At 41.0% G+C, this 288,358-nt stretch overlaps 2 protein-coding genes across 3 annotated transcripts in view; one reads left to right on the top strand and one right to left on the bottom strand.

The window, feature by feature from the left end:
* The window catches only part of LOC117515355 (transcription factor SOX-6-like), a 420,160-nt gene extending 354,885 nt beyond the window's left edge, over window positions 1-65,275 (top strand). Inside the window, exons 13-17 of the mRNA XM_034175874.1 lie at window positions 2,261-2,463; window positions 20,992-21,100; window positions 36,982-37,152; window positions 47,055-47,268; window positions 64,497-65,275. Coding sequence (XP_034031765.1) covers window positions 2,261-2,463; window positions 20,992-21,100; window positions 36,982-37,152; window positions 47,055-47,268; window positions 64,497-64,842 — 1,043 coding nt within the window. The 3' untranslated portion in view covers window positions 64,843-65,275. The remainder of the gene's footprint in view (window positions 1-2,260; window positions 2,464-20,991; window positions 21,101-36,981; window positions 37,153-47,054; window positions 47,269-64,496) is intronic.
* A 71,237-nt stretch (window positions 65,276-136,512) lies between these two features.
* On the bottom strand, window positions 136,513-280,942 carry LOC117515354 (ethanolamine kinase 1-like). 2 transcript variants are annotated; one of them, XM_034175872.1, is made up of 8 exons: window positions 280,576-280,942; window positions 241,111-241,373; window positions 224,689-224,823; window positions 194,366-194,511; window positions 189,182-189,265; window positions 186,227-186,384; window positions 175,283-175,356; window positions 136,513-137,015 (listed from the first exon to the last, which is right to left on the bottom strand). In XM_034175872.1, exons 1-8 carry the CDS (start codon window positions 280,714-280,716, stop codon window positions 136,898-136,900), a joined length of 1,119 nt encoding a protein of 372 aa, XP_034031763.1. In that variant the 5' UTR covers window positions 280,717-280,942; the 3' UTR covers window positions 136,513-136,897. The 2 variants fall into 2 exon arrangements, with proteins under 2 accessions (XP_034031763.1, XP_034031764.1); XM_034175873.1 differs by lacking the exon at window positions 224,689-224,823.
* Window positions 280,943-288,358: the final 7,416 nt, after the last annotated feature.

The raw sequence follows: 288,358 nt of genomic DNA, 5'->3' as shown, positions 1-288,358 counted from the left end.
ATGAATTTTAACAAACGTTAATATGAAAGTGTTCTTTAAGTCAAGATAAAATTGGTAAACTCTTAAGAGTAATTAAGATCCACTTACAGAATCTCTGCATTCACCTCTTTGTTTACAATTGCTGTTTGTATGAGTAAATCTAATATGCCTATGTCGCGGACATGAATGAGTGAAGCTCGTCAGCATCTCACCATATTATTTAGGTTCTTCAGACTTTATTTTGAGTAAATGCTTCAGGGGAGCATTAGCATGGAAAAAAACTTTTCAGCTTCTGAGGGGGGCTCTGCCCCCCCACACCCCTTGCCTTTTTAAGCATTTTTCTTTATATGCCTCTCACATGCCTGGAAAAGCTCACCATCTAACCCCCTCCCCCCCAGATCCTAAAAGATTTTAGTCATGCTCATGCTCCCAAGAACCATTTTACTGAAAAAAACGTCTTACGGACCTAAAGGACATGGTTAGATGGTGAGCTTTAGCAATAGGGGATTAAAGGCCTTGCCCAAGGGCCCTTAGTGATTTTCCAGTCAGGTGGGGATTTGAACCCATGATCTTCTGGACTCAAGCCCAACACCTTAACCATCACCTCCCCCTTTAACCTCCCCATCACCACCCCAAAAGCATAGTTGTTTTTGAACATTGTATGTTACAGCTCTATCATTTTACATCATCAGTCTGCGCATTAGTATACAAATAATGAATGTTTATGAGTGCAATAGAATGAATATTCACCTCGCTGAATGGAACAATCTATCTTTCACCAAATGAGATCTTCTTTCCATTGCACTCATAAACATTCATTATTTGTTTTATATAACACCTATTAATTCATAAAAAAGAGAAAAGGGACTTACATTTTGGTGTGCATCACTGGTCCTTTGATGTCAAGAGGTTCCTAAAACACCCAAAAACAAATTTTCAATAGCAGTCCAATCCAATCCAAAATTGTTCTCAGTCAACTTGCAGAAACATAGTTCAAAACAATCCTGAGTGATGATGTAGTCCATAGCTGATGCCGTGCACTGACTTCTTCATGTACTCAACTGCTGTCTGCTTTTCTCAATCCAGCGAAAATTTGCAACAGAAATCTTTCGAGCTCTTCATCTGTCAGCAGTTCTACTTTAGCTAGATACATCCCAGCGGATATTGGAAATGACTCTAGATGGCTTACGGTGAACTGGATTTGTTTTTTTCTTTTGTCTAGGAAGAATAAACAGTGTCAATAAGCTGCTAAGTGCCGTTGCCGCTAATGCGCGCATGCACAGTGGTCGCAGTGTGCAATGGTACAAAACATATGGATGCTAAATGGAACCAAAATTGCACACCAAATGGAGGACAATGCAAATGGCATGAATGATCAATATCATGTGACATACAAACAACCAATCAAATGGCAAGGATCTATTATTCAGGCGTTATATAAATGACAGTCTTGGGGACCCTTGATCTTCAAACAGTTGTTTGTGATGGTTATAGACTATAACCACCAGGGATGGATATCCATCAAAGTGAGAATGAGCCTTCCAACAAGTTATTTCAGTCTTAAATTTTGCTTTTTGTGCAAAAATGAGTCAATAGATGATTTGATCAGTCAATGAATTGTCAGGCTTTGAGGATGATAACATGAGGCTGCAGCCATACATTACAGTAAATGTAGATATACATCAGTGGTTTTGAGGGGGAGATGAAATGTGTGCAGGTTTGGAGTCTGTACCATTGATATAAACAGGTTTTAGATAATAAGACCCCATTTAAAACAGTTTGTTCATGGAGACTCTTGGACCAGTTATTAGTTCTTTGTTCATTTTGATTAATGAGTAATGCCTCAGTTTTCTGACAAATGAGGAAACGTTCTTCAAGTGCTTTCAATTTTCAAGAAGTCAAGGTATTAGGGTCTTTGGATTAATACAACCAGATGAAAGATGTGAGCAACTATCAATGACCAGTGCCTGCTATGTACTCTTTTAATCACGTAAAAAATGCTGAACACACCATTTCTAAAATGATCTACGCACACTTTTAACCATTATTATGAGCATAGCTATTGCTGTTTTCTTAGCTGTCTGAAATTGATGGAAATTAAATGCATAAACCATCTGGAAAGAACATTCTCTTCTGTCCACTGGCAATCAACAGTTGCACAAATCAAAGCTGATAATAAAGACAGTATTAACCCTTTGTGTTTAGTGTTAAACACACATGCTTGCCGTATCAGTCAAAGTGAAGGCAGTTGTCTCTGTCCTTCCTTCTTCTCCTGTCATAGACATCCTATCCAGCCTAAATTCCACTGCACTGTTTGGGGACCAGGACGCTGTGATGAAAGCCATCCAAGAAGCCAAGAGCATGAGGGAGCAGATCCAGAGGGAGCAGCTTCATCATCAACAGCAGCAGCAGCAGCCGGGATCCCAGAGCCTGGAAGCCAAACTGTCTGCACTCAGCAACATGAGCCTCAACAACGGCAACAAGGTTAGAAGACAGATTGCACAATGCTGTTAATGATGACACATGCAAACATGTTTCAGTGAGGCGTCCACTTACAGTCACATCACTTAAATACTGTTAAATATAAAGACACACAAAATCACATTTCACTTGTGTGGTGTATAAGGAGACACATCTCCAACAGTCACATGTAAAATGCCCTCGTGCATAGGTGGAGTGAAAAACTTGTGAATTGTTATTGGTCCTTCAGCCATTATTGTATTGTCAATTTGGTGCTCATCAGCATACACACATAACTAACTCAACTACTACAATGCTACAAAATTGGCACATATTCAAATAATTTGTTTCCACAAATAAGCCCAACAATCTGTTCTTTCTGAGGTAGCTACATGCTAGGCTAGCTGGGTGATTAATATTAGTAACTTGGATTGGTTTGATAGCTAGGTAGCTAGCTTGGCTGCTAACAATTTAACAATTTTCTGAAGGTATGACTTTCTGCAATCAAATGTTGTTTCATATCTGCTTGCAAAGTAGTATATTGATTTTTTTTAAAAGAAGTTTGAGCAAGATTTTGCAACATGGTTAACTATGACAGCCAATTGTAGTTTAGACATTGTTTACTTATGAGGTTATAAAGTCATGAGTTTTCATGGACAGAAGTGTGTGATTATGCAGATACTTTCACTGGAGAATGTGAGCCCAATTGGATTCCAGTTTTTCCAGTTGTGATACGTGAACACTACCCATTGACTTGAGATAACATCTCTGGTAGGTGTGTTTGGGCAGCCCGTAGGAACCACTGTAGTGACTTTGTGTTAAACCCAGCAGTTACTCGGGCGTGTTACTTCCATTACCACCTGAGACACTGAGGTCGAGACACATTTTCCTGATCCTGATCCAGATGTGTGAGAGATCAGGACCTCATCAACTGGAGGACACCAAACGAACACCTACATTATGTGGCTATGATACAGAGATGGCTGCTTACTGGAGATATAGATGGACTGCTGGTCTGCTGGTTTGGATGCCATTTGGGACCAAGAGTGATCTGTATGGAGGGGGATACTATTTGATACAGCAACACCAGTGGCTCCAAGACATGACCCATGCTTTGGTCACCAACTTCTATTTTAATCAGAGTTCACCAAAGTTTGACAATACAATTTATGCTGCCTCAGCACCTACTGTATAAAAAGTCACAACATCTCAAACTCACTTATCTTATCAGGAATCCCCCTGTGAAAGGAGTAAGATTGTCCACAAGAATTCATTGCTTGTGCGCTCTCTGGTGATGAACAAGTCTAATGCAAGAGGCGCAGATTCTGGCGCACACAGCACATTCATTGCACCATAGGTGTTTCTTCTCAGTCTTGCGATGCCTCTCTTTCTCAAAACATACTACACCCTCTCAGACAGCCTTTCTCCATCTGGTTCTGTCAAGAGCAAATTCCTCCCCACCACCCATGCTGACGTTACATAATTTCAAGGATGCTTGAAGATAGTCCTCGAAACGTGTTCTCTGTCCACCTTGAGACCTTGCACTCAAGCCGGGTTTACCATAGAGGACTTGGTTAGGAATGTGGGAAACTACCATCCTGAGGACATGTCCTGGCCAGCGGGGTTGATTTTGGATCACCATGGCTTCAATGCTTGTACAGTTAGCCTCTTCCGGAATGCTGTCCTTCGATCTTGCCAGCTAATTAACGCCCAGAATACTGTGGAGACCACACTGATGATATTTTTTAAGGGCCTTAATGTGACATCTGTAAGTGGTCCAGATTTTGAGCTGTATAAGAGAGAGGGTAGCACAACCGCCTTGTACACTAGTATTTTGGTATTGTCCGAATACTGCTCTCGTCGAAAACTCCAACATGCATCTGGCTAAAAGCATACCTGGCAGCCTGGAGAAGATGTTCTATCTCAGCATCAGTGTTCGCTGTTGTGGCAAGGCAACTGCCCAAGTAGAAGACGCTTCAGATGTTCTTAAGTACAGAACCACCAATCTAGAGAAAATCAGAGATAGGCTTTTGGCCAGTAGCTGGTGGGTTGAGGATCTTTATTTTCTTCACCTCTAAGAATTCACAACATTGAAAACTCACTATACTAAATACTGACACCCATCTGTATTCCGTTTTTGTGTATTCATGATAAGCTGCAGTTTAAATAGATTTTTATTTTCATTTTATGCAATGGAGTTACACAGAATAGACCAAAATGATGACATGAACAAGGACAACAACTTTTTAACAAACTCAAAAAATTAAAAGTGGTGTGTACATATACATTTGTCCACTTTGCTATGAAAGCCCTATTAAATCATGACTTTTACAGCCAGGTTTATTTAGACAAGTGTTTTGTATCACCAGTTATACAGCTTCATGTTGAAGTGGAGCAGAGAAGGATTTTCTTTTATCAAAACATCAAATCCAGGCTTACATCTCAGATGTACCTTCTGCCAAATTGTAGCTGAACTTTCAGGTCTTCTTTTTAAGAAAATCCTCCTCTGTACTACTTCATCATGAAGCTGTATAACTGGGGACACAAAATGCAAAACATGCACTATGCACAATTTCTCCAATCACAACTGAAGCCTGTAACTTCTTCTGGGTTGTCTGGGTGTCTTGGTGGCTTTCCTCACGCTTCTCCTTCTTGCACAGTCACTCAGTTTTTGAGAACTGTCTACTCTATACAGATTTACCATAGAGTGCCAAACTGTTTGTATTTCTTAATAACTGATGCAAATAAAATCCAAGACATATTCAGTAACTTGGAAATGTTCATGTATCCATCTCCTGACTTGTCTGAAAAAAACTGCCAATAAAACTGATTATTTACAGGTATTATACCAAAGAGTTCCATTATGCAACCCATCATCTTGGCTTTTATACTTTTAACACATTTATATCAAGTTGTAGAGATTTGCTTTGAGTTTGAGTTTAAAAAGATAATTTTCAAAATTTTTATATTGAGAAGCCTGATTTATTTTTTGTATTTGAAATGACATAATCAATTTAAAATGTGTGAAATATCCCAATACTTTTGGAGGGCACTGTATATCAACTGTTAAGAAGTACAGACTGTATTGTATTGTCAAGAGTCTTCACCTGTTTTTAGAGAGTACACTCAGAGCGGCAGAGTTTAAAAGAAAAAAAAGCAGCGGCTCTGAGTTGAAAAACATTCGTTATCTCTCAAAGCGCGGTGACGGCAGCACACCTGCACTGAGCTTTACAAAGATATTTTTACGCATTGTTTTTCTTTAAAATTCTGCTGCTCTGAGTGTCCTTGCTAAAAACAGGTGAAGACCCTTGACGCAATAACAACAAATACTCATGCTCTTTTTCCACACAGATGCGCCTGAAGTCTCTTTCTGAGGATGACATGACGTAAAAAATGCAGATAAAACTTTTTTACGTGTCAATCTGGTTGTGCCTTCTGCATAAATAGATGTTGTCCATTCTTCCTGTTCAGATGGCAAATCAGGGTTGAATCCAGGTGGAAAGGGGGCATGGGGTGGAGGGGTGGGGGGGGGGCGAAGCTCCCCACAACAGCCTTGGATTAAAGGTCCACTTTTGAAGATTTTTTTCATACTGCTACTACTACTACTAATAATAATAGTAATAATTTCAACAACTAAAATGTTTAGAAAGAATTTAAATGTTAGGAAAAATGGTAGAAATAATTTAATTGTTTAATGTAGATTATAAATTGTAAGTTTTACCGTTGCAGTGCTGTCAGTGGTTAAATATGAGGTCAAGAAATACTGTCTTTATTTTATTTTTTAGAAAACAATTATTTATGTTCATTAAAGTAAAGAAAGACTGACTTTATTTCATGTTTTACAAATACTTTTTTTCAGGAAATAGTATTTAAGTTCAACTTAAAATGTCAGGACATTAGATTAGATGGAAGTTTGCTCATCCCTTGGGAAGACTCCCTCAGGGAAACTGAGGTTCCAGCAGCATTTTACAGCAGCACACAGGGTAAGAAGCACACAGAGTATCAAAAGTGACAGTAAAAAAGAAAAAGTCTGCAAAAAAATAAAAAAAATAAATAAAAATAATAATAATATATAAATACATTCAAAAAAAGTGAGCATTTGCAAAACTGGTTATCATTTTCATGTTGAGGTGGCAGGGGGTTGTTGTTGCCAGCTGCTGAAAGTAACTTACTTTTTCAAGGAGTAATCATTAATTGGATAACTTTTTCAAAGTAACTGCTCAAACACTAGTGGTGGTGGAACAGGGAAGGGATTTGAATAATCAGCAGCAGAGACTTCTAGCTGCTTTGAATTACAAATATAGTAATAATATGTCTATTTGTGCTCCACCTCTTCACTGAGTTGTAGACTGGCTTGGACACAGGCAGAGTATGTCTGTCTGTCTATTCTGTCAGTATGGTGACACCCAAAGCAGTGCCTTTTGAGCTTCAATGTGGTTCTTTCAAGTGTCTTCAAGAAAACCTACTGGTGATGTCACTGAGGGTTTATCCCACGTATACACAGTCTAAGGATTTTCCTCGCCTCTTAATTTTGAAAGAAAAATAAAACTGCTCATGATGAGTTTAAATTGCATTAATGGATTATATTTGCTGTCATTTGGCTTGAGTTGCTCTCATCTGCACGCCCACCCAGAAGAAGAAGAAGATGGAGCAGCCGGAGCCAGTGGAAAGTGATGGTCTTGGTGTCTATGCCTAGTTGTGTGCATGACCCTGCAGGGAGAGCCAGGTCTTGGGGGTTTTACCCAGTTAATTGGTCTTATTTGAGGAAGGGATGCTGTTGTGGCCCTGTGTGAATGAAGGCAGAGAAGAATCTCATATCTAGAGGGAAATCTATATTCCAAAACATCTTCAAACAGTCTGATTAGCCAATCTCAGGTTCCATGGATCATACATTTGGTACTGTGGTGAACATGATTAGACTGGCACTGTTGATCCCATGTTGCATGCAAGGAAGAGTCGAAGGAGGAGGAGAGGAACTCATGAATATTTTAGGGGAGGAGACTTTGAACCCACCAGCCCCCAAGTACGTCGTAAGTGGTGCACTCCAAAGGATCTGCTGTTTTGAATTTTTGGACTTGTTTGCCTTGCATCGTCAGGAGGAAAACATCCCAAATCTGACACAATCTACCGCTGATGTACTTATCACCAGTCCCAAGCAGATTTTCTTTCATAAGTCTTTATACTAGTAAACACTGAGAACCCCATAAATATAAATAATAAAACAGCCTGTGCTAATAAATTGTTGATTATTAAAATTTAATGCGAGCTGTCTGTGGATGTCCAGTAAAAACATCGTGTCAGTGTTATCACGTAAGTTTGTTCTAAAAACAGCTTTGAAATCGCACTTTAAGGTGATTTTTTTTTCTTTATTGCTGTGAGACCTGTACACGCTCTGCACACTCTATATTTTCCAGCTTTACAAGAACAAAACCAAAGCCATGCAGTAATTTGGTTTATTGCTCCATGCCTCCTAATAAAAAGCTCATTTGGAAAGTCTCTAAGTAATTGTTTCCGGTTCATGGAAGACAGAAGGCCTCTGTGTTTGTTGTCAGTTTGTTTTTCGTTACCTAACAACTGGAGCTGAAAGACTCTTTCTCATAAGACTAAATACATATTTTTTTTATTGGGATGGAGCAGTTTTTTTCTTCTTCTTCTTCTGAGGCGCTCTAAGGCTTTGCTCTGTCTTAAACAATTCATGGATGGAACTTGCTGGATGCTGCAAGTGTGACTCACCCGTTCCACCTCGAGGAGCAAAGAGACTTTTTCTTTACCTTGGATTTGTGTGTTGTTTTCTGTTCGTGGTACAATTTAGGGACTCAAACCCTCCCCCGTGAAACATCAGAACTCAGACCGTTTCTTTTAAACATTGTGTTACCAAACGCATATTGATCCCTTTGGAAGAAATGAAACATCCCAATAAGTGTCGTCAATGCCTGATCGAAAACATTATGCCTGTAAGTGCACTTTTGTGTGTGTTTCACGTTGTGTATTTATGGGCTACAGCATTAATTTCCAACATAGTCATTTATGTACGAAGTGAAAGCGATCCTTGTTGTTGTGCGTGTGTGTCCTGGCTCAGCACCGGCTTTGGCCATGTTAATGTCATTATAGCTGGTGTACAGACGAGAGGCCTGGCCAGTTAGTGGCATTGTTGAATATCACCTTACGCTTACTGAGCTTCCAGCTGGCCTGCGGCTGCCGAGGCTCACTGAAATAGCCACTGTGTTCTACCGTGTGGGTGTGTGCATGTGCATGTGTGTTTGTGCACATTTTTCATCTATACAGCCACAAACCGCTCTCACTTAAAAGGGAACCCAGATTTTTTTTTTTTTTATATTATTTATTCATTTTCCCTTTTCCATTGCTTTCTGTGACTGATACAGCAGGGTATGAATAACAACAACAACAACAATACTACTACTACTACTAATAATCTATAATGAATAACGACAATAATGTAATAATAATAATAATAATAATCTGTGTGAAGTGCCTTGAGGCAACTCTGTTATGCTCTGGCGCTATATACGTAAATTAAAATAAATTGAAAGAAAATTGAAATTGAATAATCTATAATTGAATTGAAGAAGATTTATTTTGAATTTTTAAGGTTGAATTTGTTTAGCATCAAAATATTCACCCTCAAAAATTGAACCTAAAAAAAAAAAAAAAAATCAACCTAAAAAAAAAAAAAAAATTCACCCTCAAAAAATCGAAAAGCAGGGAGACGAAATCAATCCCTGTCTCAATTATCCAACGTTCAGCCAATCACATTTTGCTCCATTGGTCATGTGACACCGAGACTAAATCAAAAGAAGACGACGTGGTACATTGCTGAAGGTTGGATGATTGAGACAGGGATCGATTGCTTCTCCCTGCTTTTCTATTTTTTGAGGTTGAATTGTTTTAGGTTGAATTTTTAAGGTTGAAATTTTTTTAGGTTGATTTTTTTTTTTTTTTGAGGTTGAATTTTTTGAGGTTGTTTTTTTAGGTTGACGTTTTTGAGGCAGAATATTTTGATGCTAAAAAATTCAACCTTAAAAATTCAAATTCAAACGATGGCACAGATTTACTTCCATAGTATTATTATGTGTGTTCTTGACAGTGGAGATGTTGTGTACTGTATTTGCATGCACAGTGTCCACACATGCAGGATGCGCTCTATCATGGATCACTGAAATTCATCACAAACATCAAGGCTCTCACACACCACTGCTCTCTGTATGACCCGGTGGGTTGGTCTTCCCTGTCCACCTGTAGACTTACAGTAAGCATCGTACTATTTATGAGGTAGTTGTGAGACTCCTCTCTTACCTGCAGACGTGTAATGTTTACACCTTTGTCCAATAGCAGGATGCCTCAACAGGTAAATGCAGTAATTTAAATAAGATTTGGTGAGCAGATAGATAATATTCCCTGGAAATAAGGCATTCAGTTTTGGAGGACATCCAGAATATATTCAGAAATTGAGATAAAAAAAGAATGTTTTACACAGCGCAACATTGAACTAAAAAAATTGTGAGAGCATGTTGATGAACAGATGGATAATGAGGTTTTACTTTGAATTTGATCTGGAATATATTCTGTGGAACATACGTGGCCTTGGCGGAGCTACTGTATGGACTTTTCAAGTGTATTCTAGTGCTAATAGTACTAGTACTAATAGTAATTCTGTGTGGCCTTGACATTTGATTAGTTCTGTCCCAAACTGAACCACATTCCTTCTGAAGAACACACAATCCATCCATCCATCCATCCATCCATCCATCCATCCATCCATCCATCCATCCATCCATCCATCCATCCATCCATCCATCCATCCATCCATCCATCCATCCATCCATCCATCCATCCATCCATCCATATTGACTCCAAATTGTTTGAGTTAAACTCTTATGACCTTGCCTTTGACAGTTCAAGGTGGCCTAAGGACATAGCGCACGTAGCTCAGTGGGACAGAAGTTGGTCTACCAATGTCTAGACTTGGGTTCAGTTCTTGATCACGCTACCTGTCTGTGTACTTGGACCAGACACTTCATCTGCATTATCTCAGTCCATCCATCTGTTAATGTGTACCAGCCTTGGTTGCGGAAGTGATGTGTGATGTACTGACCTCCTGTCTAGGGGAGTCGTAGACTCTCATCCCCTTCACACTATTGACTCCAGGAATAAACACCAGCACCAACAGACCTATGGGCTTATATAGCACTTACATCTTCAGAAGTAAAAGATCATGTGTCATATTAGTGTTTCACAGTAGCCATAGGTGTATCTGTAAAAAATTCATTTTAATAGCCATTCCAAATATTCTCTATATATAAGCAAATTGGCACAGATTGTGACTTTGGCCTGTGAATTCTAGCTGAGACACCACCCAACTCCAACTTCAAAATCAAATCATGTTGTCCTTGGCTAACTTGCAAACATTCTACCGTGTTTGGTCCAAAATAGATCATATGTCTTGGAGTTAATTAATTCATACATGGACAGACAGATGGAGCGCCACTAGCTTAGCTTATAGCAAGCTAACAGTGGACAATTTCATTTTGGCCAAACAACTAACCAGTTTGGGGTATTCTGTGTTGGTATGCGCCCGCGGCTGACGTGCTTGATGAATTCCTGCGCAAGCAGTAGATCCCTGACCTTCCATGACAGTGCGTTTTTCATGGGTAATAAAAACATGAGGAGTATATTTGGCACAAGAACTTGTGTATCTTAAATGTTTTTACTCCTAAATGATCGTAAGTCAATACTCACACTTCTCATGTCTGCAAATTCAGCGCTGGATCAGGAGAAAGTAGTCTGGCGCGCTATCCCACAATGCCAAAATAGCAGAGATGTCACTCCAATGAGAGCAGCACGCTGAGCAGAGTGAAATGGACACACAGAACCAAAAAGAATACCTCCACATGTGTGTGTGGGGTAAATATACAACAACACACAAAACTAAAACTCAACAGAAAAAGTGAGGTAATGAAACAGAATTAACCTTTAAGGAACAATTTAGTGAATACGTTTGAACAAAAAGCGCACATAAATCACAGCAACAATTTTTTTCTTCACTCTTTGCATTTTCCTTTCAACATTTTTTTCACATATTTGGACAAAAACGTTGACTTTGTTATTGACTGCATGTCTTGCTGGTGTTCATTCTGCGTAATGGAAATGTGTGTGACGTGTCTACACATATGTGAACAAATGCAGTATATTGCAGTTTATTTATCTGTAGTTTCTCTTGGTGCGTAGAGAAGAATAAGCGTGGAAGAAGGATAGTAAGGAGCAAATTATTGTCTCTGAGTTTATCTTGGCTGTGTAGTGGGTTTGGTTTTTGTAGGAAGACAGCCTGTGAAACCGACTGCTCAGTCGGCTCCAAGTCTTGATTAAAGGTCGACGTAATGTAGCCGTATTTGAAGCCTGAATGATACACATTATAATAGTACAAAGCTACGTCTGGCACCTGCAAATAGACTGCTGACTGTCTACTTCTTTGGGGTTGGAGCCTCGAGGGGTGGAAGGGTGGAGGGGAGTGTCAAAGGCTATGAATAGGAGGGATGGTGAAAAGCAGAGGGAGGGACGGAGAAATAACTGAACAAGGGTGAGTGACAGCTCTATCGGCGCACAGTGACATCTGGAGAAAGAAAGCAGAAAGAAAGATGGAGGAGAGAGGGGACTCTGAGGGAGAGGAGAATGTCAAAGTTGATTGGTCCGGGAGGAGACAGTAAACGGTTACGGGTCAGCTGGAGGCAGGCGTCGCTGGTGCCGTGCTAGCTATAACCGCGGTAATGAGCTCCATCCACTGTCGATTAAACAAAAAAAACTCACTTGTTTAGAGTGTTACCATAACAACACGGCGGAGAAAGGCTGCCGCCAGCAAGGGGAGCAACCAGGCAGAACATAAAGAGTCGGGTGTCTCTTAAATTTAGAAATACGTATACATTCAGAAACAGTTTTGGGTTCATGACACAATGAAAGTAAAAACGATCTGTCTCTGGTTTCCTTCTGTGCCACTTTTTTATACCATTGAGTTTAAAGCAAATGCAGAGCTCCTCTGAAGAGACGAGACGTTACACCTTTGATGCTTTAAGTTGTTTTTAATTGGCTTCCAGTTCCTCGTCTCTGTCACATAATAAATCATTATCCCAACACCTGTTTTCTATCAGTCTTCCCACTTTTCTGCCTTAGAGGTTCGCTGTACTTCAAATGACATGTAAGGAAATGAAGGGGCAATGGAACATCACTGAGAAGAGCTTTTAATTTGCCAGTTCGTGCCAGTAGGGGGCACAGAATGGCAGAGAAACACTGTCTTTTTGTGTGCGCATATAATAATCGTGTTTCAAGTCTGTTGTAGTCAGTGTTTTAAGAGCGACCCTAATCCTGTCTCACCCTAACCTTTACGCTCGTCTTAACTGTAACCCTCATTACAAGTCAAAGAAAGACATTATTCCTTCAGATTTTCCACAAAAAGCGAATTTCCCCACACATCTTTACACTGACTAATATATTTCCATGAGTACTTGGTGACATGAGGTGACCTGGCAAAGTGTTTCTGTGCAAAGTTTCAGAATAGTAACACGTTGACAACAAACAAGAAGAATTGGAGCAACATATTCCCATTTTGTATGGTATGACAGGAAATGTTAAATACTACATTTCATGTATATTCCTAGGAATTTTGCTGAAAACATTCAGAAATGAATAAAAAGATAAAATGGTCAATAATAATAAGGAAAAGGAGGACTTACCACTTTTTGGTTTTGCTTGGATCTTAGTGTTGGTGATGGAAAATACTTGGGAGATGAATATGCATGAATTTTTTTGAGCAATTCCTTTTTAAAAAGAATTTTACTACTATTGTTTGTGAGAATAAGCTGACTGGAAGCACTGAAAGAATCATACATTCAAGAATTAGCCAGAGCTAGCTCACCTATGTGGTTGTATTGATTCATTTGTTTTTTATACCTGCTTATTACAGTTAAGAGTTGCAGGAGCCTACGTATCATACACTGTAAAACTCAGTGAGTTAGTTGAACTCAAACCATTTGAGGAAACCGATTGTCTTAAACCATTTGAGTTTGTCAACTTAAATAAAATAATTTTCAAAAACTGAATTGTTAAAGTTTTAGTAACTTAACAATTTATAGTTAATTAAATGTATGTAAATCTAATTTATGTATAAAATGCTAAATGGTAGCCCATGAACAGAACTTGCAGTTTTTCATAATGGTATAAATGTAGCAGCTGCTAACGGTTGTGTTGTTATGACTCTGCCCATTCACTCCCCTCAAGACGCGAGCTCACAATCTCTGGCATGGAAGTCGGACTCTCGAACCAGAAGGCTAAAACCCAGCACTCTGGCCTTGTGACCAGAGAACTCTTTTGAGCTGTTGGGAGTGAGGTTTACGAACTGCATATGCACAGCGACACCTGCATAAACTCATTTAAAATGAGTGAATGGACTGCACTGGAAATACATCACCAACACTTAAATGCCCCAAAACTTTAAATGCACTTAAACGAACTGAGTTGTTATGACAACAATTAATTTTTGAGTTAGTTTAATTAATGGAAATGAGTGACTATAACTTTTTTCAAAGTTTGAGTTACATTAACTTAATTATTGTATTAAAATGGCGTGTTCGGTTTAACAGTGTAGCAGTCATAGGGCGAGAGGCTCGGTACACCCTGGAGAGGAAGCCAGTCTATCACAGGGCCATATATATACACAAACTCACTCACACCTATGATCAATTCAGTTTCCAAGTCACCTAACCTGCATGGTTTTGGAAGTGGAAGGAAGTCAGAACACCTGGTGGGAACCCACGTAAACTCCACACAGAAAGAACGAGGTGGGAAACGATCGCACCAGCTGCTTGCTGTGAGAAAACAGTGCTAACCACTTTCCCCGCCATGCTGCTTTAGTATATCTAGCAGTGCAAAAATGATAAGATAAAAACAGCAAAAGATATAAAGATATACAAATATAAAACAGAGCCACGTTTCACGTTTTTGACAATAAAGTTCATGTTTTGCTAATGTTAGTTCATACATGCTTGCAACATACTACAGTAGTTACAGAGGTACAGTGCTCTCCAGAGGTGCTGGGCCGCTTCATATTTCACAAATTTTAATTTTTTATGCCATTTCAAATACAAAAAGGAAATCAGGCTTCACAATAGAAAAAAAAACTGAAGTGGTAAAGACGACCTGAAAGTTTAGCTACAATTTGCCAGAAGGTACATCTGAGATGCAAGCCTAGATTTGATGTTTTGTTGAAAGAAAACCCTCCTCTATACCACTTCATCATGAAGCTGTGTAACTGGTGATACAAAATGCAAAACATGCACTATGCATAACTTCTTCTTCAGGCACAGAAGCCCATAACTTCTCCTGGGTTGTCTGGGTGTCTTGGTGGCTTTCCTCACGCAACTACTTCTTGCACAGTGGCTCAGTTTTTGAGAACTGTCTACTCCACACAGATTTACCATAGAGTGCCATACTGTTTGTATTTCTTCATAAATGATGGAAATAAAGTTCAAGACATATTCAGTGACTTGGAAATGTTCATGTATCCATCCCTTGACTTGTGTGAAGAAAACTGTCAATAAAACGGATTATTTACAGGTGTTATACCAAAATGGCCCGTTACTCCTACAACCCATCATCTTGCCTTTTATATTTTTATTTAATTTATATCAAGTAGTAGACATTTGCTTTAAGGAAGATAATTTTAGCAATTTTTGTCTTGAGAAGCCTGATTTAAATTTTGTATCTGTAATGGGATAAACAAATTAAAATGTGCGAAATATCAAGTGGCCCAGTACTTTTGGAGGGCACTGTACCTGGTGAACCCAAATAAAATCTTATACGTGCCCATCGACGGTGTTAAACTACCACTTTTGCTGATTTTAACAAGATGTCATGATTTGAAACTTTTCCCTTTCCTTGTGTTGTGGTATTATTTCAGTGATAGAGGAATGTTCATCATTATAAAGATGGCCAAGTGGGTCACTGCACTTGATTTTAAAACAGAAGGTTGGTGGTTGTACCAGGAAAGTTGTCTGACATGGAGCATATGACATGCAAATCCATATTGGATATGCACTAGTGACCCAGAGCAAAAAGGGAGATGAGTTTTTTTTTTTTCTGTAGCAACCTTTGACATATTTTGGTAATCCCTTGCATTTTGTTATGCAAAAGTCATAAACTGTGCATGCTACGGTTTCTATGGGTGTTGCATGATCAAAGCCCAGTGTGTTATGTCATCACTTTGCGCACTAGCTGGCATGCTACGTCATCAAAATATATGCTAGATTGCATTTGTGGTCAGCCATGTGACACGCTACTTTGTCATTGTCATAGCCCGTGAGAATGGGGTTTCAGTCATGTGCAGTTTGTACCAACTGTGGAACAAACAGGGATCAGATGTAGAAAAGACCAAAATTTCTCTTTTGTGACTCAGTAGAGAGCCGCTAAATAACTTCAGCCTTAGTGGCGGTAACCTTGAAAGGTGTGCCTTTTTTTCTGAGAAAGTCCCACTTTTGATGTATACTGGTGCCTTAAGTACTGCTTTTCTTGTTCCATGTTAGATTTAGTCTTTTTTGTTTTGATGGGCAGGTTTTTATGCAAAACCCAGTTCCATGCTCCTATGATGAAAAATAAAGGAATAAAGCATTTCAGCAGGGCACAATGCACTAGTGTGCACACTACAAATAGAGCCACATGAAAGAGAAAGCAAAGGGGAAAAAAGCAGAAAAGAATAGTTTTTCCAAAAAGGCAGCAGTCCAGTGTCAAACCAGCAGGCGCACATGGGCCAAACCTATTTCAATCTTGACTAAACAAAGCAAAGACAGCTCTTTATTGCATTTGCCACAAGAACTTTCAACTAAACCAAAAGTAGACCAACCACAAGCAATATTTGCAAATTTTGACTCAGGTCTGATGTTAATCTGGACTTTGGATCCCTCTACCTCTATTGATGCCATCCTGGTCCATGTTCCAAAACTCTGACTCGACTCCACATTAGTTTTCCACCAGTCTCCTCCTGTCTACCAGGATCTACATGCTGGACGACAACACATATTTACAATAGAAATCCTGCTCTGTAGTACATCTGACAGTGCACACAGTTTCTGACGACTACAAATTGAGACACACGCTTCAGACTGGTTTCCAGAAGTCACGGCACCTCAGCAGAAGCAATGACCAGCTTCCCCGGGGAGCCATTTAACACTCTTTGCTAAAAGGGAGGTCCTCGGGTTTCCATTTCTTGCTCTCTCGCTTTTACTCTGTCTCTTTTGTTTCTGTCTTTTCCTTTGTCCTTTGCTAGGCGGTTGCTTCCTGCGGTGAGCACGGCACTGCCCAGGCACATGTTCTGTGGTGGGCCTGATTACAGCCTTGCCGTAGTGCTGACATTGGCCTGTGCCGACTCCTCATCTATAAACACACACACACACACACACACACACACACACACACACACACACACACACACACACACACACACAGAGCTCTAAGTTCCACCAACTCTGCCAGCGGCTACCGCGGCATGACTTCACCCGGCAACCATTTCTTGCGTCAAACAAAATGCCTCTGTCACCAGAAAAAGAAGGAGAGCCAAGAGGGAGGGAGACCAGAAGAGGGGAGAGGAGGAGTGTGGATGTGCGGTAGCTCTGCGGATGGTTCAATGTTTTCCACCACAGTTTGAGAGCGTGGTGGGGTAATTTTAGCTGAAATGGCCCAAGGCAGGCAGACTTATAGAAGTTATTTGTCTCAGAAGTCAAGTGGTAGGCAGAAAGGCAGAATCTGACAGTGCCCATAATGGGATTCTGGAGAAGACACTGCTGGTTAGCGTCACTCAACTAGCTATGTTGTTTCTTTAATGTACAAATAATGTTTTAATTCCTCTTGGGATTCTGTAAAACAATGCACTAAACATAACATTTGTGTTGATGACCATAAAATTCAATGTTACTTCCCCAAACTGTACCATTTGTCGAGGATGTGAGGTTACTGGTGCTGAAGACTTCCAATAAATGCCAAAACCACATCTCTTTTCATCCAGAAATTGCTGATAAGTCTTGTCATCAGGCATGTTGCAATAAATTTATTTTTATTAGGAGGGATTGTGAACCTAATTACAACCCCAAATCAGAAAAAGTTGGGCTATTATGGATAATGCAAAAAGCAAAGCAAAACAAGAGCAATCAGAGAATTTTGATGTCCACCAATTTGGATCTGGTCTTCTATGTCCTAATGTCTATCTGTGGTGCGAATTCGGTAAGAATCTGTGAAGTAGTTCAGATGTAATTGCCTCCAAAATTTAATGGATTCTTTCATGGCCTCATATCTATCTGTGGTGAACATTTGGTGAGAATCCGTGAAGTAGTATTGACGTAATACTTCAAAGCCTATATGAATTCAATCTTGATCCAGAATCCAGATCCATATTACCTCCGGAATTCAGTGGAGTCTTCCATACCCTAATATCTATCTGTGGTGCAAATTCGGTGAGAATTTGTGAAGTAGTTCTGATGTACTCCTTCAAAGCCTATAAAAAGTGAAATCTTGATCCAGAATCCGGATTCGGATCTGGATCACCTCCAAAATTTAATGGATTCTTTCATGGCCTCATATCTATCTGTGGTGAAAATTTAGTGAGAATACGTGAAGTAGTATTGACATAATACTTAAAAGCATATATAAATTGCATCTTCATCCAGAATCCAGATCCAGATCACCTTCAAAATTTAGTGGAGTCTTCCATACCATCCCATATCTATCTGTGGTGCAAATTTGGTGAGAATCTGTGAAGTAGGTTTGAAGAAATCCTTCAACGCCTATATAAAGTAAAACTTGATCCAGAATCCGGATCCGGATCCAGATCACCTCCAAAATTCACTGGAGTGTTCCATGGCCAAATATGTATCTGTGTTGAACATTTTGTCAAAATCCGTGCAGTAGTTTTGATGTAATCCTGCCAAGAGATAGACAAACAAATAAATAAAAGTTGATGATTTTGTTACGTTCGCCAAGGACGTAACAAAATCATCAAACAAAATCAAGTACATAAAAAACAAACACACACCCCACCACCAAAAACAAACAAACCCTTCACATTTACTTTGACTATTTTAATGCAGATGGTATGAACGCAAGATATTTTGTGTTGTTGTGTGGTCAACTTGATTTCACTTTTTAATATACATCCATTCCTGTATTGAAGACCTGCAACACAAGTCGGGACTGGGCAATTTGTCAAAGGATTAAATTATACAGCCAGTTTTCTTGAGACAAGTCAGGGGATGGATACATGAAACTTTCCAAGTCACTGAATATATCTGGTCTTCATTTCCATCTTGTTGGCTTCCTTCACTAGTCTCATAGCATGGTCATTCAATTTTTGAGAACTGCCTACTTGACAGAGCACCATACAGATGTTATTTAAGTCCAAGACATATTCAGTGACTTGGAAATGTTCATATATCCATCTCCTGACTTGTCTCAAGACTATTTGCTGGAAAAGTGATGATTTAATCATTATATTTAGATTAAATTGTCCCTGTCCAGATTTTTTCATATGATGTTGCAGGTCTGCAGGAATAGATGTATATTAACAAATGAAATGAGATTAACCACAAAAACATGAAATATCTTGGGTTCTGACTGTCCAGAATGAAACAGAAGTCAATGTAAATGTAAAGATCTGTGTGTTTTGTTTCTTTCTTTTTAACATTTAATTAGCATTTTCCACAGTGTCCCAACATTTTTTGGTTTTAGTGCAGCAGATTACAGAATATTTGCAGAGGAATCCTTCAAATCCGGTTACAAGCACCAAAGTTTGATTGTGTATATACCTTTTGGTACTTAATTTAGAAAAATAACGTTAGCCATTTGAATTTTCAATAGGGGGCCAAGTAGGGGTCAATTGAAGAACTGAATAGGGGTCAAAAAATGTTCCAATGATATTGAAAGCTATACCACATTATGTGTCTGATCACAAAGATTCCAAAAAGGTATAGTTTGGACTATCTGTGACTGAATGTTATGGAGTTATGGGGTAAAAACAGCAAGAATGGCGACAAAGGTCACTTTCAGTTTGTACAGGGGTCAAAAGTTAAAGTTGCTCCAATTATGGTAAAACATGATGCAAATTATTGGTTGAGTTAGTAGGATTTTAAAAAGGAATAGTTTGCACCATGTGTCATGCTTAGTTATCATGATATGGGGTAACGTATGTCACATGTCATAGAATCCAGTTGACATCGACATTGTTTGACCTTTACTTTGGAGACCAAACATTCAATACAGTCAGAACTATTCCATTTGTTAATCCTTTTTTTTTCTTTTCCCCTGTCTGCATATATAGTGATGGTAAATGACACACTGGCAGAACCATTTATGAACATTAATACACATACATGCAATTTATTCTTGCAAGACAGAAGGTATGTAGTGCATGAGTGAATGTGGTGTGTGTGTGACCCCCATCCACCCTTCCCGATCAGCCTACAACATCCTACTCAAAGCCAACCGACAACTTCTATCAGGAAGGGCAGACCACCAAAACAACACAAAGACAGACAAGAACGAGAGACAAGTGGTGAAGACAATAACTGTGACGTTAGACACCGAGGAGAGGGGGCCCCAACCACACAACATACCAGGACAAACAACCACACATGAACAAACAGTGACAGCAACAGTCTGTTGTCTAATTAGTGAGCATCCATACCCTAATCTAGAACACCGTAGTGTTAATCCCCTTAAGAGCACCCAAAAACCGAATTGTGGTGACGGCCACAAACACGCAACCATCCACACACAGAGACCCAAATCACAGCTAAATTGCGATCACTACTGTGGCTTGTGTGTTGGGCCAAGACAAGAGTACAGAACCTTACCATATGATGTGGACCACTCCGGCACGTCAGAAGCCACGCGGCCAGCCGCGAGCACCGTTTGTTAATCCTTTTAGTTCAACCAATAATTTGCACCGCGTTTTACCAAAACTGGAGCAACTTTAACTTTTGACCCCTGTACAAACTGAAACTGACCTTTGTCATCATTCTTGCTGTTTTTATCCCATAACTCCAGAACATTCAGTTATAGATAGTTCAAACTATACCTTTTTGGAATCAGTGTCATCAGATACATAATATGGTATCACTTCAAATATGATTGGAACATTTTTTAATTTTGACCCTGTGCAATTCTTCAGTTGACCCCTACTCGGCCCCCTATTGAAAATTCAAATGGCTAAAGTTATTTTTCTACAATATGTACCAAAAGGTATACACAGTCAAATATTAGTGCTTGTAACCGGATTTGAATGATTCTTACAGTTATCTGCTGTACTATTTGGGGTTGTACCACGTTTCTTCAGGTTTTAGGTTTCAGACATTGAATAAAGAACAAGAGGAAAAGTAAAAGACAATTTTTGGGAGCTAACAGGAATTACATTTTCACATTGTCACCTTTTATGAATGGACACAACTTACTGCAATTCTGCTAAAACTTTTAAATAACTTTGAACCCATTATTCCTGTGTTCCAGGAGCGGCTGCACTATGAGACACTGAGCCAGCACCTGGGAAAGCTCGGCGAGGATGCTGGGAAAATGGTCCATCGAGTTATTGACCTGACAAGACCAGAAGATCTTGATGGTGAGCAACTGCCACACTGTGTGCTGTTTTCTCCTCGGTTGTTCCTCCTTTCCCACAGTTAATTCTTTGTATAGAACATTGACTATCCCTGCCACAAAGGTACAAAAGTGTGATTTTGGAATGGGTTCATTTCCTATTCATCTGCCCATTTGTGTGTTGATTTCTGTTGTTTAGGAACATGGTTGCCAACACTGGTCATCAGCGACCACTAACCTGCTTATTTTTCATCTCTTCCTGCTTTACCAAAATGTGATTAGTTCATTCAAGGGTACACAGCCAGTCAAGAGCTAACAGGTACCTGAATGAGCAAATCATGTTTTTGCAGAACAGGTAGATATGAAAATGTGCAGATTAGAGTGTCCCTATGATCTAAACTAAAGTCCCTTCGGCTGCTCCCTTGTTTGCACTCGGGGTCACCACAGCAAATCCAAGGATTGATTTCCAAGGTGGATCTGCATGTTGAATTGGCACAGGTTTTACGCCGGATGCCCTTCCTGACGCAACTCCACATTACATGGAGAAACTTGGCAGGGGTGGGATTTGAACCCGAAACCTTCTGCACTGCACTGAAAGCAAGCGCATTAACCACTTGGCCACCACCCCTGCTTCCCTATGATCTAAACTACTGATCATTATTCACAGTTTCTTAATGTGTATTTGGGAATGTCCAACAGCACTTTGCTATTGATAATGTGGGTAATCTGTGTATAGGATGCAAAGAAAAAAAGACAGCCGGTATTATGGTTTTTCTACTGCCAATGTGAATGCAACATGAATGCAGACAATATCAAGCAGCACAGAACGCATTCTCTGACACACGCATGTTGAGAGAGAAAGGAGAAAAAGAAGATAAAAATAATCACATTTTCACCTGTTGTGTGCGGTTTAGAGAGCCTGTAGTAATCTCACTCACTCATCCTCAATCACTTACTCCATTTAAGGGCCGCGGGGAGCTGGAGCCTATCCCAGCAGTCGTAGAGCGTGAGACGGGGTACATCCTGGACAGTACGCCAGACCACATATAGACAAACAAACACATTCACACCTGCACGCACACCTATTGACAATTTACAGTATCCAGTCCACGTAATCTGCATGTCTTTGGATGTGGGAGGAAGACAGAGCACCCAGAGAGAATCCACGCAAACACAGGGAGAACAGCCACACCCCACACAGAAAGGCCACAGGTCAGAATCGAACCCATGACCTTCTCGCTGTGAGGCAACAGTGTTAACCACTAAGCCACCATGCTGCCTCCTGTAGTAATCTGTAAATTATTATTTACAACTCTGCTTTGTCACTTTTTGATGTGCACCTTCCGCAAACCTAATATGTATATGTCGCAGACATGAATGAGTGAAGCTCTTCAGCATCTCACCATGTCATTTAGGTCCTTCATGCTTTTTTCAGTAAATGCTTCTGGAGAGCATTAGTATAGCTTCAAATCTTCAGCTTGGCCCCTCTAGACCCCCAACAACGGCCTTCTTAAAATAGACTGGAAGGCATTCAAAGGCATTCAGCCCACAGTTTAAATTCAGATTGGATAACATTCCAGTCAGAGGTAGCAGAAAAACTAAAAGCTTTCTTTCCCATTTCAGTGTGAACATGAGGTACACAGAAGCATAGCACGTCATTTGAGCGCAAAGCATAACGGCTTTCAGATCTCCAAAGCAAACTGGATAAATAGATTGGAACCAGCCCAATAAGAGCCTTGTAAACCACAGTGATTCAATGTGTGTATCACCTTACAGTCAAAGAAGGCATGCCAGCACTGGCATACAACTCACAATGGCGGGTGAGATGGCTACAACCAGAGATGAATCTCAAGGCACAATGATACAGCGGGGTTGAGGACTGCAGACAACTGGTCGAAGCGCACATATACATGACATCGCCATAGTCCAGTAAAGGCAAGAAGGTAGCCGTTATCAGGAGCTTCTGAGCTGTTAAGGAAAAACATGACTTATTTGTATAAAGGAAACGTAGCTTCACACTTAATTTGGAGATCAAGTGTTTAAGATGAACTTTAAAAGAAAGCTCTGTGTCAATAGTTAATCCCAAATGCATGTAACTGCTGAATGGCTCAGGACATTTACTTTGAGCAGTAAGGAAACAGGTGACTTTGAGAAAATCATTGTTTTGGATTTTTCTGCATTCAAGACCAGTTTGAATTTCTCCAGACGGCACTGCACTATGTCAAAAGCGGACTGCAAAAATTCAAATGCCTTTGTCACTGAGTTTGAACAACAACAGATTACAGTGCCATCTGCCTCAAGATGATGGAAGGCATTTGATGGGTTTGCACATAGATGAGTAGTATAAATTGTGAACAAAATAGGCCCTAAAACCGAACCTTGAGGAACACCTTTTGTGTCCTCAAGGAAGAGGGAATTAACACCAACCATCTGAATGCGCTTCATCCTATTTGCCAAATAATCAGCAAACCATATTTGTAAAGAGTTTCTAACAAAAGACTGTGATCCACAGTATCAAAAGCCTTTGAAAGATCAAGAAACAGTGCAACACAAAACCTTTTAGAATCCAGTGTGTGAAACACATCATTTAAAACTTTAGAATAGCAGTAACAGTGCAATGTTGCTTCCTGAAACTGGACTGAAGAGGGTTTAAAATATTATTTGATTGTAGGAAGTCTTTCAATTGATCACAGACCAACTTTTCAAATACTTTTGCCAAAATGCATAATGTTGAAATAGATCTGTAATTATTCACATTTGAAGGTTCGCCTGCTTTTAACAATGGGACGATAAAAGCAGAATTCCAAACTTTAGGGAGTTTGCTTGTGCTTATGCTCAAATTAAAAAAACAAGTTCAGCAATCAGATCTGCAGCAAACTTAAAAAAAATGGATCCAAACCATCAGAACCATCTGATTTTTTGGGATCCAACATCTTCAGTACCCCACAGACCTCAGAAACACAAAATGAAATGAAATGAACAGTCAATAGGAGGGCAGCCTATAACACTAGGTTCACTATTTAGAGCAGTTTTTTAAAGATCAATGTTGAAGGAATCAAACAAATGCCCTGCATTAATGAAATGTTCATTAAAGTAATTTAACATGGCACGTATATCAGTCAGATTTGTAAAATCTTTGACCCAGAAACTGGGCAGCTCACTAGGAGACATAACACCAGACAACCATGTCTCACGGCAAGTCGTGATTCAGCAGCACGACATATACATTAAACTATTGAACGAAAAGCGCCTCATTTTCGTCACTGCAGCACGAACTCATTCTAATTCATTCCGTGATGGCTGTACAAAATTAAAAGTGAAGTAGTGGGTGGGTGGGGGGGGGTCAGGGTGGTTATGGTTAGGATGGGGGGAAGGAGTAGGGTTAGGTTAATGTTATGGTTAAGGTTAGGGTTGGGGGTAGGAGTAAGGTTAGTAATAGTGAGTTAAAAAAAAATCTCGTCACGAAAATTTGACTCATTTCGTGACGGGAGCATGAAAAAAAAAAAACCGTGAGACTGGGCTGCACCAGAAGCAGCTTACCCACACCTGCCCAACCAGCAGCTTAAACTGGGTCAACCCTTGATCAATTAAAGACCAGCATGCCCAAAGTGACATAAATGAGTGCCAGTGGACTTGTTACGTAAAGAATGTGCATACTGGGTGTGAACATGGCAACTGTGTCAGTTGGAGACCAGCTATGACATTTGCACTGGGTGGAAGAGCGGGCATTTGGCCTAAAATTACTTTGAAGTTCAGGTGCATATTGTTTTACAGACTTGAAGTCAGTAATTCCCTGCAACAGGCCAGCGTCCTGTCCAGGGTGCACCCCGCTTCATGCCTTATGACTGCTGGGATAGGCTCCAGCCCCCTGTGAATGTTGAAAGCGATTGAAGATGAGTGAGTGAGTGAGTGAGTGAGTGAGTGAGTGAGTGAGTGAGTGAGTGAGTGAGTGAGTGAGTGAGTGAGTGAGTGAGTGAGTGAGTAATTCCTTTCACGTCTTCCACTTACTGAAGGTTATGCATATTCTCATGAATGTACAGTGAGGAAAATAAGTATTTGAACACCCTGCGATTTTGCAAGTTCTCCCACTTAGAAATCATGGAGGAGTCTGAAATTTTCATCTTAGGTGCATGTCCACTGTGACAGACATAATCTAAAAAAAAAAAAATCCGGAAGTCACAATGTATGATTTTTAATAATTTATTTGTATGTTACTGCTGCAAATAAGTATTTGAATACCTACCAACCAGCAAGAATTCTGGCTCACACAGACCTGTTAATTTTTCTTTAAGAAGCCCTCTTATTCTGCACTCTTTACCTGTATTAATTGCACCTGTTTGAACTTGTTAGCTGTATAAAAGACACCTGTTCACACACTCAATCAATCACACTTCAACCTGTCCACCATACCCAAGACCAAAGAGCTGTCTAAGGACACCAGGGACAAAACTGTAGACCTGCACAAGGCTGGGGTGGACTACAGGACAACAGGCAAGCAGCTTGGTAGAAGACAACAACTGTTATGATTATTTATTAGAAAGTGGAAGAAACACAAGATGACTGTCAATCTCCCTCAGTCTGGGATTCCATGCAAGATCTCACTTTGTGGGGTAAGGATGATTCTGAGAAAGTTCAGAACTACACAGGAGGACCTGGTCAATGACCTGAAGAGAGCTGGGACCACAGTCACAAAGATTACATTAGTAACACATGATGCTGTCATGGTTTAAAATCCTGTAGGGCAGCAAGGTCCCCCTGCTCAAGCCAGCACATGTCCAGGCCTGTTTGAAGTTCACCAGTGACCATCTGGATGATCCATGGCATGAGGCATGGGAGAAGGTCATGTGGTCAGATGAGACCAGAATAGAGCTTTTTGGAATCAACTCCACTTACCATGTTTAGAGGGTGAGAACAACCCCAAGAAAACCATCCCAACCGTGAAGCATGGGGGTGGAAACATCATACTCTGGGGGTGCTCTTCTGCAAAGGGGACAGGACGACTGCACCGTATTAAAGGAGGATGGATGGGGTCATATATTGTGAGATTTTGGCAAACAACCTCCTTCCCTCAGTAAGAGCATTGAAGATGGGTCATGGCTGGGTCTTCCAGCATGACAATGACCCCAAACACACAGCCAGGGCAACTAAGGAGGGGCTCCATAAGAAGTATTTCAAGGTCCTGGAGTGGCCTGGCCTGTCTCCAGACCTGAACTCAATAGAAAATCTTTGGAGGGAGCTGAAACTCAAAACCTGAAAGATCTAGAGAAGATCTGTATGGAGGAGTGGACCAAAATCCCTGCTGCAGTGTGTGCAAACCTGGTGGAAAAACTACAGGAAACATTTGACCTCTGTAATTGCAAACAAAGGCTGCTGTACCAAATATTAACACTCATTTTCACAGGTGGTCAAATGCTTATTTGCAGCAGTAACATACAAATCAATTATTAAAAAAAATCACATACATTGTGATTTCCGGATTTTTTTTTTTTTTTTAAGATTATGTTTCTCACAGTGGACATGCACCTAAGATGAAAATTTCAGACCCCTCCATGATTTCTAAGTGGGAGAACTTGCAAAATCGCATTGTATTCAAATGCTTATTTTCCTCACTGTATGTCACAATAAAACTATTTTAACACAAGTGTATTGACAGCTCCACTCACAACACAGTGAAGAGCTTAAATGTGAAAGTACAATGATGATGCTTGAGCTATTGTTAGTAGGCACATTAAAGGGGGACTAACAGGGATAAGATGACATCAAAGGTACCATTTAAACATAAGGCGTGGAAGCAAAAAAGTGTTTAGAAAGAACAATTATGTATCTGAAATACATTTTATCACATATTCCTTTGTTACTGCAGTAAGTAGCAGTAGGACAAGCTACAGCACTAACTACTGAATGAAGTCACAAGTGAAATGTCATAAAATGTCCAATGATTCCACATGTGCAAGAATCCTGCAGAGGGATGCATCGTTTACAACATTGTCTTGTTTTGTTTACTTTAACGGAATTAAACAATGCATGTTTGTGTATGTATTCCATTTAGTGTGGGAAGATGGAAAATGGAAGTGGACCTGGACCACATTGGAATTCCAGTCCTGTGCAAGATTTGCACAGTACACACAGTCATTGCACATTTCTGGAATTATTCTTTAAGGCCCACTTGTCACACTTAGCAAGAATGAACATGAATCAAGCCGAATCAGGCAGAATGCCAAAACAACCAAAGTTCATGCCACATTTGAAAGGAAATAAGAATTGCAGAAGACAGCCATCCAAATACTCAGACTGCACTTTGACCCACCTAAAAATGATCCATGCACATGCCATGCATATTAGCTCCCCAACGCAGTACTAATGTAGGTGGAACACAGTAGGATTACCTGGACAACTGTCAGAATGTGGTGAGAATATGACAGATGCAATTGCAGTGCCATATGAGTGAGGTGCGATTGCGGGTCAAAGAAATATATTTCAGCAGCACTCGAGGTGCAGTTGTGGTGTGTTCAGGTACAGTCTGGACATTCAGCCAGGATTCGACATGGTAGATCATTTGAAACTGCCCCTTTGACGCGATCAGAATGCTTTGAATGCTGTTTTCATGTCATACGAATATTTAGAATGCAGTCAAATTGCGGTCAAACTGCACTTCAACCGTCGTTTGATATTTTTCCACCTCGAACGCACCTCGACAGTTGAGTGTGTGCTGTATATTTGGGCTGGCCGCACGAATATGCCTGACTGTTTCGAATGCACCTCAACGCTTCCCGAACGTGGGCTGAATTTACAGTCGGACGGCATTTGGCCTCTAGTGTGACGGGGATTTCTTTTTTGTGTGTGTGCGTGTGTTTCAGAGAAGTTAAACACAAACCCTAATCTAATCTTAGCTGAAATCGTAAATCATTCAAGAGAATGTAATTTGCGAGGTCGCTAGGCAACTGAGACCTCAGTTTAGGACACTGTCAGCCCGGGTCGTAAACACAAAAAGCTCTACTTTGGTCCACCTTCCCATTCTGCAAGAAATATACATTCCTTTTGTATTTCTGTTGCTTGGATTATTCACTTTTGTTTGTGCATACTGTAATGGTGATAATTCAGGGGTTACTGCATTAATAGAGGCCTATATGGATAGAAATGGAAGAAGCTGCTGGGTTTAGTGGAGTGCACTGTAACACAAGCGGTCACATCCTGTTCAAACTAAATTGGTGTGAGTGACCCTTAACTTTGAGGCCCCTCAAAGACCGGGTCTTTGACCGCAGTCAATGGAGAAAACACCATCTGGACCGTGAGCGTGCAGGTATTCAGCAAAGACAAATATTTAGAGTGCTCCTCAGAAATGTACCTTCAGCAGCCAAACAACGTGTTCAACATCAGCATGAAAAATCGAAGATTCCTTCAAGTACAAGACAAGTGGATGAATTCTGCTGCTTTTCTTTACAACTACTGAAAGTAACACATGTTTCCATCCAATACAAATATGTAAACAAAAGCAAGTGGAGACAAATAGTTTGTAACCGCCAAGGCTCAACTAGCTTGAAAGTGAAGAAACACAACAAAGATAGATATTCTTACTTGCCAATTTACTCAAGGACATTTGGGTCTTTTATGTAGATAAATACTCATCAAGATAATCAGAAAAAGCTGATCATGGTGGTATATGGCCGCTTCATCAGATGCAAAGCAGTACAATTGATCACAAAGGCTTTATTTTCCTCAAGAGAAAGACAGAACAAGAAGGTTAGAATGGTACTTGCCCACATCAACAATAACATGGCAGAATACAAAGGCATGGCATCTGAAGACAAAGAACATTTCAGACAGGAAGCTTGTCCAGTCTGAGGGAGATCCCAGAAACAGAGGTGGCAGAACTTCAAAGGTTTCAGCAGCATTATCCAGTGCAAAACCTCCTACCCAACCACACAGGAGAGAAGGACCATCACAACAATTAACAAACACAATCACACTGGCTGTCACGCTGAGTCGTTCTAGTTGACAAGAGCAGATGCAGTGTTGTCCAGAATTCCAAAAATTAGCACAATGAAATAACTTCAATCACACCTATAAATGAAAGGTATCAGTGGGGTGATGCAAACCCTTTTACCATCCATCCATCCATCTATCCATCCATCCATCCATTTTCTGTACCTGCTTACTCCCACTATGGGTCATGGGGGGGGGGGGGGGGGGGGGGGGGGGGGAAGCTGGTGCCTATTCCAGCAGTACACTTATACCAGTCAATCACAAATATTTTACTGATCAATATAACCTTTAGTTCATCTCTTTTGCCCGCTTGGTTGTCGAGCTATAGTAGAAAATATGTTATTCGTTCCATGATTTTATTGACCTTGACCTGGTATCTGCTGCATAGGGTAAAAATGAAGAAAACCCACTAACCATTGCAAAGAAAAGGTCATACCCTACCTGAAGCTTTTTTAGGTGGATGGCACAACTGCATTATCACATACCAGGGCCTATGACAGGGAGAAACCAATGCATAGATGCAAATTAAAATGGAAACAGTAATAGATTTTGCTATGGAAAGATGAATATTTTCAAATACCAAATGAACAGATGAATAAATATATAAGGCTTTATTGCACAGTTGGAAAGGGGTTAAGGCGTTATGTTTGGGTAAAGAGAAAGGCTTAGTTATTGGTTGAGGGTTAGGGGGTATGTTTAGGTTTAGGATTAGGAGAAAGGGTTAGAGTGAGGATTAAGGTTAGGTTACAGTTAGGGTTCCCTGATAGTACTCTAGTCCTGTTTTCCTGATACATCCTTTCCAACAATCTGAGATGATATCCTACTTTCCAAGATACACAAGGATGGGATACCACACAAACCAATGATGAGCAGCATTTGCTCTGTGACCTACAACACTGCACAGCACCTAACCACCATCTAAACTCCAATGGTTGTATCCACGGATCATCATATTGAGAACTCAGAAAAATTCACTTCAAAAGTCAAACAGTTTCAGATGGATCACTGATTATCAGTATACCCTCCACTGACACTGTAAACACTGTCAGGAGGAGGTTAGAAAATTATGAGACCTAAGATACCATTACCAGCCTTAATTCAGCCCAAATCTGCTCTAGGACCTGCAGTTAAATACAACCTAGTTCACTAACAGAGGTGTGTTTTACAGACAAAAACACAGTTTTGCCATGCATTTCTTCCTTTGTTGCCAACTTCTACATGGAAGAGGTGGTTTAGCTCATTCTAGTGAAAAATACCAATTCATTGGTTCCAATATGTAAATTATGCTTAGGTGAAGATTAAGATTCATGAAGTGCAACACACTTACCTTTGTTCTTTGAGTTAGTTTGTTCCATCGGTTCTTGTGTTCACTCTGTGTTCAGTTTTGTTCCCTTCAGTATCTGGAGTGGTGTACTGTCTTGTCCTTCATTTTATCTTTGGTTTCATGCACTCAGTTGCTTTTGTGTTGTTCCCTTGCTTTAGTGTCCCTTCCGTTCAAGCCGCTACTATTTCTACTTACGTTCCCAAAATGATCTTAGTTTATTTTAGTTCCTCATTACTTTTGCCCATTGTTGTGGTCCATTGTTTTGGTTTCTGCTTGTGTTACTACTTCTGGGTTTGGTCCTTCGCTCTCACGTGTGGTTCTTTGATGACCATCTTTTCAGAGGCGCTCCCATGTCCTTTGTCAGATTGTCTTGGTTGCATCCAGTACTTCTCGCATTCTTCCAATGTTTCTCGTGAGTATTCTCAGTGCTATAGCTTAACCATGTATTTGGCCATTGCTGTGCTTGCCATGAAACAAACTTCTGCTGGGGATATTGCTAATCCCTCTGCTGTGCCCTTCTGAAAGATTGCCATCTGTTAACTGCCCCACTGTGTACCAAACCACTGCATGGGCTTCAGTCTGAGTGATGGCTGCTGCACCTGAGCCTCATTTAATTTTTGACAACTGAAGTGCCACTTGGTTAAATGCCTTTTAACATCACTCAATGTTGTCATTCACTGTGAGGAGGTCTTTAGCCTGGTCCATGACAGATAGTGGCAAAAGCAGTTTCAAAGTCTATAGGGAACCCACACACAGAACAGTATCTGCTGTTTGATTCCCAACAACCAGTACAGCTTTACACTGGAGTGTTCATGACACTATGCCACAAGGCTGAAAGACAAAGGAAGGTGAGCATCTGATGGAGGCTCTGGTGACTTGTGAATAATCCAACTGGGCTTTTGTCAAGTTGATGACTAGATCCAACAAAGCAATAACACTTGGATCAGTTCAAGACAAGACAATGAATCTTGTTTTATCCCTTCTATGGCTGGAGTGTCTGTGAAATTCAAAAGAGTCTTTGGAAAACATGAGATACCTGTTATTCTTAAAACAACTGCCATTGTACAGACGTTGGGCAGCATAGACAGAGCAGTAACGTAGGTCAGTTTACCTTCAGCTAAAAGACAAGTCACACACTGTTGAGGACAACAATGTGCACATTTTGGACAGAGTATAGATGTTGTGAGAGAGGCTTAAAAGATGCCATCAGTGTGAAATTGGGAAGTCCTCAAAACCCAGGGGAGGTCTAAAACATAATCTTTATCTCACATATAATGAGGTCCTTTCTTTACTCCTCAAGAAAATTATGGGCACTTTACACAGCAATGCCATTCATATCCTTGGGTCCTTGGCCTTTGTGATAAGAGATCTCTGGCAGCTTTTGGAGTCATTAGGTCACTGTACAGAAATGTTTGGCACTGCAGATAGCTTTGCAGGAGAATGATGATCCCAGTCTTCAGTGCCCTGGTGCTTCCCATCACATTGTATGGATGATAAATTCTGACTAAAGTGAGTACCTTTAGTCAATTCTTGAGGAATACTGCTTTCTTTGTGAGGAAATGCCAGCTACAACATTTTGGACATGTGACACGATCCAGCACACAGTGTTGAGGACTCCAGCAACAGGAAAAGGCAGAGGAGATGACTGCTTTTCATGTGGATGTAGGAGATTTCTACATACGTTGGAGTGATGGACCGGATGTCTGCCTGGGTTGTTGCCATCCAGAACCCAATGTGGTTCTACGATGTGGTGGATGTGGTGATGCCCAGCACCAGTGCAAACGTCCAGGGTTAACCTGACATCTGTTAGGGAGTGCACACTGAGCACTTGTCTGGAGACAAGTAGATGGTAGCAACAAAATCTCAAAAAAATGAATGGCATCAGAGGACTGATGCAAAACCTGATGCTCAACACACCACAATATTAATATGAATGCACAATATACATACGAGGTCTGTGAGAAAACTATCCGACCTTTTCATTTTTTTCAAAAACTATATGGATTTGAATGATGTGCGCTTGCATCAGACAAGCTTGAACCTTCATGCGCATGCGTGCGTTTTTTCACGCCTGTCTGTTGCGTCATTTGCCTATGGGCAGGCTTTGAGTGAGCAGTGGTCCACCCCCCTCGTCGGATTTTTATTGTCAGTGAAATGGCTGAAAGGCTGCCGCTTTGCTCCTTGAATTTTTTTTTCAGAAACTGTTAGAGACAGCCAGTTGGAAACCATTCGAAAGATTCAGATGGATTTCGGTGAAGATTCTGTCGGCATCACAGAGATTAAGGAGTGTTAAAACCTTTTTAAAGACGGCCCACAGCGGCGGAGGGCGCGCGGCGCACCAAGCGGCCATCGACAGGCTGGAACGACCAGATAATTTCTAAACTGAACGCTGTGTTGATCCGGGACATCGTGTGACTACCACAGAAATGGCAAGAGAGCTGGACATAGCACTTTTGTGGCACATTCCACTGTTACAGGAGATTTTGTACTGAAAGACGTGCGGAGAATTTCGCGCGTCGGCACGGAGCCGCTCATTGCGCGCAACAAAAAAAAACACCTCCGTGTTGGAAACCATTCAGAAGATTCATACGGCTTTTGATGGCTTTTCAGTCGAGTGAGTATCCGAGAAATTGTTTAACAGCTGGACATGTTCCAACTTGTCCTGTGAGACTTCCAACACGGAGGTGTTGTTTGTCCAGCAGCTGTGAGCGGCTGCGTCCCGACGCTCGAATCCGTCCGCACGTCTTTCATTACAAAATCTCCTTTAACAGTGGAATGTGCCGATAAAGTGCTGATCCTGACCTCTTCTGAAACTTCTCTGCTAGTCACATGATGTCCTGCATCAACAGAGCCTTAAATTTGGAAGTGATCTGCTTGTTCCAGCCTGTTGATGGCCTCTCGGGGCGCGGTGCGCCCTCCGCCACCGTGGGCCGTTTTTAATCCAGTTTTAATGGTCCTTAATCTGTGTGATACCGACAGAATCTTCACCGAAATCCATCTGAATCTTTCGAATGGTTTCCAACTGGCTGTCTCTTACAGTTTCTGAAAAAAAATTCATGGAGCAAAGCGGCAGCCTCTCAGCCATTTCACTGACAATAAAAATCCGATAAGGGGGGTGGACCAGTGCTCACTCAAAGCCTGCCCACAGGCGAATGACGCAACCGACAGGCGTGAAAAAACTCACGCATGCGCACGAAGGTTCAAGCTTGTCTGATGCAAGCGCACATGATTCAAATCCATATAGTTTTTGAAAAAAATAAAAAGGTTGGATACTTTTCTCACAGACCTCGTATAATGGTGTAAGTGGTTACATTGACTGACTTCTATGTTATATAAGACAAACTGTTTTTTCTTTATGTGCAATGCCCTGATGAAGGTCTTCAGACTGAAAGCTTGGTTATAAAAAGACATTAAAACTGTCTTTGAGTTCAGTGTGCAAACAATTACCCTTATGTTGTTGAAATGCATCCTCCATTGCACATGAAGACATCATCACTGACATAACCTGGGGTCATTAAGTGTTTTTACTATCAGACACCCTCACCCAAACGACCCAAGTGTGGTTGATCAGGCCATGGCTTGTGTTTAAGTGGCACTCAGTTTGCCCTATGTGTCTTCTGTCTAAATTTGGAGCCACCTTGGGACTTGCTTAGCTGCTGGAATGGCATTCAGTGTTTTCCAATTATCAGGAATACCACAAAATCTTATCTTTTAAAACCAAAGGAAGGAAAAACAAAATCAAGTGTGACTGTGGGCTGCTGGTGATGGCTGTACTGGGAGAAACAATAAAGGAGTCCTACAAAATTCTAAACGTTGTGGTGTGGTGGTGCTGTGACCTGTTATATTAGACAGCCTAACTGTGACAATTTTTAGACATTGTTTCAGGAAAAAAAGGGAAGGGAAAAATGACAAACACTGTTAAAGATCAAAAGTTGAGTCATCTTAAAGGACGTGTCGCACAGAGACTGCAGAAAACAAAGTACTCATGAGTACTCATTTTTCAAAGTGTTTCCGACAGCGTTTATGTTAGCTTTGAGGAAAACATCCCATTGCGTGCTTGAATAGATTGTAGCTGCTAACGTTAAGAACGTTAAGTTTAATTGCAAAGTTTACATAAGTGTGATGTCATGTTATGATGGCACATTTTAAACTGTTCATTATGATGCTGTCATGGTAAAAGCAGCAGCCACTGTCCACTGTGAGAAGAATTAGTGCATGTTCATCATGAATGCAGCCTGTTAACAAAGTCTCTGCTAGAGGCTCAGCTTTATTTGCACTTATAAGTGTTGTCATTGATATAACTGTAAAAAAAATCTAAGAAATACTTCTGTGTGATCAGACAGCCTGAAAAAAAATAGCTGAGAGTTATGCAAACATGTTGATGGCGGGAGCTATAACTATAACTATTCCAGAGAACAAAGAGAATCAAACTCCGCACACATCGAGAGCCAAAATCTGACTCTCTCAATGTAAAATAAAAATAAAAAGCCTACCAGGTCCACTGAAGAGAACAAAATACAAAAAAAAAAAAAAAACACTCAACAGGGCAGTCACCCACTTGCAGAATGATTTCGAAGATTAAATATGTGACGTCCACTCCACCAAAGAAATCCTCATGCACAGATCACGATCACCAGCTGGAGAATAATGTCCATGTCCTCTCCAGCGAGAGAGATAATTAGCAATGAAATACATTAGTGACCACTAATTATTTCCACATGTGAAAGGTTACATTTACAGTCATGAATATTTTGATGTTGTGTTGCTAACCGGATGTTAAATGATGTGCGACATGTCCTTAAAAATGTATTGCAATGAGCTGTGAAAGGTTTTTAAGTTTTCTGAACTTCAGACCTTATTTTATGCTGACTTGTTCTCCTCATTAATCCTTTGTGTTGACACAGAAGAAGAGGTTAAGTTGACTCAACTTTGCATTACAACTAGCAACTCAGAATTGGTTCAGATAAAAATGAACTAATAAGCTAACTCAGAAAAGCAAGTTGGCATAAGTGCATGGTTCCTAAAATAAAACAAACAAACAAACAAACAAAAACTTAAAATCTTTTGCAGCAGTTGCATTAAATTTTCTTCTGGCTTGATTTTCACTTGGGGTCACCACAGCAGATCTGAGTTGGACCTGTGTGTTGTTTCATAGGTTTTAAGCCAGACACACCTCCACATTATATAAGGAGAAGTGGGATTTGAACTAGGTACCTTCTGCATTGTAAAGAACCACACTTAACCACTTGGCCACCGCTGCAAAGTACATCATCTTGCAACTTATTTTTTCCAGGGGCCAAAATATGGCTATCGGGTATTGTGGAGACTTTGTGTCCCTCCGTCTGTGCTCACCATAAGTCCAGTCCTGTTACTGCCAGGGTCTTCAAATTCACAAGCACCATTCTTGGGAGACAGACCTTGGACAAGTTCAAAGATGGCTGACCTTGACCTATTTTAAGAGGTCAAAAGCTCACATCCTGTTTCCTATTTTCATGCTCATACAGTCGAGGGTATTTTAGCATTGCATTATATTTAGCATTTAAGAATGACAGACACAAATATCTTAACTCAGTCCAAGTGGTCATTCTATTTGACTATACATAGTGAAACTAGGCTACATGTTAGAGAACAACTGCTCTAGAAGATTTCTTCATTGTTGTGACTCCTGAGAGTCTGAAGAAATCTTTTCAGAGATTCTGTTTATAATAATCTTAAGTGCTGAATGTGATGTTCTGAAAAGAAAGAGGATTGTTAACTGTTCATGTGTTGAATTAAGCACTTTTTGAAAGGAAAACAAAATGTTTGTTTTGACTATTTGCACATAAGCCTATTAAATATTTCAAGTCATATGTCAAGTGTTTCAAATTTCTTTTTTGTATATACATGTACTAAAATATTGAAATATGCATTTTTTTTCAAGGGTGCCCAAGGACAGATGAACAAAATAAAGTGATAAAGCAACATAAATTGTTATAGTATCTGCAAGAACTTAAACTACTTTCACCCCTGACTGCAAGCAATAAGAGTTGGAATAATTTGAAGCTGCTCTTCAACTAAAGCATAATGTTCATGAATGTGCAGCCCTTTATAGAGGTCAGGTTTGTTGTAGTTAGGATTGTTTGATTTACAATGGGAATTTATATACATTTATTAAATACAATCAAAAGTATTTTCTCTGAATCAAATTTTATTGACTGTGATTTTGTATTTAAGTGTTTTAAACTATGTGTTTCCCATAAATCACTGATGTATACAGACAATGACAGGTATACGAGCACTAATCGTGCTTTGTTTAGTCAGTGGAATAAACATGGGTGCATTGGCACTGAGATACAATCAAGTGAATGCAAACATGGACATAAAATGTGTGTGTGAGTACGTCAACAACATCCACCACTTTGTTTTTTTAGACAAACATTATTCCTTTTCTCAGAAATCAGGCTTGAAGGGTAATAAAAGAAACATAAAGGCTGTAAACAAATTGACTGCATCCAAGTGTCATTCTCCATCTGTTATCATTGTGAGTGCTGTTTGCTGCACACAATTTGTTGTTCATTTGTGATGTACAGCAGACAGTGACATTCCTCTGACTTTCTTAGGGAGCAATATGACGGAGGCACGTGTGTTCAGGGAGGCGCGAGGCAGGAACAGCAACGAACCCCACATCAAGAGGCCCATGAACGCATTCATGGTATGGGCCAAAGACGAACGGAGGAAGATCCTGCAGACTTTTCCCGACATGCACAACTCCAACATCAGCAAGATCCTAGGTGAGATATGATGCTTTACCAAAAGGTATCAAATGCTACTTCAGATCCTCCAGAGTTTCCTCAAATCTCAATATTTTTAGAGTTGCTTTATTTTAATTTTCATGTTGATTTAAAAATTATATATATATATATATATATATATAAAGAATTTTGAATAATATGATGATATGGTTAAACTTACACTATATAAATGGTAAATGGACTGCATTCGTATCAAGCTGTTATGATCAAAGTGTTTTATTGTGATGCTCCACATTCAACCAGTCACACACACACACACACACACACACACACACACACACACACACACACACACACACACACACACACACACACACACACACACACACACATGTCAGAGTGCTGCCATGCAAGGTGCTCACTACACACCAGGAGCAGCTTGAGGATTAAGAAGCTTGCCTAAGGGCTCTAAGTGATTTTACTGTCTGATGGTAATTTGAACCAATGACGTGCTGATTGTAGCTGTTCAATAGTTATGTTTTAACATCAGAGACAGCAAATCAAGTGGAAAATTTTAAAAAGTTTCTTGGTTTCCCCTTATTAAAACACACATTTTGCACAACACATGATGACTTTATTTGATATGAACTCAGGAATAATGTTTTCCAAAATGCAGTGTTGAAAAGGTTTTGAAATGGTCCAGAACAGTGTTCTACTTTGCCAATCATTAATCTGCAGTATCGGTGAAAAATTTTGCAATCATCCCCAGGCACACATTCTATCCATTCTTTAATTCTGGTTTTACTTTACTGCTGTGTTGTATATTTCTTCTCATGTTTGGCCATGTATTGGGCATCATGTTTCTTGCTAACTCATCTTGTTAGCAGATGGTAATGTGAAGGTGGATGCGTGTGGGTGGAGCATGCTGTCAAACACACAGCATGCCCAGCGTTCAGGAGGTGACGAACTACATTTATATTCAAAACTCATCCAGCATCCGCTAACCATCCAGCAGTTGGCAGACATGTCTACAAGATATTAAACCAAAACAAAGTTGCTAAGGGCCCCTTCACACATAGTGCGAATATGTACAACTCAGGACGACTCACGGCGAAACAGCTTGTATGAACGAACCACGAAACATTGCGCCGACGGGCAGCCGTGCACAATCCCGGTGCGATGGTTCATGTATGCAACGGTGTCTTTCGAGCAGGAACACAGTGCGAGCAGCTGCACTGTGAGATGTGACATTCAGATCGCTTGCTGCATGCCCAAATGAACTGATGGTCCGTTCTTCCAGTCCGTTGTCAAAGTGATATATGTTTTTATGTATTTCCACACAAGCACACACACGCACACGTTTATCAAAACACAGGATGTGTACTGCAGCTGTGATGTCCAGAACCGGAGACGTCGCAACAACTGTGGACAGCCAGCCACGCCCCCGTCCTGTCAGCGCACAGACCAAGATGTCACTCTGTGATCAGATGACAGATGCCTCATCTGCAGGGGAAGGGCGAACCACACGCACAGATGTGTTGTGGGGTGAGCCGACACTCTGGCACGCCACATGTGCACTTGGCAATTTCACAGTAGTGGGGCACTTAGACAGATTTCACTGCCAGCTCGGCAGTGATTGTCTGTTGACTGTTGTTGTGTTAATAGTGTGAATGACCACATATTTTCTAAGTGCAATGCAAGCGGTGTTTGATGTTTGTGCGTGTCAGTTGGAATTTGGCCGAAACCTGCTGCGAGAGGGTTCCAGCCGCTGGTGTCCGCAAATAGTTGAAGCAACAGGTGTATGAGGAGTTAGAGACAGCTACGATTTTACATGTCTTGCATACGATTCCTGCTTCATGCGCACGTTATGCTCATATCAACCAAATTTGCACTATGTGTGAAGGGGCCCTTAAGAAGGTAATGCGCATCAGCCGGCAAGCTTCTTTAGCACACGATCTGATCTTATGTGTGAGTTTACTGTAAGATATTGAAGGGGAGATGTATACTCTGCATGTGTTCATTATAATTGTTATTTTTCAGATTATGTTGATGTGATTTCATGATTTTCATACCACGTAATGAGAAATGATTAGGTCATTGACACACAAAAAGTTAAACATCTCCTCTCTTGTTTCAAAGGTTGTGATATTGTGGACAATGTGTTTGTCAGAATACATTTTTGATAACCTTGAATATGATCTTTGACTGATCTTCTCCAAAAGTTACGATCTGGAGGTACTGACACAGGGAATATTCCTACAGTTTGATGAATATTTTTGTGCTCACTGTCAAGTTATTTTACACACACACACACACTTTTCACTTTTAATTTCATGCAGCCATCATGGAATGAATTCGTGCTGCCGTGACGAACCAATAGATTAATGTATATTTCGTGCTGCTGAATCACGACTTGCCGTGAGACAGCTTGCACACACACACACACACACACACACACACACACACACACACACACACACACACAATACCCTGTGCTACTGCTGATGTGCTGTGTGATTAAAGTTCTAAATATGAGAGCAAAATTCCAGGCTTGGTTGGCATTGACTGAAGTATGCATTTTCAAACTTCTCCATGTTTTTTCCACTTCATTTTGATACATTTTGTAGCTGTTTTCTGCAAATATCTTCTCAGAGAAGGTTATCAGCCTTGAATACGAATGGAAATAAAATTTGTGTGAAATCAGCTTAATCTCATCACACATCAGCCACATCTTGAAATTTAGATGGAAGATCTGAAAAATGTACCTGACGTCTTTGACTCCACACATCCTCCGAGCCACTGCTTATTGTCTCCTTCTTCAGACTCTGTACAGACAGGTGGTGTCAGATCTTTGTGCCTCCTGTGCTCTGCTCATTACCTTATTGACTTCTGCAGGGCACAGAGTTTCTTCCAGGCAGCCCGCAGACTATAAGGGCCGGTATTTTTGAACCTGGAACACTCCACACAGAGCTACACTGTTCGAAGTGACTGCTGTGATGGATGTGTTCAGTTAAAAAGGAGCCATGTTGATACTAACGTTCTCCACACAGGTAGCTATTCACATCGTGCTGAGCGCACCTCTTGTTCAAGGAGCACACTTAAAACGGCCACTGTCCAAACCAGGGTTCCAGTGAACTCAGGCTTTGGTGAATGCAAATGCTCCTGAAGAAAATGAATAAACTGCTTTTTCTTCTGAGTGTCTGAGTTCTTGTCTAGGAGTTCTGATAAAGAGGCATTTTGGAGTCTGCAGAATGAATCCTGCATTCATGCGCACACACACACACACACACACACACACACACACACACACACACACACACACACACACACACACACACACACACACACACACACACACAAAATCCTTGTGCTGTGCTGGTCTTACATCTCCAAAATATGATAAGTAAGTCTGGAACGTTTGTGAACATGGTAACTCACAAACAAACACACGTGGAAACTTCAGATTTTGTATGACTTTGAGTATTGTTATGATGATGAAATTATTAGAATTTGATGTTCTGGTCCTACCCGATAATGAGATAATGCCACATTAATGATTAACATGCCATTACTCTGGGATATGAACCCTCTGCTGTCTCCTAGTGGGGGAAAGTGTAAATGATTTTGTATGATAATCCTGATGCCTTATATACTACAACCCCTGGCAAAAATTATGGAATCACCGACCTCGGAGGATGTTCATTCAGTTGCTTAATTTTGTAGAAAAAAAGCAGATCACAGACATGACACAAAACTAAAGTCATTTCAAATGGCAACTTTCTGGCTTTAAGAAACACTATAAGAAATCAGGAAAAAAAATTGTGGCAGTCAGTAACGGTTACTTTTTTAGACCAAGCAGAGGGAAAAAATATGGAATCACTCAATTCTGAGGAAAAATTATGGAATTATGAAAAACAAAAGAACGCTCCAACACATCACTAGTATTTTGTTGCACCACCTCTGGCTTTTATAACAGCTTGCAGTCTCTGAGGCATGGACTTAATGAGTGACAAACAGTACTCTTCATCAATCTGGCTCCAACTTTCTCTGATTGCTGTTGCCAGATCAGCTTTGCAGGTTGGAGCCTTGTCATGGACCATTTTCTTCAACTTCCACCAAAGATTTTCAATTGGATTAAGATCCGGACTATTTGCAGGCCATGACATTGACCCTATGTGTCTTTTTGCAAGGAACGTTTTCACAGTTTTTGCTCTATGGCAAGATGCATTATCATCATCCCCAAACATCCTTTCAATTGATGGGATAAGAAAAGTGTCCAAAATATCAATGTTAACTTGTGCATTTATTGATGATGTAATGACAGCCATCTCCCCAGTGCCTTTACCTGACATGCAGCCCCATATCATCAATGACTGTGGAAATTTACATGTTCTCTTCAGGCAGTCATCTTTATAAATCTCATTGGAACGGCACCAAACAAAACTTCCAGCATCATCACCTTGCCCAATGCAGATTCGAGATTCATCACTGAATATGACTTTCATCCAGTCATCCACAGTCCACGATTGCTTTTCCTTAGCCCATTGTAACCTTGTTTTTTTCTGTTTAGGTGTTAATGATGGCTTTCGTTTAGCTTTTCTGTATGTAAATCCCATTTCCTTTAGGCGGTTTCTTACAGTTCAGTCACAGACATTGACTCCAGTTTCCTCCCATTCGTTCCTCATTTGTTTTGTTGTGCATTTTCGATTGGTCTAAAAAGTAACTGTTACTGACTGCCACAATTATTTTTCCTGATTTCTTATAGTGTTTCTTAAAGCCCGAAAGTTGCCATTTGAAATGACTTTAGTTTTGTGTCATGTCTGTGATCTGCTTTTTTTCTACAAAATTAAACAACTGAATGAACATCCTCCGAGGCCGGTGATTCCATAATTATTGCCAGGGGTTGTAGTAGTTTCAGAATGATGAACAAACAAATCTCTACCTGAAATGTATTCACTGCCATTCATATAATAAATCAATTATCTTGTTTCTAAATAATTCATTTTTCATTTTGCACATTTAAAATAAGCCTTTGATTCAGACAAAACATCTGGATTGGAAAATAAATAAATAAATAAATAAAACCGTCTTTGCTTTCATAAGATTGATATTATCACCATATTTATGTTGGAAAAATGAAATGTTTGAAAAACCACATTTAGATCCTGATCTGTACCAGATTTCAATGGGTTTATTTGCGTGATTAAACAGATTATTCAACTGAAAACCACCAGTGATCCTACAACCTTTTTGGCGGTGGTAATAATGTTCCGGATATTTACCAACACTACATAAAAACAGAATTCAAAGTGTAACCATGTGTATATATGTTTGTGGGATTGTGTACAGTGTATGTGCATGGAACTGAATAACACAGCTGGGCTGTGGGAGTGGATGGTGGCCTTAAAACTCTTCTCTTTCTGTGTTTCCTGTGTCACAAAAGCACAAGACGAGTTTGTGATGAACCTTGATAAACAAAGGAGCGAGGCAGTGTGTGTGTAATCAGTTGTGCTTCACAGATGTGCTGCGTTCCTGTGGTAATGACCCCGGCCACTTATTCAGAAGGTCCTCTTTCTGGGGAAAGTACAGAGTTCATAGTGTGTCATTCTTCCTGATCCAAGACGAAGTCTAATTCACGGCTGATTTTAAACAGGACGGATCACATGACAATGTCTGCCCTGAACACACCTTCACAAATACAGTAACGCTCTGTTATTTAATGGTGCCACCACATGGCACAATTCTACAACCAATTGTTCTTGATTATTTTGGCATAAATCTGCTGCTCAGCCACTGAAACTATTCAGGAAATCTTCTTGAATGTAACATCCCTCATTACACTACTTTTTCACCCATGTGTGTTTATTTACAGATTTAGTCAAAAAATCAGTAAGTCATTTCGAGGCTTCATCCTTTCTTGGTTCTGGTTGCCACAGACGGTGAGATCTATATCCATATTTGCTGATTTGGCACAAACATTAATACCAGATGATCTTCCTGACAACGCTACATTACATGGACAATGGGCATGGGTGGGTTTGATTACCCGGGTAAAATTGTAAATATTGTGTGTTTTATAATAAAAGCACCAAATTTTGAACAGACATTGTTGATATAAAATTTTTAAAGATATTAAACCAAGCTCAATTTATAAATGACTTGTATCATATAAACGCAACACTTTTGGTTTTGCTCCCATTTTGTATGAGATGAACTCAAAGATCTAAAACTTTTTCCACATACACAATATCACCATTTCCCTCAAATATTGTTCACAAACCAGTCTAAATCTGTGATAGTGAGCACTTCTCCTTTGCTGAGATAATCCATCCCACCTCACAGGTGTGCCATATCAAGATGCTGATTAGACACCATGATTAGTGCACAGGTGTGCCTTAGACTGCCCACAATAAAAGGCCACTCTGAAAGGTGCAGTTTTGTTTTATTGGGGGGGGATACCAGTCAGTATCTGGTGTGACCACCATTTGCCTCATGCAGTGCAACACATCTCCTTCGCATAGAGTTGATCAGGTTGTCAATTGTGGCCTGTGGAATGTTGGTCCACTCCTCTTCAATGGCTGTGCGAAGTTGCTGGATATTGGCAGGAACTGGTACACGCTGTCGTATACGCCGGTCCAGAGTATCCCAAACATGCTCAATGGGTGACATGTCCGGTGAGTATGCCGGCCATGCAAGAACTGGGACATTTTCAGCTTCCAAGAATTGTGTACAGATCCTTGCAACATGGGGCCGTGCATTATCCTGCTGCAATGTGAGGTGATGTTCTTGGATGTATGGCACAACAATGGGCCTCAGGATCTCGTCACGGTATCTCTGTGCATTCAAAATGCCATCAATAAAATGCACCTGTGTTCTTCGTCCATAACAGACGCCTGCCCATACCATAACCCCACCGCCATCATGGGCCACTCGATCCACAACATTGACATCAGAAAACCGCTCACCCACACGACGCCACACACGCTGTCTGCCATCTGCCCTGAACAGTGTGAACTGGGATTCATCCGTGAAGAGAACACCTCTCCAACGTGCCAAACGCCAGCGAATGTGAGCATTTGCCAACTCAAGTCGGTTACGATGACGAACTGGAGTCAGGTCGAGACCCCGATGAGGACAACGAGCATGCAGATGAGCTTCCCTGAGACGGTTTCTGACAGTTTGTGCAGAAATTCTTTGGTTATGCAAACCGATTGTTTCAGCAGCTGTCTAAGTGGCTGGTCGCAGACGATCTTGGAGGTGAACATGCTGGATGTGGAGGTCTTGGGCTGGTGTGGTTACACGTGGTCTGCGGTTGTGAGGCTGGTTGGATGTACTGCCAAATTCTCTGAAAGGCCTTTGGAGACGGCTTATGGTAGCGAAATGAACATTCAATACACGAGCAACAGCTCTGGTTGACATTCCTGCTGTCAGCATGCCAATTGCACGCTCCCTCAAATCTTGCGACATCTGTGGCATTCTGCTGTGTGATAAAACTGCACCTTTCAGAGTGGCCTTTTATTGTGGGCAGTCTAAGGCACACCTGTGCACTAATCATGGTGTCTAATCAGCATCTTGATATGGCACACCTGTGAGGTGGGATGGATTATCTCAGCAAAGGAGAAGTGCTCACTATCACAGATTTAGACTGGTTTGTGAAGAATATTTGAGGGAAATGGTGATATTGTGTATGTGGAAAAAGCTTTAGATCTTTGAGTTCATCTCATACAAAATGGGAGCAAAACCAAAAGTGTTGCGTTTATATTTTTGTTGAGTGTATATATATATATATATATATATATATATATATATATATATATATATATATATATATATATATATATATATATATATCGTACTTGGAATGGATTCAATATGTAAGAAAACAGATGACACTTCATATGTCAGTGAGAAGTTGGATGTCTAGCAACTTCCTAAAACACTGATAAGACTGAAATAATGGTTCTTGGTCCAGCGAGACATCTGCATCAATTTGACCGGCTGGCGCTTGGCCTGGGCTCGTGTGTCATACATCACATTGACAAAGTGAGGAACCTTGGTGTAATCTTTGATCCTACATTGTCCTTTGACCTCCACATTAGAGATATTACAAGGATTGCTTTCTTCCACCTGTGAAATATAGCAAAGATTCGTCCCATGCTGTCTATGGCTGATACTGAGACCCTGATTCATGTGTTTATCTCTTCTAGATTGGACTACTGCAATGTTCTATTTTCTGGTTTACCACAGTCCAGCATTAGGGGTTCTCCATTTGGTTCAAAATGCTGCTGCCAGACGTTTGACACAAAGCAGAAAGTTTGACCACATTACAACCATTTTGGCATCTCTTCACTGGCTTCCTGTCCCAGTGAGATCAAATTTTAAGGTTCTGCTACTAGCCTATAAAATTGTTCATGGACTGGCACCTCCCTACTTAGCTGACCTAGTTAAACCCTACATACCGGCCCGGGCTCTACATTCTCAGGGTGCAGGACTACTTTGTGTTCCTAGGCTGAATAAAACGTCTGTGGATCACAGAGGTTTCTTTTATTGTGCCCCTGTTCTGTGAAATGATCTCCCTGCGTCAATAAAACAATCAGATTCTGTAGAGACTTTCAAGTCCAGACTTAAGATGCACTTATTTTCCCTTTCGTACTATGCTTTTTAGTCTTTTAATTCATTTTATTAGGAAACGGAGTGTGCCATGGCCTCAACTTTATTTAGATTCTGGGTCTTTTAGTGAAGCTCAGGGCTAGTGGCTGACGATCACCTTAGTATTTCTTTTATTTTTCTTGTTGCTTAATGCTGATAAATTGTACTGTATTTGCTTTCTTTCTGATGCCTGATTTTTTTATTTGTGTGAAGCGCCTTGAAGCGACTTTGTTATTTGGTGCTAAATAAATAAAAATGAAATGAGACAAATTATTTAACATTTTATTATTATATATCAAACAAAATCTGTATAACATTTGGTGCTTTTACCATAAAATGTACTGTTGTTTCACATATCTGCCTGGCAAATCCATGACCCTTATATTTTAGATGCAATTCTTTACCTGCTTGCAACACCCATTTTTGTAAAACCTGGTAAGAATGTTGAGTCTAGTAAAGCCGGGTCACAGGGCGTTTGTTTTATTGATATTATTCTTTTAAATTGCAGAATCCCATGTTTTGCTCCTTTGCATATTTTGTTTTAGAAAACTTAGTGGAAATGTGGGAGTGATGCATTTATGTTTTTAGGAGCATTGCAGATCCACCCATTCTACATTCAGAATATTTATTATTTTTTAAAAGTTGCAAAAAATGGGGTGTAACTAGATCCTGATGAATTGAAACCTCTGTATTTTGGCTCTGTGCTACAACTTCAGGATTGATATGGAAAAAAGCAGGAGAGACAGGAACAGTTAAAATTATTTTAAGGCCTGTGCTGAATAGAAACAGATACATTATGTGACTGATATACAAATAGAGCAGAACTTTTTACTTTGCAGTTGGCATGCACTTATAGCACTCTACACAGTTTCCTATGGGTAGATAAATGGAATATAATAGGTGGCACACCCAAATCAAATAATTTGGGAGATGATTTCTTACATTTGTGGTATTTGAACACTTACAGCACTGTTATCCAGTTTTATATCAGTGACATTTTTGAGTGGCAAAATTGAAATTCATTTTTCCATTTCCTCATTCTGAATGCACCCAGAATCTTGCAATTTAGCCAGTTTGATTTGATTCAGCTGTTTAATATTTTATTTATTTATTTTTTCACATGTTGGGGGTGGGGTGGGTGGGTAGGGCTATATACAACAGTAAATATCAGTGCACAAGTTGAAATTTTTCACTATCATTCTTGGTGTTGGAAGGCCTTGACCTCAACCTTATTTATAGAAAACAAAACAGAAATACAAAATGTGAATGCTCCATCCTGTTCTCTTCTCCAGGCTCTCGTTGGAAATCCATGACCAACCAAGAGAAGCAACCATATTATGAGGAGCAGGCTCGCTTAAGCAAGATCCACTTGGAAAAGTATCCCAACTATAAGTACAAGCCTCGACCCAAGAGAACCTGCATCATCGATGGCAAGAAGCTCCGCATCGGAGAGTACAAGCAGATGATGCGGTCACGACGTCAGGAGATGAGACAGTTTTTTGTGGGGTAAGTACCGATGCCAATCTCTCAAACTGTCTTCTGTCAGTAATTATGTAATGCCTTCCACGTTGGGAATAAATTCATGCCGTAAATATTATCAATCAAGTGTTTTGAGGTCATTTTCGCAATAAAGTACTTGTGAGATCATCTGGTTGATGGTACTCTGGACTGTTCTGGTACGAATTACACTGATTTTACATTTATAGTACAGTCTGACAGTCACCTGTGCTCATGTTTTTTTTTTGTTTGTTTTTTTTGGTGGCACTACTACAATAAAATCGGGAACACAAGGAGCATGTTTCCTCTGCAGGGTGGATGGCCTCACCTTTGGGGAGGAGGGGAGGCACTGAGATCCAGAAGGTGCTCAAACTAAAACCTCTTTGCCCTTCATACTGAAATGAGCAGGCGGTGGTGCAGCTGATCAAGATGTTCCTCTTTTGAGGTTTTCTGTGCATGTCTGAATGGGAGATTACAGTTAAAAAAAAAATTGAAAGAAATGATTGGGGTGGAAGACATGTGGGATTCCTTATGACTGGGTTTTACTTCACTGTAAACCTGAATTTTCAAATGAATTAAATAGATCAAGTATACTGAAAAAAGAGAATGTTTGAACCAACTTAAAAAAAGTGTTACAATTTGTAAAAACCTGAATGAATTAAGTTGTTTGAACTTAAGTTTGAAAGTTAAATCAACTCTAACTTACAAACTTAAGTTCAACCAACTTAATTCATTCAGGTTTTTTACAAATTGTAACACTTTTTTAAGTTAGTTCAAACATTCTCTATTTTCAGTGTAGTGTAAACTCAAAGTTTTAAAAACATTGTACTCACTTAAATATTTCAAGTTTGTGTAATTCATTTGAACATTTGGGTTTGGGTTTATGGTGATGGATATGACAGGCTCTCTGAGGAACCATCCATGTGCCTGAGAATCTACTTTCATCTTCTTTGGTTGTGCAGTAGTACAAAGGCATTTTGAAGTGATGTTTCTTTTGGCCCCCTTGTCAATCTGTCATGAAAGTAGCTTTTTTGTTTCAGCCAAACTCTCAGCCAAACTTCATTCTCAAATCCTAACAAACAAGAAAATAAACAGAGGTGATGTCATTCTTCTTTTTTCCACCTGGTGGATCCTTCATCGATATTATACCGCTCCTGCTATAATTCTTCCTCTTGGCTCCACAGTATTCTCAATCCATGCTCGATCTGCAGTCGTGTTGCTCATTTGCACAATTATGTTAGACTATGCACTGTTGTACGTCACATTGTACCCCCAAATCACATTTTTTGAAAATGTTTAAAACATTCATGATAGCTGAAAATTAGCTACGATACTTTTGTCAGCAATTAACACACCTATTTACACCCACTTCAGGCCCTGATGGGGGTTTTCAGCACCAAACAGCCAGTCAGGTGTCAAATATCAGTAATGGGTGAATGGCGTTACTATGCCTGCTGCTGCTGTAACCTGGATAAGTGGTGGAAAATGGATAGATATGCTTTTGGAAGCAAAACACAGGTGAATGAAATGCTTTGTGGTGGAAACAGTTTTTGATTCATTTTAAGTCTGTTTTTGGAAACTACAGCATGCATGTCAATATGTACAAACACCAGTGAGGGGAAAATATGAATCAGATCCAGTAATAGTGTAGCATGAAATCAGTAAACCACAAAATCCTGGATGTAAGTTATTTACGAGGGCTGTACAGTTGTTATGGTTCTTAGGTTTTAGTCTGAAGTTGGGAAAAGAGTTTTGCCATGACTGAACACTACAAGAGGGCTTCAGGGGTGCAATTATGACTTTTGTGTTGTCTCCCAGGTAATTAGCAATGGGATTCTCTTCTCTGTTTTTTTTTAATTATAGTGTATAATTTTTTACATAAATACTTTTTTCTTTCTTTGTCAGCATATTCACAATAATTACATTGACAGTATGACACAGTCTGTCGCAGGGCAACATTCAGACAAACAACCTACGGACGATTTAAAGTTTCCAATCTACCTAACCTGCATGTCTTTGGATGTGGGAGGAAGCCGGCGCACCCGGAGGGAACCCATGCAAACATGCAAACTCCACACAAAAAGGCCACAGGTGGGAACCAATCCCATGACTTTCTTGCTGTGAGGTAACAGTGCTAACAACTAACCCACTGTACTGTGCTTGCAACCTCATCCATATGTATCTTTAGTTTCTTAAATGAAAAAGTACACTTCAAGTTAGAAACAGATGAGTCGCCTCATTGGTGTCAAAACCTACAAACACATTTGTTAACAAACAGTAGCATTTGACCTTGTCATGTAAATAATTAAAGAAGTCCTTTACAATAACACACCTTAATCTCTGCCTGTTCCTACGAAACATGAATCAAAAAATTTCCTTCCCACAATTTTATATAAAAAAATATTTTCCCTGCTCATATTTCATTAGGAAAAAAATATCTTATTAAAGATCACAAGGAAGTGACATCAGGAGTGCAAAAGATTCTGAGACAACTGTAACTATAAATAATTGTGTAGTCATTCCATTCATCGGAAAGTTTCATGCTGGTTGTTGTGGTGAGTGTATTAAAGCTTATTAAAGCTTGCAGTAATTATGTCTATAAGTGACTGTGATGTCTAAACTGAGAAGCAACATGACATCATGAGTAAATGTTTCTTGCTAATGGCTGGGTTCAAACTACTTGTTGTCAGGTGGTTACCACATAGTCCTGCATTTATTGTATTCTTTCTTCTACTTTTCATCTCACTAAGATGACCACATGTACACAGTAAAATCACCAGTGTTAAATGAACACTACCAGAGAACATATGGTCCCACTTTGACCAGACTAGGACCACATGTACACTGTCAGTGTTAGTTTTACACTGGTGATTTTACTGTGTAAACACCTTGACCCCCATTACACAAAAGTTGACTTTCCTCGCTCTCTTAGCCGTTACCTGTTTTTTTGTTGTTGTTGTTGTTGTTTTTTTTACCATATATGGTTAATGGGGCAGCACAGTCTCGTTTGAACCTCTGCGTGATATCGTGGAATTTGACCTCTTCTGCGGACAGTCTGCCAGTGCCCAACACAAACACAGCATCACTTCACATGGAACGATGGTGTTTTGTTTTCAGCTGCAATCACCGAAGCAGTTGCAAAAAGTGCAGTTTTTTTTCAGTTCCCAGTGGAGAAGGGAAGACAAGACAAATGGGAAAGTTTTAGTGAGGTTTATTGTGAATAATGATAATGAGGCAGTTCCCAGAAGTACAATTTTTGCATCATATGCACATTTAACCCCTTTATCGCCCACCCTCAAATGAGACAACGTGCCTAATTGAGGGGGTTTCTGAATGCAAATGACCATGAATGTGCAGGAGCATGTGCTTTGGAATATGTCTATCAACACCTGATGTGCGTTTGTGTCTGTTTGACAAAACTTTTAGAACCTTTTCTATGCACAGTTTGATAAATGTGGACCTGCACTTCTCAGCCTCTCAAATTAATGTGACTTCCAACTATTGACCTTTGCTTAGGGCCCCTTCACACATAGTGCAAATGTGGTCAAATTGTGCATGAAGTGCACATGAAGCAGGAATCGTATGCAATACTTGAAAAATCTTAGTTGCCTCTAACACTTCACCAGTGATGCCGGTAACGCGTTAATTAGTAACGCGTTACTCTAATCTGACCACTTTTTTTAGTAACGAGTAATCTAACGCGTTAATCTTTCCAAATCAATAATCAGATTAAAGTTACTTCTCCAAGTCACTGTGCGTTACTATTATTTTTACATTGTGGGTCGATAGCAGCATTAAACTTGGTCCGTGGGCAGGAGGTTGGAGTTCAACTGAACTGCCCACTTTAAGCGAGCTGTGAGCTTTTCATCCACGGTTTTCTGTAGCAGCTCGTCCTCACCTCTTAAGCGCGGTGATCAGCACACCTGCACTGAGCTTTACAAAGACATTTTTATACTTCTTTTCCTCCTTTATTTAGAATTCTGAGCTGAGCCGCTCCGTATCGTCTCGTTAAAAACAGCTGATCCTCCGCGACGTGTCAACAACTAACACTATTTTCCACTCAAATGCACCTAAACTCTCTTTCTGAGGACCACATGATGTGAAAACGCAATGAAACTTTCTTACCTGTAAATCTGGTCCTGTTTTCCTGCATAAATAAATGTTATCCATTCTTTGTGCTCAAATGCCAAAGCAGGGGCGAAACCAGATGGAATGGGAACGTGGGGCAAGGATGTGCCCCCCTCCCCACAACACCCCTAGATTAAAGGTCCAGTTTTGAAGCCGTTTTTTATTACAACTACTGATATTGCTTAAAATAATAATAATTTCGACAAGTAAAATGTTTAGAGAGAATTTAAATGTTAGAAAAATGTTAGAATTTAATAGTTACATTTATAAACAATGTAGGTTCGAAATTGCAAGTTTTACTGTTACAGTGCTGTCAACAGTTAAATATGAGGTCAAGAAAGAGGTCTTTATTTTACTTTTTTATAAAACAAGTATTTATTTTCATTGAAGTCAAGAAAGGGTGACTATAAAGTGAGTTTTGGCAAAACAGGTATCATTGTCATGTTGAGGTGGCAGAGGGTTGTTGTCGGCAGCTGGGGAAAGTAACTAAAAAAGTAACTAGTAATCTAACTTAGTTACTTTTACAATTGAGTAATCAGGAAAGTAACTAAGTTACTTTTTCAAGGAGTAATCAGTAATTGGATTACTTTTTCAAAGTAACTGTGGCAACACTGCACCTCACATACCTGTTGCTACAACTATCTGCGCACACCAGAGTCTGAAAGACAGAGTGTGCACTGTGAGAGCCCATCAAACCAAATTGCGGCGGGTGTTGGCTAAATTCCAGCTGACACGCATGAACATTTAACACCGCTGGTTTGGCACTTAGAAAATGTGTGGTCTTTTTACACTGTTAACATGACATCAGTCAGCAGAAGATCACTGTCGAGCTGTATGTCTAAGTGCCCCCACAAGTGTGGCTTTGCAAACAGGCACAGTGACACATTGGTGTGTGCGCTGAACTGACAGGGGGTGTGTCCGCCCACAGGAGCAGCTGTGGAGATCTGTGGTTCTGGATGTCACGGTGGAGGAACACGCACCATATTTGGACGGACATGAATTAACAACTGCCCACTGTGACACACGTGTCTGCTTGCTGTCCTCACGTGGACACATAAAAACATACAGTGAGGAAAATAAGTATTTGAACACCCTGCGATTTTGCAAGTTCTCCCACTTAGAAATCATGGAGGGGTCTGAAATTTTCAACTTAGGTGCACGTCCACTATGAGAGACATAATCTAAAAAAAAAAAAAAAAATCCAGAAATCACAATGTATGATGTTTTAATAATTTATTTGTATGTTACTGCTGCAAATAAGTATTTTAACACCTGTGAAAATCAATGTTAATATTTGGTACAGTAGCCTTTGTTTTCAATTACAGAGGTCATACGTTTCCTGTAGTTTTTCACCAGGTTTGCACACACTGCAGCAGGGATTTTGGTCCACTCCTCCATACAGATCTTCTCTAGATCTTTCAGTTTTGGAGTTTCAGCTCCCTCCAAAGATTTTCTATTGAGTCCATGTCTGGAGACTGGCCAGGCCACTCCAGGACCTTGAAATGCTTCCTACGGAGCCCCTCCTTAGTTGCCCTGGCTGTGTGTTTGGGGTCATTGTCATGCTGGAAGACCCAGCCATGACCCATCTTCAATGCTCTTACTGAGTGAAGGAGGTTGTTTGCCAAAATCTTGCAATACATGACCCCATCCATCCTCCCTTCAATACAGTGCAGTCGTCCTGTCCCCTTTGCAGAAGAGCACCCCCAGAGTATGATGTTTCCACCCCCATGCTTCACGGTTGGGATGGTTTTCATGGGGTTGTTCTCATCCTCTAAACATGGTAAGTGGAGTTGATTCCAAAAAGCTCTATTCTGGTCTCATCTGACCACATGACCTTCTCCCATGCTTCCTCTGGATCATCCAGATGGTCACTGGTGAACTTCAAACGGGCCTGGACATGTGCTGCCCTGCAGGATTTTAAACCATGACAGCATCATGAGTTACTAATGTAATCTTTGTGACTGTGGTCCCAGCTCTCTTCAGGTCATTGCCCAGGTCCTCCTGTGTAGTTCTAAGCTTTCTCAGAATCATCCTTACCCCACAAAGTGAGATCTTGCATGGAATCCCAGACCGAGGGAGATTGACAGTCATCGTGTTTCTTCCACTTTCTAATAAATAATCATAACAGTTGTTGTCTTCCACCAAGCTGCTTGCTTGTTGTCCTGTAGTCCATCCCAGCCTTGTGCAGGTCTACAGTTTTGTCCCTGGTGTCCTTAGACAGCTTTTTGGTCTTGGCTATGGTGGACAGGTTGGAGTGTGATTGATTGAGTGTGTGAACAGGTGTCTTTTATACAGCTCTACAAGTTCAAACAGGTGCAATTAATACAGGTAAAGAGTGCAGAATAAGAGGGCTTCTTAAAGAAAAATTAACAGGTCTGTGTGTGCCAGAATTCTTGCTGGTTGGCAGGTGTTCAAATACTTATTTGCAGCAGTAACATACAAATAAATTATTAAAAACCATACATTGTGATTTCCAGATTTTTTTTTTTTTTTAGATTATGTCTCTCACAGTGGACATGCACCTAAGATGAAAATTTCAGACCCCTCCATGATTTCTAAGTGGGAGAACTTGCTAAACTGCAGGGTGTTCAAATAGTTATTTTCCACACTGTATATCACTGTTGCAATGGGCTGCAGCGAGCATGTGCACACCATGCATATTGACAGGCTACCCCAGGTGATCCAGACTGTCAGATCATAACACACAGCGGGCGATCTGAATGTCACGCCACCCACATGACCTCTGTTCCACATGATGCAATGTCTGTCCTACGGAGCACCGTCCACAAGACACATGCGTCGGGCAGGACATGCGCCAGCAGATGTGAACATGATGAGACAAGTGAACTGCTTCTCATTCATGTCATTTCATGACTGTACATCTGTGACCATGGGTCATCTACAGAGGAATAGACAGATCATACTTGTATTGTCCACTTGATAAGAGGGATTCAATAAAATGCAGTGTTTTTATATGGTGTGTGGTTTTATTTTTTCTTAAATACGTCCATGTCCTTCTTGATATCGGGCATTTTCCCCCACCTTTCACAGGATAGCAATGGTAGCTTAGTGATGAGGTTTCTGACTGGCAGTCAGAGCTTTTGGAAAGTGCAGGTTCGAATCCCGTGGGTGGCATGTATTTTAATTTTTTAAAATTTTCACAGCAGTTGCTCGCACTGTGTTCCCGCGTGCACAAACCGTCGCAGTGGCATCATGCACGGCTGCCCGTAAGCTCAATGTTTTCGTCGTTTGCTCATATGAGCTGTTCCGCCGTGAGTCACCCTGTGTTGTACTTATTCATACTATGGTTTAACTGACATACAGACAGAATCTAAAGCACCAGTATAGTTTTTTTTATTCCTCCGCTGGCCACAGTTTGTCAGGTTTGCCACAGTGGAACCAGCAGAAATCTGCATGGGGATTTACCACAATTTTTTTGCGGGATGGCCTTCCTGATGCAAGTTCACATCTATGTGGGGAAATACACCACAGCTTGTGGTGTTCCTAAGTGGTCTCCAAGCCAAGTACTAATCACGACTGACTATGCTTAACTTCTGAGATCTAACTGGATCAGAGCAGCTTGGCTCCTCAAAGTGCCAGTACATATACTGTATAGCCAACTTTTTTTGATTAACCCACGGAGGAGATATGAGTTTGTCTGTCAGAAGATAAATGGAGAAGTTACGTATGCGTGGGTTTTTGCCTCTGCCAAGAATATGCTGCTTGTGGCTCCTCCTTGCTGTGTGTATGTGTGCTATTAAGTACTTAAAAACAGAAGTGATTTTTCAAGAATTGATGATGATTTTTCACAGTGAAGAGGTGAGACATGAGGAAAAGTCCATATTGGAAGTGATCTGGGTCAGATCCAAAAATCTCTTTTTCATGTTCTTTAACATTGTGGTACCAGACATCTACAAATTGGTTGATTTTCAATTTTGCATATCAGCAAAAATTGACCCAGAATGCATTGCATTGATGATACAAGAGCAATCTGACATTTCTGACATCCGCCAAGGGTTGACGAGGACTCAGAATAAAAGATATGTGATTCACATCATGACCTGGACAATTACCCCACAGGTTGGAGCTGTGAGCCCGTCTATATGAGCGCACTACTGCAATGGGAAGATGGGCATGTTGATCAAGTATTGATTGATATGGTCACACATGCACACACGCACTACAGTTATGCGTTTGTCAGGGGACTGTGGTTAACCTACCATCCCTGGTTCTCAAGACCAGGCACCTAAGTGGCTCTACTCTACTCTTTTCTACTCTTCTATTTTACTCTTCCTTTTTAGATATTTAGATATACCTTAGTATACTGGCATAGTTTCACCTTAGAATTGGAATATAATATATAAGATATACCTTACTGAATTTTCATGTCATCACGTCATGAGTTGGATGACATTCAAAATCAAGCAGGGAGTGGGCTGACCACTGGCCCCAGGCAGTGCTGCAGCATGCGCCACTCCACATCACAGCCACAGCATCAGCGCTACGCAAAGCTGGGGAATACATTTGTCACATGTGCTCCAATCACCCATTGGCTAGGCACGGTGCTCCATGCATGTCTGCAAATGATGATGACATGGGGAAAAATAAAAACAAACTGGATTTCTCCAGATTCTCTGAATCTTCTGATTATATTATGGACTGTAGATGATGGAATCCCTAAATTTCTTGCAATTGAACATTGAGAAACATTGTTCTTAAACTGTTGGACTATTTTTCACGCAGTTGTTCACAAAGTGATGATCCTCACCCCATCTTTGCTTCTGAACGGCTGAGCCTTTTGGGGATGCTCCTTTTATACCCAATCATGACACTCACAATTAGTGTCCTCAGTTCCCAAACGCTTATTGAGTGTTGTTAGAAGGAAAGGTGATGTAACACAGTGGTAAACATATCACTGTCCCAGCTTTTTGAAACATGTTGCAGGCATCCATTTCAAAATGAGCAACTATTTGCACAAAAACAGAGTTTATCAATTTGAACATTAAATATCTTGTCTTTGTGGAGTATTCAAATGAATATAGGTTGAAGAGGATTTGCAAATCATTGTATTCTGTTTTTAATTACATTTTACACAACGTCCCAACTTCATTGGAATTGGGGTTGTACACGTATTGCATATGGTTCCTGCTTCATGCGCACTTCATGCGACCAAATTCGCACTGTGTGTGAAGGGGCCCTAAGCAGGGTACTGTATTCCTAGTGACACGGCTTGAAACTTGTTTGATTGTGCTCCATCAGGGTAAAAATTTGAAGCCAAAGCAGCATTTGGGGGCAGCTTCTTACTTTCATTTTCAGGTGAGTTGCCAGGTCAGCACTTTATAAGGAAGCCACATTAACCAGTTTCAACAATTTTTGCAGTTTTTTTGGATCATGCCTGATTGTAGTAGAATAGCGCCCTTTGGAATAGGAGTGTTAATAGAAATAAAATCATCAACATGCGGTTCTGTTGCAGGGTATGTACTTACTTAGTTTCTCCAGTCTGGTTTACACTTAATTGATGTATTTCTAGAAACTGCACTCTGAACACAGGTTACAATACAAGCAGATAGAATTATGGCTGATTGCAAATCTTGGCAAAATAACTGAAGAATAATAGTGTGTGCCTCCTACCTGGGTTCGTGAGTGACAATATGGGTCATTTCTCAAGTCAAGTCAAGTCTAGGAGCATGTGCTAGTGTCAAAAGTCACTGCATCCATGGGACCAGGGAACTGCCTTGGGTCCTGTAAGGGAATGACCTAGGCAGACAACCAGTCGATATAACATCAAACAAAGACAAAAAGGAATGGACTTCAGTAATGGAGATTTGGCATGGTACAAACAGTTTGGGCACATCTCTGCTAGTGTAAATTCCGACATGTCAATCACCGCAGATGAATTTCAGCACACGCACACAAGATGCTTTGTTATGCTGACAGGCTAAAAAGGCTTGACTTCTTGTTCTAGGCTTCTTCTATGCTACACTTTCTGGTGCTGTATGCTGCACTGCCCTTACTGGTGAACAAAAGGTGAGCTGACTTCCAATGGGCTGTGTAAATCAATTAAGAAGTTACCAACATGAAAAAAAAAAAAAAAAAAAAAACAGTCGTAAAACCTGAAGAGGGCTCAATTTGAATGTTTTCTCTTAAAATATGATATAGTGCCTGATGTTTCAAGTCCAACAGGATTTAAATTTATGGCCATGCAGCCTTTTGGGCCTTGGGCCTAGGAGACCTTCCTTAAGGGATGAACTCTACAAGTTCCCTGTAGTTTTCTTTCTTCTAAAACGCTACTTAAACTAAAAAAGGTCTCAAGATAAGGACTGGGTATTAGGCTCTGGACAATGTGGTATACATCACGCATTGCGAAGGCCATGCATCCATCTGTCTATCTGTCCGTTCGCCTGTCATTGCAGTCCTATTACTGCCAGGGTCTTCAAATTGACAGAGAGCATTCATGAGACACAGACCTTGGACAAGTTCAAAGCTGGCTAACCTTGACCTATTTTTATACTCATACAGCAGAGGGTATTTTAGCATTCCTTTATTTTTCTACCTATTAAGAGGTTATACCGAAATGACGTGAATATATTTAAATTAAATTTGTTGGAGTGATACAGCTTTCTCATTGCTTGTGATAACTGTTGTTGGTACCTACTGGTCAATAAAATTTGTGGTACAGTGGGTATTTGGGAGTGCAGCAGAAAACGATCTCAACAACTCACTACAAATGAGTATTATTCATTATTATTATTATTATTATTATTAATCTCCTATTTGTAGATGAAAAACATAGAATTTATTCATTATCCACAGTGAAGTCAAGCTGTTGTGACAGTCACAGTCTCTTGATTAAAAACATTGTAGCAAATATTGATTATATCTTGATTCTGCGTCACTCAATAACAGTAGTAGTAGTGGTAATGATCATCATCATCATCATTTTATTAATATTATTATTATTAATAATATTAACATTACTGTTAATATAATAGATAGATAGCTAGCTAGCTAGCTAGCACATTTGTACCGCAACAAATCTATTTCAACATGGAGGCCCGCGACACTAGCGCAAGCAGTTGTAGGAGATTTGTGACGCACCTAATACAATTAAATCAGGCGTTTGGAGATATTTTGGCTTTTTTTTTAAAGATGGGAAATTTGACATGATGCAGATCGTTTGGAAAGACTGCCGTGGCTGCTGCTGCGCCCGCCAGCTTTGCAAAACTGGTAAAAATGTATCTCAAATTACTTTTGCCAAGGCGTTACTCTGTCAATGAGTGACTCACTTTAAGTCACTCACTGAGAGTGATGTTGTCTTACTGTTTACTGTTTAAGATCTGATAGTGTGATGAAACGGGTTCCATGGGTTCCTGTTCCTTAATGCTGAATCTGGTAAATTTGCTGATAATAAGGAGTAAAAGAAATCCTCTGCCTCCAGCAGAATCAGAAGAAGAAGAAGAATATCATAGTACCATACTGAATTGCAGCTTCTTATTTTCTATTTGAATTTTTGGTGTAATTTCTTTGCATCATGTTGAATCGCATCGTATCACATTGTGAGAAATTGAATCGCCATCAAATAATATCAAATCACATCGAATCAGGAACAGGGGTGAACCGTATCGTCAGTATCGTCATGTATCGCCATATGTATTGTATCGCTGGTAGTGTATCGAGATGCGTATCGAATCATCAGTGATGAGATTCACATGCTTAATAGATACATGATAGACTGCCAGTGAGGACAGTGAGGACGCAGACCAACTGAAAAAAAAACAAGAAAACTATTGTGACATCCACTGATATTGTATTTACTTTGGTGAAGCAGAAAATCCACCTTCACATCAATTTATTAAAGACATATAAACAGAACCGTTTGGTCGTGGTTGAACAGTTGTCTCCCTAACAGCCTTTTATTTATGTTTTTTTAAATATATATATTTTTTTTTGTCAGGATAATTTTGCGCTCTCAAAATAAGTGATTACATGTCAATAATCACTCAGATTTGAATGCTGGATTTTTACATAGAGACGGGGTGATTTTTGACATATTAGTTGTTACAGTAATCATGCTGTTGTGGCATTTTGAAATATGGACCTGAACAGTTGGAGTGAAGGGTCTGGATTAGTTATATTTTATGATGCATTTGCAATTTTGTATGAGGTTGTTTTTGTTATGTGCCGACGCGGGTTGAGGAGCGGACCTGCGTCTGACTGAACCCAGCGCTAAATAACCAGAAAGCGGTTCCAAAAAACTAAACAATTTTATTATCCCCCTCTTGTGCAAAACTCGGTGTACAACATAAAGTGCGTTTGTCTGGCGGAGTGAAGGACGGCGCGCTCTCCAGCGCCCAAAGGGATCAAAGCCCGGCGCTTCTGGACTCACATTCACCGCCAAACACCCCCCAGGTGGACACGACAAACTGACTCTGTGAAGGATAGAAGAGGTGAGGTAAGTAAACAGCTACAACTAATATCCTTCAAAGGCACACACTATCAGCAACACATTCAGGTCTGAATTTAAGCTTTATGTAAATGAGCAGCTTGTCACAACAGGTGGAGGATCATCTGTCCACACGCCACGGCCGTGAGAAGCGAGCTGCACAACTCTCATCAATATTCACATATACTGCGTAACAAAATACCAAATTACTGTTAACACTTATTCAGACAATCAATCACCTCTGATGTGTGCTGACAGCATGTGTCCCTCACCCGTCCTCCTTCACAGGCACGATGTGTCAAACCCAGGCGCGGTCCTCAGCGTCTCACAAACGAACGTCACAAGGTCGAGTTCCCGGCCATTCTGCTTGAATCACTCATGGCTTAAATGCAGAACGCCATCTCATTATCTGCTTCAGCTGAAAGTCTTTAAGTTTGCACGTGAGCATCATCCACAGGTGCTGCAAATCATACTGATGAGGGTGAAGGACTCTTCTGCCAGCACCTTCTCCACAGACACAAACCAGTTTGCATACCACCTGGAGAGCAAAGAAAAGAAAACAACACAAAAACATCCAGCCAAACCCCCCAACACACAACAGTTTTTCCTTTATCCATCTTAGAATTTATTTTAAACAAATGGACTGAGACTGTCCCAGTTGTTACAGGTCTGTGGAGGGAGCCTCAGTGCTTAAGGAGGTGTATCGATATACTTCACCCGTGTTTTTGTTTTTTATTTGAAGCTTCTTTAAACAGTTCTTGAAGGGTATTTTTTTTCTCGATTGCTGCAAAGAAAAAACAGTGGCATTATCTTAATAGGAACCAGCCGTGGATGTGTTTAAAGCCATCACAGCGGCCTGTGTTTCAGATGGATTTACCAGAGGCCACGGCTTTGAATAGGAGTGATTTTTAATGGCTTGTCATTTATTAAATTAGGACAATGCCGGGTGCTTGCGGGCAGTGAAATTGGACACGGACAGACATAGCTGAATATGAAATGTAAGCAGATGTTTGAGGGGGAATGAGTGAGCGAGAGGCAGATGTCGCAGGCTGAATGCCACATTTTCTGTGTGTGGTCAAGCAAACGCACAAAGCGCGAGATGGGCCAGGCCTGGACTTTCAATCAAAGCTAAATCACAAAGCGTCAGCGTACACGAGCAGTCCCTGGCACGTTCTCCATTAACAGCGTCGGCCTCGTTTCCAAGTATTTAACGTGAAAAGGAGCCTCTCGCAGTACAGCGTGGTATTTGTTTCAGGAGATGGAAAAGGAAAACTGTTAGGTGAGAAAAGTGACAGCGATTTTCCTGCTTCATGTGGCCTGTCTGAGGAGCCAGAGGGCCTGTTTGAGTGATGAGCATTTAGCCTCATTCCATCCATATCTGAACAGGTTATTTAGTCAAAGGTGGGAGCGCTCTCACACACACAAACACACATACACACACACACACACAGAGCGCTGTGTCTGAACACGCCCGAGCTCATGAGAGGTTCCTTCAGAATTTATGCTTTCTTCAAAACAGTTCAAATCATTTTTCTTTGTTTTATCATTCTCAAAATCTTTTTAATCAGCCACTTACATGTATTTTTTGATGTAGTATTTTGTAGTAATTTCTATACATTTATTAATATAATTTATAATTTGTATAGATTAAAAAAATGTTATCTTTCCTTGTTTGGCAGTGTGCATCATTGCTGCAAAGGAACATATTTTTGTAATTTGCTTTTTGTGCGATTTTACAGAATTTTAAAAACTTGCAAAATATTATGGGCATCTATCTATCTATCTATGGTTTTAAAGATTTGGCATGTTGTAAAGTGAAAAAAAGTATTAAACATTGTGGTTGTTCCAGAGAAGACTTTTATTTCTATATATTTAAATTTAACTTTGATTTATTACTAAAAGGCCTGTCTGTCAGAGAGCGTGTATCTCCACCAAAACACTCCTTAACTGGGTTGAAATGCAAGTGGACAAGATGTTTTACCAGAGTATAAATAACATGGAAATTAATGGAAGACATTACAAGAAAATTAATTCAGAATAAGTGTGTGCTTCAAGAGTTGTCTCTCCTTTAAAGGAGGACTCTGGGATTTTTCAGCATTGTCTCTTTTTATAGATGTTTTTGCCATGTGTGCGAGCATGTGTGTTTGTGTGAACAAACCTGGTAAAACTGTTACTTTGGTTCATGTCTCCAGATGGTAAAATTTTGGAACAGACTGGTCAAAGAGCAAGGTCAAACAAAACATGTCAAAAACATATTTGCCATAATATCTCTACTGCCACTGTGGCTAGAGACTTGATCTAAAGTTTATATTGATCAGTAAAAATTTGTCATTGATTGGTATAATTGCCTTCATGATGAAGTCAACAAAGTCATAATATGAAATCAAATATAGCAAAAAAAAAACAACTTTATAATGTGTGGTAACCAGTGGTGGGCACAGTTCCGTTAATCTGCTTCCCAGTAATAAGCAAAGTTAATTTATTTGTTAGCAGATTAGCTTTTCAGGTAACTTTGAAAACAGTCAGCGGACCAGTTAGCTGCTGCTAACTTTAGTACTGCTAAATTTTAACATTTTGTGCTGGCACAGTTAGTAATGCCGAACAGTAAAAAAACAAAAACAAAAAAAAAAAACGTTTGTAGCCCCTAAAATCATACATGTTAGTTCCTGTCTGTTACGTGTTTTGCAGCAGTCAGGCAGCTGTGAGGAGCCAAGCTTGACCAGAGCAGAAGGGGCCTGGCTGCCAGTCTGCTTAAAAAAAAATCATTTACATTCATCAAAAGCAAAACACTTTTCACTTATGGTTTGATTTATGAACTAAACTAATTCTGGACAGTTTATTGACATTAATGCTAATGAAAATATCGCACAAATCGCACAAATCTTTTATTTTTAAAGTAATGCGCTAATAAAAAGGTTTGAGCATTAACACACACAGATGCCAAAAGGCATTATGGGAAAATGAGCCTCTGCTCAGTGCTGGTTGGTTGGATTACTTTTTTTTTTTTTTTTTTACAAATAAATGTGTATTTGTAAATATGTCAGTTTTTTCATTTGTAAAAAAATTCTGTTTGATAAGTGTGATTCAGCACAACAAACAGCAAATGTGTGATAGTTGGCCGCTATTCACACGCTCATCCAGTAGATGGCAGTGTTCTATGCAGTTTGGGTCAAAAAGCTTTTTTTTTTTTTTTACAATTGAAAATAATGACATATTTACAAATAAACCAACCAACCAGTGATGAGCGGAGGCTCATTTTCTCATAATACTGTTTGGCATCTATGTGTGTTAATGCTCAAACCTTCAGAATTAGTGCATTACTTTAAAACTAAAAGATATGTGCAATATTTTCCCTTTGTAAAAATGACAGAGTTGACGTTAATGTCGATAATCCAGAATTCGTTTGGTTTATAAATCAAATCATAAGTCAAAACTGCTTTGCTTTTGATGTCTTCTGCCACACGTCTGGGGCACTGTATGTTGAATGTAAATCCTTACAGCAGTGGGCAGGGTGCGCAAAGACGGAAGCTCTGACTCATTTGTTTTGGGTTTGTGATCACCTTTGATTCTACTCAGAAGTGTCAGTGGTGCTTAAACTCAAAACTGGCCTGTCAGTAGCTGACACTGTACTGGAGTCAATACTAAAAGTTAGTGGTTAGTTGTAGCTTCCGCTTAATTTTTTTAGTGGGTTTATCGGTTTAGTGTTATTAAACTTAACTTTTCACTTAGTGGATTAGTGGTTATCGAAGCTAATGTTTTGGTTAGCTGTTCCCACCACTGGTGGTACCTCAGATCTCAGAGCATGTACTGACGACAGTAAACACGGTCTCTCAGCGTTTCCCTTTTCTCAATTGAGGTTGCCAGAGCAGAGCTGACATAGATCTGTAGGTTGATTTGGCACAAGTTTTGTTTAAAAAAAACAAATAAACACACACACACACACACACACTGGATGCCCTTCTTGATGCAACTCCACCTTACTTGGAGAATGCGTAAGGGTGGTGTTGAACTGGGAACCTTCTTCTTTGCAATCATTTGCACTCACTGCTTGGCATTGCTGCCAAAAATGATCCATAATGTAAACTTATATGTCAGTGTGCAAAACACACAGGGCTTGTATCAGTCTTTCCTTTGGTTCATCTTTTCACTCAGGACAAAAACTAAATTAACTGATGTGGTGTTGACACAGAATACAAAAACGTCACAGGCTAAAGAATTACATAATGTGTAATACATTATGTGGGGCAAGCTAAAAAACACGCAGAGTAAAGTGCGTCGTCACCACAAAACAGGTGAAAATGTCATTAGTGGTGTCTTAACATGGAGAGTATCCCTATGAAGGTACATGTGTGCACATTTACCTCAATAATTGCCTCATATAATTATATTATTCAGCTGTTCAATCTGTTTTTGTCACAAGTGAAAAGATGAACTGAAAGCATTTAAAAAATAAAGCTTTAATGCACAGCTGGTTTAGTCACCAAATCCACTGAAATCCATTTGTATGTTTTGGAGATCCTACTGGTAGACAAAAGAAAGAACGAAAGTAAGAAGGAAAGAGAGAAAAGACTGCAAAATCTTTATTTGACTTGTATTAACTACCCTCCGACCTTCCCCTTTGTTACTTCCTTCCTTCCTTTCCTTCTTTCTCTCCTCTCTCTCCTAGGCCCCAGGCTCCAATTCCTCTCAGTAACAGCACGGGGAGTGTAGGCGTGTATCCAGGCGCTATAACAATGACAACGACAGTCACGCCGTCGCCACACCTCACCTCAGACTGCTCCAGTAATTCAGCGAGCCCCGAGCCGAACATCCCCATCATTCAGAGCACGTATGGTGTGAAGACTGAGCCAGGCAGCAACACTGGCGTTGGAGGTGGAGTCAGAGCCCTGGATGTGGCTGGTGACCCCACCAATGGAGAAGATGAGATGGACCTGTATGAGGACTATGAGGATGAGCCCAAGTCGGAATATAGCAGCGACAGTGAGACGCGGGAGGCCGTAAGCGCCAACTGAGTGTTCTTCAAAACAAACCTACACCTCCCACACACTTTTTATCGACACAGTTTATCACAGAGACTAGACTGGCATACCATCAGGACATGATGCGCCATGCACTAAGCATGTCCGGACATATGGATTCAAGCAGGCGTGCTCCCACAGGTCATGGATGGTCTCTTCATGGACGTCTGTTTGACGTAGGAGGCTGGTGTAGAGTGATGGCACACAGCCGGACTTTGGACGTCCAGTGGAGAAGAAACTTCAGTTTCCTACACTCAATTTGACAATCTTAACAGGAACGAGTACGAGTTTGGAAAGCAAGAGAGAGCCAGCGACAGAGAAAGAGAGAGAGAGAGAGAGAGAGAGAGAGAGAGAGAGAAAGGACAAACGAGCAGTGAACACATTGCTGTGTGGTTTAAACAGAGCATGCTTGAATTTTAAAGAATCAGAAAATGGTCTTCAGCAGCTATTTGGTCTTAAGTTTAATGAGTGATTTAGTTTGTATCCTCATGTATTTACTTTTTTGTTTTTTGTTTTTTTTTTTTGGTTTTTGTTCAATAAATCTTTTTTTTTTTTTTTCTGACAGGCCACACTGCCTCTTCAAACCCTGGATTGTCAGAACTTGAAATTTGAAAAGTTTTAATATAAATTCTAGGTCTTGTAACCTTATAGTCTTACATTTTTCTTACAAATACAGTGCATCCTCTTCTTTTTTTTCTCACAAACTGCTTACATTACTGTTGTTGTTTTTTTTTTTTTGTTTTCTGTTATTTTTTAATCCCAGCTCAGGTATGATGTGCCAGCAATTGAAATTTTTGTTTGTTTTTAGATACAAAATCGAGTGTTAAAACTTTTCAAACTCAGTTAAATAAAGGGAATGAAATCCCTTTTATTACGTTATTATTATTATTATTATTATTATTATTATTATTACAGCTGTTGTCAGAGTTTGTACAGAATTATTTCAGATGTGCCAAACCTACAGTACATTCACATTCACTCGGGATGTTTTAGTCTTAAACTTAAAATATTGCAAAACAAACAAACAAACAAAAGTCTTATACAGTCATCTTTTTTGATGATCTGAAGAGTTTTTGTAATTTCTGCTTTTGCCCACTGGTCCAGTCACAGGCAGAGCTCATGGAATTTGTTTTGCTGAGTCACACAAACACGCTTTGTGTCCCTCTTGCTGGCAAATCTTCATGTTGAGACGTAGCTTCAGTAGCAACATGTGTCTTTTCAGTTACACTGCATCAGTGCTTTCACGACTCACACTGCTCGTAGTTTCTTCATGCCAAATACTCTGAATTCTGTCATTCAGATGTTGTAAGTAAAATACAGTACCATATACCAAACATCAACATTTAGCATCATGATTGCTTTGTGTGTTACATTTTACTTTTTGCTTAGACACTTTAACAAGTTTGAAAAGTATACTTTAGATGATGATCACCATAGCAATTGGCAACCTAAATTTCATAAACAGGTGGAGCTGGATGTTTGGTGACAGTGTGGTGCTAACCAGTACACATAAATGTAACCTTACAAGTAAAAGTAAACTTTTTAAGTTACCTAGTCAACATATATTTACAAAGCACACAATTTGTTCTAAATTAACTCAACAAACATATTGTTGACATAGCTAGCTCACATTAGTCAGCAAAGTTAGCTGGGTAAGAGAACCATGGCAGCAACTGGGCCAAGTTAGGTTGCCAAATAATGGTCACCATGCCAAAAAGAAAATGTGTTTGTACCACCCAGTACCTGCAAATGACATCATTATATTTTGGAGGGTGTTTTTAATCCAGTAAAGTTGGATTTTGTGTAATTGGATTGTGTGACATTCTGAGCTAAAATGATAGCCGCCTCCATTTTTAAAGCTAAATTTGCTTCCACCACCTTGGAGAGCAGCACTACCACAAGAATTAGGCATAGACTTGAATTTTCTGAAAAAGCATGAAATAAAGTGAAAGTCACTGTGAAAATTAGATGGAAAAACATTTGTGTGATTAGCCCCTGAAAGTGTGTGAATTCAGTGACACATGAACTGGGATGGAGCAGATGACCCTACTGTAAAATGCCTTTTTTCCTTTTTTTCTGGATCCCTTTACTGTATTTTGGGTTGTTTGAATGTATTCAGTTTAAATATTTTTAGTGTTTTCTTGCATCACCTGGAAATAATTACATTTTAAAAGATTTTCTATAACTGCAAAAATTGGTTTCATAGGTCTGTTATTTTAAAAGGGTACAATTTTTTAAACTTTGCATGACTATTTTTGAAGACAAGTCCATTATCAAGAATTATAGGATAAAAATGGATAAGAATTTATATTAAATTTGTGCTGACCCCAACTTTTTTTTTTTTTTACAACCTGAAGTGAGAAGTCCTTTCCTGTAGATGTTCAGCCCCATGTTAGGTGAACAATTTTTTTTGTCAGTGTTATTCCTTCTCAAAAGACACATATCAAAAGTATTCATTGTCATACCATATGTTTTGCTGTTCATGCATGTTTTGCCTCCATATTTTTTGACACCATTTTTACTGCACAAGCTGGGACTAAACATTGATTGTGCTTGTATATGTAAAAACAACACAAACAAAAAAGCTTCTGCTCAAGTCCTGCATTGAATTTTCTTAGTGTCATACACAACCTAAGCACTGGATATAATTTTTTTTTTTTACATTGACTAATGTGAAATTGTTTGATTTTCAACATGATAAATTAGACCATTCAAAAGTCCCTTCTTTGGACTTTAGAGGAAGGCTCACACATGCCAGGCACAAGTTAACATTTTAAAGAAGCATTTCATTTATTTAATCTTTTTTTTTTTTCTTTTGCGGCAGCTCTCATGCCGTTTATAGAGGTCTCACTGCCTCTAATCTCTTAAGAGTAACCTCATGTTTGTGTCGGTTGTGACCTCCAGAGGCAGAGCACACATTTTGTGATGAATATTGTGTTTGAAATTCAGTTGTGCTTTTTAACAGTTCATTGTATTTATTAGCCAACTGTGGCTCTAAAAGTGTCAGTACAACTTGGTGAGAAAGACAATCACAAAAAAAAAGAAAAATAAATGAAAAGTAAAGAATGAGATTTTTCTTACAAGTCATTGCACTGAAACGTCTGTATTTCTGGTTGTGAGACTAAGTGTGAAACACTTTATGTGTGAATTTAAGACAGATAATGTGCTGTTTTTATGTTGTGTACATGAGTGTTCTAGCACAAGCGTCAGGTACGGCTGCATGGAATTTCAATTTCCACTGCTGACATAAAAGTTTTTTTTTACTTTCCAGAGATCTAATAATTTCCAACACAAGGCTTTCTGTTTCCAAAGTTAAGCTGTTCCACTTTGCTCTTTATATTTTGGTGGCCCATTAGAATAAATGTGGCCTATTGTTCCACTGTGTGTGTGTTATGTGAGGTAACGCCACACATTCTGACTGCGCTGTGGTGTGCACGCCATGGCGCCGATGCTCGCTGAAGCCAACTCCAACATTTCAGAGAGAGAAACAGAGAACTCAGCCATATGTAGCCACATCATAAATCTAATTGGAATTCCCAAATCAACGGCAGCGTCACAGTGTGAGAGGTGCCGCAATGATTGTCACACAATCCATTGTGTGACATTGAGGGAGGGGTGTTTGGAATTATACTGGTGCGGTTGCCATGTTAATCTCATTAAATAAGTCATCATAATTTACATTTCCTTTTTCCTTACTGGTGAATGAACATTTAGCTGTTTTCAATTAGAACGTTTTAAAGAAAGTACTGGTAACCATTTTATTTTTAATTTTCATTTTGCTCCCCAAGATAATTTTATACATTTGTTAAGTTTCTTTAAAAAAAAAAAAAAACACTTGCATGTGAACAATGAATGTAGGAGGAGCTTGGCACAGTACGTGTAATTATATGTTTCTTTGGGGAAATTTCAAAAGGTCTGAACCCTCTTAAGATGTAACCACCCCACACGTGCACATGCACACACACATACACATAGATTGATAGATAGATAGATAAAATAATTGGGAAATAAAAAAAATAAGTGCTTCAACTGCACTCAAAGAAATGACTCATTGGATGAACTCAGTTCAGTTATGTGCAGGATTTCCATCTAATAAATTTATGTAGCCCCATCTCAAATAAAACACATCCATGGAAGACAATTTAATTTAGTTGGGACTACGTATATTTATTAGATAGAAATCCAATCCAAAGAGTCAGTTTTTGAGTATAGTGATACTCAATTGTAATCCGATTAATCAAATTTTTTCCGCAAATCTGATTGGTTAATCATGCGAGATTTCAGAGCATAAAATATCACGTGGATGGTGGCAAAATATTAAAACTGTTTTACATTTAATGTGTTACTCCACGCGCTGCTACGCAGATGTAAATAATGGCACTGTCAGCTGAGAGCAAGAGAAAGTGGCGTAGCGATGGCAAAATGGGTGAATTTAAGATACCATATAAAAATATTGATGTGGATTCTGATACAGAATTACTCAGTGCAGTTGATGAGATGGAGGCATCTGTGAATCTGCTCACAGAATTTCCAGTTTGGCATGAAGGCGCTGTTGCTACGGTAAGCTTTGACGAGCCGACCACACCCTTTCACAACGATTCGCCGACCGAATTACTTACAGAGAAATAAACAGTGCAAACGTTGGAATTGGATTAGAAAATGCGTCGCCGGTAAAACTCAATTTGCGACCGTAAAATCCAGCATTAATGTCCACAAATCATCAGACACAACAGGGTTATTCCCTAATTGCATTAAGTTGCTTGTGTTTCATTTTAAATTATTATTGTATATAATTTTCAAGTAAGTTTGGTAGTGTACTGTTATTTTTGGATATGTTGATGTTTAATTATAAAACCACTTTGACATGTATACTCTTCACCAGAAGGTTGTACAATCAATCAATCACTCAACATTTATTTATAAAGCGCTTTGCAGCAGCCAGATGGTGTTCGAAATGCTTTACAGTAAAATCACAGATTCACAAAAATAAAACACACATGCAACAAAGTAAAAACAGTACATAAAACAGAAGAGATTTTGTCCAAATTAGGTTTATTGGGCCTCATTCACCAACTGCTCCTCAAAACAAATTTGTTCTTAAGACCCACAAACAGTTTTCACAAAGATTCTGACATTCATAAATGTTTTCTTATTTCAGATTTGTTCTTATAGATAAGAGCATAATTTACAATTTTGGCCATAGATTTGATGTCAAACCTCTTTTGTTTCACCTGATAACTGTCCTTCCTCAGACAGCATTCGATCAATGCACAACAGCATTGAACGCTCAATGCATTTGTTTTGCTTGTGGGTTTATATGCATTACTTACATTGTTAGACTTCACAGGTTATGCTTCCTTCTTGCAGCCCTATTTCTATTTGTGAATAGCTAAAAGTTAGTTTTTTTCTTCAGGAGTCCAGTGCTCCACCATCTTTAGGGCCCCTTCACACATACTATGAATAAGTACAAATCAGGGCGAATCAGCTCGCATGAGCAAACTACGAAAACATTGAGCCGACGGGCAGGCATGAACGAACCCGCTACAATGATTTCATGCACGCAACGGTATCGTTGCTGCAGGAACACAGTGTGAGCAGCTGGAGCATGTGTAACCACATCGCGCAGCTGCTGTGAAAAAGAAAAAAGAGAAATACATGCCACGCACGGGATTCGAATCTGCAATTTACAAAAGCTCTGATTACTATCTAGAAACTTTACCACTGTGCTACCATCGCTCGCCTGTAAATGGTGCGGAAAAATGCCTGAAATCAACATGGAAGAGGTGCACAGTGTGTGGCCGCTGCAGCCCAGTGCAAAGGCGAAAGATGTTTTATGTATTTCCACGTGAGGACAGCAGGCAGAGACACACGCCTCATGGAGGAATGTTGTAAGTTCATGTCCTGTAAATTCATATTCTCCAGCTGGGATGTCCAGGAGCAGAGATCACAACAGCAGCGGCTGTGGGCGGACACGCCCTCCTGTCCATTCGGCACCCAGACCGACGTGTCACTCTGTGTTATATGGACATTAATTTTTGTTATTTAATATGTAATTGTGCATGTAGGTATTGTCATAATTATTTATATAACTGTCCTGATGGTGGTTTCTGTGTTTTTAATGTGTGCACTGAGCTGTCATCCAGCTGTCAGTGTAGGCACCTCCCTGTGCTGTGTGTGCTCAGACCTGGTTGTCTGGCCCCCATGTGATCAGATATGTACATAGATATAAGCATTTTATGCAAGTGTGCTTCCCCCGGCATGCCATATGTGTTGGAGGGAAACACGCGCACATGTGTGAGACAGATGCACCACAGGTGTGTTGCTTTTTCCAAAGCCACACTCGTGGGGGCTTTTAGACAAATTTCACATCCAGCTTGAAAGTGATAGTCTGCTGTTTTTATGCTAATAGCATGAATGGCCACACATTGTCTAAGTGTCAAGCGAGCAGGGTTAGATGTGCGTGCGTGTCACCTGGAATTTGGTCGACACCTACCATGAGAGGGATCGAATGGGCTCTCACAGGGCACACTCTATCTTTCAGCCACTGGAGTGCACAAATAGTTGTAGCAACAGGTGTATGAGGCGTTGGAGGCAGCTATGAATTTACATGTATTGCATAAGATTCCTGCTTCATGCGCAATTCATGTGCAATTCGACCACATTCATACTATGTGTGAAGGGGCCATTATGCTTAGGTATGCACTGTCAACTTCATGTACCAATTTGTGTATGTGTGTGTATGTGTTTGCATGCTTGTGCAGGGCCCTGTTGTGTCATGTTTTATGGAAACATACACAGTGTTTACCTGTGCTAATTACACTTACAGTCCACTTTATTAGCTACACCTTGGTAGTACTGGATTGGACCCCCCATTTACCTTCAGAAATACCTTAATTCTTCCTGGCATAGATTCAACAACGTGTTGGAAACATTCCTCAGAGATGTTGGTCTATATTGACATGATACCTTCCAGATATCTTCTCTTTTTCGGACCGTTCTTTGTAAATCCTAGAAATGGTTGTGGTGAAAATCCCAGTAGATCAGTAGTTTCTGAAATAATCGGACCAGCCCGTCTTGCACCAACAACTATGCCACTTTCAAAGTCACTTAAATCCCCTTTCTTCCACATTCTGATGCTCAATTTGAACTTCAACAAGTATTCTTTATCACATCAAGATACCTAAATGCATAGAGCTGTTGCCAAGTGATTGACTAATTGGCTGATTGGCTATTTGTACTAACAAGCAATTGTACCTAATAAAGTGACCGGTGAGTGGAAAAACAGCTTGCTCGTGCTTTCAGTTTATGAGGACAGGGGGATTCATCATTATGACAATGAACTTGTCAACAGTTCGGCAGTTTAAGAACACGATGAATCCGAAATAAATTTTCTTAGGAACTTTCTGAAGAAAAAAAAAAAGAAAAATTTCAGAAGAAGTTGTTAAATGAGGCTCATTGTTATGCCCCTTTCACACATAGCCAGAATGAGGCTGAATGATGTCAGAATGACAATTCGGCCCACATCCAAAAAATGTCGAGTTGCAGTTCAAAAATGTTTTGACAGCCATCTGTGAGAGTCCACACAGTTTGTCCCAATGGGCTGGCAGCCCCAGGTTGTTGCACATGTTCAAAACCCTCTGGGCGCCATCGAGATGGGACACCTATCCGACGGCAGTCCATGTGCAGTCTGATGGAAATATACATATTCTGATGCCGGCAAAACAGGATCCAAAAAGATTTGAGCACGGATGAGGGAACCTCGAGATGGATCTGGCACAGCAAAGCCTGTCAGTATGACCTGCACGTACCACATATAATAACGTCCACCCTCAATACCCCCCCCCCCACCCCAGGGAGCATAAAGGAACTGTTGATATGTATGTGCGACGTATTCATCATGTACAGTGAATGTGAAAGTGCGCTATCAAACTGAAAGCACCCTTCGCTACTGTGTGCATGCCACCGCAAATCTAAACAGGCTGTTACATCCACAATAGACCTTAGAGTACAGATATTTGTCCATTCCTTCCCATGGGCGATGTAAATAATGTGAACTATTGTCTTCATCATATTTCTATATATCACATTCAGCTGCGCCTCTCCGTGGTCTCATGCGCAGTAAGGCATCATTGCACGCATCAGACTCGGAGCTGAATGGATCTCACCACTGTAATATATGATCACCTTCTAACTCTGTAGGAGATATGACATGGAACTGTTGTGCCAGGCCATGACAACATTAATAAACATGAATCTCACTTCCAACAATGGCCCAGGAGTGTTGGATGTGGAGCCGAGACAGCAGCCTGTGGTTAAAATCCTCTCACCCAGCTGTGTGCTATAATCAACCACACAAAAATAAATCCCATGTGATAATCCAACCATCGCGGTGTACAGAGTTGTGTTATGCTGCCGAAGAGAGCCAAAACACAAAAAAGAAATTAAAGTTCCCTGGAAAGGCTGAGTCTGACGCATGGGGCAGCATGTCCAGTAGCTGGTAAAGGTGCGCACGTGCGTCCCCGTGCACATGCACACACGGACACGTGCATAACTGCTCATTCAGCCGTTATGAACACACACACACACAGACCCAGAGATCATGTCATCAGTCCAAGGGAGAAACACAGCGCTCCCTCCCACTCCGGTCCCGTGTTTGCCATCCAGACATCTGGACATTGGGCAGTCTGCAGCGCCTTTTATGGCTGTCTGACAGCAGTCTGTGTCATCTACCTGTTTGTAGATGACGCTTTGGATGCCATCGTGCACATGTGGACAAGGTAATCCGGATGCGTTCTGACACAGCTGACCACACCTCTTTTCCTCCCGACTATGACAATATTTGCTATTTCGGGCTGGTTCCTGCACATTTTTGCTCCATATTCAATTTAGCAATATTTATGTCAATTTGTTAACTTAAATTGGCAGCAGGGTGGATTACTAGTTAACAGCGTTGCCTTATAGTGAGAAGGCCCCATTTACATACCGTTCATTTACATACTGCCCGTGTGTGAGCATGTTCCCCTGATGTTTATGTGGCTTCTTTCGTGTTGGTCTGGCTTCCTAAAGACATACATGTTAGGTGAACTGGCAACTTTAATATTGACTGTCAGTGTGCGTGAATATATTTGTTTCTCCATGTGCTGCCCTGCCGTAGACTGGCAGCTTGTGCAGGGTGTACCCTGCCTCTCCCCCAGTGACTGCTGGGATAGGTTCCACCCTCCCTGTGACACGTAATTGAAACAAGTGAGTATACAACCCCTGGCAATAATTATGGAATCACCGGCCTCGGAGGATATTCATTCAGTTGTTTAATTTTGTAGAAAAAAAGCAGATCACAGACATGACACAAAACTAATGTCATTTCAAATGGCAACTTTCTGGCTTTAAGAAACAGTACAAGAAATCAGGAAAAAAAATTGTGGCAGTAACAGTTACTTTTTTAGACCAAGCAGAGGGAAAAAAATATGGACTCACTCAATTCTGAGGAAAAATTATGGAATTATGAAAAACAAAAGAACGTTCCAACACATCACTAGTATTTTGTTGCATCACCTCTGGCTTTTATAACAGCTTGCAGTCTCTGAGGCATGGACTTAATGAGTGACAAACAGTACTCTTCATCTGGCTCCAACTTTCTCTGATTGCTGTTGCCAGATCAGCTTTGCAGGTTGGAGCCGTGTCATGGACCATTTTCTTCAACTTCCACCAAAGATTTTCAATTGGATTAAGATCCGGACTATTTGCAGGCCATGACATTGACCCTATGTGTCTTTTTGCAAGGAATGTTTTCACAGTTTTTGCTCTATGGCAGTGCTTCTCAAACTTTTTTTGCCATGCCCCCCTTAGGACGGAAAAAATAATCCATGCCCCCCCCCCCCCCCCCCCCCCCCCTGCCAATTTAGGGCTTATATAAAACAGCAACTTTAATACTCTTTTCAAATAAACTTACTTTTATTGTGTCACCAAGCTGAAAAAGTGCTTTTAGATAGCAATAAAACTTTATTTAACAAAGATAGATAAGATAACATGTAGATAACGTAGATAACATGTAACTTACATTAATAATATTGCATAACAAGGTGTGCAACAATGGTCTGAACACAATAACAATTTGTAATATTATTGCAACTGTCTCACTTTCTCTGTTAGCTGCTCCTCCAAATCATGTGAAATGTCACGTATGCGCCTGCTAATCGTGTCATTAGACAGGGGAATGGACCTCAGTTTCAGAGCACTTTTCTTGTCTATCATAGCAGAGACCATATCTATAGCTGCAGGGAGAATGAGCTCTTCTGCAATCGTGTGTGATTTCTTGCAGACAGCGATTCTGTAAGCAAATTTATATGATGCTAGTTGTGTCGCGTTGTTAGTTGAAGCTACTTTGGTAAAGGTCATGTGCTGCTTGTTGTAGTCTTCTATTTTCCTTTGGAAAAACTCGAGCGGCTTGTTGACATGGGAGGGATGTGTTGACTCTATGTGTCTTCTTAACTTACACGGTTTCAAACTGTCTGCTGCATGTGTTTTCAGACAAAGCACACACAATGGTCTCTCTTCTTCTCCAACGAGTCTTGAAGTAAATCCGAGAGCAAGATATGTTTTATCATACTTCCATGACTTAGTCTTTGATGAAGGTATGCTGTTTTCAGCATCTGCTGTCTTTCGCTTTGCTCCTCCTCTGCATGTCTCCATCGTGACCCCCCTCCCTGCCTGCAGCGTGGTGCAACCATGGAAGTGCGGTAGTTTGGTGTGCTGTTCCGCACATTTTTGCAGCGCATTTCCAGCCCGTTTACGCACCCCTCCCGATGCCTCTCCGCGCCCCCCCAAACGGGCGCGCCCCACACTTTGAGAAGTTCTGCTCTATGGCAAGATGCATTATCATCTTGAAAAATGATTTCATCATCCCCAAACATCCTTTCAATTGATGGGATAAGAAAAGTGTCCAAAATATCAACGTAAACGTGCATTTATTGATGATGTAATGACAGCCATCTCCCCAGTGCCCCAGTCATCCACAGTCCACGATTGCTTTTCCTTAGCCCATTGTAACCTTGTTTTTTTCTGTTTAGGTGTTAATGATGGCTTTCGTTTAGCCTTTCTGTATGTAAATCCCATTTCCTTTAGGCGGTTTCTTACAGTTCGGTCACAGACGTTGACTCCACTTTCCTCCCATTCGTTCCTCATTTGTTTTGTTGTGCATTTTCGATTTTTGAGACATATTGCTTTAAGTTTTCTGTCTTGATGCTTTGATGTCTTCCTTGGTCTACCAGTATGTTTGCCTTTAACAACCTTCCCATGTTGTTTGTATTTGGTCCAGAGTTTAGACACAGCTGACTGTGAACAACCAACATCTTTTGCAACATTGCGTGATGATTTACCCTCTTTTAAGAGTTTGATAATCCTCTCCTTTGTTTCAATTGACATCTCTCATGTTGGAGCCATGATTCATGTCAGTCCACTTGGTGCAACAGCTCTCCAATGTGTGATCACTCCTTTTTAGATGCAGACTAACGAGCAGATCTGATTTGATGCAGGTGTTAGTTTTGGGGATGAAAATTTACAGGGTGATTCCATAATTTATTCCTCAGAATTGAGTGAGTCCATATTTTTTTTCCCTCTGGTTGGTCTAAAAAACTAACCGTTACTGACTGCCACAATTATTTTTCCTGATTTCTTATAGTGTTTCTTAAAGCCAGAAAGTTGCCATTTGAAATGACTTTAGTTTTGTGTCATGTCTGTGATCTGCTTTTTTTTCTACAAATTCCATAATTATTGCCAGGGGTTGTAGCAAATGAATGAAGGTTACATTAATCTGGACAAACTTTACTCATTTCAGGATTACCATTTGAAGCCATTTAAGAAGGTTTTAATTTTGTTCCGTATAGACAGACAGACAAATAGACAGATAGGTAGAGTTGGGTACTTTGTAATGTAATCAGTTACTATATACTGAAAATAAAGTACAATACAATCAGAATGCTTTTGGATTACTTACATTATCTGAATATTTAAGAAATCCTTCAAAATCATTTCCTGAAAATGATGCATGTCATAATAAAAATGGACATAACCACAAATATCTGTTAAAATGTAAATTAATCATAAATTAAAACACAGTGCTGTATTTTCCTGAGTAAAATCATAGAAGTAGAGAGATGGAATGCCAACTCCTGATCTCGGGGGATGAGGTTGTGCTGCACATGCGCGAGAGGAGTTTGGGTTCTTCATTTCCAGCCTTTTGCTCTGCAGCCAGCGCTTCGTTCACAGGTATTATAAACTTATAAACTCCAATATTCTGCTGGGAATCGATGATATCAAACATAACAAAATAACGTTAAAGGTTTTGATCAATTAATCTGAATAATTTACAGAGTCTTACATTTTGTAGCTGCCCCGATTATCGCTCACAAAGTCACGCTGCTCTCAAAATAAAAATGTTTCGTCGGTGCCGAACTGTTATTGCTGTGAAGGTTTGCAAACAACCGGTTAGATTGAAAGATCAAGATATAACCCACATAACCCACACATCGGGAACTACAGTATTCAGCTAAAATATATCTTATATAAAATATAGATCTTGCAGCCAATTAGCAACAAGGCAACTTTTAAAAGCGAGTTAAAGTTAAGTTTATTCCGTCAGTCAGATCATGCCACCTTTTTATTTATTTTTATTTTTTTATGTGATTTCTGGTCCAAAAGACGAGCTTATTTTCTAGTCCATTTTTTTTATTTTATGTGAGCAATTTAGCAGATTTAACCTGGTTGTGATGTTAGACATTAATTCATGATCATTATCACCATAGTGGCAGCACTACAGCCATATCATGTCCAATTTACCAGTATAATGCTATGCACTATATACAGGTGTCAACCTCACTAACCTCCAAATAACCTCTGTGTGTTTTCTGTGAGGTGGCATTTTTTTTTATTTTTCTGGATGGCAAAGCTCCTTTAAGCTTCATTATCTGTAGCGATACCTGCCATGAATCATTGAAACTTTTACATCTCACCCATAAAGACAACATTAAGAACTTTTAGAAAATAAAATAGTCAAAAGTCAGAGAATTGTTGGTAGTGTTCCCAACATATCTGGTTACAGTCGTAATGATTCTTCTGATGTGATGAAAAAACTGACAAAGATGACACACTTTCTTCATGAAAGTCTCATCTTGGATTGACCCTCAAGACAAATTTGCTTTTTGAGTTTTTTTTTAAAGATATCTTGAAAAGTAAAGAGAATAAAGTATTTTCTTTCTGGCCCTCACCAATCAGCAATCCAGCATTTAGATGAAGAGAATTCTAAACTGTTATTATGAAGGAGGAGTTTCCTTCAGCCATGTTGGAGGTTTTTAAATTAAAGCTTTACAGCCTTTCAAATTTCACAAAACTGACAAAATTTAGTTTCGACTGACATCCAAGCCTTATAATGTTGGTTTGTAACATGTTGCAAAATTACAGCTCATTTTAATGAAGACATTGTATGAACTGAGATAATTCCATAGCGAATATTTTCTTTTCCTTCTAACAGCATAAACAGGAGGAAGCACGTGATGGCCGTTTCGGGGCATGCACGCTAACATCAATAAGATGTTTAGCAAATCACTTCAGAGGTATTATCTGGTTTCAAAAACTGCCTTTTTAGATTTATAATTGTTTATTCCTCGTTAAATGTTACCAGTGGTGGGCACAGTTCAGCTAATCTGCTAATTAGCAAAGATAACTTTTTCATTAGCAGATTAGCTTTTCAGCTAACTTTGAAAACCACCAGCAGACCATTTAGATTCCACTAAATTTAGTTCCACTAACTTTTAGTCCACTAACATTTTTCTTTGCTGGTAAAGTGACTAAAGCTTAACAGTCAAAAACATTTATAAACCCTAATGCTGTGTTTACACATAGGCAGGATGCATTACGAATGCCATATCTGCATTATTCTTGGAACATTCCTGACATTCTTAATGTGACTTAACGCATCTGAATAGTTTTCTTAATAGTGTGTGTTGGTGCGTGATATTCCTGATTTTCGTGGAGCATGTTTTTGGCTGTCAAAAAAATCTTCCATGAATGTCATGCACCACCCTCATTTCGCCTCATGTCGTGGAGGTCGCAACTGAGCGCGTTGATCCATCTTGATTAGTTATGATCCTTAATAGAGTGTGGCAGCGTTCTTCTGACGTGCGCACGATTAAACCCTGCTGCGCCACATTCAGTTTCATTGCTGCAGTATGCTGAAGAAGGACAGTGACTACATTTACATGCCGTTAATATTCGGGTTAAGGTCAGTATTCTGGTTTCTGAATCATTAGGAATAACCCGTTTACATGCTTAAGCAGACGGAGTTACTCCTGTATACATGGTCATTGGTATCATTTGGAATATCCCCATCTAAACAGTGACACGTCTTCCACCGGTGGTTGATTTGGTTTGGCATTCGTGCAAATCCTGCTTCATGTAATCCTGCTTCGTGTAAAACCCCTCACTACACATTTTATACACTTTTCTCAAACAGGCATTAACATTTTCTCGCTTTTCTCTCCTGTGTAAACACTCTCTTTTTTCTTCTGGGTGAGAAGATTATAAATAGACACATGCAGAACACAATGTGCTTGCTCTCCCTTCCCTCACTGCCTCCGGGGGTACGGATGCGGGACCCGCAAAGAATCCAAGTCATGGCCACGGAGCTCTGCGGCTGCGGTATACCGAGACCCTGCGGCGCTGTGGATTTTTTCTGCAAGAAATCTATCCTTGCGGGCTGCCGGAGCGCTCCACATCAAAACAGCGAGCGTAGTCTCTGGACCTGTTGCCACAGTTGGCGCAGCTCCACACAGCAGAGAGGGGGGCGGTGTGAGTGGACCGCTGCAGTGTTTACCGAGCCCGCAGACTCAGTAAGCGCATCGAAGGCAGAGCAGTCGCGGTGATACTGACCGGTACTGCACCCGGCCCAGCTGATAAGGACACAGAACACAATGCACTGTTTACATCTGCTTCTGTGGTGTCCGGTGGATTGAGTGCGCTGCATACAAGTAGTTGCCATACTCAAAAGACCAAGATCCCTTGCGGATAGGACATGCGCAGAACACAAAATAATGTTCCTTTCTATGGGGATATCCCTATGCGCATTTATATGACTTGATATTTGGGTTAGAAAAGGAGTAACCCAGGGGTCTTATTTGGGTTTTTAAAAACTGGAATATGAGCATATTCAGGTTTTTGTGGGTGGTGCACATGGCCGTGCGCAACCGGGTTATTGCTAATATTCCGGTTATGAAAGGGTTATGAAAGGGTTATTGGCTGCATGTAAACGTAGTCAGTGAAGCCAAGTCGGCTAAAAGTCTCGTTCTAATGCTCCTCAGTGCACTCCTGCAGGTGTTTCACCTGCTGCTGCTGTGAGATGAGAGCCGCGCTGAGCCACACATTTGGCTCTCTCCGTCTCCTCCTCCTCTCTGTGCCACTCCATGGCACAGAGCCCATCTAAGCATGCAGTTACAAAGTTCATTCTGCTGTGGATTAATCTAGATTTTGAGGAGCAAACTGGAGCAATCCGAATTGCTCAGCAGCTGATGGTAGGATGAATATGTGTGTGTGTGTGTGTGGAGACACTTCGCCTCATTTACAACATGACAGAACATAACGATGCACTGTTCCGCGCAATAGTGTAACAGCGCAGCAGTTACCAAGGACACCTGATGCCTCTGCCCCGTATCATCACATTCATGGCATTTGTGACTTTTCATCGTTATGTGTAGCCACAGCATAAAATCATATATATTAGCTCCTGTCTGTTGTGTGCCCACGACATTCAGGCTGCTATGAGGCGCTCAGCTCTGTCCCTTGTGAGAGTGCCCTCTCTTTCTGTCTCTGAGCACTCTCTTCTCTGTGGCTTTGCTACATGGTGGCAGAAGACATCAAACGCAAGGCACTTTTCACTCATGGTGATAACATAACTTTTCACAAAACTGACTACTCTAATTGAACTACAAAAACACAACAAATCTACAACACTAACAACATTGCTAAACCAACATGAACTACAATAACAATAATAAAAAACCCCAAACCCTGAATTCCCATAATACAATGCAGCAATTCAAAGTCTTAGGGACACCGACCCGGCAATTGCTACAGTATTTATAAACCGTTAACGGAGTTGCATTCACAAACACATAACAAATGCACAAAAAAGAAGTAAATAAATAAACAAAATCCCAAACACGATCATCGTCTTTATTAAAAGTAGTAAATCACAATATTAATAGTCACAGTTTATCTCTGTATAAACACAGGAATGGCTCACCCATGTTGCGTTCAGTGCAACTGGTAATATTGATGCTTCATCGATCGTGTTAAACTTCCCCGAATAAAAGTACAGCAATAAGTGTCTTTTCACTTAAAAAAGTAAATATTTGCATGTACACATTGTCTTTAACATGCTACGGGAGCTCATCTCGACAGAACACCGGTGCTGTCACGCTCTGAGAGCTCCCTTGTCTTTTATGAAATAATGCTGAATTTATGTGGAAGTGATTGTTGTACAAAAGGTTCAGATATCTGTCGCTGAGCTAGATGATGACTGGAGTGCAGTTTTAAGCAGAAACCAGGCGATAATAGGTGAATTGATGCTGAAGCTCCGAAATGATGCATTTGCTGTGAATGCACAGCGAAGAGAGTGCTCAGAAGGGGGAGTGCATAAATCAACGGTGTGTCTGCTTTAAAGACAGCGTGTACGAGGTCTGTTAGAAAAGTATCCGACCTTTTTATTTTTTGCAAAAACCATATGGATTTGAATCACATGTGATTGCATCATCCAAGCTTGAACCTTCGTGCGCATGCGTGAGTTTTTTCACGCCTGTCGGTTGCGTCATTCGCCTGTGAGCAGGCTTTGTGTGAGCAGTGGTCGTCGGATTTTTAGTGTGAATAAAATATCTGAACGATTTGGAGCTTTGCTGCATCAAATTTTTCCAGAAACTGTGAGAGACCTCCGGGTGGACACCATTCGGAAAATTCAGATGACTTTCAGGGACGATTTTATGGGGATTACACAAATTAAGGAGTGCTCCAGCCAGTTTAAAGACCATCCCACAGCGTCTGAGAGCGTGGTGCACTCCGAGCGCTGATCGACAGGCTGAAACCCCGCTGAAACAACCAGATCATTTGAAAGCTTTGTTGATCTGGGACGTCGTCTGACTTCCACAGAAATGGCAGAAGATGTGGACATCAGCACTTTTTCGGCACATTCCACTGTTACAGGAGTTTTTGTCATGGAAAGAGAAGCGGAGGGATGCACCACAGGGCCGCTCATGGCGCGGACAAAAGCACCTCCGTGTTGGTCTCACAGGACGGCTTTCAGATGGCTTTTGGTGGCTTTTCAATCAATCAATCAATCAATCAATTTTTTTATATAGCGCCAAATCACAACAAACAGTTGCCCCAAGGCGCTTTATATTGTAAGGCAAGGCCATACAATAATTATGTAAAACCCCAACGGTCAAAACGACCCCCTGTGAGCAAGCACTTGGCTACAGTGGGAAGGAAAAACTCCCTTTTAACAGGAAGAAACCTCCAGCAGAACCAGGCTCAGGGAGGGGCAGTCTTCTGCTGGGACTGGTTGGGGCTGAGGGAGAGAACCAGGAAAAAGACATGCTGTGGAGGGGAGCAGAGATCGATCACTAATGATTAAATGCAGAGTGGTGCATACAGAGCAAAAAGAGAAAGAAACACTCAGTGCATCATGGGAACCCCCCAGCAGTCTACGTCTATAGCAGCATAACTAAGGGATGGTTCAGGGTCACCTGATCCAGCCCTAACTATAAGCTTTAGCAAAAAGGAAAGTTTTAAGCCTAATCTTAAAAGTAGAGAGGGTGTCTGTCTCCCTGATCTGAATTGGGAGCTGGTTCCACAGGAGAGGAGCCTGAAAGCTGAAGGCTCTGCCTCCCATTCTACTCTTACAAACCCTAGGAACTACAAGTAAGCCTGCAGTCTGAGAGCGAAGCGCTCTATTGGGGTGATATGGTACTACGAGGTCCCTAAGATAAGATGGGACCTGATTATTCAAAACCTTATAAGTAAGAAGAAGAATTTTAAATTATATTCTAGAATTAACAGGAAGCCAATGAAGAGAGGCCAATATGGGTGAGATATGCTCTCTCCTTCTAGTCCCCGTTAGTACTCTAGCTGCAGCATTTTGAATTAACTGAAGGCTTTTTAGGGAACTTTTAGGACAACCTGATAATAATGAATTACAATAGTCCAGCCTAGAGGAAATAAATGCATGAATTAGTTTTTCAGCATCACTCTGAGACAAGACCTTTCTGATTTTAGAGATATTGCGTAAATGCAAAAAAGCAGTCCTACATATTTGTTTAATATGCGCTTTGAATGACATATCCTGATCAAAAATGACTCCAAGATTTCTCACAGTATTACTAGAGGTCAGGGTAATGCCATCCAGAGTAAGGATCTGGTTAGACACCATGTTTCTAAGATTTGTGGGGCCAAGTACAATAACTTCAGTTTTATCTGAGTTTAAAAGCAGGAAATTAGAGGTCATCCATGTCTTTATGTCTGTAAGACAATCCTGCAGTTTAGCTAATTGGTGTGTGTCCTCTGGCTTCATGGATAGATAAAGCTGGGTATCATCTGCGTAACAATGAAAATTTAAGCAATACCGTCTAATAATACTGCCTAAGGGAAGCATGTATAAAGTGAATAAAATTGGTCCTAGCACAGAACCTTGTGGAACTCCATAATTAACTTTAGTCTGTGAAGAAGATTCCCCATTTACATGAACAAATTGTAATCTATTAGACAAATATGATTCAAACCACCGCAGCGCAGTGCCTTTAATACCTATGGCATGCTCTAATCTCTGTAATAAAATTTTATGGTCAACAGTATCAAAAGCAGCACTGAGGTCTAACAGAACAAGCACAGAGATGAGTCCACTGTCCGAGGCCATAAGAAGATCATTTGTAACCTTCACTAATGCTGTTTCTGTACTATGATGAATTCTAAAACCTGACTGAAACTCTTCAAATAGACCATTCCTCTGCAGATGATCAGTTAGCTGTTTTACAACTACCCTTTCAAGAATTTTTGAGAGAAAAGGAAGGTTGGAGATTGGCCTATAATTAGCTAAGATAGCTGGGTCAAGTGATGGGTTTTTAAGTAATGGTTTAATTACTGCCACCTTAAAAGCCTGTGGTACATAGCCAACTAACAAAGATAGATTGATCATATTTAAGATCGAAGCATTAAATAATGGTAGGGCTTCCTTGAGCAGCCTGGTAGGAATGGGGTCTAATAAACATGTTGATGGTTTGGATGAAGTAACTAATGAAAATAACTCAGACAGAACAATCGGAGAGAAAGAGTCTAACCAAATACCGGCATCACTGAAAGCAGCCAAAGATAACGATACTTTTCAGTCATGTGACTATCTGAGAAATTGTGGATTGGCTAGACATGCCAGAACATGTCCTGTGAGGCTTCATCACGGCGTTGCTTTGCGCCATGCGGCTTCGTCCCGATGCGCAAATTTCTCCACACGTCTGTCTCAATGTGCCGAAAAAGTGCTGATGTCCACGTTTTCTGCAATTTCTGTGGTAGTCAGACAATGTCCCGGATCAACACAGCGTTCAGTTTGGAAATGAATGGCACATTCCACTGTTACAGGAGTTTTTGTCATGGAAAGAGGAGTGAAGGAATTCACCTGTTGGGACAGAGCCGCATGGCTCAAAGCAACGCTGTGATGAAGCCTCACAGGACATGTCCTGGCATGTCCAGCTCATCCACAATTTCTCGGATAGTCACATGACTGAAAAGCCACCGAAAGCCGTCTGAAAGCTGTCCTGTGAGACCAACACGGAGGTGCTTTTGTCCGAACCATGAGCGGCTCTGTGGCGTGCCATGAGTGGCTCCGTGGCGCATCCCTCCACTTTTCTTTCCATGACAAAAACTCCTGTAACAGTGGAAAGTGCCGAAAAAGTGTTGATGTCCATGTCTTCTGCCATTTCTGTGGAAGTCAGATGACGTCCCGGATCAACAAAGCCTTCACTTTGGAAATGATCTGGTTGTTTCAGCGGGGTTTCAGCCTGTCCATCGGCGCTCGGAGTGCGCCGTGCTCTCAGACGCTGTGGGCGGTCTTTAAACCGGCTGAAGCACTCCTTAATCTGTGTAATCCCCATAAAATCGTCCCTGAAAGCCATCTGAATTTTCCGAATGGTGTCCACCTGGAGGTCTCTCACTGTTTCTGGAAAAATTTGATGCAGCAAAGCTCCAAATCGTTCAGACATTTGATTCGCACTAAAAATCCGACAAGAGAGGTGGACTACTGCTCACACAAAGCCTGCTCACAGGTGAATGACGCAACCGACAGGCATAAAAAAACTCACGCATGCGCATGAAGGTTCAAGCGTGGCTGATGCAATCACACGTGATTCAAATCCATATGGTTTTTGCAAAAAATAAAACGGTCGGATAGTTTTCTAACAGAACTCGTACATGCAAATCTTTACATTTTTTTCTTTACTCTGATTGGCAGTTGCAATTTCCTTCCCAGCATCCCTCACGCAGATTGGGCAAATTCCTGATGTGAACTATGGCGTCGCTACTAAGTGTAAGACATGTCCATCTCATCGTTTGTGTCAGGACTGGTGGTGGCTTCACACTAGGAGCAGTAGGAGACCAATGCAAACTCACAGACATGGCTGATTGTGGAGAATCAGAAGCTTTATCTGATAACCAGGCAGTGGGTTCGGTACACGGAAAGTCAGACATACAGGCAAAGGTACCAGACATGGAACAGGCTGGGTCATGGTCCCAAAACGAGCTGAGTTCGTACAAACAGTATCAAGGAGTATAACAGGCAGGGCAAAGGCAGAGTAAAAAAACAGGCAGAGTTCAGGGTAATGGTGAGGCGGAGGACAGAGTACACAAGTGAGGTCAAAAAACACTACAGAGCAAACTGGACAGGATGAGAGGCAAGAGAGTGAACAAAGTCAACAATCAGGCAGTGAGCTGTGGGACTGTGAGGGTTTAAATGAGAAGCAAACTCATCAAGGTGATGTGGAGCAGGTGTGTGGAAGTCTCTGGAAGGAGGCGAAACTGGGGAAGACAGATTGTGTACAGTGCAAGATAGTGAAGGAAGGGAGTGCACAAAGTGGAGTGTTACAAAGATGCATGAGCAGGTGCAAAGAGCGTGAGTGAATGAAAAACCAAAGCAGACAGAATCACAGTGTAAGAGATGAAGACAGATGCAGGGTGTGGAGTAAACACAAACAAATGGTAATGAGGACAAACTGAGAACAGAAACTAAGGACAGAATATAATAGTACTATGAACAGGAACTAGGAACAGGCATGAACATGAGAGCTAAAAGCAACCATCAGATAATAAGTAAACAAGAAGACTACATAGAAACAGATCAGAGAGCAATAAGACAATAACAGGGCAAGGCGGAGGACGGAGTACACAAGTGAGGTCAAAAAACACTACAGAGAAAACTGGACATAATACTGCAATACCTTTTGATACCTTCATTTGAATATGCTGAATATGAGCTTTCCAGTTAATTTTTTTCATCAATAATGACACCTAAAAACTTATTCTCTTTGACACGTTCTATGTTTACCCTATGTATATTTAACTGAATTTGTATGTCTTTTTTATAATTTCCAAATAACATCAATTTAGTTTTAGACAAATTTAATGATAATTTGTTAATATCAAACCATCTCTTTAACTTTATCATTTCTGTTCCTAAATCAGATAATAATTGTTGCAGATTTTCCCCTGAGTAAAACAGGTTTGTGTCATCTGCAAAGAGCACAGTTTTAACCATATCTGAGACTTTACATAAATCATTAATGTATAAAATAAATAATTTTGGGCCCAACACAGAACCCTGTGGTAGCCCACAAATGATGTCCAGATATGAAGAAGAGTATTCCTTGAGTTTAACAAACTGCTTTCGGTTTTGTAAGTAGCTTTTAATCCAACTCAAAGCAACTCCTCTGATCCCATACAGTTCCAACTTTTGAAATAATATATTGTGATCAATTGTGTCAAAAGGCTTTCTTAAGTCAATAAATAAACCTGCAACTATTACCCTTTGGTCCACATGTTTATTGATCTCTTCTATGGAATCGAGCAATGCCAGTGTCGTGGACCTTTTTGCTCTAAAACCATATTGACTTTCATCAAGCAAGTTGTGTTGATCTATAAAATTATCCAGTCTGCTGTTGTAAAGTTTTTCCAGTATCTTTGAAAATTGTGACAGTAGAGACACAGGCCTGTAGTTAGTAAAAAGATGCTTGCTGCCAGATTTGAATAAAGGTATCACTATCAAAGGTGCCACTTTCATACTGTTAGGAACAATCCCAGTTTGAAATGATTTGTTAAAAATATATGATAATGGTTTTGCGATTTCAGTAATTATTCGCTTTACTAAGGACATATGTACCTCATTATGATCCATTGACTTTTTACTTTTACATGTACTAACTATGTTAATAATTTCCCTTTCATCTACTGGGCTGAGAAACATTGTGTGCGGGTTTCTGGCGATTAATTGCTGATTTTCCCACGTAATGTGTGGGATTTCAGCAGCCAGATCTGGCCCAACATTAGCAAAAAATTTATTGAACTATTCATTACTTGGCTCATGTTATATTCATCTTTGTTGTCATAAGTAAAGTATGTTGGATAGTTATTTGATTTGGGTTTATTTGCTATAATACTATTCAGTATTTTACATGTTTCCTTTATATTGTTTTTATTATCGTTTAGTATTTTTCCAAAGTATGATTTTTTACAGTTCCGCATAATAGTTGTTAGTTTATTTTTATAGTCCTTATATTTAACCTCTGCCTCTCTTGATTTACTTTTAATGAATTCTCTGTATAGCCTATTTTTCTTTTTACACGCCTTTTGAAAGGCACTGCCTTTTGAAAGGCACTGCGCTGCGGTGGTTTGAATCATATTTATCTAATAGATTACAATTTGTTCATGTAAATGGGGAATCTTCTTCACAGACTAAGGTTAATTATGGAGTTCCACAAGGTTCTGTGCTAGGACCAATTTTATTCACTTTATACATGCTTCCCTTAGGCAGTATTATTAGACAGCATTGCTTAAATTTTCATTGTTACGCAGATGATACCCAGCTTTATCTATCCACGAAGCCAGAGGACACACACCAATTAGCTAAACTGCAGGATTGTCTTACAGACATAAAGACATGGATGACCTCTAATTTCTTGCTTTTAAACTCAGATAAAACTGAAGTTATTGTACTTGGCCCCACAAATCTTAGAAACATGGTGTCTAACCAGATCCTTACTCTGGATGGCATTACCCTGACCTCTAGTAATACTGTGAGAAATCTTGGAGTCATTTTTGATCAGGATATGTCATTCAATGTGCATATTAAACAAATATGTAGGACTGCTTTTTTGCATTTATGCAATATCTCTAAAATTAGAAAGGTCTTGTCTCAGAGTGATGCTGAAAAACTAATTCATGCATTTATTTCCTCTAGACTGGACTATTGTAATTCATTATTATCAGGTTGTCCTAAAAGTTCCCTGAAAAGCCTTCAGTTAATTCAAAATGCTGCAGCTAGAGTACTGACAGGGACAGAAGGAGAGAGCATATCTCACCCATATTGGCCTCTCTTCATTGGCTTCCTGTTAATTCTAGAATAGAATTTAAAATTCTTCTTCTTACTTATAAGGTTTTGAATAATCAGGTCCCATCTTATCTTAGGGACCTCATAGTACCATATCACCCCAATAGAGCGCTTCGCTCTCAGACTGCAGGCTTACTTGTAGTTCCTAGGGTTTGTAAGAGTAGAATGGGAGGCAGAGCCTTCAGCTTTCAGGCTCCTCTCCTCTGGAACCAGCTCCCAATTCGGATCAGGGAGACAGACACCCTCTCTACTTTTAAGATTAGGCTTAAAACTTTCCTTTTTGCTAAAGCTTATAGTTAGGGCTGGATCAGGTGACCCTGAACCATCCCTTAGTTATGCTGCTATAGACTTAGACTGCTGGGGGGTTCCCATGATGCACTGAGTGTTTCTTTATCTTTTTGCTCTGTATGCACCAGTCTGCATTTAATCATTAGTGATTGATCTCTGCTCCCCTCCACAGCATGTCTTTTTCCTGGTTCTCTCCCTCAGCCCCAACCAGTCCCAGCAGAAGACTGCCCCTCCCTGAGCCTGGTTCTGCTGGAGGTTTCTTCCTGTTAAAAGGGAGTTTTTCCTTCCCACTGTCGCCAAGTGCTTGCTCACAGGGGGTCGTTTTGACCATTGGGGTTTTACATAATTATTGTATGGCCTTGCCTTACAATATAAAGCGCCTTGGGGCAACTGTTTGTTGTGATTTGGCGCTACATAAATAAAATTGATTTTTTTTATAGTTATTATTTTTATTATACTGTATAATTGGACAATTTTTGACAATTTTTTCAAATTCAGAATATGCTAAATTCGCATCTTGCCTATTGTAAATGGGATTCCAATCCTGCAAAAGTAAATCATTTTTTAAGGCAGTGATAGCTTCATCAGATTGCAGGCGCTTGCAATATTGTTTTTTCTCAGTACATTTTTTATTAAACTTCAAATCAGTTACTATAAAAATTGGTAAATGGTTACTAATATCATTAATTAATAAGCCACTTAGTGTTTTGGTATCGATATCATTTGTAAATATATTATCAATGAGAGTAGCTGAATGTGAAGTGATTCTTGAAGGCCTAGTAATTTTTGGAAATAGATTTAGACTGTACACAGTGTTAATGAAACCCTCAGTTACTATATGCCAATGCGGGTTTAAGAGATCAATGTTTATATCACCACAAACAAATACTCGCTTATTACCCATCTGTGAAAACAATTTCTCTATCCAATTTTGAAATTCTTCAATTTTAGAACCAGGAGCTCTATATATGCAGCTAATAATTATATTTTTGCCTTTATCCATACCTATTTCAATTGTGATGGATTCCAAAAGATTTTCCACAGCCACAGTCATTTCATCTTTAATTTTGTAGCTAATCCTTTTGTCAACATACAAAGCCACTCCTCCTCCTCTATTTCGTCTATTCAGATGATTGAATTCATAACCCTCCAGCTCATAGTTTGTGTCATCACCCTCTGTAAGCCATGTTTCCGTTATGGTAATTATACTGAATGGTTGACAAAATTGTTTTAAATAATCTTTGATACTCCCAAAATTTTTGTACAGACTCCTGCTATTAAAGTGGATTATTTCCCATCACTTGAAATGCAGTTATTGTATTGTTCCTCTGTGTAATACTGACAGTTACTATCTATGAAGGAATAGAAATGATTGTCCCGATCTATCTCATATTCTGGATCCTGTATATGATGCTCAGTGTACTGAAAAGGTTGTAATTCCACATTCTCATAACCATGTATGATCTCAGTTATACTATTACTGTTCAGAAGCACCGATGAATGGTCTGTATGTTTGTCAGTCATTATGAAAGTTGGTTGGGTTCACTTACCATGTTTTAGTCATATTTTGCCATTTCCTCCATGCTTCTGATCAGCAACATTTTGGCTTCTTCTGGGGACCCGTTCAGTTTGATGAATACTTTACAGTTTGAATTCCATGTGTTTTGAATTTTTTGTTGTTTTCTCAAGTATCTTGCCTTTTTGCTATATCTGTGTTGTGTTTAGTGAGATGTTCATTTATGTAAACATTGGATCCTTTAAGTTTATATCCTTGTTTGAGCAGAGTTGTTTTGTCTTTTCTGTTAACAAACCTCATGATGACTGTAGGTTTGTCTGCTGAATTCTTTCTGGGTAACAGATGACATGCTACAATAGTGTTTATATCCAGATCGATCGCCTTAGTTTGTAAAAAAGCAGCAACTTGTTGCTCTGTGGAGCATTCGTCTTGTTCATCGGGCTCCCCCCTGTTACCAGAGGCTGCTGCCCAAGCATACGATCTGGGTCTGATGTAGAGCCCAGATACAACAACACTGTTCATTCGCGTGTACTGCTCCATTTCAGTCACCCTTCTTTCCAACGACACGATCCGTTTGTCCTTCTGCTCAATAAGGCCTCGCAGGTCCTTACCTTCCTTCACTAGTGCCAGTATCTCCTTCTGCTGAGTTTTTACGGCACAAACCTCCTCCGTGACAGTATCCAGAACCTTCTTAATATCCTCCAGATCCTCCGTCACAGGTGCTTTCTTTGGCCCCATTCTCACCGTCTTATTTAACAGCTGTTTGTTGTGCAACAGCTGTTAGCTTTTAGCTGTTAGTCGAAACCAGGCTGGCTTAGCCTAGCCTGCGACATCCTGGCTTCTCTGCGGGGCTGACAGGCCAACTGCTGATGTTAATTGCGGCCGCGACGAGTCACGGGCCCGGGTGGTGTCTCCGGTGGTGGAGGGCTGGTTACGATCTCCGACGAGCTGCAGTACCGGCTGGGCCTCCGTCGTGCTTCGGGCTGATGGCGGCCTCCCTTGAGCCGCGGTCTAGTGGGCCGTGGTTCATAGACCATACCATAGACAACCAATCTGTCGGTTGGTTGTCTATGGTAGTGGGTGCTGGCTGGAGTCTCTGCTGTCGGCGGAGCCTCCTCTCCCCCTACTGCAGAAGCTGACTCCAGGTCCGCAGGGTTGAAGCCACCCGCTCTCAGGTCACGTTTGCAAACGTCTTTGAAGCGAAACGCAGGTTGTCCTTTTGCTGTGGAGCCTGTGGCCAGCTTGCCCTACAGTACACCCTTTGGGGTGTGGCCATCCTCCATTTGCCTGACATGTCCAAGCCAGCACCGGTGTCCCTGGGCCAGCATGGCAAACATGCTGGGCATCCCTACCTTGGCCAAGACATCAGAGTGACGCGGTCTGCCAGTTGATGCCAAGCAGTTTTCTCAGGTTGCACATGTGGAAGGCATTCAGCTTTCTTTCTTAGCGGGAGTAGAGTGTCCATGCTTCACTCCCATAGAGGAGAGTTCTTAGCATGCATGCCTGATACACCTTTATCTTGGTGTTGGTTGTGAGCATAGTGTTGTTCCAGACTCTCTTCATCAGGCGGGCCATTGCTGTCGATGCCTTGCCAATCCTCACGTTCAGCTCGGCGTTAAGGGTGAGGTTGCTGGAGATGATAGAGCCCAGATAGGTGAATTGCTCCACCACTTCCAGGGTGTGGTCGGCGATGAAGATGCAGGGATCTCTGCTGACATCCTGGCCCATGACCTGGGTCTTCTTTAGGCTTATGGTAAGCCCAAACTCACAAGATGATGACTAACAAAATTATTATTGCACAGGTGTGCCTCACAGAAACTATGAGAGCAGATAGCTTAGTGGGATAAGGGGCTGGATTTCCAATATCCAAGCCTGGGTTTGATTCCTAGTCATGCTACCTGTCTGTGTCCTTGGTCAAGTCATTTCATTCCCATTGTCCCACTCTACCCCAGACGCGGAGTCATGGGCAGGCCTTAGGGTCCTCAGAAGCACTTGCATCCACCCTGAACGGATGAGCCTGTCAATCACCCGCCAACCACAAAAAAAGCAATTGCAGGCTACCACGATTACAATTTGTATAAATTTCCAATATACATGATTCATAATAATATTGATAAATACACTGTGCTTTATCTGATTTTTACTATAATAACTGTGAATTATTTAATGTGGCAACAATGTGCAGATGGAGTGGAGATTTCTATATTACTATCTGGCTTTTCGAGGGCTGGTGAACACAACGTGTGACAGGAAAAACCAAAACTCTCAGTCTGTGAGTCATAACCCCAATATTAAGAGAAAAAAGCAGAAAAACAAGTGCTGGGAGAAGATTTTTTTCAGTGACTGTTTGGAGTGAGGCTGGGCCGAGCTGCAGTGGCCAGTGTTCAGGCCAGAGACCCGGACAGAGAGAGACACACACAATCCAAAATTCTTCCCTTTTGGATATAAACACACACCTATTTTAAGCAACGGAGGTTCTGCAAATTTGTCTGAGGTGAGTGAGCAATCTAAAAATAAAATGTGATGTTAGTGCACCACTGAAGATTTATCAGCTAACATTACCTTAGTTTTTAGCCTATAGGAGCACGATGTTGACTTTCTTAAATAATGGTTTAATCACTGCAGATTTGAAACAATTAGGAACAGATCCCGAGGTTCCATCCATCCATCCATCCATTTTCTTCCACTTTATCTGGAGTCGGGTTGCGGGGGCAGCATCGCAAGCAAAGCCGCTCAGACCTCCTGATCCACACATACCTCCCCCAGCTCCTCCGGGAGAACCCTGAGGCGTTCCCAAGCCAACCGAGAGGCGTAGTCCCTCCAGCGTGTCCTGGGTCTTCCCCAGGGCCTCCTCCCAATGGGACGTGCCCGGAACACCTCTCCAGCGAGGCATCCAGGTGGCATCCGGAAAAGATGCCTGAGCCACCTCAGCTGGCTCCTTTCGACATGGAGGAGCAGTGGCTCAACTCCGAGCTCCTCCCCAGTGACCGAGCTCCTCACCCTATCTCTAAGGGAGCACCCAGCCACCCTGCGGAGGAAACTCATCTCGGTGGTTTGTACTCGCAATCTCATTCTTTCGGTCATGAGCCAAATCTCATGACCATAGGTGAGGGTCGGAACGTAGATCGATCAGTAAATCGAGAGCTTTGCCCCCCTGCTCAGCTCTCTCTTCACCACGACTGTCTGATACAGCGACTGCATCACTGCAGATGCTGCACCGATCCGTCTGTCAATCCCACGCTCCATCCATCCCTCGCTCGTGAACAACACCCCGAGATACTTAAGCTCCTCCACCTGAAGCAAGGACACTCCACCAACCTGAAGAGGGCAAGGCACCTTTTTCTGCTTGAGAAGCATGGTCTCAGATTTTGGAGGTGCCGATTTTCATCCCGGGCACTTCACACTCCGTTGCGGAGGCCAACGTGCACTGGAAACAGGTTTGACTTACTACTGGTAATGAGGACGAATGCCTTCTCAAGATCCACAAAGCACATGTGGACTGGGTGGGCGAGCTCCCATGAACCCTCAAGCACCCGATGGAGGGTGTAGAGCTGGTCCAGTGTGCCGCGAACAGGATGAAAACCACACTGCTCCTCCTGAATCCAAGGTTTGACTATCGGTCGAATTCTCCTCTCCAGTACTCTGGAATAGACCTTACCGGGGAGGCTGAGGAGTGTGATCCCCCTATAGTTGGAATGCACCCTCCGGTCCCCCTTTTTAAACAGAGGGACCACCACCCCTATCTGCCAATCTAGAGGCACTGTCCCCGACAGCCAAGCGATGTTGCAGAGGCATGTCAACCAAGACAGTCCCACAACATCCAGAGACTTAAGGTACTCAGGACAGATTTCATCCACCCCAGGAGCCTTGCCACCGAGGAGCTTTCTGACCACCTCGGTGACTTCGGCCTGCGTGATGGATGAGTCCGCCACTGAGTCCCCAGTCTCTGCTTCCTCTTCAGAAGACTTGACGATGGGATTGAGGAAATCCTCAAAGTATTCCTTCCACTGACCGACAACATCCCCAGTCAGGGTCAACAGCTCCCCACCCGCACCGTAGACAGTGCCGGTAGAGAGCTTCTTCTGCCTCCTGAGGCGTCTGATGTTTTGCCAGAATTTCTTCAAGGACGACCGACAGTCCTCCCCCATGGCCTCCCTGAACTCCTCCCAGACCCGAGTTTTTGCTTCTGCGACCACACAGGCTGCAGCACGCCACATTCTGCCGGTACCTGTCAGCTGCCTCCGGGGTCCCACTTACCAACAAAGACAAGTAGGACTCCTTCTTCAGCTTGACGGCATCCCTTACTTCTGCCATCCACCACTGGGTTCGGGGATTGTCGCCGCGACAGGCACCAGAGACCTTGTGACCACAACTACGAGCGGCCGCATCGACGATGGAGGTGGAGAACATGGTCCACTCGGATTCCATGTCTCCAACCTCCCCCGGGATCTGGGAGAAGCTCTCCCGGAGGTGGGAGTTTAAGACCTCACTGACACAGGACTCCGCCAGTCGTTCCCATGACCCTCACAATACGTTTAGGCCTGCCAAGTCTGACCGGCTTCCTCCCCTCCCAGCGGATCCAACTCAGCACCAGGTGGTGATCGGTCGACTGCTCAGCCCCTCTCTTCACCCGAGTGTCCGAGACACGTGGCCGAAGGTCAGATGATACAACTCCAAAGTCAATCATCGACCTCCGATTCAGGGTGTCCTGTTGCACTTATGGACACGCTTGTGCTCGGACATGGTGTTCGTGATGGACAAACTGTGATTACCACAGAAGTCCAACAACTGAACACCACTTGGGTTCAGATCGGGGAGGCCGTGCTTCCCGATCAGCCCCCTCCAAGTCTTACTGTTGTCGCCCACGTGGGCATTAAAATCCTCCAGGAGAACAATGGAGTCCCTAGTCGGAGCACTATCTAGTACCCCTCCCAGGGACTCCAAGAAGGTCGGGTACTCTGCAATGCCACTCGGCCCGTAGGCCAAGACAACAGTGAGAGACCTGTCCCCGATCCGTAGGCGCAGGGACGCAACACTCTCGTTCACCGGGTTGAACTCCAACACAGGGCAGTGCCAGAAAAGTGGAGCATCCAGTCCCTCTCCAGGAGTTGGGTACCAGAGCCCAAGCTGTGTGTGGAGGTGAGCCCGACTATCTCTAGTCGGTATTTCTCAACCTCCCGCACAAGCTCAGGCTCCTTCCCCCCCAGCAAGGTGATGTTCCATGTCCCAACAGCCAGGAGCTGTGAGCGCGGACCGGGCCACCAGGCCACCCGCCCTCGACTGCCACCCAATCCTCTCTGCACCCGAGCCCCATGGCCCCCTCTGCAGGTGGTGAACCCACAGGAAGGCAGGCCCACATCACTCTTTCGGGCTGAGCCAGGCTGGGCCCCATGGGCTAAGGCCCAACCACCAGGCACTCGCGCGCGAGCCCCAAACCCAGACCTGGCTCCAGGGTGAGGCCCCGGCTCTGCCATACCGGGTGACGTCTTGGTCCTTGATTTTGTACTGGTCATGGGAGCTTCTGAACTGCTCTAAATCTGACCCATCACCTAGGACCTGTTTGCCTTTGGAGACCCTACCAGGGGCACAAAGCCCCTGGCAACATAGCTCCTAGGATCATCCGAGAACGCAAACTCCCCCACCACAATAAGGTGGTAGTTCGAGGGGGAGAGATCCCGAGGTTAATAACAGATTAATAATTTCCTGCACAGTCGGCCCAAGAGTGGGCCACAGGTTCTTAAACAGCTTTGTTGGTATAGGGAGGAACAAGCAGGTTGTGCTTTTAGGAGACATTACAAGTTTTGTCAGCACGCCTAGTGAGATCAAAATTCTGTAAATCTAGGTAATATATCAGTGATGGCATCCACCTTGATTTTACATGATGTAGTGGGTGGGTTAAGGCATGTTGGGATATATTTGGCCAACTGTCATCTATTTTATTCTCAAAGTAATCTAAAAAATTTTGTGCTGTAAAAGGAGAGCAACTTCCAGGTGGCTGTCCATGAATAAGTGTTGCCACTGTGTCGAACAAGAACTCTGAGTTATGCTTGTTTTTGTTGATCAAATCAGAGTAGTAAGACTGCTTTGCAGCCAGTAGTGCATGCTTATAGTCTAGAATAGCATCACGAGGTGCAATATTTATAATTTTGAACTACGCCAGTTCTGTTCTGGACCTCTACCCTTATGCTTGAAGCCATGTAAGTAATCATTGAACCAGGGTGACTGTGTTTTGGGGCGGTGTGATTTTAATATAGGTGGAGCGGTCATGTCAAGTGTGGTTGTGAGCACTGAGTTTAAGCTGTTCACAAGATTGTCCACTGAATGGTCATCTTCCAAAAGTGATGTTAAGATATCAGGTAGTCTGGTTCCTAGTTCAATTGTAGGTAAAGAGTTGATGTGTCACCGCAATGATAAATAAGCTTCCTGTTCCAGTAAACACGGCAACGAGACTATAAACATAATAAGGGAGTGATTGGAGACCACTGATGCAAGAGCCTTGATGTCAATATTTGTGACATCAATACAGTGAACGAGGACCTAATCCAGGGTATTTTTACTAATGTTTGTTAAACACTGAATGCATTACTGGAATCCTAATAGATCTATAATGTCCATAAATGATTTGCAGAGGGGGGCAGAAGGCTAACTTTTATGAATGTTGAAGTTACCAACCCTACTTAGCTTACCTACTTAAACCCTACGTACTGGCCTGGGCTTTGCGTTCTCAGGGTGCAGGACTACTTTGTGTCCCTACGGACATGTTTGTATGGGAGTGCTGTGGTGGTGCGGATCATTCCATTTCTATTTTTGGTACAATTTTTCTTGATCCAGCATGCCTTTTATGTGTTTTGGATGTGCATGTCCTTTTTGCATTACTTCTGCAACTCTCCCATCCTGCGCACCAGCAAAATTTCCTGTACATTTGTTTGTCAATCGTGTCAGAAGCATGGCCCAAGCAGAGGGTCACCCCTTTGACTCTGGTCTGCTTGAGATTTCCTCCTCAAATCCTCAGAGGGAGTTTTTCCTTACCACTGTCGCCTGTATGTTTGCTCTGGGGGTTGGTAAGGTTAGACCTTACTTGTGTGAAGTGCCTTGAGGCAACTTTGTTGAGATTTGGTGTTATATAAAATGAAATAAATTAAATAAAAAAACAACAATCAGAATGTTATCATTCTGTCATTGTTGCATAATTTCCTGCTGTGTTTGTCATAAATGTTTATAATTATTTACAGTTTCCTTTTCCTGGATGAAATGCAGATATGAATGAATTAATCTACCAGACTTAAAAACGTACACATTAATTTACATGCTATTTTATTTGTCTGAAAATAACAACGTAACAAAGTTTTGTAAAGAATCTTCTTTTTTACTTAAAAGTTTGGCAATGTAAGAAACTTTTTTACTTCAAAATGGACAGTAATCAGAAATTAATCTAGAGGTTAAAAAAATTCCAAGGATTTTCTTTAGAAAACTGCAGCATATAAATTAGCAGCTCTGATGTTCCTCTGTCACACATTTCTGCACTCTGTCATCTTTCATGTTTGGCCTGATACCTTGTTGCTATTAGATTTGTTTGAACTTGGACCTTGGCAGCCACATTGAGGCATGACGATAAGCGGTGGTGCACGCTCTTGGCAGAGTGTCGGGCTAGCTTGGTTTTTGCTGCCTTGCGCCATTAGCACAACACTTCTCACAGAAAATGGGTTTTAGAGCAATGTGCGACACATTTAATGCCTTGAATGCATTCGATGTGAAAGGTAATGGTCCAAAATTCAGTGGGAGTGGCACAGCAGGAGCAGCTGCAGGATGAAGAAAATAGTCCCGCGCAGGGATCGGCTTCATACTTCTGGCCTTAAAAAAGAGGTTTTATTAAAAAGAAGACCTGAAGGTTCAGCTACAATTTACCAGAAGGTACATCTGAGTTTCAAGCCTAGATTTAATGTTTTGGTGAAAGAAAACCATCCTCTGTACCACTTCATCATGAAGCTTTATAACTGGGGATACAAAATGCAAAACATGCACTATGCACAATTTCTCCAGTCACAGCCACATAAGTCAATAACTTCTTCTGGGTTGTCTGGGTGTCTTGGTGACTGTCCTCACTCTTCTCCTTCTTGCACAGTCACTCAGTTTTTGAGAACTATCTACTCCACACAGATTTACAATAGAGTGCCACACTGTTTGTATTTCTTCATAACTGATGTAAATAAAGTTCATGACATATTCAGTGACTTGGAAATGAAGGTATTATACCAATGGGGGCTGATTACTTATGCAACCCATCATCTTGGCTTTTATATTTTTAATTAATTTATATCAGGTTGTATGGATTTATTTTCAGTTTGAGTCTAAGGAAGAAAATTTTTAGAAATTTTTATATTGAGAAGTCTGATTTACGTTTTGTATTTGAAATGCCATAAGCAAATTAAAATGCGTGAAATACCAAGGGGCTAAATACTTTTGCAAGCCACTGTACATGTGGTTTCTTCTTCTTTTTCTTGTGTTTTTAATAAATTTGCAAAAATAACAGCTTCATATTGTCATTATGGGGTATTGTGTGTAGAATTGTCATGAAAAAAAGAGAAATTCGTCTATTGTGGAATACGGCTGTAACATAAGATATTGACAAACTGAAGTGCTGTGAGTACTTTGTGCTGGACATCCCTACTGATTGCTGTTGTGTTTACCTCACAGCAACATCTGTCAGGTGATTTGTCAGCTGCTCCTAAACGCATTTGTGGTTACTGCCAAGTTACATACTACATCTCCTGCAGCAATTATGATTGTTTTGTGAATGCTAAATGATAGCCACCCGTGGCAAGAGATGTTCTAAATAAATTTTGTGAAGTCCAGTCAAGCTGGATTTGAACTCAGCGCAGCAAAATCATCCACTACTGAAAACAGTGCCCAGCTTTGCAGGATGAAACACTGAGATGCTGCTTACTTCAACAGTCTCTTTGCATATGTTTTGTTTTGGTTTGCTCCGAAACAACTGGTTACCATATTCTTTTATTTGTTTCTAAATCAGCAGAACAAATTTGTATTTTTTGTTGTTGTTGTTGCTTTTCAAGGCTGTGTTCTACACATGAGATAGCTGCTCACACTAGGCTACAGGAAGAGTTGAACAGTTTTGCTACAGTATTTCTGTTTTAATTTAGCACTGTTGTTTCCAAAATTGTTTACATGGGCACCTGGTGGGCTGTGAAGATAATGCAGATATGTTGTGAGAGGTCACAAAACATAAATATTTACATAAATATATATATATATATATATATATATATATATATATAAACATAAATGAATACAACCCCAATTCCAATGAAGTTGGGACGTTGTGTAAAATGTAAATAACAACAGAATACAATGATCTGCAATTCTTGTTCAATCTATATTCAATTGAATACACCACAAAGGCAAGATATTTAATGTTCAAACTGATAAACTTTGTTGTTTTTGTGCTCATTTTGAAATGGATGCCTGCAACACATTTAAAAAAAGTTGGGACGGGACAACAAAAGACGGGGAAAGTTGATGAATGTTAAAAGAACACCTAATTGGAAACAGGTGAGTGTCATGATTGGATATAAAAGGAGCATCCCAAAAAGGCTCAGCCATTAACAAGCAATGATGGGGTGAGGATCACCACTTTGTGAACAACTGCATGAAATAATAATCCTACAGTTTAAGAACAATGTTTCTCAATGTTCAACTGCAAAGCATTTAGGGATTCCATCATCGACAGTCCATAATTTAATCAGAAGATTCAGAGAATCTGGAGAACTGATACTGTCTTCCAACACTGCTTGTCTGTGTTCAACCATAAACTAAGATGGCGGAGTGCTAGCAGCGTCATGACTGAGTGCTAGCAGCAATTAAGAGAATATCGCCCTGTTGCGCTTAAACTGCCTTGTTTCTGCTTACAATCGACTTTAGAATGATTAAGAGGTTTTACATTGTCATCTGACAGTTAATAATCACATTATTAGTGTGAAGTTCGCTGATCCACAGCAGGATTGTTTTCCACTGGCGCGGCTCCATTTGAAGCCCGAGGCGTCAGTGCAGTTCCACCGGCGCGGCTCCACCTGAAGCCTGAGGCACCAGCGCAGTTCCACAGGCGTGGCTCCACCTGAAGCCCTAGGCGTCAGCGCAGTTCCACCGGCGTGGCTTCACCGAGGCCCGAGGCGTCAGCGCACATCCACCGGCGCGGCTCCACCTGAAGCCTGAGGCGCCAGCGCAGTTCCACCAGCGCGGCTTTACTGAGTCCCGAGGCACCAGCGCGGAGTTATCTGACCATGGGTCCGAAGAAGGCACTGACGGCGGAGGAGGGAGACGATATCAAGAAGTCCCTGGACTTTTTGTCTGAGGAAATCTCTGTTGTTAAATGCAGCAGAAATCCATTATGGAGCTGGTGGAAGAAGTGAAGGCTCTCCGGATCCAGAATGCCGAGAAAGACCGGCGTCTGGTGTACCTGGAGAACCGTGTTGCGGAGTTGGAACAGTACACAAGGATGAATGACGTTATTATTACAGGAATTCATATTAAACCTTGATCCTACGCACGGGTGGTGTCAGAAGACAGCGGAGGGGAGGCCAGCGAGCAGGAGGCCAGCTCAGTGGAACAACAGGTGGCTGACTTCCTGCAATCTAAAGGTATTCCAATGGACTGTAATAACATTGAAGCGTGCCACCCCCTACCCAGGAGAGAGGATGGAGACAAGCGAGCAGTTATAATGAGGTTTGTCAACAGAAAACATAAAATGGCATTGTTAAAACAGGGATGGAAACTTAAAAGAACAAACGTATTCATCAATGAACATCTGACCAAAAGAAACGCAGACATCGCCAGGAAAGCTCGTTTCTTAAAAAAGCAGGGAAAAATTCAACAGAAATGGACATCCAACTGCAAAACATTTATCAAATTGAACGGAACACCAGAACAAGCGAAGGTTATGGTAATCAGGAACATCAAGGAACTGGACAAATACGATCAATAAGGTATGAGGACACAAACACATCACAACACCATGACACAGACCAGAGGAACCTATTCATCTACTACATCATCTACATCTGGAGACAAGAAGGATATAACTCACAGGATTGCTGATCATGGAAAAGTAGAACTGAGACCATTTAAATACACAGACCACAATGTACTGGACGATATAGACCCGGACAATAATTTCTTCTCAAATATCAATGACAGTTGTTGCTATTATACAGATGAACAGTTTAATCGGATCATTAAAATGGATAACAAATGATCAATAATCCATTTCAACAGCAGAAGTCTATATGCAAACTTTAACAACATTAAAGAATATTTAAGTCAATTTAAAAAAATATTTAACATAATTGAAATATCAGAAACATGGATCAATGAAGATAAAGGAATGGATTTTGAACTGGATGGATATGAATTTAACTGTGTAAACAGAAAGAATAAGAGTGGAGGAGGAGTGGCTGTGTATGTGGACATATAACATGGATTATAAAATAGTAGACAATATGACAACTGTGATCGATAACTTATTAGAATGTATAACTATTGAAATATGTGAAGAAAAAAGCAAAAATGTATTAGTCAGCTGTATATATAGAGCACCAGGATCTAGTATTGAAACATTCACTGACTGTATGGGAAAAACATTCTCAAAAACTAATAAAAAAACTGTGTTCATTTGTGGTGACTTAAATATTGATCTGCTCAATCCAAATAAGCATAAAATAACAGATGAATTTATCAGTATAATGTACAGTATGAGTTTATATCCAAAAATCACCAGGCCAAGCAGAATTACATCCCATAGTGCCACCTTAATTGATAATATATTCAGCAATGATATTGAGAATAACACTGTGAGTGGATTATTAATCAGTGACATTAGTGATCATCTACCAGTTTTCATCGTTTATAATAGAAACCATCGGCGGAATCAGCCAGAGGAGAAAATAAAATACAGGCGAGTGCGGACAGAGGAAAACATGAACACACTAAAGAAGGATTTACAGGAGCAAAACTGGGAAAAGGTATACAGTGAAAGTGATGTTGATAGTGCATATGAAACTTTTTTTACAAATATTTACATCATTATATGATAAAAAATTGTCCAATTAAACAAGACTACAGAAAACAAAAAATCCAAGATCGACCATGGATGACGAAAGGGTTACGAAATGCATGTAATAAGAAAAATACACTGTAGCTATAGAGAATTCACAAAACTAAAGACTAAAGAGGCAGAAAATAGATATAAGAAATACAAAAATAGATTAACTAATATTATACGGGTATGTAGGAAGGAATATTATAGTAACATATTATATAATAACAAAAACAATATTAAAGGAATATGGGATATATTAAATAGCATTATCAAAAATGGTAATAAAAAACAAAGTTACCCTCAGTATTTCATTGATAATAATGTCAAGAAGGAAAATAAGGATGAGGTAGTCAACGGTTTTAATAATTTTTTGTAAATATTGGACCAAGCTTGGCAAAAAAAATTCCTGATTCCCAACCTGAGGATTGGGATAATAATCTCATAGAAAGAAATCCTTGTTCAATGTTCCTCACAGCAGTGGATGGAAAAGAAATTATAGACATTGTGAATAATTGTAAATATAAAACATCTACCGATTTAAATGAAATTGATATGGTGGTGGTAAAACAGGTCATTGAATGGATTGCAGAACCATTAACATACATCTGTAACTTATCATTTCAAACCGGTAAATTTCCCAATCAAATGAAAATAGCTAAGGTTGTGCCGCTGTATAAGACTGGGGATAGACACCACTTCACAAATTATAGACCTGTTTCTTTGCTTCCACAATTTTCCAAATTATTAGAAAAGTTATTCAATAATAGATTAGACAAATTCAGAAATAAATATAAATTACTTACTGATAGTCAATATGGATTCAGAGCACATAGTTCAACATCACTTGCATTAATAGAATCAGTTGAGGAGATTACAAACGCCATAGACCACAAATTACATTCAGTTGGAATATTTATAGACCTAAAAAAGGCTTTTGATACAATCAATCATGACATATTAATCAATAAACTTGAACATTATGGGATTAGGGGGTTGGTGTTGCACTGGGTGAGAAGCTACTTTAACAGAAAACAGTTTGTGAAGTTGGGGGAATATACATCATGCTTGGACAATGCTTGTGGCGTCCCACAGGGGTCAGTATTGGGTCCAAAACTGTTTCTAATTTATATAAATGATATTGTCAATGTTTCCAAAATATTAAAATTAGTATTATTTGCAGATGACACAAGCATTTTTTGTTCAGGGGGGGATTTGCAGGAGTTACTGAGGAGGATCAGTATAGAAATGGGAAAATTTAAAATATGGTTTGACAGAAACAAATTATCATTAAACTTAAGTAAAACAAAATACATGTTATTTGGCTATTGTAATACAGACATACAGGTTCAGTTACAAGTCGAGGGGGTAGATATTGAAAGGGTACATGAAAATAAGTTTCTGGGGGTGATAATAGATGATAAGATAAACTGGAAGACTCATATAAAACATATACAAAGTAAACTGTCAAGAAGCATTTCAGTTCTAAACAAAATGAAACATATTCTGGACCACAACTCACTCTGCATTCTTTACTGCTCACTGGTTTTACCATATTTACAGTACTGTGCAGAGGTATGGGGTAATACTTAAAAAGGTACAACACAATCACTATCAGTAATGCAGAAAAGAGCTATAAGAATCATTCATAATACTGGCTATCGAGATCATACAAATCCACTATTTTTACAATCCAAAATCTTAAAATTCACAGACTTGGTTCATTTTCAAACAGTACAAATCGTGTATAAAGCAATAAACAATTTACTTCCAGCAAATATTAAAAATATGTTTTTTAACAGATCAGGGGATTGCAGTCTGAGGGGGAAATTTAATTTAAAGCATCAGTGGGCACGAACAACATTAAAAGGTTTCTGTATTTCTGTCTGTGGGGTGAGGATGTGGAACAGATTGGGAGTGGGGCTCAAGCAATGTCCAAGCATGAACCAGTTCAAACAGCGGTACAAAAATATGTTTTTTTCTAGGTATAGGGAGGAGGAAGGGTAATGAGGGTTAGGGTGTTTTTGTTTTTTGCTTCGGCTTGTAAATATATAGTATTTTGTATGTAAGTAGGTATGTGTAGGTGTATATTTATGTTTGTGTATATATGTGTGTATATGTGTATATGTATTATGTGTGTGTATATATATATATATATATATATATTGATATCGGTTTAGGTGTGTAGGAATCTATGTGTATATGTGGCAAAGGGTATTACTGGTTATGGGGAAGAAGGGGTAGGGATAAATAAGCTGATGCTTCACCCTACCCCTTTTCGGACATGTTGGGTACACAGTAGGAACTTTTTTGTTGTTGTTTTCACTGATCTATCTTGTATTTGTTGTTGTATCAAATGTTCGAAATAAACAGTTTTCATTTTTCATTCATTCATTCATTCATTCATTCATTCATTCATTCATTCATTCAACTTTCTACACGTAAGGGGCAAGGCCGAAAACCAACATTGAATGCCCATGACCTTCGATCCCTCAGGCAGCACTGTATTAAAAACCGACATCATTGTGTAAAGGATCTTACCGCATGGGCTCAGGAACACTTCACAAAACCATTGTCAGTTAACACAGTTCATCACTACATCTAGTACAAGTTAAAACTCTGTCATGCAAAGCAAAAGCCATACATCAACAACATCCAGAAACGCTGCCGCCTTCTCTGGGCCTGAGCTCATTTGAAATGGACAGACGCAAAGTGGAAAAGTGTGCTGTGGTCTGATGAGTCCACATTTCAAATTGTTTTTGGAAATCATGTACGTTGTGTCCTCCAGACAAAAGAGGAAAAAGACCATCCAGATTGTTACCAACACAAAGTTCATAAGCCAGCATCTGTGATGGTATGGGGGTGTGTTAGTGCCCATGGCATGGGCAACTTACACATCTGTGATGGCACCAACAATTCTGAAAGGTACATCCACGTTTTGGAGCAACACATGCTGTCATCCAAGTAATGTCTTTTTCAGGGACGTCCCTGCTTATTTCAGCAAAACAATGCCAAGCCACATTCTGCACGTGTTACAACAGCGTGGCTTCGTAGTAAAAGAGAGCAGGTACTAGACTGGCCTGCCTGCAGTCCAGACCTGTCGCCCATTGAAAATGTGTGGTGCATTATGAAGCGCAAAATACGACAACGGAGACCCCGAACTGTTGAACAACTGAAGTAGTACATCAAGCAAGAATGGGAAAGAATTCCACCTACAAAGCTTCAACAATTAGTGTCCTCAGTTCCCAAACGCTTATTGATTGTTGTTAGAAGGAAAGGTGACACAACACAGTAGTAAACATACCCTGTACCAGCTTTTTTGAAACGTGTTGCAGGCATCCATTTCAAAATGAGCAAATATTTGCACAAAAACAATAAGGTTTGTCAGTTTGAACATTAAATATCTTGTCTTTGTGGTGTATTCAGTTGAATATACTGTAGGTTGAAAAGGATTTGCAAATCATTGTATTTTGTTTTTATTTACATTTCACACAACGCCCCAACTTCATTGGAATTGGGGTTGTAAATCATGCTCTCAAACTGAAAGACCACACTGTTGATTAAAGAGAGAGCATATATCCTTCATACTCCGTGGAATTCCACTTTCTTGGACTTTGTGGGACAGTGAGAAATGCAGGATAACAGCTCGGCTAAGGGAAGGCCAACTAAAATGTTTTAAAAATGTGTTTGAGATTTCAGAACATTTAATTGCATGTAGTGAGGTAGACATGCACATGTGTAGCTCAGAACAGATGATTTGGCCTGTTTAGTGGCCACAATAACCAGTTTACTCTTGGGTTCTTTATGCCTTGTACAATAACATTAATTAGCCCATTAGCTATTGCTTACTAATGTAGTATTTGCATTATAAATAAATAAATAATGTGGCAATTACATTTATTTTGCTTCTTGTTACATGAAGCAATAGCACCATTGCAGTTTATAGACAAGTGCAACATATATATGTTTTTCATTTTTCTTTTTTTTTTCTTCTTCATGATGCATTTTGGACAGATGCAGCTAATAGTCCATCAACACGTAGAGTTGAGAAAATATCGTAAGACTTAGAAAGGATCACATTTGCTACTGTCAGTTGACTGTCTGTAGCTACAGGTATTTATGATTCTACTGTCATGGCCCATATAATGATCTTTCACCCATCAACATATGAATCCACCAGAAAGGTGAGTTTTTTCCTGCAATACCCGAATTTTGTAGTTTTTATTTTTAAAGGTTATACTTTAAAGTTTTATTTATTTATTTATTTTTAAGAATTTAAAATTTTAAAGTCTACCGAACTCAGTTTGTCCATTGTTTCAACTTGTCTTCTGTAGATTTTCCTTCATTTATAATGAGTGTTGGTAAGCAAAAAAAAAAAAGAAAAAATATTTTCCTTTGTTTCTTTGTCCCCAGTTTCCACAGCATAAATCTGCATAAAATTGGCTGTATTCAACCACATAAAACTTTTCAAATATAAAACTAAATAAAAGCTGCCAGCTTTAAGATATGCAGTCTTGCTTTGTGATTGTCTTCCAAAACTGTCATGACTTTTGACCGCAACATCATACATGAAGGGTCTATACCTGAATAAAAGCTGATCATACAAAAGAGGAAAGGACATGTTTTTGAATGGACTCGATTCAGTTGAGCCAGTGTTTCAGTGTCTTTGAAACTTACATAAAGGCCTAAACTTCTTTATTTAATGCAATTAGAAGTGACAAAAGAAATCAACAGCACTTTGAAAAAAATGGGTAATGGACAAAACAGCAATTTTTTCCTATTCAAAGGAAAGTCCTTGGGTCTTTTTAAGTGTGTTAGTCCACTAATTAAACATCACATGTTTAACGAAAAATGCTATATTGAAAGCTGCTGAGTTGTTTGACACAAAGACATGACTGCAACATTGATGAGAGGAACTGAATGTGACCATGGAACGTAAAGAGGAGCATTGTTGTCAATCCCCTTCTCTCCTGAAATGCCACAGTTCTCTTTACCCTCTTCACAATTACATTCTCCTTTATACTGCCCACTGCAATAAAGACGAATTTATATAAATGGCAGAACTGTGGTCAGTTTTCACAGGCTAATACACTCAACAAAAATATAAACGCAACACTTTTGGTTTTGCTCCCATTTTGTATGAGATGAACTCAAAGATCTAAAACTTTTTCCACATACACAATATCACCATTTCCCTCAAATATTGTTCACAAACCAGTCTAAATCTGTGATAGTGAGCACTTCTCCTTTGCTGAGATAATCCATCCCACCTCACAGGTATGCCATATCAAGATGCTGATTAGACACCATGATTAGTGCACAGGTGTGCCTTAGACTGTCCATAATAAAATCTTTGAGTTCATCTCATACAAAATGGGAGCAAAACCAAAAGTGTTGCGTTTATATTTTTGTTGAGTGTATGTCTCAATATTTAATGCTTAATTTAATTACTTGAGCACTGTTGAAAACTATGTGAATCACTATAGAGTTTAAATTTACTTGAAGGTATCATCATAATCATGACAAGACACTGTCATAACTGTTACATGACACAGTCATGAATGTGTCATAAACATTATGTCAATATCATAAACATTTATGACTGCTGTCATTAAGTGTCATTACGTTTTTGTTGACATTTTTGGGGTTGCCTTGATTATGACAACTTGACATTCATCAGCGTGACATAACCAGAAGCTGTCTTTGTCATGACAACTTGACAATAAACCAGTTTCACTTTAAGCGCCGCAGTGGCTGCTGGGTAAATTCAACGATCACAAACACAAAGAACACACAAAAAATTAATAAATAAAAAATAAAACTCCAAACACTGTCATCATCTTTCAAAAGCAGTAAAACACAATATTAGAAGTCACAGTTTATCTCGGTATTAGATACACCTTCATTTATGAGCTAAAAGCTGCTGCTTTTTTCATATGCTTTGAACCCTGCGGCTTAAACAATCGAAATACGTCCATTAATGCATTGATTGGCAGATTAAAATACACGTAGTAAATATAAATTCTTACCTGTTAGTTTCAGTGGGATTCATCTGAAGAAATAATCCACATAAAGTGTCCTTTTAAAAAAATCCAAAGCAGTGTCTAAATGTGAAGAAAAGTCTCTCCCTCTGTACACAGCTGCACCGTGAGAGGCCCTCTCCCAGATCGAGTCTTGGTGATTAAATTGCAGCCACAAAGAAATAAAATAAAATAATGTCAAAATTAGTCTGATTTGTTTTTGTGTCGAATGGATGACAAACTGTAACGTCCAAAGTGTTATGTGGGCCGCTGAAGAGGAGGTACTGCTGGCCCACCACCACCAGATGGCGCCCTGCTTGAAGTGCAGGCTTCAAGCACTGAGAGGGCGTCATAGCAACCGGGAGTGACAGCTGTCACTCGTCACCAGCACCAGCTGTCACTCATCCACATCACCATCACCATAAAGGCCGGACTGCCACTCCACCTCCCCGCCGAGAAATCAGCTACCTTAGAGGTAATTCTCTGCTGTACTGAAAACTGTGTCATAGTCTGAACTCTTTTTGCAGCCGCTTTCCTATGGTGTGCCTTATCTGTGGGATTGGCGTTTGGTGTGATCAGCGACGGCTCACACCCCAACCAGATAAGTGGTTAGACAGGAGCTGCACGAGTGTGTGATTGGAGGTGGAGGTGCTCCCTCCCAAAGGAACACAGACAGTGGGATTACTGAGTGTGCGTACTCACACTCATCTGTGCTGTTTTTGTTCTCTGCCAGCAGTGCCAGGTCTGACAGCTGGAGACGGTGGCCACCTGAGGATCCAGGACTTGGCAGCTCTGGTGTTCTTCAGATCCGTTGGCGGTGAGGGCCGTGTGGGATCCGGCTCGGTTCTGGATGGGCGTCTCCTATCCTCAAGCCTGCCCACACGTCACTCAACGTGTAATTGACTGTAGTTCCAAACTTGTTATTGTCTGTATTCCGTTGTGCACAATTTACAACATTAAATTGTTACTGTTTGGCTTATCCATTGCCCGTTCATTTACGCCCCCTGTTGTGGGTCCGTGTTCCTACACTTTCACAACAGGATTTCTCGGCCAGCGTCATGGATCCCGAGGGGCGTCAACCATCGCTTGAACAGCCAATGGAAGAGCGAGGTGTACAGGCGCCAGCAGGAGGCGTGTTAGGTGAGCTGCAGCACATCTTAACCGCTTTTACTGCTCGGTTGGACTTAGTTACCGAGCAGAGCATTATTCTCAATCGAAGGATGGAGGCTCTCACCGCCCAGGTGGAAGCACATGCTCAGGGCGCTGCTGCAGCACCTCCTCCTGCTGACTGAATGCCAGAAACAGACATTCCACTGGTCGTTCAACAAACCCCCCCACCTTCCCCTGAAGCATACATAAGCCCTCCGGAGCTGTACGGAGGCTGTGTGGAGACGTGCGCAGACTTCTTGATGCAGTGCTCGCTTGTCTTTTCACAGCGTCCCGTCATGTACGCGTCAGACGCTAGCCGGGTGGCTTACGTTATAAATTTGCTTCGAGGAGAGGCACGCGCCTAGACTACGGCGCTCTGGGAGCAGAATTCACAGCTCCTAACGACATATGCTGGGTTTGTGAAGGAGTTCCAACAGGTGTTCGACCACCCTCATAGAGGCAAGACCGCTTCAAGCGTGCTGCTGTCAATAAGACAGGGGTGTCGGAGCACAGCGAAGTATGCAGTCGACTTCCGCATCACGGCAGCGCGAGCCGGCTGGAATGCTGTTGCGCTCCGCACCGCCTTCGTAAACGGACTGTCTCTGGTCCTTAAGGAGCACCTGGTGGCGAAGGACAAGCCGCGGGATTTAGACGGGCTTATCGACCTGGTTATACGGTTAGACAACCGATTAACAGAACACCGACGGGAGCGAGACGAAGGGCGTGGTCAGGCACAAGCCGTCCCTCTTCCTCCCGGGTCTGAAAGGGAGCCGTCTTCCCCACGCTCCACAGCCAGAGCACTCCACGTGACGACAGCTCCCCCTGCTGACGTTGTTAGAGAGACGAGCAGGGCCAAAAGGCGATCAGATCAGAGACAAAGGAGGCTGATCCGTGGGAAGTGTTTTCTTTGCAGTTCAACCGAGCACACACAGAAAAAATGCCCCAAACGGTCAATACAGCAGCACTCTTCCTTAGAGACTGGGCTAAGGGTGGGTCACAATACCCACGCGGGGAGACCCCGAAAATCTGCACGCATCCCAGTCACGATCCTGAGTGGGGATCTAACCCTTCATGCCCCAGCACTGGTGGACACGGGGTCGGAGGGGAATCTGCTGGATAGCAGATGGGCAAAGGAGGTTGGGCTCCCTCTAGTGGTCTTACCGTCACTATTGTCGCTGCGGGCACTAGATGGCACCCTTCTTCCACTAATCACACACCAGACACAGCCAGTGACATTGGTTGCGTTTGGAAATCACAGGAGGAGATTGTGTTTTATGTAACACCTTATACCTCCCGAGTGATTTTGGGTTTTTCCATGGGAGTTAAAACACAATCCCCGGATTGATTGGCCGTCTGGGGTTGTGGTTCAGTGGAGCAAAACCTGCCACCGGGAGTGTTTAGGATCCTCGGTTCCACCCGGTGTGACAGCTAAGGAGGAGGTTTTAGTCCCCCCCAATCTGGCGGCGGTGCAAGGATCTGGCACTCACGCTGCCCCCGCACCGTCCATACGATTGTGCCATTGATTTGATACCGGGCGCTGAGTACCCGTCCAGCAGGCTGTACAACCTCTCACGTCCGGAACGCGAATCAATGGAGACCTACATCCGGGACTCGTTAGCTGCCGGGTTGATCCGGAACTCCACCTCCCCGATGGGTGCTGGTTTCTTTTTTGTGGGCAAGAAGGACGGCGGACTCCGTCCATGCATTGATTACAGAGGGCTGAACGAGATCACGGTTCGCAACCGATACCCGTTACCTCTGTTGGATTCAGTGTTCAGGCCCTTGCATGGAGCCCAAATTTTCACTAAACTGGATCTCAGGAATGGTTATCACCTGGTTCGGATCCGGGAGGGAGACGAGTGGAAGACGGCATTTAACACCCCACTAGGTCACTTTGAGTACCTGGTCATGCCGTTCGGCCTCACCAATGCGCCCACGGCGTTCCAAGCATTGGTTAATGACGTCTTGCGGGACTTCCTGCATCGGTTTGTCTTCATATATCTGGACGATATACTCATCTTTTCTCCGGATCCTGAGACCCATGTCAAGCATGTATGTCAGTTCCTGCAGCGTTGTTGGAGAACTGGCTGTTTGTGAAGGGCAAGAAGTGCGAGTTCCACCGCACTTCCTTGTCCTTCCTGGGGTTCATAATCTCCTCCAACTCCATCGCCCCTGATCCGGCCAAGGTTGCGGCGGTAAGAGGCTGGCCCCAACCAACAAACCGTAGGAAACTGCAACAGTTCCTCGGTTTTGCAAATTTCTACCGGAGGTTCATCAAGGGCTACAGTCAGGTAGTTAGCCCCCTGACAGCCCTGACCTCCACAAAAGTCCCCTTCACCTGGTCGGATCGGTGAGAAGCCGCGTTTAGGGAGTTGAAATGCCGGATCTCGACTGCACCACTTCTGGTGCAGCCCGATCCCAATCGGCAGTTTATAGTTGAAGTGGACGCCTCTGACTCAGGGATAGGAGCCGTGCTAGCCCAGAGCGGGGAGTCCGACAAGGTTCTTCATCCATGTGCCTACTTTTCCTGCAGGTTGACACCGGCTGAAAGGAACTATGACGTCGGCAATCGGGAACTTCTAGCAGTGAAAGAGGCTCTGGAGGAGTGGAGACACCTGTTGGAGGGAGCATCGGTACCATTTACGGTTTTCACGGACCATCGGAACCTGGAGCACATTCGGACCGCCAGGCGTCTGAACCCCAGGCAAGCCCGCTGGTCACTGTTCTTCGGGTGTTTTGACTTTCGGATCACCTACTGCACCGGGATGAAGAACCAACGATCTGACGCCCTGTCCCGGGTGCACGAAGAGGAGGTCAAGACCGAGCTGTCAGACCCAACGGAAACCATCATCCCCGAGTCCACTATCATGGCCACCCTCACCTGGGACGTAGAGAAGACCGTCTGGGAGGCCCTGACATGGAGCCTGGACCTGGAGACAGGTCCGAAGGACAAGTTGTACGTCCCACCAGAGGCCAGGGCTGTGGTCCTAGACTTCTGTCATGGTTCCAAGTTCTCCTGTCATCCAGGGGTGCGACGGACCGTGGCAGTGGTCCAGCAGTGCTTCTGTTGGGCGTCTATGGAAGCCGACGTCCGGGAGTATGTCCGGGCCTGCACCACCTGCGCCAGGGGCAAAGCCGATCACTACAAGGCCCAAGGCCTCCTCCAGCCTCTGCCCGTGCCTCATCGCCCCTGGTCTCACATCGGCCTGGACTTTGTCATGGGCCTCCCGCCGTCCCAGGGCATGACTACCATCCTCACGATAATGGACCGGTTCTCCAAGGCGGCCCACTTTGTGGCCCTCCCGAAGCTCCCGACGGCCCAGGAGACTGCAGACCGCCTGGTCCACCACGTCGTGCGTCTGTATGGGATTCCATCGGATATCGTCTCAGACCGTGGTCCTCAGTTCTCCTCTCAGGTCTGGAGGAGTTTCTGCAGGGAACTGGGGGCCACCGTGAGTCTCTCGTCCGGGTACCATCCTCAAATGAACGGACAGGCAGAGCGGGCGAACCAGGAATTGGAGCAGGCCCTCCGCTGCGTAACCTCCGCACACCCGACGGCCTGGAGCAACCATTTGGCCTGGATCGAGGACACTCACAACAGCCAAGTATCATCTGCTACCAGCCTCTCCCCATTTGAGGTGTGTTTGGGGTACCAGCCCCCATTGTTCCCGCTAATGGAGGGAGAGGTCGGGGTGCGCTCGGTCCAGGCCCATCTGAGGAGGTGCTGTCGGGTGTGGCGTACCGCCCGCTCTGCCCTGCTCAAAGCCCGGACGAGGGCCAAGAACCATGCAGACTGACGGCGTGCCCCGGCCCCTACGTATCAGCCTGAGTAGGAGGTTTGGCTTTCCACGAAAGACATTCCCCTGCAAGTGGAATCCCAGAAATTGAAGGACAGATACATTGGACCTTTCACAATACTCAAAGTCCTCAGTCCAGCCGCAGTGAAGCTGAAGCTGCCAGCTTCGCTGCGGATTCACCCGGTTTTCCATGTGTCACGCATCAAACCTCACCACGTTTCACCCCTCTGTACCCCCGGACCAGCGCCGCCTCCTGCCCGGATCATCGACGGGGAGCCGGCTTGGACCGTGCGCCGGCTCCTGGACGTCCGTCGGAAGGGCCGGGGGTTCCAGTATTTGGTGGACTGGGAAGGGTATGGAACCGAAGAACGCTCCTGGGTGAAGAGGAGCTTCATCCTGGACCCGGCCAGGAGGGCCGGGTCCAGGATGAAGCGTCACCCGGACAAGCCTGGTCGGGCGCCAGGAGGCGCCCGTTGAGGGGGGGGGTCCTGTTATGTGGGCCGCTGAAGAGGAAGTACTGCTGGCCCACCACCACCAGATGGCGCCCTGCTTGAAGTACGGGCTTCAAGCAGGAGACGGCGTAATAGCAACCGGGAGTGACAGCTGTCACTCGTCACCAGCACCAGCTGTCACTCATCCACATCACCATCACCATAAAGGCTGGACTGCCACTCCACCTCCCCGCCGAGAAATCAGCTACCTTAGAGGTAATTCTCTGCTGTACTGAAAACTGTGTCATAGTCTGAACTCTTTTTGCAGCCACTTTCCTATGGTGTGCCTTATCTGTGGGATTGGCGTTTGGTGTGATCAGCGACGGCTTCGCGTCACACCCCAACCAAATAAGTGGTTAGACAGGAGCTGCACGAGTGTGTGATTGGAGGTGGAGGTGCTCCCTCCCAAAGGAACACAGACAGTGGGATTACTGAGTGTGCGTACTCACACTCATCTGTGCTGTTTTTGATCTCTGCCAGCAGTGCCAGCTCTGACAGCTGGAGACGGTGGCCACCTGGGGACCCAGGACTTGGCGGCTCTGGTGTTCTTCAGATCCGTTGGCGGTGAGGGCCATGTGGGATCCGGCTCGGTTCTGGATGGGCGTCTCCTATCCTCAAGCCTGCCCACACATCACTCAACGTGTAATTGACTGTAGTTCCAAACTTGTTATTGTCTGTATTCCATTGTGCACAATTTACAACATTAAATTGTTACTGTTTGGCTTATCCATTGCCCGTTCATTTACGCCCCCTGTTGTGGGTTCGTGTTCCTACACTTTCACAACACAAAGTGAGCCTAAACTACACTACCCACAATGTTCTCTGCGTCGACCAGCCAATCACGTTTTGTGCTTGATGATGACATCATCAGCAAGTGACAGGCAGCCAGTCTGCTGCAAACACACAACAGATGGACTAAAATGTCTGATTTTAGGGTTTACAAACATTTTGACCTGACTTTGCTCACTTTACCAGCAAAAAAAAATGTTATCGGACTGAAGTTATGAGAACTAAATTTATCGGAAGATAATTGGTCTGATCATGGTTTTGAAACTTATCTGAAAAGCTAATCAGATAGCAAAATATTAGCTTCAATAATTATCTGCTATTGGATTATAACTTACTGTATGTGTGGTTTTTCCAGCCGACTGATTCTGCCTTTTCTCGCCACTCGACGTATCGATGACATCGCTCGAGATTTGTGGCTGTGGACCATGGGATGATGGACTGGCAGTGAGGTGCCATGCCTGGAGCTGATGCACCACACTGCAGTGTGTATATGGAACGGATGCTACTGTTGTTATAGGCCCAATGACAGCATGAGGAATGTGTTGGGTATTTTCTCCTCCAAACATTCTTAAAACCTTTAACAAGACAAACAGAGTCAAGAAACGCCAGTGAGACAGAAAGTCAAATTTAGCTCGCGAGGAGTGCAGTCAGGCTGTACACCAAAGCTACACTAAAGTCTGGCCTGCGCTCCTGCTCTTTTTATTGGAGAAGCCCTAACCACATCATAAAACTTGTCCTAAGGGTGGGGGGAACAACGCAAGACAAGTTTCTTCCCGTAACATAAACACATACGTCAATAAGTGCAGCTGTAAGGAAAAACAGTTTCTTTCCTTTAATCTTATCGTCGAAGGTCAGCACATCCCGTTCGTTTGTTGCACTTATCATCTGTTCTGCATCTGCCTGGAGTGTCCTGTTCTTCACACTAAGCATCACATATCACAGGGCCATAAATTCACAACAGTCAAAACAACCTCCAGTTCTTTACTCCCAGTTCAGCCTGACCTCAGCATGCTAAAACAAAGTTGAATAATATGTGCATTCTCAGGGTTATCTTAAGACTGGTGCAAAACAGCACAATAACGTTTTCATAAGAAAGAAGACAAAGGTACAAATGTTTAACAGTGATAACATATATACAAAATCTTTAACATTCCCCTCCTGTTTATCGCCTGTTAAACATATAGTAGGCATCACCCAGCTTAGCACTTCTTTTGAGATTTTCACTAAGAGGTTCATCATGGTATGTTCTACAGGCTTACACCCCAGAGGTTATGTCATCATTGTCATCATCATCGGTGTCTGGGTCATCATACTTCCATTGGTCTGGGTACAGGTCATGAGAGCCCTCTTCCTCCTCGTCGTCGTTTTGCCCCAGGAGTGGATATGAAGCTGGTCCCCCTCCTGGTCCTGGACCTATTGCTGTGGTTATCATTCTATTTGCAAGGCCTTGAAGACATGGAATACAACAACATCCACACAATGTTAGAATCGCAGCAAATACTGCTATAGACACTAATAGTGAAGAAATCAAAGACCTCCATTTTCCCATCCCTTCCAGCCACCAGTCCCAGCCTTCGGTGTTTACTCCACTGTGCTCTTTCATCTTCCTGTTCAACGTCCTCAGACCGTCGATGGCTTGAGTGAGGCTGCCATCTGCAGCTGTGTTGTTGGGAATGAATGTGCAGCATTGTTCTCCGAACATGGCACAAACACCTCCTTTTTCTGCCAACAACATATCCAGAGCAATACGGTTCTGGAAGGCCATAAGGGACGTGGCTTCTAACTGCGAATGGACAGCCTTAAACCCTTCCTCAGTCCAATTTCCTAATTTCTGTACATTGTAGTGGATGTAGTTTATTCTGTACATGTTCTTATTAATTGAACACCACCAACAGATGGAGGATTCGAATCCAGCTGCTATCTGATCAGCCAGTTTATACTCGTCAGGCACTCCTCTGGGGACTCCTATCGCATCAATATATGTTGGATCTCCCACTCCTTTCCAATCTCTTTTTACTCTATGTCTGATTATGCCTTTCTGCCAGTCTTCAGGAATGAGAGAGGCTGTATATGTCATGACTTCTTCAGGTGTCATGGGCATGGCTTTAACTGGTAACAATAATGATATTAATGCACAATAACCTGACACATTTCTTGGCAGTCTGTCAAAGATTCTGTTATCACCACACCACCACCATACGTCACTCCTACTGACAGGTTTGAATGTGGGATTACTATGGACCACATCCTTACACCAGGCAGTGTGGTTTAAGCTACCCAAAGTCTTACTTGTCCCTGTCAAGTTTACACATGTATGGTTAGCATGCCCAACTTTGCTTGAAAATAAAGGTTTAATCTTAGTCAATTTGGTCAATGGATAGATCTTGTCCCACTTAGAACAATCGTTGCTCGCTGCAATGTATGTCTGTGTCATTACAGTCAACAGACAGTCTGTGGGTAATGCTGCCGGTATTACCTGTAATATAGGTCTGGGTCCCATACATACAACACAGTCCTTCTTTGTAGCTAGTCCTGCTTGTTCTGCCATTAAAAGCCAATTGTTATTTTGTCCACTAATTCCTGTGGTTACCAGGAACCAGTCATCTGTTTCATGTGTTTTGTGCCTTGTATGGACACCCCCTTTGACGTACTTAATTCTGTCAATATTGGTTGCTGTACACTATCTGTTTCACAGAGGAAAAAATGGAAATACGTATCTTTTCCTGATTTGTATACCCAAAGGAGGAACAACCAACAGTCTCCCTTTATATCAGGTGGGAATATGGTTCCTTTTTCTGTGGTATTCACCACTATAAACAGCTTATCATCTGTTTGATACATTTTAAGAATTTGACTCTGGTACTTAGCCCACTCGGTTTGTGCCCATCCTGGTGTCCATCTACTCCATTCATCAGCTACCAACGTTTCCCATCTCTTATCTAGTTGATCATTGGTCATATACCATGAGAAACTATTTCCGTAATTAGTCCCTCTGTCACCATCCCATGTTCCATGGGTAAGAGCACTATATGGTACAGAGATGACCACAGAAGCATTTCTGGGAATGCAGGCTTGTACACCAATCGGTACGCATTGTTCCTATCACACCTATGTACTGTGGCATTTATTATCGGACTGGGGTCTTCGTTACTTCTTTTTGGTCTCTGCAATCTGCGGATGTGATCCTTATTATCATGTCCCGTGTTTATGGCTTTTAATAATAAGCCCAATCCGAAAAAGAAAAGTAGCATAATAAGGACTGTCCATGGGGTCCAGGAACCCTCGTTCTTTTTGTTTTTTTCTTTCGCCATTTCTGCACACTACAGCACACCTATGTTCAGAACAGTGGTTTCTTAATGTCTTCTGCTAGCTTTCGTGTCTAGCCTGGATCTTAACACCAAGCTCACACACTATTACTAGTCTTATCCTACTGTTCTTACTGTTTGTCTGTGTCTGCAGAAATGACTTTCTTACAGTGAGTTAAATGAATCCATGTACTTCTTTCCCCAATTTTCAAAGCTGTGGGTGTTGTGAGTAGTACTTGATGGGGCCCTTCCCATTTAGGTGAATGCCAGTGTTTTCTCTTGATGCTTCTTATCAACACCCAGTCTCCAGGTACCACTTTAGGGTCATCCTGTGGAGAAATGGGATCATCGGTGTTTGAAACTCTCCCTCGTTGTCTTTCTAACATCTTCCTCATGTAATCTGCCAAATTGGCTTCCTCAGGTACATCCCAAATTTGCCCATAATATGGCAATCGGTATTTTCTGCCAAACAATGTTTCATACGGTGTCAACCCCATGGTACTAGTTATGTTTATATACATTTTTACCAAATCTACACAATGTGTCCATGGTCTGCCTGTTTCCTCCATTGTCTTTCTAAGTCTGTTTTTTACTGTTCCATTCATCCTTTCCACTAATCCGGCACTTTGTGGATGATAAGCACAATGATTTTTGAGATTAATCTGTAGCGCTTCTCCTACGTATTGCACTATTGTATTAACAAAATGCGCTCCATTATCTGAATAGACTGTTTCTGGTATTCCAAATCGTGGAATGATGTCTTTGCAGAATGCTTTAGCCACTGTAAGTGCATCTGCATGTTTTGTGGGGAACAATTCTACCCATTTTGAGAACGCATCAATTATGACTAAACAAAATTCTTTTCCTTCATGTTTACTCAGCTGTATATAATGCATATGAATCACTTGAAAGGGATATTGTGGTGTTGGAAATTTGCCTCTTTGGGGTCTCAAATTGCCTTGTGAGTTGTGTTTTGCACATGTCATGCATGCTCTACAATGCTGTTTTGCATATGCATCGAACCCATAAAGACAAAAAATAGATTGCAATTGCGATATCATACCCCCTGATGAGACATGCGTCACGCCATGGCTCATGATAGCTGCCCATTTAAACATATTTTTTGGCAATATGGGTTTCTTTTGTGGTCATAAGTACAAATCATTTGCGAATGTAGCTCCTTTGTTTAACCACATCTGCCTTTCTTTCTCAGGTGCCTGCTGTTGCATCTCAGCAAGCAGTATGTGACCTAAGTGCAAATCTGGAGTGGTTTCCTGTACAACAAAAATATTCAATGTTGTACAGCGCTCTACCGTAAGGTGTGGTTGTGATAATAGCAAGGACATGCACGAAAGATGTCTTGCTGGGGACAAAAAGCTCATGTTTGTCTGCAACAGAAGTGCAGAAACTGCATGTGGAACTTTCAATGTCAGCTGATGGAATAGAACAACATTACTGCTACTTTGAACAGCCATAGAGGCTGCAATTACAGCTCGCACGCAGTGAGGCAATGCACTTGCTACTGTATCCAATTTGGAAGAATAGTAAGCCACTGGACGTAATTTTGTACCATGTGACTGTACTAAGACACTTGTCATAAAATTATTTTTACAATCCACTGTTTGAGTAAATGGTTTACTATAATCTGGTAGTGTCAAAACTGTAGATGACACTAACGTTTGTTTTACTTTTACAAAAGCTTCCTCAGCTTCTTTGTTCCATTCCAACACGGTTGACATTGAAATATCATCTTTGTACATCAAATCAGAAAGTGGACTAGTCAATTCTGCATAGCAGGGAATCCATGCCCTGCAGTAATTAGTCAGTCCAAGAAATGACATCATCTGTCTTTTAGTTTGTGGTTTCGGAGCATATAAAATCGCTTCCTTCCTGTCAGACAGGATAGTACGCCCTGTGGCTGATAATTCATGTCCTAAATATTTTACTTTATCCCTACACAACTGAACTTTGTTTTTACTCACTTTGTGGCCATTATTAAATAAGAAACACAATAATGCTACTGTGTCAGTTATGCAGTTTTCTCGTGTGTCAGAGGCAATCAAAATGTCATCAACATACACTAATAGTTGGCTATCTGCCGGTGGAACAAAATTGGCTAAACATGCTGACATGACTTGAGAATAAATAGTTGGACTCTCTGCGTACCCTGCGGTAATCTGGTAAATGTATATCGTTGTCCTTTAAAGGTAAAAGCAAACCAGAATTGACTATCTGGGTGTACTGGCACAGAGAAAAATGCATTACTTATGTCAATTACTGAGAAACTATTAGAATTTGGTCTCAGCGAATTTAACAAGGTGTGTGGGTCTGGAACACATGGTGCTCTTTTAATCACAGCAGCATTTACTGCCTGCAGATCTTGAATCATTCTCCATCCCACTGAGGGCGGAGCCTTTTTTACAGGAAATATGGGTGTGTTACATGGTGAATCTGGGCATGGCACTATTACTCCTGCTGTTAACAAATCCTCTATTACTGGCCTAATTCCTTCAATTGCATCAGGTTTCAATGGATATTGTCTTACACATGGTCTGTATTCTGTTTTTGGTCTTATAACTACAGGTTGTGCATTTTTAATCAGTCCTACGTCTGAAGGACCTGTTGTCCACAATCCTGATGGTACTGAAGAAAGAAGATCATCTTCTTCAGGACTCAACTGAAACACTCAGGATTGTGAAGTGGACACATCAATATGTGTTCCGGCTGTCAGCACTAATGAGACATTAACTGGCACTTTATACAATTTAGTTGATGGGCTGAACTCCGTTCGTGGTCCAACTCTGCTCCAATCAGTGGCTGACAAAGCTGTCATGACTATCAGTCCCAAATCTTGCCATTCTGTCAAATATGGTTTACAAAGTGACACATGTAATGGCATACCTGTGAATCTCAATTTTAAAACATCTTCAGTGGCACCTGTCACTGTTATGACAGCTGTGGAGTTGCCATCATGAATCAAATCTGTCATTGTCAGCTTCACAGGTGAAATGTCTTTCAATTTGTTTTCATAGTCACCATCCGGACCTGGAGGATCTTTATGCCACATTGTGACATGCAGGTCAGGTGGTGACATCTTTTGTTCAGGATGTTTCAGTAGGGCTGTTGCTTGCAAGACGACATCTTTACCCCATCCTGCAGCATCTTCTTCAGAAATGTCAAATGTATATACAAAGGTGTTGTTGTCACCGACGATACAGCCGACGGTGGTTGTTGAGGTTGTTCTGGTTCTCTGTGCTGAATTATCACATCTTCTTCTACCTTACCTACGCCTTTCTTTTCCTTGCTTTCTCTAATCGTCGCTTCTCTGCTCCCTTCTGTCTGTTCTCTGCTTCCTCCTCCCAAAACGCCACTAAATCTGCCCCTATTTTCTGCCTTTTTTTCTTATCACCTTTATGTTCCTCTTCTAACCTTTCCTTCAACTTCTGAATACTAGTCAGGTTCAGTCGTCCGTCAAAGTCATGTTTATTTATCCAGGTCTCCAATTTCTTAGTTGCTTTTGGATTTTTTGCTTCCATAAATTTCCAGTCGTCAGTTGATAAATTTTCCTTATTTTTAGACGTCTTTCCCCCCATTTCTATTATTATTCTTTGTTATAATTTGGACTTCAGACGGGGGCACACCTAGGGTGTTCTAAATCTGAAGTTTTCACTTTCTTTGGACGTGACAATTAATTTGCCGTCGTGTGGTTGATTCCTTTCACCTCCCCGTAGGAAGCGGAATCACTTGCCTCTGCTTCCACACACACGGTTGTCACTTACGTTGTCCAAAGTATTACACTCTCACACTTTTATTCTCAAAACCGGTATTACTTCGTATTTAAAACAGAGGAGTCCGTACCCTCCTTCCGGAATTTAACTACGTGCGTCCTTCGCTAACCGTAGAGGAGTCCGCCCTCCTCGCGGAGTTTAACTGCTTTACATTAACAGACGATTCCACGCCATCGTTTACGGAGTTTAACTGTTTATGTGATCACACTTTTATTCCCTACCGGTACGCGTATATAAACAGAGGAGTCCGCACCCTCCTTCGGAATTTAACTACGTGCGTTCCTCGCCATCGTAGAGGAGTCCGACCTCCTTACAGAGTTTAACTGTGTTTCATTAACAGACGATTCTGTATCATCGCTTGCGGAATTTAACTGTTTATGTGATCTGATCACCATTCACTCAGTACTGTTACAAAGAAATTCTACTCACTGACTCGACCTCCTGTCTGTCTTCTTCGGGAAAATCTCGTCAACCAGACGATGCCAACGGCGGTCGACAACTGCAGACACGATCAATCGATCGGACCTTGGCCAAGGATTTACGTCTGGACTTGACGACCCCCGCTGGACAATGTTGGGTATTTTGTCCTCCAAACATTCTTAAAACCTTTAACAAGACAAACAGAGCATTCTCAGGGTTATCTTAAGACTGGTGCAAAACAGCACAATAACGTTTTCATAAGAAAGAAGACAAAGGTACAAATGTTTAACAGTGATAACATATATACAAAATCTTTAACAGAATGAACGCTGGCCCTGCACCTCAGGGCCACATAATGACACCTGCCTGTTGCATAAATGCTTGCGTGGTCATCTCTGAGTCTCATCTGCTTAAGGTTTCTTCCTCAATATCATCAGAGGGAGATTTTGTTTGACCTTACTTGTGTGAAGTGCCTTGAGGCAGCTTTGTGGTGATTTGGCACTATATAAAATGACATAAATTGAAATAGAAATGACCAGAAAATGTTGCTGTCATGACAACTTGACATTAACAAAATATGCATCTATTTTGTGGTTATGGCAAGTTGACATAATGATTATTATAATTAGACGTGTAAGGTCGCAAACCAATTCTAGCACTTGGTCATAGATGTAATGAAGATATTCTTTGACCTCAAGTAAAGTGGTAGCACTTTGATTTGTCATTAACATATCATGAACTATAAACTGACTGTCATCACATCATTATGACCCTGAGCCATCCCTTAGTTATGCTGCTATAGACGTAGACTGCTGGGGGGTTCCCATGATGCACTGTTTCTTTCTCTTTTTGCTCTGTATGCACCACTCTGCATTTAATCATTAGTGATCGATCTCTGCTCCCCTCCACAGCATGTCTTTTTCCTGGTTCTCTCCCTCAGCCCCAACCAGTCCCAGCAGAAGACTGCCCCTCCCTGAGCCTGGTTCTGCTGGAGGTTTCTTCCTGTTAAAAGGGAGTTTTTCCTTCCCACTGTAGCCAAGTGCTTGCTCACAGGGGGTCGTTTTGACCGTTGGGGTTTTACATAATTATTGTATGGCCTTGCCTTACAATATAAAGCGCCTTGGGGCAACTGTTTGTTGTGATTTGGCGCTATATAAAAAAATTGATTGATTGATTGATTTATTGTCATGACAAAGACAACTTCTGATTATGTCACTTTGATTAATGTCAAGTTGTCATAATAAGAACATCCCAAACAAATTTCTTGTCATGTTCTCATGACAAAGACACCTTCTGGTTATATCACTTTAATTAATGTCAAGTTGTCATAATAAGAACATCCAAAACAAATTTATTGTCATGTTCTCATGACAAAGACACCTTCGGATTATGTCACTTTGATTAATGTCAAGTTGTCATAATAAGAACATTCCAAACAAATTTATTGTCATGTTCTCATGACAAAGACACCTTCTGGTTATGTCACTTTAATTAATGTCAAGTTGTCATAATAAGAACATCCCAAACAAATTTATTGTCATGTTCTCATGACAAAGACACCTTCTGATTATGTCACTTTGATTAATGTCAAGTTGTCATAATAAGAACATTCCAAACAAATTTATTGTCATGTTCTCATGACAAAGACACCTTCTGATTATGTCACTTTGATTAATGTCAAGTTGTCATAATAAGAACATTCCAAACAAATTTATTGTCATGTTCTCATGACAAAGACAGCTTCTGGTTACGTCACTTTGATTAATGTCAAGTTGTCATAATAAGAACATCCCAAACAAATTTATTGTCATGTTCTCATGACAAAGACACCTTCTGGTTACGTCACTTTAATTAATGTCAAGTTGTCATAATAAGAACATCCCAAACACATTTATTGTCATGTTCTCATGACAAAGACACCTTCTGATTATGTCACTTTGATTAATGTCAAGTTGTCATAATAAGAACATTCCAAACAAATTTATTGTCATGTTCTCATGACAAAGACAACTTCTGATTATGTCACTTTGATTAATGTCAAGTTGTCATAATAAGAACATTCCAAACAAATTTATTGTCATGTTCTCATGACAAAGACACCTTCTGATTATGTCACTTTGATTAATGTCAAGTTGTCATAATAAGAACATCCCAAACAAATTTATTGTCATGTTCTCATGACAAAGACACCTTCGGATTATGTCACTTTGATTAATGTCAAGTTGTCATAATAAGAACATTCCAAACAAATTTATTGTCATGTTCTCATGACAAAGACATCTTCTGGTTATGTCACTTTAATTAATGTCAAGTTGTCATAATAAGAACATCCCAAACAAATTTATTGTCATGTTCTCATGACAAAGACACCTTCTGATTATGTCACTTTGATTAATGTCAAGTTGTCATAATAAGAACATTCCAAACAAATTTATTGTCATGTTCTCATGACAAAGACAGCTTCTGGTTACGTCACTTTGATTAATGTCAAGTTGTCATAATAAGAACATCCCAAACAAATTTATTGTCATGTTCTCATGACAAAGACAGCTTCTGGTTATGTCACTTTAATTAATGTCAAGTTGTCATAATAAGAACATCCCAAACACATTTATTGTCATGTTCTCATGACAAAGACACCTTCGGATTATGTCACTTTGATTAATGTCAAGTTGTCATAATAAGAACATTCCAAACAAATTTATTGTCATGTTCTCATGACAAAGACACCTTCTGGTTATGTCACTTTAATTAATGTCAAGTTGTCATAATAAGAACATCCCAAACAAATTTATTGTCATGTTCTCATGACAAAGACACCTTCTGATTATGTCACTTTGATTAATGTCAAGTTGTCATAATAAGAACATTCCAAACAAATTTATTGTCATGTTCTCATGACAAAGACAGCTTCTGGTTACGTCACTTTGATTAATGTCAAGTTGTCATAATAAGAACATCCCAAACAAATTTATTGTCATGTTCTCATGACAAAGACACCTTCTGGTTATGTCACTTTAATTAATGTCAAGTTGTCATAATAAGAACATCCCAAACACATTTATTGTCATGTTCTCATGACAAAGACACCTTCTGATTATGTCACTTTGATTAATGTCAAGTTGTCATAATAAGAACATTCCAAACAAATTTATTGTCATGTTCTCATGACAAAGACACCTTCTGGTTATGTCACTTTAATTAATGTCAAGTTGTCATAATAAGAACATTCCAAACAAATTTATTGTCATGTTCTCATGACAAAGACACGTTCTGATTATGTCACTTTGATTAATGTCAAGTTGTCATAATAAGAACATTCCAAAAAAATTTATTGTCATGTTCTCATGACAAAGACACCTTCTGATTATGTCACTTTGATTAATGTCAAGTTGTCATAATAAGAACATTCCAAACAAATTTATTGTCATGTTCTCATGACAAAGACACCTTCTGGTTATGTCACTTTAATTAATGTCAAGTTGTCATAATAAGAACATCCCAAACACATTTATTGTCATGTTCTCATGACAAAGACACCTTCGGATTATGTCACTTTGATTAATGTCAAGTTGTCATAATAAGAACATTCCAAACAAATTTATTGTCATGTTCTCATGACAAAGACACCTTCTGGTTATGTCACTTTAATTAATGTCAAGTTGTCATAATAAGAACATCCCAAACAAATTTATTGTCATGTTCTCATGACAAAGACACCTTCTGATTATGTCACTTTGATTAATGTCAAGTTGTCATAATAAGAACATCCCAAACAAATTTATTGTCATGTTCTCATGACAAAGACAGCTTCTGGTTACGTCACTTTGATTAATGTCAAGTTGTCATAATAAGAACATCCCAAACAAATTTATTGTCATGTTCTCATGACAAAGACACCTTCTGGTTATGTCACTTTAATTAATGTCAAGTTGTCATAATAAGAACATCCCAAACACATTTATTGTCATGTTCTCATGACAAAGACACCTTCTGATTATGTCACTTTGATTAATGTCAAGTTGTCATAATAAGAACATTCCAAACAAATTTATTGTCATGTTCTCATGACAAAGACACCTTCTGGTTATGTCACTTTAATTAATGTCAAGTTGTCATAATAAGAACATTCCAAACAAATTTATTGTCATGTTCTCATGACAAAGACACGTTCTGATTATGTCACTTTGATTAATGTCAAGTTGTCATAATAAGAACATTCCAAACAAATTTATTGTCATGTTCTCATGACAAAGACACCTTCTGATTATGTCACTTTGATTAATGTCAAGTTGTCATAATAAGAACATTCCAAACAAATTTATTGTCATGTTCTCATGACAAAGACAGCTTCTGGTTACGTCACTTTGATTAATGTCAAGTTGTCATAATAAGAACATCCCAAACAAATTTATTGTCATGTTCTCATGACAAAGACACCTTCTGGTTACGTCACTTTAATTAATGTCAAGTTGTCATAATAAGAACATCCCAAACACATTTATTGTCATGTTCTCATGACAAAGACACCTTCTGATTATGTCACTTTGATTAATGTCAAGTTGTCATAATAAGAACATTCCAAACAAATTTATTGTCATGTTCTCATGACAAAGACAACTTCTGATTATGTAACTTTGATTAATGTCAAGTTGTCATAATAAGAACATCCCAAACAAATTTATTGTCATGTTCTCATGACAAAGACACCTTCTGGTTATGTCACTTTAATTAATGTCAAGTTGTCATAATAAGAACATCCCAAACACATTTATTGTCATGTTCTCATGACAAAGACACCTTCGGATTATGTCACTTTGATTAATGTCAAGTTGTCATAATAAGAACATTCCAAACAAATTTATTGTCATGTTCTCATGACAAAGACACCTTCTGGTTATGTCACTTTAATTAATGTCAAGTTGTCATAATAAGAACATTCCAAACAAATTTATTGTCATGTTCTCATGACAAAGACACGTTCTGATTATGTCACTTTGATTAATGTCAAGTTGTCATAATAAGAACATTCCAAACAAATTTATTGTCATGTTCTCATGACAAAGACACCTTCTGATTATGTCACTTTGATTAATGTCAAGTTGTCATAATAAGAACATTCCAAACAAATTTATTGTCATGTTCTCATGACAAAGACAGCTTCTGGTTACGTCACTTTGATTAATGTCAAGTTGTCATAATAAGAACATCCCAAACAAATTTATTGTCATGTTCTCATGACAAAGACACCTTCTGGTTACGTCACTTTAATTAATGTCAAGTTGTCATAATAAGAACATCCCAAACACATTTATTGTCATGTTCTCATGACAAAGACACCTTCTGATTATGTCACTTTGATTAATGTCAAGTTGTCATAATAAGAACATTCCAAACAAATTTATTGTCATGTTCTCATGACAAAGACAACTTCTGATTATGTAACTTTGATTAATGTCAAGTTGTCATAATAAGAACATTCCAAACAAATTTATTGTCATGTTCTCATGACAAAGACACCTTCTGATTATGTCACTTTGATTAATGTCAAGTTGTCATAATAAGAACATTCCAAACAAATTTATTGTCATGTTCTCATGACAAAGACAGCTTCTGGTTATGTCACTTTAATTAATGTCAAGTTGTCATAATAAGAACATCCCAAACACATTTATTGTCATGTTCTCATGATAAAGACAACTTCTGGTTAGGTCACTTTAATTAATGTCAAGTTGTGATAATAAGAACATCCCAAACAAATTTATTGTCATGTTCTCATGACAAAGACACCTTCTGATTATGTCACTTTGATTAATGTCAAGTTGTCATAATAAGAACATTCCAAACAAATTTATTGTCATGTTCTCATGACAAAGACACCTTCTGATTATGTCACTTTGATTAATGTCAAGTTGTGATAATAAGAACATTCCAAACAAATTTATTGTCATGTTCTCATGATAAAGACAACTTCTGGTTAGGTCACTTTAATTAATGTCAAGTTGTGATAATAAGAACATCCCAAACAAATTTATTGTCATGTTCTCATGACAAAGACAACCTCATAATGCCACTTTGATGAATGTTAAGTTGTCATAAAATGTCAACTTGTCATGACAAAAACCGAATGACACTTATATGACACAGTGTGTCATAAACATTATGTCAATGTCATGAACATTTATGACTGCTGTCATTAACAGTTATGACAGTGTCATGTCACAATTATGACGATACCTTCAAGTAAAGGGTTACCAAATAAATTCAAATTATAGTTAAAAGCACCACAGCAAGCTTTATCATCCGAACACTTTTCAACATCACATCAGCTGCAAAGGAAATAATGTAATATGTTTTTTAAAATGGCGGAGTTTAAACTCATACAAAACTGATACAAAAAGGAGAAACAGGTGTTGCGTGGACTTGCAGGGGTTGTTCTAGCTTTGGTGGAAGGAGTCAAAGCAGAGGTCAAGTAGGAGAGAAATTAATATGTCATGATGCCACGTTTTATTGAGAACTAAAAATCTGAATTGGTGCACACAAGTTATTTCCCGTGTTTAATTACCTCATGCATGTAATGTAGCTTTAATTCATTTGAAAGCTTGACTCTTAGTCTTGTCCATCCAAATTGGAAGTCCCAAAAACCAGTTTTATTTGTTATTATCTATCGTCCACCTGGTCGTTACTGTGAGTTTCTCTGTGAATTTTCAGACCTTTTGTCTGACTTAGTGCTTAGCTCAGATAAGATAATTATAGTGGGCGATTTTAACATCCACACAGATGCTGAGAATGACGGCCTCAACACTGCATTTAATCTATTATTAGACTCTATTGGCTTTGCTCAAAAAGTAAATGAGTCCACCCACCACTTTAATCATATCTTAGATCTTGTTCTGACTTATGGTATGGAAATAGAAGACTTAACAGTATTCCCTGAAAACTCCCTTCTGTCTGATCATTTCTTAATAACATTAACATTTACTCTGATGGACTACCCAGCAGTGGGGAATAAGTTTCATTACACTAGAAGTCTTTCAGAAAGCGCTGTAACTAGGTTTAAGGATATGATTCCTTCTTTATGTTCTCTAATGCCATATACCAACACAGTGCAGAGTAGCTACCTAAACTCTGTAAGTGAGATAGAGTATCTCGTCAATAGTTTTACATCCTCATTGAAGACAACTTTGGATGCTGTAGCTCCTCTAAAAAAGAGAGCTTTAAATCAGAAGTGCCTGACTCCGTGGTATAACTCACAAACTCGTAGCTTAAAGCAGATAACCCGTAAGTTGGAGAGGAAATGGCGTCTCACTAACTTAGAAGATCTTCACTTAGCCTGGAAAAAGAGTCTGTTGCTCTATAAAAAAGCCCTCCGTAAAGCTAGGACATCTTTCTACTCATCACTAATTGAAGAAAATAAGAACAACCCCAGGTTTCTTTTCAGCACTGTAGCCAGGCTGACAAAGAGTCAGAGCTCTATTGAGCTGAGTATTCCATTAACTTTAACTAGTAATGACTTCATGACTTTCTTTGCTAACAAAATTTTAACTATTAGAGAAAAAATTACTCATAACCATCCCAAAGACGTATCGTTATCTTTGGCTGCTTTCAGTGATGCCGGTATTTGGTTAGACTCTTTCTCTCTGATTGTTCTGTCTGAGTTATTTTCATTAGTTACTTCATCCAAACCATCAACATGTTTATTAGACCCCATTCCTACCAGGCTGCTCAAGGAAGCATGACTGGAGACCTGTTAGCAGAGAAAATGGTGAGGAAAAAGCTCTTTATTCACAATGGAGGTGCAGGCAGGGGTCAAAATGAAGACCTGGGTGCAAGTACTGAAGTCACAAAACAATAGTTTTGGGACACTGATGATCAAAGTTTTCAAAATATACTGCAGATGCTTTTTATCCATATAGAGATCAGCATATCCGTCTGTTTGCCAGCATGTCCGTCTGTTTGTCAGCATGTTCTTCTGTTTGTCCGTTTTTGCTTGATATCTCAAGAATCACTTGATCAATTTCATTCATATTTAGCATAATGATGTACTTGGGTGGTCCCCCAACATCAGTCAATTACAGTCACCTTGGAGTCAATTTTAAGATGTGAGATATTCAAGATATTGTCATTGCCACACTAATTAGCGCGATATCTCAAGAACCACTTGATCAATTTAATTCATTTTTAGCAAAAGGGTGTACTTAGGTGATATCCCCCCCCCACACACACTTTATATTCTTGATTCATGGGGACCAGGGGATATGTCATCTCCTGATGACTCTTATTTTCAAAGATAGCAGAATATAACACCTGTTGCTGTTACCAGAGGTTAAACAGAGCCGTCAAGTTTGTTTTGTGTGAAAAAATAATCCCTTATTGCAAGGAGAAGAAACAAAAAATGTTCTGAGATTTTTTCTGAGATGTTCTGAGAACCATTTTTTGTGGCTAACATAATCTTCAACTTTGTCACTGATTCTTAAACACTGTTCTCAAGAATCTGCTGATATTGACTGGAATCCATGTGACCCTCAACTTTAACAAGATTCCCAGTACCTGCACTGGCCACACAGCCCCACAGCATGATGGAACCACCTCCAAATTTTTACTGTAGGTAGCAAGTGTTTTTCTTGGAATGCTGTGTTCTTTTTCTGCCATGCATACTGCCCCTTGTTATGTCCAAATAACTCAATTTTAGTTTCATCAGTCCACAGGACCTTATTCCAAAATGAAGCTGGCTTGTCCAAATGTGCTTTATTTAGCATACCTCAAGTGACTCTGTTTGTGGCGTGTACGCAGAAAAGGCTTCATCCGCATCACAGCATCATACAGCATCTCTTTGGGCAAAGTGTGCTGTATAGTTGAACGATGCACAGAGACACTATCTGCAGCAAGATCATGTTCTAGGCCTTTGGAGCAGGTCTGTAGGTTAACTGTGACTGTTCAACCATCTTTGCTTCAGCTTATCTGAGATTTTTCTTGGCCTACCACTTCAGGCCTTAACTAGTACTGTGCCTGCAGTCTTTAATTTCCTCACTATGTTCCTCACAGTGGAAACTGACAGCTGAAATCTCTGAAATAGCTTTATGTATCCTTCCCCTAAACCATGATGTTGAACAATTGTTGTTTTCAGGTCATTTGAGAGTTGTTTAGAGGATCCCATGTTGCCACTCATTAGAAGAGATGCAAAAGGCAGACAGAGCCAATGGCCACCTCAAATACCCTTTCTCTTGATTGGATCAATGAGCTTATCAAACCAATTTTGTGTTTCAATAATTTGTGCTAAATGTATTCAAATCAATAAAATAACAAGGGGGCCCAAATTTAAGCACATGCCCAATTTTGTTTAAATAATTATTGCACACTTTCTGGAAATACTAGAAACTTCATTTCACTTCTCAAATATCAGTGTGTTTGTCTGCTATATGACATATGTAACTGAAATTTCTGATCCAGACAATCAATGATTTATAAAGGAAAATCATGAAAATTATTAGGGGTGCCCAAACCTTTACATACCACTGTAGCTACACAGTTGTGCCAAATTTAAGGAAATTAACAAAAAACAACAAAAAACAATGCAAGCATCACCACACCAACCACTGCAAAGCAACCAAGCACAGTGCTCTTTGCACTCTTGAATCCAAAACATGGTGTCGCTTTTATGTGTCAGGTTTCAGTCCTGTTTGTGTTCCAGTTTTTATTTGTCCCCTTTTCTTTTCCTTCCATTTGCCCCAGTCTTGAGTTTATAGGTGTTTTCATTTTGTCACCTGATTATTCTCATTCTAGTTTGATCCTGATCATTCCCTTTTGTGCATTTATCTTTTGTCCTTGTTTTGGTTCTTTATTGGATTCTCGGTTCACACATGTATTGCATTTTCGGTTATTCATTATTCTGTAGTCTCTGGGTTTATTTTCTATTAGGATTTGTTTTCAGTTCAGTCATTTGTTGCTTTTCCTTCTGTATGCTTGAGTCATTAGTTTCATTCATGGTTATCATTTATTCTATTAGTCATTCATTTATTTGTTATCTTCAGTAGTGATTAGGTATTCTCTGGTTTTGCTTCTTATTTATCTTCAGTGTCTTATTGTCTGGTTGTGTTCTGGTTATCTTGGGTTTTATTTTTGGTTATCAGTTATTGTATGTTTAGTTATTCATTGCATTATTCTGTAGTCACTGGTTTTGTTTTCTGTTCGTCAATTATCCTTTGTTTAACAAATAGTTTGTTTTGCCATGTTTATTGTATTCGCATTTATGTATCACTCAGTATCTATCCTACTCTAGTTTTGGTTATGATCAGTAGTTTTCTTGTTTTTCACGTTTTAGACTAGTCACGTTATTTCTTTGTTTTGCCCCCTTCTTGTTTTGCTCACGTTAATTATTGTTTGCCTTGAGCACGTCACATTTTTCACCGTTAGTTTTCCAGTCACTTAGTTCTCTTTGCTCTGTCTGCACTGTGTTTTCCTTCCCTCACACTCTTGCACCTTTTCCTCATCTGTCCACCACACCCCCTTTCCAGATCCTTCGTCTGCATGTTCATCTTATTATCCAATCACCACCTTCCTTCTTTAGACTCCTTCTGTTCAGTCCGTCCCCACTCGTTTGTTGATTTCCATCACTTTCCAGCATTCTGTCTCAGTCCTGTTTTTGCTCACGCTGTGTTTTGACTCTGCTCTGTTTACTGGATCCTGCCTTTTGCCTCAGCTCTGATAACTCTGTTTGCTCGTGTAAAGAACCCTGCTTGTTAATGACCACATCCTCTGTCTCGCCCCTGCCTGGTACCTTTGCTCCGCTGACTGCCTATCTGTACACCAAACCCTTGCCTTCATATAGCATCCGGGTTGTCCGCCTGTTTGCCCGTCCTTCCATCTGTCCATCTGTCTGTCTATTCGTCCGTCCATCTGTCTGTCCAGCCGCAATTTGTTCACCGCAACGTAGCTCAGCACCTATTGCTTGCAAAAACTTCATATTTGGTGGGTACATGCCTTGGAGGAGTACTTTGCATGGTTTTGAAGTCTGGTGACCTTGACCTACTTTTCAAGGTTACCAGTGGTCACAACTGTCAAATCCTTCGCTGCAACGTAGCTTCGCACCTATTGCTCACAGAAACTTCATTTGGTGGGTACTGCCTTAGAGGAGTACTTTGCATGGGTTTGAAGTCCAGTGACCTTGACCTACTTTTAAAAAATTACCAATAGTTGCATTTGTTCGAAGGCTACCGACTTTTTATGGTCACTGTTGGCCACATCCTCTAAATAAACATCAAACACATGAGGGTTCAACCAAATACCAACCGCACACATGTACATATTACTGCACTTTACATGGAAAATAGTACTGCGCGCGGGGCATTTCGTGACAAATGTCTCAAGATTACTCATACATCCTGCTTGTGAGTCTGCATTTTGTGTCCAGCTTCTGTCTGTGCCTTGCCTTTGCTCAGCCTGCCATTATGCAGTGCTTCTCCGTGATCATTTCAAATTAAAAAAAAGAAACAAAACAGCCACGCCGTCCAGTTTTGTCGGTACTGAAGCTTTCCCCTCAACTCCGATCATGCGCTGGACTGGTGGGAGCTGATTTGTGTGTATGTGCGTGTGCGTCAGCATGTGTGCATTTGGAGTCCAAATCTCTGGTTTTCACCCTCCACAATCTTCCTCTTCCTCAGTGCTGGTGCATATTCAACTTGTCATCTTTTATATTTTTGTCTTTTAAACTTGTTTTATGTCCAATACAGCACTTGATGCCACAGGGGTGGAAGGTGCTGCACTCCGGCTGTAGAGGACTGTATCTCTTCTCTCATTCACCACCTCAGTGCTCCCTCAGTCTCAGTGATCCCATTTACGAATGCACATGCGTGGGTCAGTATATAAGCATCCGACCAGTCTGGTAACTCCATTTTCTGTGATCATCTGCTATCAGTGAAGCATAATATTTGGGAGTTTTCAACTAATTAAAGATAGACTTTGTTCAACAAATGATTTCAATTTGTTTGGATTTGAGATCTAAGGTTATTAGTATGTTCTGTGTTTCATGATTTGAATTTTTTTAACTCCTGGATGTGCTGTACAAATGAAGACAGGCCTACAAACCTCTGTTAGGTCTACTCCTTTTGAAAAAAATGGTATTTTTTTTTCAATGGAAATTATCAATCCATTTTCTGAAAAGAAACAGGTAAGGTAGGATTTATGTCTCATCTACACATATTTTCTTTGTTGCTGCCGCCGGCGATCATCCAAGCCAGAGAGGAGAGCTTCAGGCATGAGAGACTTCTATGACTGACATACTGCAATCTCAGTGATCCCCCAATTTTCGCACATGCGCAGACTGAGACCGTTACACCGGTGTACAGCTGGGCTCTGGCTTACTTTCACCTCTGCAAAGGCATTTCCCAATCAAATTTCTTCTACTTTTATACTGTAGTTAACGAGTAATGAAGATGTGTAAGAGACATGTATCCGAGTAAAAGTATACATTTTATTGAGGAAATGTAGTGGAGTAAAAGTGAAAATCGCCAGTAATGTAAATAACGAACTATAGTATGTCAAAATTCTACTTAAGTACAGTAACAAAGTATTTCTACTTTGTTACATTACAACACTGTATATCTCTTTGTCTTTCATGGTTAAATTGTATGCAGAAATAACTCAATTAACTGCATTTTCCGGGTTCTTTTTTCCGTTTCCTTTTTTAAAAAAAAACTGTTTAGTGTTTCTTTATATTTTAAGAAATACATTTTTTGATTTATTTCTCCCACAATCAAGAACATTTGCAGTGCAGGCAACCTAAATTCAGACGCACTTCAAAAACTCCCAGTGATGAGATGAACATCATGAAGTTCGGTCGGAAGAAAACATCTCTGCTCTTCAAAATGGGACAAAAGTGTCTTCACCAACTCCACCAGAGGTCAAATCTACAGAAGAGACCTTCATCCGGTTCAGTGTCACAAGAGTCCAGCAAACTAACACCTGCTTCTACGCTTCTAAATAAAACAAAGGCTCTTTAAACAGCAAATATTTTATTATTTTTTGAAAAGCTATGTTATATTTTAACATTAAATGAATGAATCATTAAACATGTCCATGAAGTTAAAGTTAAGTCAAAAGACATTTGCACAGATTGAACCCCTGCACCTATTTTAAAACATTCACAATCACTAGTCAAATTCATATTTTAGAAATTAAAATATTCTGACGTAATTACAAGTTGATTCAAATAAAAAAAATGATTTCATCATGAGGTTTATGTCATATTAAGAAATCACACTGCAATAATTGTTAAATCATCTCCTGCTGCATTTATACTAAACATTTGTATTTATTTACAGTGTCCCTTTTTCTGATTGAAATGCAGATATGAATAATCTACCAGACTTAAAAATGTACACATTAATTTCCATGCTATTTTATTTGTCAAAAAAATGTCCAAGGCTCCTTATTTTGTTCTTCAAGAAATCAACTAATCTGAAACAACAGGTAAGTATGGTTTTAATTTAGAGATGAAGAAAACTTTCAACTTGTCAAACTCCAGGTGGGCTGCCATGTGCCTTTTACTAAGGAGTGGCTTACGTCTGGTCACTCTACCATACAGGCCTGATTGGTGGATTGCTGCAGAGATGGTTGTCCTTCTGGAAGTTTCTCTTCTCTCCACAGAGGAATGTTGGAACTCTGACAGAGTGACCATCAGGTTCTTGGTCATCTCCTTGACTAAGGTCCTTCTCCCCCGATCACTCAGATTTAACTTTCTGGATGCATGCTATTGTTTGGAGAAATTGCTGAATAAGTGCTAGACTGGCAACCCTAAACTGCACTTTAAAGATGTATGCAAGCGCAACATCCTGTCCTTCAAAATAGCAGTCTCAGACTTGGAGGACCTTGTTGAAAACCATGTCGCCTGGCATAAAATGATACACCGCATGTGAGAAATCATGACACTAAATGTTCACACTGCTGAAAAGGAGACGTATCAAGAGGAAATCAAGACCAACTCTAGACAACACTTGATGTCTATATTCTAGAATCAAGGATGCTGGCAGCAAAATTATCCCAAGGTCTCCGTCTCCACCAAAGATTTGTAAAAGGTGACTAAAACAGCAGTTGATAAAAGTTGTGGAGTTTCTTCCATTACTAGGCTGGTTCCAAAAGTACCACAGATCCACAACAGTTGGCAGTTTATGACATAATGTCCAGATATCCACATCACCATCACATGGAAATTCTACACCACAAAGACCTGAAAATACCTTTTTTAATCATATTTGAATTAATGTCTAATAAATACAACATTTTAAGTATTGGACAGGATGAGAACAAAGTTGAAATTTCATTTCAGTGTAACCTTAAATAGACACATTATTCATCAGTAAAATATACCTTGTTGGTTGTCACTTTCAAACAGCACTCTTCTTTTTTTCCTTTGTTTATGTGCTTAAACTGTTTGCAGTGCACATTGATTCATTGTAGAGATGGCCTTCTGATTTGTTTTAAGATCTCGCTCATTTCTGTGGCTTTATGTGCTAAAAAATGTGCTGGAAAAAAATTAACATATTACTAGCAAAGCACAGTAAGATCAAAACTGATTAACCCGTGCACATAGCCTGAAAAAAACAAAAACAAAATAAGAACAGCAGTGACCACTTGGAACACAAGTTTATTTAACATCATCTCTTCTTTAATTATATATTCATATTTGTTGAAAGCAGCTGGTCACTGAGAACTCCTCTTGGATTCAGGAAGCACGATGGAGTTATTCTGGTCACACAATCCCAATCCAAAATATTCCTCTTTCTTCTCAAAGTAGTATTTGAGTCGAGCTGTGGCATATCTGAAACAAAAGCACAGAATACAAAAAGAGATGCCAAAACAAATGACTTACTATTAAATTTTTATTAAGGTACTGTAATTTCCGGATTATAGAGCGCACCTGAATATTAGCCGCACCCACCAATTTTAAAAAGAAAAAAGAAATTGTACATAAATAAGCCGCGCTTGTCTATAAGCCGTGGGCCTCCATGTTGTAACATCAGATATTTACACAGACAGATGTTAGACGGAAAGCCGGAAAAAATCGATTAACGTCCGAATCTCGATTCTTATTTATTAAGATTCTGAATCAATCCAAAATGTCCAAGAATTGATTTTTAAAAAGCATTTTTTTAAACATTTTCTTACTTACTCGCTGCGTGTACTGTCAGGCCTCCGTACTACAGCACCCCCGCTAGGGGTGCTTCAAACATTTGTGAGCTGCAGCTTAGCATGGTGGGCGAAGAGCTAATTCAGCCAGCGCCATCTTTGCTGAAGGCAAATGTTTGGGCATATTTTGGATTTTATTATTTGCTGCGTAAGGAGCTTGACGTGACTTATGCAGTGTGAAAAATTGGCAAAATGAAACTCAAGTACTTCGGAAACACTTCAAATCCGCAAGCCCACATGCTGTGCCATCACCCGGAGCTAAAAGAAGCGGAGCAGCGGTCTCTGCTGACTACTGACCAGCGCACACTCCATCACTTCACTAAACCGCCAGCCAACTCTGAGCAAAGCAGATAAGTAAATTTACATCATTAGAATCACTTGATTAACTTTGTAAAGTTGCACTTTCTTAAACATAAACATTTTTTAAGTAATATAACTATTTCTCAGAGCTCTTTCAATCGAAAATCGATTCTGAATCGATTTGTCACCCCAAGAATCGAAATCGAATTGAATCGTGAGTTGTTGTAAGATTCACATCCCTATTAAATATGTATCATAAATACTTTTTCCCCCTGAAGTGCTACACGTAAATATTGACATGCACGTCATCCAGCAGGTGTACGGTGTCTCTGCTCCACATGGAGAACTGAGTAATTTTTACTTTTTCTTGAGATTTCATCGCATGCAGCCAGGATCGGATGGAGTCTGTGGTAAATATGAGATGTAATGAGGCGCTGTGACTTTTTCAACTTGTTCGCCAATACAGAGAACCATTTTGGAAGGGTGGAGGAGAAGGTTCCGCTCCGCTAATTGATCTGACGGCCCAACTCAGGTGCAAAGTGCCGGAGAGGGACTTTTCTTCACTAAAACTAACAGGTAAGACCTTATATTTACACTGTATGTGAATTTACACCGCATGAGGAGCGCAACCTTCAGGAATCAATTGACAGCATCAATTGACATGTTTCGATTTATGGGAAAGCTTGTAAAAATCTATAAATTAGCTGCATTGTTGTTCAAGCCACAGTGTTCAAGGCGTGTGAAAAAAGTAGCCACTTACAGTCTGGAAATTATGGTAAAACAATATTTATAGTTTGTATCTTGTCATTTTTTAAAATCATTTTTAACCAAGGCCATCAAATATGGCCATCAGGTATTGCGAAAGCTTTGCGTCCATCGTCCAGTCCTATTACTGACAGAGCTTTCAAATTCACAGGGAACATTCTTGGGACACAGACATTGGACAAGTTCAAAGATGGCTAACCTTGACATATTTTAAGAGGTATTTTAAGAAAAGGTTAAAAAGTCACAAAATTCTTTTTCAGTCTGTTCAGTTTGCTTTTGAGTGCCAGGGGTGACAGCCAAACAGAATAGAGCTGGACCGTGACGTCAGTGGCTGCTCTCTCCAAATTTGCTTTGTTTTGTGTATTTATATACATGTTTCTCATATATTATGTAAAAGCTAGTGAGAAATAAGCACTTATAAAACTGGAAACGCTGTTTTTGGAAGCTAATAACACCTGAACTTATTTTGTGGATATTAGCATAGTGACATCACAGGCTGGTAGCTAGCTACAAAATTCTGTTTTCTTTGTGTGTAAATATAACCTGTTTGTCATATATTATGTAAAAGCTAGCGAGAATTAAACACTTTTAAAACTGACAACAATGTTTATGTAACCTGATAACACCTCTGGAGTCATTTACAAGACATTTTGTGGATGTTAGCATGCGGGTTAACCTCTACTAACTCAAAGCTAACTTCCTATGGAGTTAAATTTGGCTCATTAAAACACGCAAATACACAGAGGATGATCTACAGATATTCCTTGATTTGCACAACTTCTGCTCTTGTCAAAAGCTCATGTACACGCACACATACAATGTCTCCTGCAGATGCCGATAAAACATAAATGTTGTTTTTGATTGATTGATTGATAGAGGGGCTTTAATGAACATCAACAAATTGTATGTAAAACAATAGGATGTAAAACCCTAACTGCAAATTATAAAGAACACATTGCTCATACAGCCAAGGGTATTTTAGCTGTACATTATATTTTGACTTGTCTAACATTTTCTTATTTTTTAATTTGGAAACAATAGGTGGATTTCAATGGATGGGCCTGACTAGGACTAGGAGTGCCAGACCTGGAGTATAATTTTGTATTATGTGTGGACAAATCAAGACCATGGGGCCCTGAAAAAGCTGCTCCTCCAGGACACTGTGAGATGGGGGGGGGGGGGTTGGGGTGCACTGGCCTTACGTATTCAATAGAAGCAATGAGAGACTGATTGGATGGGACGTCAGCCCAACACAGGTTACTTTCCTAGCCAACGATTTTTACCCATTTACACCTGGGTGGACTGAGATGATGCAGATGAAGTGCATTGTTCAAGGACACGGACAAGTAGAATGACCGGGAATCAAACCAAGGTCTGCTTGTTGGTAGCAACTCCTTGTCCCACTGATCTACCAGCTAGAAACCTGAATTTAAATAACAAATGTTAAGAAAACATTATTTACCCATATTTCATCCATACATCTCATAATTAACAAGGAGATACAACACATGAAAAAAAAAAAAAAATTAAAATATTGTTTTCAAAGCACAACATCCTTAAAGGAATCTTAAGAATTCCATCCATTAGTTTCAAGGTTAATGTGAAGTTATGCATTTTCTGTGTTCAACATGCATATTATCTGCAGACCTTCTCATAACTCAAGGTGGGCACCATGTTTGTTTGTTTTTTTTTTTAAACTTACACAGCGATATAACATCAAGTCTATATTCAGTAACCACAGTCTAAAAGCTGTGCCAAAGCCTCATTACATTTCAGAGTTTAACTGTGAGAAAAGTGGTTTTGTTCTTGTTCAAGGTATATTATCGAAAGCTTCAGTAATGTGATGTCTGAGTACGCTGTTGCCCTTGGCCATTATACTATACCTTTTGAAATTAAGTGCAGTTTCAAAAGCACAGGTAACAGAGGCACAGAGAGGAGCTTGTCCTTTAATCAGTGTTTCCACTGAACTCCTCAATGCTGAATCTGTGTTATGTTGCTTATTAATTAATGGAACAAAAGGTTAATTTTGGCATATGCCTTTTAATTACTTGTATTCCACCACTGTAGATGTTTGTGGTCCGTACCTCTGGTTAAAGCACCACACCCTTATCAAAAATGGACACCATAGCCCCATTCATTGATCCACAGGACAAATACAGTCAAAGTATGTGTAAAATCCAAGATTACATCATGAAAAAACATACTGTGAAAAAAGTACCTCTTTAAATTGCAGGACACCGGTCCATCACAGGGCCACAAACAGACAAACAAACACAGTCACACCCACTCGCACACCTACGGACAATTTAAAGATTCCAATCCACCTAACTGGCATGTCTTTAGATGTGGGAGGAAACCGGAGCACCCGGAGGAAACCCACACAAACACAGGAACAACACGCAAACTCCACACAGAAAGGCCAGAGGTGGGAATTGAACCCACGACCTTCTCGCTGTGAGGCAACAGTGCTAACCACTAAGCCGCCGTGCTGCAAACAGAATAGAATGATTTGCAAATCCTCTTCAATCTATATTCAATTGAAAACACCACAAAGACAAGATATTTAATGTTCAAATTGATAAACTTTATTATTTTTGTGCAAATATTTGCTCATTTTGAAATGCATGCCTGCAACACGTTTCAAGAAAGATGGGACAGTGGTATGTTTACCACTGCGTTACATCACCTTTCCTTCTAACAACACTAAACAAGCATTTGGGAACTGAGGACACTATTTGTGAGTGTCATGATTGGGTATAAAAGGGGCATCCCCAAAAGACTCAGCCATTCACAAGCAAAGATGGGGCGAAGATTTTTGTCATTGCAAGGAATTTTGGGATTCCATCATCTACAGTCCATTATATAATCAGAACATTCAGAGAATCTGGAGAACTTTATACGCATAAGTGGAAGGCTGAAAACCAACACTGATTGCCCGTGACCTATGATCCGTCAGGCGGCACTGTATTAAAAACCTGCATCATTGTGTAAAGGATCTTACTTCAGTTGTCAGTTAACACAGTTCATTGCTACATCTACAAGTGCAAGTTAAAACTCTACCAAGCAAAGTGAAAGCTATACATCAACAACATCCAGAAATGCTGCTGCCTTCTATGGGCCTGAGCTCATTTGAAATGGACAGACGCAAAGTGGAAAAGTATAATGTGGTCTGATGAGTCCACATTTCAAATTGTTTTTGGAAATCATGGACGCCGTGTCCTCTGGACAAAAGAGGAAAAAGACAATCCAGATTGTTACCAGCGCAAAGTTCAAAAGCCAGCATCTGTGATGGTATGGGGTGTGCTAGTGCCCATGGCATGGGCAACTTACACATCTGTGGTGGCACCATTAATGCTGAAAGGTACATCCAGGTTTAGGAGCAACACATGCTGCCATCCAAGCAACGACTTTTTCAGGGATGCCCCTGCTTATTTCAGCAAGACACTGCCAAGCCACATTCTGCATGTGTTACAACAGCATGGCTTTGTAGTGAAAGAGTGCGAGTCCTAGACTGGCCTGCCTACAGTCCAGACCTGTTACCCATTGAAAATGTGTGGCGCATTATGAAGAGCAAAATACGACAACGGAGACCCCGGACTGTTGAACAACTGAAGTCATACATCAAGCAAGAATGGGAAAGAATTCCACCTACAAAGCTTCAACAATTAGTGTCCTCAGTTCCCAAACGCTTATTGAGTGTTGTTACAAGGAAAGGTGATGTAACACAGTGGTAAACATACCACTGTCCCAGTTTTTTGAAACGTGTTGCAGGCATCCATTTCAAAATGAGCAAATATTAACACAAAAATAATAAAGTTTATCAGTTTATCATAAAGCTTGTTATTTTTCAGATTTCATTGGTTTTTGTTTGTTTATTCTCTTGCTGGGCTTTTCTGCTTGGGTCTGTCTTTGCTTGTCTTGTCTTTCTCTTGGTAGAGAGAACACAAATGGAGTGTGAGTGTGCCCCCCCCAGCAACACGAATGGCGTGTGAGTGTGTCGCCCCCACACACCATGATCCTACCTTGTTGAGGTGCTGGACTGAGGCGTGGCTGAGGTGGAAAGTGAAAAGAGTGCAGTGCCATCGCTGTCCAGCACAGCGCGCACATCTGGATGTCTGTCGTGCCCAGGATGGAACAGCTGAGAGCTGTGGAACACCCATCTTGTCATATCCAGCATGTCCCGCTGGAGCTGAAATCAATGGCCAACAACATGCCCACACCACCACAACAGAGATAAAAATAAAAACCCAGCTGCTCCAGCTGTGTGTCACAGCACCAACGCGCCATCTGACCGGACAGGCATGTCACATGGCACACAACTGCAATGTCCACACAATCCATCCATCATGTGACAGCCTGACTGACAGCCTGACTGACAGTGTGGGCAGCTCATTCATGTAAGAGCTTTGTTGCTCCCGACAGGTGGGCATGTCACTCATTGGTGATGTGATGTCTGTACGGATATGATCATACATGCTCACATCGACTACAGTTATGCATTTGTCAGGGGACCATGGCTGACATGTAATCACATCATAAGTTGGATGTCTTTCGAAATCAAGCACAGAGAGATCTGACAACACCCTACGGAAAGTGACTGCATTCCTGCGGCTTGCGTCACTCCATATCACAGCCGCCGTGTCATCACAACGCAAAGCTGCGGGACACATATTGTCACATGCATTTCAATCACCCATGTACAAGGCATGGTGGTGCACACGTGTCTGCAAATGATAACAACATGGGGAAAAATAACCCCCAGCCACGTCTCAGCATGCACGCCAGTGCCCATGCAGTCAGCGCTGCACCTGACCACTGTGTCATCACTACTCACAGCCATGAAGAACATCACCTCTCAACATGCCACCACGATGCACATGTGTGGGCAGGCTCTCATGACATGGTGAAAAATCAAAAGGCCTATCACCTTTGGAACACGTCCAGCTGCACCTCATTGCGCACTGCAGACACCATCAGCCAGGCTGTCCCATGCAAAAATATTCATCTGATAATGTGAACGGCCAGCTGGCAAGGCAAATGTCATGTCCACCATGTGAGTTATAGTTCACATGACGCGATGTCCTTCGGCGGTCACGCACCGATTGGCTACAGACAGCTGGATGTGTGGAGCCCCCATGTGACTGGTTGATGTGTTGTTCATGATGTGAGTGCATGAATTCATTCATGTCAGTTCATTAATTCATTGTTTATGTCCATGGGCATGGTTCATGAACAAAAAGGAACAGAAGGACAATAATTCTTGTAGTGTCTGCTCTTTATAACAGGAATTAAGTATTTTTACAGACTTTTCAATTATATATTGAAAAGTCTGTAAAAAAAAAGTCTCCCTTTTTTATACACACACACACACACACACACACACACACACACACACACACACACACACACACACACACACACACACACACACACACACACACACACACACATATATACATGGGCTGTCCGTAAAGTATCGGTCCTTTTTATTTTTTTGAAAAACTATATGGATTTCATTCATATGTTTTTACGTCAGGCAAGTTTGAACCCTCGTGCACATGCATGACTTTTTCCACGCCTGTCGGTGACGTCATTCGTCTGTGAGCACGCCTTGGGAAGGAGTGGTCCCGCCTCCTCGTCGGAATTTCATTGTCTGGAAATGGCGGAATGAAAAGGACTTTTTTTCCATCAGATTTTTTTCAGAAGCTGTTAGAAACTGGCACCTGGAAACCATTGGAAAAATTTATCTTGCTTTCAGTGAAAATTTTGCGGGCTTCACAGAGAATAAGGACTGTTAACTGTCACTTTAAGGACCCCTTTAAGGATGCTTGGCGCACCGCGCTCCGAGCTGCGACGAGCACACGATGTCTCGTATCCACAGAGCCATCTGTTTAGAAATGATACAGTGTTTTGTGCCGAGTTGTCGCAGCTCGGAGCCCGGTGCGCCAAGCGTCCTTAAAGGGGTCCTTAAAGCGACAGTTAACAGTCCTTATTCTCTGTGAAGCCCGCAAAATTTTCACTGAAAGCCAGATAAATTTTTCGAATGGTTTCCAGGTGCCAGTTTCTAACAGCTTCTGGAAAAAAAGTCCTTTTCATTCCGCCATTTCCAGACAATGAAATTCCGACGAGGGGGCGGGACCACTCCTTCCCAAGGCATGCTCACAGGCGAATGACATCACCGACAGGCGTGGAAAAACTCACGCATGCGCACGAGGGTTCAAACTTGCCTGACGTAAAAACATATGAATGAAATCCATATAGTTTTAAAAAAAAATAAAAAGGACCGATACTTTACGGACAGCCCACATATATATATATATTTTATATATATATATATATATATATATATATATATATATATATATATATATAAATGGCTACTTTTGTCTTTCTGTCTGTCCGGAATAGGCTCTAAAACTACAAAAGGTGAACTCCCCCCCAAGTTATATATTCTGAACCATGGGCTACAACCTGGTACTATTTTCAAACAAAAAAATTAATATTAAGACAACAATATTAACAATAATCTGATACATACAGTTGAACCCCAAAGTTACATATTCTGAACCACCATGACATGGGCTACAACCTGGTACTATTTTCAAACAGAAAAATTAATATTAAGACAACAATATTAACAATAATCTGATACATACAGTTGAACCATATGTACCTCAGTGGCAGTTGTACTCCAGCACAAATCTCAGCTTTAATAGCTGGCCGCTGGCCCTATGCATATATGCAGGAGCTCAGTAGCCTGCCTATTGCTATAAACAGAGCCCAGACTCCTGGGCTATCTGCTGCTGGCTAGCACACATAGCGTGGGTGTGCATGCCAGCTTGGTTGTATAACCAAGCAGATTCAAATATCCCCCTTGATATGAATGCATCCTTTCTCTGCACATGCTGCATGTGGGTGCTACAAACCTGTTTGACTCTCCTTGAAAAGATTTGAACAACTCTACAAACTTTAGTGTTTATAGCAAAAACAAATGTGAGTATTCTGTGATTTACTGACTAATCATACGAGGGCTGTCAATAAAGTAACGGTCCTTTTTATTTTTTTCAAAAACTATATGGATTTCATTCATATGTTTTTACGTCAGACATGCTTGAACCCTCGTGCGCATGCGTGAGTTTTTCCACGCCTGTCGGTGACGTCATTCGCCTGTGAGCACTCCTTGTGGGAGGAGTTGTCCAGCCCCTCGTCGGAATTCCTTTGTCTGAGAAGTTGCTGAGAGACTGGCGCGTTGTTTGATCAAAATTTTTTCTAAACCTGTGAGACACATCGAAGTGGACACGGTTCGAAAAATTAAGCTGGTTTTCAGTGAAAATTTTAACGGCTGATGAGAGATTTTGAGGTGATTCTGTCGCTTTAAGGACTTCCCACAGTGCGTCGTCAGCCTGTTCAAGCTGAAAACCTCCACATTTCAGGCTCTATTGATCCAGGACGTCATGAGAGAACAGAGAAGTTTCAGAAGAAGTCGGTTTCAGCATTTTATCCAGATATTCCACTGTTAAAGGAGATTTTTTTTAATGAAAGACGTGCGGACGGGTCCGCGCGTCGGCTTGCAGCCGCCGCGACGCTCCGCCACAGGAAAAACACCTCTGTTGGAAGCCTTAAGGACAAGTTGGACATGTCCTGCTGTTAAACAATTTCTCATATACTCACTCCACTGAAAGCCATCAAAAGCCACCTGGATTTTACAAATGGTTATCAACACGGAGGTGTTTTTCCTGTGCCGCCGCACCGCGTCGGCTGCGTCCTGACGCGCGGACCCGTCCGCACGTCTTTCATTAAAAAAAATCTCCTTTAACAGTGGAATATCCGGATAAAATGCTGAAACCGACTTCTTCTGAAACTTCTCTGTTCTCTCATGACGTCCTGGATCAATAGAGCCTGAAATGTGAAGGTTTTCAGCTTGAACAGGCTGACGACGGCGGCTGAGAGCGCTGAGCGACGTCCCGCTCTGTGGGAAGTCCTTAAAGCAACAGAATCACCTCAAAATCTCTCATCAGCCGTTAAAATTTTCACTGAAAACCAGCTTAATTTTAACTTCGATGTGTCTCACAGGTTTAGAAAAAATTTTGATCAAACAACGCGCCAGTCTCTCAGCAACTTCTCAGACAAAGGAATTCCGACGAGGGGCTGGACGACTCCTCCCACAAGGAGTGCTCACAGGCGAATGACGTCACCGACAGGCATGGAAAAACTCACGCATGCGCACGAGGGTTCAAGCATGTCTGACGTAAAAACATATGAATGAAATCCATATAGTTTTTGAAAAAAATAAAAAGGACCGTTACTTTATTGACAGACCTTGTATATATATATATATATATATATATATATATATATATATATATATATATATATATATATATATATATATATATATATACGTATATATATACGTATATATATACACAGTGAGGAAAATAAGTATTTGAACACCCTCTGATTTTGCAAGTTCTCCCACTTAGAAATCATGGAAGAGTCTGAAATTTTCATCTTAGGTGCATGTCCACTGTGAGAGACATAATCTAAAAAAAATTAATCCTGAAATCACAATGTATGATTTCTTAATAATTTATTTGTATGGTACTGCTGCAAATAAGTATTTGAACACCTGTGAAAATCAATGTTAATATTTGGTACGGTAGCCTTTGTCTGCCATTACAGAGGTCAAACGTTTCCTGTAGTTTTTCACCAGGTTTGGACACACTGCAGCAGGGATTTTGATCCACTCCTCCATCTTTCAAATTTGTAGTTTCAGCTCCCTCCAAAGAGTTTCTATTGAGTTCAGGTCTGGAGACTGGCCAGGCCACTCCAGGACCTTGAAATGCATTTTACGGAGCCCCTCCTTAGTTGCCCTGGCTGTGTGTTTGGGGTCATTGTCATGCTGGAAGATCCAGCCATGACCCATCTTCAATGCTCTTACTGAGGGAAGGAGGTTGTTTGCCAAAATCTCGCAATACATGACCCCATCCATCCTCCCTTCAATACGGTGCAGTCGTCCTGTCCCCTTTGCAGAAGAGCACCCCCACAGTATGATGTTTCCACCCCCATGCTTCACAGTTGGGATGGTTTTCTTGCAGTTGTTCTCATCCTCTAAACATGGTAAGTGGAGTTGATTCCAAAAAGCTCTATTCTGGTCTCATTTGACCACATGACCTTCTCCCATGCCTCCTCTGGATCATCCAGATGGTCACTGGTGAACTTCAAACAGGCCTGGACATGTGCTGATTTTAGCAGGGGGACCTTGCTGCCCTGCAGGATTTTAAACCATGACAGCATCATGTGTTACTAATGTAATCTTTGTGACTGTGGTCACAGCTCTCTTCAGGTCATTGACCAGATCCATCCCAGCCTTGTGCTGGTCTACAGTTTTGTCCCTACTGTCCTTAGACAGCTCTTTGGTCTTGTCTATGGTGGACAGGTTGGAGTGTGATTGATTGAGTGTGTGAACAGGTGTCTTTTATACAGGTAACAAGTTCAAACAGGTGCAATGAATACGGGTAAAGAGTGCAGAATAAGAGGGCTTCTTAAAGAAAAATTAACAGGTCTGTGAGACAGAATTCTTGCTGGTTGGTAGGGGGTCAAATACTTATTTGCAGCAGTAACATACAAATCAATTACTTAAAAAAATCATACATTGTGATTTCCATTTTTTTTTTTTTAGATTATGTCTCTCACAGTGGACATGCACCTAAGATGAAAATTTCAGACCCCTCCATGATTTCTAAGTGGGAGAACTTTATCTATCTATCTATCTATCTATCTATCTATCTATCTATCTATCTATCTATCTATCTATCTATCTATCTATCTATCTATCTATCTATCTATCTATCTATCTATCTATCTATCTATCTATCTATCTATCTATCTATCTATCTATCTATCTATCTATCTATCTATCTATCTATCTATCTATCTATCTATCTATCTATCTATCTATCTATCTATCTATCTATCTATCTATCTATCTATCTATCTATCTATCTATCTATCTATCTATCTATCTATCTATCTATCTATCTATCTATCTATCTATCTATCTATCTATCTATCTATCTATCTATCTATCTATCTATCTATCTATCTATCTATCTATCTATCTATCTATCTATCTATCTATCTATCTATCTATCTATCTATCTATCTATCTATCTATCTATCTATCTATCTATCTATCTATCTATCTATCTATCTATCTATCTATCTATCTATCTATCTATCTATCTATCTATCTATCTATCTATCTATCTATCTATCTATCTATCTATCTATCTATCTATCTATCTATCTATCTATCTATCTATCTATCTATCTATCTATCTATCTATCTATCTATCTATCTATCTATCTATCTATCTATCTATCTATCTATCTATCTATCTATCTATCTATCTATCTATCTATCTATCTATCTATCTATCTATCTATCTATCTATCTATCTATCTATCTATCTATCTATCTATCTATCTATCTATCTATCTATCTATCTATCTATCTATCTATCTATCTATCTATCTATCTATCTATCTATCTATCTATCTATCTATCTATCTATCTATCTATCTATCTATCTATCTATCTATCTATCTATCTATCTATCTATCTATCTATCTATCTATCTATCTATCTATCTATCTATCTATCTATCTATCTATCTATCTATCTATCTATCTATCTATCTATCTATCTATCTATCTATCTATCTATCTATCTATCTATCTATCTATCTATCTATCTATCTATCTATCTATCTATCTATCTATCTATCTATCTATCTATCTATCTATCTATCTATCTATCTATCTATCTATCTATCTATCTATCTATCTATCTATCTATCTATCTATCTATCTATCTATCTATCTATCTATCTATCTATCTATCTATCTATCTATCTATCTATCTATCTATCTATCTATCTATCTATCTATCTATCTATCTATCTATCTATCTATCTATCTATCTATCTATCTATCTATCTATCTATCTATCTATCTATCTATCTATCTATCTATCTATCTATCTATCTATCTATCTATCTATCTATGGTAAAGCATAGCATTTAATAATGTTACAGTCATAACCTCTTTGATTTCTATCAGAAATCACTTTCCACCTGTAGGTTATGATTCAGCAGCATAATGCATTTATTTTAAACATTTTACTGACTCTTTGGCATTTTATTTTAAATTCTGACCTAAGTGACTGACAGCGGGAAAAGCTTTAGTTTGCTAATTAGCTAAGATATCAGGCTGATTAGAGAAGCTCGTGTATTTATTTCACTCATATTACAGGTCACTACCCAGTTCTCAATTACGCAAATTCCAAAAATAACATTACCTTGGACTCATCAAAGAGCTGGCAAAGCAATGTTTTACCTCCTCTTTCAGCCACTTCAGAAAACACTCTTTGCACATTATTAGAATCAGTATTCGCCCTCTGAGCAATGGTTGTTTGCATGCTCTTTTTTGTTTGTTGTGGTTTGTTGAGAGTCCACATGCTGATTTTAGCTACAAAAAGCTCACTGACTGAACCCAATGGACTGACATCAGTTCTGTTTACAGTGTTCATACCACCGAATAGGAAATCATTATGATTTTGGAACTGTGCCATGTTAAAACAACGATATACCACATGGGCTGATCACCAAATGGTGAAAGATACATGATGTGCGTTCGTAACTATAGAGGATATGGGAAGATGGAGAGCGTAGAGATGATGTGTGAGGTGAGCAGATCCAGAGAACATTGAGGTCAAAAAATGGGACCTCCACACTTAGTATATAGATTAAATCAATTCAGTAGGAATTCACCCCAACTCAGCTGATGCCTTGAATGAAATGTTCTATTTAAACTTCTTTCAACTGATGCAAGTATTCTTACCATTGTACTCATAAATATTCATTACTTGTATACAGAATAAAATACGATACAAAAATAATAGTCATTTGAGGTACTGGCACCTTTCTATCAGCTCAAACCACCCTAACCATTTTCCTCTGACCTCTCCCATGAAAAAAGACATTTTTTGGTCAGGGAACTGCTGCTCACTGCAGTTTTTTTTAATGACCAATTTGTTTTCTGGATGACCGGAAAAACATCTTGAAGACAAAACAAGAAGCCCAGCTGTTTTCAAGTAAAATTCTAAAAAAAAAAAAAAAAAAAAATGGAGTAGTTTGAGAAAAATACAACAGATGGAGAACTCATGCACAAATATTATCATAATTGTAAAAATAAACATCTTCATTAAAAAAAAAAAAACATGAATTGGTAACAATGTGACATGACCTGTGATAGTTATCACAGCCATGTACCAATCAATCAATCAATCAATTTTATTTATATAGCGCCAAATCACAACAAACAGTTGCCCCAAGGCGCTTTATATTGTAAGGCAAGGCCATACAATAATTACGTAAAAACCCCAACGGTCAAAACGACCCCCTGTGAGCAAGCACTTGGCGACAGTGGGAAGGAAAAACTCCCTTTTAACAGGAAGAAACCTCCAGCAGAACCAGGCTCAGGGAGGGGCAGTCTTCTGCTGGGACTGGTTGGGACTGAGGGAGAGAACCAGGAAAAAGACATGCTGTGGAGGGGAGCAGAGATCAATCACTAATGATTAAATGCAGAGTGGTGCATACAGAGCAAAAAGATAAAGAAACACTCAGTGCATCATGGGAACCCCCCAGCAGTCAACCCTAGGAACTACAAGTAAGCCTGCAGTCTGAGAGCGAAGCGCTATGTTGGGGTGATATGGTACTATGAGGTCCCTAAGATAAGATGGGACCTGATTATTCAAAACCTTATAAGTAAGAAGAAGAATTTTAAATTCTATTCTAGAATTAACAGGAAGCCAATGAAGAGAGGCCAATATGGGTGAGATATGCTCTCTCCTTCTAGTCCCCATTAGTACTCTAGCTGCAGCATTTTGAATTAACTGAAGGCTTTTCAGGGAACTTTTAGGACAACCTGATAATAATGAATTACAATAGTCCAGCCTAGAGGAAATAAATGCATGAATTAGTTTTTCAGCATCACTCTGAGACAAGACCTTTCTAATTTTAGAGATATTGCGTAAATGCAAAAAAGCAGTCATCCAGAGTAAGGATCTGGTTAGACACCATGTTTCTAAGATTTGTGGGGCCAAGTACAATAACTTCAGTTTTATCTGAGTTTAAAAGCAGGGAATTAGAGGTCATCCATGTCTTTATGTCTGTAAGACAATCCTGCAGTTTAGCTAATTGGTGTGTGTCCTCTGTCTTCATGGATAGATAAAGCTGGGTATCATCTGCGTAACAATGAAAATTTAAGCAATGCCGTCTAATAATACTGCCTAAGGGAAGCATGTATAAAGTGAATAAAATTGGTCCTAGCACAGAACCTTGTGGAACTCCATAATTAACCTTAGTCTGTGAAGAAGATTCCCCATTTACATGAACAAATTGTAATCTATTAGATAAATATGATTCAAACCACCGCAGCGCAGTGCCTTTAATACCTATGGCATGCTCTAATCTCTGTAATAAAATTTTATGGTCAACAGTATCAAAAGCAGCACTGAGGTCTAACAGAACAAGCACAGAGATGAGTCCACTGTCCGAGGCCATAAGAAGATCATTTGTAACCTTCACTAATGCTGTTTCTGTACTATGATGAATTCTAAAACCTGACTGAAACTCTTCAAATAGACCATTCCTCTGGAGATGATCAGTTAGCTGTTTTACAACTACCCTTTCAAGAATTTTTGAGAGAAAAGGAAGGTTGGAGATTGGCCTATAATTAGCTAAGATAGCTGGGTCAAGTGATGGCTTTTTAAGTAATAGTTTAATTACTGCCACCTTAAAAGCCTGTGGTACATAGCCAACTAACAAAGATAGATTGATCATATTTAAGATAGAAGCATTAAATAATGGTAGGGCTTCCTTGAGCAGCCTGGTAGGAATGGGGTCTAATAAACATGTTGATGGTTTGGATGAAGTAACTAATGAAAATAACTCAGACAGAACAATCGGAGAGAAAGAGTCTAACCAAATACCGGCATCACTGAAAGCAGCCAAAGATAACGATACGTCTTTGGGATGGTTATGAGTAATTTTTTCTCTAATAGTTAAAATTTTGTTAGCAAAGAAAGTCATGAAGTCATTACTAGTTAAAGTTAATGGAATACTCAGCTCAATAGAGCTCTGACTCTTTGTCAGCCTGGCTACAGTGCTGAAAAGAAACCTGGAGTTGTTCTTATTTTCTTCAATTAGTGATGAGTAGAAAGATGTCCTAGCTTTACGGAGGGCTTTTTTATAGAGCAACAGACTCTTTTTCCAGGCTAAGTGAAGATCTTCTAAATTAGTGAGACGCCATTTCCTCTCCAACTTACGGGTTATCTGCTTTAAGCTACGAGTTTGTGAGTTATACCACGGAGTCAGGCACTTCTGATTTAAAGCTCTCTTTTTCAGAGGAGCTACAGCATCCAAAGTTGTCTTCAATGATGATGTAAAACTATTGACGAGATACTCTATCTCACTTACAGAGTTTAGGTAGCTACTCTGCACTGTGTTGGTATATGGCATTAGAGAACATAAAGAAGGAATCATATCCTTAAACCTAGTTACAGCGCTTTCTGAAAGACTTCTAGTGTAATGAAACTTATTCCCCACTGCTGGGTAGTCCATCAGAATAAATGTAAATGTTATTAAGAAATGATCAGACAGAAGGGAGTTTTCAGGGAATACTGTTAAGTCTTCTATTTCCATACCATAAGTCAGAACAAGATCTAAGATATGATTAAAGTGGTGGGTGGACACATTTACTTTTTGAGCAAAGCCAATAGAGTCTAATAATAGATTAAATGCAGTGTTGAGGCTGTCATTCTCAGCATCTGTATGGATGTTAAAATCGCCCACTATAATGATCTTATCTGAGCTAAGCACTAAGTCAGACAAAAGGTCTGAAAATTCACAGAGAAACTCACAATAACGACCAGGTGGACGATAGATAATAACAAATAAAACTGTTTTTTGGGACTTCCACTTTGGATGGACAAGACTAAGAGTCAAGCTTTCAAATGAATTAAAGCTCTGTCTGGGTTTTTGATTAATTAATAAGCTGGAATGGAAGATTGCTGCTAATCCTCCGCCTCTGCCCGTGCTACGAGCATTCTGGCAGTTAGTGTGACTCGGGGGTGTTGACTCATTTAAACTAACATACGCGTATTCATCCTACTGTAACCAGGTTTCTGTAAGGCAGAATAAATCAATATGTTGATCAATTATTATATCATTTACTAACAGGGACTTAGAAGAGAGAGACCTAATGTTTAATAGACCACATTTAACTGTTTTAGTCTGTGGTGCAGTTGAAGGTGCTATATTATTTTTTCTTTTTGAATTTTTATGCTTAAATAGATTTTTGCTGGTTATTGGTGGTCTGGGAGCAGGCACCGTCTCTACGGGGATGGGGTAATGAGGGGATGGCAGGGGGAGAGAAGTTGCAGAGAGGTGTGTAAGACTACAACTGATATGTTAACAAATGCATGAGGAGAATGTGTTTGTATTTCCCTGTGTAGTCTTACAACTGGCTGAAAATTATTTAAATTGCACAGAATTGAGTAAAATCAATTCATTAGCTCATATGATGTCACCATTTTGGACATATCTCTAGTTAAATGAGAAATGGATGGCATTTCTATAACACTTTTCCACCAGATGCAGGCACTCACAGCGTTTTACAATGATGCCTCACATTCACTCGAGCACACACATGCACACACACACACTCACACACACACACAGGACTGACTTGAGGAGAATCTGACTTCAGCAATGATGCAGATGTGAGAACCACAGCCACTCAGGCAGAACTGATCAACTACACTGATTGTGCTGAGTTATACCATATACAACCCCAACTCCAATGAAGTTGGGACGTTGTGTAAAATGTAAATAAAAACAGAATACAGTGATTTGCAATTCCTCTTCATCCTATATTCAATTGAATACACCACAAAAACAAGATATTTAATGTTCAAACTGATAAACGTTATTGTTTGTGTGCAAATATTTGCTCATTTTGAAATGGATGCCTGCGTTTCAAAAAAGTTGGGATGGGGCAGCAAAAGACTAGGAATGTTTTGATGAATGCTCAAAGAACACCTGTTTGGAAACAGGTGAGTGTCATGATTAGGGGAGGTGATGGTCTAGTGGTTTAGGTGTTGGGCTTGAGTCCAGAAGATCATGGGTTCAAATCCCCGCCTGACTGGAAAATCACTAAGGGCCCTTGGGCAAGGCCTTTAATCCCCTATTGCTCCCGGTGTGTAGTGAGCACCTTGTATGGCAGCACCCTCACATCAGGGTGAATGTGAGGCATGATTGTAAAGCGCTTTGAGCGTCTGATGCAGATACGCTGTATAAATGCAGTCCATTTACTATTTTACCATGATTGGGTAAAAAAGGAGCATCCCCAAAAGGCTCAGCCATTCACAAGCAAAGATGGGGCGAGGACCACCACTTGGTGAACAACTGTGTGAAAAAATAGACCAACAGTTTAAGAACAATGTTTCTCAACATTGGATTGCAAGGAATTTATGGATTCCATCATCTACAGTCCATAATATAATCAGAAGATTCAGAGAATCTGGAGAACTTTCTATACGTTAGCGTCAAGGCCGAAAACCAACATTGAATGCCCGTGACCTTTGATCCCTCAGGCGGCACTACATTAAAAACCAACATCATTGTGTAAAGGATCTCAGGAACACTTCAGAAAACCATAGTCAGTTAACACAGTTCGTCACTACATCTACACGTGCAAGTTAAAACTCTACCTTCCGAAGTGAAAGCCGTACATCAACAACATCCAGAAACGCCGCCACCTTCTCTGGGCCCGAGCTCAGTTGAAATGGACAGACACAAAGTGGAAAAGTGTGCTGTGGTCTGATGAGTCCACGTTTCAAATTTTGTTTTTGGAAATCATGGATGTCGTGTCCTCCGAACAAAAGAGGAAAAAGACCATCCAGATTGTTACCAGCACAAAGTTCAAAAGCCAGCATTTGTGATGGTATGGGGGTGTGTTACTGCCCATGGCATGGGCACTAACACATCTGTGATGGCCCCATCAGTGCTGAAAGGTACATCCAGGTTTTGGAGCAACACATGCTACCATCAAAGCAACATCTTTTTCAGGGATTCCCTGCTTATTTCAGCAAGACAATGCCAAGCCACATTCTGCACGTGTTACAACAGCATGGCTTCATAGTAAAAGAGTGCAGGTACTAGACTGGCCTGCCTGCAGTCCAGGACTGTCGCCCATTGAAAATGTGTGGCATATTGTGAAGTGCAAAATATGACAACGGAGACCCCTGACTGTTGAACAGCTGAAGTCATACATCAAGCAAGAATGGGAAAGAATTCCACCTGCAAAGCTTCAACAATTAGTGTCCTCAGTTCCCAAACACTTACTGAGTGTTGTTAGAAGGAAAGGTGATGTAACACATTGGTAAACATACCACTGTCCCAGCTTTTTTGATACGTGTTGCAGGCATCCATTTCAAAATGAGCAAATATTTGCACAAAAGCAATAAAGTTTATCAGTTTGAACATTAAATATCTTGTCTTTGTGGTGTATTCAATCAATCAATCAATCAATCAATTTTTTTATATAGCGCCAAATCACAACAAACAGTTGCCCCAAGGTGTTTTATATTGTAAGGCAAGGCCATACAATAATTATGTAAAACCCCAACGGTCAAAACGACCCCCTGTGAGCAAGCACTTGGCTACAGTGGGAAGGAAAAACTCCCTTTTAACAGGAAGAAACCTCCAGCAGAACCAGGCTCAGGGAGGGGCAGTCTTCTGCTGGGACTGGTTGGGGCTGAGGGAGAGAACCAGGAAAAAGACATGCTGTGGAGGGGAGCAGAGATCGATCACTAATGATTAAATGCAGAGTGGTGCATACAGAGCAAAAAGAGAAAGAAACAGTGCATCATGGGAACCCCCCAGCAGTCTACGTCTATAGCAGCATAACTAAGGGATGGTTCAGGGTAACCTGATCCAGCCCTAACTATAAGCTTTAGCAAAAAGGAAAGTTTTAAGCCTAATCTTAAAAGTAGAGAGGGTGTCTGTCTCCCTGATCTGAATTGGGAGCTGGTTCCACAGGAGAGGAGCCTGAAAGCTGAAGGCTCTGCCTCCCATTCTACTCTTACAAACCCTAGGAACTACAAGTAAGCCTGCAGTCTGAGAGCGAAGCGCTCTATTGGGGTGATATGGTACTACGAGGTCCCTAAGATAAGATGGGACCTGATTATTCAAAACCTTATAAGTAAGAAGAAGAATTTTAAATTCTATTCTAGAATTAACAGGAAGCCAATGAAGAGAGGCCAATATGGGTGAGATATGCTCTCTCCTTCTAGTCCCCGTCAGTACTCTAGCTGCAGCATTTTGAATTAACTGAAGGCTTTTTAGGGAACTTTTAGGACAACCTGATAATAATGAATTACAATAGTCCAGCCTAGAGGAAATAAATGCATGAATTAGTTTTTCAGCATCACTCTGAGACAAGACCTTTCTGATTTTAGAGATATTGCGTAAATGCAAAAAAGCAGTCCTACATATTTGTTTAATATGCGCTTTGAATGACATATCTTGATCAAAAATGACTCCAAGATTTCTCACAGTATTAGTAGAGGTCAGGGTAATGCCATCCAGAGTAAGGATCTGGTTAGACACCATGTTTCTAAGATTTGTGGGGCCAAGTACAATAACTTCAGTTTTATCTGAGTTTAAAAGCAGGAAATTAGAGGTCATCCATGTCTTTATGTCTGTAAGACAATCCTGCAGTTTAGCTAATTGGTGTGTGTCCTCTGGCTTCATGGATAGATAAAGCTGGGTATCATCTGCGTAACAATGAAAATTTAAGCAATACCGTCTAATAATACTACCTAAGGGAAGCATGTATAAAGTGAATAAAATTGGTCCTAGCACAGAACCTTGTGGAACTCCATAATTAACTTTAGTCTGTGAATAAGATTCCCCATTTACATGAACAAATTGTAATCTATTAGACAAATATGATTCAAACCACCGCAGCGCAGTGCCTTTAATACCTATGGCATGCTCTAATCTTTGTAATAAAATTTTATGGTCAACAGTATCAAAAGCAGCACTGAGGTCTAACAGAACAAGCACAGAGATGAGTCCACTGTCCGAGGCCATAAGAAGATCATTTGTAACCTTCACTAATGCTGTTTCTGTACTATGATGAATTCTAAAACCTGACTGAAACTCTTCAAATAGACCATTCCTCTGCAGATGATCAGTTAGCTGTTTTACAACTACCCTTTCAAGAATTTTTGAGAGAAAAGGAAGGTTGGAGATTGGCCTATAATTAGCTAAGATAGCTGGGTCAAGTGATGGCTTTTTAAGTAATAGTTTAATTACTGCCACCTTAAAAGCCTGTGGTACATAGCCAACTAACAAAGATAGATTGATCATATTTAAGATAGAAGCATTAAATAATGGTAGGGCTTCCTTGAGCAGCCTGGTAGGAATGGGGTCTAATAAACATGTTGATGGTTTGGATGAAGTAACTAATGAAAATAACTCAGACAGAACAATCGGAGAGAAAGAGTCTAACCAAATACCGGCATCACTGAAAGCAGCCAAAGATAACGATACGTCTTTGGGATGGTTATGAGTAATTTTTTCTCTAATAGTTAAAATTTTGTTAGCAAAGAAAGTCATGAAGTCATTACTAGTTAAAGTTAATGGAATACTCAGCTCAATAGAGCTCTGACTCTTTGTCAGCCTGGCTACAGTGCTGAAAAGAAACCTGGGGTTGTTCTTATTTTCTTCAATTAGTGATGAGTAGAAAGATGTCCTAGCTTTACGGAGGGCTTTTTTATAGAGCAACAGACTCTTTTTCCAGGCTAAGTGAAGATCTTCTAAATTAGTGAGACGCCATTTCCTCTCCAACTTACGGGTTATCTGCTTTAAGCTACGAGTTTGTGAGTTATACCACGGAGTCAGGCACTTCTGATTTAAAGCTCTCTTTTTCAGAGGAGCTACAGCATCCAAAGTTGTCTTCAATGAGGATGTAAAGCTATTGACGAGATACTCTATCTCACTTACAGAGTTTAGGTAGCTACTCTGCACTGTGTTGGTATATGGCATTAGAGAACATAAAGAAGGAATCATATCCTTAAACCTAGTTACAGCGCTTTCTGAAAGACTTCTAGTGTAATGAAACTTATTCCCCACTGCTGGGTAGTCCATCAGAGTAAATGTAAATGTTATTAAGAAATGATCAGACAGAAGGGAGTTTTCAGGGAATACTGTTAAGTCTTCTATTTCCATACCATAAGTCAGAACAAGATCTAAGATATGATTAAAGTGGTGGGTGGACACATTTACTTTTTGAGCAAAGCCAATAGAGTCTAATAATAGATTAAATGCAGTGTTGAGGCTGTCATTCTCAGCATCTGTGTGGATGTTAAAATCGCCCACTATAATTATCTTATCTGAGCTAAGCACTAAGTCAGACAAAAGGTCTGAAAATTCACAGAGAAACTCACAGTAACGACCAGGTGGACAATAGATAATAACAAATAAAACTGGTTTTTGGGACTTCCAATTTGGATGGACAAGACTAAGAGTCAAGCTTTCAAATGAATTAAAGCTCTGTCTGGGTTTTTGATTAATTAATAAGCTGGAATGGAAGATTGCTGCTAATCCTCCGCCCCGGCCGGTGCTACGAGCATTCTGACAGTTAGTGTGACTCGGGGGTGTTGACTCATTTAAACTAACATATTCATCCTGCTGTAACCAGGTTTCTGTAAGGCAGAATAAATCAATATGTTGATCAATTATTATATCATTTACCAACAGGGACTTAGAAGAGAGAGACCTAATGTTTAATAGACCACATTTAACTGTTTTAGTCTGTGGTGCAGTTGAAGGTGCTATATTATTTTTTCTTTTTGAATTTTTATGCTTAAATAGATTTTTGCTGGTTACTGGTGGTCTGGGAGCAGGCACCGTCTCTACGGGGATGGGGTAATGAGGGGATGGCAGGGGGAGAGAAGCTGCAGAGAGTTGTGTAAGACTACAACTCTGCTTCCTGGTCCCAACCCTGGATAGTCACGGTTTGGAGGATTTAAGAAAATTGGCCAGATTTCTAGAAATGAGAGCTGCTCCATCCAAAGTGGGATGGATGCCGTCTCTCCTAACAAGACCAGGTTTTCCCCAAAAGCTTTGCCAAATATCTATGAAGCCCACCTCATTTTTTGGACACCACTCAGACAGCCAGCAATTCAAGGAGAACATGCGGCTAAACATGTCACTCCCGGTCCGATTGGGGAGGGGCCCAGAGAAAACTACAGAGTCCGACATTGTTTTTGCAAAGTTACACACCGATTTAATGTTAATTTTAGTGACCTCCGATTGGTGTAACCGGGTGTCATTACTGCCGACGTGAATTACAATCTTACCAAATTTATGCTTAGCCTTAGCCAGCAGTTTCAAATTTCCCTCAATGTCGCCTGCTCTGGCCCCCGGAAGACAATTGACTATGGTTGCTGGTGTCGCTAACTTCACATTTCTCAAAACAGAGTCGCCAATAACCAGAGTTTGATCCTCGGCGGGTGTGTCGTCGAGTGGGGAAAAACGGTTAGAAATGAGAACGGGTTGGCGGTGTACACGGGGCTTCTGTTTAGGACTACGCTTCCTCCTCACAGTCACCCAGTCGGCCTGCTTTCCCGGCTGCTCGGGATCTGCCAGGGGGTAACTAACGGCGGCTAAGCTACCTTGGTCCGCACTGACTACAGGGGCCTGGCTAGCTGTAGAATTTTCCACGGTGCGGAGCCGAGTCTCCAATTCGCCCAGCCTGGCCTCCAAAGCTATGAATAAGCTACACTTATTACAAGTACCATTACTGCTAAAGGAGGCCGAGGAATAACTAAACATTTCACACCCAGAGTAGAAAAGTGCGGGAGAGACAGGAGAAGCCGCCATGCTAAACCGGCTAAGAGCTAGTAGCTACGCTAAGCTAGCGGATTCCTAAAAACACGCAAAGTGAATAATGTGTAAATAATTTAGAGGTGATTCAGCAGAAGGAGTGCTTTAGTTAAGGCACGTAAAGATTACACTGGGAAACAAATCGTAATCTAGATAACTAGATCAATCTAACTGCGCAGATTAAACAGCTAACAGATACAGAAAAACACCGCTGTGCTCCGGAACAGGAAGTGATACAATACCGCAGTGAGGTAGGTATTGTAGGTTGAAGAGGATTTGCAGATCATTGTATTGTGTTTTTATTTACATTTTACACAATGTCCCAACTTCATTGGAATTGGGGTTGTACAGTAACACAACTTCTAATCTTAGTGACATGAAGTTTGGGGTTCCACAGGGATCTGTTCTGGGCCCCCTGCTTTTTTCCTTGTACGTAGCCCCCCTTGGGAGTAGTAACTGCCTAGTAACTTCCTACTTTTAAACTCTGATAAGACTGAAATGATGGTTCTTGGTCTAGCGAGGCATCTGCATCAATTTGACTGGCTAGCGCTTAACTTGGGTTCATGTGTTATACATCATACAGACAAAGTGAGGAATCTTGGGGTAATTTTGATCCTACTTTGTCTTTTGACCTCCACATTAGGGACATCACGAGGACTGACACATTGGACAATCCACCACTGATTGGAGTGTATTGGTGAAGTCGCATGGTGAAGATCTTGCGGGTGCAGTGGGTTGCATGACTGACTATTTGAACTTGTGTGTGGGTCAGGTGGTGCCTGTTAAAACAGTTAAGTGCTATGCTAACAACAACCCGCTGATGTGAAGGAAGTCTTGAATAAGAAGAAGAGGGTATTTCGAAGTGGAGACCGTGTGATGATGAGAGAGGTGCAAAAGGAAGTGACAATCTGTCTGAAGGAGTCTAATGAGGCATACAGCAAAAATCTGGACAGGAAGCTGAGGGATAACAACATGAGGTAGGTCTGGAATGGTATGAAAACCATTACTGGCTGTAGCAGCAAGGGTAATGTTGACTGTATGAACATCCAGAGAGATGAGGAGCTGAACACTTTTTTTAACCGGTTCAGTTCCCCCTGACCACCTGCTTGCCCCCACAGTCTCCCTCTGGCTCCTCTGATCATCATCTTTCTGCTCCTCTTTCATGTGCCCCCCCTCTCTCACAAGAGACTGCCACTCCCGTCTCGACTCCTCCCTCCATCAGGGAGGATCAGGTGGTTAAGGAGCTGCAACATCTCCATCTTAGGAAGGCCGCGGGTCCAGACCGGGTCAGTCCACGGCTTCTGAGGGCCTGTGCTGCTGAGTTGGGAGACCCTCTACAGCACATTTTCAACCTGAGTCTGCAGTTGGGGAGTGTTCCCTCACTGTGGAAAACATCTTGTATTGTTCCAGTCCCAAAGAAGGGTCGGCCTCAGGAGTTGAAGGACTACAGGCCGGTCACGCTCATTTCGCACGTGATGAAAGTACTGGAGCGTCTGGTCCTACGACCTCAGGTACAGATGGGGAGGGACCCCCTCCAATTCACTTACCAGGAGAAGGTGGGTGTTAAGGATGCAGTTCTCTATCTTCTACACTGTGCACTTATGTACTTGGATGTGTGTGTGTGTGTGTGTGTGTGTGTGTGTGTGTGTGTGTGTGTGTGTGTGTGTGTGTGTGTGTGTGTGTGTGTGTATGTGTGTCTGTGTCTGTTTGGGGGGGGGGGGGGGGCATTGTGAGGATGTTGTTCTTTGACTTCTCCAGTGCTTTTAATACAATCCATCCCAGCCTCCTGCAGGACAAACATAACATCATGGCTGTAGACCCTCACCTTGTACGCTGGATTTTGACCTATTTGACCAACAGGTCAGTTTGTTCATGCTGGGGGCTGTCGATCCTCTACATTGATCTGCAGCACTGGAGCTCCTCAGGGCACGGTGCTCTCGCCCCTTCTCTTCACCCTCTATACTGCTGATTTTCAGTACAACTCAGGTACATGCCACATGCAGAAGTTCTCTGATGACACTGCAAATGTGGCATGTAGGGAGGGTGAGGAGGGGGAGTAGAGGGGCTTGGTGGAGGATTTTGGGAGGTGGTGTCAGCAGAATAAGCTCTTGCTGAACACCACCAAGACGAAGGAGGTGGTGCTCGATTTTCGACGGAGGCCAGCCTCTCTGCAGCCCATCATTATTGATGGATCTGAGGTGGAGGTGGTTTCCACCTACAAGTACCTGCGGCTGCAGCTGGACAACAGGCTGAGCTGGACAGCCAACATGGACGCTGTGTACAAGAAGGGGCAGAGCAGGATGTACTTTCTTAGTTATTCCAATGTCCCCAGGAGTCGACCCCCTGATGATATTGCACTATTGACAGGACCTCCTGGCCGGCCCCCGGACCGGGTCTCACGCCGGCCTCCAACCATCTTTCAGAGCCAGGTCATACCTGGTGTCTGGCTGCCTGTTGCTGGTTACCGGCCGTTGGGTCCCTGGCCTTTTTGTAGCCTTGTTGCCGGTCGTCCTTGGGGTCTCCAGCCTGTTGGCCCGTTTGTGTGCCCTTTGCCTCTGTTTGCCCCCTGTCCTGGGTCCCCCGCCGCCCTCCTAGTGTCGGTGTGTTGTGTGTGCGGTCGCCTGGGGGCTCCCTCATGTGGAGGGGGTACTGTCATGCCCGGCCTGGGTCTAGGTCTTAGTCCTTATTTTGGATCCCCTTTTGGCTCACCTCCGGGCCCAGCTTTGATGTATTAGTTTTTTATTTTCATCATGAGTTATTCGGCTATGTTTTTCTTATCATTTTGTTACTTTTCATACTTTAGCCAATGTCCAGTTCTGTTCAGCCGGTTTGTGTTTTCATTGTTTATCATTTAGCTTTGTTCTGTACATGTTGGCTGTGTACTTTTATATCTGGTTTTGATTTTTGTTTATTAGTTTGTTCCTGTTTAATTTTGCTTTTGCATTGATTCCCTGTTCAGTTCTACTTGCTTTTGTTCTCATGCTCATGTTTGATTTTGGTTCCTGTTGTTGCATTATGTTCTGACCATGATTTCCAATTTAGCTCTGTTCTGTTTTTGTCATTTTGTTTCCACTCCGCACCTCCCATCATGTATTTGTTCCTTGTCTCACGCCCGGTTACTAATGTTCACTCCACGCCCTGCACCTGCCCCATGTCTTTGTTTCCCACCTTGTTTATGTCTGCTTTGTGTTCTCATTCACTCCCACTCTTGCTCCAGCTCACGTGTCTTTGTCTGTTATTTCACTTCACTCTGTGCTTTCCTTCCTTCACTATCTTGTACTCTGCACAACCTTTGGCTCCCCCGGTCACGCCCCCTTCCAGAGACTTCCATGCTTCACATCACCCTAATTTGTTTGCTCCTTATTTAAACCATCACAGTCTCACAGCTCACTGCCAGTTTGTCGTCGTTAGCACACATCCTAGCCCTCGTATCCAGTCCTGTTTTGCCTAGCCGTGTGTTTTGAAGTCTGCTGTTTTTTGACTACGCTTTTTGCCTCATCCCTGATGTCCATGTTTGCTCGTGCTTCTGAACCCTGCTTGTACCTCCACTCCGCTGACTGATCACCTGTGTACCATACCTCAGCCTGAAATAAAGACGTTTGCTTTTACACGTGAACCTGATGTGGGAGTGGTCACCTGATCCAACCCTAACTATAAGCTTTAGCAAAAAGGAAAGTTTTAAGCCTAATCTTAAAAGTAGAGAGGGTGTCTGTCTCCCTGATCCAAACTGGGAGCTGGTTCCACAGGAGAGGAGCCTGAAAGCTGAAGGCTCTGCCTCCCATTCTACTCTTAAAAACCCTAGGAACTACAAGTAAGCCTGCAGTCTGAGAGCAAAGCGCTCTATTGGGGTGATATGGTACTAAGAGGTCCCTAAGATAAGATGGGACCTGATTATTCAAAACCTTATAAGTAAGAAGAATATATACAAAGTAAAGTTTCCAAAAGTCTCGCAGTTATTAATAAAGTTAAATATTTGTTAGAGCATGATGCCCTTCGTGTGTTATATTGTACATTGATGTTGCCAAATTTAACTTACTGTAAAATGTATGGGGTAACAACTATAAGAGTACACTTCATCCCCTCGTTATATTACAAAAACGTGCAGTTAGAATTTTGCACAATGTAGGATATCTAGAGCACACGAATTATCAGTTCAAAATTATTAAAAATGATTGATTGGACTGATTTGGTAAAATTTCATACTGCATTAATGTTTAAAGCCAATAAAAATGAATTGCCATGTAATATTCAAAAACTGTTCTGTAAGAAAGGACAGTATGGATTGAGGGGATGTGGTAACTTTATAGTACACTATGTAAGAACTACTCTGAAAAGTCGGTGTGTGTCAGTATGTGGAGTCAAGTTATGGAATCATTTGGACAACCACATTAAACTGTGTGGAAACATTTATAAGTTCAAAAAGAAATATAAAGAAATTATGTTATCACAGTACACAAACGAGTAAAAAAATGTTTATAGAGTTAGTAAGAAATGTAGACTATTGTATAGACATTGAACAGTAGTATCTGGTGTACGGCATTATGATAGTAATGATCAGGGTGTAAGACTATTTGTAATTGCTTAGAAGTTAAAAATGTGTTAAACTTTAAATGAATTGAAAATAATGGAAAGCCATTGATACAACTGTTAGTACCTAACTGTACATTCGAATATAGAAAAGTATAAATGAAAAGGACAATATGTATGCATGCATAGATGTATGTGTGTAATTGTGTATGGGTTTTTATGTACTTGTATATAGGTGTACACGTATAGGTGAATGTGCGTATGGGTATATATTGATGAGCACTTGTAATGGGTTTGAATAATTGAATATGGAGTTGAGTATATTGCTACTGAGAATTGAATATGTACCTCACAAAGAAGATCCGAATATGAAAGCAAGCAGAAAGAATTGATGGTGGTGATGGGTGATTGTTGTAGTTCATTGCTCTACCATGAGTTTTATACTTTGTGAGTTGTACTTAGGGGTGGGAGTTTATAAGTTATACTTCTTCCCACTCCTTTTCGGGTTGAGGAGGCACACTATATGCACCGGTGTGACAAATGTTGATGAAGGTATACTATATTTGTTTTTATATCTGTATAGCAAAAAAAACAACAACAAAAAAGGGTATGCGAATGAGATTATACGTGCCTTGAAACTTGAAAAAAATAAATAAACTAAACTATCCCAGCAGTCATAGAGCGCGGGGCGGTGTACACCCAGGTCAGGATGCCAGTCTGTCTCTTCTTCAGTATTTCTTGATAATTATAATTATCTGTTGATTTTGTACTTGTGTACTTATGACTGGTGGTTTTCAAGTTTCATCATTTTTCATAAGATATTTGCACTGTCTCCTAAAAGTGGGTTTTTGGTACTTTGTACATTAAAAGAAAACTAATTACCACTTGACTTTCAACTTCATATTAAAATAATAAATGATTGGGACCTAATTAAAGAAATTCATAAAATGTTTTATTGATCATGGTATCTTGGTTATCCTCCTCCCCCCCCCCCCCCCCCCCCCCCCCCACACACACACACCCCCTTCATTAGTAGAGCTATAACTGGTATGTCCATTTAAAAGAACAACTTTCACAGACAATTCTATTCATTCTTTCAAAGGCAGACACCTAAAGCTTGCCCGCTTTAAGACGAATCATCATCAGAGATGAAACAGACGTTTGCAGCTGAGCAGAAATGAGGGAAATTAACTCTCACTAAATCAGGTATTTCATTTTACAATGTGCTTTTGTGCACTATTCCCCCAATTTTTGCAGTCAGGCATTTCCAAACAGTGGGCCTCCTCCCCATTCATTTCCTCATAATAATGTCTTTGTGAAATAACAGCTCGCCTTGCCAACACATCCGCAAATCTAAACCGCTGACTTGCATACACTTTCAACACGAGTAAAATCATAGAAGAAAAGTAAATATGGATGGTCGAGGGAGGGCGGGTTTGCGTTCCCCTGTGGCTGCCTATTGTCACATTTACATCTGGTCTTGGTTACAGCACAAGTCCTGGGCCTACCGCTCTTTGAGAAGTCAGTAAGGATTTGGCTGAGGGTTAGGAAGCACACATTTCATCAAGATTTAGTATGATCTCGCTATCTTTTTTTTTTCAATAGTTTGTTGTTTGCTAAAAGAAGTAATGTGATATGTTTTCTCTGCCATTGTTCATGTCATCAGTACGTAGTGCTGGAGAGGAAGATCATATATACCCATTACCAAAAATCTCCAAACAGGTGGATATGATTACTGTTATAATATACACAGAAATGTTTTAATTTTGGGGCAGCTGACAGAAGAAGACTTCAGGATAGCAAGTGATGGATGTAAATTAGCGAGGCAGGTTTTCTTCTTCTGTGTTGTTCTTCAACTGTACAAGACTTGTGATGATATACACAATGACTTTTTATGATACAAATCCTGAATGAAATTTTGGTCACAACCAAGTGGCAAGAGAAGACTTATCACCAAACACCAGAAGAACAATATTTGCCAAGAACCCAAAACCAAGAACTGAAGTGACATGGGGGTGTTTTGTGACTGGACACGTATGGTTACTTCACCACAGTAGGTCACAGTGATGGCAGACTCTTGATTAAGGAATGACCATGTCACACCACTATGGTTCAGGTGCAGAGAAACGTTCTGGTTGTAAAAGTTCACTGGATTCATATTATAGTAAGAAAAACCTTTGGCTTTTGCACGCTGAGATGAAGCAGTCAATCCAGGAAAAGTGTTTGTGTGGGAACAGTTTGATGTGTGGTAAATAGCAATTCAGGTTAATCTGATGAAAGACGTGCGGACGGGTCCGACGCGGTGCGGCGGCACAGGAAAAACACCTCCGTGTTGACAACCATTTGTAAAATCCAGGCGGCTTTTGATGGCTTTCAGTGGAGTGAGTATATGAGAAATTGTTTAACAGCAGGACATGTTCCAACTTGTCCTTAAGGCTTTCAACAGAGGTGTTTTTCCTGTGCCGCCGCACCGCGTCGGACCCGTCCGCACGTCTTTCATCAGATTAACCTGAATTGCTATTTACCACACATCAAACTGTTCCCACACAAACACTTTTCCTGGATTGACTGCTTCATCTCAGCGTGCAAAAGCCAAAGGTTTTTCTTACTATAATATGAATCCAGTGAACTTTTACAACCAGAACGTTTCTCTGCACCTGAACCATAGTGGTGTGACATGGTCATTCCTTAATCAAGAGTCTGCCATCGCGTGGAAAAACTCACGCATGCGCACGAGGGTTCAAGCATGTCTGACGTAAAAACATATGAATGAAATCCATATAGTTTTTGAAAAAAATAAAAAGGACCGTTACTTTATTGACAGCCCTCGTATATTAAATTTTTAAGACTATAACTCACTCCCATTTTCTGAATTATAGTAAGTACTTTTGGTTTCTCTCTTTTTTACTCTGGGTCATCACTAGAGGTGGGCCGATCGATCCTAATATGGATAATATCGATACCAACGCCGGTATTGATATTGAACGATCCTCGTGTAAAAAGATCGATACTCAAGGTTTTTTCTCTCCCGCACGCACTGACTGATTCATCAAAGTCTACTCTCTGTCTGTAAGAGCAGCGCTGCACTGTGTCACACAACATGGAGCAGTGCACCCTTGTATTGTGGTTTGTCAGCCCTCTACCTCAGAAGATTTTGTTTTAAGTTGTGTTGAGTGATATTTTTTAAACAAAAATGTTGATTGTGATAATAAAGTATTTTGTTGTCACGTACGTTTGGTGAAATCCTATCCTAGGTCTTTTGGATCCTTTGCATCTATGAAACTTAAATATGAAAAAGTATTGGTATCGGTATCCATATCGGTGATACTGGGCCTGTATTTACTTGGTATCAGATCAATACCAAAATTCCCGGTATCGCCCACCTCTAGTCATCACCACAGATCTGATATTTATTTGCATGGTGCACCCTTTTTCTGTATTATTAGCCCTTTAATTTGTCATTTTTGGGCATTGTTATAGTGTGCTTTTTTGTTATTGACATATTTTTTATTATTGGAGTTCATTTTGTTTCGTATTCTACTTCATGGGAAAGCCCCATATAAATATTTATAATAATTATTATTAGTAGCAATGAGTGCATAATTTTTCAAAGTAAATATAAATTTGAAAATATGGGATTCAATGTGAGTCTAAGAATATGCGCTGGAATCACGCATTGTCACATCCACAATGCCAGAGAACTGCACTGGGTCCTGGATGGCAAACATGCAAAAAGACACCCAGTCCATCCCACCTCTCAAAAACAACCATCTTTCTGCAGCGCCCAGGTGAAGCATGGTAATCCACGGGCCTTCTCCAAGTACTGGGGTCCTCAACACTGAGTGATGAATTATGTAAACAGAAATGCGTCCCATGGCCAAAATGAGAGAATATCTTTTTTTTTTTTTTAATTGGGCAAATATGTAAATGTTACTTAGTAAAATGTGATGAATGCATGGACAGTGGGAGGAATGGACACAGCTTTGAGAACATTGGAAACACAACAGATGTACAAATGTGGATGAGAAGAAAGAGGTCTGGGTAACCACAGAGAATAGCAGTTGATTGCTCTACAGGTTCAAATGTTAAATATCTTGAAGAAATATGGGGGGTGGGGGGGGGGGGTAGTGAGATCACAGTCCTTTGAAAATTGTAATCACACAACAGAAAATGCAGTTAATAATAATATTGTTGTCCAAATTAACTGAAAAGATATTCCAATCCAATTACATTTGTTCCACAAATCTGACTGGTTAATCGTGTCAACCCAGTCTCATGGCAAGTCGCAATTCAGCAGCACAAAATATACATTAATCTATTGGTTTGTGATATTGTGACGAAAAGCGGCTCATTTTCGTCACAGCAGCACAAATTCATTCTAATTCATTCAGTGATGGCTGTGCAAAATTAAAAGTGAAGTGGGGGGAGTCGGGGTGGTTATGGTTAGGGTGGGGGGAAGGAGTAGGATTAGGTTATGGTTAAGGTTAGGGTCGGGGTTAGGAATAGTGAGTTTAAAAAAAACCCGTCAGGAAAATTTGACTCATTTCGTCACAGGAGCATGAAAAAAACAAACAAACAAACAAAAAACTGTGAGACTGAGCTGGAGATTTCAGACCATAACATACTGCATTGGTGGTGGCAAATTATTCGACCGTTTCACATTTGATGTATTATCGATGATTATTAAATAACAAATAGACAAAATTTGGAGAACTATGTTCACTGTCAAATAAATATAGTGGAATGGGGCTGTGCAAAGGCATGCAGATGTGCAGTACATTTCAGTGCAGGAATGATCAATCTGTACTTTGTGGGAGTGGGGGGGGGGTAAATGGAGATCTCTGGCATTATTTATAAGTCTAGCTGCGGATGGAAAGAAGTTGGTTTTGTGTCTTGAGGTTTTGGTCCTGATGGACCTCAGCCATCTGCCAGAGGGGAGGGTGACAAAAAGTATGTGTCCTGAGTGAGAGGGATCGGCCACTATCTTCCTTGCTTGCCTGTGGCCCTGGAGGTGTACAGGTCCTGTAGGGATGGCAGATTGCAGTCAAGCAATAGATACAGACAGACAGACAGACAGACAGACAGGTAGGTAGGTAGATAGATAGATAAGGATGTTTTCAAAATGAAACTCTAGTTATATTTTAATGTGAAAGTCTAATGAGAAAAAAAAAGTTGCTTGACACCTTTCAGCTGCATGACATTCCAAAATAAAATAAATAAAAATATAATCCTTTTGTGTTTTTGCTGGATGTAACATAGCAGCAAAACCTTTAAATGCTAGACGTGGTTCCCATCATTCCTGTTGCTTTCTGGGATCACTTTGGTTAACCTTCGAGTTGAAGAAAGGTAACTTGACCCTCACTATGCACTTTAGGACAAGCTCAGCCGCGGCTCAGAGGAGCAGACGTCTAGCTGGCACATGTGGCCTAGCCAGGGATGAGAGATGTATATGTAAGAGAGGAGCGACGGCACTAAAACAATAGTGCCTCTGTGCCTCGGAACCCCTCTGGATCACATTTCCTCCAAGGTTCAGATTGAATTGAGGCAGGGGCCCTGTCACTGATCTAGCAAAGAAAGCCACACAGACGGGAGGGTGCCGTATGTCAATAGTGATTAGGATCACAATCACAATTGCAGCGGGTGTGGGGCACACAGAACGAAAGGAAGAAAATGTGGGAGTGAAGGGAAACATTTCATCCCAATGAACTTTATTGTGTGGCTACTGCTTGTGACAGTAGTCTCCTGGCAGTCTTTGAAGACAACTGTTGCCTGTATCAATCCCAGTACCATACCTGGTTATAAAAGTCATTTTGATTTTGTGATCAGAGAGATCGGCTATGTGTCCATCCCTGTCTTTTAGACTGTTTGTACATAACTCCAAAGCAGTCACAGAATTGAATAAAAGATTTTGAAGAGATCATTTGTGAGTTTATAACATTTTATTGGTGATCCAAATATGCCCCCCCATCACTCTGTCTTTTACGTTGCAGAACAGGTATCTCAGTGGGATAAGGAGTTGGGCTTCCAGTATGCAGACCTTGGGTAGATTCCTGGACACGCTACCTGTGTGTGTTCTCGGACATGACATTTCATCTGCATTGTCCAAGTCCATCCATCTGTAAATGGGTGCCAGAGTTGGGTGGGAAAGTAATAGACTGGTGTCAAATGAACTTGGGTGTCATAGACTCTCAGCTTCTTCATATTGCAGAATCTGGAGATAAGCACCAGCACCAATAGGCCCCATGACCCTAATTGTTCTTTGCTCTTCTTTTTTGAATATTCTTGCCATATGACATCATATATTTTCATAGTCTCCATACACAACAGTCAGTAGAAGGATATATCATGGTTTATGCCCAGCTGTCGTAGATGACCCATGGTCATAGACGTACAGTCTTGACATAACATGAATGAAGCAGTGCACTCTTATTGTGACCACATCTGCTGGGCCGGCATGTCCAGTCGGTCCCGTGCGCCTGTCCTGCGGGCGGTGCGCTGCAGGACAGACACCGTGTCATGTGGAACAGAGCACACGTATACCTGTCCTGGCTATGGTCTCTGTGTTTTTAATGTGACATGTCGTGTGCACTGAGCCATCATTTGCAGCTGTCAGTGAGTCTCTGGCCGGCGATCAGCTGGGAGGTGCCTCGTCGTGCTGCGTGCGCTCAGATGTGGCTGGCCAGTCCCCATCCATACATACATATCAGCATTCCATGCAAGCGTGCCGCCCAACTGCATGCCACATGTGTTGTGGAGGGGAAGCATGCAAAACACACGCACGCCACGTGTTGGGGGTGCGACACACATGCGATACACACGCATGACACGTGTTGGGGAAGCCGACACACTGGCCCACCATGTGTTGGGGGAGCCGACACACTGGCACGCCATGTCTGTTGCTTTGCAACACCACACCCGTGGGGGCACTTAGACAAATTTCATATCCAGCTCGAAAGTGGCCATCTGCTCACCATTTTCATGCTAACGGCGCAAATGGCACCACATTTTCTAAGTGTCCAGTGAGCGGTGTTGGATGTTTGCGTGTCTCACCTGGAATTTGGCCGACACCTGCTGCGAGAGGGATCAAATGGGCTCTCAAAAGGCACTCTGTCTTTCGGCCGCTGGTGTACGAGGCGTGAGAGGCAGCTCCGATTTTTCACGAATGGTATGCAGTTCCTCCTTTGTGCGCTAGTCGGCTTCAATCGTGTTATGTGTGAAGGGGACCTAAGTACTCGTGGACACCAAAGCTCCTTGAGGTTAAATGGTGAAACAAAGAATTTTCTTTTTTTGCTGATGGTTTACCTTTATTTTGTTTAATTGTTGTTCCATTCACTTTCAGTTCATGTTATGGCAAATATTGTCTCCATGGACTCACTGTTGTCATCCAAGTAAACAGATCAAATTCCGGCACGCTCTCCCATGTATTTAGGCAGGACATGGGAGAGAGGGTACTGAATTTCAAACCTCATGTAAGCAGCCACTTCATGTCTGTGTGTAGTTTATGTGGATTTGATTGAGTGAAATATGGTTTTTAAAGTTTGTATCACTTGTTGATTGTTTCACTATTAACCTGTGTCTGTAGTTAGACTCACTTATAGACCTGGTTAGAATTATTGGCACCTTTATATTTTATCATTATACATGCTCTGTCTCAGGGGTGCCCAAGTTCGGTCCTTGAGATCTACCTTCCTGACACGCTTAGTTGTCTCCCTGTTCCAACACACCTGAATCAAATGAAAGACGCCTTTCATTTGATTCATTTGAAGGTAGAGCTCGAGGACTGAACTTGGGCACCCCCGATCTATCTGGTCACCATATTTAATTGAAAACCATTAATTAATTTTTTAAATGACCTGCTAACAAACAAACAGTCAAACGCCTCTGAAAACATTACCTATTTGTAGATGGAACTGGAGAAACTAGGCAGAGTGCATTCTTTTGTCTGTTGTGGAACACTGAAGGATTTTCATACAAGAAAGCAGATCAAATGTAGGCTGGGGTCTCCCATGTGTTTTTAGGCAGATATATAGTTATCAGTGGTGGGCACAGATAACTAAAAAATTAACTTCGATAACAGATAATCAGATAACTGAAAAGTTATCTTTGATAAAGATAAAACAATAAACCACCAAAAAATTATCTCTGGCACATTTACAACTACTAGTAAAACAAATTTAATAGCTTCTAATAATACTAAAAATAACAGACCCAAACAATAAGAACATACTTTTTTCTTTCAACATTTGGCCCCTGCTGGAAGCTCTTGTTTATCACAACCCTCCCAGCACAGAGACACTCTAAGAACAACCATAAAGCCAGCCCTGTATCTATTATAAAGGTCTGGTCATGCGGAGGTCTTGAAAAATAAAGTCATATTGACTTATGGTTTTGATTTATAAAAAACATTAATACCGATAGAATAACTCCATTAATGTCAATTCTATCATTTGTACAAAGTTAAAATATAACATATATCTTTTAATGTTGAATAATGCACTAATTCTGGGGTTTTGTAACAAAGAGACAGATCGCAAAGGATTCTGGGTAAAGGTGCCTGCTAAACACTGATTGGTTCAGTCATTCATTATGTAAACCAACACGTTAATGTGACGTGTGTTGTGTGTTGGTGTTTAAATGTGCTTTTGTAAAATATTCCATTTTTTTATTTGTAAAAACAGGCATTTTTACGGAGCTCTGGAAGTGTCATCGCAAATTTTTTTTCATTTTTTTTTCTTTTTTTTTTTTGCATTCTCTCTTTACAACATTCATTTGATGTTGTAAACATACTTTACACTGTGCGAGATGATTTTTTCATGCAGGAATTTTTTGGACCAAGTTTCAGGTTAATTGTGCATCCTGCATCGTGTAGTGTTCATGGAGTATCAAGCTGCGGTCAACATCTGACGACCACCTCCTGATTGCTGATCGTATGGTCGATTGAGAATCAAACCTGTTTGATATATTATTGTGGTCGGCCGTCGTGAGGATATCCTGCTGCTGAAAGCTACAAGCAGCATCCGTTCGCACTGTACCTGTGCAAATACTGCAGAGCTGTCTTGTAATAATGTTATTATTATTATTATTATTATCATTATTATTATTATGCAGTTGTTTTGTTTTTAAACTTCATTTGTTAAAAAAAGCCATTTGCAAAGCAAAAATTTGATTTGACAATCATCTTTCTTTCTTTCTTTAATATTTATTTCATTCATTTAAAAGAAAAAAAAAAACAGAAAAAACAGAAATAAAGCATCACAATAACCAGAATGAAAAGGAGCAGAGAGAAGAACAAGTCTTATATCTGACATAACTGGGGTCAAAATAAATAAAACACTGCCATCTACTGGTCCCCAGACACTGCCATGAACACTACTGGCCAGTAGATGATAGATGGCAGTAGAGGCTTTCAAAACAAATTCTAGATAATCCCTGTCTGTTCACATTTAAAATGCGTGGAATTTAACAAACGCAATTAAAAAATCAACGTCTATATTCTATGCAGAGAATATATACAAGAGCGTTTTAGGCACTAGAGTTTAATGCTGTTGTCCTTGGAGCCTGAACAGAGTGTCTGAAATGCATTTGTCCTGTCGTGACGTACTGAGATTACATCATCCTACCCGTAATGCACTGCGGGGCAGAGCATGTGCTCACAAAACCTTAAAAATGAACACATTACTTTAAAACTAAAACATATATCTGATATTTTTACTTTATACAACTTCAGACATGACAGTAATTTTAAGTAACTTGTCCAAAATTAGTTTGGTTAAAATTTGAACCATAAGTTAAAGATGTATGCCTCTGGATGACTTAGGTTATATTGCCAGCATATCAGTATGGTGTTAAAAGAAATGTTTTTTTCTTTTAGGGGCTGTTTTTCCTTTGCAGAGGATTGAGATGCTTTTTATTCAAGCAGTTCTCTTCTGTTTGCAAAGGTTATAACTGTACATCTGGTACAAAACTTTTAACAGGTAGGTGCTGAACTAATCTTAAAAATGCTTGTTGCTGTTCAGCTTTGTTTATTTTGTTTATCAGTTTAAAAGTTATCAGACAAAAATTCATCAGAAGGTAATTAGTCTGATGATGGTCTTTAAAGTTATCTTAAAAGATAATCCGATAATGAAAATGTTATCTTCGATAATTATCTGTTATCGGATTATCGGAACTGTGCCCACCACTGATAGTTATGAAGTAAATAGAAGTAAATGTGCACCACTGGAACTACTAAAATAGTTTAGTGAAACTGTGGCATCTTCATGGTGTCCCCATCAGACACACAAACCTTTGGAAGTCAAAGTCAATAGAGGAAAAGCGTGATTGCAGGATGGCCCAGAAACCCCACAACAAGTTTGATGCCTGACAGGGGAGAGAGAAAACACAATAATCATGACTTAATAAGCTCATGTTCTACACCAATTTCTTTCCTTTTTTCCATCACCAGTTGTCACGTCAAGTTGTGTTTCAGCGGTTTAGAATGTATTGCAAAGTGTGATTTTGACTATTCATACATTGACCTTGTTAAATAGAAATAATAGATCCAAGTATCATTAGTGGTGCAGCGTCGCTAAGATTTCCATAACAACTGTGCATTTTGTGATAAAAGCATATAATTTGAGACACATAGAGCCAAAGGCATTCCAAATAAAATTGGATATTGGGCCATCATGAATTTTCAATGTCACTCAAGGCAGCCATTTTACAAAGTGAAAATTGAAAAATGCTCTAATCATATTGCACATGTCATATAATCCTATATGCCACATTATTATTACTTACTGAGGCGTTGCTGGGCCAGTAGCATAGATTTACATTTACGCTACCTGGCTATACCCACCCACTCAGCGGTTATATAAAATCCAATAGACAACCTTGTTTGCTCTTTACTCTGGAGACAAAATGTCAAAACTATTTGAATGGCATGCCGTACACAGGTCAGACATATTGTGCCACGGCCGAGCAGCTGCATGAAATCATCGTCCATGCCGAACCGTGGTTGAATGACGCCATCAAGGCAACCTTCACACCAGCGCCTGAATGTCATCGAATGTCGGACGAATAACCATTCGACCCACTCTTGGCCGAAGCCGATTGGAGTTCAAGTGCCACCCATGAACATCCAACACCTCTCGCAGGGCACTTATAAAAGGCAGGGCAATTTGCACTGCCAGCACGAGAGTAGAGGGCAGGTGACCACTTTCGACCTGGCTGTGCGAACGGCAGCACATTGTCTAAGTGCCCCACGAGTGTGCCGTTACCAAGCAACACGCATGTCATGCAAGTGTGCCCCCCTGCAACACATGTGGTGTGCGAGTGTGTCGCTCGCAAGTGTGTCATTGAAATCTTTACAGAAAGAAATAGTTGGGATGAACAGAAGGCAAAGACCTTTGTGTCACTGTACATAAAATGAAATTTCTCTGCATTTAATCATCATAACTACAGCTGCACATAATTCAACACTACACATGCTGAGGTCGTCGGTTCAGTTCCCTAATCAGATAGGACAATCATCTAACCTTTGACCCCTGAACAACCTGACATTGACCTGTGTCATCATTTTTGCTGTTTTTACCATACAAATTCACAACATTCACTCATATGTATTGTAATCTATACCTTTTTGGAATATTTATGATCAGACAAATAATATAGTATTTTCAGTACAAATGGAGCATCTTTCAATTTTCATTTTGAAAAATGGTTCACATCACTGACATATTGAAAATTCATGATGGCCAAATATCCAGTTTTATTCTAAATACCTTTGGCTATATGTGCGTTTTTATAAAAAAAAAAAGCACAACTGTTTTGCCTATCTGCTGCACTAAATACACTTTCTTTTGACAGAAGGTAAATAGTAACACTGCAAACACAATTTTTTTTTCAGTGGGTGTGACTCACACTAAAAAATTTGACCAATGTTTATTAAAAAAAAAAAACTGTAGCAATTAAATAGATTTTAAGTTCCACAATTTTGATTAAAAAGTATTAAATATATTAACGAAACCTAAACAAAAAAACAAATTTATCATACAGACAACATAAACAAAGTGCATATTTAAATTTAGAGGATTGTAAATCCAGAGCAGCACTCACAAAAGAAAAAAAAAATAAAAATAAAAAAACTGGGATTCTGGCATCATGCATGGACTAAGACGGAATCACAACATCTCTGTCCGCTTGACTTGATAGGTCATGGCAGCTGTTGAGTCATATTTCTGAATATATTGCTGCATTCTTTCATGTAACATGAATGCTAAATCAAAATTGTACATAAAAAATCATAATTTTTCATTATTGAAATGATTTATCATAGATTGTAGAAAAATATCAAATATTATACAAATATGATAATCATCATACATCTGGCAACACCGGCAATCTTGCTAAAAATTGATAAAATAATAATAATAATAAATAAATAAAACAATTGAAAAAAGACTAGAGCAGACCATAAGATCATTTCTGCGATATTTTCATCCACCACATTCAAAGGATTCAAAGGATTCAAGGATTCAAAAGAATTTTATTGTCATATGCACAGAAGAACATGTTCCCTGCACAGTGAAATGTGTCTACTGTATTTAACCCATCCTAATTGCCAGTAGGAGCAGAAGTCGCCATTAGGCGCCCGGGGACCAGCTCCAGATGTACATCCCTGCCTTGGTCAACAGCAGGACTGAGCAAACCAAGACCGACCCATAACAAACAACACACACATAACACACAACACACATAGGCCGGCCCGGTACATAAACATATATTGAAAAGCAAAACACGAGGGAAAAGGAGAAAAAAAAACCTCATAGCCGCTGCGTTACACAGCAGCAATGAGGAAAAAAATCCCCATCAGCACAGAAAAAACAATAATCACACAGACAAAACAAGGACGCAGGAAGACAACCGAGATTTGAAGGTCCAGTTTATCAGAACACTCCGGAGGCAGCCTATTTGGCGCCGTCAACGGCCTTGTCCGACAATCCTGGAGGGGGAGGGGCTCAGCCCTGAACAGTCCACTGTCCACAGTCAATGTCAGAGCTGGAGAAGCTGAGGGGAGGGGGGATGACCAGGGAGTGAGGCTTAAGTGTTGATCTTCTGAGGAGGTTTTTTTATCACAGCGACCTTGAAGTGCAGCTGTGTTGGGGAGGCCAAATGAATAACCAGATTAGCAGACGCCTGAAAGATTGCACAGTTCTGAGAACAGAGTGGCTCTCAATGCATCTGAATGTAGAATGTGGTCTTCACAGACGGTCAAAGCGGGTTTCCAGAGCTGCAATCCTACCCTAGATGTTTTCCAGCATGTGGTTAACACCCGCCGACTGCGCAGCCACTGCCTTCCCAATCGAATCAATCATGTAGGGCAGCCTGGAGGGCCCAATCAAAGCTGCTTCCACTTTCTTGATTTTCCGGTAAACCAGCGCCATGCCTGCTCCACACAGCAGAAAGCCGGTCACCACCAAGCCGAATATATACACATCTTCGACGTCCTCCACAGAAAGCATGTAAAGGCACATGACCTGCCATCTCCTCCACGAGTCCATCATGTAACCCATCATATGCGTCCTGGCAGGACAGGTCGGGTCCTCCGCCCCCAAATGTCTTGTATAAAAAATAGTGTCAATTGCGTTCAGAGACCACTTTAACAGATCCATTTTCATCGTTTTCCAGAAGAGCAAAGCTGCAGCCCCACAGACAACACGCCACAGAAGCAGGAAAGATAAGGAGGGAGGGAGAAGAGAAAAGTGCGTCCGTCTCGGCCGAGTGCAAGCTGGAAAAAAAAAAAAAAAAAAAAAAAAAAATCCACAGCAATCCCAAATCCACATTTGGGATTGCTGTGGATTTTTTTTGGTGTATATACTTTTGGGTTTTGGTGTATATGCATTTGGGTTTTAGGTGAAAGTTAATTCTAAATGGAATACAATATTTTTTTCTTTAATAATTCCAGATTAAATATGTGCTTTTGTTCTTGCACATTGAAATTTAATATTTACCAGGTTCGGTGAGTTGGAAACTTGTCCAGGTCTCCCTTGTAAAAGAGATTGCAATCTCACTGGGACAAACCTGGTTCAATCAATCAATCAATTTTTTTATATAGCGCCAAATCACAACAAACAGTTGCCCCAAGGCGCTTTATATTGTAAGGCAAGGCCATACAATAATTATGTAAAACCCCAACGGTCAAAACGACCCCCTGTGAGCAAGCACTTGGCTACAGTGGGAAGGAAAAACTCCCTTTTAACAGGAAGAAACCTCCAGCAGAACCAGGCTCAGGGAGGGGCAGTCTTCTGCTGGGACTGGTTGGGGCTGAGGGAGAGAACCAGGAAAAAAAATTAAATGAAAGGTTAAATGAAAGGTTAAATCACTACGATTGCTTTACACTTGATTGCCTCTGTTATTATCCCGGCAATAGCTGTGACTCTGCGGTGATTCTGATTTTGTGTTAGTTCATTCAATACCTTTAATAAGGTGGTGACCCAAATGACTCGCTACTGGCTGGTTCAGTGAAAGACAATGTCTGGTCTCATCTTTTTTCCATTGATAGGTAGAAAACTGCCAAGCAGGAAGTCAATGTGAGACAAAAAATGCTGCACTGAATTATTAAGTTTGGCAGAAATCAGCAAAAGGACCTGGAAGGAGTCAGCCAACAAACATGACCTTGATCTAGCAATTGACCTTTGGTAAATGTGACCTCATCTGGACAATTCCAGAACCCACCAGCATATGTGTGTTACGTTTGGTGCAAATCAGAGGGAAAATATGCATAAACAATGACCTTAACCAAAAGGGCATTAAGGGAATTTCTCAGGTTGTATGTCATCCGCATATCAACTGTGGTGGAAATCAGACAAATAATGTGGGGTTTGTTTTGGTAAAAGTGAGATCAGATTTTAAGGTTCTGCTACTAGTCTAAAAAACTGTTCATGAACTGCCACTTCCCTACCTAGCTGGCCTAATTAAACCTTACGTACCGGCCCGGGATTTGCCTTCTCAGGGTGCAGGACTACTTAGTGTCCCTAGGGTGAATAAAAAGTCTGTGGGTCAGAGAGCTTTCTCTTATCATGCCCCTGTTCTGTGGAATGATCTCCCTGCATCAATAATACATTCAGATTCTCTGGAGACCTTTAAGTCCAGACTTAAGACGCACTTATTTTCCCTTTCGTACGGCTAGCATAGTGGCATGGTATAGTTCTACGCTTTTACTCTTTTAATTCATTTTATTAGGAAACGGAGCGTGCCATGGCCTCAACTTTATCTAATGTCTGTGTCTTTTAGTGAAGCTTATGGCTAGTGGCCAGTGATGCCGGTAACGCGTTACTTAGTAACGCGTTACTCTAATCTGACCACTTTTTTTAGTAACGAGTAATCTAACGCGTTAATCTTTCCAAATCAGTAATCAGATTAAAGTTACTTCTCCATGTCACTGTGCGTTACTATTATTTTTCATTGTGGGTCGATAGCAGCATTAAACTTGGTCTGTGGGCAGGAGGTCAGGGTTCGACTGAACTGCACACTTTGAGCGAACTGTGAGCTTTTCATCCACGTTTTTTTGCAGCTGCTCGACTTGTCCTCACCTCTTAAAGCACGGTGATCAGCACACCTGCACTGAGCTTTACAAAGACATTTTTATACTGTTTTTCCTCCTTTATTTAGAATTGTGAGCTGAGCCGCTCTGTATCTGGTCGTTAAAAACAGCTGATCCTCCGCGACGCGTCAACAACTAACACTTTTTTCCACTCAAATGCACCTAAACTCTCTTTCTGAGGACCACATGATGTGAAAACGCAATAAAACTTTCTTACCTGTAAATCTGGTCCTGTTTTCTGCATAAATAAATGTTATCCATTCTTTGTGCTCAAACGCCAAAGCAGGGGCGAATCCAGATGGAATGGGGGCGTGGGGCAGGGATGTGCCCCCCACAACACCCCTAGATTAAAGGTCCAGTTTTGAAGCCGTTTTTTACTACAACTACTAATATTGCTTAAAATAATAATAATTTCGACAAGTAAAATGTTTAGAGAGAATTTAAATGTTAGAAAAATGTTAGAATTTAATAGTTACATTTATAAACAATGTAGGTTCGAAATTGCGAGTTTTACTGTTACAGTGCTGTCAACAGTTAAATATGAGGTCAAGAAAGAGGTCTTTATTTTACTTTTTATAAAACAAGTATTTATTTTCATTGAAGTCAAGAAAGGGTGACTATAAAGTGAGTTTTGGCAAAACAGGTATCACTGTCATGTTGAGGTGGCAGAGGGTTGTTTTCGGCAGCTGGGAAAAGTAACTAAAAAAGTAACTAGTAATCTAACTTAGTTACTTTTACAACTGAGTAATCAGTAAAGTAACTAAGTTACTTTTTCAAGGAGTAATCAGTAATCAGTAATTGGATTACTTTTTCAAAGTAACTGTGGCAGCACTGCTAGTGGCCGGCAATCACCTTAGTATTTCTTGTTTTCCTTGTTGTTTAATGCTGACAAATTATACTGTATTTCTTGTCTTTCTGATGCCTGATTCTGTTTTTTATCTCTGTTTAAGGTGCAGCTCCATTCAGAAATGGGTGTGGTATTTGTGCTGGAGACCCTCCTGTCCTGTGCACCAACAACATTTCCTGTATATTCGTTTTGTGAATTGTTCTGTAATTTATGTCTGTAGCATGGCTCAAGCAGAGGGTCACCCCTTTGAGTCTGGTCTGCTTGAGGTTTCTTCCTCAGAGGGAGTTTTTCCTTACCACTGCTGCTCTGGGGGTTAGAAAGGTTAAACCTTACTTGTGTGAAGTGCCTTGAGGCAACTCTGTTGTAATTTGGTGCTATATAAATTAAAAGAAATTGAAATTGAAAAATTAAGGGTGATTCGGAGCTCAACCTACATACACACAGTGATTCATTCATTTTAAATACGCCAATTGAGGGGGGTGGGGGTGGGGGGGGAGCTGGAGCCTATCCCAGCAGACACAGGGTGAGAGGTGAGGTGCACCATGGACAGGACACCAGTCTACATCACAGGTCTTCATAAAGACAGACAAACTCATTCACACCTGCAGGCACACTTACGGAAAATTTAGAGCCACCAAGTCACCTAATCTGCATGTCTTTAGAAGAGGGAGGAAGCTGGAGCACCTGGAGGGAACTCACGTGAACATGGCGAGAACATGCCAACTCCACATAAAAAGGCCCAGGTAGAAGCAATCTGAGAACTTTCTTGCTGTGAGGCATGTTAACCCCCAAAAGGTGAATCACTGCAAATCATGAATTATCTGCAAACCATGAATTGCAAAACGTGAATACTGAAAAAAGTATCACTCGAAACGTAAACGCACATCTCGCAAACCGTGAATTTCTTCACGTTTGGTGAACCGTATGTGCTTGGCCAAGGAGCCAATGGCGCGAAGTTACCATCTGTGGGATTATGACTGTGCACCCCTCACTGTCTTTGCACCACAGGGCTTCACACACCCCCCCCCCCCCGACTCACATTTGACAGGTGTATCGCCCCTGTCAAACTCCCCACCTGCTACTGTCCCAGGAGTGGGTCACGCCCAGCAGGGCAAGACGCTTGACACCAGACGCATTAGCCCACTCGGCACTTGCCTCCAAGCCTCACCTGGTGTAGTGACCCCCCCCCCCCCCCCCCCAAAAAAGAAAATAAAATATTTTTGTGGAGGTTGGGTTCACAATCAAGATTTCCTGAAGTAACTGATCTGTAAACTGACATCCGCAAACTACTTCAACTGAAAGGACACATATATCATGAATGATATTCACGTTTTGCGACTTACGTTTTGCAAGACGGGCATTCACGTTTTGTGGGAGATTTTATTCACAGTTTGCAGCAAAATCATTAACGTTTCATGGATATTCACGTTTGCGTGAATTTTCATTAATGGTTTGCGTATAATTTGTGATTTGTTGCAGATTCACCTTTTGGGGGTGCTAACCACTAAGCCACTATGCTGTCCTACACACACTGAGTTTTGTGGAAAATGGTTGAAGCACCTTGGAGAAGTAGTGGAACAAACAAGTGACTTATGCTGACCTGTAGATGGATACTATGACTTGTTTGTTCCCCTGTAGGGAGGTCACAGTGGGGTCAGATGCCAATGCAAAAAGGTGGGACTCATTAATGTGCCATGATACATGGAAAAGTTTTACATTTGAAATATGGTTTAAATCTAAACACAAGGTGGTATATTTGGTGTGACAGTGAAAATGTGTGATTGCTTTGCAGTTGTTGCGTTGGAACGCCTTGCGAACTGTCACTGAACGCCTCCTTCATGGTTTTTGTGGACTTGTGTTGTTCTCCACCCTTACTGTAACTCTTCTTGGTAGGAGCACTAATAGCGAGTCCTAATAAGTTCCAGACAGGCCGCTGTGCTGCGGTTCACTGATATAATCACATTCTTATTTGATAATCAAATAAAGCGTGGAATGAAATGCTCCAAGAGCAATGTGTGGTTTTCCTTTATCATTTTTTTCTCTCCCTGCAGATTTTCACGTCTAATCTCTGTTTTCAATGGGAGAAAGATTGAGTGCTTTTCCGTTACGATTAATAACAGCTCACCATTAAGAACCCATTAGTTTAAAACTAAGCAGAGGCCGTCTGTGACAGCGAGTAAGGAAACCCCAGCGATATCACAGAGCTGCGGCATCATGGGGGATGGCTGCCGTGGAGAGGACGAGTGTCGTGGCACATGTTAAGAATGGAAAGAAGCAGGTTTGTGTTGGAAACAAGCCAGTGCTTGTCATCGATGCACGTTATCTCATCAGATTGACTTCCACAATTACTTATTCACTAGCGTGTTGCCCGTGGGGATCCACAGGCTCTAGATTGGGTGGTGTCTATAAAATAGGTAGCTGACATTTTTCAAGGGTGGTAATAAATTATGCAAAGTTTCTAGAATGAGTTGGAATGGCGTGTGAGTCCAGAATGTAACTATCAATGTCACTGTTGTTATGCAATATCCGTCATATATATATATATATATATATATATATATATATATATATATATATATATATATATATATATATATATATAGGAAGTGTTTCAGGTATTTTGCAAACACTGTAAACAGACACATTATACAGACACATTTGTACATTATACAGACACATTTTCAACTTGGGACTCCGGCGAGGGTGGTCGCATCTCCTCCACTCTCCCTTATCTCTGTTCTCTGCTTTAACCTTCAAGTCCCTACTTCACCAGACTGTGGATTCCTCAAATTATATTGGATATTGGATTTATTGGACTACTATTGGTTTAACCATGGAATTGATCAGCTGGTCTCTGAACGCTATTGACACCATTTTTTCTACAAGAAGGTCAGGACTGGGGGATCCTACCTGCCCAGATGGAACGCGTCCTGCAGGCTATGTTCTCGACTCCTGGAGTTCTTGGCGTGTGGCATGCTTTGCGCCTTTCTCTGTTGAGGACGTCGAGGATTTATTCATTTTTGGTCTTATGGTAGCAGGGCTGGTACGTTTTGGCATATGTGCTGTCCTGATCTACCGGAAAATTGGCAAGACGGCAGCATCATGAACCATGGCCCCTCGCTTGTCCGTCATGATTAACAAGGTTGGCAAGGCAGTGCATTCTCAGACTGCGATGACTCTTGAACTCAGATGCAAATTGGATGACATCTTGGAGCAGATGTGTGCCTTGCAGATGAAGTTGAAGGTTTCAGAGGCCGGTGAATATTCTTAATTCATAATTGGGATTTGGTTGTTCAAGTGAAGCTGTAAAAAGTGTTTTTCACTGCTCAAACCACAACATTACAGGCTTATCAAGCCTGAAGGTCAAATTGCCCTACTGTTTTTCCTCTACAGGAATCTCTTCGGCCTTTGGAACATTGGCTGTTTCTTATCTCAACTCACAAAGACAATAAGCAGTTTTCACAGGACTGAAGGATGCTCCATTACCTCCCCCCATCCCCTTCCTAATCCCCATCAAACTCCCCCCACTCCAGCGTCTGCTCACATCATTCCTTCTACCTTCTGCGGGGGCGGTGCAGTTTTAGCTGCAGCTGGCCTCCATTCCTCCCCCCAAGCTGATGGCGGCGGCGCATCTCAGGGTTCCTGCGTGGCCTTCACCCACTTGCCTCAATTCGGACAACGGACTTCTTCAAACTTAGTGCACATAAATGATCAATAAAGTATATCTCATCTAATCTAATCTAATCTAATCTAATCTAATACATATATACATATTCTGATATAGTCTAGGCTATATCAGACTATTCTATTACCGTTAATCCCACTATGAATACTAAAATACCATGAGCCATTTGTCCTGTATCATAGCTACATGTATGACGATTGCAGAAAAAACACATGAAAATCTGTTCACTGTAGTATTCAGAGAGTTACGATGGATTAAATGCACCGCGCCTGTCAAACAGCACTGAGTGGAGCGGGCCGGATGACTGGTCTAAGATTGCGGCCAATAGGCGATAGCTGTCGATGCGGCATCTACTCTTTATAATGTCTATGCTTGCAGGCACACTAACCTTTTGTGCACACTTTGTGAAAAGAAGTCAGGCTGGAAACTCATTAACCCTCAGCGATCAGTTTCTCCACTCTCCCTCTGGTGCAGATTGGTCCTCAGTTTGTCAGAGAAAACCTGATGTCAATCAACACAACAATATCGCTTCTCATTCCAGACCATTTTTCTCTCGCCTCTGTTTCCTGGCTGAGGTGCAAGTTATTTTAAAAAGTAATCAGCCTCCTCCTCATTTCTGGGATGTTTCAAGAGACATTTTTACACCACTCCAAAATTGGTAGGACAACTCTGCATATTGTGTTGGACGGTGAAAATACTTTTAGATAGATAGCCTTGTACTTGAGCTGCCAAAGAATGAAAATTGTGGCCATAAGGAAAACTATTTTGGCAGCTGCCTTTCATTTTTGTCCCCCTGTGGCAGCTTCTAATCGACTCAGATGGAGTTGATCAGAACCTGAACAGTGGAAGGTCAGCTGGCCTTTCTTTGGGGAGTGTTTCCGGCTGCTGGAAAAGTAAATTGTTCTAATGTGACGTTGAGGTCTCCACACATGTGGATACTGTTCACACTAATCCTATAACATTGAGATATTTGAGGGTTTCCAAGAGCACAACTTCAGAGAAGGAAATAACCGTTGAAAGATTTGTCACTTTGCAAAGTCGTTCCAGACATGTGAGGCAGCACGTAATGACATATTTACACATTTCAACAAAGCCAGCGGGAGCAGACACTCACCAGTGAGAATTTGCAGACTTGAATATAGAGTTGTGAAAGTTCTCCATCAGTAACGGTGACCTCACGTGCTGTACTGTGCTTGTAACTCTCCAAATAGGCCGTCAGCCAGTCCCGCTGTAGATCCGGACCAGGATAACGGCTGTAAATGCACTCCATGCCTCAAAACACACAACACACAAATACACTTGTTAGTGTAACTGCTGACAGTGCTGAGAAACTGGAGATTAAAACACAATGAATCCCAAAAGGCAAAGAGTACCTTATCTTATCTCAGTTCAGGGGCTGCATCCTTCTGAAGTTGCATTGGTCACTTGCATATGTTGCATATGAAGGCTGCTAACATTCAAGCTGTAAGCCTCAATAGTACAGAAAGGGGCATACCCAAAAGATGCAGTTTCTTGACTGGCCACTTGAGGCTGGCTCCAGAAAGGAGCAGGTTCCCATAGAAGCCCATGTTAAAATGTCTGATTTTAGGTTACCTGGTACAAAAAATGGTTTCATCTCCACAGATAGTTTCCCCTCATGACAGGGGGTGATTTATATTTAACGTCTTAGTTTAACATGTTTTAGGGCCATGGCCATTTTGAGTGACAGCCAGTCTGTGCTGCTGACTGAGCGCTCATACTCAGAGGACTGGTCACTCAGGGCAGAGGCTGATAGTGGCTGATAGCTGTTGTGAAGGCAATAATATGGTTTGTCCTGTGGATAATTCTCCTAATGGCTCAACTATGATGTCTGTGCTGCAGTACTTCTGTTATCTGAGAATGTTGTGATTTAATGTTGGGTGCTAATGGTGTTAACATTTTAAATAGCTATCAGTAACTTGATGACAGTAGGTCCAGTTAATCCACAATTACTGAAGAGATAAGACAATCCTAATTTTTAATGCCTACACCAATGCAAACCATTATGACAATCACAGTGCAGTCCCCAAAAATGTAATTTAATAAACAGACTGAAGTTAACCTGTTATCTTAGTGGGTCAGTAACTCTTAAGAAAGAAGAACATTTGGCCATCATTTGTCCCACCGAGGTCAAACAGCATGTTGGTCACTCTCCACCTCTTAATCCAAATATGAGTTGGCTGTGACCCAGGCAGAGTCAGCACTGCCAACATGGCAACACCCAGAGCAGCAATTTTTCACTTATATATATATATATATATATATATATATATATATATATATATATATATATATATATATATATATATATATATATATATACACATTAGGATGTGTGTGTGTGTGTGTTCTCCACTCAGATTGCAATAGCCAGTCACAGATTAGCCTTTCTGTCCATCATTTACCTGTATTTTGGCATGCTTGGCGCCAGAAAGTCATGTTGGATCCAAAAGGATCCAAAAAGGCTAGGACCAAAAGTTATATTGGATCGGTTCCCACTGACCAATAGCATTAGAGTTTACTGCCAACAGCTAGCCAATCAGAGCGCGGCATACGAAGGTCAGGAACTAGCTGACAGACGCTGATTGAAAAAATGGCAACAAACACGTCAACAACAGCAGAAAATCGTCTGCCAGTGAGGTTTGCTGAGTTCACAGAGGAGGAACTGGTGGAAATATTGAACTCCAAGGATGCCAAAAACACTAAGAAGGTAGACAAGCACGTTACTGACGTTTTAGAAGCATTCATCGCATCAGAATCAATCATATGCTCTTCACAACAAAATAAATTGATCTAATTTACTTGACTCTTTGTTGTTTCCTTAATTTGGGAGGGGGGTGGAGAACATAATTGATGGATGGCAAGTTGTTTGATGTTGGGCTCCTTACCATCCATTATTTGTATTATATATATATATATATATATATATATATATATATATATATATATATATATATATATATATATATATATATATATATGTTTTTTTATGTTTATGCTTTGAATGTGGCAGCTACGGCACCATATGAACAAGGAACATTAGATGCCAATTTTGTTGCTTCTTACAAAATTTGACAATGTGATTGATTTCTAAGAAAGTATGACATTCATAAGAAGTATAAATATCTGATAAATAAAAAAAATATCCAATTGATTGGATACAGTGGCAGATTTTGATACATCTGCCTCATTTGCATTTTTGAGGCATTCAACATAAAACATGAACTTCCTCATCAAGAACCCCTCAGAATGGAAGGATGACCCATCATTCCAGTTGTCTCAGTAGGTCCTGGATAATATTGCTGATGTCAATGATTTTGCTGCGCGAGAAGTTGCACTTATCCAGGATTACAATACTATTGTTTCTGTATGAAAATGTTACTTTTCGTCCCACACATGGACGAGTCATCCACGATGTGAGGATGTTACGTGCAGCTCGTCAGAGCTTTAGCTATTGATCCGTTCAGATATCATCAGCATTCGTGCAAGACGTCGACTTGTGAGGCTGGACAAAGTTGGACCACAATCAAATGGAAAGCTGATGTTATGGAAACTATGCAAACGAGGAACCGTCAAGACAGAAAGCAAAATGAAATATGGGTGAATTGAGGATGTTGTTGGGATTCGGTCACATTTTTTGACAGTTAAAAAATTCTGACAAAGCAGGATGACGGTTAAATAATGCTAACGTAAGTCCAGATTTCATGTTTCGTTTGGGCTTTGGTGTCCTTTGTTAGTGCCGTGTGACCAGGGCTTTAGAGTGTATGTAGAAGTATTCAGTTGATTAGGTTTTAGCAAAATGATTTTGCTATTTTGTTTAACTTTAACTTTAAATTGTTTAAATTTAACTTCTCAACAGTCTGGGCTCATAGAATGTTTTAACACTTCAAAATAGCAATCAACTTTGCACACATTTTGATTTTGCATCTCATGTAGTCATGTAGTACACACAGTATCTTCGGTGTTCCACATATAAGAATGCAATATGTTCTGACCGTGGAAAAGATTTGAAATAAAAATTGAATGTCGTGTCATTCCAAAACAGACCTACCAGCAAATTCATTGAAGTGATTGCCAATATCGAAGGCCTGGTAGTTGTAATCAGCGTATTCATAGTCAATGAATTTCACCGTTCCTGATGGAGGAGATGAAACAGAAGTGGTCGTTACCAAGGCAACATGACAAACATGCATGGGTCGCAAAGTACCATTAGTGAAATACACAACCTTGAGGAAATTATCCTGGACATCATTGTCCAATAGATTCATAAAGACACAAAGATACTGTGATTGAGGTAGCACATTCAAATGAGCAGATAATCATTTAATAGCCATCAGTGTGAAGGTTTGATTCTGTACGCAGAATAAAGGCCATTAATGGCATGTTGGTCAGTGATTAGAACAGTCCTAATAATTATGTTTTAATATGTATATGTCGTGGACATGAACGAGCAAAGCTCTTCAGCATCGCACCATGTCACTGAGGTCCTTCAGACTGTTTTTTGAGCAGTGCTTCAGGGGAGCATTAGCAAGACTAAAACCTCCCCCCCCCCCCCCCCCCACACCTTTTTAAGCCTTTTTATTTTTTTGGCTTTTAGCTTCGGGGGGGCTTCACCCCCCCAGATCCCCCAAATTACAGCCCTCGTAACCCTCTGCCACTTTAAGCATTTTTTTTATGTACATGTAAATTAATATTCAAAATTTTCAGCTAGCTGACAGTAGGGCTGTACAATATGGCCAAATTATCGTATCTCAATATTGTCATATCAATATGATATATACGATATGACTATGATTTCACACAAAGTCCAGAAACAATGAAAATGAAACATTCTTAAACAAAGTAATAATACCTCACTCATTTTGCACTCATCATAAGGTTAGGATACTGTGCCCTCCAAACGTATTGGAACACTTGGTATTTCACACATTTTAATTTGTTTTTGCCATTGCAAATACAAGAAATACAAAAACAAAACAAATAATTTTTTTAAAAAGTATCTTCCTCAAACTCAAACCGAAAGCAATTCTCTAAAACTTGATAATAACTGTAAATAATAATCAGTTTTATTGCCAGTTTTCTTCAGATAAGTCAGGGGATAGAAACATGAACATTTCCAAGTCATTGAACATGTCTTGGACTTTATTTACATCAATTATGAAGTAACACAAAGGTTTCTTTGATCAAAACCTCAAATCTAGGTTTTCATCTCAGATGTACTTTCTGGCAAATTGTACCTGAACTATTGGTTGTTCTTTTTAAGAAAATCCTCCTCCACACCACTTCATCAGGAAGCTGGATTTTATATTTTTAATTAATTTGTGTCAAGTTGTAGCCATTTGCTTTCAGTTTGAGTTTAAGGATGATAACTTTAGATTTATTTATTTAAAGTTGTCACTGGTGTGTCACTCAGACAGAAACATTTAAAATTACTGGAGAAACACGTATATATATATAAGGCAACCCGAATTGAAGGAGAAATGCCGCTTTTAACAACCTGGACATCATTTCTGGCATATAATATGGTCGTTTACTTACCAGTATAACTCTGGTGTCATTATTAGTCCATGGTTCAAACGACATGTTCAGTTCAAATCTGAGGCAAACATTTTTCTTCTTCTACTAAGGTGGATTAGAACTTTTTTGGTACACAGCACCAACTACTGGACAGGAGGAACCTAGCAGTCAGTATGACTCTCTAATGTCAAAATGCAGCTCTTTTCAACCCGACATACAGTGCCATAACATGTCAATCATCTGTGTCCAATAAGATTTCAGGGGAGTCCAGTGCAACCTTGGCTTCTGCTCTAGCTCCACCCATGCCAGGAAGTGTTCAACATTTGACATTTCCTGTTTCACTGTGGACTCAAAATTTGGCACTTCCTGTTTCAGTGTGAACTTGCCACTGAGTTCCCATGAGGTTTCACTAGATCTCATCTGTCAATCCAGGAAGTGTTTGACATTTGACATTTCCTGTTTCACTGTGGACTGAAAATTTGGCACTTCCTGTTTGGGACTCCCTGTACCATGAGTGAGCTTCGCACCGCTGTGCATCACTTTGCTTGTAATATTTATTTGCAATTCAGAGAGTATAGCATAAAGCAGTAATTTATTGTATTTGGTGTCAACAACATAACTTGCTTCATTTGATGGGATGTTGATGATGAACTAGTGGAACTAGTGGGTCTGACATTGAAAACGTTTTTTAAAAGTATTTCAGATTAAATCTGAGAAAAAGATGACAGTGCCATGAACTTAAAAATGGATTCATATGTTAGCGAAACTGTATTAATGCAGTTTGGTGAGAAAATCAGGCATGGCCTGAATCAATTCATTTTAGGGTGGATCCAGATAAAGATTTGCACTTTTAAGGATGATTTTAAATCATGATTTTAAATGATTTGTGTATGGCTTTGTGTAGTACTGTGCAAATGCTTTATATGTCTTAAATATGCCTGAAACTTTAAAAAAATGAACAGATGCAAAATGTTTAATATCGATCAATGTAAAAAATAATTAATTAATAAAAATATAAAACTTATTTGCAGTGATGAATTCACACAGCTTCTTTTAAGTCACCTGCAGGTTGTAAGAAAACTAGTTTGCATTATTTCATTTTTAAATTCATGCTGTCATTGAATAAACATCTGTTGTTTTTGTGTTGTCATATAGCTTGAAACTTACTTGAAAGTGAAATGAAAGAGAAAAATCTCACATTTAATTTGATTAAAATCTGAATGTTTGACCATTTCAAATTAGATTTTCTTTTAAACTGTTCATGGAGGGGGAAAACAAAAAAATTACAGCACCGCATTAGTAGAGCACAAACCTCTGCCAACACTAGTTTCCAATTTTACAACGTTTTACCTTGGAAAAATTTTTCAAGGTCAACATCCTGTTATAAGTGGCTTTTGACAAGCTAGAATACAATACACAATTTAGATCAAAAGGACTTTTCAATGTTAAAAACAAATATCCACTAAATCCGCAATACGGATCAGATGTGGATCAAACTTTGTCAGGTGATAGTGAGTGTCAGTCTGTACCTCACTTTCAAATATGAGAGTGATTTTGATTTTGATTAAAATATAATGTAAAATATACATTAAATGGGGGTTTCAATGATAAATTTAAATGGCCACAAAATCTGTAATCCGGATCAGATCCAGATCAAACTTTATCAGTTAATAAACAATACCATCCTAAATAATGTTCTGTAATGTGAAAGAAATGTGATCTTTTTTGACAGAGTTATGAATTTTTGAAAATTAATTTAATATTAAAATATTCACCCTTTTCAGGTTTCAAATCCCACAAAACTTCGAAGAGGTCGCTGCTCTGTGAGATCTCAGTAACTGAGAACTGCACTGAGACGCTCTGATCGGGCTGCACTTTAACCGCTGCACACGGACAACACCATTAACATCGCAACATAAAACTATTTTTATATTGTGCCTAAAACTCTCGTGAATATATTCTCTGTGTTTATAGACGTTGTTATTGCGTTTGTTTTTTGTAAACATGCGAGAATCACAGGCTGTCTCCCTGTTATTTTCAGTGGGAGCTGCTGTGAGCTACGATCGCTTCCTGATCATGTCGTTCTGGGGAAAGTGAAGTTTGCTCTTTAACATCTTGATTATTGTTCTTTACAACACTGTTTGTCCTCTTTGTTCCAGACTAATATAAATAACATCTGAAATTTGGTTTCCGCTTATTAAATTCCACGCAGATTAAACGTAGCAGACACGGATTATTCGTTATAATTGTTTAAGCAAGTTTTCAGGGTATCATGCAGCAGTCTCTTATTAACGTGATGAAAAGCATAAAAAAATACATTTTTGTAGTATAATATTCATTTACAATTGTCATCATGTGGATTCTCTACATCTCTCGGCTGGCTTGGGAACGCCTTGGTGTTCCCCCGGAGGAGCTGAGGGAGGTGTGTGTGGATCGGGAGGTCTGGGCGGCTTTGCTTGAGCTGCTGCCCCCGCGACCCGACTCCAGATAAAACGGAAGAAAATGGATGGATGGATCATGTGGATTCTCTATGTTGTTTTACTGCAGCAACTCTCTGGCACGCACGGGATTATGGGATATCGCAATAGGGTGAATAGGGATTTTTCCAATTTTCCAAGATTTTTTCTGACCATGACCTATGACCTTGAAAATGGAATCAGCTCAGGAATTGTAAAGCTCCAACGTCATTAGTGGAGGTAATCAACCACTGCATTCTATGTGAGGCCTCCCAAAACATTTGCACAGTGATGTATGTGCTCTGGTGCCCTGAAAGCTGTAATTCTTTTAGATTTTTTTTTAAGAAAGATTTTGTTCAGCACCACTTAAACTTTATTCCTTAATATTCTATCTATCTATCTATCTATCTATCTATCTATCTATCTATCTATCTATCTATCTATCTATCTATCTATCTATCTATCTATCTATCTATCTATCTATCTATCTATCTATCTATCTATCTATCTATCTATCTATATATATATATATGATAAAAATGTTTCTGCCTTGGAAACTATTTAGGATTTTGAGATGTAATTTTTAATATACCTTTTTAAAACTATTCTTGCTCATTGCAAATTTTAAATTCCATGTTACCAGTTCCCATTGAATGTGACATCCACTTTGTACATTTCATATGCGCTGATCTTCATGTAAAAAGATCGATACAACACAACACAGAGCAGCGCACCCTCCCCCATCTGGTCTTTTGTTGTTGTGCCGTCACATGGCTCAGCGGTGCCAGCCAACAGCCATGCAGATAGGCTCAGTCTGGCCCACCCACACAGCGCTCTCCTCTACCTCAGGAGATTTTGTTTAAATTTTTTTGAGTGATTTTTTTTTTTTTTTTAAATAAAAATGTTGATTGTGATAATAAAGTATTTTGTTGTCACCTACAATGTTTGGCGAAATTTTATCCTAGGTCTTTTGGATCCTTTGGATCTAAGACGCTTAAATAAAAAGTAGCGGTATCGGTATCGATATCGGCGATACTGGGCCTGTATTTACTTGGTATCAGATCAATACCAAAATTCCCCGTATCACCCACCTCTAGTTTGCAAAGAAAAGCTAACACGTCCTGTGTGACACTGAAATTGGCTCTGAATCAGCAAACGTTGCACTTCATGAATGCTGCAGAATTTCGGCGAAAGCAAATAACATTAAAATTGAAAGGCATCACACCAAGATATTGAGAACAGGTGAAGCGTAACCGCCTCACCCTGGTTTTGATTGTAGATGATGTTTTTGGTCAGGAGGTCATTGTGACAGAGGACGATGGGAGAGCCCATGTTTGAGAGAGCTCGTCGCAGTGACTCCATTTCAGCCAACATGTCAAAGCTCAGCACTCCTCCTACAGGGTGCACACTGCAACAGAAAAAACAAAACAAATACAACTGGAATAAACTTTTTCATCACAATGGAAATTTAACATTTTTAAGAAAGAGATCAAGTGATCACCTTTGTCTGTTTGTGCAAGTGTGTTTGAAGTTTTCCTTTGATTTTTTTAACAAGCTTTGCTTATGATGTCATTAAGATCTACAATCCATTCACATGGCTTAAGTGTTCACAATTACATGATCCAGATATTCTGGAAGGGTCATTATAAAGTGTGAACTTTTATATAAATTTTATAACAATATTAAGTCCTAATTTGGTAACAATAAGGGAAACATTATTTAAGATGTTCTGCAGTCCTCAAATGGAGATATTTTTGACATGTAAGAAGAATAATAACCTAAAAGAAAAGTAAATATTAACTGACTGTAACTGTGTTTTATTCCAAGTAGCTCTATATGTTTTTGGAGCTATGCATTAAAAGAGAATGTCACCTTTATAAAGATTTTTAGGCATAACATGCACACTTATGAACTCATCTTATACACTTCAAAATATATAAAATAAATAGTCTAAAGTATTCCTCATGGTGCACTTTTGAATTCATTCATGAAGGGACTCATTGATGGCAGCACCAACAATTGACATTTGGGATGTGTCCAACTTCTTTTTGCCAAAATTGGAGCAACTTTAACGGCACCTTCATACATAACATGAAGTTGGGCGAAAGACCGAAAAAGGCCAAAAAAAAAAACAAACAAACAAAAAAATAATTGGGGAGCCGCGAAACATTTCACCTACTGTTGGGAGGGACCTACGGTCAGAAAAGCGTGAACGATTGCGTGGTGACAGTTTTGTGCATACTCGCGTGCACGAACACAGTGCAAGCACGCGGAAGGTGTGATAGCACATCGTGCACAAACAGCAGCAGCAAATGTACATAAATCAATGAAAAAATAATGAGGGAACAAGGAAGGAATGAACTGACAGGGATGACTTTTACTGCCTTTTATTTGTTACATAATTGACCTGATGCGCCCGTTTCATGAACACATCAACCTGCTCCGCAAGTCCCTCTGTCCCACGTGCCGAAGCGTTGCAAATGTGATATGTGGTTTTATTTATTTTCATGTGAGGAGAGCCCGCCTATACACACGCCTCATGTTAGTGTCTCATTAGATGTTATTCTGTATGGCATGATATGTGTTTCCCAGCTGTGTGTACCAGCTTTGACTGCAACCCATCGCCATGTGCACTGAGACGTGGTAGGGGTGATCCAGTCTGTTTTTGTTTTCCCCATGTTTCCATCATTTGCAGAAATGCATGTAGCACCATGCCTTGCACATGGGTGATCGGTGAACATGCGACAATATATGGCCCCAGTGTTATGTGTCGGACGCGGGCGGAGAACCGACCAGCATTTGACAGGACCCAGCAAAAAGGAAACAGAGCACGGTACAAAGGATAACAGAATTTAATGACATAACAGTGAGTGCTAAATAATAACAAATGAGTGCGCGGTCTGGCGAGGTGGAATAACGGTGCGCTCCCAGCAGCACAAACGGTCCGGAGCCAGAACAGTTCGGACCCAAGGACCCCGCCGACACCCCCCAGGTGGCCACGACCAACCGAGTCTGTGAAAGAAGAAACCATCATGTGAGTCCACCACTCCACACACAGAGAGACCACTCAAAGGTGTACATAAACAGCAAACACTTCCTGGCTTAATCACCAATCAGCTTCCCACCCTGCAGGCATGGAACACCCAGTTCAATTCTCCACTGCAGTGGAAGCTGATTAAACGACTAACATAACAGCTCAATATAATAAGGTGTGAGGGACACCACATTTACTGACTGTACTCATGTTAGTCACAAAACCTAAAGTACCTCAGGAAGTGTGCTGACGAGCGTGAGACCTCACCCCCTCCTCTTTCACAGACCATGGCATCAAACCTGGTACGGTCTCTGCATCCATGATGATGAGATGGCTCTCTAGACGACGATCTCACCCGTCTGGTCACAAGGTCAAGTCTCTGGCAAATACACACTGTGTACTCCAGACTTAAATGCAACCATGCCCCAATCCATAAAGATGCACCACAGCTGTGAGTCCTGACGAGCTGCACATGACAAGCTTCAGGTGATCAGGGTGAGGTCCTAATAACTCAGCCACACATCCACTCAGTCCTGAACGCATGCCACCTGGAAGGAAAAACAAAAGACAGAAAACAGAAGACAAACAAAAGCCAGCCAGGCACGCCAGGCACCCCAGCCACAACACCCAGCTTGCGTTGCGCTGACGCCGTGGTCAGCTGCGATAGAGCAGCACACACTGCAGGACTGCAACTGGCCATGGGGGGTGATCACTCCCCTCCCTGCGTGATTTAAAATGTCATCCAACGCATGACGTGATCACATTTCAATCAGAATCCCCTGACAAATGCATAATTGTAGTGGGTGTGTGCACATGTGACCATGTCAATCAATACATGATCGACATGCGACATGCCCACCTTCCCATTGCAGCAGTGCTTTCACATAGATGGGCTCATGGCTCCAGGCCGTGAGGAAATTGAGCTGTCCAAGCTGATTTTTTCTGTGAGGCTGTCAGGGACATGACGGATGGATTGTGCATGTTGCGATCACATGTCACGTGACGTGCCTGTCTGGTCAGCTGGTGTGCTGGCTCTGTGACACGCAGGCGGGCTGGGTCCTTATTTGCATCTTTGTTGTGGTGGTGTTGGTTTGTGACATGCCATGGTGTTCTACAGCTGTCAGCTGTGCCATTATGGACATGACAGCCATCCAGTTGTGTGCGCTTTGCTAACCGTGGCTAATGGTGGCTGCACTGCACTGCAGCCACCATTTGCAACCTCAGCTACACCTTGACTATAAGCTTGTAGTGTGTGTGTGTGTGGGGGGGGGGGGGGGGGGACAACACACTCACATACCCTCTGTGTTGTGAAGGGGAACATGCTGCACACTCGCATGCCATTTGTGATGCGGGGCACACATTCACACAATTGTGTTGCTCGGTAACACATTCGTGGGGCACTTATGAAATGTGGGACCATTCGCACATCCAGGTCAAAAGTGGTCTACCTGCTCTCTATTTTCATGGTGGGAGTGCAAATGACCCCGCCATTTCTAAGTGCTGTGCAAGTGGTGTTGGATGTTCATGAGTGGCACCTAAACTCCAGCCAATGTGTGCCGAGAGTGGATTGAATGGGTACTCACACGGCATTCGCCAAATGTCGGCTGCTGGTGTCTCAATCGCGCCATTCGTCCACGGTTCAACATGGGCAATGATTTTGTGCAGTATATCGTACCACGGCATACAAAATGCCGTGTGAATGCTGCAAACACGATCAGATTGCAGTGTGACCTCATCTTGCCCGCCGTTCAAATGGGTTTCCAGCCCACATGGCACGCGGATATAGACTGCACGTGCCATGCTCGAATGGATGTGGCGACTGCTGTATGAGGTATTTGCATGCGGCTCTGATTTTCCATGAATGCCATTCAACTCCGCCTTCATGCACCATTCTGCCTCAGTTATTTGTGAAAAGGGCCCTAACTTTTGACCCCTGTACAAACTGAAATTGACCTTTGTCACCATTAGAGATCACATGTGAAGTGGGATTGATTGTTGACCCCTGAAATATAAATAGCACCACAGTAAGTGAAGTCTGTTACGTGTGTTGGTGAATAAAAGGCAGGACTCCAGGTTTGTCTTTGCAGTGTATGTGGTCTGAAAAAGAACTGTGTGTGTGTTTCCATTCTTCCGGTGAGCACTGCCACTATACATTTATTATGATATTACAACCAGCAGCAACAACATCACATGTCATATGAGGAATAGCTCCAAATTGCCAAATAACCAACACTGCTGTGCAAAAATTGTGTTGTCAAAACAAAAGATGGAGTGCCATGCAAATAATTCAGAAAACCACAGTTATTCACTTTAGGGAAAGACCAGTAAGGGAGTGATGACATCCTACTTTGCTGGAACTTCCTATAATTAGTCGAAATGTCAGAATCACCCACAAAATAATTCCATACCACACACAAGCTGGACCAAGACCACCTCTTTTACTTGGGCCAGTAATCAACTGTTTGCAGTGGTGTCAAAAGTACACACTTTTGTTACTTAAGTAGAAGTATAGATACTGCAGTTTAAAAACACTCTGGTAAAAGTTGAAGTATCAACTTGACTTCTTTACTCAAGTAAAAGTGAAAAAGTATGTGCTCCAAAACCTACTTAAAGTATAAAAGTATAAAGTAACCTTTAAAAAAAAAAAAAAAAAGTAGATGCCACTATATGAATTGAAAGCTTAATTTAAAAACTGATTCGTTCTACATGTGGCCCAAGACCCAAAACCCAAAATTACCCCCCAACACCACCTGCACGAAAATGTTTCAATTCTAGAAGCTCTGAAATGCAATCTGGGACTATTCCAGACAATAAACTGCAGTGAGTGCAGCATCCATTTAGTGAAGGAAAAAAAAAAACAACTTTCCTTATTCAAATTCATTCCAGTAGTATTCTGCTCTTACTAGGATGCAGCAGTTTTTTAGTTTGTCAGATAGTTCTGGAGGAAATCACTGAAGAAATTAACACAATGAAAATATGGTTTGACCAAAACAAACTGTCATTAAACTTAAATAAAACAGGGATGAAATGGAGGTGAAAGAGTCACTAGGTGTTCACAGGAAACATTTATTTCTGTATGTATTTATTTATGTATGTTCATTGTTAGTTGCTTTTATATTTTCTGTTGTGTTTCTATTCAGGTTCTTTTTGTCTCTTTCTCTGAAATTGTATATAATAATCATTAGATTATTAATATATAAACAAAAATAAATTTAAGAAATATTACAATTTGAAAACAAATGCACCCGAACGTGAAGACAGCTGGAACTGCTTCATGCTAACTTTTAACATTGAAAATGCCATAGACATGCTAACGCGTTAGCGTCGCTCCCCTTTTTAAGTTATAAAATACATCTATCAACTGTTTCAGAAGACCATAACAGGTCGGTTTAACATAGAAAAGGTAAACAATACTCACAGAAGTATGCTCTTTAGGGTTTTAGCGGGGGAAAATTAAGCGAAAGAAAGAAAGAATAAACGAAACAATAGGTCGAAGCATTGCTTCAATCTGCGAACCACTGCTTCGATTGGTTCAAAATCCATTCCTTTATCTTCATTGATCCATGTTTCTGATATAGCAATTCTGTTAAATATTTTTTTAAATTGACTTAAATATTCTTTAATGTTGTTAAAGTTTGCATACAGACTTCTGCTGTTGAAATGGATTATTGATAATTTGTTATCCGTTTTAATGATCCGATTAAACTGTTCATCTGTATAATAGCAACAACTGTCATTGATATTTGAGAAGAAATTATTGTCCGGGTCTATATCGTGCTCCAAGTCCAGTACATTGTGGTCTGTGTATTTAAATGTTCTCAGTTCTAGTTTTCCATGATCAGCAATCCTGTGAGTTATATCCTTCTTGTCTCCAGATGTAGATGATGTAGTAGATGAATAGGTTCCTCTGGTCTGTGTCATGGTGTTGTGATGTGTTTGTGTCCTCATACCTTATTGATCGTATTTGTCCAGTTCCTCGATGTTCCTGATTACCATAACCTTCGCTTGTTCTGGTGTTCCGTTCAGTTTGATGAATGTTTTGCAGTTGGATGTCCATGTCTATTGAATTTTTCCCTGCTTTTTTAAGAGACGAGCTTTCCTGGCGATGTCTGCGTTTCTTTTGGTCAGATGTTCATTGATGAATACGTTTGTTCCTTTGAGTTTCCGTCCCTGTTTTAACAATGCCATTTTATGTTTTCTGTTGACAAACCTCATTATAACTGCTCGCTTGTCTCCATCCTCTCTCCTGGGCAGGGGGTGGCACGCTTCAATGTTATTACAGTCCATTTGAATACCTTTAGATTGCAGGAAGTCAGCCACCTGTTGTTCCACTGAGCTGGCCTCCTGCTCGCTGGCCTCCCCTCCGCTGTCTTCTGACACCGCCCGTGCGTAGGATCGAGGTTTAATATGAATTCCTGTAATAATAACGTCATTCATCCTTGTGCACTGTTCCAACTCCGCAACACGGTTCTCCAGGTACACCAGATGCCGGTCTTTCTCGGCATTCTGGATCCGGAGAGACTTCACTTCTTCCACCAGCTCCATAATGGATTTCTGCTGCATTTTAACAACAGAGATTTCCTCAGACAAAAAGTCCAGGGACTTCTTGATATCGTCTCCCTCCTCCACCGTCAGTGCCTTCTTCGGAAGCATGGTCAGATAAATCCGCGCTGGTGCCTCGGTGAAGCCGCGCCGGTGGAACTGCGCTGACGCCTCGGGCTTCAGGTGGAGCTGCGCTGGTGGATGTGCGCTGGCGCCTCAGCGCACATCCACCAGCGCTGAAGCCAAGAGTAACGAGGCTGTTTGTTTTAAAAATGTAAGGAATAGAAAGTACAGATACTTGTGTGAAAATGTAATAAGTAGAAGTCAGAAGTAGGCAGAAAAATAAGTAATGGAGTATAGATACCTAAAAAGTGTACTTAAGTACAGTATTTGTACTTCGTTACTTGACACCTCTGACTGTTTGGGCTGTCATCAGTGACAGCCTTCATACCTGCTGAACAAAACTGAAAAGCCCGAATGTCTAAACCTATGGCATGCTGGACCAAATAGAAACACTAAAAGTTCAAACCTACAGCATGCTGGACCAAACTGAAAAGTTCAAAAGTCTGAACCCATGACAGGCTGGACTAAACTGAAATAGTAAAAAAAATCCAAACTCATAGCATGCTGAACCACACTAAAAAGTATAAAAAGTCTAAACCCATGGCACGCTGGACTCAACTGAAAAGTTCAAAAGTCTGAACCTTTGGCATGCTGGATGGACCAAAATGAAAAGTTCAAATGTCTAAACCCTTAGCATGCTGGACCAAACTGAAAAGTTCAAATGTCATGCTGGACTCAACTGAAAAGTCCAAACGTCTGAACCCATGACATGCTGGACCAAACTGAAACACTAAAAAGTCTAAACCCACAGCATGGTGGACCAAACTTACAAGTCTAAAAAGTCCAAACCCATAGCATGCTGAACCAAACTGAAGCGTATAAAAAGCACAAATCCATGGTATGCTGAACCAAACTGAAAAGTCCAAAAGTCTGAACCCATGACAGGCTGGACTAAACTGAAATAGTAAAAAAAAATCCAAACTCATAGCATGCTGAACCATGCTAAAACGTATAAAAAGTCCAAACCCATGGCATGCTGGGCAAAAGTCCAAATGTTTGAACCCATAGCACTCTGGACAAACTGACAAGTCCAAATGTCTGTACCCATGGCCTACCATACCAAAGTGAAAAGTCTAGAATGTCCAAACCCATGGGCATGCTGGACCTAACTGAAAAGTCCAGAAGCCTGAATCCATCGCTCGCTGGACTCAAGTGAATAACCCTAAAAGCATGCCAGCTACAAAATAATAAATAAATAAATAAATAAAAAGGTCTGACCCAGTGGCATAGGTAAGAGTTGTTCACTGATAAAGAATTTGGCTAGGATGGCTTTTCAGTTTAGTATTATTGTAATGTGTTTCAGCATATTATTAGTGTTTTGTGGATATTCTCAATAGATATTCTGATCATTCTGATTAATGCCCACATTTTGTTTTGTTTTTGACAATCCTTTGATCTAGGGTGCAGGTTTCTTTGCAGTTTTCTAAAGTCTGAGGTTTTCATAATCACTGAGTACTGAGGGGGCCAATCAGAGCCCCCTGCGTTTGAACAGGCCAATCACAGAGACAGTGGGTGTGGCCTGAGACCGCTTTTGATTTCTTTTGCATTTTGTTTATTTATTTATTTATTTATTTATTTGCTTTGAGTGAGTGAGGGAATATACGAGGGCTGTCCGTAAAGTATAGGTCCTTTTATTTTTTTCAAAAACTATATGGATTTCATTCATATGTTTTTACGTCAGAAATGCTTGCACCCTCGTGCGCATGCGTGAGTTTTTCCACGCCTGTCGGTGACGTCATTCGCCTGTGAGCACTCCTTGTGGGAGGAGTCGTCCTCTTTAGGGTTTTAGCGGGGGAAAATTAAGCGAAAGAAAGAAAGAATAAACGAAACAATAGGTCGAAGCATTGCTTCAATCTGCGAACCACTGCTTCGATTGGTTCAAAATCCATTCCTTTATCTTCATTGATCCATGTTTCTGATATAGCAATTATGTTAAATATTTTTTTAAATTGACTTAAATATTCTTTAATGTTGTTAAAGTTTGCATACAGACTTCTGCTGTTGAAATGGATTATTGATAATTTGTTATCCGTTTTAATGATCCGATTAAACTGTTCATCTGTATAATAGCAACAACTGTCATTGATATTTGAGAAGAAATTATTGTCCGGGTCTATATCGTGCTCCAAGTCCAGTACATTGTGGTCTGTGTATTTAAATGTTCTCAGTTCTAGTTTTCCATGATCAGCAATCCTTTGAGTTATATCCTTCTTGTCTCCAGATGTAGATGATGTAGTAGATGAATAGGTTCCTCTGGTCTGTGTCATGGTGTTGTGATGTGTTTGTGTCCTCATACCTTATTGATCGTATTTGTCCAGTTCCTCGATGTTCCTGATTACCATAACCTTCGCTTGTTCTGGTGTTCTGTTCAGTTTGATGAATGTTTTGCAGTTGGATGTCCATGTCTATTGAATTTTTCCCTGCTTTTTTAAGAGACGAGCTTTCCTGGCGATGTCTGCGTTTCTTTTGGTCAGATGTTCATTGATGAATACGTTTGTTCCTTTGAGTTTCCGTCCCTGTTTTAACAATGCCATTTTATGTTTTCTGTTGACAAACCTCATTATAACTGCTCGCTTGTCTCCATCCTCTCTCCTGGGCAGGGGGTGGCACGCTTCAATGTTATTACAGTCCATTTGAATACCTTTAGATTGCAGGAAGTCAGCCACCTGTTGTTCCACTGAGCTGGCCTCCTGCTCGCTGGCCTCCCCTCCGTTGTCTTCTGACACCGCCCGTGCGTAGGATCGAGGTTTAATATGAATTCCTGTAATAATAACGTCATTCATCCTTGTGCACTGTTCCAACTCCGCAACACGGTTCTCCAGGTACACCAGATGCCGGTCTTTCTCGGCATTCTGGATCCGGAGAGACTTCACTTCTTCCACCAGCTCCATAATGGATTTCTGCTGCATTTTAACAACAGAGATTTCCTCAGACAAAAAGTCCAGGGACTTCTTGATATCGTCTCCCTCCTCCACCGTCAGTGCCTTCTTCGGAAGCATGGTCAGATAAATCCGCGCTGGTGCCTCGGTGAAGCCGCGCCGGTGGAACTGCGCTGACGCCTCGGGCTTCAGGTGGAGCTGCGCCGGTGGATGTGCGCTGGCGCCTCAGCGCACATCCACCGGCGCTGAAGCCAAGAGTAACGAGGCTGTTTGTTTTAAAAATGTAAGGAATAGAAAGTACAGATACTTGTGTGAAAATGTAATAAGTAGAAGTCAGAAGTAGGCAGAAAAATAAGTAATGGAGTATAGATACCTAAAAAGTGTACTTAAGTACAGTATTTGTACTTCGTTACTTGACACCTCTGACTGTTTGGGCTGTCATCAGTGACAGCCTTCATACCTGCTGAACAAAACTGAAAAGCCCGAATGTCTAAACCTATGGCATGCTGGACCAAATAGAAACACTAAAAGTTCAAACCTACAGCATGCTGGACCAAACTGAAAAGTTCAAAAGTCTGAACCCATGACAGGCTGGACTAAACTGAAATAGTAAAAAAAATCCAAACTCATAGCATGCTGAACCACACTAAAAAGTCTAAACCCATGGCACGCTGGACTCAACTGAAAAGTTCAAAAGTCTGAACCTTTGGCATGCTGGATGGACCAAAATGAAAAGTTCAAATGTCTAAACCCTTAGCATGCTGGACCAAACTGAAAAGTTCAAATGTCATGCTGGACTCAACTGAAAAGTCCAAACGTCTGAACCCATGACATGCTGGACCAAACTGAAACACTAAAAAGTCTAAACCCACAGCATGGTGGACCAAACTTACAAGTCTAAAAAGTCCAAACCCATAGCATGCTGAACCAAACTGAAGCGTATAAAAAGTACAAATCCATGGTATGCTGAACCAAACTGAAAAGTCCAAAAGTCTGAACCCATGACAGGCTGGACTAAACTGAAATAGTAAAAAAAAATCCAAACTCATAGCATGCTGAACCATGCTAAAACGTATAAAAAGTCCAAACCCATGGCATGCTGGGCAAAAGTCCAAATGTTTGAACCCATAGCACTCTGGACAAACTGACAAGTCCAAATGTCTGTACCCATGGCCTACCATACCAAAGTGAAAAGTCTAGAATGTCCAAACCCATGGGCATGCTGGACCTAACTGAAAAGTCCAGAAGCCTGAATCCATGGCGCGCTGGACTCAAGTGAATAACCCTAAAAGCATGCCAGCTAAAAAATAATAAATAAATAAATAAATAAATAAATAAATAAATAAAAAGGTCTGACCCAGTGGCATAGGTAAGAGTTGTTCACTGATAAAGAATTTGGCTAGGATGGCTTTTCAGTTTAGTATTATTGTAATGTGTTTCAGCATTTTATTAGTGTTTTGTGGATATTCTCAATAGATATTCTGATCATTCTGATTAATGCCCACATTTTGTTTTGTTTTTGACAATCCTTTGATCTAGGGTGCAGGTTTCTTTGCAGTTTTCTAAAGTCTGAGGTTTTCATAATCACTGAGTACTGAGGGGGCCAATCAGAGCCCCCTGCGTTTGAACAGGCCAATCACAGAGACAGTGGGTGTGGCCTGAGACCGCTTTTGATTTCTTTGCATTTTGTTTATTTATTTATTTATTTATTTATTTGCTTTGAGTGAGTGAGGGAATATACGAGGGCTGTCCGTAAAGTATAGGTCCTTTTTATTTTTTTCAAAAACTATATGGATTTCATTCATATGTTTTTACGTCAGACATGCTTGCACCCTCGTGCGCATGCGTGAGTTTTTCCACGCCTGTCGGTGACGTCATTCGCCTGTGAGCACTCCTTGTGGGAGGAGTCGTCCAGCCCCTCGTCGGAATTCCTTTGTCTGAGAAGTTGCTGAGAGACTGGCGCTTTGTTTGATCAAAATTTTTTCTAAACCTGTGAGACACATCGAAGTGGACACGGTTCGAAAAATTAAGCTGGTTTTCAGTGAAACTTTTAACAGCTGATGAGAGATTTTAGGTGATTCTGTCGCTTTAAGGACTTTTCACGGTGCGAGACGTCGCGCAGCGCTCTCAGGCGCCGTCGTCAGCCTGTTTCAAGCTTAAAACCTCCACATTTCAGGCTCTATTGATCCAGGACGTCGTGAGAGAACAGAGACGTTTCAGAAGAAGTCGGTTTCAGCATTTTATCCAGATATTCCACTGTTAAAGGAGATTTTTTTAATGAAAGACGTGCGGACGGGTCCGCGCGTCGGGACGCAGCCGACGCGGCGGCACAGGAAAAACACCTCTGTGTTGATAACCATTTGTAAAATCCAGGCGGCTTTTGATGGCTTTCAGTGGAGTGAGTATATGAGAAATTGTTTATCAGCTGGAGATGTTCCAACTTGTCCTCAAGGCTTCCAACAGAGGTGTTTTTCCTGTGGCGGAGCGTCGCAGCGGCTGCGAGCCGACGCTGCAATCCGCCCGCACGTCTTTCATTAAAAAAATCTCCTTTAACAGTGGAATATCCGGATAAAATGCTGAAACCGACTTCTTCTGAAACTTCTCTGTTCTCTCACGATGTCCTGGATCAATAGAGCCTGAAATGTGGAGGTTTTAAGCTTGAAACAGGCTGATGACGCTGCCTGAGAGCGCAGCGCGACGTCTCGCACCGTGAAAAGTCCTTAAAGCGACAGAATCACCTCAAAATCTCTCATCAGCTGTTAAAATTTTCACTGAAGACCAGCTTAATTTTTCAAACCATGTCCACTTCGATGTGTCTCACAGGTTTAGAAAAAATTTTGATCAAACGAAGCGCCAGTCTCTCAGCAACTTCTCAGACAAAGGAATTCCGACGAGGGGCTGGACGACTACTCCCACAAGGAGTGCTCACAGGCGAATGACGTCACCTACAGGCATGGAAAAACTCACGCATGCGCATGAGGGTTCAAGCATGTCTGACGTAAAAACATATGAATGAAATCCATATAGTTTTAGAAAAAAATAAAAAGGACCTATACTTTACGGACAGCCCTCGTATATATATATATATATATATATATATATGAAAATGAAAATGAAAACTGTTAATTTCGAACATTTGATACAACAACAAAAACAAGATAGATCAGTGAAGACAACAACAAAAAAGTTCCTACTGTGTACCCAACATGTCCGAAAAGGGGTAGGGTGAAGCATCAGCTTATTTATCCCTACCCCTTCTTCCCCACAACCATTAATACCCTTTGCCACATATACACATAGATTCCTACACACCTAAACCGATATATATATATATATATATATATATATATATATATATATATATATATATATATATATGAAAATGAAAATGAAAACTGTTTATTTCGAACATTTGATACAACAACAAAAACAAGATAGATCAGTGAAGACAACAACAAAAAAGTTCCTACTGTGTACCCAACATGTCCGAAAAGGGGTAGGGTGAAGCATCAGCTTATTTATCCCTACCCCTTCTTCCCCACAACCAGTAATACCCTTTGCCACATATACACATAGATTCCTACACACCTAAACCGATATATATATATATATATATATATATATATATATATATATATATATATATATATATATATATATATATATATATATATATATATATGAGGTCTGTGAGAAAAGTATCGGACCTTTTATTTTTTTCAAAAACCATTTGAATCACATGTGATTGCATCAGCCAAGCTTGAACCTTCGTGCGCATGCGTGAGTTTTTTCACGCCTGTCGGTTGCATCATTCGCCTGTGAGCAGGCTTTGTGTGAGCAGTGGTCCACCCCTCTCGTCGGATTTTTATTGCGAATAAATGTCTGAATGATTTGGAGCTTTGCTGCATCAATTTTTTTCCAGAAACTGTGAGAGACCTCCAGGTGGACACCGTTCGGAAAATTAATATGGCTTTCAGGGACGATTTTATGGGGATTATACAGATTAAGGAGTGTTACTGCCGCTTTAAGGACTGCCCACAACTGCTGACAACGCGGCGTGCTGACAGCGTGGCGTGCTCCCAGCGCCGATCGACATGCTCAGACCCCGCTGAAACAACCAGATAATTTTCAACGTGAAGGCTTTGTTGATCCGGGACCTCGTCTGACTTTCACAAAAAGGCAGGAGACGTGGACATCAGCACTTTTTCGGCACATTACACTGTTACAGGAGTTTTTTCATGGAAAGAAAAGCGGAGGGACGCGCCACGGAGCCGTTCATTACGCGGGACAAAACCACCTTGGTGTTGGTCTCAAGGACTGCTTTCAGGTGGATTTCAGATGGATTCCTGTTGCTTTTCAGTCGTGTGATTATCCGATTGTGATTGTGCATGAGCTGGACATGCCCCAACATGTCCTGGAAGGCTTCATCATGACGTTGCTTTGCGCCATGCGGCTCCACCGTGACGCGCGGAACTCCGCCGCACGTCTGTCTTAATGTACTGAAAAAGTGCTGATGTCCACGTCTTTTCACAATTCCTGTGCTAGTCAGACGACATACCGGATCAAGACAGCGTCCAGTTTAGAAATGAACGGCACATTCCACTGTTACAGGAGTTTTTGTCATGGAAAGAGGAGCGGCTCCACTGCGGATCAAATAAGGCTTTTCTTTATATGTGGATAAATTCTTTTTTGTATGAAGTGAATTACTGTTCTCGCCTCGTTGAGAGGTTACATTCTTTGTTTTCACTCTGTTGATTACTTATAAAAGATGCCACTAATGTCCTTGGACATCAGTGCAAAACACACCTGGAATAAATGGTGAGCAAGCTTCCCATTGAATAATTAATTTGACTTTTCTTTTCAGTTGTCAGGCCACATCAAGAGGGTACTTTAAAAAGTGTAATTTAAACACTGCATTTATTCACAGGGGAACAAACAGATGCTCTGGTATTTTACAAACATAATTTTTCCAAGGCCTGTGAGGTACAATGGGGATGGAAACAATAAGTAGCAGCAGAGTTGTTGATAGTGGCACGTTACACAACGTGTCTTTCCAACGCACCGTGTCACGTTAAGACGCCTTCCTGTTCATTCACTCGGCCTTCCTTCTTGCAGTCTGCCAGCCAGCAGATGAAAGCAATTTTATCAAAAACATTTTTATATATGCATGGATTTTAATAACTGTACAAGAAGTTACTCTGTATGAATTGTAAAATGCAAATATTGCAAATTTGTATATGCACTTAAACAAATTTCCGTAGGCCTGAAACCTTGTTTCCGTTTCTGTCATTTCAAGCCGAAGCCCTTCGTCATGCAGCATTTATCAATCTTCTGTCTAATATCAATTCAAAAACATGCAGCTCATCAGTGAATGAGCCTGATTCCTTTTCAAACAGGCATTTCTTTAAGTTAACAAAGTGTCGCTATCACACAAACCCTCCATTACTCCAAGTCAAAAGCTAAATAAGAGACTTTAAATGGAAACCTGTCGTCTTGCCATCAGATCTTTTCCTCTCTCTTTTGTGCCCTTTTCACGTAAACACGCATTCGCCTTCTTCGTGTCACGTCTCACAAAGGTAATTAGTGGAATTTCCTCCTCTGGTGCTTCATTATCGATGTGCCTTATTTACATATGATTTCAAACACAAGCTGAGCTCTGCTGATTTTTTTTCTTTCTTTCTGTTTTTGCTTTTTGCACTTTTATGTGATTTGTGGAAGTGCAAACGGGGAACACAGCAGGGGGGTCTTTGGCAGAAGAGGAGATGCGTTTCTATCTTTTCCTATCTCTGACTACGACTGCTCTCTCTCTTTCTCGCTCTCCACAACGGGTGGCCTCAGAGATGAAGACCTCCTCTGCAGGTGCAACCTCTTCTTGCTCTCTTTCTCCTCGCTGATGCCATTTCCTCTGAAGAGCACATTTGTACAAGCATGCTTATATTCTCAAGCACAAAACTTTACTCTGACGCCGTTTTCCATTTTTCTTCTCCGTCTCTGTCTGTGTATCACACGTGCTTTTACACAGACCAGACACACAGCAGCAGGTTTTATCCGAGACATCTACCCCATCATTACACAGTGCTGTTCCAACACTTTTTAACTTTGAGTTTTTAGCCCACATCGTAATATTTTCCACATCACTTCCAGTCTTTCTGTTTTTCTGTCACTATTTTTGCAGCGCTGAACGGTGTTCAGTGACTCTGCAACCCAAAATGTCTCACAATATAGCACCATCTATTGGGCCCTGGACTGTGGTGCACAACGTTCTTGGTGATGAATAATATTTGTTCTCTAAAATGCTTTTTTAAAGTATTTTTTATCAGTTCTTGTTATTGTAGAAATCTTCAGGGGTTGTTGGTGTGATAGGTTTCACAAAGACACATATGTCTGAACATGGTGGAGCAGAAAGTCTGAGACTTCTGTGTCCATATTATTAATGTCACAGTGTCAAAAGACTCCATGCTGCAGACAACAAATTTATGCACATGACAGTAGAAAAAGCTGACAAAATGTAACAATTTTCTAATCAAACAGTGCGACATGATGCACAGTAATTTTAAAAGATGGTCAAAAGCTGAGAAAGGGCTCACGAAGCAGTGATTCTCAAGCCACACCTACACACTGATGTTTTTTGAACATCCTATATATTATAACTAAATGTATTATTATTATTATTATTATTATTAAGTTTTGAAATGTAAAAATAAGAACTACTCTGGTAGCTTCTTCCACTAGTAAGCGCTTTCCACAGCTTCCGTTTTCACTCCGCATTGCCACAACAGGTCCAGTAAGGATAAACATGTTGATTTGGCACAGGTTTTACATCAGATGCCCTTCCTGACGCAACACCACACTGTATAGTGAATGGGCAGGTGCAGACTTGAACCTAGAACCTTCCTAACGAGTCTTTCATTGGATTCAGGTGCGTTGGAGCAGGGAGACAACTAAGAGTGTCAGGAAGGTGGCTCTCGAGGACCGAACTTGGCCACCCCTGATCTATATTGTATAATAGACAAGTGGCCTCTGTGTGTGTGTGTGTGTGTGTGTGTGTGTGGCTTTGATCATGCAGAAACTGGGGAGAGCTGACATTTGGCATTTGGTAAGCTTATGTATTTTGGGTCAAGGATGAACGCAGCAAAAATGGAAAGGGATGGGACAAAATATTTTTGTTGAAACTAGCAATTTTAGCTAGCCAGTAAACAATGGATGTTGTGCTGCAATGCACCAGGTATAAAATGTTGTTATTGTGGTTTATGTTATACTAACAGTGTTGTTAGTGTTTTTGATTTATTGTGTTTTGTAGCTCAATTGGTTTAAGTAGTCAGTCTAGATAAGTCTCATGTTGCTAATATATACGTATATGTCAGAGACATGAATGAGTGAAGCTCTTCAGCATCTCACCATGTCATTTTGGTCCTTTTTTGAGTAAATGCTTCAGGGGAGCATTAGCATGAGTAAAATATTTCAGCTCCGCTCCCCCGATCCCCCTACCTTTTTAAACATTTTTCTTTATTTGCCCCTCACATGCCTGGAAGCTCATCATCATCTAACCATGTCATTTAGGTGCTTCAGACTTTTTTTTTTCAGTAAAATGATTCTTGGGACCATGAGCATGGCTAAAACCTTTCAGCTTCTGGGGGAGGTCAACCCCCCCCCCAGACCTCACACCTTTTTAGCCATTTTTCTTTTTTGATGTTCAGCTTCTGAGGGGGACCCCCTGAATTATAGCCATCTTACCCCCTGCCACTTTAACCCTCTGGGGTCCGAGGGCATCTTTAGGACAGTTCACTTGCCTGGCATAAATGTTTTATTATTGCTGTTAACAGCTCTCCCTGCATCCCACAATCAAGTTTTATGTCTCTTTTTTTTCAGTACAACGTGTACTTTCAGAATATATATGCGATAGTGATGTTTTATAAGTGTAATAAAGGTTTACAATCAGAAATAAGAAAGGAAAAGTAAAGCGGAAATAATTTTCCACACACATTTATTCAAAACACACAGCAAACTATAATAAACAACTGTTTTGACACTTTATAAAGGTAATTTGAGGTCTTGTGTGAAAGACTGTACAACAAAAAGGTTCAAACAATAAACACAAATGCACATTTTGAACAATATATACAAAATGGTCTATGCATTTTGTTTGTCTTCATCTCAAAGCAATTTCTGTCTGCTATTACAGAAAGGTCAGACCACAAACTTATACTTCTATGAAGCTGACTGTGTGTTTGTTCTCTCCTGCTCTGAAAGCAGCTTTCACACTTCGAGGCCCATTTACACTCTGAGGAGCGGCTCCTCCCCCTCACTCCATTGATATGGTAAACAGTGCTTTACGCCGGAGCGAGAGAGCTTGCCACAGGCTTATCCAGTAACATTCACAGGCAAACTAGTGGAACAATCCTGATACTCACACACTCTTTGTTTGAGTACGTGAGATTGTATGAGAGGCTCTCCGTCTGCTCACTTTCACTGAAAGCTGTGAAAGCAAGGTGCATTGGAGCCAGCAGTCAGGGGGCTATTCAAATGGGCCACCTAGTAACATATCACTCCTAAAAACAATCTTTGGTGTATCACATGAGGTAAATCTGCCCTACGATTGGATTCTGGAAAACCATGTGACAGTGAACCAATTCCAATTGGACCCTCACATTGAGCTTGTCATCACACAGCTTCTATGAGGAGTACAAAGATGGTGGATGGCTGGCTCGAATGTCTGCGGACTTAAAGTTTCAGCAAAAAATGTAAGTTTCTATCTCATATCATTAAAAGGTTATTTAGAATTTAGTAAAACTTGGTCTCAGCCTTCATATACGCTGGCGTTGGCCCCAGAGGGTTAAGCATTTTTTTAATGTAGATGTAAATTAATATTCAAAGTTTTCAGCTAGCTGACAGTAGGGCAGTACAATATGGCCAAATTATCGTAACTCAATATTGTCATATCAATATGATATACAAAATGACTATGATTTCACACAAAGTGCAGCAACAGTGAAATTAAACATTTTTTTAAACAAAACAGTAATAATACCACACTCATTTTGCACTCATCATAAGGTTAGGATACTGTGCCCTCCAAAAGTATTGGAACACTTGGTATTTCACACATTTGAATTTGTTCATGCCATTTCAAAGACAAGAAATACAAAAACATATTAAGAATAAAAATTTCTAAAATTATCTTCCTCAAATTCAAACTGAAAGCAAATCTCTAAAACTTGATAATACCTGTAAATAATAATCAGATTTATTGCCAGTTTTCTTCAGACAAGTCAGGGGATGGAAACATGAACATTTCCAAGTCAGTGAATATGTCTTGGAGTATATTTACATCAATTATGAAGAAATACAAAAGTTTTATTCACCAAAACACCAAATCTAGGCTTGCATCTCAGATGTACATTCTGGCATATTGTAACTGAACATTCAGGCCTTCTTTTTAAGAAAATCCTCCTCTAAACCACTTCACCAGGAAGCTATATTTTATATTTGTTTATTCATTTATGTCAAATTGTAGAGATTTGCTTTCAGTTTGAGTTTAAGGAAGATAATTTTAGATTTATTTGTGCATTTGTACTTGAAATTGCATCAACAAATTAAAATGTGTGAAATGACAAGTGTTCCAATATTTTTGGTACAGTTGAGAAACAGTCCGTGTATTTTTAAGTGAAATGCATCATCCTGGTGTCAATGAGAGAACAAAATTAAGAGGTTATTTAAGTCCTTCAGACAGCAAAATTAAGAGGTTATTTAATCAACAGCTGCTTGCTTGTTTAAAAATCACTGGAGACACGTGTATATATAAGACAACCCGTATTAAAGGAGAAATGCCACTTTTAACAACCTGGACCTCATTTCTGTCATAAAATATGGTATCATTATTCGTCCATGGTTCCAAAAAAACAACGTGTTCAGTTCAGATCTGAGGCAAACATTTTTCTTCTTCTACTAAGGTGGATTAGAACTTTTTGTGGTACACAGCACCAACTACTGGACAGGAGGAACCTAGCAGTCAGTATGACTCACTAATGTCAAAATGCAGCTCTTTTCAACCTGACATGCGGTGCCATAACATTTCAATCATCTGTGTCCAATCAGATTTCAGGGGATTCCAGTGCAATCCTGGCTTCTGCTCTAGCTCCACCCATGCCAGGAAGTGTTCAACATTTGACATTTCCTCTTTCACTGTGGGCTCAAAATTTGGCACTTCCTGTTTCATTGTGAACTTGCCACTGAGTTCCTGTGAGATTCCATGGGCTCTCATCCATCAATTCAGGAAGTGACTGCCTTTTGACATTTCCTATTTCACTGTGGACTCAAAATTTGGCACTTCCTGTTTCACTGTGAACTTGCCACTGAGTTCCCGTGAGATTCCATGGGATCTTGTCTGTCAATCCAGGAAGTGTCGTTCCAGGAAGTGTTTGACTTTGACATTTCCTATTTCACTGCATACTCAAAATTTGGCACTTCCTGTTTTGGACTCCCTGTACCATGAGCGAGCTGCGTGGCGCTTGGCTCATATTACCATAAGTGACTTAAGTTTCATTTTGGTACCATGAGTGAAATGTTTAGTGGTTTTAATGTCTTAAGCCACTGGCTTTGTCAAATTAAAACCACCTGTTTACAGCAGCTGTGCGTGAATGCATGTTGCTAACTGCTGTCTGGACTCACACCATTCCAGCAGGGGGTGATAAGTCATCTTTATATTAAAAGTCTGAGTGTGGTGAGTGTAATTGTAAATATGTTAAAAATTCTTGGATGACACAAGAAAGTGAAAACACTTATTTCTATTGTGGTCCATTTAAAATTCAAATAATAAAATAGAAGTACAAATAAAATAATGATAGTGTATATGATAATAAGAACCTAAACAATTTATAAATACATTAACACAGTAAATTAACATTTTAAAGAAAATACATAATTAACAGGAAATAAAAGGGTTGAGTTCTTCTACAACCCCAATTCCAATGAAGACTGGATATTGTGTGAAATGTAAATAAAAACAGAATACAATGATTTGCAAATCCTCTTCAACCTATATTCAATTTAATACACCAGAGTGTGCTGTGGTCTGATGAGTCCACTTTTCAAATTGTTTTTGGAAATCATGGACGTCGTGTCCTCCAGACAAAAGAGGAAAAAGACCATCCAGATTGTTACCAGCGCTAAGTTCAAAAGCCAGCATCTGTGATTGTATGGGGGTGTGTTAGTACCCGTGGCATGGGCAACTTACACATCTGTGATGGCACCATCAATGCTGAAAGGTACATCCAGGTTTTGGAGCAACACATGCTGCCATCCAAGCAATGGCTTTTTCAGGGACGTCCCTGCTTATGTCAGCAAGACAATGCCAAGCCACATTCTGCACGTGTTACAACAGCATGGCTTCGTAGTAAAAGAGTGTGGGTACTAGACTGGCCTGTCTGCAGTCCAGACCTGTCGCCCATTGAAAATGTGTGGCGCATTATGAGTCATAATACTTCCTGTCATAAGCTTTCCCTAAATCCACAAACACACAATGTATGTTGTAGTTTGCCCGGGTCTGCTGGTTGTTTTCTGTGTTTTCAGGTGAAGCTGAGGTGGGGCTGCTGGATGAAGTGGCTGGGTGCATCTGCTGTCAAATTGCACGTGGGCCCTGCCCCTTCTGTCAGGACAGCGCAAGGGATTGACAGAGCGGCATCTCATAGCTGATCTGCATTTCCCTTGAGTGAGGGTTCACAGCTGACAATCATCACCATCCCAGATTTAACCCTGAACCTGTCATGGGTTCGGGCCCAGAATCTCCATTACTCAACAGCTGACTTTTGCTGCAGTCCGTCCCAAGAACCTCTGCGTCCTCTGGGTTGGAACCGGGTTGTCACGGGTTCCCAGCTGTGCTTTCCATCGCACCCAGCCGGTAACCTGAGTTTTTGTGTTTTTTTTATTTGACATTCCGTCGTCACGTTGGAAGCTAATGTCACTCATCTGCTAATTAACTTTCCTGTTTGAGTTTTTTTCTGGACCGAAGTCTCTGCGCTTCTGTTGCAATTCTTCCGCTGTGGGCTCCCATGTCCACGAAGGTATCTGCTGTGAAACGGCAAGTTTCTAATGTGGACGTTATTGTGTTTTTTCCCCGTAGTACTAGCTCCTGTTCTTAATGTATTACTTCAGTTATGTAGAGTGAATCACACAGGGTTTTTTTCACGTCATGTTTTTCTGTCTGTTGCGTAATCACACGCAGCGCTTCACTCAGCTGTTAATTATCAGAGTCTGTTCATTGTCACGATACTCAGTGTGCAGCAGGTGTTCTGCTCTCAGTCCGTTCCTATCATGGAGTTCTGTAGACATCAATGGTTATTTGTAGTTCGGGTTTGTGCGCTGTTCAGGGATAGTTTGCAGGCACCTTGTTATTTATGATCTATTCTGCTGACAGCCTGAGTGATTAACACATAGCAGCTAGTTCTGAGTTAATGTAACTGAAGTTCTTTGAATGTGAGCAGCTAAATTGCTGCATGCATCTAAGCTTGGAACTTGGAGCTGTCATCTGACTCTGTCGGCCTTCCACATGTGCCCACCTTTTGGATGTGCCAGGTAGAACTTGTTATGTGTCGACGCGGGTTGAGGAGCGGACCTGCGTCAGACGGAACCCAGCACTAAAAATAACCAGAAAGCGGTTCCAATAACAAAACAATATATTTATTACACCCATTAGTGCATAATAAAGTGCAAGAACTTAAAAAGCATCCCTCTGGTGGAGTGACTGTTGGCACGCTCTCCAGCGCCCGTAAGGATCAAAGCCCGGCGCTCCTGGACTTACTACCACCGCCAAACACCCCCCAGGTGGACACGACAAACTGACTCTCTGTGAAGCAAAGAAGAGGTGAGGTAAGTCAGCAGTTACAACAATATCTTTCAAAAGACACACGCTATCAGCAACACATTCAAGTCTGTATCTTTTTAACTTTATGCAAATGAGCAGCTTCTCACAACAGGTGGAGGATCAATTATCCGCACGCCACAGCAGTGAGAAGCAAGCTGCACCATTCTCATCACAATTCAAGTATACTGTGTATCAAAACACCAAGTTACTATCAACAATTAGTCAAATACTTAATCACCTTTGATGTGTGCTGACAGCATGTGTCCTCACCCTTTCTTGCTTCACGGGCTCGATGTATCAAACCCAGGCGCGGTCCTCAGCGTCTCACAAACGAACATCATAAGGTCGAGTTCCCGGCAGTTCTGCTTGAATCACACATGCCTTAAATGCAGAACGCCATCCAATTATCTGCTTCAGCTGAAAGTCTTTAAGGTTGCATGTGAGCACCAGTCACAGGTGCTACACATGATGTTGATGAGGGTGAGGACTCTTCAGCCAGCACCTTCTCCACAGACAAATCAGTTTCCATGCCACCTGAAGAGCAAAGAAAAGAAAAGAACACCAAAACATCCAGCCACACCCCCCAACACACAACAGTTCCCCCCCATCAACGGGAAGCCTCCCGGCGACCGAACAGACCAGGCCCGAGAACAGCACCTCCCTCCGGGGTCCACGCCAGGAAGCAGACAGCACCACGCTCCTAAGGTCCACCACAGACAGCAGGACAGGCACCGCAGCTGGAAGGCCGGCTGGAATCAACAAAAGCCCCAAAACATTCCCCAGTACAATTCAACACAGAAAAAAACATAAAACCCATCCAAAACCTCCCCAGGGGACCGTCCCATCAAACCCCGGGAAGAAAAGAAAAACTCCCAAACGCAAAAACCCAACACAGCCCCACAAACACAATACAAACGTAAATGCATAAAAGAAAAACAACAAACAACCCCCCCAGAATGACCTGCAGAGCCCCCCCCCCCAGAAGGCCTTCATCGCCAGTTCCAGGAGGAACAGCCAGAACCATAATCCCACAAAGGTCCCCAGGTGTACATGGAGCAAACGGCGCCCCCCAGAGGACCGTACCATCAACCCCAGGAGGTACCCTCCCCACAACCCCGGAACCCCAGACCCGGTCACACTTGGCTAGTTGGCCCCAAGCCAATTCCCCCCCAGAGGACCATCCCATCAACCCTGGAGGTGGAACCCGGAAGGAAACAGAACAAAATCAAAAATCAACCCCCGGAGGACTACCAAAAACAACCCCGGGGGGATATAAAATGACCGTAAACCCTGTTACCCTCCCCGGCACCCCAAAAGACCCCGGGTCCCTCTCAGAGCCCCTCGGCGGCTCAACTTTGGCAAACGGCTCAAAACATTAAGCCGGAGAAGGGAACAGGAAAAAACTAACCCAGCTCCAACCCCAAGGCGCAGCGGAGAACCGGAAATACGTCTGGTGCCCCAACTCGACCATACCCCAGCCTCTCGGGAGGGGTGGAACTACCGAAATGGCAAACGGCAACAGATCGGCCCACCCCTCCGACTGAGGTAAGTCTCCGCTGCACCACACCCCGGCAACACCAATGACGAACGGTACAAAGGCTCACTGAGGCTGGAGTGGAACCGGGCCCTAACCAAACCAAGAAAAACGCCTCTAACACCCCCCCCCAGGTGCAGAGGTCTTCTGAGAATGCTCAGCGTGACCAACCTGCACCACCCCACAACCCACAAGACAAACGGTCTTGGGGCAAGTGAGGTTGGGGTTAGGGATGTAGAGAAATAAAAAACAACAAAATAAAACGACCCAACAACCCAAACAGAAAATACCTAAAAACACATAAAATTTAACAATGACGTGAGCCCAGGCGGACTTCTAACCGCCTAACATTCACTCCACCAGATACGCCTCTGACTCCCCAAACAATTATAACCCCCATTTAAAGAAAACAAAACATTTACCCGTGCTAGATTTTTTTTTTTTTTTTATGTGTGTTATTTTGCCTGTCCCAGAACACTTGGAGATACGTCACCATTATTTCTCTTGCCGCTTACATGTCGGGGCAATACAGTAATCTCTGCTCGTCCGAGCTGCATGGGTTCGTCAAAAGGAGGAGCCAGAGGTCCCGTCGGAGGAGCTTCAGTGGGGCGAAGAAGAGGCGGCCTGGATCTGTGTCGGGGAAAGCCCCGAGACGAAAAAACCCGCTCTGATGGGCGTCCTCTCTCGCGTCCACGCTCCCTCATCCGATCATCTAGACGAATCACCAATGATATTAGCTCATCTAAATCGTTTGGCTCGTCACGGACTGCCGGCTCGTCTTTTAATGACTCATTTAACCCAACTACAAACATTCCTCATAAAGCTGCGGCGCTCCAACCTGACTGAGCAGAAACCAGAGAACATTGCATCACCGCACAAGGCTCCGGATGACAAACAATTGGTTCAGACGCCGAATCTCTGGGTGACAGAGTTATCTGCACTAGTATCGATGGTGCCGCAGCTGGAGCAGCAGGAAGCGGAACGGCTTGCGCTGCAAGCTCCGTAACACGGGCGTCTGTTTGTTTAATTTGGTTTGCGAGATGCTGTAATTGCTCCCATATTTTCTCCAAGTGTTCTTGAACTTTTTCGGCAAAAGGAACCGCCTCTGCCGCTGGGTCCATTATGTTATGTGTCGACGCGGGTTGAGGAGCGGACCTGCGTCAGACGGAACCCAGCGCTAAAAATAACCAGAAAGCGGTTCCAATACCAAAACAATGTATTTATTACGCCCATTAGTGCATAATAAAGTGCAAGAACTTAAAAAGCGTCCCTCTGATGGAGTGACTGTTGGCACGCTCTCCAGCGCCCGTAAGGATCAAAGCCCGGCGCTCCTGGACTCACTACCACCGCCAAACACCCCCCAGGTGGACACGACAAACTGACTCTCTGTGAAGCAAAGAAGAGGTGAGGTAAGTCAGCAGTTACAACAATATCTTTCAAAAGACACACGCTATCAGCAACACATTCAGGTCTGTATCTTTTTTAACTTTATGCAAATGAGCAGCTTCTCACAACAGGTGGAGGATCAATTATCCGCACGCCACAGCAGTGAGAAGCAAGCTGCACCATTCTCATCACAATTCAAGTATACTGTGTATCAAAACACCAAGTTACTATCAACAATTAGTCAAATACTTAATCACCTTTGATGTGTGCTGACAGCATGTGTCCTCACCCTTCCTTGCTTCACGGGCTCGATGTATCAAACCCAGGCACGGTCCTCAGCGTCTCACAAACGAACATCACAAGGTCGAGTTCCCGGCAGTTCTGCTTGAATCACACATGCCTTAAATGCAGAACGCCATCCAATTATCTGCTTCAGCTGAAAGTCTTTAAGGTTGCATGTGAGCACCAGTCACAGGTGCTACACATGATGTTGATGAGGGTGAGGACTCTTCAGCCAGCACCTTCTCCACAGACAAATCATTTTCCATGCCACCTGAAGAGCAAAGAAAAGAAAAGAACACCAAAACATCCAGCCACACCCCCCAACACACAACAGAACTAAAATCATGAATGAACAGAGACTTTGAACTGAACTGGACTCCTGAACCATCTTTTATCTGAACTCCAATCTAAAATGAACTGAGACTTTTATTTCTGAACTGAAAACCTGGAAGAACTGCACCTCTGAACTATTTAGTTTAGCTTGGACTCATTTTTATTTCTACACGTGTGCCCAAATGCACCTTTATTATTCTCACCTGCCCTCTCCCTCTCCCCTGCAGTCCCAGCAGCTCCGCAGGCTCACTTCCCTGATTCCAGTCCCTGTCTTGTGGTCTTGTCAGTCCAGTCCTCGTGGTCCATCCTCCGTTGTCCCTCCACTGCGCAGTTCTTGTTTAATAAATTCTTGCTTAAACCTCTCTGTTTGCCTTACTGCTCCTGCACTTGGGTCAACCACCAAACCCGGTTCCCCGAACCATGACAATGTAACTCCTTTGGCCAGTGCTACATGTGAAATGATCTACCCAGTCTTGCTACTTGTGTGCCATGTGAATTGCGTGAGCTGCATGAGCTCCACAGGCAGTTTGCCACCTTCTACAGCACTGAACACACTCACATGATGTCACACATGGTTTTGCCATTTTTTTTTTTTTTTTTTTTTACCTGTAGATTGCTCATAGCAGCACACAAGGGGAGTTGTGAGGGAGGCTTAAGCATGACAGATGGTATAAAGTATTCTTTTTTAAAACCTTGTGAACTCAACCAATAATTTACATCACTTTTTTACCAAAATCAGAGGAATTTTAACTTTTAACACCTGTATAAAAAGAAATTGACCTTCGTCACCAGTTTTTGCTTTTTTGACCCCATAACTCCGAAACGTTCAGTCATTGATAGTCCAAACTAGACCTTTTTAGAATCATCATGACCTGAAAAATAATGTGATACTTTTTAATATAATTGGAGCATTCTTCATTGCCTCCCTGCCCTGGCTATAGCTACCACCCTGGGATGGCTGTTATACATTTTTATGTAGGCCATGACATAGTAAGGCTGAATTGTGTCATTTTTTTCCCCTTAAGTGCTACTGATTAGGTCAAAATTGACTATTGGTTCACGAACTATGGTGTTGTTTTATAGATATTATATAATATTTTGCAACATTGGACTGGCTTTAGAGGGTTTTTTCCCCTCCGTATTGGTCCTGTTTTCTGCTGGTTTTGAATAGCTCTTCACCTTCTTTGGTCATAGAGACCTGGCGATGCCACCGTATACTACAGTGGGCATGTAGTGACATATCATAATGCAAAACTGGAGTTTCTGAATGAAGGTATGGCAAAATGATGTGGACATGTTCAAAAACAGTTTTTAAAACAAATCTCTAATTTTTTTTTTCCCTTTACCAGTGGTTGTTTCTGTGGGGTTATGACAGTAACAGTAATAATGGACTAAGCAATGAAAGCTGGTATAGCACATATGCACATTTCATACATGCAGCAGGGTTTCATAACAGTAATATATGAGTAATGGGGGGCCTGTGCCCCAGTAGAACTTCATATGTAGTAACAACCCTGAGAGAGAGAGTGTTTGGTGTTAAACAGAAGAAGACAGAACACATCTTTGATGGTCACCAAGGTATAGAACTGTTGAAACATTCAAATATCTGAACATTTGACCACTAAGGAAAAGCAGTCTAGGAAGCTAGGGGCTGAGTGTCTGTTTATTTTTTCATAGAACCTACAAATTGTTCTGTGAAACCTCAACCTGTGACCCCTGTCAGTGATAACACAATGTCATTGGCACAGAGGCCACTACCCCAAATCTTCCCTCTAACCGATGAAGCACGTGCCTCTCTAAAAACGATGTGACACCTGGTTAAAAATGGTCAAATGTGCCAGAGACTGTCAAAGCAACTTGTGCACTCGCAGATAACAGTGTGTGGGTGGAGAATTACGGGCACGTTTGACGCTCGGTATGTGATGAGGCATCAGTGCTGGTGAGTCAAACAGTAAGAAGCAAGGCAGTTAGCAAAGGGTCACTGGTTTGTATCTAAAGGTTCACTGCAAAGTGACAAAGCAGCTTCACATTGAGCTTGTATTTGTCTTACTTCAGACAGCTCAATTTCATGTTAATGTGAACAAAAAACAAAGCTCCAAAACAAATGATTGTGTTTGTTGCAGTTTTTCTTTTTAAACTGGTTTAACTGAACACATTTATTGTTGATCTTAATTGATCCATCATATACCTTTTTGAATATACAAAGTTGTGGCAAAATAGGCTTTATATTCTCTGCAAAATCTGCTACACTGGATTAAATACAGTAGTTCACAAAGTTTGAGAACTTCTGTCATGAGCATCCTGATTTGTTGCAGGGGCCAGAAGAGCAGTGTCAACCCTTCAAACAAGATTAAAGCAGTGCTGGATTTGTGCTGTTCTACAACCCAAATATCTGTTGTGTTTCAAAGTTTTGAGTAGTCCTAAGAGGGTTCTGATACGCAACAAAAAGTATTATGTTATATACCCTATTTTCACATTACAATCATGATTTTGCCTGTGTGGGGAGTCAATTGAATGCTCAAACCTCTCCTGAAAATTCTGGTCTGCTATATAAGTATTTAATTCAATTTATTTAATTTATATAGCACCAAATCACAACAAAGCTACTTCAAGGCACTTCACACAAGCTGCTGCAGCTGCTTGCCCTGTGTTCCATGGGATGGGGTGCACCACATTGCGCCGCTGATGTAGAGGAAAATAAACTAAAAACCAGTTGTATAATTAGTGAATATCACTGGGTTGATATAAATAATACATAAAAGCAGATGCAATACAGACCCCGCAGTTAACCCTCTGGGTTCCGAGGGCATTTTTTTTGGTCAGTTCACTTGCCTGGCATAAATGTTTTATTATTGCTGTTAACAGCTCTCCTTGCATCCCACAATCACATTTTATGTATCTTTTTTTTCAGGACAACCTGTGCTTTCAGAATATATATGTTTTTGTTGTGTTTTATAAGTGTAATAAAGGTTTACAATCAAAAATAGGCAAGGAAAAATTAAAGTGAAAAATAATTTTCCACACACATTTATTCAAAACACACAGCAAACTGCACCCAGGGGGCTATTCAAATGGACCAACTAGTAACACATCACTCCTGAAAACGATCTTTGTCTTTTCACGTGAGGTAAATCTGCCCTACAGTTGGATTTTGGAAAACCATGTGACGGTGAAACAATTCCGATTGGACACTCACATTGCGCACGTCATCACACAGCTTCTATGAGGAGTACAAAGATGGCCTATGGCTGGCTCAAAAGTCTGTGGAGTTAACTTTTCAGCAAAAAAAAAAAGAGTAAGTTTCTATCTTATATCATTCAAAACTTGTTTATAATTTAGTAAAGCTTGGTCTTAGCCATCGTATATGACGGCGTCGGCCCCAGAGGGATAAATAACCCTGGTTAAAAAAAAATGCCACCCACAGGATTTGAACCCACACACTCTGATTACCAGATGGAAACTTTACCACTGCACTACAATCACTGTCTTATTACAGGAGTGTGAAATGGCTAAAATCAACAGCAGATAAACATATTTTCTAAAAAAGAAAAAAAGTGCTCTTATAACTGACCAAACTACATTTGGTAAGGCATATTTCTGCTGATACATGACTGAAAGTGGCATATTTGTCTTACTGTTGGGTTGTCCTGGTCCTGCGGCACGCCGCTCACAGCCCTCAAGGCCCACACACGTGTCCTGTCAGACGTGACATTCAGATCACCTGCTGCATGTCCAAATGGACTGACGATCCATTTTTATGTATTTTCACACAAGCACACAAATGCGCCAGCCACGCCCCCCTCCTGTCAGTACACAGACCAAGATGTCACTATGTGATCAGATGAGAGATGCCTCACCTGCTGGGGGGGGTGCGCGAAGCGAACTACATGTACACCTGCTGGGGGGAACGGGGGGAGTGTGTGAAACACACGCACATGTGTTGGGGGGAAGCCAACACTCTGGCATGCCACATGTGCAACTTCACAGTCGTGGGAGACTTAGACAAATTTCACTTCCAGCTCGATAATGATTGTCTGCAGACGGTGTTAGATGTTTGTGTGTGTCACCTGGAATTTGGCCGACACCTGCCACGAGAGGGATCAATGGGCTCGCACAGTGCACACTCTGTCTTTCAGCCACTGGTGTGCATAAATAACTGTAGCAACAGGTGTACGAGGCAGCTACGATTTTACATGTTTTGCACACGATTCCTGCTTCATGCGCACTTTATGCACAAATCGATCAAAGTCACACACGATTTCTGCTTCTTGTGCACTTTATGCGCAAATCGACTAAATTTGCACTCTGAAGGGGCCCTAACAGGTGTTCTTATCTTGTCTCCTGCTGTCTCTGTGTGACACACGCTATGTGACATGCCCACATGATTTGTGGAAATGAGAGATGGCATTAAATGCATTTGCACCTTTCCATTTAGAGCAACAGGTAATTTCATGGAGACGTGATTATTTGTTTGTTTAGGATGCATCTCCTCACTGTCTGTACAATATTTTTGGCTATCAATTTTAATATATTTTTTAAGGCATATAATCTTACTAAAAAAAATTCTATATTATGAACCTTTCAAAAAAGCAGTAAAATAATTGTAGTTTTACCTTTCTGTACAGGCCGGGCTGCTGGACTGGACTAATGTGATGTATTGGGACATTTTTGCCCAGAGGACAGGTTCAACATGCAGATCGTGTTTTTGCTGGATGGCATGAATCCTCCCCATTTCTGCCGCGATCAGTCTACATGGAGGAAATATTTTCTCAGATCCATTTGACAATGCTGTTACTGTAAAAACAACAATTATCAGGCAAGAAACATCTCTCCCATTTAGCATTCTTATCTTTCTCCCGGACTGTGTCTCTGACATGGTCATCTGCAGCAGGGGAGCCCCGCAAGGAACCGTCTTGGCACCCTTTATCTTCACCCTCTACACTGCAGACTTCATGTACAACTCTGTCAACTGTCACCTGCAAACGTTCTCTGACGACTCTGCAATCGTCTACCTCATCATTGATGAGGATGACAGAGAGTACAGAGGGGTGACCCAGGACTTTGTGGACTGGTGTCAGCGGAACCGCCTCCAAAACAATGTGGGGAAACCAAAGAGCTGGTGGTGGACTTCCACAGGCACAGACGCTCTCCACCGACATCAGTAAAGATCCAGGGAATGGATATTGACATAGTGGACTCTTACAAGTACTTGGGTGTTCACCTAAACATTAAACTGGACTGGTCAAACTACACTACTGCACTTTGCCAGAAAAGCCAGAGCAGACTTGGGTCCTTTGAAGTGCAGGGGACGTGCTTGAGGACCGTCTTTGACTCTGTAGTGGCATCAGCCAGTTTCTATGGAGTGGTCTGCTGGGGCAGCAACATCATAACTGCTGAGAAGAAGAGATTTGACAAAGTGATCAGGAAGGCCAACTCTGTCCTGGGAAGTCTTCTGTACTCAGTGCAGGAGGTGGGAGATAGGAGGATGATGGCTTAGCTGGCATGCCTGCTGGAGAAAGCCTCCCACCCCATAAGGGAGGGAGGAAAGCTCCTGCAGTGACAGGCTCCTCCACCCAACGTGGCTGAAGGATCAATACCGCAGGTCCTTCCTTCCTGATACTGTCGGATTCCACAACCAGCACTGTTCCCAGTAGACCACTCAAACCACTTAAATCACTAATATCATTATAGTAACAATATGACATATTCTTGTGCAATAATAACTTGTACACTCATGTACAACATCACTTGAACACTCGTGCAATATTACCATGCAATATTTTTTTCTTGCTTGTAAATACTGTATTCCATGTATATACTGTTATTCTGCACAGAAGTTGACGTGTGTGTTTTTGGTATTCATTTTCTCTTACCTTATTTCTGCATATTTGCACAGTTGTTCTGTGACTATCCCTTTGCCGCTGTAGCTTCATAAATTTCCCTGTCATTTGTTCTAATAAAGGATCTTATTTTATCTTATCTTGTGTTACCCACAAAAGGCCTTGTTGATTTTTTAACCTTTTGACTGGATGAGAGCTTGTTCTCAAAGCATTAGCAACAATATAAAGCTGCTGAGGGTACAGCAAAGGGCAAGGTGACTCATGTCCATTGTGGGCCTGCCTTTTGTATGTCACACCCGTGTGTATGTCACACCAACCAGACCTTCAACAGACAAAGAGTTTTCTCAAAAGAAGATGTGAAAAATCAGCTACAGTTTTTTTTAAAGGCACATGGAAGACTTGAGCTTAGATTTGATCTGTTTTCATGTGTGAAAATCCTTCTCTTCCTCTCCTCCACTAACATCAGGCACAGAAGCATCTTTAAGCTTTCGGCATTGATGGCTTCCCTCATTTGTCTCTTTCTTGCACAATCACTCAGATCTTGAGAACTATCTACTCCAAGAACACACTGTTTGTATTTCCCGAGGCATCTGGCCATTGGGTATTGTGAAGGCTTTGCGTCCCTCCGTCCATCTGTCCATGTGTCTGTGCTCAGCATAAGTCCAGTTCTATTACTGCCACAGTCTTTAAATTCACAGGGAACATTCTTGGAACACAGACCTTGGACAAGTTGAAAGATGGCTAACCTTGACCTATTTTAAGAGGTAACTTAAGAGGTTAAAATGTCACATTCTGTTTCAATCTATTCCGTTTTGTTTTTGAGTGGCGGGGGTGACATCCAATCAGAACAGACCTGCACTGTGACATCAGCGGCTGGTCTCTCCAAAACTGCTTTGTTTTGTGTGTTTATATACGTCTGTCGTATATTATGTAAAAGCTAGTGAGAAATAAACACTTCTACAACTGAAAATTACATTTTTGGAACCAAATAACACCTCTGAACCTATTTACAAACCTGTTTATTAGCATGGTGATGTCACAGGTAGCTAGCTACAAAAATCTGTTTAGTTTGTGTGTGAATACGAGGTCTATTAGAAAAGTATCCAACCTTATTATTTTTTTCAAAAATCATATGGATTTGAATCACGTGTGATTGCGTCAGCCAAGCTTGAACCTTTGTGCGCATGCGTGAGTTTTTTCACGTCTGTCGGTTGCGTGAGGAGTGGTCCACCCCTCTTGTCGTTTTTTTCATTGTTTAGGAATGGCTCAGAGACTGCCGCTTTGCTTGATCAAATTTTTTTCAGAAACTGTGAGGGACATCAAAGTGGACACCATTCGAGAAATTCAGATGGTTTTTGGTGAAACTTTTATGGGCTTCAAAGAGATTACGGAGTGTTACTGTCACTTTAAGGATGGCCCAGAGCGACTGGTGGTGCGCCGCGCTCCGAAGCCGCCATCAACAGGCTGAGCGACCATTTCATTTCTAAACGGATGGCTGTATGGATCCGTGACCATCGTGTGCAATTTCTCTGATTATCACAAGAGCTGGACATCAACCATTTTCCAGCAGATTTCACTTTTAACAAGAGATTTTGTCATGGAAAGCCGAGCGGAGGCTTCACGCGTCACGATGGATTCACTACTGGAACGAGACAAAACCACCTCCGTTTTGGTCTCACAGGACAGCTTTGAGATGGCGTTCAGACAGCTGTGGGTGGTTTTTCCATCGAGTGATTATCCGAGAAATTGTGGATGTGCCTGGACATGCCAGAACATGTCCTGTGAGGCTTCATCACGGCGTTGCTTTGCGCCATGCGGCACCGCCGCAATGCGTGAGGCCTCCGCTCCTCTTTCCATGACAAAAACTCCTGTAACAGTGGAATGTGCCGTTCATTTCCAAACTGGACGTGGTGTTTTATCCGGGATGTCATCTGGCTAGCACAGAAATTCTGAAAAGACGTGGACATCAGCACTTTTTCGGCACATTGAGACAGATGTGCGGAGGAATTCCGCGCACCGCGGCGGTGCCGCATGGTGCAAAGCAACGCCGTGATGAAGCCTTACAGGACATTTACTGGCATGTCCAGGCACATCCACAATTTCTCGGATAATCACTCGATGGAAAAACCACCCAAAGCTGTCTGAACGCCATCTCAAAGCCATCCTGTGAGACCAAAACGGAGGTGGTTTTGTCTCGTTCCAGTAGCGAATCCATCGTGACGTGCGAAGCCTCCGCTCGGCTTTCCATGACAAAATCTCTTGTTAAAAGTGAAATCTGCCGGAAAATGGTTGATGTCCAGCTCTTGTGATAACCAGAGAAATTGCACACGATGGTCATGGATCCATACAGCCATCCGTTTAGAAATGAAATGGTCGCTCAGCCTTTTGATGGCGGCTTCGGAGCGCGGCGCACCACCAGTCGCTCTGGGCCATCCTTAAAGCGACAGTAACACTCCGTAATCTCTTTGAAGCCCATAAAATTTTAACCAAAAACCATCTGAATTTCTCGAATGGTGTCCACTTTGATGTTCCTCACAGTTTCTGAAAAAATTTTGATCAAGCAAAGCGGCAGTCTCTGAGCCATTCCTAAACAATGAAAAAAACAACGAGAGGGGTGGACCACTTCTCACTCAAAGCCTGCTCACAGGCGAATGACGCAACCGACAGGCGTGAAAAAACTGCGCATGAAGTTGCAAGCTTGGCTGACGCAATCACATGTGATTCAAATCCATATGGTTTTTGAAAAAAATAATAAGGTCGGATACTTTTCTAATAGACCTCGTATAACCTCTTTGTAATATATTATGTGAACACTAGCGAGAAATAAACACTTCCAGCAATGAAAATCTCATTTTTTGTAACCTGATAACACCCCTGGAGTCATTTACAAGACATTTTGTGGTGTTAGCATGCATGCTAATTACTGCTAACTCAAAGCTAATTCCCAACGGAGTTACATTTTTCACATTAAAACTAGCAAATGCACAGAGGGTGATCTACAAATATTCCTTGATTGGACACAACTTCCGCTCTTGTCAAATGCTCATGTACACACACATGCAAGGCCTCCTGCAGAGACCGTTAAAATGTAAATACTGTTTTTTACTGACTGATTGATAGAGGGGCTTTATATAATATGTAAAAATTGTACATTAATTAATAATTAATTAAACAACTGCAAATTATAAAGAAAACAATGCTCAAATGGCCGAGGGTATTGTTGCATTTTTTTCATTTAATGTGATTAATAAAATAAATAAGAGAAATGTGTAGCACCTCATAAGGACACAAACATTGACACATCACTGTGCACACTGCAAGCACTAAGAAACCACTTTTTTTTTAAAAAGTAAAATATAGAGTTTGTTTTAAATTATAAACGCTTGTTCATACTAGAGGGTCATGAGATACATTGACAATAATGTGTCTGCACATCATATTAGTGTTAATCCAGTGTTTTTAGAATCATTTTTGAACTTGTCAGTTTTTTCCTAAACTTTTAAAACATTATGCTTGAAAACCCACACCTGAGGACTTCAGTTAAAGTTTCATGCAAATTGTACTCCAATCACTAAAACATTTCATATTTCACACAAAAGTGACATATTTCTGTGAGCCAGCAATATGTGTTTACCTGAAACAAGTAACATCTAATCTGTTGTCCAGTGAACATTTATTTGTGTATTTTGATTAATTTTGGTATTTAAAAATCCTTATGGAACACACCTGAGGGCTTCCTGCATAAATTCACTGTTCACGTCTCCATCCGTGTCCATGTGATGATTTCTTTTGTTCATACTGTGACAGGTAATATCCAATATGTTGTCCAAATCATGCTCATAATGTCCATACTGCTTATTTTTAAAACTTAAAAGCACTTATGTTAAATTACATATCGATGGTAAATGAAATGTCAAATGAGCTGACAATTCTAAAATTATGAAAATCTATATACATAAATGGCTACTTTTGTCTTTCCACATGAATTTTGATAAAACTTATACACAATCACTATAATATAATACTTATCAGAATACAGCCTATTCCTTCTTGGAATGAAGGTTTTCACTCTTAGCAGAGAGCTTTCAACCACAGGCTGTAAATTGAACTTTAAAAGTTTACTGGATAAAATATCAAGCTTTGTCTTTTCTTGCAATTTGTACATGTATTTCTAAACATTTGCACATTTTCTAAAAATAAAGGTGTCGAGTGTACATGATGTGTATCACTTGCCTAGCGTTGATCATAATGTATCAGGCAAACATGCATGTTTTCTGTATCACAGTGGCACTCTGCAGATCATTTGAAAAAGTGATGTAGTTCTAACTGCTGATGGGGCAGCACCCTTTCAATCAGCCAGTAAGCGGGCATAGAGCCTGTGTTCTCCAATGGCGCGTTGTATATAGGCTGCTCATTATGATGTAAATATCATAAATTAAATTTTGTTATTTATCAACTCTTCACAACCTGCTGTCCTATTATAACAGTGCACTAGCTTTGGGGTTGATCTAATAGTTTTGGTATATTGATGTTTCATGGCTCAAACTGTTTTTAGTGGTCAAACCTCTTCTTTACAGTTGAAAAGATTGTTTGTTCTCTAAATATACCAATGAATGCATAACTTTAAGAAATATGCAAGGCAACATTTACACCATTTAATGATGGAATGCCTCAAAGTGTGCAAAAAGAAACCACTACTTTTGCTGATAATGTGGCTGGCCTGAATATGGCAGAAGTTAGTCAGATGCTCCAGAGTTGGTAACCCCAATCAGCTGTATATCCACTTTCCTGACAGAAGGGCAAGGAACATTGTCTTCCAAGAGGCTCTTCAGAACTATTGGTCAGTAAAAGCTACATTTAAATATATATTCAACATCTCAAATCCAAAATTAACATTTACTTAAAAGCCATTTTATTTTTGTAGCATTCTTATAAACTAGATTTGCAATGTATCAACAATTATAAAGGTCATAACATCAATTCTGATTAATGATTATGAGCATACTTGATCTGCAATATAAAGTCTGAAGAACTTCATTGTTGTTTCTTGCATGCAGCAAAATTCAGTTTTCTCTCTTGGTTTGGGGATTCCACCTATTTTGGGTTTTTAGTTCAAACCTTTGCCTATTCGGACTACATATATACTTATAAGATATCTACAATTATGACAAAATATAAACTTTGGAATATTTTGTAGATTATATCTTAAACAGGTTAACCTGGGCAACACCGGGTACCCCAGCTAGTAGTGTATATTTGTAATGTGTTTTTATTTTTAGAGCCATATGCCCTGAGAAATTAAGTCATAAACATGGGCAAATTAGCTGGATTTAATCTGCCGCTGATAACCTTTCAGAAATGTTAGTGTGTGAGAAATGTTAACTTCTGTGACATCAAATTGCCAGAAGGTACATCTGAGATGCATGCCTAGATTTGATCTCTTTTGGTGAAAGAATATACTTCTCCACTCTACTCCACTATGAAGCTAAGAGTGCTGATGCAAATTTCTCCAATCACAACAGGACAGTGTGTCAGAACCGGACGTGAACACCTGACTGTTATTCACTGTCAGAGTTTGGCAGAGGTGATTGACATGACTTAAATGTGCACTGTGTGAATGTGCATATTCCCCTGTGAAAGGTTGCACATGATTTTCTCACAGCCAGACTGCAGACCGTAGACCAGGGGTGGGCAATCATGTGCCATGAAGGGCCGAAGCACTGCAGGTTTTCCTTGCTACCAATCACCTCAGCAGGTGATTTCATTAATGTTCAGGTGTTTCAACAGGTGATTTCATTGACAACCAGGTGTTTATGTTCAAGGGAGACGCTCATCAGCAACCCACCTGCTGAGGTGATTGGTTGCAAGGAAAACCTGCAGTGTCTTGGCCCTCGTTGCCCACCCCTGCCGTAGACTGTTGGTGATGGCTGCACTGGGACAAATGATAAGATTCCTCCAAAATTCTAAACATTCTTGGTTGGTTTACATGTTGTCACCTGTTGTATGAGAAAGCCTAACTGTGACTATGTTTGGATGTTGTTTCGGGGGGGGGACAACATCACATGCTTCTGTGAAGGCTCTCAGTTGTCCAGGAGGTTTCCATAGTAGAGAAGCTTGAATCTTCAACTGGACTGGGTTGCTTGATGCAAGGATGTTTTGCTTTTAATCACAGAAGCTTCCTCAGCTAAATTTCTTGCTCTGGTAGTCTGACTTCTGTCTTGACTCTTGTAAAGAAGAATAACAAGAATAAGAATAAGCCAGGAAAGACTGGAGTTTTAAACCTAACCAGACCCCTCCTACCAAGTGGCAGACTGCTATTGGCTAGTGACTAATAATTGCTCTTATTAGCACTTATTGTGCTTTAGTTTGCACCCTCCTAATGACAGGACAGCTGTCCCTCCTAACGATGAGACTGACGCCTCTCCTGACGTCTCTCTTGACGATGCGAATGACTCATTACCATGAACAAAAGACTGAAACTGCTTAGACCTGAGTACCCCATTGTAAATAGGGGCCAAAGCGTGTCTCAGACCCCCTCCCCGGTTAAGGCTGGGTTTCAACTGTTTCACATACAATGCTTCCTTCACTCCTCTCTCGAACCATTTCTTTCCTCTGGCTAAGATTTTAACTTCCTTGACCTCAAACATGTGGTTGGTGTCTTTAAGGTGGAGAATTATCATCACTTACTGAGGCATTGCTGGGCCTGTAGTATAGATTTATATTTACGCTACCTGTCCATACCTGCCTGCAGTAACGGGCGGGTATCCCAATACCTGTCCACTGTGCATAAAGTGATGACATCATATCATGTGCAGCCCAAGAACTGTCCGCAGATGATAACATGAAAAGGCGAGAAGTGTGTGTTGGTCCCAGTATGGATATTCCGGATGATTTTATCATGGATAGTCCGACAATGAACAGCAGCCAAAGCAGCCAGCTTGATCAGGACACCCTAGCAAATTTGGAGAGCAGCGTGGTACCAGCCAACATGACAAAAGTTAAAGTGAGCCAACTTTTTATGTATGCATTTGCTAGGTGTCGTGCATTTTGAAATGACATTAAATATTGTTAATGTGATTCCACATGTTGTGTATCTCAGTAAGTGATAATAATGCAAATAACATGTAGTTGTTGTGCAGTATGCATTTTCAGAGTCCCTCCGTCCATGCCCAGTTGCCCAAAATGACCGATATTTGCCCTCGTCTAACTCGCACAAATATCCGTCATTTTGGGTGACTGGGCATGGATGGAGGGACTCTGAAAATTCATACTGCCCTCCAAAAGCGTGAGTGGGTTTTCTGTAAACCCCTGTCTCGAGCTGCCTGTTCTGTCCAATCGTAACATCACAGTCCAAGAAGGCTAAATGGTTGTCTCTGGCATCCTCACATGTGCACTTGATATTGGAGTTCACCGAGTTGATGTGCTATGTAAAGGCCTCCACTTCCTGTTGCTTGATTTTAACCTATGTGTCATCGACATATCTGAACCAATGACTGGGAGAGATGCCCGTGAATGATGCCAAGGCTCTCTTCTCCACTAGCTCCTCTAGCTTTAGCTGAGGAAGCTTCTGCAATTGGAAGCAAAACGAACTTGCGTCAAGCAACCCAGTCCAGTCAACGATTCAAGCTTCTCTACTATACAACATCAAATGCTGTAAAAAATAGATGAAACAACTTAAAAATGGAACATAAGCTGTGAAAGGTTTTAAGATTTTCTCAACTTCAGGCCTGATAGTTGTGCTGACTTGTTCTCCTCAGTAAAGCCGTGGTCACAACCCGCCGTACTTGCACGTACGTGCAGTCTACTTGCAAAAACATGGGCTAAATTTGGAGATCCGTACATCGTAAGTACTGCCTCAGTACGAATTTAGGAGCACGCAGACACGCCGTAAAGGTTTTAGTGCATGCAGAACTTTCGCTACGGTCAGGCTGCGGATTCACCAGCAGTACAGATGACGCACGTTGTGAGTACTGCCTCAGTACGGATTCAAAGCAGCACATTTTCATTCAATTACTATTGAATTAACCAAATCTGTACGTAGGCAGTATGGATTACGGCACTCACCACATAGTATGGAGGCCGACAGACTTGCATGTACGACGCAGCTTCTCACTTGAACTTGGACTTTATTTCCAAACGACAGCAACACACACTCCACAGCTTCAGTCTGTTAACTAGCTGTAACTTTTCGAGGCAAGTAAGTTCGAGGCAACACTCGTACAACTGACCTCTGCAGGCTGGACATGCTCATGCATCGCCAACGCCGAAAAACACCTGCCGCTCCGGTCCCGCTCATAAAAAAGAAAAGCGACCCCACACACACACACACTGCTTTATTGTCAACTCTCTTTATGGTTACACTCCTAGAGACGTGCGTTGAACGTACTCCTTCCCTCCACTTGCTACTGCCTCTGTACATTTTCACAAAAACGTAGTGGCCGTGGCATCCACAGAAAACGTACGGCGAAAAAAAACGCACGGTGGGTTGTGACCGGGGCTTAAGGGCCCCTTCACACATAACACAAATGAGGTGGAATGGCACACGAAGGAGGATTCGAGTGGCACTCATAAAAAAATTGGAGCTGCACTCGAACGCCTTGTACAGCAGTCACCACATCCAGTTGGGCACAGCTAATGCACTCTACATTCATGTGCCACTCTTGCCAGAAACCCATTCAAACAGCGAGCAAGATGAGGTCGCACTGCCATCTGACTGTGCTCGCCACATTCGAGCAGCATGTTGAATGCAGGTCGGACATATCGTGCGGCGAACGAGGCGCTGCACAAAATTATTGGCCATGTTGAACCCTAGCAGAATGGCGCGTTGAGGCAGCCTTCACACCAGCGGCCGAATGATAGTGAATGGCGTGCAGTTCCCATTCAGCTAAAGTCCAGGTGCCACCCACAAACATCCAACACCACTGAGCACTAAGAAAATGCGGGGCCATTTGCGCAGCCAGCACAAAAGTAGATTGCAGCCAACCACTTTCGAACTGGCTGCACGAATGGCCCAACATTTTCTTGCCCTGCGAGAATGCCGTTACCAAACAACACAAATGGCGTATGAGTGTGCTGCAGTGGTGGGCACAGCTAACCAAAAAGTTAGCTTCGATAACCATTAATCTGCTAACTGAAAAGTTAACTTTTATAAAGCTAAACCGATAAATCCCTAAAAAAAATTATTGGAAGTTACAGATAAAAGCTAAACCGATAACTTTCAGTATTGACTTCAGTACACGGCAGCTACTGACACAACAACGAGTCAGCGCTTCTGTCTCAAATCGGCTTTCTGTCAGCAAAAGAGACCTTGTGATCAGAAAGAAAGGAGAGAGAAAAAAGATAATTTCTCTTCACAACATACAGACCTGCGGGTCATTTCACTGGAGTCTTGCACAGGCAGACAGTTTTGACTTATGGTTATAATTTTAAACAAACTAATTCTGGACAAGTTATTGAAATTAATATCATGTCTGTCGTTTTTCAAAGTAAAAATATCAGCTATACGTTTTAGTTTTAAAGTAATGCACTAATTTCAAGGTTTTAGCGTTTATACGCATTGCATTAAGGATACATTAGTTGACTAATGTCATGGTTGGCTGGTCAGAATAACACACAGTTACTGAAACATGGGTTTTACAAATAAATCTGTATTTGTAAATATGTTTTTTTTTCATTTGTAAAAAAGGTAATTCTGAAAATTCTGTTTGTTAAGTCCTTCATCACTTTTAGCGAATGTGTGGCACACTGCCATGAACACTACTGGAAGTATGAAGAACATTTGTTTTAATGTTTTTAACTGTTATGCTTTATTTGCTATGCCCGCAAAAATATGTTTGCGGTCTAAAAGTTATTGGAGCTAAGTTTATCAAAAGCTTATTGGTCCGCTGATGATTTTCAAAGTTATCTGGAAAGCTAATCTGCTAATGGAAATGTTAGCTTTGATAATTAGCGGCTAGTGGAACTGTGCCCACCACTGGTGTGCTGTCCCCCCTCCTCCACCCGAGCAAGACAAATGGAGTGCGAGAATGCTGCTTTCCACCCCCAGCAACACAAATGATATGCGAGTGTGCAGTGTGTCCGTATTGACATGATCACACACACACCCACTACAGTTATACCTTTATCAGGGGACCATGGTTGACATGTAATTACATCATGGGTTGGATGTCATTCAAAATCAAGCAGGGAGGGAGCTGACAACGGCCCATGGCCATTGCTGCATTCCTGCAGCTTGCACCGCTCCACATGGCAGCCGCGTAACTGCAATGCAAAGCTGGATAAGACATATTGTCACATGTGCTCCAATCACCCATGTGCAAGGCACGGTGGTGCACACGTGTCTGCAAACAATGATGGCATCAGCATGCATGGCGATGAACTGGAGATGGAAGTCAAAGAAAACGTCTGGGAGCACGAGCCAGCACCAGTCTCATCCAACTGAAAAGTAACGGTCTTCTACGACAAAGAGATCCCAGCAGGAAGACATATCGAAGCAGGTGCAATCAAACCTGATACTGTCATCTGGAACAAGCAACAAAAAACAGCCAAAATCATCGATGTGACAGTCCCCAATGACTATGGCCTGAGTCGAGCGGAAAGGGGAAAGATCACGAAATACCACGACCTGAAAAATGACCTACGAACAACATGGTCATTGAAAGACATCGATATCATCCCAGTTGTGGTGGGGGCAACAGGCCTGATGAAGAAGAACCTGAAGGACTACCTTGAGGTAATCCCCGGTCACCAAAGTGCACATGCGGTGCAGTTGTCTGCAATTAAGGGAACGATCACCATCTTGAAGAGAGCCCTCGGATACAATGCCAGCTCTGGTTAGGATAACTATAGAGCCTAGGGTGCAACTTTAGACTCCAGGTTTGGGGCCCACTGCATTCTATTAAAAAGACATGAAAGATAAATGAAAAATCAAAGTTGCACCTGACCCCTGCATCATCGCTATGCACAGCTGGTGAACACATATCGTGCCATGCAGAACATCACCTCTCTCAGGCCAGTCAAGTGTCACATTCGCCACATAAGTGACAGTTCACGTGATGCAGTGTCCTTCAGTGCGCTGGACATGCGGAGCCAGCTGATGTGTTTATGATATGAGCGCATGGCTTCATTCATGTCAGTTCATTACTTCCTTGTTTACATCCATGGCCATGGTTCATGAACATAAAGGAACAGAAGGAGGATCATTCTAGTATTTTCTGCTCTTTATAACAGGAATTAAATATTTGAACAGGCAAAACGAAATCCATTTGTTTTGTCATTTCCAACACAGATCGTCAAGTCATCAGGCATCAATTACACATCATAACAATTAGAAGAACTTTATTATTTAGTAAACATTGTTTTTTTTTTTCTTTTTACAGTGAGAACAGAATCATTACCAGTAACATGATTGTCTTAGATTTAAACAGTACATTCATTGTTACACATTTTTGTCAATTTATGTACATTTGTCCAACATGTAATTGCCGCTGCTGTGTGAGGGCGATGTGGTATCACACCTCTCACGTGCTTGCACTTTATTTTTAAACTGTCGCGGCAGGATCGTTAACACCTTTCCGACTGTCTGTCCCTCACGACAGCGGCTGGAATTTTTCCCGGTTTGCCAATTCATTTTTTTTTTTCCACCGTTTCTCGTCCAGTTTCTGCTTCGTTCACTCAACTTTGTGTTATTTATGAAGGGGCCGTAAGGCTTTGTGTTCACACAGAAGAGGAGTTAAGTTGACTCAACTTTGCATTACAACTAGCAACTCAGACTTGGTTCAGAAAAAAGAGCTTTTGAATGAATTGACCTAACTCAGAAAAGCAAGTTGATGTAACTGCATGCTTCCTGCAGTTGAAAAAACAAAAAAGCCAAAGATCTTTCACAGCAGGTTGCATTAGCTTCACTTTTAAGTAAAGCATCTTTCAGCTTTTCACTCACCACAGCAGATCTGAGGTGGATCTGCATGTTGATTTGGCACAAGTTTTACACCAGATGCCTTTCCTGACACAACTCCACATTACATGGGGAGGGGTGGGGTTTGAACCAGGAACCTTCTACACTGGAAACAAACACACTTAACTGCTTGACCACCAGCCCAAACGACATCATTCCACAACCCATTTTTAGCATTTAAGAATGATGGCCACAACTATCTTAATTCAATTCAAGTGTTTATTCTATTTGACTATACATAGTTAAACTAGGCTACAGTATATGCCACAGAATAACTGCTCTAGAACGGTTCAAGATTCTCCATTGTTGTGACTCCTGAGAGTTTGAAGGAAACCTTTTCAGAGATTCTGTTTATAGTAATCTCCTTGAATGTGATGTTCTGAAGACAAAGATAATTAAATGTTCTTGTGCTGAATTAAGCAGATAATGTAATTAAACCATAAGTTGTGAGGATTCTGATTGTTCTGACTATTTGCAGATAACCCTATTAAAGGTTGCCTCTCACAGTAAAATATTTCAAGTCATATGTCAAGTGTTTCTAATTTCTTTTTTGTCCATACACATACTAAAATATTGAAATGTTTGATTTTTCAAGGATGCCCAAGGTGAAACAAACAGTATACACTGTCATAGTAGTGGCCAGAAATTAAAAGTACTTTCACCCCTGCTGCTTAGTTAAAAAAGCACAAAGTGAATATATCATTCAGTTTCTTTTTCAACTTCTGATATGTGGTGTCTTGCAGTTGTCTTATGAAAATTCTCTGTAACCCCTGTGCTTCTGTTGCCTATGTATATGTGAGCTCATGTATACTGACTGACTTCAGTTTGGACAGTTGTTAACCCAGAAATATTTTCATTTATGTGCACTTCATCATAATGGACACACACATGAACATTGGTCCTAAGGTACTAAGGTAATGTACTTTGTACTTGTGTCAGAATAATGAAAACACAAATGCTCATTGTGTTTCTGGTCAAACGTTGCACTACTGATGTGCTGAGAGTCTTAAAATGACAGAAAACATCACATGTGACAGCTGGAGCAAGGATCAGATGGTGGAAGACTGTTGTGTCGAATTCAGAGAGGTGAGACAGTCATTGGATGGAGGTAAAGTGATTCTGTAAAACTGCAGAACTACTGCAGATGTTGTGATGGAGACAGCTAGGAAGGTACTGGCTGTGAGACATCTGGACAGAGGAAGGAAGACAAAGAGACATGGTGTTGGAATGAAGAGGTAAAGGAAATTACAAGGAGTGCAATGACCAGTCAGGGGAGGAACCCTAACACAGTGAGGAACACTGGTGGTTAAACAATAACTGTTTTTTGCCAAGGCCAAAGGTCAGGTTCAGGTGGAGATCAGTACACCAGTCAGTTAGCTAGTCCTCTCAGCAACATTGTCCTTAAGTGGCAGGCAGTCTCTTAACTCAGGTGAGCAGAAGAGGGTCCAAAACACACAACAATTTAGACTTGGTGGCAGTAGTCTTCCAGAGGACGAGATAAGACAGATTAACCAGAGGACAAAATAGTTTGGCGCATGAAGAGGGCAACCTGACATCAAATGGAATCCAGTTGGGGTCATACAAGGTCAAATTCACAGAAAACAAGAGGAAACACGTAGAAGCAGCACACACTCCAGAAAATGCAAGAAAGCTTGGATGGATCCAAAGACAATCTGGAAAGAGTGAATGTGGAGGCAAATCTTTTAAAGATGCCAACTAAAGAACGGGAATATAGTGAGTTGTACAAGCGGTTAATCACAAAGGAAGGAGAAAAGGACCAACTGCCATGACAGAGTGACTGATTGCAGAAAGTTAGGGTGATAAAGGATGCAGACAAGCAAGAAAAGTGTGTTGAGAAGGTGGAGAGAGTATCTTGAGGAGCAAATGAATGAAGAAAATGTGAGAGCGAAAGAGCAGGCTGGACGATTTTGATCAAGTAAATCAGGAAGTAGGGATGAAGTGAGGACAGCCATGAAGAGTGGAAAAGGACTTGGTCCAGATGACATACCAGTGGAGGCATGGAAGTGTTTTGGAGAGATGGCAGAGCAGTTTTACCCAGAATGTTTGCTAAAATCCTGGTAAGCAAGAGGATGCTTGAGGAATGGAGAAGTGTTCTGGTTCTGATTTTTAAAAATAACAGTCGTGCGGAGCTCCAAAAATTACAGAAGCATAAAGAAGTGAGACTGAGAAAAGTGGTGACAATCTAAGAGAAGCAATATGGTTTCTTGCCAAAAATAGCACCTCAGAGGCAATGTTTGCTGTGAGAGTGCTGATGGAGAATTATAGAGAAGGCCAGAAGGAGTTGCATTTTGTGTCTCTGGATTTAGAGAAAGCTTATGAGAGACACTTATCAGAAAACATCTAACCTACATTGTCTCAGTCCGCTAAGATGTAAATGGAACAACCTTGGCTGGGGAAGCACCGTGCATTAACTGTGCACTCTCATCTACCTCACACTACATAATCCATAGATAAACACCAGCACCAATGGGCCTCACAGCCGCTACAGGATTTATGACAGGGGGCCAGGAGAAGAGTTATGGTTTTGCATGAGGACGTTTGGAGTAGCAGAGAAGTATGTGAGGGTGGTACAGGATATGCAATAGGAATGAAAGATGTATTCAAGGTAAAAACTAAGTCCTTTCAGTTGCTCCCTTGTTTTTTGCACTCGGAGTCACCACAGCAAATCCAAGATGGTTCTGCATGTTGAAATGGCACAGATTTTATGCCGGATGCCCTTTCTGATGCAACTCCATATGATATGGAGAAATGTGGCAGGGGTGGGGTTTGAACAGGGAAGCTTGCACACTGAAACCAAGTGCACTAACCACTTGGCCACCACCTCTACTTAAGATGCATTCAAGATGAAAATGGGAATACATAAAGGATTGCTCTGAGCCCTTTCTTGTTTGCAGTGGTGATGGACAAGATCAGACATGAGTCTGTATGTATTATAATGTTTGCAGATGACATTGTGATCTGTTCTGAGAGTAGACCGCAGGATGAGAAGTGTGAAGTGGTAGAGATATGCTTTGGAGAGAAGAGATGGAGTGGCACAGAGAAGGACTTTAGTACAAGCAATCAGACCTATGTTTGAGTCTCCCATATGCCTTCTGGCAAACAGTAGCTGAAATTTAAAAAAAAATCCTTGTGAGCTTTTTCTAATATGCATAACACACCTTATTCAAGCAAATAACAATAAATCATCAAAGTATGAAACTGCAGAGATGTCTGCCAGAAACCTGTAGATGGATGGTTGCCTCAGAAGTTCATCATCCAGCACTGTTCCCATCACAAACTCATAGCAGATGCCATTATGGAAGCTACAGTAGATCTCTGGTCCACAGGAGTGGGAATGCATGATTTGGAACATCTCGATCTCTCTGTTCCGATTCACAAAAAGCTCGGTCGATTGGCCGTACAGTCGCACAAGAACACAGCCAGGCTCCTGGAGCGAGCCGATGTAACAACCTATCAGCTGGTTGGTGATGCCTTCTGTGAATGTCTGAAAGGGAAAGGAGAGACAGAAATTAAAATCATTATCAATAATTTATTACCTGACTGTACTGCAGGAATCAGCTCAATCATTGTGTTACACAGTAGATTTTTGTAACATGGCCGAGATGTTTCATGTCAGTGTGTTTTCTGTCTTCCTCTAGTGACTGTTCCTGGAATTACGTAGGTGTTGTTCAACTGATGAACCCAAAAATGCAGACGGAGAAAAAAAAAACGAGGAGTAAATGTGAAAAAACACTGGCTGCACCAGGAGCAAAGAGACCAAAGTCACAACATGTCAAACAAATGAATTCCAAAAATGTCTGAGGCAAAAACAGGATGAAAGCTGAACAAATTAACTAAGCAAAATTGACTTGAAGACTACAGGAATACATGAAGAGTAATTAATGTACTTACAGAGAGCAGACAAAGGCGAATGAATCTGCAACCAAAGACTAACAGGTGAGAGCTTAAATACCTCACAAACTAAATGATTACAGGTGTGGGAAATCAGCATGAACAGAACATCAGGTGACTGAATGCTAATCAGAATATGACGGTGCAAAACCACGCAACTGACATCGAAGGGTGAGTGGACAAATAGTTAACAACCAACCATAACTGAAAGAGAGGAGAAATCATAACCTCACAAACTAACCCAGAACTCAGAAGTTAATAAAGTGCAAGGGTGGAGGAGCTAACAGAATGGCATAAATTATGTGATCAGAACCCAAAGACTACAAGAATGAATCATAACCAACACCCAGAACTAAAACAACACCAGACTGAACAGGTGAGGAAGCAGGTGTGGAACATGGGGGGCCCAGACCACAGACAGGGATCAGACATGAACAAATGAACTGATAAAGTGAATACAGGAAAGAACAATATTTAATGAAAGCCACAAGTACAACAACTGAATACCTACAGAACATATTACTCAAAAGTGCAGACGTGGAGCTAACCACAACAGTAGGATTCTCTGTGAGTTTTCATGCCTGTGTGTTCTGAATGTATTTTAATGCCTTTGCTGTTCATTTGTTTATGTGTTCTTCGGTTTAGTTTCTAGAATTAGTGTAGTTTGGATTGATTCTGTGTTTTATTAAGTGTTTGTTTTTTTGTTTTTTTTTTGCATTTGTTTCCATGTTTATTGTTCTATTCTGAGTTCAGTTCTTGTTATTATATTCGTTACAGGACTTATTTATTTGTGTTCTTTGTTCTAGTATTTTTCTGTGCACGTTGTTTGGTTAGGCAGACATTTTTTATTCTGGTTTAGACTTCTTCCTGTTTGATTTTGATGCCCCTGTTCCTAGTGTTTCCATAGCTTTCTTCCTGTGTCTATCCTCAGCTGCTTCTCATCACTCATTTCCCTCACCTGTCCCCAATTTGTGATGACCTCCCAGTTTACTTAAACTCCTGTGTTCCTCTTATTCAATTGAAATTATTTTATTTGTATAGCACCAAAAAACAACAATGCTGCCTCAAGGTGCTTCACATGAGTAAGGTCTAACCTTATCAACCCCTCTGAGTAAGCACACAGGTGACAGTGGTAAGGAAAAACTCCCTATGGTGATAATGAAGAAGAAACCTCAAGCAGAGTAGACCCACAGGGGTGACCCACCGCTTAGGCCATTCTAACAGTTATAAGGTTTTTACAGATTGCACAGGAGTTTCTTTATAAACAGAAGAAACAGAAGACCAACAAAAGCAGAGTCCTTAATTTAAAATAAAATCGAGTTCATCTTGGGTCTCCAATACATAGGCATCCATGTCCACCACTGATAGGCTGCAGGGCAGGACCTCAGGTCAGTGGTGCAAATGGTGTGGTATCCCGGGGACCGGCTGGAGCCCAGGGGTGCAGGCCCAGGATCAGTAATTGGTGTTGTCAGTGACTCGGAAAGGCCAAGTGGGAATCATACCCATGACCTTCTTGCTGTGAGGCAGCAGTGCTAACCACTAAGCCACAATGCTGCAGGCAAATGAATGTTATACTACTAAAATGTAATTTTTTTATGCTTTTCATCACGTTAATAAGAGACTGCTGCATGAGACCCTGAAAACCTGCTAAAACAAATAATCTGCTACATTTAATCTGCATAGAATTTAATAAATGCAAACCGCATTTCAGACATAATATATATATTACTCTGGAACAAAGAGGACAAACAGTGTTGTGAAGGACAATAAGCAGGACGTTAAAGAGCAAACTTCACTTTCCCCCAGAACGACATGAACAGATGAAGAGATGTGATTGCAGCTTACAGCCACTCCCATTGAAAATCACAGAGAAACAACCTGAGCTTCTGGCATGTTTACATAAAACAAACACAATAACATCTATAAACCCAAATAATATATTCACAAGAGCTTTAGTTTTATTAATATAATAGTTTTATGTTCCGATGTTAATGCTGTTGTCTGTGTGCAGCGGTTAAAGTGCAGCCTGGTCAGAGCGTCTCAATGCAGTTCTCAATGTTAATGACATCCCGCAGCACGTCAACCTCTCCGAAGTTTTGCGAGATTTTGCAGGATTTGAAACCTCAATAGGGCAAATGTGGCTCTGTGACAGACTGGTGTCCTGTCCAGGGTGTAGGCTGCCTCACGCTCTATGACTGATGGGATAGGCTACAGCCACACGCAACCCTTAATTGGAGAAAGCAGTTGAACATGAGTGTGGCTGAGTAACATCATGTAGGATGAGTTACAATGCATGTGATTTGTCTTTCCATTTCCTGTGTATATGCATGAGTTACTGTAAAGACAAAGAGAAAATCTACGTAGTTAAAATAAGACAACGATAAATGCAGGAAAAGTTGTGTATGTTAAAATAGAAGTTACCTGTCAAAATCTAATAAGAGTTCTGGGCCCATACAGAATGGCATCTGGGTCCGGACCCGGACCATGGCCTATCTTTACCAGGCATAGAGGATTTGGCCTTTCTGCAACACTGCTCTGTTGACATTGTTCTTTAAATCCTTATAGAGGTGTTTTTTTTTTTTGTTTTGTTTTTTTTTTAATTCACAGGGAGTCCTGCTGGGTTTTGGTGGACCCACTGCATTTTGGGGCTTTTATTCAACATAATCACACATTTTTTTGTTCAAATACTCAGCAGATGCTTACTTCATCCCAATTGCATGTAAGATAAACATCACATATGTTAAGTTTGTTCCTTTTACATTTGTTAAATCACATATATGAATAGAAATGCAACTTTCTTTTCTTAAATTTTTTATTAAAATGCAAAATAAATAAATAAATAAGGAAATGCATTATAAAACAGGTATAACTGGAAAATAATTAATAAGTGTACAAATGAAGCACGTTTTTCCAAAAGGCACTCACTCACCCAGTCATCTTCAACCGCTTAGTCCAATTAAGGGTCACGGGGGGCTGGAGCCTATGCCAGCAGTCATAGCGCGTGAGGCGGGGGACACCCAGGACAGGACGCTAGTCTGTCACAGGGCCACAAACAGACAAACAAACACAGTCGCATCCACTCGCACACCTACGGACAATTTAAAGATTCCAATCCATCTAACCCGCATGTCTTTGGATGTGGGAGGAAACCGGAGCACCCGGAAGAAACCCACACAAACACGGGGAGAACATGCAAACTCCACACAGAAAGGCCAGGTGGGAATTGAATCCATGACCTTCTCTCTGTGAGGCACCAGTGCTAATGACTAAGCCACCGTTCTGCCATTTTCCAAAACTATAGTGTATTATTTATTTGAATTTCATTAGGAATTTAACCTGCTCAGGTCAGTTTACACATAACATCTTTCTGAACAACACATTAGCTCCATTGAACTCTGCCATTTTCATACCAGACTATACTACACATGTGGGGCAGAGTTTCACTGTGCGTGTGTGTGTGTGTGTGTGTGTGTGTGTGTGTGTGTGTGTGTGTGTGTGTTGCATATGTACGTCTTGCACTGGGTGCATGTATATATTGTGTTTTTTTGACCATCTTGGATCCACACACTTCACAGACTCGTGGCTGCTGAAGGGCTGAGGCTCTTTCATGCTTCAGAGCTGACTAATGCTCACTAATGCTCCTCCTCTCCAAACTCAGTGTCAAACTCTGAATTTTTAGAAAAGCGATCTTCACATTCTGAAACTTCTTCCTCTGCATCACCATCAAAACCCTCTGTCTCTTCCAATATCAACTGAAAAGGCCCCTCCCTTCACACATAACACAAAAGACACAGAAACCAGAAGAAAATCTGCAAACCGCATAGATGCAGTGGCAGTGCATTCCACAGTTTGTGAGCCACAACCTCAAATGCACAGTCTCCTTTGAGCTTCATCCTTGACCTCAGGACAACCAACAGGTTCTGTTCTGAGGACTTCAGAGACCTGCAGAAGTTCACTAATGTAGAGTGACATGTAACTGTGCGGAGCCCTAAAAGTCGTCACCTATATTTTAAGCTGCAGTCTGAACTACATGGGGAGCCAATGCAAAGAGGACAGAATGGGTACTACCTAAGACCTCAGAAATGACTTTGTAAGAATCCTTGCAGCAGCATTCTGGACCATTTTTACGTGATCCAGAGAAGATTTACTGAGGCTAGGGAACAACGAAGTACAATCGTCAAGATGTGATGAAATAAAAGCATGGATCATCTGCATTGCGTACCAACTGTATTCAAGTTCAAGATAACGTGATCAGAATCAGAATCAAAATTTCTTTATTGTCCCGTGAAGGGAAATTTACGGAACTGTAATGCATTCACTGGATAAAAATAAATATATATTATATTATAATTATAATTAGTGTTGCAGCAGGAGTACACAAAAGACAAGGTACACAATGACAATATTAACAGTGAGAATAAGACCCAATTAAAAGTCTAACGTCAGACATAATAAAAACAATACAATATAAAAAGCACCATACCCATACACAAAATCACTATCAAATGTCAAATGTTCAGTCCAAAGTTCATGCCAAAACTGAAAAAAAAACCCCCACTAGTATTGCAAAAAAATGCAATGTGTGGATGTGCAAATAAGCAAAATGAATGCAAGAAAAACAAGAGCACCTAAGGGCTAATTGCTATTAACTAATAAATTTGCACTGCGGATAAAGGAAATGTGAAATCTTTTAGTCCTCGTCATAGGAGCCCTAAAACGAAGACCTGAGGGCAAAAGCTTTTTTCAGTGGGTGATGAGGACAATCCAGAATAGCATTAGCCTTTCTCAGGACCTGTCTGTTATAGATAATTACCCCAGCCTGATGATTTCCCGACATTTTTCCAACAGTTTTAACAAGACTACCGAGACGACTCTTATTGGAACAGTTCAAGTTTCCAAACGATGCAACACTACAAAAAGTTAAAACAGATTCAATAAAACTTCTATAAAAGAGAGTCATCATCTCAGAAGAAACATGGAAGGTTCTCATCTTCCTCAAAAAGAACAATCTTTGCTGAACCTTTTGGGGGTAACATCAACATGAGGTTCAAAGCAAAGTTTATTATCAAGGACCACACCCAGATGTTTGTAGCTCTCCACCATCTCAACATCAGCACCTTTGATAACAGTTGGTGATGAGAAAGAGGTAGACTTCCTAAAATCGATAATCATATCTTTGGTTTTTGACACATTCAACTCCAAAGAAGACTCATCACACCAAGAAACAAATATAAATAACAAATAAATGAATCTGTAAATACAAGGTGGCCTGATTCAATGAAGGATCGCTGAAGGTGCCATCGGTGCACAGGAGTACAAAATTATGACATAAATACAAGGATAAAAGTCTTAGTGCTATGACTCAGTCAAGTCCAGATCTGATTTGATATAACAGATAGCAATGATTTAGATTTAACTCGGAATAATAATGAATTGTTTCTTGTTGTTTTTGTACTTCAGCAACCAATCAGCAACCAATAAAAGTACAGATAAATTATTAAATGCTGACAATCGTAACACTGTAGTCTGAATGAAGTGAAGATGCCAAAGCATCTGACGGCCAATGCCGTCATTGCACGTTGGTTGTTATTCTGTGGCTTTTCAGTGCGTGCACTACCACAGATCCTGTCACGCTTCCAGTAGCTCACATGAGACCTGCACAAAACATTTTTCTATCTAGATGGAAAGTGAACAAACATGCCCACCTGATGTCTAATGAAGTATTTATGTTCAGGTTGGAAAGCACGTGGATTTATCCCAAGCTCACTTTAGGTTTCTTAATGTTGGGTCATCCAGATCTATAAATATTAGTTTTTAAAATCGCCATCATTTTTGCTGAATGAAGGAAATTCAATGAATATTAAAGTGCTACAAGAAGGGACTCAAAAACAAAAGAATGGACAGACAGGGGTCAATGAAAATGCTAGTTACAAATGGACAAAACACACTGACCGTGATGGCTAGTGTGTTTTTTCCATAGCAGCCTAGAACTACTTCATGGGAGTCTTGCTGGCTTCCCTCACTCATTTGCTTCTGGCGTGGTTGAGAACGATGTATTTCAGGGTGATTTATCATTCAGTTCCATACTGTTTCTTAATAATTGATATAAAATGTGTTCTGTGAATTAAAAATGATAATGTATCCATCCTCTGAATTGTCTGTGTTGACTGTAAACTTGATTAATTCTATTAAGAGTATTCATGATATTTAGCTTGTCCAATTACTTATGGGTTTGCAAAATGGAGACTCTAGGGCTACAAGTGGCCACAATTCCTAAATGATAATTGGTACTCTGGGATTTTACAACCGAGGCTCTATGTTTAGATGTTTTGGGTCATCTTTTTACTCGTGAGAAAAACTAAAGTAATCGGTGCAACATTGGTTTAGAACAGAAATACTGATATAATATAATGAATGTTTAGGAGTTCAATGGAATGAATATTTCATGAAATATTCTTACCATAGAAAGAATGCAAAAAACATTCATTATTTGTTTTATACTGTATAATGGTGAAAACAGATCCTTGTCATTTGATATTTTATTAAATTATAAACAACAGAAAAGGGACTTACATTTTGGTGTTCCTAACTGGTACTTAATAGTCCAACACAAACTTTAAAGAGGAGTCCAAATTGTTCTCAGTAGTCTGTGATGCCGTCCACTGACTTTGTGTACAGACTGCCGTCTGCTTTATTCACTCCAGGGAAAAATTGCGTCCAAAATTTGTCCAGCTTTTCATCCTAACAGCTCTTCATGCCTCCAGATAGCTTACGGTGTGGTGGATTTGTTTTGTATGTGTTTGTGTGTGTGTGTTAGAAGAATTAGCAGCGTCATTTAGCTCCTTCAAATCATCTGCCAGCAAAACAAATGCTGTTATGTTTAGCTAAACAGCGCCTCCGGTAGTGTGAGCATGCGCGGTGGTAGGAGCATGCAATAGCACATTTCATATAGCACCAAAATTGCACGCTAAAAAAGAACTATTGCACAGTCAATGAAACACAATGTCAAATGGTAAGAATAATGCATGTCACGTGACCTACAAGCCACCAATCAAATGACAAGGATCCACTCAGCTGTTATATAACCAGTTATAATGATATTAGCAAATGTAAAGAAGCTTTGTAATACAGCCCATTATACAGAGTTATACCGTTTTCAATACATGGTGGTCTTGACTGATTACAAGTCCACTCCTGATGAGGGGATGTGTCTGACAGAACAAAGTTCTCAATGGCTGTCCACTTGTAACCACCAAAGTGTAGGAAAACTTGCAGTTCCAGCTGTTGAGTTTGCCTCTATCACTGTGTAACACGAAAACAAAAAATGACTATACCTGAATGTAGATGGGGAAACGTAATAAAGAAGATAAAGTAGGTCTCCAGCTAATATGTAGCACATATAAAAGGATGTGACAACCTTGTAGCACAGCTGTTCCCATAAGAAATTTCTGTCCTTCTGTTGTTCCTTCTGTATTGTTGAACATAATACATCATTAAAGGGGAGTCTTAGGGTCCTAGAGCTGAAAGAAAACATCTAAATCTCTGTGTACATTACTAGACCTGGTGACGACAGAGAGGTCACCCACTCAATGTGCTGTCGCCTTGCAAACATAAACCCTATTTCTTTGAAAGATTGGACCTTGTATTTGCACATGGGACCAGAATACCATTACGCTGCAGAGAATGGAAGCTCAGACTACATCGCCCATCTGTTCTCAGGGCTAAAATGCCTCGATGTGTTGTCCAGTTATCTTGGCTGTTTCTGCAGGTTTGACACGTGGACCGTCTGTCTGCTCTTAACTACATAACTATTACACTAATCAAGTAACATCATCGGCCGTGTGGTGTCATTTAGGTGCCCTGCGGTACTTTAGTTTTCAAAGATAGAAAAATATTGCTCTTTATTAAAGGACAGGACAAGTTCTCTCTTACTGAATACATTTATATATGTGCGTTGAAGTTACACATTATGATGTTCAATATCAGGGTGATATTTTTTAGTTTCTACAAGGACTATTGCATTAGTACTTTAAAGTGCGACTGCCATGGTTTTTCATGCTTTACATAACAAAACTGTACATATGAAGTAAGTTCCAAATAAAATGTTTAACACCCTATAGCTGCACACAATTTAAATTTTCCTATGAGATATTCTCCCAACAATACTTGTAACTGAGGATGAAGCTGCATACACTTAAGCAAACAAAAACTCAGTTACCAGATTTATAGAGTTTTTCTACAGTGTTCTGTTATTCTACAGTGTGTTTACTGCAAAATACATACAGTTGATTACGGAATTAATTATTACTAAGTTATAATCCCAACATTTAATTATTTTACTGTATTTTTATAAAATTACTCTGGCAACCACATCTGCTTGCTATTATTTAACAGTGAGACATTACTATAATCTTTTCAGTAATAAGCTGTTGTATTTTATAGTAAGACTAAAAAACTAAAATTCATCTTGGAGATCTCCAGTTCAGTTTGCATTTATTTTTATTACTATTTCACACAACCAACAAAAATAACATGTATGTGAAACTATAGGTTTGTATTTGTGATATCATGTATGGAATCTGGTTTATTTGAAAGAAATTCAATGTGTAGTTTATTGACTTTAGCTTATTAATCACGAGTTTATTGTTAGATGGATCCACACCCCCATGCAGGTTCCACCAGGGAGCTCTAAGTAAGTAATTAATTTTATTTATAATGCCTTTCTAGACACAAATTACAGGGTGGTTCACATCAAAATAATACAGAAAATAAAATTAAATAAAAAGAAGCAAAACATGAGTAATAGTTAAGTCAAAATAAGGCAGAAACAAATGAATGTGATCGGAATGCCAGTTTAAAAAGATACATAGGGTGGGACTGTTTGAATGCTTCCATGGGTGTCTGCCTGAGCGTGGGACATCTTCTCAGCCAGCAGCATGCAAAGGCCCCTGAAAAAATAAAAAGATGGCACACCCACTCTTCACACCATGACATGAATGAACTATAGAAAACCAGTACACTCAAATACAAGCTTTTTTTTTTTTTTTGCAGATGCTGGTGCTGCCTCCTACAAGATGCTGCTCCAGGAGTGGGTGACTATATCACCTATATCAAGATGCACCTTTGACTATATGCATGTATACAGACTTTAGGGTTCTATCTCATTCGGCTGCGACAACCTGCAAACGGGAATTATGACGGAAATTACTTGACTTCATGCGACGTTTGCTGGCTGGCATTCTTCCATTGCTTAACTTGCAGGGTGTTGCTAACATGGTGCCTGGATTACAAACTTTTCAAAGATGGTGGGGTGACAAGGCTCCTCCCAGTATGTTCCCAGAGCCATCGCTGGTGTTGTTCGACCCTCTGAATGTACTCGCTGGGACTCCTAACATAAGAGATTCATGAGAGAAGTGGGGGGTCTAGGACACACACACACACACGAACCGCGTAGGAGCACACCATAATAGCGGAGATGATCGGAGAGCTAGAGAAGAACAGCCACTTCTGGAAGTGGTTGAGCTGCTGCTGCCCTAGCTGCAGTTGCAGTACATCAGAAATTCTGGCATTTTTTTCATTGAAGTGCACATTTCTACAGGAGTAGAGCACAACACTTGTCACTTTCACTCTTTTTTATCTGGAGAGTTCTCTGTCTGTCTCCCCACCCTCTGTCTCTCTGTCTGTCTCTCGCTGTGTTCTTTGATGTGCTTGTTGTGAGAGATGCACAATCAGGGAGGAAATATGATGGCTTGCTTTCATTAAAGGACACACTGCTCAGTTCCAGCTCCAACAGTGCATATCCAGCGCCCTCCAAAAGTATTGGAACAGTTGGAATTTCACACAATTTGGATTTGTTTATGCCATTTCAAATACAATATATATATATATATATATAATTATATTCTTTGAACTCAAACTGAAAGCAAATCTCTACAACTTGATAAAAATTAATTAAAAATATAAAAGCCAAGATGATGTGTTTCATAAGTAATGGAACATTTTGGTATAATACATGTAAATCAGTCTTATTGGCAGTTTTCGTCAGACAAGTAAGAAGATGGATACATGAACATTTCCAACATTATGTCTTGGACTTTATTTACATCAATTATGAATACATACAAACAGTATGGTACTCTATGGGAAACCTGTGTGGAGTAGACAGTTCTCAAAAACTGAGTGACTGTGCAAGAAGAAGAAGAATGAGGAAAGTCACCAAGACACCCAGATAACCCAGAACAAGTTATAGCCTTGTGTGTCTGTGACTGAAGAAATTGTGCATGCTGCATGTTTTGCATTTTGTATCACCAGTTATATAGCTTCATAATGGTACAAGAGGATTTTCTTAGAAAGAAGACCAGAAAGTTCAGCTACAATTTTCCAGAAGATACATCTGCGATACAAGCCTAGATTTGTTTTGGTGAAAGAAAAAAAGAAGAAAAGTACAAACTCTGCTACATAACTGGACGTGTTCATATGCCGGCAATTAATGAACATAAACACACACACACACACACACACACACAAATCTACTACTTTAGATATTTAACCCCTTAACGCCTATTGTCACATATATGCTACAATATTTGACTCAAATATGCAACATACCAAATTGACCAGTATGCCTGTTTTCGTAAATTTGCAACATACCATCATTATTATTATAACATTATAACAAAGTCATTATCAAAATACCAAAATTACTATTTATTTTTTGTGCAAAAGTGAAATTAATAATCTCAACATTATTTACCATCTACTTAAAGGCAAAAACACACACAAAACATTTTTTTATATACAGCTATATAAATTCAGGCGTTAAGGGGTTAATGATTTTTCCATCCATCATATTTAAGTAAACTGGTGAATAATTATGCTGTGTTCTCCCGGTGCAATGCCCTGGAAGGAACAATAATGAAATGTCTGAAATAGGAGATTGTTTTTAATAGTCAGCACATGAATATGTTCATGTGCTGTGCATCCTGTGTGCACAGCTGTGATGTACCACACAGAATCCAGTATGTGCGTCTGTGTGTTTCTCAGGCAAAGCATGACACATCAACAACAGTAATGATCAGGTGTCTCATTAAAATGTAGTCTGTGCTTAGCGCCAAACTGCAGAGGGTGTGCACATGACGTGAAACCCGGAAGCCACACTGCCAAAACTGTCCCTCTCAAAATAAGCCAAATAATCTGAAATCAAACCAAACTGTCTCGTATTAAGAAAAGAAAAAAAAAAATCTGCCAATGGGGTAAGAAAAATTTACTTATTTAAAATTCTCAAAACTAGCAAAGTGTCTAGGCACCGAATAATCATAATGTGCCTTAAAACTAGACAATTCTTTTTACCGCCGCCAAGGAGGTTATGTTTTTGGTTGGGTTTGTTTGTTTGTCTGTCTGTTTGTCAGCAGGATAACTCAAAAAGTTTTGAACGGATTTTGATGAAATTTTGTGGAGTGGTTGGAAATGACAAGAGGAACAAGTGATTCAATTTTAGTGGTGATCCGGATCACGATCCGGATCCCGATGCTAACGCGTTAGCATTTCTATTGCATTTTCAATGTTAAAAGTTAGCATTAAGCAGTTGCAGCTGTCATCACATTCAGGTGCATTTGTTTTCAAATTGTAATATTTCTTTTATTTTATTTATTTATTATTTCAATTCATTTTTGTTTATATATTATTAATCTAATGATTATTATATACAATTTTAGATAAACAGACAAAAAGAAATATATCACTGTGCCAAGGAGGGAATCTCTTTAGGGTCAGTGACCCTATGGCCTTGTTTAGAGAAGTGTTTCATGAATGTTAAAAAATTCATATATTTGCAGTTTAGTTGAATAATGAATTGAATTTTGTTTCTTATTTGTTTTTGTCTATAAGCACATGCAATATCAATGTCAGTGCTCAGATGACTGTTGTGTGAAAGTGTAGTGACATGGACCCACAACAGGGGGCGTAAATGAACGGTCAATGGAAATAAAGAGTAACACTTTTAATGTTGTGAAATGTGCACAACGGATACAGATACAATTCAATACTACAGTCAATCTGTATAGTTGGTGTCGTGTGGGCAGGCTCGAGGATAGGAGACGCCTGTCCAGATAAGAGTCGGGACCCACACGATTTCCACCGCCAACGGATCTGGAACACACTGGAGCCGCCAAGTCCTGAGTCACCAGGTGGCCACCGTCTCCAGCTGTCAGATCGGGTACTGCTGGCAGGAAGCAGAAACAGTCAAGGGTGGGTGTGTGCACACACCCAGCAAACAGTCAGCAGAGTTCTCATAATGAAGGGAGAAAAACACCACCTCCCACTTCTCATAATATCACAGTCGTGCAGATCCTGATTTCACTTAACAGCTGAGGAGTGGAAACGCCAACTCCTCCTGACCAGCTGCAAGTGTACTGAAACGTCTGCAAACTCAGAATATAAAGTACAGCTTTTCGAGCTTAGCAGCAAAGTACGTTGCAACAATAAGCTTAGCTGAAACAGAGAAAGACGGCTGAGAGTTTACCTGAGTACCTCAGAAGATTTCTCGGCAGGGGTGTGGTGTCTTCTCCAAGCTTTTATGGATGGCCTGATGAGATGATGAAGGACAGCTGTCAGGGTCCCTGGCGGCGAACTGCGCCCTCTGGTGCCTGAAGCCCGTCTACAGGCAGAGCGCCCTCTGATGTTGGCCAGCAGTACCTCCTCTTTGGGCAGCCCACACAACAGGACCCCCCACTCAACGGGCGCCTCCTGGCACCCGACCAGGCTTGTTGGGGTGTCGGGCGTAGAAGTCGGTCAGGAGGGCAGGGTCCAGAATGAAGCACCGCTTCACCCAGGAGCATTCTTCGGGTCCATACCCCTCCCAGTCCACCAGATACTGGAACCCCCCGTCCCGTCGACGGACGTCCAGAAGCCTGCGGACGGTCCACGCAGGCTCACCATTGATGATCCGGGCAGGAGGCGGCACAGGTCCGGGAGTGCAGAGGGTGGAGGTGTGATACAGCTTAATCCAGGACACGTGAAAGACTGGATGAATCTGCAGTGAAGCTGGCAACCGCAGCTTCACTGAGGCTGGACTGAGGACTTTGATGATAGGAAAAGGTCCGATGTATCTGTCCTTCAGTTTATGGGAGTCCACCTGCAGTGGGATGTCCTTAGTTTACAGCCAAACCTCCTGCCCGGGCTGGTATGCAGGGGCCGGGGAACGCTGGTGGTCTGCATGGTCCTTAGCCCTCGTCTGGGCTATCAGAAGGGCAGAGCAGACAGTGCACCATACCCGACGGCATCTCCTGAGGTGGGCCTGGACCAAGGGGGCCTCAACTTCTCCCCCCACGGCTGGAAACAATGGGGGCTGCTACCCCAAACATGCCTCAAAGGGGGAGAGGCTGGTGGCAGACGAGACCTGACTGTTATGGGCGTACTCGATCCAGGCCAGGTGTTGACTCCAGTCCGTCGGGTGTGCGGAGGTGACACACCGCAGAGTCTGTTCCAGGTCTTGGTTCGTCCGCTCTGCCTGTCCATTGGTTTGAGGGTGGTACCCGGACGAGAGGCTCATGGTGGCCCACAGTTCCCTACAGAAACTCCTCCAGACTTGCGAGGAGAACTGGGGACCACGATCCGAGACTACGTTTGTGGGGATACCATGCAGGAGGTCTGCAGTCTCCTGGGCCGTCGGGAGCTTCGGGAGGGCCACGAAGTGGGCCGCCTTGGAGAACCGGTCCACTATCGTCAGGATGGTCATCATACCCTGGGACGCAGGGAGACCCGTGACGAAGTCCAGGCATATGTGGGACCAGGGGCGACGAGGCACCGGCAGCGGCTGGAGGAGTCCTTGGGCCTTCTTATGATCAGCCTTGCCCCTGGCACAGGTGGTGCAGGCCTGGATGTACTCCCGGACGTCGGTCTCCATCGACGCCCACCAGAAGCGCTGCCGGACCACTGCCACGGTTCTACGCACCCCTGGGTGACAGGAGAGCTTCAAACTGTGACAGAAGTCCAAGACCGCAGCCCTGGCCTCTGGTGGGATGTACAGCCGGTTCTTAGGTCCATCTCCGGGGTCCAGGTGTCATGTCAGGGCATCCTGGATGGTCTTCTCCACGTCCCAGGTGAGGGTTGCGACAACAATGGACTCGGGGATGATGGTGTCCGGTGGATCCGACAGCTCTGGCCTGACTTCCTCTTCATGCACCTGGGACAGTGCAACGGACCGTTGGGTTTTAGTCCCGGGGCGATACGTGATCTGGAAGTCAAACCGACCAAAGAACAGTGACCAACGGGCTTGCCTGGAGTTCAGACGCTTGGCAGTCTGGATGTATTCCAGGTTCCGATGGTCCGTGAAAACCGTGAAGGGAACCGAGGCTCCCTCCAGAAGGTGTCTCCGCTCCTCAAGAGCCTCTTTCACCACCAGAAGTTCCCGATTGCCGACGTCATAGTTCCTTTCAGCCGGGGTCAACCTGCGGGAATAGTAGGCACAAGGATGGAGTACCTTATCGGACAACCCACTCTGGGACAGCATGGCTCCTATCCCTGAGTCAGAGGCATCCACTTCGACAATAAACTGGCGATCAGAGTTAGGCTGCACCAGAACTGGTGCAGTCGAAAACCGATGTTTCAACTCCTTGAACGCGGCTTCGCACCAATCCGACCAGGTGAAGGGGACTTTAGTGGAGGTCAGGGCTGTCAGGGGGCCAACAACCTGACTGTAGCCCTTAATGAACCTCTGATAGAAGTTTGTAAAACTGAGGAACTGTTGCAGCTTCCTACGGCTTGTTGGTTGGGGCCAATCTCTCACCGCCGCAACCTTGGCCGGATCAGGGGCGACGGAGTTGGAGGAGATTATAAATCCCAGGAAGGACGAAGAAGTGCGGTGGAACTCACACTTCTCGCCCTTCACAAACAGCCGGTTCTCCAACAACCACTGCAGGACCTGACGTACATGCTTGACATGGGTCTCAGGATGAGAATATCGTCCAGATACACGAAGACGAACCGATGCAGGAAGTCCCGCAAGACGTCATTAACCAAGGCTTGGAACGTCGTGGGCGCATTGGTGAGACTGAACGGCATGACCAGGTACTCAAAATGACCTAACGGGGTGTTAAACATCTTCCACTCGTCTCCCTTCCGGATCCAAACCAGGTGATACGCATTTCTAAGATCCAACTTTGTGAATATTTGGGCTCCATGCAGGGGCATGAACACCGAATCCAGAAGGGGTAACGGTATCAAATCAATGGCACAATCGTACAGACGGTGCGGAGGCACCGTGAGCGCCAGATCTTTGCTGAAGACGTCAGCAAGATCATGGTACTCAGCTGGCACCGCCGCCAGATTGGGGGGGACTAAAACCTCCTCTTTAGCTGTCACACCGGGTGGAACCGAGGATCCTAAACACTCCTGGTGGCAGGTTTCGCTCCACTGCGTCACAACCCCAGATGGCCAATCAATCCGGGGATTGTGTTTTAACACCCATGGAAAACCCAGAATCACTCGGGAGGTAGAAAGTGTTACATAAAACACAATCTCCTCCCTGTGATTTCCAGACACAACCATTGTCACTGGCTGTGTCTGATGTGTGATTAGTGGAAGTAGGGTGCCATCTAGTGCCCGCACCAACAATGGTGACGGTAAGGCCACTAGAGGGAGCCCAACCTCCTTTGCTCATCTGCTATCCAGCAGATTCCCCTCCGACCCCATGTCCACCAGTGCTGGGGCATGAAGGGTTAAATCCCCACTTAGGATCGTAACTGGGATTCGTGCGGATTTGCGGGATTTCCCCTCGTGAGTGTTATGGCCCACCCTTAGCCCAGTCTCTAAGGGCGGGCGTTGTACTTTGACCGTTTGGGGCAATTTCTCTGTATGTGCTCACTCGAGCCGCAGAAAAAACACTCCCCACGGGCCAGCCTCCGTTGTCTGTCTTCTGATTTTACTTTAGCCCTGTTCGTGTCCATAGCTTCGTCAGCAGGGGGAGCAGATTCACCACATAAGCCACCTTGCTAGCGTCAGACGCATACATGACCGGACACTGTGAAAAGACGAGCGAACACTGCATTAAAAAAATCAGCGCACGTCTCGACACAGCCTCCATACGGCTCAGGAGGACTTATGTATGCTTCGGGGGGGGGGGTGTTCGTTGAACGCCCACTGGAATATCTGTATCTGGCACTCGGGCAGCAGGAGGAGGTGCCGCAGCAGCGGTGAGAGCCTCCATCCTCCGATTGAGGATAACGTTCTGCTCGGTTACCAAGTCCAACCGAGCAGTGGAGGCGGTTAGGATTTGCTGCAGCTCACCTAGTACGCCTCCTGCTGGTCCCTGTGCCTCCTGCGTTTCCATTGGTGGTTCACTCGATGGTTGACGCCCCTCAGGATCCATGACAGTTGCCTGAGAAATCCTGTTGTGTGAAAGTGTAGTGACACGGACCCACAACAGGGGGCGTAAATGAACGGTCAATGGAAATAAAGAGTAACACTTTTAATGTTGTGAAATGTGCACAACGGATACAGATACAATTCAATACTACAGTCAATTTGTATAGTTGGTGTCGTGTGGGCAGGCTCAAGGATAGGAGACGCCTGTCCAGATAAAAGTCGGGACCCAGACGATTTCCACCGCCAACGGATCTGGAACACACCGGAGCCGCCAAGTCCCGAGTCACCAGGTGGCCACCGTCTCCAGCTGTCAGATCGGGTACTGCTGGCAGGAAGCAGAAACAGTCAAGGGTGGGTGTGTGCACACACAAAATGGTTGTAGATATCTGGGTAGTGAATATCAGGGACATATTGACATGCCAGGAGCTCCGAAAAAATCTGCAAAAATACCGGCCCTGAAGGCAAGTCCACGCAATGTTGATCATCGGTGTTGCTTTGATAAGTTACTTTATTAGTTACTTTTTACATTTACATTTTGCAGTTACTCTATATAGTTACTTCATTAGTAGCTACGGACAACTTGTCAGCAGCTGCTGGATGTAACAAACAATGTAACTAGTAATCTAACTTGGTTATTTTTAAGATTGAGTCCTCAGACAAGTAACTATTTGTTACTTTGCTGATTAATTGCTTTGCTGATTACTCAGTCTTAAGCTTAACCATGTTAGATTATCACTTATCAAGTTGTTCACCAATGAATATGGCTTTATACACCCTGAAGAAAACCATACATCCTGAGGCCGTTTATCGCAGAAGTTACGTTCTAAAAATAACCCGCAATAGGCAAAATCTGCGAAATAGTCAGCGTCATTACCTTGTACACCTTAAATCTATATCCAAACATTACTAGGCCTTCAAGAATAACTTCTCAGTCAGCTACCCTTATTGATAATATTTTTACAAACGATATCAATACAAAAACAATAAGTGGTTTATTGATAAATTATATCAGTGACCACTTACCAGTTTTTATAGTAACAGAGCTGAATTTGAATACTAAATGGAAGGAGAAAATACAATATCGAAAGCGGTTGCAATCTGAAGAAGCTATTACCGCCCTAAAAAATGATTTACATCTGCAGGATTGGAATTCATTTATACGGAGAACGATGCTAATTTAGCATATGTTAAATTTGAAAAGATATTTCTTGATGTATATAACAAAAATTGTCCAATTCTACATTGCAGTTTAAATAACAAGTATAATGACCATCCATGGATAACAAAGGGACTGCAAATGGCGTGTAAGAAGAAAAATTGGTTATATAGAGAGTTCATCAGAAGTAAATCAAGAGAGGCTGAGATTAAATATAAGTGCTATAAAAATAAATTAACCTTTATGCAGAATTGTAAAAAAAACAAAAAAACAAAAAACAAAAAAAAAAACATCATACTATGGCAAAATTCTAAATGATAATCAAAATAACATAAAGGAAACATGGAAAATACTGAATAGTATTTTAAGAAATAAACCCAAATCAAAGAATTACCCATCTTACTTGTAACAATAAAGACGAATATGACATGAACCAAGTACTGAACAGTTTTAATAATTTTTGTTGATGTTGGGTCAGATTTAGCAGCTGACATTCCACATACTACATGGGAAAACCAGCAATTAATTGACAGAAATCCATATATTATGTTTCTTGGCCCGGTTGATGAGAGAGAAATTATTATGATAGTCAGCACATGTAAAAGTAAAAAGTCAACTGATCATAATGATTTACATATGGCTTTAGTAAAGCAGATAATTCCAGAAATTGTTAAACCATTAGCATATATATTTAATAAATAATATCAAATGGGAATTGTTCCAAATGGTATGAAAGTGGCAAAGGTGATACCTCTATTTAAATCTGGTGACAAACATCTTTTTACTAATTACAGGCCTGTGTCTTTATTGTCACAATTCTCTAAGATACTGGAAAAACTTTACGATAACAGACTGGATAGATTTATTGAATTTCACAACCTGCTTGATGACAGTCAATATGGGTTCAGAGCGAAAAGGTCCACTGCTTTGGCTTTGTGCAATGCAATCGAAGAGATCAATAAACATGTGGACCAAAGGGAATTAGTAATAGGTCTATTTGTTGACTTAAAAAAGGCTTTTGATACAATCAATCATAGCATATTATTTAAAAAGTTGGAACTTTATGGGATTAGAGGAGTGGCTCTGAACTGGATTAAAAGTTATTTAATTAAATAGATATTTGTTAAAATCTGGGACTGTGGTTTTATATATATATATCTGGACATTGTTTGTGGGGTTCCCCAGGGCTCTGTACTGGGACCAAAATTATTTATTTTATATATTAATGATTTATGTAAAGTTTCCAAAGTGTTTAAAGCAGTTCTCTTTGCTGATGACACAAGCCTGTTTTGTTCTGGAGAGAATTTGCAGCAGTTATTGTTTGATTAGTTGAAATGATAAAGCTGAAGAGTTGGTTTGACATGAACAAATTGTCATTAAATTGGTCAAAAACTAAAATTATGTTATTTGGAAATTATAAATTGGATGTACAAATACAATTAAATATACTTGGGGTAAATATAGACTGTGTCAAGGAAAATAAGTTGTTAGGTGTGATTATTGATGCTAAAATTAACTGGCAAGCTCATATTCATTATATTCAAAAGAAAGTTTCTAAAAGTATTGCAATATTGAATAAGGCAAAGTATATTCTAGATGGTAAATCACTACATACTATGTATTGTGCACTGATTGCACCTTATGTGACATACTGTGCGGAAGTTTGGGGTAATAACTATAAAACTACATTACAATTATTCATCCTTCAAAAAAGAGCATTAAGAATAATTCATAATTCAGGGTTTCGGGATCATACCAATCCATTGTTTATTAAATCAAAGATATTAAAACTTTATGATATGATTTCATTTAAGACTATTCAGTTGATGCATAAAGCAAGAAATAAACCTCTCAGAATTCAAGAATATTTTACGCTGAGAGAAGGAATGTATACTTTAAGGGGTACATTTTATTTTAAAATTGCAGGCGCTAGGATGACTAGGAGGTGCTTTTGTGTTTCCATTTACCAGAGAAACTTAAGCAATGTCCAGATATTGACTGGTTCAAACTTTTATACAAACAAATGGTATTTTCTAGATATGTATTAGATTAATAGGGTTGAGTTGTGTTACATGTAGAGGCTGTTGTACTGGAACCTTCGTTTTTTTTTTGTTTGTTTTTTTTGTGAGTTGTCTGGAGAAATATTTGACTTCTTTTATCTGTAACTATGTGCTGCTGTGTTCAGATTGTGTTCGATATAAATGTCTATGAACAGACATATATGCCTGGAGGATAGGCGTGGATAAGCGTTGCTTCTGCCTACACCTTTAGGCACCATGTATTTGGTTTATTTTCTTATATTTCTTTCCGTCTTTGACTTTTCTGTTATAAGTTTGGTCATATGAGTGAATTTCTGTTATGCATCAGTGTCTAATAAATTATTATTTATTTATTTTTTTAACAATTATTATAGATGTTTTAAGGCTGTAAAACCCCTCACTACACACTTTATACACTTTTCTCAAACAGGGATTAACATTTTAACAGGCATTTAACATTTTCATTAACATTAACATTTTCTCACTTTTCTCTCCTGTGTAAACACTCAAAGTTCAAACCTTAGTAGAAAAAAAAAATAGAACATTTTCCTATAAATAATTCTGATGGCTTTTAGAACTAACAAATTTAATTTTAACGATCAACCTACGAGGTTGGACACGTAAGAAATTATTAATAGTGACTCACCAGTATTTCACAGTTCCTCTGACCGCGCCTCTTCGACGTAGTGCCGCTCCACTGTCCAGATTGGCTGATTACTCGGGTGGTATGAAAAATATTACCCGTCCGCGAAAAGGGTGTATTGCTATTTATTCTTTAGTGTTTTATCCAATCATATTGGCGTATCATTTATAGGTATATGATAATACTTGTTACCTTTTTAGTTACATTACTTATCGGTTACAAGTTGTCAGCAGCTGCTAATAAAGTAACTGCATAAAGCTGCTATTGAAGAAACTCTATAAAGTAACTTTATTCAATAATAAACAGAAATTTCCATGAACAAGGAACAAAAGAAGATAAATGTAACTGTATAAAGTAACTAATAAAGTAACTTTTTAAAGTAACTGTGGCAACACTGTTCATCATATACCTCTCTTTTGTTGACTTTGCCCCAAAAATGGATTTTGCTTTTAGGTTGCGGAATTTTAGAACATTCGGTTCCTGTAAACAATTAATTTCTTTCAGCCATTTCCCATCCAGCATGGTTGTATACGTCTCATGACATCAGTGCATACCCTCTATTGTCCAGTAGTTATACACAGAGACATTTATTCCTAAAGAAAGTAAATCATCAACTCTTTAAATATGTCTGACATTTAAAATGAATAATTTTTTTAATTATGTGTCTGAGGAAACAGTGGCCTCTCTGGGGCTGGAACAGCAATCTGTCAAGTGCAATAGGTTAATGCCAAGGTTACATATTTGCAAAAAAAAGAAACAGATGTTGTCATCACCCGCTAGATTTCATTCTGACCTTGATAAATCATGTTGCATTTACAAATATCACCTTGTGTGGACAAACCCCAAATTATATATTCATGTAGGCAAAAGCACTAAATGGACCTACACACTATTTTGAACATTTGAAAGACACAGTCCTCACTGTGTACTTAGTAAATCAGTATGCACGTTTTTGCAAGTGCTGTGGTATATACGCATGCTTTAACCCATGCAAACCTCAAATAAATCAGGCTCACAGTAAGTGAGACACAACACTCCTAAAACTGATGTTATAACCAGGGGTGCACATAAGTGGTACTCATGGTGGTTGTGCATGCGAAAAATAAATGATGCATAGCAGAAAACACAAGGAAAGCTCTTCATAACAGGAAAGCAATTATATATATATATAAAAAAAAAAGAAATTAGATGATGTAGACTGTGAAAAAAGTGACATAATTGACCCTGTTGTGGAGGAAAAAAAAATGCTGGAATATGTTGCACTACATCATGCCTCTGTTGTGGAGAAAACAAAATAAAATCACACCCCATAAAAAACATTGCATTTTATTGAATCCCTCTTATCAAGTGAACAGTACAAGTATGAACCGATGATTCCTCTGAATGAGCCATGGTCACAGACGTACATTCATGACATGGCATGAATGAAAGAGTGCACTCTCATTATGTCTTATTATGTCTAGCCGGGTATATAAATAATTAATACAATCACCAGACACTGATAGATTAGATATTGGTGTATAATTAGTGAAAATCACTGGGTTGATATAAATAATAAATAAAAGGGGACCCAGTACAGAGCCCTGCAGTTAAATAACCGTGGTTAAATAAAAAATGAATGCACCTCACGGGATTCGAACCTGCAATTTACAAAAGCTCTGATTAACAGACGGAAACTTTACCACTGTACTACAATCACTGTCTCATTACAGGAGTGTGAAATAATTAAAATCAACAAGGAGATAAATGTATGTTATACAAAAAGAGAAATTAGATGATGTATGGACATGCATGTTGGGCCAGCCCGCAGCCTGCCGAGGTGCACTGTGTGCGGCCGCTGCAACCCAGTGCAAAGCTGAAAGTTGTTTTATGTCATTTCACATGAGAACAGCAGGCAGAGACATGCACCTCAGGAATGTTGTAAGTTCATGTCCTTCAAAACACGGTACGTGTTCCCCAGCTGGGATGTCCAGGAGCAGAGATCTCGACAGAGGCTGCTGTTGGCATCCACGCCCCCCTTTAGTGCCCAGACCAATGTGTCACTCTGTTTCTGTGTTATGTGGTCATTCATTTTAGTTATTTGTTATGTAATTGCGTATGTAGATGTCAGACTTACTTATATATCTGTCCTGACGGTGATCTCTGTGTTGTGACACGTCATGTGCAGTGACTCATCATTTCCAGCTGTCAGTGTGCTGCGATCAGCTGAGAGGCGGGTCGCCATGCTGTATATGCTCAGACATGGCTGTCCAGCTGCCATGTGATCATGTCTGTACATACAGTGGGGAAAATAAGTATTTGACCCCCAGTCAGTTTTGCAGGTTTTCCCACCTACAAAGAATGTAGAGGTCTGTAATTTTTATCGTAGGTACACTTCAACTGTGAGAGACAGAATAAAAAAAAAAAATCCACAAAATCACATTGTATGATTTAAATAATTAATTTGCATTTTATTGCATAAAATAAGTATTTAACCCCCAAGAAAAACAGAGCTTAACAATTGGTTCAGAAACATTTGTCTGCCATTACAGAGGTAATTCTTGACCAAGTTTTCACACACTGCAACAGAGATTTTGGTCCACTACTCCATACAGATCTTCTCCAAATTTTTCAGGTTTGGAGTTTCAGCTCCCTCCAAAGATTTTCTATTGAGTTCAGGTCTGGAGACTGGCCAGACCACTCCAGGACCTTGAAATGCTTCTTACGGAGCCCCTCCTTAGTTGCCCTGGCTGTGTGTTTGGGGTCATTGTCATGCTGGAAGACCCACCCATGACCCATCTTCAATGCTCTTACTGAGGGAAGGAGGTTGTTTGCCAAAATCTTGCAATACATGACCCCTTCCATCCTCCCTTCAATACGGTGCAGTCGTCCTGTCCCCTTTGCAGAAGAGCACCCCCAGAGTATGATGTTTCCACCCCCATGCTTCACGGTTGGGATCATTTTCTTGGGGTTGTGCGCAACCTCTAAACATGGTAAGTGGAGTTGATTCCAAAAAGCTCTATTCTGGTCTCATCTGACCACATAACCTTCTTCCATGCCTCCTCTGGATCATACAGATGGTCACTGGTGAACTTCAAACAGGCCTAGACATGTGCTGGCTTGAGCAGGGGGACCTTGCTGCCCTGCAGGATTTTAAACCATGACAGCATCATGTGTTACTAATGTAATCTTTGTGACTTTGGTCCCAGCTCTCTTCAGGTCATTGACCAGGTCCTCCTGTGTAGTTTTGAGCTTTCTCAGAATCATCCTTACCCCACAAAGTGAGATCTTGCATGGAATCTCAGACCGAGGGAGATTGACAGTCATCTTGTGTTTCTTCCACTTTCTAATAAATAATCATAACAGTTGTCTTCTACCAAGCTGCTGGCCTACTGTCCTGTAGTCCATCCCAGCCTTGTGCAGGTCTACAGTTTTGTCCCTGGTGTCCTTAGACAGCTCTTTGGTCTTGGCTATGGTGGACAGGTTGGAGTGTGGTTGATTGAGTGTGTGAACAGGTGTCTTTTATACAGGTAACAAGTTCAAACAGGTGCAATTAAAACAGGTAAAGAGTGCAGAATAAGAGGACTTCTTAAAGAAAAATTAACAGGTCTGTGAGAGCCAGAATTCTTGCTGGTTGATAGGGGGTCAAATACTTATTTTAAGCAAAAAAAAAAAAAAATTAATTAAATTAATTATTTGCAAATCATACAATGTGATTTTCTGGATTTTTTTTTTTTTTTTAGATTGTCTCTCACAGTTGAAGTGTACCTAGGATAAAAATTACAGACCTCTACATTCTTTGTAGGTGGGAAAATCTGCAAAACTGACAGGAGGTGAAATACGTATTTTCCCCACTGTTCATATAACAAGTATGTCACATGTGTTTTTGCTATGCCACACTCATGGGGAACTTAGACAAATTTCACATCCAGCTCGAAAATGATCGTCTGTTCACTATTTTCATGCTAAGAGCACAAATGGCCACACATTTTCTAAATGTCAAGCAAGTGGTGTTGAATGTTCGTGTGTGTCACTTGGAATTTGACCGACACCTGCCTCGAGAGGGATCGAATAGGCTGTCACAGGGCACTCTCTGTCTTTTAGCCGCTGGTGTGTGTGAATTGTAGTGATAGTTGTACAAGGCATTGGAGGCAGTTCCGATTTTTTCACGAATGGCATGCAATTCCTCCTTCGTGTGGTAGTCGGCTTCAGTTGTGTTACATATGAAGGGGCCTTCACAGTGAACATTAGGGATACAACTTTTTTAATTTTGTTCCTCAAAAGATGTTCCAGTATCATACTTAGATTAACGCATATGCATATGCAACTAAAGTGAACTCCCTTTTGAACTATTTTTAAAAATCTTCACCTATTAACCCATGTCTGTACTCTTGTGCAAAATGTGTTTGAATATGGGCAAGGTTGCAAAATGCATGTAGAAAGAAAAATACTCTATATAAAGAATTCGTAAAACTAAGGACTAAGGAGGCAGAAAATAGATATAAGAAATATAAAAATAAGTTAACTAATATTATAAGGGTATGTAGGAAGGAATACTGTCAGGCGTGGCACAAACCGAGTAGGACACAAATGCAAAACTCTCTCAAGCAGGCTGGTGTAAGAAAAGGGTTTAATTACCAAGCTGGGATTCGGTACACGGGAGGTCCAGCAGCGAAGCAAAGGTACAGACAGACTTGAGGCTGAGGCTTGGTCAAGGAAACAGGCTGAGGTCAAAATACATGGCGTGGTGGCAATCAAAGGCAAAAACAAAATCGTGGTCACGGACAAAGCGAGGTCAAATACCGGCAGGCTGAATACAGGGCTAAACAAGGCAAGGATGTGAGAGCTGGAAAGTGAAAACATTCAACAATCAAGCAAGGGACTGTGAGACTGTGAGGGTTTAAATAACTGGTGGTGTTATTAGTGAAATGAGATACAGGTGTCGGTGAAGGTTCTGGAAGGGGGCGTGACTAGTGAACAGAGATATGCATGAGACAAGATAGTGAAGGCAGGAAAACAGAGTGGGGTGATGAAACAGACAAAGATGCGTGAGCAGGTGCAAGAGCGGGAGTGAGTGAAAATGCAAAGCAGACTGAATCAAAGTGTGGGAGACAAAGACACAAGAGCTGGAGCAGGGGCAGTCAAAGAACAAGAGGCAATAACAGAAACCATGGACAGAATGCAGAACAACTATGACTGGTAACAAACTAACCCTGAACATAAGAACTGAATACACAAATGAGAAGAGCAAAACAAACAACTGAAAAACAGCGAATAAACAAACCCGGTGACTAGAGAATAATGCAATTAATAAAACAAGATAACAGATAAACAGAAAATGCAATACATAATTAAAAGAACACAACTGGATGAAAACTCTGGAGATAACCAATACCAGTGATTAAAGCATGATAAAGCAACACAAAATAAATGATAGAGTGCAATAAATAACTAAAGGAACATAACCAAAACCTGTGACCAAGGCATAATATACACAATGTGATGAGCAGAACTAAACTACAGCAACTTAACAAACCAAGAGTGAACAGATACAGAAGACAGAAGGATAAGAGAAACTAATGATAAGCTGAACATGAGAAGACATGGATAAAAACACAGAATACAAACGCAGATACGAGGCCATACTAATAACAGATGGCCCTAAAGGGCCGGATCATGACAAATACTATAGTAAGATATTATATAATAACAAAAATAATATCAAAGGAATATGGGATATATTAAATAGCATTATTAAAAATGGTACAAAACAGCAGAGCTATCCTCAATATTTCATTGATAACAATATCAGAAAGGAGAATATGTGTTGTGTGGGCCGCTGAAGAGGAGGTACTGCTGGCCCACCACCACCAGAGGGCGCCCTGCCTGGAGTGCGGGCTCCAGGCACCGGAGGGCGCTGCCGCCTCACAGGAGCAGCCAAGGTGACAGCCGTCACCTATCAACTGAGACAGCTGACATCCATCAGCGGAGGGGTATATCAGCTGGACGGCATCTCCACCTCATTGCCGAGATATCGCTCTACCACGGAGGTAACGAACTCAGCCAGCCATAAGGATTAATACCTTGTTGCTTGTGTGTAAAACAACTGAAGACTGAGAAGGACGTATTTGGATAAGTACTCTTGTTCCTACATTACAGTGTTGTGTCTGATTAGAGGTGGAGGTGGTGTTTTCCACCCCACGTGTTGTTGGGTGCAGCCGCACCCACATCTGACTGTTTCTGTTCCTCGCCAGCAGTACCGGATCCGACGAGCGGAGGCAGTGACCACCTGGGAGTTCGGGACTTGGCGGCTCCAGTATTCCCGGGGTTCGGTGGCGGAGGAAATCGGGTGGTTCCGGTTCGACTTGGACAGACGTCTCCTATCGTCGAGCCTGCCCACACGACACCGTTGGAATTCGACTTGTGACCGAAATTGTAATTTGTTGTGTTTGTTGTGCGTGTTCACAACAGTAAAGCTTTGTTATTTGACTTTCTTCATTGTCCGTTCATTTGCGCCCCCTGTTGTGGGTCCGTGTTCCTCACTTTCCCCAACAATATGGATGAGGTGGTTAATGGCTTTAATAATTTTTTTGTGATGCCATATATCATAAATTACATTCAGTTGGAATATTCATAGACCTTAAAAAAGCTTTCGACACAATCAATCATGATATATTAATCAATAAACTTGAACGGTATGGGATCAGGGGATTAGGGGATTAGAAGCATTTCAGTTCTGAACAAAGTTAAATACATTATGGACCACAATTCACTCCACATTCTCTATTGCTCACTGATCTTACCATATTTACACTATTGTGCAGAGGTCTGGGGCAATAATTATAAATGTACAGCACAACCATTATTCATACTGCAGAAAAGAGCTATAAGAATAATTCATAATACTGGTTATAGAGACCACACAAATTCACTATTCTTAAAATCAAAAATTTTTAAATTTACTGATCTGGTTCATTTTCAATCAGTACAAATCGTGTATAAAGCAATAAACAATTTACTTCCTGGGAATATTAAAAACATGTTCTTTAATAGAGTAGGGGATTATAATCTGAGGGGGGAGTTTAACTTAAAACATCAGTGGGCACGTACAACATTAAAAGGTTTTTGTATTTCTGTTTGTGGAGTGAGGATGTGGAACAGATTGAGGGTGGAGCTCAAGCAATGTCCAAGCATGAACCAGTTTAAGCAGCGGTATAGGTAGATGGTTTTTTCTAGGTATAAGGAGGAGGAAGGGTGTTGAGGGTTAGGGTGTTTTGTTGATCATTGTTTAGTTGTGTGCACTTTGTTTTTCTATCTTGTAAATATGTAGTATAAAATCACATGCATTGCATATGTATGTAGGTATGTGTATATGTAGGTATGTGTATATATGTATGTATCTACACTAGAGATGTTTATGATGACGGGACTTGAGTTTGTGTTGTGTTAAATGTGTTTGTAGCATGGCCCAAGCAGAGGGTCACCCCTTAGAGTCTGGTCTGCTTGAGGTTTCTTCCTCAATACATCGGAGGGAGTTTCCTTACCACTGTCGCCTGTGTGCTTGCTCTGGGGGTTGGTAATGAGTATATATGCATGTTTGTATGTATAAGGGGTGTGCGTTTATAAGCTTTGCTTCTGCTCACCCCCTTTTGATCACACATGTCACGGTGGAATTGTCTTGTGTATCAGTTTTTTTGTTACTTTTGAGTTTGTGTGCCAAATAAATTCATTCATTCATTCATTCAAGGTTGCGCAGCACTCTTGGTTTTCAGTAAATTCTTACCATTTGTAAGACTTCAGTGGTGATTTTCTGTGAATTTTCTCTGTGAATTCTCTGTGAATTTTCAGACCATTTGTCTGACTTAGTGCTTAGCTCAGATAAGATCATTATAGTGGGTGATTTTTAACATCCACATAGATGCTGAGAATGACAGCCTCAACACTGCATTTAATCTATTATTAGATTCAGTTGGCTTCGCTCAAAATGTAAATGAGCCCACCCACCATTTTAACCGCACTTTAGATCTTGTTCTGACATATGGCATAGAAATTGAAGACTTAACAGTATTCCCTGAAAACCCCCTGTTGTCTGATCATTTCTTAATAACATTTACATTTACTTTAATGGACTACCCAGCAGTGGGGAATAAGTTTCATTACAGTAGAAGTCTTTCTGAAAGTGCTGTAACTAGGTTTAAGGATATGATTCATTCCTTGTTATGTTCTTCAATGCCATATACCAACACAGTGCAGAGTAGCTACCTAAACTCTGTGAGTGAGATAGATTATCTCATTAATAGCTTTACATCCTCACTGACCACAACTTTGGATGCTGTAACTCCTCTGAAAAAGAGAGCCTTAAATCAGAAATGCTTGACTCCATGGTATAACCCACAAACTCGCAGCTTAAAGCAGATAACCAGTAAGCTGGAGAGGAAATGGCATCTCACTAATTTAGAAGATCTTCAATTAGCCTGGAAAAAGAGTCTGTTGCTCTATAAAAAAGCCCTCCGTAAAGCTAGGACATCTTACTATTCATCACTAATTGAAGAAAATAAGAACAACCCCAGGTTTCTTTTCAGCACTGTAGCCAGGCTGACAAAGAGTCAGAGCTCTATTGAGCCGAGTATTCCTTTAACTTTAACTAGTAATGACTTCATGACTTTCTTTGCAAATAAAATTTTAACTATTAGAGAAAAAATGATTCATAACCATCCCTAAGACATATCTTTATGTTCAGCTGCCTTCAGTAATGCTGGTATTTGTTTAGACTCTTTCTCTCCGATTGTTCTGTCTGAGTTATTTTCATTAGTTACTTCCTCCAAACCATCAACATGTCTATTAGACCCCATTCATACCAGGCTGCTCAAGGAAGCCCTACCATTAGTTAATGCTTCGATCTTAAATATGATCAATCTATCTTTATTAGTTGGCTATGTACCACAGGCTGTTAAGGTGGCAGTAATTAAACCATTACTTAAAAAGCCATCACTTGACCCAGCTATCTTAGCTAATTATAGGCCAATCTCCAACCTTCCTTTTCTCTCAAAAATTCTTGAAAGGGTAGTTGTAAAACAGCTAACTGATCATCTGCAGAGGAATGGTCTATTTGAAGAGTTTCATACAGGTTTCAGAATTCATCATAGTACAGAAACAGCATTAGTGAAGGTTACAAATGATCTTCTTATGGCCTCAGACAGTGGACTCATCTCTGTGCTTGTCCTGTTAGACCTCAGTGTAGCTTTTGATACTGCTGACCATAAAATTTTATTACAGAGATTAGAGCACACCATAGGTATTAAAGGCACTGCACTGCAGTGGTGTGAATCATATTTATCTAATAGATTACAATTTGTTCATGTAAATAAGGAGTCTTCTTCACAGACTAAGGTTAATTATGGAGTTCCACAAGGTTCTGTGCTAGGACCAATTTTATTCACTTTATACATGCTTCCCTTAGGCAGTGCTATTAGAAAGCATTGCTTAAATTTTCATTGTTACGCAGATGATACCCAGCTTTATCTATCCATGAAGCCAGAGGACACACACCAATTAGTTAAACTGCAGGAATGTCTTTCAGACATAAAGACATGGACGACCTCTAATTTCCTGCTTTTAATTTCAGATAAAACTGAAGTTATTGTACTTGGCCCCACAAATCTTAGAAACATGGTGTCTAACCAGATCCTTACTCTGGATGGCATTACCCTGACCTCCAGTAACACTGTGAGAAATCTTGGAGTCATTTTTGATCAGGATATGTCCTTCAATGTGCATATTAAGCAAATATGTAGGACTGCTTTTTTGCATTTGTGCAATATCTCTAAAATTAGAAAGGTCTTGTCTCAGAGTGATGCTGAAAAGCTAATTCATGCATTTATTTCTTCTAGGCTGGACTACTGTAATTCATTATTATCAGGTTGTCCTAAAAGTTCCATGAAAAGCCTTCAGTTAAGTGCTAAATTACATTAAAATAACAGTTAAATGCTGCAGCTAGAGTACTGACAGGGACTAGAAGGAGAGAACATATTTCACCCATATTGGCCTCTCTTCATTGGCTCCCTGTTAATTCCAGAATAGAATTTAAAATTCTTCTTCTTACTTATAAGGTTTTGAATAATCAGGTCCCATCTTATCTTAGGGACCTCATAGTACCATATCACCCCAATAGAGCGCTTCGCTCTCAGACTGCAGGCTTACTTGTAGTTCCTAGGGTTTGTAAGAGTAAAATGGGAGGCAGAGCCTTCAGCTTTCAGGCTCCTCTCCTGTGGAACCAGCTCCCAATTCAGATCAGGGAGACAGACACCCTCTCTACTTTTAAGATTAAGCTTAAAACTTTCCTTTTTGAAAAAGCTTATAGTTAGGGCTGGATCAGGTTACCCTGAACCATCCCTTAGTTATGCTGCTATAGACCTAGACTGCTGGGGAGTTTCCCATGATGCACCCAGTGTTTCTTTTTATTCATCTCTTTTTGCTCTGTATGCACCACTCTGCTTTTAATCATTGGTGATTGATCTCTGCTCTCTTCCACAGCATGTCTTTTTCCTGATTCTCTCCTCTCAGCCCCAACCAGTTCCAACAGTAGACTGCCCCTCCCTGTGCCTGGTTCTGCTGGAGATTTCTTCCTGTTAAAAGGAAGTTTTTTTTTCCCCCACTGTCGCCAAGTGCTGGCTCATAGGGGGTTGTTTTGACCGTTGGGGTTTTTCTGTAATTATTGTATGGCTTTTGCCTTACAATATAAAGCGCCTTGGGGCAACTGTTTGTTGTGATTTGGCGCTATATAAATAAAATTTATTTGATTTTTATTTGATTAAATTGCATTACTGAGTCATCATGGTTTTTTCCTTTTTTTGGTTATTATTCAACCAGTGTTCTAGTTCTTGGAAATCCACAACATGCAACAGAGTATCAAGCTATTCATAGGTGAACTTTTTAAATCACCCACCCCCCAAATATATATATATATATATATATATATATATATATATATATATATATATATATATATATATATACACTCAACAAAAATATAAACGCAACAATTTTGGTTTGCTCTCATTTTGTATGAGATGAACTCAAAGATCTAAAACTTTTTCCACATACACAATATCACCATTTCCCTCAAATATTGTTCACAAACCAGTCTAAATCTGTGATAGTCAGCACTTCTACTTTGCTGAGATAATCCATCCCACCTCACAGGTGTGCCATATCAAGATGCTGATTAGACACCATGATTAGTGCACAGGTGTGCCTTAGACTGTCCACAATAAAAGGCCACTCTGAAAGGTGCAGTTTTGTTTTATTGGGGGGGATACCAGTCAGTATCTGGTGTGACCACCATTTGCCTCATGCAGTGCAACACATCTCCTTCGCATAGAGTTGATCAGGTTGTCAATTGTGGCCTGTGGAATGTTGGTCCACTCCTCTTCAATGGCTGTGCAAAGTTGCTGAATATTGGCAGGAACTGGTACACGTTGTCATATTTTCCGGCAGATTTCACTTTTAACAAGAGAATTTGTCATGGAACGCCGCGTCACGACCGATTCGCTGATGAAGCGAGACAAAGGAACACCTCCGTTTTGGAGTGTTAGAGGACAAGTTTGGACATGCCTATCTCGGCTTGAGAACTTGTGGAGAGCTGGACATGTCCTCTAACACACCAAAACGGAGGTGTTCCTTTGTCTCGCTTCATCAGCGAATCGGTCGTGACGCGCGAAGCCTCCGCGCGGCTTTCCATGACAAAACCTCTGGAGCATGGAGCATGTTTTTGGCTGTCAAAAAAGCTTCCACGAATGCCACGTACCACCCTCATTTCGCCTCATGTCGTGGAGGTCGCAACTGAGCGTGTTGATCCGTCTTGATTAGTGGTGATCCTTAATAGAGCATGACAGCGGTCTTCTCTGACGTGCGCCCAATTAAACCCTGCTACACTGCATTCAGTTTCATTGCTGCAGTATGCTGAAGAAGGACAGCGACGCCAAGTCTGCTAAAAGTCTCATTCCAGTGCACCTCAGCACGCTCCTGCAGGTATTCCACCTGCTGCATGTGCCTGATGTGTGGGAAAACGCGCGAGACGAGAGCCACGTGGAGCTACACATCTGGCTCTCAGTCTCCTCCTCCTCTCTGCACCACTCCATGGCACAGAGCCCAACAAAGCATGCAGTCTCAAAGATGTTCTGCTGTGGCGCAAACTGGAGCGATCTGAATTGGTCAGCAGCTGATGGATGAATATGGATGTGTGAGTGGAGACAATTTACCTCATTCACAACGTGACAGAACTTAACGATGCACTGTTATGCGCGATAGCGTACAAGAACTTATTCTTGACCGTGCGTAATGGGTCCTGATAATTCTCCAGCAACACGTGCCATTAATCGTAACACGTGGTAACAGGTTGCAGCAGTTCCCGAGGACACCTGACGCCTCTGCCTCAAATCATCACATTTGTGATCAGCGGCCAAGAATTTGTACTTTGTGGCATTTGTGACTTGTCGTCATTATGTGTAAACACACCTTTAGGAATCCCAACATGATTCTCTAGCCTATCAAGTAGAATATGATGATCCATTGTATCAAACGCAGCACTAAGATCTAACAGCACCAGAACTGTAGTGGTGTCTGAATCCATTGCAAGCAGAAGATCATTAACCACTTTAGTGAGAGCCGTCTCTGTGGAATGATATGTTCTCAATGCACGCTGTAGTGGCTCAAAGAGATTATTCTCAGTAAGATGGTCCACGAGTTGCTGTGAAACCACTTCTTCTTTTAGAGCAAAATGATAGATTTGATATTGGGCTATAATTTTTCAATACACTTGGGTCAATATTACATTTCTAAAGTAATGGTATAATCACTGCATTTGAAACATTAACAGAGGTTAAAGAGAGATTAATAATTTCCCACACAATAGGCCCAAGAGTGGGCCACAGGTCCTTAAACAGTTTTGTTGGTATAGGGTTGAACAGGCAGGTTGTGCTTTTAGCAGAAGTTAGAAGTTTCATCACCCAGTGAAATAATATCAAATTCTGTAGTGATGGCACCCACCTCAATAACAGGGTGTAGTGGCCGGACTAAGGCATGCTGGGATATATTTAACCTAATGTCATCTAATTTATTCTTGAAATAATTTAAGAAATCCTAGGCTGTAAAACGAGAGCAACTTACAGGCGGTTCTCCATGAATACAGTAGTGTTCAGAATAATAGTAGTGTTAAGTGACTAAAAAGATTAATCCAGGTTTTGAGTATATTTCTTATTGTTACATGGGAAACAAGGTACCAGTAGATTCAGTAGATTCTCACAAATCCAACAAGACCAATCATTCATGATATGCACACTCTTAAGGCTATGAAATTGGGCTATTAGTAAAAAAAAAGTAGAAAAGGGGGTGTTCACAATAATAGTAGTGTGGCATTCAGTCAGTGAGTTCATCAGTTTTGTGAAACAAACAGGTGTGAATCAGGTGTCCCCTATTTAAGGATGAAGCCAGCACCTGTTGAACATGCTTTTCTCTTTGAAAGTGAGGAAAATGGGATGTTCAAGACATTGTTCAGAAGAACAGTGTAGTTTGATTAAAAAGTTGTTTGGAGAGGGGAAAACTTATACACAGGTGCAAAAAAAATTATAGGCTGTTCATCTACAATGATCTCCAATGCTTTAAAATGGAAAAAAAAAACAAAAAACAGAGAGGCACGAAAGAAAATGGAAAACAACCATAAAAATGGATAGAAGAATAACCAGAATGGCAAAGGCTCACCCATTGATCAGCTCCAGGATGATCAAAGACAGTCTGGAGTTACCTGTAAGTGCTGTGACAGTTAGAAGACACCTGTGTGAAGCTAATTTATTTGCAAGAATCCCCTGCAAGGTCCCTCTGTTAAATAAAAGATGTGCAGAAGAGGTTACAATTTGCCAAAGAACACATCAACTGGTCTAAAGAGAAATGGAGGAATATTTTGTGGCCTGATGAGAGTAAAATGGTACTTTTTGGGTCCAAGGGCCACAGACAGTTTGTGAGACAACCCCCGAACTCTGAATTCAAGCCACAGTTCACAATGAAGACAGTGAAGCATGGTGGTGCAAGCATAATGATATGGGCATGTTTCTCCTACTATGGTGTTGGGCCTATATATCGCATACCAGGTATCATGGATCAGTTTGGATCTGTCAAAATACTTGAAGAGGTCATGTTGACTTATGCTGAAGAGGACATGCCCTTGAAATGGGTGTTTCAACAAGACAATGACCCCAAGCACACTAGTAAACGAGCAAAATCTTGGTTCCAAACCAACAAAATTAATGCCTCGCAGATGTGAAGAAATCATGAAAAACTGTGGTTATACAACTAAATACTAGTTTAGTGATTCACAGGATTGCTAAAAAAGCAGTTTTAACATAATAGTTTTGAGTTTGTAGCGTCAACAGCAGATGCTACTATTATTGTGAACACCCCCTTTCCTACTTTTTTTTACTAATAGCCCAATTTCATAGCCTTAAGAGTGTGCATATCATGAATGCTTGGTCTTGTTGGATTTGTTAGAATGTACTGAATCTACTGGTACCTTGTTTCCCATGTAACAATAGGAAATATACTCAAAACCTGGATTAATCTTTTTAGTCACATAGTACTACTATTATTCTGAACACTACTGTATGTGTTACCACTGTGGCAAACAGGAACTTTGCATTGTTTGGTTTTTTTAATCAAATCAGAGTAGAAGGCCCACTTTATAACCAGTAGTGCATGCATATAGGCTAGAATAGCATCACGCCACAAGAGGTGGAACACTTCTAATTTTGAACAAATATGATGCACACACATCTTAGATCATCCCGTCTGAGAATTATCCCCACATCAAGCCATATTATTATAGATATTTGTAATGCAATGGAAAAAAGAGATGGACCTTCGCAGCAGCTACAACTCTGGCTGACTGCAGCAAGTAAAAAACAAAACATATCAGCACCCGAGCTGTCATTCAAAGCTGCCACACCTCCAATCTTGTAAGATTACTGGGCTTTATGGAATGTGAGAATGAACATCATGTTTGAAAGACAATAACTACATATTTAAGTTGTATCACTAGATTTGATCTTACATGTATTTTGATCTAAGATATTTTATCTTGCTTCAGCAGAGTACTGAGTAACAGTACTTTCAAAGATGATGACAATAACTATTCTTTTCCCACAAAAAACAAACAAACAAACAGAACACAGCACTCATGCCCGGTGTCAAAGCAATGGCCAAAATACTGTATGTATGGACATTTCAGAGGAAGCAAATTTGCATTTTACATGACAATATTAACCAAGCTTGCAATTTGATGGGGTGCAGTGGTGGTCTGGAAGTGGAGGCACTGATGATATTATACAAAGGCCACAGTCTGCAACATTCTTTAAGTCCTAAACTTTTCAGTTTCAATATCTTCTTCAAGGTCTTCAAATACGGACCTTTGTGAGAGCTGATCATGTTAGTATATGGACATTGATTCAAGTCTGCAGGAACTGCCTTTGGCAGGCTACACGCTCATGTTTTCAACAACAGAGACATTCGACATGAGACAAAACTCCTCATCTACAGAGCTGTAGTCATGTTACCCCTCCTGTACAGATCAGGGACCTGGACCACCTACCGCCAGCACCTGAAGACCCTCGAGCAATTCCACCAACATTGCCTGAGGAGTATCCTCTTCATCAGGTGGGAAGACTGCCACACCAGAACCAGCATCCAGACTGAAGCCATGCTACAGAGTATCGAGTGTGTCATCATCAAGAACCAGCTTCGGTGGGTGGGTCACACTGTCAGGTTGGATGACAGCCAACTTCCCAAGAAGATCTTCTACTCTCAGCTGAGGAAAGGAAAACAGTCCAGAGGAGGGCGGGAGAAACATTACAAGGACCTCCTGAAGCACAACCTGAAGAGCTACTGCATCGACTGGAAGACCTGGGATGAATGAAGAAGGGACCAAGCCAGCTGGTCAGACGCAATCCATACTGGATTGGAAGTCTTGAACTAACAACACAGAGGAGAATGAGGAAGGAAAGAGAGCAAGATCCTGACTAGCAGAAGCTTCCCACAGCAACCATGTGCAGCGGCTGTTAGAAACACTGTTCGTCAAGACTGAGCCTGTTCCATCATCCCACTATCCCATTCAGGAATCGACCAAGAAACTCTCTTCCTTGCCACTGAGGGATAGCCATGGCAAGTACAGGGACAGCAGAGGTGTATATAGCCTGAAACTATGTGACAGAGTGGATATTGTACTACACAGTATACAATTTTGTTTGTAATTTTAATAGTTTTATTGATAAAGCATGTTCAATTTTAAATATACTGCTACGGTTAGCAATGTCAAGTAGAACTCAATATGCAGGCAGCAATGAGACAATAATTTAATGATAACATTTAATAATCCAGTTGTGACAAACAATCCAACCAAACGATGTGCAAGGATTAGAATCAAAATGAGGCCAAACAAAACACAACACAGAGTACAAAGGAATGAACAAAGCTAACAACAGATAAAAACAGCAGGTGACTATATTATCACAGTGCTTACAATATCAAACAGCAAACAGCAGGAGGTACCAATGTGACACAACTGGCAAACAAACAGGGGAAAAGGTGTGGCTTGAATGCAAAACAAACTAATGAACAATAGGTGATTGAAATCAGGGGAAGCAGGAAAAACAGACACAGATGACTAATTTAATTTTTAATTTAATTTAACCTTTATTTAAACAGATTGGTCCCATTGAGATAGAGATCGCTTTTGCAAGGGAGACCTGGGCAATTCTTAAATTTTCTAATTCACCTAACCTGCATGTCTTTAAATGTGGGAGGAAACTGGAGCACCCAGAGGAAACCCACGCAAACACAGGGAGAACATGCAAACACCACACATAAAGGCCATAGGTGGGAATCGATCATATGACCTTCTTGCTGTGAGGCAACAGTGCTAACCACTAAGCCTAAACTAAACAGACATCTGGAGGTGAGTAGAAATAAAACCTAATATTAAAACGTAACGAAAAACATAGGACTCGCAAAGCCAAAATACAACCCCAATTCCAGTGAAGTTGGGACATTGTGTAAAATGTGAATAAAACAGAATACAATGATTTGCAAATCCTCTTCAACCTATATTCAATTTAATGTTCAAACTGATAAACTTTATTGTTTTTGTGCAAATATTTGCTTATTTTGAAATGGATGCCTGCAACACGTTTCAAAAAAGCTGGGACAGTGGTATGTTTACCAGTGTGTTACATCACCTTTCCTTCTAACAACACTCAATAAGCATTTGGGAACTGAGGATACTAATTGTTGAAGCTTTGTAGGTGGAATTCTTTCCCATCCTGGCTTGATGTACGACTTCAGTTGTTCAACAATCCGGGGTCTCTGTTGTCGTATTTTGCGCTTCATAATGCGCCGCACATTTTCAATGGGTGACAGGTCTGGACTGCAGGCAGGCCAGTCTAGTACCCGCATTCTTTTACTATGAAGCCACGCTGTTGTAACACGTGCAGAATGTGGCTTGCATTGTCTTGCTGAAATAAGCAGGGACATCCCTGAAAAAGACGTTGTTTGGATGGCAGCATGTGTTGCTCCAAAACCTGGATGTACCTTTCAGCATTGATGGTGCCATCACAGATGTGTAAGTTGCCCATGCCATGGGTACTAACACACCCTCATACCATCACAGATGTTGGCTTTTGAACTTTGCGCTGGTAACAATCCGGATGGTCTTTTTCCTCTTTTGTCTGGAGGACACGACGTCCATGATTTCCAAAAACAATTTGAAATGTGGACTCATCAGACCACAGCACACTTTTCCACTTTGCATTCGTCCATTTCAAATAAGCTCAGGCCCAGAGAAGGCGGCGGTGTTTCTGGATGTTGTTGATGTATGGCTTACATGGTAGAGTTTTAACTTGCACTTGTACATGTACATGTAACGAACTGTGTTAACTGACAATGGTTTTCTGAAGTGTTCCTGAGCCCACGCGGTAAGATCCTTTACACAATGATGTCGGTTCTTAATGCAGTGCTTAATGCAGGTCACGGGCATTCAATGTTGGATTTTGGCCTTGCCGCTTACATGTAGAAAGTTCTCCAGATTCTCAGAATCTTCTGATTATATTATGGACTGTAGATGATGGAATCCCTAAATTCCTTGCAATTGAACATTGAGAAACATTGTTCTTAAACTGTTGGGCAATTTTTTTAATGCAGTTGTTCACAAAATGGTGATCTTTGCTTGTGAATGGCTGAGGCATTTGGGGATGCTCCTTTTATACCCAATCATGAGTGTCCTCAGTTCCCAAACACTTATTGAGTGTTGTTTGAAGGAAAGGTGGTAAACATACCACTGTCCCAGCTTTTTTGAAACGTGCTGCAGGCATCCATTTCAAAATGAGCAAATATTTGCACAAAAACAGTAAAGTTTATCAGTTTGAACATTAAATATCTTGTCTTTGTGGTGTATTCAGTTGAGTATAGATTGAAGAGGATTTGCAAATCATTATATTCTGTTTTTATTTACATTTTACACAACGTACCAACTTCATTGGAATTGGGGTTGTATGTACTGTAAAAGACATTTACTTACCTTCATCTGAATGTCGTGGGCATTCCAGTGAGGACGGAGTCTGCTGAGGAGCTCCAGGATGCCTCTATGAGGTTCAAGTTCATCAACATGAACATCGACATGGAGAAGAGGATCTCTAGCAACAAACACACCACTCTCCATCTTCAAAAATGCAGATCAAAGATACTGATAATGTCCAGATTTAAACATTGATCATCAGTCCGGCTTTGTATTACTTCAGCAACCCAAATCCAAAAATCAAGGATTTTGAGGAAATGCCAAGGAGAGTTTATGCTCCTAACAACAAACTTATTAACAGACAGAAAAAAGGCAGATGCCTGAATAGGCTCGGTGAGCTCCACAAAGTGGTTTAAAGCTGAATGTGTCAATCATATGGACACAGCTTTGTCCTCATTTATTAGTGGAACTAATCATCCATTGACACTGTAACCCAGGTTGCAGGGGCCAATGTTCATGTGGACATCGTCATGCCCATTGCAACAACATGTGATTCAGTTTACAGATTAACCTCCAGTGGTTGGAGCACAACTCGCACACCTTCTGTCGTTCAGGAATCAAGTTTTCAGAGTTAATATTAATTCAATCTGCAATTACAAGTCGACAGATAAGCAGAAATTGTTTAGAAACCGAGCAATTAATGTTTCATTCACACCCTTACGTACCTGTTTCCAGATTCAAAAAAACTGACTGTACAACTTCAATACTGATATTTACAGACTTCAAATGTTAAGTCACTTAAAAGAAAATATTCATATTGGAAATCCCTTAAAGCAGCCTTTTCTATCAGCCTTGAACGACACTTTCTTTCGGTCAAATCTGCCATGTGTTTATCTAAAACAGGAGCTCATTAAGTGTCTGAGGGGCACCATCTCTCTCTCTCTCTCTCTCTCTCTCTCTCTCTCTCTCTCTCTCTCTCTCTCTCTCTCTCTCTCTCTCTCTCTAACACACACACACACACACACACACACACACACACACACACACACACACACACACACACACACACACACACACACACACACACACACACACACACCAAGGGTTACAACTGTGCAAATATGGTTATTTTTCACATTGTAAATATTTGGATTTCATGGTAAGCCCCCATTGCGTCAGTGCAGCACATCACAGCGCAGCTCATCTGAACGATTATGACGAGATGTTAAATCTATGATAAACATAATTTTATAGATACTCATAAGAAGGAATGAAAATACAACTGCTTTACAAAGCCATTACAATATAAATATAACAAATAATCACCTTTTAGACAATTCCAAATGTGTTCTCCACGTCATGAAGTGCATGACAGAGAGAGGAAAAAAAGGGGCAGCTGTAGAAAATTCCTCTGATTCCGGAAGCGATTACGGGTGTTTTCAGCAGCCAAACTGTGATATCAAATTAATCCACTACGGGTGGCAATGGCACAACAAACTGTAGAGGTGGGTGGATCGATCCTAATATCGATAATATCGATACCAATGCTGGTATTGATATTGAACGATCCTCGTGTAAAAAGGATCTAACTGAGGATCTGAATCTGCTGCGCATGCGCTGTGTCACACAACATGGAGCAGCGCGCACCCCCCCATGGTCTTTTGTTGTTGCACGTCACGTGGCTCAGCGGCGCCAGCCAACAGCCTTGCAGGTAGGCTCAGCCTGGCCCGCCCACTCAGCGCTCTCCTCGAGTCAGCCCTCGACCTCAGGAGATTTTGTTTTAAGTTGTGTTGAGTGATATTTATTGTGATAATAAAGTATTTTGTCATCACATACAATGTTTGGAGAAATTCTATCCTAGGTCTTTTGGATCCTGTTATGTGTCGACGCGGGTTGAGGAGCGGACCTGCGTCAGACAGGACCCAGCGCTAAAAATAACCAGAAAGCGGTTCCAAACAGAAACTATTTATTATTCACCTGTGCTTAAAAGTGTAAAAACATAAAAACAACGTCCCTCTGGTGGAGTGATTCATGGCTCGCTCTCCAGCGCCCGCAAGGATTAAAGCCGGCGCTCCTGGACTACCTACCACCGCCAAACACCCCCCAGGTGGACACGACAAACTGATTCTCTGTGAAGCAAAGAGAAGGTGAGGTAAGTCAACAGATACAACTATATCTTCCAATAAACACACGCTATCAGCAACACACTCAGGTCAGTGTCCTTTTTTTACTTTATGCAAATGAGCAGCTTCTCACAACAAGTGGAGGATCACTTATCCTTCACGCCACAGCAGTGAGAAGCAAACTGCACAATTCTCTTCACAATTCCAGTATACTGTGTAACAAAACACCAAGTTACTATCAACAATTACTTAAACACTTAATTACCTTTAGTGTGTGCTGACAGCATGTGTCCTCACCCCTCCCTGCTTCACGGGCTCGATGTGTCAAAACCCAGGCGCGGTCCTCAGCGTCTCACAAACGAACATCACAAGGTCGAGTTCCCGGCAGTTCTGCTCAAATCACACATGACTTAAATGCAGAACGCCATCCAATTATCTGCTTCAGCTGCAAGTCGTCCAGGTTGCACGTGAGCACCAAGCACAGGTGCTTTCCATGATGTTGATGAGAGTGAAGACTCTTCAGCCAGCACCTTCTTCACAGACAAATCAGCCCTCATGCCACCTGGAGAGCAAAGAAAAGAAAAGAACACCAAAACATCCAGCCACACCCCCCCAACACACAACAGTTCCTTTGGATCTATGAAGCTTAAATATGATATTGGCGATACTGGGCCTGTATTTACTTGGTATCGGATCATTATCAAAATTCCCGGTATCGCCCACATCTAATGATTTGCGCAGCAGTGTGGGGGTTAAATGTGTGCTAGTGTCAAGGCACCTTCATACATCCATGACTGTGGACGAGTAAACCACATCAGAGTTGTGGTGGTGAATCTTGAGCATGTCTTGTCAACTCTATGAAAATATCTTGACCTTATTATGATGTACAGTAGTGTTCAGAATAATAGTACTGCTATGTGACTAAAAAGATTAATCCAGGTTTTGAGTATATTTCTTATTGTTACATGGGAAACAAGGTACCAGTAGATTCAGTAGAGTCTCACAAATCCAACAAGACCAATCATTCATGATATGCACACTCTTAAGGCTATGAAATTGGGCTATTAGTAAAAAAAAAGTAGAAAAGGGGGTGTTCACAATAATAGTAGTGTGGCATTCAGTCAGTGAGTTTGTCAATTTTGTGGAACAAACAGGTGTGAATCAGGTGTCCCCTATGTAAGGATGAAGCCAGCACCTGTTGAACATGCTTTTCTCTTTGAAAGCCTGAGGAAAATGGGACATTCGACATTGTTCAGAAGAACAGCGTAGTTTGATTAAAAAGTTGATTGGAGAGGGGAAAACCTATACGCAGGTGCAAAAAATTATAGGCTGTTCATCTACAGTGATCTCCAATGCTTTAAAATGGACAAAAAAAAAAAAAAAAAAACAGAGACGTGTGGAAGAAAATGGAAAACAATCATCAAAATGAATAGAAGAATAACCAGAATGGCAAAGGCTCACCCATTGATCAGCTCCAGGATGATCAGAGACAGTCTGGAGTTACCTGTAAGTGCTGTGACAGTTAGAAGATGCCTGTGTGAAGCTAATTTATTTGCAGGAATCCCCCGCAAAGTCCTCTGTTAAATAAAAGATGTGCAGAAGAGGTTACAATTTGCCAAAGAACACATTAACTGGCCTAAAGAGAAATGGAGGAATATTTTGTGGACTGATGAGAGTAAAATTGTTCTTTTTGGGTCCAAGGGCCGCAGACAGTTTGTGAGACGACCCCCAAACTCTGAATTCAAGCCACAGTTCACAGTGAAGACAGTGAAGCATGGTGGTGCAAGCATCATGATATGGGCATGTTTTCTCCTACTATGGTGTTGGGCCTATATATCGCATACCAGGTATCAGGATCAGTTTGGATATGTCAGCAGATGCTACTATTATTGTGAACACCCCCTTTTCTACTTTTTTTTTTTTACTATAGCCCAATTTCATAGCCTTAAGAGTGTGCATATCATGAATGCTTGGTCTTGTTGGATTTGTGAGAATCTGCTCAATCTACCGTACCTTGTTTCCCATGTAACAATAAGACATATACTCAAAACTTGGATTAATCTTTTTAGTCACATAGCACTACTATATTCTGAACACTACTGTAGATGAGGGGCAGCTTATCTACTCTGTGTCAACCTGATCCCATCAGATCTCAGCAGCTAAGCAGTGCAGGATCTGGTTAGTACTTGGATGGGAGACCTCTTTGGAACACTAGCAGCTGTGTGTATTTCTCCAGGTAAAGTGAAGTTGAAGTTGCGTCAGGAAGAGCACCCAGCGTTAAAACTTGTGCCAAATACCAATGTGGATCGGCTGTATCCGCTGTGGCAACCCCGAACAAATGAATGGCACACAACAAAACATTATGATTGTAGTTGAGGATTCATCACAACTGAATCAAGAACCACCATGATTTCATTACACACCATCAGGACTTTATGAAGACTCACAATATATTGTGATACAAGCCATCAAAGTTTGTGACTCATAATCACAACCTGCCAACGAGCAAGGGTTTTCCTGGACAACGCATGAGTTTATTATGATGTTGAGGATTCACCAAGATTGAACCAAGAATACCATAATTTAACACACAAACCATTAGATTTCTACCAAGACTCAAGTAAGACTGCATAAGATGCCATCAAGAGTCAAAGACTCGATTGTGGTACGGCCTTGATACTGTTGCCTGCATGAACATAACAGGAATATCTTTTGACAACCGAAGCTGCCTGCCAAACTTTTGCTGTGACATCCTCGACGTATAAATAAATGGATTTTACACAATTGTTTGGATTAATAAACTTCCTGTATGTCTGCCAATCAAGAGATACCATCACAGACTTTCATGCAGCATTTGCATTGTCATGTCAGCAGTGACATCCCTACCACAGCATCTCAGGGCAAATCTCGTCCACTCCCATCGACTTGCCACGGCTGGGTTTTTTGACTACCTCAGTAACTTCTGCCCAGGAGATTGGACACATGATCACCTGAGCTTTTGATCCCTGTCTCCTCTGAGGAAGGTAAGTCAGCAGGGTTGTGGAGATCCTCAGAGTGTTTTTTCTTCCTCCTAATGATATTCCTAGCCGAGTTAAGCACACTCAATCCTTAATGAAAACAGCTTGGGCTGAGAACTGCCTGCCTTTCCTGATTCATCTCAAGGTTTGCTATAACCACTTGACCTGGACCAAAACGTCATTCTCTGTGGGCCCTGCAAATTCCTGCCACATCTGAGTTTTTTGCCTGAGCACCACTGAGTGTGCAATACCTTCCTGCTTGCCTGTACCTGTCTGCTGATTCCAGTGACCTTTGTGCTAACCATATATGAAATGGCCTTCATCTTCAGACTGAGAGCTTCCCTCACCCACAGGTTTCCACCAGTGCATTCCTCGGATGCCACCACAACAAACATAAACCTGAGTTGTGACCAGAGCAGCTACGTCAACAATGGCACCCTTGAACATGGCTCTGGCTCCATGTCACTGGCCTTCCATGGAATGCAGAATATGTTCAGCTTTTGGATGTGTGAATTACAGGCCGCCTGGACAGATTTTTCCACAAAATGTTCCCAGAGAGCCTTTATAATTTGTTTAGGTTTTCAGGATGGTTTGGTGGCTTTATCTGGTACCAAATGTATTTTTGAACACAAGGTGGTTGTGATGGACAATTCATGAAATGGAGAAATCCAGCAAAAATACACCACTTGGGTTCAGACTGGGGCGCGGGGGGGTTCCTCCTGTTCACTCCTCTCCACGTTTCTCCATCATTATCAGTGATGGATTCCCCAGTTGAACTCTGGAGTCCCCAGAAAGAACCTTATCCAGGATCCTACTTGCAGTCTCTAAGAGAGCTGGGTACTCCAAAGTGCTGGCAGGTAGCAGAAAGTTTGACCATATTACACCCATTTTGGTGTCTATTCACTGGCTTCCTGTCCCTGTGAGATCATATTTTAAGGTTCTGCTATTAACCTATAAATTATTCACATATTAGCACCTCCCTACTTCGCTGACCCTGCTTAAACCCTACGTACCAGCTGGGCTCTGTGTTCTCAGGGCACAGGACTACTTTGTGTCCCTAGGCTGAATAAAAAGTCTGCGGGTCACGGAGCTTTCTCTTATCATGCATCTGCTTTTGTGGAATGATCTCCCTGCATCAATAAAACAGTCAGATTCTGTAAGACTTCAAGTCCAGACTTAAGAAGCACTTATTTTGTCTTTTGTATGGCTAGCATACTGGCATTGTGTGGTTACTATGCTTTCTACTGTTTAAATTCATTTTATTAGTAAACAGAGCAGGTTCTGGTTTTCTTGTTGCTAATGCTGACAAATTATGCCATATTTGTTTTCTTTCTGCCGTCTGTTTTTTTTCCCTCTCTGTTTGAGGTGCGGCTCCATCCACAAATGGGAGTGGGTGTCGTCTTCTGCAAGACTCCGTCCTGTACACCAACATGGACTCCCAAAGTTTCCTGTATATTTGTATTGTCAGTTGGGCGGTAGCATGGCCCAAGCAGAGGGTTCACCCATTTGAATCTGGTCTGCTTGAGGTTTCTACTCAACATCATCAGAGGGAGTTTTTCCTTACACTGTCACCTGTGTGGCTTGCTCTTAGGGTTGGTAAGGTTAGGACCTTACTTGTGTGAAGCACCATGAGGCAGCTGTTTGTGATTTGACGCTGTACAAATTAAATACATTGAATTGAATTGTTGTTTGGTGCATATGCACACAGACAACAGTTAGATACAGTAACTTTGCAATATGAAGTCCACCACTGAGGCAAGCCCTCTGATGCACCAGAGAAACTCCAAATAATGCCACTCAGGCTGATACTTCTGAGTATCCCCACACCAATCCAAGAGAGATTCCAAACTGTCTCTGGAGTTTGATTCCAGAGCCCATAATAGGCGGTGGGCTTACCCCACTGCCTGTCGAGCAGCATACCAGAGCTTTTGTGCTCTCCCTTACAGTGGTGGGTCCACATGGAGGTGACACCATGTTTGTTTATTAAGGTGGAGCCCGAGCCACCAGGCACTGGCCTGTGGCTTCCCCCGGTCTCGCTAATCTGGGGTGAGTTTATGCAGTAAAACTACATATCTGTACCACAATAGTGCCTTGACAGAGTCTTGTTGGAGTTGTACGCGAGTCTTATTGAACTTTTGATTCTGTAAGCTCATTCTTGGTTCAATCATGATTCTATGTTCTGCATCATCTTCTATATTGAATAAGATCATGGTATTGTTGTGAAGAAGTGTGCAAGTTTGTATTTATACAGGTTGAATGAAGTTTGCTATATCTTTTGCCAGCTGTGGTCAAAATCTGTTGAAAGCAGGACTTAAGAGTGCGTGTCAGCAATCTAATTCTTTCCATCACTAACCAGCGTTCATGATAACAGGTAAGAGTTGGAACACCGAACAATTGGTAAATGAGAACTTTATCTTCCAACTCAGCTCTTCCTTCACCGGGAAGAGTCCAAAAGTGTTACTGTTAATGCCATGGCACTTAACACAAAATCTCACATTCTATTTTTTACCTTCTTTCTTCTTTGTCTTTTGGCTGTTCCCGTTAGCGGTTGCCACAGCGGATCAATCATTTCCATCTCACCCTGTCCTCTGTATCTTCCTTGTTGTCTTCACCCAGCAGTAGTCCAATTTCCACCAGCACCCTGTTGGGCAACAGCACCGGTGGCGGACGTTGATAACCCGGGCCTCGACCGATCTGGTATGGAAA

This window comes from Thalassophryne amazonica, chromosome 8 (genome assembly GCF_902500255.1).
Source record: "Thalassophryne amazonica chromosome 8, fThaAma1.1, whole genome shotgun sequence".
Taxonomy (NCBI): Eukaryota; Metazoa; Chordata; class Actinopteri; order Batrachoidiformes; family Batrachoididae; genus Thalassophryne; species Thalassophryne amazonica.
The sequence above is the reverse complement of the archived record's forward strand: the minus strand, read 5'-3'. Positions and strand labels throughout refer to the sequence as shown.

Coding starts and splice junctions, on each gene's coding strand:
- LOC117515354 (XM_034175872.1), bottom strand. CDS start 280,716: ATGGAGAGTGGTGTGTTTGTTGCTAGAGATCCTCTTCTCCATGTCGAT. Junction 241,374..280,575: donor CCCACGACATTCAGATGAAG/GTAAGTAAATGT, acceptor TTTCCCTTTCAG/ACATTCACAGAAGGCATCAC. Junction 137,016..175,282: donor ATTGACTTTGACTTCCAAAG/GTTTGTGTGTCT, acceptor CTTTTGTTTCAG/ATATGCCACAGCTCGACTCA.